The sequence below is a fragment of the Candoia aspera genome, chromosome 1, assembly GCF_035149785.1.
Source record: "Candoia aspera isolate rCanAsp1 chromosome 1, rCanAsp1.hap2, whole genome shotgun sequence".
In the NCBI taxonomy this organism is placed as follows: Eukaryota; Metazoa; Chordata; class Lepidosauria; order Squamata; family Boidae; genus Candoia; species Candoia aspera.
Genome location: NC_086153.1, coordinates 232,097,163 through 232,339,739, shown reverse-complemented (window position 1 = coordinate 232,339,739; position 242,577 = coordinate 232,097,163). Strand labels below are relative to the sequence as shown.

The window sequence follows — 242,577 nt, the reverse complement described above, 5'->3', positions numbered from 1 at the left end:
TTCCATGAATCCTCCATTTCCCCTTTTTCAAAGACAGGGACAACAGTTGCTTTCCCGCAACTGTCTAGCCCTTCACCTCTTTTCTAGGTGAAATTTACCTCGAACAAAAATATTTAGCCAGACCATCAACACATTATAGATGGAACTCTTCTGGAACTCCTCTCGCCCTGAAGACATACTATAAACTCACTCAGAATAAATACTGCAGATACTCCCTGTCTTTCTTCTGTCAATAGAAAGCTTCAGTCTTGCCCCTTCATCCTGTTCTTCATAGTTACTTGATAGAACGCATACAATCTTCTCGGGGAAAACTGAACCAAAATAAGCACCGGGGGGGTTTATTGTTGCATTTTGCTGTCTTTTAGCATTTTGCTATCTTTATTGAAATCTGATGTACCTATTCTTCTCTCTTTCTTTTATTTATACACATTTGCTCTTAGCATCATTTGCCAACATCAGCCTGTTTTGACCTTTAGCGTCTACAATTCCAGCCTACTTGTCAGGAGAGTTAGGGTGACTGGTCCCTCTTTCCACCACTTAAGGGCACCCATTTCTGTTTTCAGATCAGTATATGTCCCAGTGCATTCAGTAGTACTTCTAAGTGGACATGCTAAGAAAGGACTGTCCATCTGGTTGGGAATGGAATTCTGACTGTTGTTGGTAAAGAACAGGAGAAACTAATTTTTATGTTGAATTAATTATGCTAGTCAGGGTAGCATTTATAGGCAAAGGTTTATCTGAAACACATTTAAGTAGTTGGGATAACGACTTAACTGCCAATCAGATCTGCCAGCATTGAGGAAATCAGAAAACATAGATTTAGATCTCAAAGCTCTCATCTAGTAATCTCCACCCTATGATTCATGCTGAAAGTATAGCCAGCCAAAGGGTATAAAACTGGGGTTGTGAATTTTTTAAAAGCCTGTTTAAGTATCCTTAAATGCAGTGACTTGAATCTTGTTTTGAAACTGGGAAGACACAGGAAATATATTTCCATCTGCCAGGTCTGCTCAGAGTTTCACTCATCCCGGGAAGTGATGATGGTTTCATTGAACATACTTGTTTAATTCTTTCGAGTCCAGGTAAATTCTCTGGCCTTCCTCTTTCTTATGAAGTATAAGCATGGAAGGAACCTTTTCCATTGGTTCTTTAGTACAACAAATAATAATTGCTTCAACTGAGTGATCCCTATCGCTCAACCTTTTTGAGACAACAGAAAGAAGGCTGGGTTGAAATCATACTCAGTAACTGAAAATGACTACAACAGATTGTATACCCAGTAACACTGCATCTAAGGTCATATTCTGAGGACTCAATAGCCACAGTAGGTGCTTATGAACTCCCATTCATATGGACAAACATTCTGTAGGGCATAAAAACATTAGTAATACCAAATTTCAAAGAACTATCCTAGGCCTAGAAACATCTGAAAAGTTATCAGTTTTAGAAGAAATACAACCAGAATGTTCCCTAGAGGTGAAGATAACTAGGCTTAGACCCTCATACTTTGGGCACATCATCAGGAAAGACCGATCCCTTGAAAAGGACATCATGTTTGGTGAAGTTGAGGGCTAGTGGAAAAGAGGAAGACCTTCAATGCAATGGATTGATACAATTACCGCAACAATGGATGCAAACATTGAAATAGTCAGGCATATGCGCAAGACCAAACAGCATTTCATTCTGTTGTACATAGGGCCACCATGAGTTGTAGACTCGACAGCAACTAACAACAACAACAAATGTTGACTCTGTCAGTATAGAACTATCACCAAAAAAAAAAACCCCTCTGTAAACAGATACAGAGACATCTTTTATGATGCTGAGTGTCTTCCAATAAATCATCACTTTACTAAAATCTGCACAACCAACAGTACTTGCTATGAGAAATAAACTAATAGTATACCAGTAACATTGAGAACAGAACTGAAATCGAGCTGGACAGAATGAAAACAACAATAATTATTTGTTGTACTAAAGAACCAACAGAAGAGGTTCCTTCCATGCTTAGAGTTCATAAGAAAGAGGAAGGCCAGAGAATTTACTTGGACTTGAAAGAATTCAACAGGTATGTTTAATGAAACCATTATCACTTCCTAGGATGAGTGAAACTCTGGGCAGACTTGGCAGATGGAAAGAAATTTCCCAAGCTAGATGCATAGCCCAGGTTTTGGCATATACCTCTGGATGAAGAAAGCACATGCCTATGTACATTTATATGCCATACAGTCAATGAAGCTTTAAACTTATGCCTTTGGGATTGGGTTCTACTCTTGAAATGTTTTATTGCCCCCCAACAACAACAGGTAGAAAGCATTCCAGGATCCAGGGTATACATGTCTGACATACTGTTTGGGGTACCACAGAAGAAGAATGTGATTTAGTAATTAAAACTGCTCCTAGAAAAAGCCAAGTCCTGAAAATGAACAAAAGAACATGTCTTTATTTCTTCGTTAGATTTATATTCCACCTTTTGTATGAGAGCTCATGTTGTTTTAAAGTTCAAGAAATGCAGGATCTGGGAGAAACACTAACAAAAGGCATTAAAGGTAAAAGAAAAGACAGTAGATATACCAAAACAGTGAGAATGATCAATTATGACTCACTATTTATTCCTAGCTTGGCTGCCCAGGCTACCCACACCACAAATCTTAGGGCATTATTTTGCAAAGATGCCATCTGATACTGAATATTCAGACAGCATAATCCAAAAAGAAAATGCAACCAGTGACAAGCAAAGGAGAGAACTGACACTGAGAGCGTTGATGGCTTGTGGGATTTCAGGCAGTCCAGACATTCATTTCTTCCTGTAGATGTTTTCCCTCGAAGGGTGGAAAATGCTCCTCCATTTGATTGATCTAAATTTCAGGGGAGGCACATGACTCCAGATGTTTTTGGAGCAGATGGCATAGACTGCCCCCCTCTTCCTGCTGCTACGTGTGAGAGACGCATGCCCCCTCCCATAACTTTTAATCCCCTCCTTTCTGATCCCAGGGAGGCCAGTGTTTGCCTAGTACTTCTGAATGGGAACATTTTTACATAATAATGATAATAGGCGTCTGTGAACCAGAGCTGATTGCAGAATGTCAGCCCTCCCAAAAGACCTCCAAGCCTAGTCAACCAAAACTCAAAACCTACCCCTGCCCCTCTCCACCATCTCTTCTTCCTTACTCTTCTGACCTACGAAAATGTTAAGGCTCATACCAAAGATCAAAGCAAAGGAGGTCAAAGCCAGCTACTTTCTTTATTAACATAGATAACCATTAAAGCCAGCCCGTCAAGAGTGTGGAATTCTTGACGTGGTTCTTCCCTGGAATTCCAGTGTCTAAAGAGAGACATCCACACCACCAGTTTAACATCCTTTAGAAAAGGAAGGACAGCTAGCCAAATGTGACATTCTTTTATTACAAATCAATTTCTTTCTTTTTTCTTCTTCAATGAGATATAAGCAACTCTGGTGGTAATATTAATGAATACTGTATACAAGTAGCAAAATATATATATATTTCTAATCAATACTGATTGCTAATGCTACAGTCTCAATATTAACAGCACATTCAGAAGCAAAGAATAGAAACAGGTCAATCTTTATACAACGGGAAAGTTTTGTCTGTGACCTATAACATAATTATCTACATATATTCCCATATTCAGCTATGTGGGAGAAGATAATAAATCAGAACTAACTGAAGGAAAGCTTACATTTAAAAAAGGAAGATCATTATTCCTTGAACATAAGGTGTGATAAGGAAGATTTTGAAGCAGGACAGTATGGTTTTGCAAGGCAAAACTTGTAAAAGTGAAACTGAATTTAAATCCAAAGAGACCATTACTGTAACAATAGGAAATATTTTCAGATGCTTTGTAAAAAAAAAAGTTATACAGAAGCACCATTGTTGTACTCTGTAGAGTCCCACTCAGTTTAGTAAAATACTCCTGATAAGTTGCAAATCATCTGGTCCTCAGAAAAATATCCTCAGAAAGAAGACTTAATCCAGTCCAGGAAACTGTATCTCCAGAAGCTTTTAAGTCTTCTTTTATTTTGTAAATGGTTTGCTATGTCCCTCTCCCCACATGCTATGAGTGTTATTAGACTCAGGAGCCTGAGGTAAAATTGTATTTTGATTTCCACATTTTTGTGTACCTAGAAAATTGTCTATTGCCCCGACCACCACCAAAATCTGGCAAAATTTCAGTGGTTGTGTAGGTACACAACAAGAGGAATTTGTTGACTAGAATTTGGGAACCTAGAAGAATGGTCAGCATAGAAAGTGTCACAACCATGATTTGGAAGGGCATCAAAGATCTTTTGACTTATATTCAGCAGACGTTTCACAGACAGGTTCGGTTAGTTTAGGATCTTTATTGCAAACAAGAATTAAGGCAAGTGAAACACTTGATTGCCCATTGCCATGTAAAGATTCAAGTGCCTCTTACCATAGTTCATACCCATAGTCTTTTATTCCTACCCTTCCCACAAAATAAAGGATACTTGGTGGGGTAGTTGGTGACCTTGAACCTGACTGATCGTTGAGCATGTAAACATGTAATTGCCACCTCCAGCCTGAGAACTGCTGGATCCCAACTTTTAACACCAAGACTTACATCCAGCAAGTCCCCTCTGTTTAGTTATACCTGCATCCAAGATTGATCCAAGCTGTTTTGACTGTGGGTGAAGCTATTCCCTGACTTAATTTCCTTGCAATTGTCCTGGATGTATAGTAGTCTGAGCTAACGGAGGGAAAAAACTGAGCAGAAAAAAAAAAAAGAATAGGCCAGCTAGAACTCTAGGTTTTCTTTCAAACAGCCTAGAAAGAAAAAATCTTCCAAAAAAAACAAGCTGGCATGCAAAGCACCAAGTCCTTGTTTTGTTTATTCCCATGACTTGTCAGTTTGTAAGAGAGTAACTGTCATAAGATGGATGTCCCCTGACTACGGAAACCACAAGAGTAGATCAAGATTTTGCACAACTGCAAGGCCCTGGTCACAATGTCATTTGTTCACAAAATGGGACTGCTTCTTGGAAGGTATCAGGGATTGTGCTCTGGAAAGCAAAAGCAATTAGCTATGGCTCCTGTACAGCCCAGCAGCTTACAGGTTGTGTCTCAAGGACTCCTAGAATTCTTTAGAAGTATTGCAAGTGTGCCTAAGTAAGATCAATAATTGCAGATACCTCCCAGTACAGGAAGGAAATGTCTGATAATGTAGGACATACTCTAAACCAGGATGGGGAACCTATGGATTTCCCAATGTTTGTGAACTATAATTGCCAACAGCCCCAATCACCATGTCTGTTCATGTGGGACCCCAGCAGCTCAACAATCCCTAGGTTCATAATGGGCAATGTTCACAGTCAGGAACCGCTCAAATGACTAACATGTGCCCCGTAGCACACATGCCAGAATCCTCCACAACTTCCTCAGAATATACAACAGTTATTGGATTTTTAAAAAATCTTGTTTCTTAAATGTAGAAAATTAGCACACATTTACATAGCATAATGGAACAGTTCAACTCTAAGGCCCCTGTTGTCTTTTAAAACAGGCTTGTCCCTTTTCAATTCCCTTTTGCTTCACATTTGGTTGAGTGCGTATCTTTCTTACCATCTCTCAGGGAGACAGACTTTTTTCCTAACAGCATTAACCTACCTCTAAATCACTGTCTAATTGGTATGAATGGCTAAAACCCAGAAAGAGGCCTGTATCTACAAGCCAGAGCTCATGATTAATTTGGGAAAGTTTTCCTCTCTCAAAGTTTGAAGAATGGCAGCCATATACATTGACAAAAGCTTATGCTGACAAAGAACAAAAAAATGTCCGGAGGCAATGTATTCACTGAGGAATCTGCACAGGGAAAGGTGTTTGTGGGCAATCCTCTCACTTCTGGTTTTAAAATTTAAACTTGCAAATCTGTATGTGGGAGTGGATGTCTTTCCCAGTTAGTGATTACATTTCTTCCTTTGGGAAATATAAGCAAGGATCTGGTGGCTAATTCAGAACTTCCTACGCAGAAAAAAAATCTAGACAAAGACACAACCATCTATGTCTTTCACAGATTTCAGGAACTGCTGCCAGGACCTGAAAAGGCAGATATTTTTTCATTCAGTTCAATATCTGAAGGGGTTTTGTTTGTTCAGGTTACACCCATGTCATTCCATATAGAACTTTTCTCTTGCCCCACAATGTGGAAGGACAGAAGAACCGGCTTCAACGGGCTGATGAGATGAACATTTGAGCTTTCTGCTGCTTTCTTGTGACAGATTTTAAACCTCATAGGAAATTTCTTTTTATGGATTCAGACCATCAGTCCATGTAGGCAGGTACTGAGAACACTGGCTTGTAGTAGATCTCCACATCTTTTTTCTAGTCCATCCAGAAGATGCTGTGGGGTCTTTTCCGTGCAACACAAGTGTTTATCACTGGCCCTATATCAGTGTCTCAATATATGCCTGAAAAATCCCTTGCTGTTGAACTGCTGAGGCTGATTAAAATCAGAAAACTCAGTCAAACTTATATCTCACATAAACTTCAGTACAGTCCCTATCAGAGATTGAAAAAAGCTATTGCACACAGAGAAGTATGAACTACTGTATCCAGGTTGTTGTATGATATGAACCCCACATAACCACCATAGTAGCAGTAATAAGAATAATGCCATTCTGACCATATCATTGAAAAAATGTTCGGAATGATCACCTACACATTTTAAGGGACTTCTGAATTCAGATAAACTGGCATCTAGAACACAATGCACCAGGTATCATGTGGTTTGAAGAAAAACGAATTTTGTTTATAGATGTGGCAGTACCAAATGAAAGTAGAGTAACTTGAAAGGAACTAGAAAAGAAGGTAAAATATTGAGACTTAACCACTGAAATACAAAGATGATGGAATAGACCAGCATTTTTTCCTTACAGTTACTGGAACATTAGGAATTATAAGAATAGAATTCTCAAAAAAGCTAAGAAAAAATAGAATTATTTGAGCTTACATCATGCAGCTTACAAAACACAGGTTTGCTTGGAATGACATGTACAGTATATTATGGAGATATTTGGACAATTCTTAGGCTTTTCAATAAAGCTTGAGTTGATCCTCAACCACGAGCATTTGCTGACCATTTTTCAGAAAAGAATACCTTTTTTAAATGGCATTGTAATGCTATCCTTTGTCTGACACTGACAGGGCTCAAACATCATTTTACGCTATGATTTGCTGAACTGTGCTTTGTTGAAAAAGTCACTTGGTTGTTCTGCACAACACACTTAGCTATCAAAGAAATCAGCATGTTTTGTGTTGATTCATACAACATGCTAATCCATTACCAGACAAACCACATTTTGACTTAGTGTGATGTCTGAACTCAATCACTTAGTATTTATGTTGCCATTTTTGGCTGAGCTAAAGTGAGTAAAACTCCTCTTTTCACTATCAAGTTCCTGAAGTTAACTACCTTGGAGCTGAGACTTACCATTTTTACTTCTGATGCTGTTCGGTGTTAGAACAACAATCAAAGCAATTAATAATCTTTATTTATGCATACAAGCTAAGAAAAGGATCTGTCCAGAGTCACTATTGTGTGATTCACTATTAGCTGATATTTCCTTTATTTGTTCTACAGCTACGGATTTCAAACTATGTTCCTGGACATCTTCAGATATTATCAGACAAAAGTATTTACTTTGTGTGTGTGTGTGTGTGTGTGTATGTATACAGTATTTGTGTGTTACAGGTGTTTGGGACATACTCGGTTCACATAAGCAGTCATGAGGTCCAGGACACCCAATGCCCTGAGAAGAATGAAATTGAGTCCTAAAACATGCCTCAACATATTTTAAGTACATGTACTCTGGCAGATGCTCAAAGGAACAACAGTAAAACATGTTCTTATGCTCTGAACCACCTTACACAGCAGATCTGGCTAAGAACCCAAAGCTGGATGTTACAGTTCTGTAATGAGACATCACAGTTATTCCATTTTCAGTGCATCTGTGGAGGGTTCCAACTTTGAGCAAAGCAGTGTGGGACCAATTTTCTGATCTAAAACACAAAATTACCTTTAAGAAGGAATGAAATTGATCCATGTATTCCTTAACCTAACCCTGCCCTTTCTTGGACTTATTGCTTGGGGAAAGAAGGATCCTTTGGAGCGGATGATGAGGGGTGGGGGATGGCTGGACCTCCCACCCCAGCATTACTCCACTGGCCAAATTTGGATCTCCCTGCAACTGCTTTAAATATTTACAACAATGAGAACATTGGGAGATGTCATTATGCAGTTGATGTCTTTTGCAAAGTGGCTTCTTTTTTCTGCCATCCTTAAATGTGATCCTTACACAATGCAGTCTTTTACAACATATGCTTTTTTTATGGGGCAACTTTGGTGGCATCTCTTTCACTATTATTTCCAATAATTAATTGGAAACTAATTAGGTTAAATTTGCCTGTAAATAATGATAATACACAGCCTCTGACATGCTCTGAGTGCTCTAAATGCTTCCGCATTTCCCTTTCTCTGAGTCCCTTTCTCTGCCTCCTGCTTGTGTCCTGTTTTAAACGAATTCATTCATTACTAACCCTGTTACTGTTATAAAGTTTTCATAGCCATTTCTGTCCTGTCTCTTCTAAAAACATATTCCTCCCTTGTGAACATTTGGTTTTCTCTTTCTTCTGCAAATTAAAAAAATGATTTTGCGTATTTGTACAGACATCTATGTTCAGTTTTAAAGAAGAGGCTAATTAATATTGAGAGCAGGACTGGGAGGAAAGAGTTGTAAATGCTACAAACAATGGACAAAATGCAGAACTTACGTAGGCTGACACACATAGACAGCATAGTACAAGTAATTAGGAACACATTAGACTAAGAAAGAGCTGCTTCCTGATGGATCCAGCACTAGCTGAAGAAAGAAGACAGGACTTGCATACCATTGGAAGCTAATCCTTAATGATTCCAATGCAAATTGTATGGGGGTAGGGGTAGGGGTACAACTAACCCTGCCCTTTTGTGGTTTTCACATCACATTCAGGCTGAATGGACCATATTTTTTGGCTACCCTTTCCAGCAAGAAGTGCTAAATGGTGTCCATGGATGTTTGAAAAACGAAGTTGACTTAGGCACACACAAAGCAGTATGGTCTGAATGCCAGCATGGGATCTGGCCTGAAAACAAATGGTACAGAACAAGAGCTTTAACCTTTTGAAGTAGTAGCCTGGGTACAAATAAAGCCATTAGATTTGTTTCTGGTAGATTGTGGCTCTTCCCCAGAAACTCAAGGTGACACACAGGGTGAACTCTCTTCATTTTGTCCCCACAACAGCAACCCTGTGAAGTAGGTTGGGCTGAGAGAACATCTGGCCCAAAGTCACCCAAGGAGCTTCTATGGCTGAAGATGAACCTCATCCTGGGATTCCTCACTCCTAGACCAGCGCCTTAACCAGGACATTACACTGGTTTATCCTTACTGGCTACTTTTTCTGGGATTTATGAGATTTTGAAAAAAACATATCCACAATGCTTCAGTGGCCTCAAATCACTCTCATCAAGAACAAACAGGCAAAAGAGAACTGAAAGGGGAGTTTCTTCCCATGATGCATTTAAATATATCCTTTTCTCTCCCTTCTCCTTTCAAATACGCCTGAAATCCACTTCCCAGTCTCTCAACCAGTTAAAAGCTATTCCATCTTTTCCTTCTTAACAAATTTGCTGTGGTAAGAAAAACAATAGAAAACAGTGTGGAAATACAGGAGATGCCCTCATCTGGATCCTCTGGAAAACTCAGTAAAGGGTGTAAAGCCTCCATCAGAAGTATTCTTTTCCCCTGCATTCCTTCCTAGTCATTTGGTTACTTGGAGAAAAATCAGAGTTGCAGAGACTTTTTGAGTTAGGCTGCTGAGACTGTATATTACCTGAAGGCTACAAGTTGTCCATCCTTGGATACTCTTCACTATGAAGCCGTCAGACAGCAGCTGGAAGATCTTACTGTGTTAGTGGAACATGGTGGTTAAAACCATTTCCCTGTCATGACATATTTTTATTTTAATGTTTCCGTTTGATATCTTGTTAAATTAACCAATTATTTAGAGACAGGGATCTAATCTATCCTATGTGGGCTGCAAAAATCTAGATGACCACTAGATGGCAGCAAAGGGACAAAGAAAACTAACACTTTGCTACCCTCTAGTGGTAGTCTGAATTTCTGCAACCAAGGTATGGTTCTCCCTCTTTATTCACCAGAATTCATCATTCTTGACCCAACCAAATCAAATCTGCCCCAGGATGGCCACTCTTGTCCAGACAGGCATGCCCTTTCCATGACACAGAGTAAATTAACCGCCTCAGACAGCAGATGTTAAAAAATCAGAGGCTGGGGAAGCAGATAGCACAACTCTTCCTACTTAGCCATTCCTCCTGAGACCTTACCCTTGCCCGTTCTTCTGAACAGATGCCCCAGCCACAGAGATGCTGGATCAGCTGCCTGGCAAGGTCTCATCTAATTGCTTTCTCAGCTAACCTGTGGCTCTCAGGAGCAGAGAGGCTGGTTTTCCACCACCAGGCTTAAAATAAGATTTGGCTGCCAGGTCAGCTGGCTTCTCTACAGAGAACAGGAAGGAAGTTTTGTCCTGCATCTCAGAAAACAAAACATCCCAAAGTCAGGTTTTAAAGTCAGCTCAACTGCTATATCTCACCATACCCAGACACCCACCCCCGACTTCCTGTGGTACGGTTTAACAGTATTTATCATACCTTAAATAATATTGGACTACCTTGCAGGATTGCCATAAAGTGATTTAGAGAGTACATATGAAGAATATATAAGAAATTTGTTGAGATGGCCACATTGATCTGTTTGATTAGAGAAAAGACAATATCTACATTTTTTGCTGCCTGGAAACCCCTCATGGATTTTTGCATTAAAAAAAATAAAAAATGAACATGATTTATGGTTTTGATGATTAGACAGGATAGATTACAGAAAGAAGAGGGTCATGATGTAACTTCAGAGAAAGAGTTAAATCTATAAATGTACTTATAACTGCTGTAAAGAAGATCGGAAGCTACTTTTTAATATCTTTTTTCCTTCTACATTTTCTTTCTTTTTTTCTTTTTGCACTCTAGCTTTCTCTTTTATTTTTTCCTTTTTATTTTTTCCTTCTTACTCTATTTTAGTTTATATTATTACTCTTGTTTTTAAAACTTTCAATACAATTATATTTAAAAAAAGAATATATAGGATATTTGCATTATTGAAATGTGCTAAGGATATGTGTTTTTGGGCTGAGAAGACTCCAGGACAAAATTCCAGATAACACTAGATAAAAGCTATTTTCATAATTTACTGAAATCCATGAAGTTCACAGTGCATATTATTATTAAATACCAATTTTATGGTGGTGCTCAGAATCTCTGATCTGGACTCAGTGTTTTGATACATGTGGCCTAAACTTCCTGTGCTGGTGGTCTGTTGTGGTTCTCTTTAAAATGCCTTTTTAAATGCTGCAATACTTAATCAAGTGAAGCCTTGGGGTCATTTTGTGACCTTCAGAGTTGGGAATAAAAGCATGTGTCCTCAGTTCCTCCCTTGCGGTGCTGGTGGACAGAGTCTGCCTATTTCTCAGACATTCCCTACTTAACCTTGTTTTTCTCTCTTGCCCTGCCATTTGTTATCATTGGCAGTGACTTATCCAGTAACTTGAGTCTTAAGGGAAAAATATTAGCATATTATGGTTTTTGTTTTATCTAATGAAACAAACAAGTGTTTATGTTTATTTTCAGATATCCAATAAGAGCATGGGTGCATGAAGACCCTTTTCAAAACACTTTCTAAAGTGATACCTGGTAAAATAAATCTATTTACCCAACCCCTACTTAAGAAGCAAGCAACCTCAGTCATCTTGGCCCAGGCCATATGCTGAGAAGTGGGCAATGATGGCCTTCTCCGCAGTAGCTCCCGCCCTGTGGAACACGCTGCCCCCGGAGGCGAGATTGGCCCCATCGCTCCTGGCCTTTCGGCGGAGTCTGAAGACCTGGTTCTGCCGCCTCGCTTGGGGTGGAGAGGGGAATAGAGCTACATGGGGATGGTTGTTATAGACCACTCTTCTCGCACGTGGACTGTTTTAGATGTCTCATCGCTTGGATTTTTATTCTTTATTCTTTATTTCTATTTATAGTATTTTTATTGTATTTTATTATTCTGATGGTTTTAATCATTTGTTGTAAACCACCCAGAGGCCTCTGATGGGAGGAGATGGGCAGGGATAAATTAGATAAATAAATAAATGATTCCAATTTATTTTTATTTCTCTGGCTCTCCAGGGCAGGGCCAGCTTCTTGTCCTAATACAAATGCAGTACAAGGGGCGAGAGGAGAAAAACAATGCAGGGAACAGAAATATTTGTGAACATTTTGCTCCTAACAAAATTATCAAGATTGCAGAACTAGAGCCTTCAGCCTTGATGTTATTACACATATTGTGCCCCAGTCCTACAAAAGCATCGGGGGGGGGGGGGGGCGCTGTCAAATTAGCATGGGCAGCCTGCAGACCGTGGGCTGCCCCTTTATTCTGCTCCCTCCCAAACAGCCCATATCCTGCCACCACCATTCTGCATCAGACCACCAACAAATAGGGGTAACATTATTACTTAATTTATTTCCTTTATATCCTGCCTTTCCTCCAGGAAATCAAGACAGCATATACTGTATTTTATTTGTTTGTTTGTTTGTTTTATAAATTTATTCACCGCCAATCTCTCCCCTACGGGGGGACTCTGGGCAGCTTACAATAAAACAGGATTAAAATTCAAAACCATTACAATACATTGTAACCATTACAATGGATAGTATTCCCTCCTCCAATTTTCCTTACAACAATTCTGTGTGGTAGGTTGAACTGAGTACCTAGCTCAAAGTTCTCCAGTGAACTTCATGAAAGTAGGTGGACATGAATCAGGGTCTCTTCCACCAGAACCAAGTACCTTAGCTGCTGTACTACGCTGGCTCTCTGGATTTCCCACTGCTGTTCCTGAGAAAATTCATGAAATAAGGTCTGTAAGCATCAGATACCCTTAAAATGCATGAAAACAGCAAAGAAAGGAAAGAAAGTTCTAGACTTACCCATTTCCATGATAAGATTATTTCATACGGATAAAGGTTGCCCACCCTTCTTGCAGAATAATAAAAAGCAGACTCTAACTTAGATTAATTGACTCTTAGCAAGAACAAAGTTAGGTGATATCACCATGAATGATCAGTTGACTCCCAGCACTGTTGTCTGTTCATTGAATCTACATTTTTACTGAGACACTGATTCTTGATTTATTATATATAAATACTGCCTTCCTTCAGCGGTGGAACTCATCGTAGCAGATACCTTTTCTCCTGCAATTTCCCATCCAGGTCATGGTGAGCCATAACATCCTGGCCTTGGCCATACGATCAGTGTTAATGCAATTTACACCAGGATTTTGAGAGAACATCTTTCTTTCAGTAACAATAGAAGGATCAAAAGCTGCTTATGCTGAATCACAAAGGATGGCAAAATACTGTTGTTTAATTGCCTCATCATAGGTCAAGGATAATCACTTTCTCAAGGGCAAATGTTTAAAGGTGGGGAACTGGTGGCCTTCCAAAAGTTGTTGAATGACACCTCCCAGCACCCTAGCAAGCATGGTGTAATAGTATGTGAGAAAGACCTTGAAAGATGGGACGAAGAGACGCTGCCTAGGGAATGGTCATATAAGAGAGGACATAGCCTGCAGCTGCATAATGGGTGGAGAAAGAGGCTCAGAAGGGACCCTCTCTAGCTTCCCAGGCTGTAAAGGAGACAGCAGGAGATTTGTACTTTCAGACTTGCAAGAATCTATTAATGTAGCCTTACAATAAAGTAGAATTAGTTCATCTGGTCATGCTTCCTGTCTGGTCTACTTGGGAGGGCTGACACATGGTCACTGTTGAGGGATTCTGGGAGTTGTATTTCCACATTTGGAAAGCCACAAGTCCCTTCCACTTTCTCTGAAGCACGAAGAGGCATTACAATCAGCCTCACTCCCAGATTGCTTAAGAGAACTAGTCTCAAGCTTGCAACCAGAGTGAGTGTTGCCCTAAAATTGATAGCAACCTCTCAGTAGAATTACCAACATATGAGATCTGATTAGATATTCCTTTCCAGCCATAATAATTATTTGGACAGGAAATATCCAAGACCATTATGAATTTTTCGATGGGATAACTAGCACTTTTGCTTAGCCATCATAGTTCAGCTATGGATTCAGCAAGTGGCAGCAACAAGCCAATCTTGGCTGATCCTGGAAGCTAAGCAAGGTAAGATGGAAAATCAGCTAGGAATTCCAGGACAATGGGTTACTGGAGATGGTGAGAAAAATTCCTGAGGAGAAATGGTTTGCTGATGCTTAGCAACTGTGCTACTAGGGTTTAGTAGGGCAGTTAAAAGAGACAAAAACAAAAACAAAAAGTTAGGGACCAGAGGTGGCTTACCTGAGTAATAAACAATGGTTAAAAGTCTTCATAATTCTATATACTTGTAACTTTGGAGAAAAATACAAAACTAAACTTCTGGAGCCCTCATGGCCAATGTGCAACTTTGCAGGGAATGGCTTAAAGCCACAGAAATCCTGCCACGGTAGAGGCCTGGGATAGTTGAGAGGCAGGTTGCTTCCTTGTTACCAGTCGAACTCTTACCTCCTCGATCGTGCAGGTTCAGATGACATTTCCCTATAATCATCAGCTACCAATTGCTCTCGTTCTGAGCTCCTGTGACTCATTAATTACCGTGGAAAATCAATGCTTCTACAGCTATAAAAAGAGCTAAAATAACAATTTTCATGGGAAAGTAAGCCAGGGACAATACTTTCTTCATGCATCATCCATTAGGTTTACAAACCCCTGGCACATTGTTGGTTAGTTCTGCCTTACTGTTATATGCATAAATAAATCCAATCCACATCCATGCTGCATCTGTAACATGTCCAAGAAAATCTAACAGCTGGTTGAGCCAGGCAAGCTTCAGCTACAGGCAGCCAATGGAGGCAATCCAAACTGAATGCACATGATGCCTGTATTGATTTCAGTGGGATAGGCAATCTTGAGTTTATGCACATTTGCCCAGAAGCAAGGCACACTGATTTCAGCTAAAGTTAGTTAAGCAAAAACACATAAGGCTTAACTTTATTTGGATTGTGCATATGAGATCTGTTATGGTAGCTTTCCCCAACCTGATGCTTTCTAGCTGTTGGGACTACATGCCTGCAAATTTCTAGCTCATGTTGGCTGATCATTGAAGGACTTATAATCTCAACACATCTGGGGGGCACTCGATTGGAGAAAACTACATTATAGGATACTCTTTAATAAGTAGGCTCTAATTTAACCTGATGCCCACTGGAATGGAACAAAACTGGCAGGACTTGTCAATTGCTCCTTTAGCCCTAGGCCACTCTGCCTGGAAAGAATTCTCTCATAAACAAGGTGAGCAAAAACACTTGTCTTCCGCCTCTCAGGTCTCCTTCCCCAACTCCCTGAATCTGAGAAGGTGATCTCTTTCATCTAGACAGCCAAAACAAGAAAGAAAGAAAAAGAAAGAAAGAAAGAAAGAAAGAAAGAAAGAAAGAAAGAAAGAAAGAAAGAAAGAAAGACTGCATCCTCTTGCAGCATCAGCCTGCTTTGAAGTCAGGTTCTTTATCTCGTATTTCTGACTCTACCTCCCACTTCTCTTCTAGAGGGAGGAGGAGGAGGAGGAGGAGGAGGAGGAGGAAAGTATCTTGTTAGGTACAACCTTGTTTTTTCAAAAAAAATATGAAGACACTGGGATTTAGGTTTCCTTCCTGGTCCTTACAGCTTGATTTTTATGGCTTCAGGTTCCATGCTATTTTTCCATTTCTGAGGTTTTCAATAAGTTTATCATATCTAAATGGAACCTACAAGATCACCAACTATTCTGTTTCTCTGGCAGCCACCATCTTCACAGCCAAACCTCCCTATTCTTAAAGATATGGTATAGTACATGTAAAGAAGAAAGTGCAAAAGCTGGTTTGCAGCTAAACCTCAAAAAAACCAAGATTATGGCAACCAGCTTGATTGATAACTGGCAAATAGAGGGAGAAAATGTAGAAGCAGTGAAAGTACATGTACAATTCCCTGTGATTGATTGTTAATAAGCACAGCAACCAGAATTGGGATTGAGAAGTTAACAGTAATAAGGAGAAAATTGTGTTGGCACTGAGGCAAGAGGCCAGGGACAAGAGAAATTAATAACAATCACTTATTTATTTATTTATTTTATTTATTTATTTATTTATTTATAAATTTATTCATCGCCCATCTCTCCCCAATGGGGGGACTCTGGGCGTCTTACAATAAAACAGCTCTGGTAATTAGTTTCCCTGGCTAACTTGGATTACACCTCAGATGTCCATTAATGCACAATTGTCCTGTTCAGACTATGAGGCGGCCAGACAGAATTATTATCAAAACTCTTTATTTAAAGCAGCTATTTACAGTAGTAAAGTCCTGGTGAATAATAAGGCAAGACTGTTCCCATCAAGACCACCCAGGCAATAACAGAAGAACAGGCAAGGCTGCAGGGTCAGACTGTGGCAGAACAGCAAGGCAGAATTCTACTAACTTGCTGATCAAAGCTGTTGGGCTTGATGAAGCTAGAGTGCGTGGCAAGGCAGGAACTGGAGGCAAGAGTCTGTGAGCTGGCACACAGACAGGACTGGGCTGGCACATGGAGGCTAGGCAAGACCGAACTGGAACCACTGGGCTAGGCTTGGCTCTGGAGGCTAGGCTGGACTGAACACTCCAGGCAAGGCTGGGAACTGAAGGCAAGTTTGTACTGGAGAATCCAGCTGGGCTAACTGGAGATCCTGGACAAGGCTGAGTGCTTGGAACACAACTGGACTGGACTGGAGTTCCTATGCAAGGCTGAGGACTTGAGGCATTACTAGACTGGACTGGAGGTGCTAGGCAAGGCTGAGAGCTTGAAGCAAGGCTGGACTGGACTGGAGATCCTGGACAAGACTGAGAACTTGAAGCATGACTGGACTGGACTGGAGATTCTGGGCAAGGCTGAGAGCTGGAAGGATGACTGGACTGGACTGGAAATCCTAGGCACAACTGGAAGCTAGGAGCAAGGCTGGATGCAAACTTGGATCACACTGGAAGGTGGCAGTAAGGTCCAGAGCTGGATGCGAGGCTGTGCTCGGCAGGGATGGCAGGGAAAGGATCCTCTGAAGCAGCTTGTGCAGAAGGCAGTTCTTTGGAGGTAGAAGACGCTGGCGCTGATTCCACTCTGACTACAGGCGAGGCTTCCGACGCAGGTAAGGACTCTTCCGCAAGGGCTGTAAGCTTGAAGGATCGGTTGTCTCCGGCAGCTTGCTGTTAGTGGTTTGCCTTTTTATCTGATCCTTTGTGTGCCTGTTTCCTTCTGCAGCCAATTGGGCTGCCTTTTCCTTCGCGGGCTTTTCTGCACACCTTTCCTGTGTGCTGATTGGTGTATTCTCTTGCATTTGGCCCAGAGAGATCAGAAAAATCACACACCAGGCATTTCTATAAAAATAAATTTACAGAAAGCACAAAAACATATTTACAGGCTTGTGCATTCACACACACTCTCAGAGCTGAGGATGGGAAGAGAGGCTGGTAGAAAGGAAACTGAAACTAACAAGCCCAGGCAAGCTGCCCTCTAGGCAATTTCCTTATTTGGTCATTCTTTTCACCCCCAAATTGAGGATACTTAAGTTTGACCTTCTCACCCTGCCAGAGTGATTTGTTACCATAGTAACCTTAATTTCTGTAGCAGAAAACAATATACCAACAGATTCAAAGTCTCCTTCGAAGTCTGGCCAGTCAGCATCTTCAGCTTCTCCTGCTCTGCTGAGTCACTTCTGAGTTTTGTTTTCCTGAGTTCTGCCTGATAAGTCTGTTTCGCCTTCTGACTCAGAATAGGTTTTGTTTTCTGAGTCAGAAGCCAGCTGAAACCTCACAACAATTTGCCACTGTGTTAGGTATTGCAACACGCAGTGGTCCATGCCTGTTACCACTGCAGACAGAGGCATTAAGAGCATCAGCATTTATCACAGCAGCCTTGGATGAAGGGCTTTGAGTGAAACATCACTTTTGATTAAAGCCAATAAAAAGAAAAACTATATGTTCTAGGACTCAGCCAGAGGTGGGCATATATGGCTTTATGGGAAAAAAAAGGCCTATCTATCATCTGTTTATCATCTATCTATCTATCTATCTATCTATCTATCTATCTATCTATCTATCTATCATCTGTCTATCATCTCAGAATACATCATAGGCATTGTAACATATAACCATTAATCATAGTTATTACTCTGGTACTGTGAAATTACAATTAAGATGGTGATACTTAGCACTATTTGATCTGGGCTGAAAAATGCACAGGCTTAATTGCATGGCAGGCAATTAAGCCTGTGCAAAAAGCTCTAATGCTCTGCTGCAGTATAGTCCCCCCCCCCCTGACTTTTGTATACTACATCTGGTAGCTCTAGTAATACAGGTCTGCAGATGCAATAAGGGCAATTGGAAGCATCTCGTTTTGCCAGTGAGCCAAAATGGCAAACCTTCCCTTATGCGAAGTAGGAACACAATCCAACATCAACATATTTGCAAACAGAAACCAATAAGGTTATAAGATTCAACTGGCAGATTGAATTGGTAATTCTGTGGTCTAAAGATAGACATGGAATTTTTTTGAGTTCTCACATTACTGCAATGCAAAATGTAAAACAAAGCATTAAAGGAGAGCTTTTATGAGCCAAGGCTGGTGTTTACTTAACTGTATGCCATTTTAGAAATTTCTTTCAGTGTTTACAAATGTTGTAAATATTTACAAGAAATGTTTATGGATATTCTGAGTTTTTTCTCTATATATTTTTATTTTTAAATCCACCCAATTCTTAATAAACTAATCAGTGGCTCAAGGGAAGAAATAGGGGAGGCATAAAAGAAAAAAAAAAACCAGGCAAAACTATCCAGAGGTCTTTAATTATAAAATCCCTACTCTGCCTTTTAACAGAATGATTCTCAAAGCACTTACAATAGGTTCCAATAAGAGACGTGTGTATGAGCCAGCAGCCCTAACTCCACGGCTTATCTGTGGGCTACAGATGCTATTCAGCTTTGCAATTCCAGGACCCACGAAGATGGAACAGTATGATTTTTGGAGGAGATAAGACACTGAAAGCTTCTGACAGCTGCTCCTTTTGTAATCGATGTGTGGGACTTTCCAGCCTTCCTCTCAATGTGAACTCCTTCCTAGGAGGGTGTTACAATTAGTTGTCATACAGTCAAGAGAAAACAACTTGTTATCAGATCTGACCATTACCAAAAAGAGACAGAGAGAATGTAGGCCTTCTGCCCCAAAGACGGGGCTGTCCAGCCAGTTGCATAACACTGGTGGGACAAAAAGTTACAAAAATTGAACAAGTTCACTATATACAGGACTTTTGATATACAGCAGTTGCTAGAATTCTTTTGTGATGGCTTTGTAGCTTTTCTACAATAACATAGTGGCTTCCAGTGGTGCTGCTCCACAGGTTACTGAATGTGAGACCCTATTCATTAAGTTGGGCTCTAGAGATCATTTGGGATTGTTGCTACTGTACCAGCCTCTGTGCTGCATAGTGACCTCCCTGCCTGAGCTCGACTCGTTTTCTGGGTTGGCAGTGGAGTTTCCTAGGCTTGTGGTCCTGGAGGACTTCAATCTCTCTTCTCTGGGGGTGGGGTCTGAGGCAGCCCAGGGGTCCATGGCCATGGGCCAATCCCAGTTCATCCAGGACATGCGACAGTGGTCGCACACCTGATCTGGTTTTCTTGTCAGAGCAGTGGCAATGTGATCAGGAATTGGGGGAGTTCTCTATGGCTCCCTTCCTGAATTCTTGTGCACCTGTTCTTTGATTTCAGTCTAGCTTCCTGGGTAGAATCCTGACAGAGTACAGCCTCTCAGGCCATAACACACACTCTTTTCCATAAATTAGGCATAGTAAAATAATAATAATAATGATGATGATGATGATGATAATAATAATAATAATAATAATGGTTTCTAATCACTAGACCATCATAATTATTCCTCAGATAGTGGGAAACTGGCTATTTTTGAGCTGTGGCATTTTCAGTGTCATCTGGTGTACCTGTAATATTATGAGGCTCTAGAATCCAGAGTACCAGCTGACAAGAAGAGAGGCAACTGGCCAGTCTAGTACAAATCTTCCATTAGCAAAATGTAGAGGTCCCATTTTCCCCAGGAGCACCTAGCCCCTGACAAGGCAAAAAACCCTGAGCAAACCAGAAGCTGAACAATTCACTGAAAGCTTTTCTTCCTTCCTTCCACCCACCCACTTACTCACCTTGTTATATCCCTGTTGAAACTGGCAAGCAATAACAGAAGAAATCCAAAACTGTGACAAAGATCATCCCCTCTGGGATATTAACTTCCTTGCAGATCTTTCCTCAGTCACATCTGGAGTATATTTCTTCTTTCGTGCTTAGGACCGTCAGCAGTGATTAGGTCTGTTGGTTGTTCTGCCAGCAGTTGTTGAACTGGAAATAACACTGCCGCTCTGACATGTCTTTATTAATGTGTATATATATCCATCATTTATCAAATCAGTCCTCCTGATGACATACTTTAGGGAAAAAAACCTCTTTGGATTGGATCTGGTGGTAGAAGTTTGAAAATTCCTCTTATACTGGGTAAGTTGGTGAAAACTGTTATTTTGACAGATTTTTTGAAGATGGTTACTAAGAGTAGTATAAACTGCAAGAAAAGTACTAACCAGCCAGCCAAATAAAGGCTTGACTTCTCTTTTTGAGGCAAAAATTAGGAAGCAGAAATTCACATAATTTGGGCAAATGATGTGAATGAATTATGGACTAGGATAAAAGTAATTGTGCTGACTTTTACTTGAGAGAAATAAAAGTAGAAGCCAATGAATAGGGTGGATTAATGGGACCAAGGAAATCACCGGTAAATCCCTGGAGGAGCTGCAGATAATTCCTGGAGACAGACCAGGATGGTAAGCCATGACGTCACCAAGAGTTAAGCTGCATGATATAAATGGTAGTTATTGTCTATGTCCATGGATAACAAATGGATATTATTATTATTATTATTATTATTATTATTATTATTATTATATTTTATCCTACCTTTTTATGTATAAATCAAGGCAGCAAACATTGCTAATATTCCTGCCTCCTATTTTCCCCCAGCAACAACCCTGTGAGAGAGTGTGATATGCCCAAAATCACCCCGTGGCTTTCATACCTAAAGCAGGTCTAGAACTCACCGTCTCCTGGTTTCTAGGTCAGCACCTTCACCACTACAAAATAAGCCAATACTTAATATTAATGAGCATAGCACTGCAATAAACTGCCTTGCACCTCTTAAAAGGCCTCTTAATAATGCCTTAAAATGTACCTTCCTCGTTGCACATTGTATGATTCTGTGTCTACTTTTCTTCTTTCAGTACTGCAGGCAGGACCTCCTGCCTGCAGTACTGAAACAATATAATATTAATTATATTGTGAGGTAATATATTATTTATTAATTATGGCCATATTGTTTCCATTTATCCACACAGTTGGAAGAAGCCTGCCTGCCATGTGGAATCATCTAAAGTGCTGGGATATAAATATAAATATATATAGCAGGCTTTGTATCTTCCCCAATTTTGTTTCGGCAAGTTAATGCAAAAAAAGGACAAGTGGGAGAGGTAAAGCTATTTCAAAATCATGATGCTAATGGAAAGTATGAGGCGCCCTTTATTTGAGAAAATTGAAACGCAATCTGGAAATACTTTCTTCCACTTTCCCACCCCTCAATTTACTGACTGCTGGTGTGGTCTGCTGCTAAAGGTGAGGCCTTGCAGCGTGTTAGAAATGCTATGCTCAGCCCACAGCTTGGTTCCAAACAGCTAACAAAACAGGTCTTGTGTTGTTTCAAAGAAAAGTGTGTTATGTTCATGCGTATGTATATACCAAATCTTTTCCTCTATGGCTTTTTCATATAACGAGCATGTAATGCTCTGACCCTGTAGGCTTGTAACAAGTTTGTGTTGCTAGCTGTTCAGAAATGATAAAAGCAGATATAGCAATAGAGATGAGAGCAGGACTGGGAACGATCATTCTTGTCCTAACCTCGGCTTCTGCTAAAGCTGGAGACAATATGGAGCCCCAGGAAGCCCTACCAACCGCACAACTGAATTTTGGTGGTACAACTGCCAAAAAGCAGTGATGCGGTTTCCTATTATTTTGAGACAGAAAGCCCACAAGCATGTATAGTAGGATTAACAAAAAATATCCTAGCATTATCATTTAAAAAAAAGGGGGGGATTGCATCACCCCAATTTAATAAATCCTGGCCCTGCCCATGTACTACCTGTGGCCTTCCCCACTTCATCTGCCCTCCCCATTGTGCCTCCCCACAACATGTAAGCCACCGAAGCCTGACATCCTCCGCATTTAGAATTATTCAATACAGAGACTATCTGGAACAGTGGAGGAGAAAACTGGTGTGTACTCCAGTGAAGCCCAATATTCTAGCCCCACACAACTAAACACTGACAATTTAAAAGGCATTAAGTATTATAAACTGGCTAGAGTCATTCATAAGATGTATTAGTAGGAGCACTCTGTCCAGCAGAACAAATGCTAAATAGTTCCTGATTCAGCAGAATACATCCATTTAAATATGACTAATCCCACTGATCCCACAGGACTCTCGCATTAAGATTAAACTTACATAAGAAGCCGATGCATTTTGTTAAATTGAGTTATATATTGTCTGGATTTAAGAGGCAGATGACTTAGAAATATGACCCTGTGATGAAATGTGTTAACTGTATATTTTCCAGGCCAGAAACATATAAATTACTTTGAATGCAGTGTGGGAAAAATGAGACACAATCCTGATTTTAGTTTGCTCCATTGGTTGCAGCAAAAGAGTATTTACATGCAAACTATTCTCTTATGGCAACCCATGCATGATCTTATAGCTAGGATCATATTCTCTGGGAAAAGCATGTTCAGGGCAGGCATGTGTCTTAGTATCTAGCATTTTTATAACCAAGTTAGTTTTATTGGAAACAGCATCCTCCAGAAGCTACTATGTTGTACAATATGTTGTGTAACTTTTCTGCAGGACAAAGTCACCTATGAAGATCATGTAATTATCCCTGTATCTCCTTTGGTCTAGAGAATACGTGAACTGCTTGGTTCAGTTCCTTAGGCTAGTTTATAGAAATTAGTTAGCTGAAACCTGAGGTCAGCCCTGAGCAGACACATATTCTGACAGACTCAGGTACAGTAGCAAACATTAGATACCCAGTTAGCTAATCTTCTAAATTTATGTCCATCTACAACAGGTGGTAATACCCCAGCTGATCTTGGCTGATCTCAGAAAGCTGAACCAGGTCAGAGCTGGTTAAGTGTTAGGGTGGGGGACCACCAGGAATGGTAGGCTAAACTGGGAAGTCCAAAAGACCACATCCCTAACCAGAACTGATTAGTCCCCTGTTAGTACAGCAAAAAGCTTTGGAGAGCACCCAATTTGGCAATGGCTAAACTAACCGACAAACAGATGTCTGCTGAAACTGGATCTCATATATTTTGAGGTATGCAATCTAAATTTCAAATTAGTGATGAGTACTTGGGCTCTAGCCATTATTAAAAATGTCAACAAATATGAGTGCTCTTAAGAATTGCAGACCCAGCTGGAGTAAATTAGAACTGTCATTGCAGGAAAGAATAAAGCTATACTAAATAGCAGACTGCCCACTTGCAATGAGAAGCTGTAAATTATTTATATACCTTTGGGAGTGCAGATTCATAGCTTCTTCTCCTGCCTTTCTGAATTAACAGGTACTTGGTGCAGTGCTTGGTGATCTTGAAAGCGAACAGTTGCTTGTTTAAGTAACAGCCACCTCAGGCCTGAGAACTGCTGATTCCTGCCTCAGCCCCGACACAGATTGCCTCTCCACCATCCTTTCTTTAGCAGCTACAATGTTTCTCCAGAGAGTCTAGGGACATCTTTGTTTAGAGGTTCAGCTTAGAAGACACAGATCAGGCACAGCTTCAGTAGCATGAAGCTCCTGCCCTCGCTTCACAAGGAGCCAACTTATGCAAAAGTTTTAAAATTTTATCACTTGAACAACATATAGCTTCAAGAAAACAAAAACAGTAGGATCTCTGTTGTTCAACAATTATATGATATGGAAAAAATATTATACTGTAGTATAAGGGGGGGGTAAGAAAAAGTTAAACTGCTAAATATCAAGAAAATAGTCTGATATTAAACATGCTTCATGTTCCATATATAACTTTATATGGATAAATTTGCACAAATGCAAATTTTTGTTAGTAACACTTGGAATAATCATCCTGATTAATATCTAGGAAGGACCTAGTACTAACTGCTTAACAAAAATATACAGTCATCAAAGTGTGTAATATTAATCCCTCAAAGCTAATTCTACTCAAATGATTTACAGTAACATAAAGAAAATTCCAACAAGCAACATATTATCATCTATTATGTTTCTTGAACCATAACTTCTAACAGTTGGTCAACAGGAATGCTGTATATGATATTTAACATTTAACTTTCTCATCCAAATTGTACCGATGCTTGATCGAACAGTTTCTACATCTCAACAATCCTTTATGAAAGGAAGTTTTCTTCCCTCATGTCTTTTATCATAAGTGAGATTACACTAAGATAATATGAAAGGAAGAAATGTATTCTAAGTGAAAAGGTTCAGCTGTGAATACCAGAAACAGATTGTCTATGCATTGGCTCAATACAAATGTAATGGCAGCTGAGCTGCTGCTTAAAGACCCCTCCAAATGTGACATTTGTGACTGGCCTCATGTGACATAAAGGTTTGATTAAACCAGGGCTTGATGTTGCATTATAGTGTTCTGATGACACTGCTATCTTCTACCGCTCTTCCACAGCTGAGCTGACTAATTTCTAGTTCAATTGCAATGCAGGAACAGATATTGCAAGAATTGTTCTGCTACAAGGCAGATTTCCCGTTGATGACAACTCTCATCTTAGCCACCTTGGATCTCGCTGCTCCATTCTGAAGTCAAGGCACCACTGCCTCTTGCCATCATTCACTTTACTTTTTAAACTGAGTAGGTCTCCCCCTCCCTACCGTAGTCAAGGCATCATGATGGCCAGCCACCATTGCATCACTTTTTTGAAGCTATGTAACCATTTCCTCCCCACAATGAGGAAGGAATGGGTGTGGAGGAAGTTGACTTGGTAATCTTACTGGTCACTGGAAAGCACATTGGTCAGTGCATGGGGAATACTGAGTGTTGGGCCGACAACAAGCAGGATGCTTGTGGAGCAGCACAAGCATGCTTTTGAGGGTCCATGGTGAAGCTGGCAGCTATGGGTAGATGTCCTAACAGAGAAAGGTCAGGCTTTACACAGCTGTGAATCTTGGCTCCCTGGAATCTTCTTTGGGAATTGGCCTACTCAGCAGAAGGCTCATGGACGCAACTCTCAATGGTCTTGGAAGGCACCTTGTTTCTGATGACATGAGAGTTCTCTCTAGCTCAGGAACTCCTGGTTCTTGCCTCAGCGCCGTATTACTCGCAAGGAGGAACAAGGCATTAGTGCCCAATATGATAAATAGCCTCCCTTGTACTTCTGACCTCCAGATTTCTCTGCAGCCACAGAATTCACAGCCATCCCAGTAATTCCATGTAGCAAAGGGAGTCTAGGCGAAGTAAAACAAGACTCCTCTAGTGAGAAGAATCCAAGGACAGGAGCACCAATAACCACAATAAAAGCAGCAGAGACTTAGTGAAGGGAGCTGTTCAGTTCTTGAACATGTCCTGATGAAATAAAGGATCCATCTGAGATACCAGACTTATCCTTAACCCAGCAATCACAATTTGGGTACAATTCAGTCCAACCTAATAATGTTTATTTTTTCTATATGGCTCCAGGCATCCCATGCTTCTCCCCAAATCATGGAAGCTCATTTCTAGGCCATTGTTCCTTCCTATCAAGTTCTTTGAATCCTAGCTGGCACTTCCAAAGAAATAGCCCTAGCTTTCCGGGGAACAGTCCTACTCAGTCTTTAGTTAGACAGAGATCTGGGTATTTTTTATTTGAAGTATTCCCTACACTTCACAGCTGCCTGTCAGCTTCACGGTTTATCATTAGCAACTCCACAAACACCTCAGGATCTCATTCTTTTCTTCCCTAGTGCCCATAATTGTGTACTGAGGATATCTCACGCTCATGCAGCACCAACATTATATTGAACAACATGGCTGCATGATGTGTTCTTGCCCAGTGATTCTTCTCCCTACCGTCACATTCAGTCAGTACTGTATATCCACTGAAGGTACTCAGTCCCATAGGGACCTTTGTTTTCCCCTCCACAATTAGTGTGTGTGTTTGTATGTGTGTACATATGTACATATGTACTTTGGCCACCTAATGCAAAGAGAGGACTCACTGGAAAAGACCCTGATGCTGGGAGACTGAAGGCAAGAGGAGAAGGGATGGCAGAGGATGAGATGGTTAGATAGCATCACCGATGCAATTAACATGAATTTGAGTAAATTCTGGGAGACAGTGGAGGACAGGAAGGCCTGGCGTGCTGTGGTCTGTGGGGTCACAAAGGGTCAGACACAACTTAACGACTGAACAAAAACAACAAGCAACGTATGTACAGACGTCAGCAAATATTCAGATTTCCTCTAAGCTTGATGTTACCTCCAGTGTCAAGTAGTGTCATCTGGCTACTAATAATGGCATTTGGAGTACTGACATTTCTGTTAACATCTTCAGGTGAAAACTGCAACAAAATATTTCATGGTGTTTAAATTCAAGCCTGCCATGCTTTCTTTCAAAGAATGTGCATTATACACACCACACAGCCCCGAAGACTAAGAATTCTGTGTTGGATACATCCCCATCCACCAAATTGTTTCTTTCATGGTGTAGAAAAGAGGAAGGACCACCTGGTGCCCTCTTTTCCATCCCTATCCTGCTCCCATTATGTCATAAAAAGATTAAGGCTGGAATAACCAATCAAAGGAGTTGGGACTGTCCATGCTAATTACCCAAAGAATTGTTTCCAATGGCTTTGGTAAGTTCTGCCTCTTTGGATACATATAGACATGTGGATAATGTAAACCCTTGCTGGTTGTTCATGTCTGCCCCACCCTTTGCTTGTCTGCCTCTTGTCCTGTTTTGCCAATTAAGTGTTTTAATATCTGTGGTTGTTTAATAAATAAACATCAAGCTAGATGTTTGCTAGCTGAACTGAGTGGTGTCTGTGCTTGCTCTGATCTGGATATAGAGATTAACAGGGGGTGTGCAGCATGCAAATCAAACTGGAAATTACCTGCACTAATTTTCCAAAATTCTGTAGCCATTAAATGTGTTTAATCCTTATTTAGGAAATAGGGGAATCGCCTCTTAGGTTCCTTTTCATACAGATTCTTTACTACTTCTGCAAACCTTAAAGCTCCTTCTCATGTGCAGATGGTGCAGTTTGGGCTACTTATTAAGAACCACAATTAGCAGAACAAGTTTGCTATCAGTATAAATACAACACATGAATAGTTAATATAGTTTGCAAGCATGCTTAGCTTGGCGAACTTGCACAAATGGCTTTTTGGTTGCAGAACGAATGTCCTTGCCTCATGCTACAACCAGTGCTGAAACAGAGTAAGAAAAAGCATTTAAGTAACAAGATAAATCTATATCCACGAGCTTTTTTAGAAAAGTAAGATTTTTTAGGCAGTTTCTTTGGGGGGAAAATGTGTGGAATGTTTAGTAAAAGGCAGGTGGAATTGATCCAAGAAGCTCTCAGGTGTAAATTATCCTAAATTCCCCTATTTCAAAGAATGCCCTATGAGCAAATATTTCAGCCCTTTGGGGAATAGTCAGATCTACTCTGTGTTGTAGCTGACAGTCCTTTTGTTCTTCTTCTAAGGAAGCAGGCTCTGAGGAAGTACATATTTGCTGCTATGTTTTGAAGAAACAGTTGTGGCACTGGGAGTTGTTAAATTTGAAAGGGTTCCAGTGTGAATGTCTTCTCCTAATATTCCATTCATCAATAACCATGCTCTTGTTGTTAGAATTATATCCAGCCTTTCCTTCAGAGGTTCAAGGTAGTATCTCCTTCCCCCGCTCTCCTTCCTCCTATCTTTTTCTGCAACATCAGCCCTGTGAAGTTGGCTGGCCTGAGAGGCAGTTTGTGGCCCAAAATCATCCAGTGAGCTTGGATGGTTGAGAGGAAACTCTTATCTGGGCCTCCTTGGTCTTAACCCCTATACCACACAGTGACAATGAAACTAATCAGGGGAAAACACTACCTTTTTCCATTTTGGATCAATATATTCTTAGCCAAATCTCTGTTGGCATACAAGAAAATGCAGAGCCATTTGGGCTTATTTGATTCCCCCAACCAACAGGGCAATTATTTCTTATTTAGCATGTCAGCCTGGCACCTTGACCTAGGTAACTTTATCTGAAGAAGCAGAATGTGATCCTCAAAACTCACTCTGCTTCATTCCACAAAGAACCCTTTATGGCGACATATTTGGCACACCATTTCACTCTATTTAGACCAGTCTGTCTCAATTTTTTGACCCTGGAGGAACCCTTGAAATATTTTTTCAGGCCTCGGGGAACCCCTGCACATTCAGGCTCAAATATAGGCCAGAAGTTACAAAATTATTATATCTGTTTCATGTGTAGGCCAGTATATATGCATTAACAGTGTTCTTACACTAAAAATAAAGAATGAAGCTTTAATTTTAATGTAAAGTTGCCCAAATTTGAAATAATTTTTTAAATAAATTCACTAGGGAACCCCTAGAGGTTTCTCACAGAACCCTAGTTGAGAAACTCTGATATAGACAAACAAGTGGAAGAAAATTGAGTTGGGTTCAAAAGGATTTTACCTTTAAGAATGAAGATATAAAACTAATGGATAAATATTATAAATAAACTGTTATCAATACCCACATAAATTGCACTGTATGGGAACATATACCAAAAGAAAAAAAAAAAGACAATTCCCTGTCTAAAGAAATTCCCATTTAAAGATCTGACATTCAAGCAATTTACCAGCGATAACCACAGCAAAAGACAACAAATACAAATACTTCAGGAGAAAATCAGTGCATTGGCATTCTTTACATCCTGATTATGCAATAGTTGTTAGTTCAGAGAGAGAGAGAAAAGTACATGTTGAAATGGATTTGTTTCTGGAGAGGGAAGAGGTTTCTGTCATTCCATTCAATAACCTTGAAAGAGCCCACCCTCTGCAGTCCCAAAGAAGTTCATGCTTGGAATTAGGCAGGGCATTTCTGAGTCTAGCCCAGGCAGGGCATTTCTGCTCCTGACCTCTCCAGAGAGAAGCTGATGACTTCCTCATACCAGAAGACCAGCCTGCAAGGGGCAGGCAAGCCTTACATTTTTCTAGGCGGGGGAAGGGGGGAATGCCAGCAAGAAAAGTGGGCTGCTCTTTGGAGTGTCACCTCCTCTGGCAGCAAAAAATTACAGGCCAGTCAACTGGAAGGAAGCCCCTGGATTTCTAAACTGGGTTCTGGGGAACCCTAGGGTTGCATAAGAACTTGAGAGAGACTAAGAACAAACAAACAAACAAACAAACAAAAAGTTAACTCGAATGCAGCCAATTTTCTTAACTAGCTTTGCCTCTTGATCAGGAGTTGGGGAATTTTTAAAAAACTAACAGGTTCCATGATCCGAAAAGGTTTGAAAAGCCCTGCTTTAAAGCAACAGTGCCACCTATTGAATGCAACTTTGATTATAAACATTACTAGAAGAACTGGAAAGAAATACATAACCTAAATATTATCAGGTGAGCTAGATTATTCTGGTTAGTGACACTTCACAAGAGAGTTCTTTCATGAATAGTGCTCCTGTCCTGGTCAGAAACAGTTAAGTTCTTACAGGAAACCAGAATTGCAGGTCAATCTCTCAACAGTGCAGCTTAAATTCTAGTTGCATTTGTCTGCTGGATTAATCTTCTGCTAAGCTAAAATCAGATAAACTCAATACAGGTTTCTCCCAACGTGTGAACTCAGCCTCTGTGCAAGAGATTAGGACCCCTTATGAGACAACTAATTGTGGAAATCAGCTTAACAGGACCAAACCGGCAGATTAATACAAGATTTCTTTGGAGCAACAGCCCCCAACTTATTCACATTATTCTGAAAATCCTCTATACTGAATTTCATAGTGAGTGGACAAATCACTGTAGTTTTAAAACAAATAGAACTTCCATTCAGTTAGCACTCACTCCTTAATTATAGAGCTGTTCCCCAAGACTGAACAATGTTAAGCCATCCATGGTAAAATCACAAAGAGGGGATCCTCTCCTAAACAGAGGCATCTGCCACAACATTGCATGGTTCCCTTGCTTAATGTTTGTATGCTGTATATATTTGAGAAAGGGAAGTCTTTGCATGTGGATACTGCCACAAAGGGCCACTTTCATCAAAACAACTGAAGCAGGGTCCTGCTGCAAGCTCTGCCCCTTTTGGAAGTGCATGTCATGTCCTGACACATGCACAAAAGGAGTGGGGCTTTCCTTGTGACCTCACAGTGCTCTTTGTCATTCTGCCCTGCCTTGCAGACAGTGCTGGACACCACATATAGTCTCTTTTGGGACTGCAGTGCAACCTTCTGTGGAGGCCCTGCCTTTCAGACCATGCTGGACACCGCATATAGACTCTTCTAGGACTGCAGTGCAAGCTTCTAGGGAGGCCTGTTTGTGGAGACTTCCCATGCCCATATTTCTACTCTCAATGGATAGATGTGACCTCAGGGCAGGACTGGTATTTATTTATTAAACAAATTTAAATTTAGTATCACTTTTCTATTGCCTCCTCTTAGGCATGATTCTCCTCTTCCCACGTTCAACATATGAAAGTAGCTGGTGGCCTTGTTACTGTAAAACAAGACTGTCCACCTCGTGTATTCACTGATACTTTTATTTTTTCCAAAAGCCACATTCAATTTATAAACTATCAGTTTCTGTCTCTTAAGCTACAATATCCACTCAGACCTATACACTTCTACCATGTTATTTTCAGACTTTCTCCTAACACACCAATATTCGTTGCTCTCCACCAAGGAGGGATACACAACATTTGTGGTGTGAACCTCTGTTCAAAAATCCGTATCATCTCTGTAATTGCCTACACTTTGGAATTGTTACACCAGAGAAATATTTGAACCCCTGGTTTTCAACTCCAATTGTATCATTGTCTGCTAAGGTGTTGGGAATAAGTCTAGGAGAAATCACAGTGGGAACAACATGACCACCATACAAAGGAACTCAGATTGCTATCACAACCAAGGTTCTACCAGTTTACAAATATCTTAAAAGATGCCTAATTCTACAAGCTGTGCAATAGCCTCAATGAGAATTATGTCTTCTTGGGGTAGCAATGTGTGACTCATTCTGCTATTTTAGGGGGCTAGGAAGGCAGAGTGAGAATACTGCATGTCTCAAAAAACTAGGAATCAACTAGATTAGACTTCCTATATCCCAAACAATCTGATTTGATCTGATTGAAAATGGAAGAGATATTTAAATACTGTTTCTTGCATACCACTTAGATTTACATACAGCTCTGTAATTGAAATGCAGATTTTATTAAATTGGCATGGAGACCTAAACTGACATTCCTCATGACAAGGAAATGGTGGAGATGTGATAGAAATAGGGATCAATATTCATTCACAATTTTTCCCCTACCCTGTATGGCTGGCACTTATTACCTGAATACCTTAAAAGGTCAGTGCCCAATTTGGCAAACACTTGTTTTACCTAGCCTGTCAATACAGTATTTCTGAATGAAGTTACTGACATTATCAAAAGAACACAAAAAACAAAAACCAGGATGATTTTTGATGTCTGGGATCTCTTTGGGTTTAAAACCTGCTACGTTTTATCTTTAGTACACATAGACCTGCCAAAACAGAAACCTGCATGAGGTTCCCTGTGTCCTTGTTTATCCAGGTTTTATTGAGGATAAGACCAATCAACAACCGACAGTAGAACTCTGCCTTTCCCCAGTAATGTAACGGTTACATTCTGGGGTGGTGGGCTGGAGAGAGAAACTGCTTTTTCATGCTATGCAGAACTGAGCTGAGCTGAGTTTTGAAAGAGTCTTGTGGCAAGGAAAAGGAGCAGCACCTGGCTGATGAGATCATCAATTCTGGAGTCCTTTGACAAATATGGAAAACAGGAGGAGATCTTAGAGACCCAAGTGTGAATTCGAGCCAATAGTCAGCACCGACCCACAACATAAGTCCGCCTGCGGTATTTTCCTGGAACTAGCAACTCCAGAGTCAGCTCAGTCATGATTGCCGTAAGACCCCATACACGGTGAGGACCATGCAGGAAGACAGGCATTGTGTAGCTGTAGACACCGTTGCGGCAGAAGTGGGTATAGCCCTGGTTCTTCTCTTGCAGCAAGTGGGAGAAGGACAATGTGAAGACAGCCTCAACCTGTAAATCAAGCAACCAAGATTGTGTGGATGAGTGGAAGCACAAATTGTCCAATTTAGTTACAGAATAACTATCTTCTCTTCCATCTTCTAATGACTGTTAAGGAAATGTATATTCATATTCCTGCCACCTTAAGAAAATACCTTCATACCCAGGCTTTCCAGCCCAAGGTAGGAGTGGTGGACAACTGGATCTCTACTTTTCAAAATCTCTTAGAAGTAGCTAATTCAGACCCCAAAGGAGTAAACTGTCCCTATGTGGACAGTTGTAATATAGGAAAAAGGGAGGATCAGAAAAAAACAGGAGAGAAGAAAAAAAGGGAAAGAGAGGTTCAGAAAGAGAAATATCTGGTGTCAAAAAAGAAAGAAAATGGTGGATCCCACCCATTTGATCCCTACCACAGATTGCTTAAGCTCCACTTCAGAGATTACTTCCAAGGGAATTAGTGCTTAACATAGGAGGGATTGCCACTAGGGTATCACTAAGTGTCTGAGTCATTTCTTTCACACCCACCTTTCTGGAAACACACTGCTTAAAAGTAACATCTGAGACACTATCACTGTATCCCAGTTAATATTGTGATTCACCTCTTGGGGGTTAGGCTTCAGTATCACGTCCTCCAGAGGCCCCAAGTTTGCTAGTACAGGAGCCACCATCATATTAGTCTGAAAAAAAAAAAAAAGCCAGACTTAAACACACGAGTCCTTGGCTACCCCATGCTTCCTCTTGCAAGGCATGTCCCAAGGGGCATGTTAATCCACTAGCCCAGCCCTTTCTGTTTTCTAGAAGTCTTCCTTTTCTCTTGTCTCAGACAACAGTTACAAAAAAGCTTTTTTCCCCTACTGATCCCAGCACAAACAGGATATCCATCATGATTCCATTACAAAAACATATTTCAAGGTTCCTCTTATCCCTGAAGATACGGGGTTACATTAAGCATTACCCTATCAGGCAGAGGTCTCATGATTCCCCAGACACAGTCCTCCTTTAATTGTACACCCAGCTCTTCATGGGTTTCCCGGAGTGCTGTGGTGACGGCATCCTGGTCAGAGTCATCACGCTTACCACCTGGGAAGCTGCAGAAGCAAATCAGTTATTGTGCAAGGGAAGTTTGGGAGGGGAAAATCTTAAGATTACTTAGGGTTGAGGGGGACTGGGAAAGTCAGAAAGTTTCCTGGACATCTTCTGGCCTGACCACTAACTTGGTGCAGGTTCTTTAGTGAAGATATATCCTGTTGGGTGGCCATCCTGTCTTTCAAATACCTCCCCAGTCTATTTTGCTGTTAAACATTTCCATGCCAGTTTGTAATGTTTAGCTAAACAGTGCTTCCCTGCCACTTCCTTTAGAACAGCACTAGACCAATTCTGCCCTGCCTTTTGAAAGACTTTCATATATCTGGAGACCACTATTATACCTCTCTTTAATCTTCTCTTCTCTATACCCAGACTTCCAACTGTTCTTCAGACAAATTTATGGGATCCACCAAAGACAGCAAGGGGATGTGACTGGGCACTACTGACTCCCATCTGGGTATTCTGCAACTTATCTTTGCATTTACCAAGGAGGAGGATTAGGCTGTCAAGTACCTGACTTCTCCTTTGTAACCAGTCAGAGTGTTGGAACGTAGAGTGTACAGGATAGCTGGGTCCCCAGCCACAGAGCACAGAGACACCAGCACAGCTGCTCTCATGGTTTCTTTCTGGTATTGGACAGTGGATGCCTCTAGCAGTTCTCGGCACCGCTGCTCGTTTTCCCAGGATAAATATCTATGTACCAGACCCACGCTGGCTATGGGTATATGGGGCACACGCTGGCAGAGGTAGCGCAGAGAGGGAAGCATAATGCCCTAAACGGGGGAGAACAGAGGAAGGGACAGATTTCACTGGAATGGCAGACCACATCCTGTGGCTTAGTAATTCGTTGAGCTTCATAGCAGGGCTCTTGCAGGTTCTTCCAGATACGCTTTTGCATTACACGGTGATCTGCAAGAGCAGGCAGAAAGGCCTAAATGGATTCCCCAAGCAGGAACGGTAAAAGTTTAGAGTCCAAACCCAAGCGGCTATTTTTTATACCCCGTCAAATCTGGTCCAGCCACGCTTGATCCGCAACAGTCCTGTCAGGAAACGCTGCTGCGGCCGTCTAACAAGCACAAAGACCCCGGAAAATGCACGTGGATGCGACAAGCTCAGAGCTGGCCGGGGCTTATTCCTCCATTATCAGAGAACAAAACCTATCACAAAAAGTTTAATCAGGGTGCCCTGCTTAGTGTTTTTGTCTGTTTTGCTTTGCCTTATCAGCTTTACCTAATCTGGCGTTCTCCATATGAGTTGGACATCACCTCCCATTACCCTCAGCCAACCAGCCTAAGGTTGATGGGAGTCGTAGCCCACCCCATCGAGAAGGTACCGGGGCTGCTGAAACCGTCCCAAAGTCGTCAGAAGCAAAAAAGGGTCTTCCGAGAGCAGCCACCAGGGCAAGACACAATACAGGTCTCGGTCCGCTACCACAGCTATCCACAAACGACCCGGCGACGCAACCAGCTACTCAGACAAACGAATGCCGAGCAGAAAACACCGCTACTCCGTTACCTCCTCCCCTCCTCTCAACAAACATGGCGGGCTTGAAAAGCTTCCCAGCCTGCCTTTCAACAAATGGGGGAACAGGGCGATGTCGGTTAGCGAGCATACTTCCGCCAGGCTGAAACATGGAAAGCACCATTCTAACCTCGTAGGAACGTTCTTCAGTCAAGAAACGGACTTCTTCGCCCTGAGCAGCTTAGAACCAAAAGGTGAGGACGGGGACGCCGCCTCAGCCAATGAGACCGGCGGGTCGCAAAAGCCACACCCCAAACCGAGCGGCCGGGCAGTAACAGCTCCCCCGCCCCTTACAGAGACCTTGAGGCCATTAAGGTTTTGTGGCTCGAAAGGTTGGAGGACTAAATGAGTCATTAAGGCACTCAGTTTTCTTTCGTAGATGATTTACAGGAAGGCCTTGTGCCAACAGACTCTGACAAGTCTGAACTCCATGGAATTCCACCCAATGTAGTCATAAACTATGGGTTGCAACCCCCCCCCCCCAATTTAACCCAAGGTTGATGCTTGCTTTAATGAGATTTTAAGATACTCATCAAATGGTAATTTGAAAAATCCTTACTTTTCAGGACAGGTATTAACCATATCAAGAAAGCAAATGATAACAGCAATGGGAGACTGAAAATATAGTTTAGCTGGGGTCTTCTGCCCTGGAATTACAGTCCCCAGAAGTGATGGGCCCAGGAATCCTCGCAATCATTTGTTATTTATAGGTACAAATAGTTACATTAAACAGATAAGTAGCCCACTGAACCTCTTCTAATAATATCACCTATTACTTCAGGTAGTCATTTTAAGCATGTATTTTAGCTTTAATACTTGTTAGACAAAAATTATGGCCTGTGTAATATGTAAAACAATTCAAATGCCACCATTGCTGGGAATATAAGATAAGAGGCATAAACAAGCAGGATTCCATTTCCTGTTTTAACATTCCTAAGTGAGGTTGAAGCCCTGGAATAACACTATGGTTTATCCTCAGATGTTCTCCATAGATCCTGTGCTTTTTTTCTCTCAATGTGGATAAAATAGGACTTTGTACTACAGTACTGTATCTATGTATTTAAACAATTTAGAGGCCACCCAACTCCTAACAACTCTAGGTGGGTTACAGTTTAAAAAGCTGTATTGAAGAGTACCATAAAACAGAAAAATTCGTAAGAGGCCCAAAGACAAACTACTCTGTTTAGTATGCAACAATTGAAATGGTATTCTGTTCTTTGTCCCTTTTAATTTCTCCCAGAGCAACAGTTGAGACACAAACACAAGAATTACATACTGTACTAAGCCATAATATGGTTTGCCTGTTTTGGGCTTAGGGCACAGTATGTGAATCCAGAAATTGTGGATTATTCAAAAAGCTAGTTCAAGAAGTAATAGGTGAAGCCCATCTTTTAAGTACACTGCACTACTCCTTTCTTAGGAAGCCTCTGTAGTTTCTAAAGATGACTGATATCGCTCATCCAACTGCACATGCAATACAATACTGATGAATAACATACTTGCACAGCCAGATGTGCTGCATTAGACCATTTCATCCTGATGTTTACCACTTGTAAGAAACATTTAAAATACTTGCAATATGAGTAGTACAATCAGCTTTCCACTTCATCTGCACATTTATAGACCTTGTGAAAGAAGAATTAGGAAGGGAAAATTGATCAATGGCTTAGATGAGTTCATCAGAAGTTACATACAGTATATGTACTACAGAGTCCTGATTAGGCCTTCTTTGCTCCATTTCATAGTCAATCACTCCAAGAACTATATAAGGACATTTCAAGGCCCTCGGGCACAGAATGTTGGTAAGGCTGTTCTGTGAGATGTGGTGGGGCTTCCTGACTGTGTGTTTTGATTTTCAATTACTTTCATGGGGTTTATTGCATTCTATTTTTACTGCTGTACACCAGAGTTGCATTTCTGAGTTGGCCATATAAATCCAATAAAATGTCACATTCAGCTATTCACCTTATTCTCCTTTCCATAAGAAATTACACAGATCAGTCTAAAGTATTTAATAGACAAACTGCCCAATAAGAAAGCAAAAGAAAAACAGGACTTGAGCCAGGTTGTCACAATAATAGAAATCAAACACTGTTCCTGAAGCCCAAGCAAAAGCAGACATGGGCTTACAAAAGATTATAGAACAGTGTTAACTTCTCTGAGGTAGGGTTTATAACTGTTCATCCAGATTTCTGCTGCATTTTAGATTCATTGTATTGTCTCATCCGTTCCTCCAGCTCTGGACGGAAGTGACGAATTAAACCCTGTGAGGAGAAATCAAGCACAAGAATTAGCAATTAAATACATCTGTAGCATTCCCTGTACTCCAACCTGATGCCTCTCAAATTATTTCATTTCTAGCCCACCATCAAGCAAATTGCATGATTCTTCAGCATATTCTGAGGTTAAGTAAAGAAGAAATTACCTGCACAGGCCAAGCAGCCCCATCCCCTAGGGCACAGATAGTATGACCTTCAATCTGTTTGCTAATCTCCCAGAGTGCATCAATTTCTGCCACTTGGGCATTGCCTCTCACAAATCGCCACATGACCTTGTTCATCCAGTCAACACCTGTAGGAAGGGAATCACTGTTAAAAGTGGAATACAACACCGCATGAAAGTCATGGAGAGGCATCATTATACTGAAAAGAGATGTGTAAATGGATTTTGCTGACCAAGTTAGAGGTCTTTTCTGAACTTGTCCTGGGATAATTGGCAATTTTCCTTTTCAGGGATTTTCAGACATCTGTTTCTACCACTACCACTGCATTTTAAACAATACTGGCATAAACAAAAGAATTTAAAATTATGGACATTTTTTTCAATCCCAACCCTAATTCAGAGAAGAATTCTGGGATAATTTTGGTAGCACTCTAAAAGGTTTGGAAAGTAATACTCACCTTCCCGGCAAGGGGTGCACTGCCCACAACTTTCATGCTTGTAAAATTCAATGAGGCGGGCAATGGCTCGAACTATATCTGTCTGGGGAAAGAGAAGGAAGTGAAGACGCACTGTGCATGAAACCCAGAGAAATAGCTCTAGGGAACACAGCTTACCGACTTATCCATGACAATGAGAGCTGCGGTCCCAAGCCCGCTCTGTGCCTGCACCAACGCATCGAAGTCCATCAGTACCATTTCACACACTGACTTGGGGATGAGGGGGGTAGAAGAGCCTCCAGGAATCACAGCAAGCAGGTTATCCCAGCCACCTCTAACACCCCCTGATTAGAAGGCAAAAACACACAGAACACACACTGAGGCCAGGCTTCATAGATGATTGGACCATGTCAACATCCAAGAGGAACACAAGGAACTAAAAAGCTCCTCTCGCTAATACGAGGTACCTAAATTAAAGTGACAGCTCATTCTTTAGGGCAAGCAAGCCCCTCTCACCTGCATGTCGTTCAATTAAGTCACGCAGTGGTATTGACATCTCCTCTTCCACAGTACAAGGGGTATTGACGTGGCCCGAGATATTGAAGAGCTTAGTGCCAGAGTTGCGCTCACGTCCAAAGCTAGCAAACCAGGCACCTCCTCGACGGCAGATGGTAGGTGCTACTGCAACTGTTTCCACATTTGCCACTGTAGTAGGGCACCCAAAAACCCCTAGAGGAAGAAAGAAAATGGCTTAACTTGAACAACATTTCTGAAGGATCTAAGATGGGAAGGAGAATGGGCACAAGTATAATCAAAACTGGAGTTTCAGGATGGAGAGCCATGTGGCAGAGGCAATCACACTATTAAAGGGGAAATCTGGACAGGAACTTCAGAGCTATTTCAGGTAAAAGAGTATTTATGTCAACGAAGGTATGCATAGACAGACAATGAGAGTCTCAGGTTGACTTGAGGAAGTAGGAACACCACCACCACCACCCCAACCACTACTAGAGGGAGCATTTAAAATGCCATACCTACATCTGCAGGGAAAGGAGGTTTGAGGCGTGGCTTGCCCTGTTTGCCCTCAAGGGACTCAATAAGTGCTGTCTCTTCACCACATATGTAAGCACCTGCCCCTCTTGCCACAAAGACATCAAAGTCATAGTCAGAGCCACAAGCATTCTTGCCCACCAGTCCTGCTTCGTAGGCCTCCTTGATTGCCACCTAGTAAGATAAGACAGCATGAATTATTACAGCCAAGTCCCAAACACCGGTGAACTTGATTTCTGACCGCAGAAAAAGGCAATTGAGCATACAAAATTAGGGCAACCACAAAAGACAGTCGCTTACCTGCAAGTTTGAAGCTTCATTGTAGAACTCTCCACGTATGTAGATGTAGGCAGCTCGAGCACCCATAGATCTTCCTGCCACTAGGCAGCCTTCTATTAGCTTATGGGGATCATGACGCATAATCTCCCGATCCTTACAAGTTCCTGGTTCCCCTTCATCTGCATTCACTACCAAGTACTTTGGCCTGAAACCCAGAAAGAATTGTACCCATCAACAAGAAGGAAATCACCTCCATCTGTATGTGTCTGCAGCACTGCAGCTAGTAATGCTAGCTAATCTGTTTACTACATATTATAGTCTACAGACAGACCACATAACTGTTAGCCCAACTAATCTATTCAGTTCAGGATCTTTACTCAGTAAATGATCATAGTATTCAACTTCAGCCTCAAGGAAATCATGGTTTAGGAAATCTGAGCATACAAGTATGCATCCTAAGTATTAATAAGGAAACTATATTTGTATTTGTGCAGCCACAGCAAATGATATTTTAGCCTGATAATAATTCTGTATGGTAGACTTGGCTGAGAAAAGATGAATTGCCCAATAAGAGTACATGCTGAGATATTTTAAGCTGATTTTTTCAAGTGCAAACCCTACACTCCATTCATCTAGCTGAACTAACTCTCTATCCACCTCATAGTTGCTCTTCTGGGTAAGAAATCCAGAGCTTTTGCCGCTGCACAGAGCCAACACAACTTAAAAAGAGAGAGAAGGAGAGATGGGCTTAAAACATTTGAAACAGATATTTTCTCAAACAGAATATTCCTCAAAGCTAGGATGCACAACTTTAAATTAAAAGACTGAAATGAAAACCAAAACCCTAAATTCTAATAAATAAAAAATGGCCTTCCAACCCAAAGTTTTTCTGGGGTAAAGAAGGAAAACTATGGTTCTAGACAGCTTCTGCACAACAAGACAGGGAAAGTCTAAAACTTAAAACTAGACTAAAATTTTCATATTTGGTAACAAACCTGCCATCTGGAGGCTTATTCATAAAGCTCCACTTGAGGCCAGTGGGAAAGCCAGCTCCTCCACGGCCTCTCAGGCCTGAAATCTTTATCTCATTCAAGATCCAGTCAATACCCTTCAGCAGGATTTCCTTGGTTTTATACCAGTCACCTCGGCTCAAAGCACCTTTCAGCCTGGAGACAAAAAAGAAAAAGAATCATGCAAATGAACTCAATTTTGTAAACAAATTTAGAGCTGCTTTCTCCATCTGGTGTTGTTCAGATGTCTTAGAATATGACAGCCAGTTTGATGTAGTTGTTAAGGTACTGGACTAGAAACTGGGGGACCGCAAGTTTGAGTCCTCCTTTAGGCATGAAAACCAGTAATATGACTTTGGCCCAGTTGCTCTCTCTCAACCCAACCCACCTCACTGAGTTGTTGATACAGAGAAGATAGGAAGCAGGAGCATTATGTATTCCACCTTGAGTTGTACAAATAGGTGGGATATACATCTAATAGTTAATAATTATTACACTTCCCAGCCTACTGACCCTCCAGATACTTTACACTCCAAATTTGAGAACTGCAATGCTATTCTGTATGAAATCAGTTTGGGGAAGATGATGCAGAGAAGCATAACACCAATCCTGAAATCACAGGTCACAGATCTTGTTCACCTGACACACTTCACTTGGTCAAATGGGAGGAGGTAGGGCATCATGCAAACACCATAGCCTAGTAAACTAATACTAAAAACTAATGTAAAGGACATTAATTGGCTGTTTGGAGCCTCTTTCTTCTTCTTAATTCCCTCCCCAAAGTCAGAAGAGAGACTGAAAAGGAACAGAAAGATGTGGGGTTTAGTAAGGCCTCCAACTCTATCCATGGTCACGTTGATACCAATCAGGCCACTGTGGATGCTTCTTCTCCATTTTCTATTGTGTGCTGAAGCCAGGACATGACAGTATCCTGGCATTCTTTTCTTTTATAATAGGCAGAAAACCTCAAAAGTAGTAGCTGCACAAATAAATGCATGATCACAAAATTATGCAGTGCCAAAATACCAAAGAAATTCAGTTGCCAAGACAGCAGTTCTGCAAACAGCCAGTGCATGCATACAACTAGAGAATTTTAAAGTAATTGTATTTGAGTAAACCACAATTGTTAGACAAGCAGAAAACTATTTTTGGCAGCCTATAATTAATTCACTAGTTAAACGTTTGCTAATCCTCCATTTCCTTCATTTCTTAACTTTCCTCCACTAGCTAAAAAAGGTTTTGAAACTGTTTATTTTTCCACCAGTAAACAAAATACATTCTAAATTTTTGCTTCTCACCTCCAATCATGACGCCCATAAAGATTAGTGAAAATGCGATCCTCGTCTTTGAGGGGACCAAACTGAGTTTTCTTTGGGGGTGCCTGTTGAAGAAAAAGAAATAGCTTTAACTTTGAAGAAAGCTGTCCTAAAAAAATACAGGACAAAGGCAGAAGAACAAAGAGGGTGAATAAATCTCTTTTTGAAACCTAAGCACAAAAACTGAGCAGTCTTCATAAGAAAGGAAGAAGCACTCATGCTTTCCTGAGGATATTTTAGCATACAATCATGCTAAAAATGGAAATAACTAAAAGGCACCTTGGAGGAACTGAGGAGGTCCAAAGCATAGGACTGTGGAAATCTCCACCACCCATACTCCCTTTCCCTAATTCCTCTAGTTCAGTGGTTCTCAACCTTTTTGAATCTGTGGCACAGTATTGAATATAGCTGTAGTTCTGCAGCACACCATAAAATTATTAACCACACATACATATTTTTAAACGTGTAAGACATGGTTCGAGGGGAAGTTACACAATTTTTTAAAAATATCTGCACTATATTGCGTATACGGATTATACAGAATATACGTAATACAAAAGAAAAAGGAAAAGGAAAAATAACGTAAGACAAAAATCTCGTGGCACACTAGAAATAAGCCCATGGCATACCTGGATGCCGCGGCACGCTGGTTGAGAACCACTGCTCCAGTTGTTTACGTCCCCATCCCTTCTTCCCATTCCCTTGTTGAAAGAAAAAGGAAGAGCAAGCAGAACTCACCGATTCCGGAGCAGCGGCGGCGGAAAAAAAGCGAACCTGGGTGCAGATCCGACGGAGGCGCAAGGGCTGAGCCCCCAACATAGCGCAGAAAAGCAGGGGGGGGTCTCCCCTGCTGCAGCTCACCTCGTCACCTTCACCTGTCGCGCGCAATAATATCACGTCACGATGTTTGTCTTCACTCTTCCCGGAAGACCGGCGACGGAGCAACTTCCTTTGGCGTGTGGGGTAATGGGAATTGTAGTTTAAGGTCCATAAGGAAGGACAGGGACCTCCAACGCGTGTTGGATGCTGAATAAACGACAGTCAGGCGGCAGTGAAGATCCAGTTTTTCTGGAGCAAGTAATTACGGGTGTGGGATAAAGCAGTAGATGTGCGTCTCATAGTGGTTGATACAATATATTTATAAGGGTAAAGTTTCCTCTCGGATTTACTTGCAACATGTGTGACAGTCTTTAGGATGCTATTTTTTTTTTATGAGCGGATGTTTCAGGGACCATTCCGAAATCTATTTTCAATATCAGAGTGAGACTTCACGTGCATTAATTATTAGTATCCTATGAATGTGGGATGATGATCTTTCTGCTCGTCTCTCTATGCTCAGTATATTTACACAAGACGTTCAACAACTCCCATATTTCAGTGGTGTGTTCAGGTCTGTTTATTGCAAACTTTCCAAATGAAAATGTTTGAAAGATTTTATGTAGCTATGATTAATATTATTTGAAAAAACAGCACATTTTTAGGATCCTTCACACTGGGCAGTTGGTGATGAGATCCTCAACAAAGGCTGAAGGAAAGAGTGCAGCTGGGAGGACTTGGTGAGTTCTCATCTGCCTTTGTCCCTCTTCAAGGATCCTTCTCACAGGACAACTGAGTGCAATTTTATTGGAGGGAAGGGAAGAGAATAAATTTTACTTTTGAGTCATCATGTATGGTAATGGACTGCATTGTAAGTTCTGCCTTTACGTATGTGTAGCCTGGTTGTTTATTTCCAAACAAACAAATACATACATACATACATTTAAATAATAAAAAGAGAGCCAGTTTGGTCTAATGGTTAAGGCGCTGGCTAGAAACCAGGGGACTGTGAGTCTTAGGCCTCCTTTAGGCATGAAAGCCGGCTGGGTGACTTTGGGCCAGTCACTCTCTCTCAGCCCAACTCACTTCACAGGGTTGCTGTTGTGGGGAAAATAGGAGGACAACGGAGTATTAGGTATGTTCCCCCTCTTGAGTTATTTATTTAAAAAAAATAAAATAAAGGCAGGATAAAATTTTAAAAAATTAAAAGAATTGCTGAAGTACCAATCAAAGTTAATATTTGTAACTCAGGGATGAACTGTGGAGTCCTTGGTGCTCTCTGAGCTTTGTTGTTTTCTTGCAGACGTTTCATTGCCAGACGAGGCAACATCTTCAGTGTTCCCTTCTTGCAGTGAAGATGTTGCCTTGTCTGGCGATGAAATGTCTGCAAGAAAACAACAAGGCTCCGAGAGCACCAAGGACTCCACAATTGCAGAAATTTATTTCTAAATTGCTCCTTAAAGGCATCTTAAAATCTTCAGGGTTACTTTCAACTAAATACATACACATACTTGCACTATAAATCTCTCGTGCAAAAATAGCTTTAGAATGTTGGTGCAACAAATTCTGTGGATGGGAAGAAATCACAGCAAGACGCTCTCAGATACATCATGGGCTTGTCCATCATCCTAAGCTGTAATTAAGACTGTTTGATATCTTGAAGTGTTATGTGAACCCAGCCAATGTGGGTTTGCAAATCGTAGTCTCTATTGTACGTTGAATCCAGCCAATTATAGATTATTCAATATAGATTATTCAGTAAGCCATAGCCTACCTCAAAATATGAGTGAAGTGAATAATGGATTCTGCGCAAGGCTTGTGTTTTAATACCTCTCTTTAGAAATCAAACCTTCAGTGATAAATATGTTTACTAATGAGAGACTAAACTAGTAGGTTCAGTGGAATATTTCTAGTTAAATATGTATACATTAGTATTGGGCTACTGTGCTGCAATCCTTTAATGTTTCTCTTATGTTTAACAACCACAATTGGGACCCGCAACTTGGTCATTAAGTGAAGCAGTCACTAAGTGAAACAGTGACTGTACTTATGATCTTGCCTCAGCTTTTCTTTGCTTTTCAGACCTGCGAAGGTCGTAAGTCAAGGATTGGTTGCAAAGTTACTTTTTCATTGCCATCACAACTGTGAACGGTTGCTGTACAAGGCAATAGCTAAAGAAGGATTACCTGTATAAGATGTACTGAGCTCATGAAACTTATTATTTGCCTAGGACAGCAGAAGATAATAAGTGAACACAGTGAGCTCTTTTTTTGTATCATAAGCTTAGAATCTTGTTAGGATTTATTTATTAACCAAACTACCCCGTTTTCCCATCAGAAAATCTGCCAGTTGTTCACTGCTTTCTAGTTTTGATTCACGTTAGCATTATGTCATCTTTTCACCCACAGATTCAGGTACCTTTTGAAAGAATATACAAGGCAGAAGTTAACTGTATGATGCAAATACTCCATACATTACCATTTTTGTCCTCTAAATGGAAAGATTGCAATAAATTAATAACACGTTTATAGCAAGATCAACCATTTTTTATCAGATACTGAACATCTTTTTCATCCAGTCTTGGTTATTGCGGTCAACTCTGCACAATCGTCTGCAGCCTTTTGGCTTTTTGAATGCAACTATAGTGAAGCTGTGATCAAGCAGTTAACTCACTTTTCTATCAGGTTAGGTCAAACATTTTACACGTCTCAGAATTCTATCTATGAAGACTGTTGTACACATTAATGTCATACTATAAGACGGACATGATTGAGGTAAGGAGATACAGCAATTTGCTATTTTATCCAATTTAAAAAATAAAACTATTTTTTTCTCTCATCTTAATAGCCTTGGCCAGTTTTGTACTTGAAATATGTATTTTATGCTACTAGTCATTGAGTTATACAATGGCTATAAATCCCATTGATTTATATATAGCATATGAGGAAATACTTATCTATATGTCATTAGAGGCCTACAGCTTTAATCAATACTGTTCATAATTTTACCATTCTACATCTCCCTATGTTCTAACAATGATACAATAAACTGCTTTTTCTCACCAAAAATGTCCCCTATTGGCTTGCTTTACTTATTTAGTTAGTCAGTTGATGGGAATTTATCTCGCTCATCAGCCAAACATATTCCCAGGGTGTGTGTATAATCAATTTTTAAAAAACTATGCTCATAGGCATGGTGTGGCGTGGCTGAAGAGAAGAGGGAAACAACTTTATCTTAAAGTTAAATAATATAAGGTATAGTTCAGGAAGAAGAGCTGTTTTCTGTAATAGTTTCTACTTAAGTACGAAGTGCTCTGATTATGCTTCTGTCCATATCTGGTATACAAAGGACCACAGCTTCTGGACCCTTCCATATCTATTAGTTCCACTGGGGCTTGACTTTGCCAGTTTACCTCATTTTCAGACAGCTGCTAAGCTGTTCTGCCAGGAGGAGGATTACATCACTGATCTCTCTGATCCTGTTGATTCTTGGTCTGAGAAGGATGATCCCATTATATTGGAGTGTACTCCAGGATAGCAGCTGCATGGAACTGCTCCAAAATTCTAAAGAGGGATCCATCAGTCATACACAGATCTTGGACCATAACTTTCCAATCCTCATTTAAAGAAAGGCCAGCCCAGCCAGTCCTTAGGCAGAGTGCGTGCCTGCCTCAGGCAAAAGATGCAGGGAGGCATTGCAGCAGTATCTCCAACTCCATTTGATCCTCCTAGCCCTGGCTTTTCTCTGTTCTGTGAGTTTTCCCATCTTTCAGAGCTAGCACTGCTGCTTGCATGTTGCTAGCCTGGGTAGCAAAAGAGGCTAGAGACTTTAGTTACCAATATCTCAGGCAGTATGGCTGGGCAAAACACCTAACGAAGCAAGCAGAAAGGACAATGTTGATCCATTAATGTAGGTATGACCACATGACACATACTGGTGCATGGAGGGATGAGCAAGGGGGAAGGTACTGAAAGACGAAATGGCAGGTGGGGCTTATGCCCTTATGCTAGTCTGCTTTCCTGAAGGACACAGTTCTATTGTCAGTCTTGAAGTCCAGCTACCAGTGGGGTCAACATACATGTAACAGAGAGAGACACCTTCTTGTCCTCTGCCTCACACAGCAAAATGTCTTGAGCTCCTAGTAACAGTAGCTTGTGGTGGTGATGGGAGGGGGGATCTGTTGCTAACAGAATCATCAGGAGTGCTCATGTACAACTATAATCATTGTAGCTCCTAAAACTAAAAGCAGTTTCTTCATTAACAAGCATGGCCATGATTTTCAATGCAATCACACAGAGGTGTCTCTCCATTTATATGCTCAAAAGACAAGAACGTTGTCATTTATGAGTTGTATGTGGCCCCCCAACCTCATATAGTGGTCCTGAGTCCAACATCACTCTGCTGAAATTCATTTGCAATCCAGCAATTTATGGCAGAATGTTTTTTTTCCAAAATAAGGGAATTCTTCAGGATTAACTCACTCACTTTGCCATAAAATCACCAACATGGAAAGGTAAACAGGAGGCAAGGTAATCAGCTTTGTCCCCTGAGACATCATTACTCTCTCATCCTTGCACCCTTAGAGACTGTTTCTTTTAAAAAATAAGTTTAAGAAGGGGGTGAAGGAAGGTGAAAGGTCCCCTGTGCAAGCACCGAGTCATGTCTGACCCTTTGGGGAGAAGCCGCTTCCGCGACATTTTCCTGGCAGACTATAGAATGGGGTGGTTTGCCATTGCCTTCCCCAGTCATCACCTTCCCTGGCAAGCTGGGTACTCATTTTACTGACCTCAGAAGGATGGATGGATGAGTCAACCTGAGCCAGCTACCCGAGAATCCAGCTTCCGCTGGGATCGAACTCAGGTTGTGGGGAAAGTTTCGGTTACAATACTGCCGCCTACCACTCTGCGCCACATGAGGCTTTAAAAAGGGGGTAGCTCCTTTGTAAAAGAAAATATTTCACAGGGAACAGTCAACAGCATCTTTCATCTGTGACAAACCAAAGAATGTATCACCTCCTTTAAATGAACTCCATGGCTACAAGTCTGCTGTGAGAAAGTGCTTTTTCTATTCCATGGATATTTAAATATTTCAGCCTATAGAGTATGTATGATAAAAATACATATAATGAAAATACAGCTAATATATAGTTGTAATCGAAATTATTCAACCCCCATTGCAAATCAGGTTGATTGTCAAAATGTACAGACTTTCAGCTGTTTGCAATGAACAAATCAAACAAAAGCAATTGAAATAGCTCAACACAATGAATGCTTCAAGTGGTGTCCCCAAAGTCAACTGAAAATGCATCTTATGACTTCTCCAGTCTCAAAATTATTCAACCCCTTCACGGCAAGCATCTTCAGTACTTAGTAGAGCAACCTTTTGCTGTTATGACCTGCTGCAAACGAGATGAATAGCTGGACAAGAGCTTCTAGCAGCGTTCCTGAGGAATCGTAGCCCATTCCTCATGAGCAATGGCCTCCAGTTCAGTAATATTCTTGGGTTTGCGTGCTGCAACTGCCTTCTTCAAATCCCACCAGAGATTTTCTATGGGGTTCAAGTCAGGTGACTGTGATGGCCACTGTAGAATCTTCCAGGACTTCTGCATCCAAGCCTTAGTGGAATTTGAGGTATGCTTGGGATCATTGTCCTGTTGGAAGGTCCAATGACACCCAAGCTTCAGCCTCCTTACAGACAGCATGACATTTTCTCCTAGGATTTCCTGATACTTCAGTGAATCCATCTTGCCATCCACATGCTACAGGTTTCCAATGCCAGAGGATGCAAAGCAGCCCCAGAGCATCACCAAGCCACCACCATGCTTAACAGTAGGCAGTGTTCTTTTCAGCATATGCTTCATTCTTCTTCCTCCAGACATACTGCTGATCCATCAGGCCAAAAAGTTCATTTTGTTTCATCACTCCACAGAACAGAATCCCAAAACTTCTGTGGCTTATTTATGATTTTGAGCATATTGGAGCCGATTTTTCTTGTGCTTTTGGGTCAGTAGTGGTGTACGTCTTGGAGTTCTGACATGGAAACTTTCTGTATTTAGTACATACCTTACTGTGCTCACTGAAACCTCAATGCCTGCTGCCACCAAGTCTTGCTGCAGGTCTTTTGCAGTCACCTGAGGGTTTCTCTCAACCTGCCTTCTCAGAAATCTGGTTGCAGCCACTGACGGCTTCCTTTTTCTGCCCCATCCAGGAAGTGTCTCAGGAACATTCAGTGCCTTCACTATCTTTTTGTATCCTGTTCCTTGTTTGTGAAGGGCAATGATCTCTTCTCTTACTTTTTTGGACCATTCTTTTGACTTAGCCACACTGTTTTTCTAACATGCAGTCAAATGTGACACTCAACAAGCCCCTAGCCACTTCAGATATTTCATGTATTCCATCTCAAGCACACCTGGTGCAACGAATGAAGCCCTTGATCAGTTGCATCAGGCATGCTTGAGACAACACCTGTTTTGCATACTGTATGTGTGCTGTTGTTGACAGATTCTATTCAGGGGGTTGAATAATTTTGAGACTGGAGAAATCATGATAAGTTGCATTTTCAGTTGACTTTGGGGACACCACTTGAAGCATTCATTGTGTTGAGCTATTTCAATTGCTTTTGTTTGATTTGTTCATTACAAACAGCTGAAAGTCTGTACATTTTGACAATCAACCTGATTTGCAATGGGGGTTGAATAATTTTGATTACAACTGTAATGAAGAGGGCAATAAAGGGTAATAAAGGTAGCAAGACCGTAAGACTCATAAGCAGAATAGTAGTACAAGCTCTTTTAAATACATAATATATAGAAGTAACTTGATCCAGTACAGAAAAGACTGTAGGATTGGCACCAGTTGAAATTATGGAAAATATGACAATAATGTTTAACTGGGAGGGTGGGGGAGAACCTTTTACGCACTTATTTAATAGACAACAGTCTGAAAATAAGTTACCCTATAAATGAATGCTGAAAAGACTTTAATCAAACTGACCTGATAGGATACTTTCTCCATTTTGTTGTAGAGCTCAGTATCAGACCCAAATAAAAACAAAAACTCAGCAGTTTCAGCAACCTTTAATCCTGAAATGCAGTACAGGCTGTAATCTTGGAACTGTAGCCATGCAGATTACTGTTAAAGAAGGGGAATATGCACTCCTAGTAAGAGAGACCAGAATATATTTTGCAGAGGGGTGACTGATTTATGAGGAACTCTGACTTAAAAAAAATAAATGCAACTGTTGGATTTTGATTTCAGTGGGAAAAAAGCATGAGCGAATGGCACACTCTCATACCTGTGCCACAGCCCCACCATGAATCAGTCTTTGCGGAGCTGCAATTTATCCTTTTTAAAAAGCGTTATCTACCACCACCATTAATCAGTCATTTTAGATTATTGCTTCTCTAGCATGACCAGACACCAGGTCCTAAGCACCTTTCCTGTAGCTTCCATGCCCACAGCTTTTGTGATTTTCCTTCCCCAGCAAAGAGATGCAGGCCTTTTTTAAAACTAGCTTTATTAGATCTTGAAGGTACAAAACTACAAACTTGCATCCTAGAGAATTAAGTGGCTTCACTGCTTGCCATTCCCATTGATAAAACGTTTCTTACGGGCATCTGATTCCAGGAAATCCTTGAGAAGTGGCCGGGCATTGAGGCGCTGCACGTACCCAGCCAGCAAAGGCAAGGAAGCCAGGCAGTTGGGTGCCAGGACCAAATGGATGTGTAGAACGTCGAGCAGATTATAGTCTGCAAAGGCGATCTGGAGAAGATGGAGAGAAGGGGCACGTGGTCACAGAAGAGAGCAATGCTAATAAAAACACCATCAACTTTGCAAAATACTTTTAGTTCTGTATTTTTTGTATTACTGTACATAACAGTAAACAAAGATGCTCCACCCCACTCCCTAAATAGAAGCCCAAGCCTTTCAAGGAATGCCTCTACCAAATTTGCTGAGCATCTATAATGGCAGAGCTGGAGTTTTTTCTTCCACCTCTACCTGAGGTGGAATACTCTCCCCTTGGAATCATCAGCATTTTGCAAGCATCTGCCCAACTGCCTCCCATAGAGGAGGCATTGGAGGATTTTTTTCCTGGAATATTTTTCTCCATAGACCCGAACTGAATCCAGCCCATTTTTGAACTTGATTTTAATTTGGCTAGTATCTGCACACCAGGTTTAGTTCCATTCTGTTTAGTTTTTGGAGAGTTATTCTGCTGTTGGACAGATAGAGTTCCAAACTGCTTTATGTGATTTCTTTCCAATATTCCACAATTCTGTGGGGTTGCAGGAAAGCACAGAACACAGTACCAAAATCCAACTATCAGAAAAATCTTGATTTTTCCTTTTTAAAAAAAGCTGCTCTCTTGAGTTTCAAGAAATACTATCAAGCTGGAAGTGATGAACTGGAATTCTAAATATATTACTCCACTTATACAAAAGGGCAGGTCAGTATTCCCTTTTTCCCTTTTTATCTAAAATGGGTAGATTAAGATATGGCAAAACAAAACGGAAGCCTGCTTCACAGCACATTAGCTATACTTGATTGCTTCAGCTTTGGCTTAACATGTTACGTGAAGCCAAACAGTTGTAGTTTCTTCAATACAGTAAACCACAAGTAACACATATTAACAATGATGGGTGAATTTCATCCCAAAGTAATTGCCTCCATCTCCGGAAGGCCATTAATGTAGCCAATGCAGTTGTCTGTCTCCAACAGGAAGACTGTTGGTTTGCTTACCTGTTTGCCTACAATGAAGCCTTTCCCTCCATCATTCTGAGCCAAAAGCTTCTCAAAAGGGCCCAGCTCAGCTGGCAGGGCCTCAATGTAAGCAGCTTTGCCAGATTCCTGTGAAAGAACAACAGTCAGTCCTTTCCTCCCCCAAGCCTGCCCCAAAGAACTGGGGTAAAAGGAATGCACTGAGACATTTCTACCAATGCTGCAAAACAAAGCTTTTTTCATTTCTCCTGAGCAGTGGGGGGGGGAGATGCTTGAGCTCTTGTTTTTTTGGGGGGTGGGGGATTATCCAAGCCCCTTGTTTTAAAAAAAGAGTTTGACTATTGGAAACTGCATGATCTTTTTGCACCTATGAGCCCAGGGTAAATGGAGAGACAGATGTTTCCCCAGGCCCAGTGTCTCTCATACAATTTACTGTTCCTTGAATGAATCTTTGCATTTAACCAACAAAGATAATTTTCTCTCTCCCTCCAGGACAACTGTAGCTAGGAGGCTTTTTTAATCCTCATGGAATTTCTCAATAAATCTAGCTTTTACTTCCAATACAAGGAAGTACCCTGTTTATATTCAGAGGAGATCCTCTCACAAGGGATTCTGATGAATCCAAATCTCCCCTGCTAATAATTGGTTCTCATCTGCAGCTTGCCCTTGCCCTGCCCAGGTAACATGCTGCCTCTTGGTATACCTGACAATCAACTCATTGCCTGGGTCCAGAATGTGTTGCAAAGGTGCACCACCACGACCAAGGTCCTCCAGCAGGTTGAACAGCTCTGACAGAGGGAAACCTCGTTGCAGCTCCAGCTGCATTTTTGTTCTCAGCAGCAGCAGCACATCTGTATTACCAGCAACAGCAGTCCAGCCTACGCTTCCAGTACAGCAGTTGCTCTTACTTCTTGAATGGGAAATAAGCTGCTGCTGCTTTGTTCTTTGTAGACCCAATGGGTACCTTCCAGACCCTGCTGCTCTCTTGCTCCATATCCTCTCCCACCAGGACATCCAGTCAACAGAAGTGACCCCTTTAAGCCGTGCAGGCAACCATTCCACTACTTCTAGTCCCATCACTCCTACTCTTTCATAGCAAACCCCTGGTTATCTATTTCGCAGCACATCCCTCTCAGCCAGTGGGAACCCCTGACGGAATTCACTGCAACAACGCGAAGAGCCTGGATCCCAGCCACACCCTCTGACAAGCAGTAACTGAATGAGATCATGGAGCCAAGGTCACTGTCACTTTTACTGGCGCCCTTTTGGTTAAAGCTTTACCATCTGCAGTGGGGGAAAGAGTTCAGCTGAACTAAATTAATCAGGTTTAGTGTTGCATTTTTATCTTGAAACCTAAATTAGCTTTCCCCATTAAAAACTACCTCCTGTAAGAAAATCCCAGGATTTGATCACCCTGTTGGTTGTCAGAGATACCAAGGCATCATTAAATAGGGGGCGGAGTGCTCCATCCAGTAGCTAAAAACAAAATCAAATTCTCCTATAATCCATCTTACATAGTTCTGGTAGATCAAGCGGCCGTATTTAACACGCAGGTCCTCCACACCATCATTCACCATGTCCAGCAGTGCTGCTTCCTTTGCATCTTGACCATAGAGTCCTGAGCCACAAAGAAGAGGGGCAGGAAAGAAAGTGTCCAGGTCCAAAGTCAGAGAGGATCGTAACAATGTTGATAACTAAGAATGCATTTTTCTGCCATACCCACTACAGAATTCACACAAGTTTAGGCCAGGATTTTTCCAACCATGGTTTGCTGAATAAGCCACAGCAGCTTGATCCATAATGGGTGGAGTTACAAATACACCAAGTCAAAAACAAGTAATACATTTTGGCTTAGCATTATATGTGAATGAAGTCTGAGATTACTTGCCGTCCAACAGCTTCTGGGCGGGAGATAACCTACAACTGCTAAGCATGGTTCTGATTGACATATTTGGCCCAAGTCAATTTTTAATTCTTTATCAGTATTTATCCAAATCATACCTCTTGTCATCTGATATATAATGTATTTTTACAGCCTTATCAGGTAGTTGCCCTTGATTGCATTTTTAAAAATCTCTTATGGGCAATAAAATCTTTTTGGCAAGATTTCAGAAGTGGTTTGCCATTGCCTGCTTCCTAGGGCTGAGGGATATGACTGGCCCAGGGTCACCCAGCTGGCTTTGTGCCTCAGGCAGGACTAGAACTCACAGTCCCCCAGTTTCTAGCCCAGTGCCTTAACCACTACACAAACTGGCTCTATTAGCTATTAACTGACTTCCATTATACCGCTTCTCGGACTTTTGCCTAAGATCAAGTGTGTAGAAATCCATTATAATCTACTCAGGAGGCATGGTTACGTACACACATAAGTGCCACATGTAGACACTAGTACCCTAGCCCCAAAAGGCAACATGCCCACAAATTTGCCCGTAAATCCCACCGTGATTCCTAGCCAAGTGGCGCAGAATAGCATTTGACTGATGCAATATAAAATTTCCATCCTGGAATCTCGGCAGTTGGCCAAAGACCTGGAAGAGAAGAGAGGAAAAAAGTTAGTGACGGAGCATTCCATAGTATTTCTAATAAAGATATTGCTGAACAATGCCTCCTATAAGACCCAGCTAGTATTGCAAATAGTGAAGATGATGAAATTTCTAAGCCAACTAGAGAGCCACAGGCTATCCATCCTAAGATAGAAGCCTGATTAATGCAATTATAACATCAGGAGCTGGAATGCTTGACAGAGTTCATTTTGCAGAAGGATTTCCCTTCCAAGCTTATAGGATAAAAAGTATCTTGAAGGCAGCTTTACTCACACATAATTTCTTGAGATCTCCCTTCTGCCAAATCTCCCCATTCACCACATCCTCTGTCCACTCCTGTCCCTGATCAGCCAGCAGCATGCGTATCGCCTCTCCACGCCCTGAGATAAAAAAATTCCAAACCCTGGTTAAGCCTAGTGGCAATGTTTACCCAGCATACAGAACCATAGTTTAAGTAAGGGTCACTGACTATAATTAGTTGAATTCGCAAGATACTAAGTTACACACACACACACCCAAAAATGTGACCACATTTTGGTTTTGCATGTTCTGTGAGGAGAGGCAGTGTTTTCAAAAAAACCTAACTGCCACTACAATGGAGCAGGAGGAAAGATGACATTGGCCAAATAGCTGGTAAGGAAGACGTTTAAGATTAACAAAACTGATGCAGATAACAACCAGACAGTCTGGTCAGAAACTGAGGCGGTTGCATGCTTGAGTCAAATACTGGAATGGGAGGAAGTTGGCTGTGAAGAGTATTAGGGAACCTTTCTATAGCCTCCTGTACTTATTTCAGCCTCAGTAGATTCAGGGGAACGGCATACAGCAAAGGCGTTATGTTTTACAGTTTCCCCACTGAGCACTTCATGCAGCGCAGTATCCATTTGCCAGGCTGTTTCCACATCCATGGAACTCCAGATACTTCTTTAAAATAATAGAGTTCCAACAGAAAAATGACAGGAGCAGGTTGAGAATAGGGATGAATATTTCACTCAATCACACTTTATACATCAAAGAAAAGGTTGCCGCTGTGATTCTGATAGGTACATTTTTATGTGGGGCTATATGACAACAGGAGCTGCAAATGCTCTCAGACTAAGATACTCCATCTTCCAAATCATAGCTAAGATGACCTCAGCAAGCATCAGACCTGGTTAATACTTGGACAGGAGCCCTCCGGGGAATACCAGGGTTGGACTGGCAAAAACCATCCCAGAAAGTGGCAGTGGCAACGCACTTATTTATTTTCTACCCCATCTTTATTATTTTTATAAATAACTCAAGGCGGCAAACATACCTAATACTCCTCCCTCCTCTTTTCCCCACAACAACAACCCTGTGAGGTGGGCTGGGCTGAGAGAGAGTGACTGGCCGGGAGTCACCCAGCTGGCTTTCGTGCCTAAGGCAGGACTAGAACTCCCAGCCGCCTGGTTTCTAGCCCTTTGCCTTCACCACTAGACCAAACTGGCTCTCTTATGCATTGCTTCCAAGAAAAGAGCATGCCCATGAAGTCACAGGCACCAAGCTTGACTCAAAGAAGACTTTACCATTACTCACGGTAGTTAGAGGAAACAACCTATCTACCGTATAGTAAATAAATATGAGTAAAATGAAACAAAAGTAAATTTGATGGTGCTATAGACTCAAAACACTCCAGGGGATGGAGTGGAGGTATCTCTTTAGATAGTGATCAGGAATCCTTGATTCCTGCCCCAATACCTGGCTCAATAACCCTACAGAATAACAGCAGACATTTTCCCTAGGCATACTCTTCCATCTCCTCCCCAATCACTTTGTTAACACTGAACATAAATCATATCCCATGGGCCCTTAGAGTGATTACAAATGCTTACTTGTTTTTGTTGTTTTAATTTACTGGGTTTTTTAAAAACTGTTTTTAATTGTCAAGATATTTTTATTGGCTTGCTCATGTTCATTGCCCAGAGTTGGCTAGATTGAGCTGGTATACAAGAGCTGTTAATAATTAAAGCAAGCAAGGAAGGAAGCAATGGGATGCTCTGTTTTAACAAATCAATGGGTTACAGTTTTATAGAATATCAAACTAGTATCCTGTGATAGTTTTTTCATGTTTATTTGAATACCCCAGAAGATGCGTAGTAAAAGTAGGGTTTTAACCTCCCTATATCAGAAACACAGTATTTTGGACATTAACTTATGTGTTTCAGGCTTGTTTGAATGTTGAGGAAAGAAAAAAAAGGATTTAAAGATGTGTCTTACTGCATTTTGAAATTTGGAACATACTGAAGCATGAACTTTGGATTTACCCATGCATAGTAAAGGTAAAGGTTTCCCTTGACATTAAGTCCAGTCGTGTCCGACTCTAGGGGGCAGTGCTCATCTCCGTTTCAAAGCCGAAGAGCCGGCATTTGTTCATAGACACTTCCATGGTCATGTGGCCAGCATGAGTACACGGAACGCCGTTACCTGCCCGCCGAAGTGGTACCTATTAATCTACTCACATTGGCATGTTTTCGAACTGCTAGGTTGGCAGGAGCTGGGACTAGCAATGGGAGCTCATCCCGTCACGCGGATTCGAACCACCGACCTTCCGATCGGCAAGCTCAGCAGCTCAGCGGTTTAACCCGCAGCGCCACCGCATCCCTTATATACCCATGCATGGCTGTAGCTAAAAACATCATCTTTCCACAGGGCCGCAACTGGGGGGGAGCAAGCAGGGCATGTGCCCCGGGCACTGCACTGGGGTGGCACCAAAATGGGCACAGAATCCATGTTTGCCCCGGGTGACACAGACCCTAGTTGCGGGCCTGTCTTTCCACCAAACAATTCCAACTGGTTTAAAACCCTGCATGGAAGACGTGTTCACTTTCCGAACAGGAACTGGGTTTTTATCAGCGCTGTACAAAATCCAATCAGTATTACTCCAGGTGGTCAAGGGGTAATTTGTTCTTGAGGACCTGAGCTTTTTCCTTTACATATTGTACATTTCAAAAATATTTTGCTAATTTTTGAGTTTTTAAAATTTTTTTCTATATGGTTATTGACTTTTTCCCATTTATATATTAAAAGCATTTTAAAATAAATATTGGAATCTCAAGTGATGGGGAAGACAGACAGATCCTATGGATTCATCATCACTAAAATTAAAAAACTCAAAGGAATGTTTTGCAAAACAAAATTTTCACTATTCTCCAGAATAGTGCAGGAAATCTAAGGCCAATCTAGCTCAAACTGCAAATGAAGACTTCTTGACAGACCTTGAATAAAAATGGATGAAATAAATGGAAAAAGTTTTTTACTGTCTCTTTGATTATCTGAACAAGAAACATTTTTGAGCACTGTTCAGAATGTATCTTTACAGAGTTTCCTTCATTTCTTGCAAAGAAAAGTATCATTTTTGTCCCAAGGACTTAATGAAAAAACCCTTTTCCTAAACTAAAAATGTCCTATATCCTATGTTCTGAAACACATTACTGTTAATATTCTGTGGGTTAAACTGCTGAGCTGCCGAGCTTGCTGATCGGAAGGTCGGCGTTTCAAATCCGCGTGGCAGGGTGAGCTCCCGTTGCTAGGCCCAGCTCCTGCCAACCTAGCAGTTCAAAAACATGCCAATGTGAGTAGATTAATAGGTACTGCTTTGGCGGGCAGGTAATGGCGTTCCGTTTAGTCATGCTGGCCACATGACAACGGAAGTGTCTACGACAAACGCCGGCTCTTCGGCTTTGAAACGGAGGTGAGCACCGCCCCCTAGAGTCGGACATGACTGGACTTCATGTCAAGGGAAACCTTTACCTTATATGAAAGATAAAGTGTTTCACATACCACTATGAATGTTAGCAGTGTCAAGTAACTAAACGTTACCAATATTATAATACTTCAGGTAAATGTGTGTGTTTTTGTCGAAATACAAAAGGGACTCTGATACACTCCCTCCTCACACAAGTTTCTTCATGACTTTTTTGCATTCCAGAGCAAATCATTTTGTCTTTTTTTCTTTGTGTTTGTGGGGCCTTCTCATGCTGCCGTTAAAACTCAAGAACAAACAGGGAACCTCCCCCAGAGGACTCTGTCAGATTAAGAAGTGTGGGCAGCTCAGGAGACTGCAAAATGAGGCTCAGAGCTGGCAAGGGGATGCAACAGAGCAAACGCGCCTTGTCCACCTCCTAGCAAGAACACCGTAAGTTCCAACACATCATCAAAGTGATTGGAAAGAAACAATATAGCTCTTGCAGAAACTGCAGCCTGTTTTGCAGGAAGAAGCAAGCAAGGGGGACTTCTGAGAACTGGAAGATAAGTTTAGATGCAGAAATAGAACAAAGAATTACTGCAAATCAAACACTTTTTCAAGCTTCGAAAGAGAACCACCCCCACCCCTCATTAAATAATATTTCAAATTTCGCAGGACTGGCGAAGGCTTCCCCATTCTCCCTTCCTGTAAAGTTATTTTAAAGACGCATTTCTCAGTACTCACCTCGAAGAGGAAAATAGGTCAGGGTGTACTCGCCAGGCACTAGGAGGAAAAAACATGGAAACAAAGCGGGAGAGTTACTGGCGCGCCCCAGCGCCTTCTCTCCCGCTCGAAATAAACGCGACGGGGTGCATTTAGTTCTGCCAGGGATGCGAGCAATATCCACCCCCGCCGAGACAGCCGCTCCCTCCCGCACATCACTCCAGGAAGGGAAGGAGACCCAGGCCAGCCGAACAAGAAACGTGGGGGCACTCACTGTCGGAAAAGCTGCGGGTTAAGGCGCAACCAAAGCAGAGGGCGAGGGATCGACCAGATTTTCTAAGATCTGCACGAAGCAAAGCTGGGCAGAAAATGCTGAATCACGCTCCACTAACTCGCCTCGGACCCGCCTTTCTTAAAGGGACAGGAAAGGGAAAGCGCCTCGGCTTGGCTTGTTCGTTATCTCTGAGGCTGAGTTGCTCTCAGATCAGCAGCCTCGGTAATCGAGGCCGGTCGTTTGGCCGTTTCAGTCGCTGTCTCGGGCACTAGAACGTGCGGTGGGAAAAAGACGATCCCTAAATACGTGCGGAGTCGATTGTCTTTTGGAGCAGAGAGAGAGAGTGAGCCGCGCAGTTGGGTCGTTTATCCGCTCAGCTTGTGCTTTTAGAGTCAGAGTTGATTCACAAAGTCGAAGGAAAAGTAGGGTGTCCCGCTCCCCTTTCGAGGCCCTGCAATTGAGAATGGATGGAGAGAGGAGCAAGGGTTGGAGAAAAGAAGTAGCGACTAGGGTCCACCCATGGTGCTAAAGACAGTTTTATTCCTCTTGGCTGTTTAGCAAGTAGCACTTGGCCGGGTTCACAGACCGAATCACATCATAAACCATGAGTTAGAAGTCACAATCAGATAACATCCTAAGCCACATCATGGCTGATGTTGTGTGAACCCGAATCCTTCTAGCTACCAACTAAAAAGTATTAGTTTGTGCAGCAATTGTGTCTGACGGAAGAAGCCACCAAGTCACCACACATGTCATTCCAGCTCTGAAACAAACCAGTGATTCAATTTAGAAGTTTATGCCTGAAGTTTCATATGCTATGGCCAAGCACACATTGTTGCAGGTTCTGTCAGGGAAAAATTAGTGTTCTGAACTGGCTAACAGTCATTGTCTCAAGACCTCTGAGATGATGATGCAATGGAAATTCAGAAACAGGATTTGGTATCTGGAACCTAATGTCTTTGATACCATGTGTTCTTCACTGTTGACAAGCAAAGGCTAGCTGAGATCACAAAGAGTAGTGAATGGGATGGATTTTAAAGAGAACTGCATGGGATCATGAAGGGAGATGAGTTACAATGCACATACACGCACACACAGTCCCACAAATGTAAAAAGCAGTGAGATCCATTTTCCCAAGTTTTGAAAGATGACCACATCTGAGTTTTCCTGCTTTACCATCTACTCAAAAGTGCAGGTTTCAAAATTCTGCACCTCCACTGAACAGATCAGTGCCCATGACACTATATTTGGCTCTTTGGGAAGGAAAGAAAAAATAAAATGATGTTAGAGGGGAGTGTAGGTCCAAGAACTGTAGGAAATAGGTTGTACTCCTACCTAGGCCAAGAAATGTCAAGTTGATCCCACCCCCTACTAGTTACCTGACTATGCTGTCAACAGAATGGTTAGCAAAGTACACCCAATTTTACACCTTGAAATTGTTCTTTTGGAAACTCAGGGAATTCTCTAACAGGAAGGACAGAAGTAAAAGCTGTAAGCTGACATGAGTAGGAGGAAAGAGATAACTAAGATTATCCTTTAACCTCTGATTAAAGTTGGAATTTGAAAGAAAAAGGATTTTCCATAGAACAAATTTGCACAAAGATGACGCGGTGGCGCTGCGGGTTAAACCGCTGAGCTGTTGAGCTTGCTGATCGGAAGGTCCGCAGTTTGAATCCATGTGACGGGGTGAGCTCCCGTTGCTAGTCCCAGCTCCTGCCAACCTAGCAGTTCGAAAACATGCAAAGGTGAGTAGATTAATAGGTACCGCTTTGGCGGGCAGGTAACGGCGTTCTGTTTAGTCATGCCGGCCACATGACCACGGAAGTGTCTACGGACGAACGCCGGCTCTTCGGCTTTGAAACGGAGATGAGCACCGCCCCCTAGAGTCGGACATGACTGGGCTTAATGTCAAGGGAAACCTTTACCTTTACCTAACATCTCTTCCAAGGTGCATCTATTCCCTACAGGAATAAGAAAAAGTTAGTTTCAAACTGCACTGCGTTTAGTTTCTTTTTCTCTGTCAGTTTTTAAGTCCCTGATGATTATTATCTCTACACAGCCTCAGTCTTTGTGTGTTTTAGGCAAATTGGAATTGCCTTATATTAGAGTTGCTTCTAAATAGGAGTAGATCAGCATCATCTTGGGATCTGCTTAAACTCAGAGCCTTGTCTTTTCCTATATCTTTTTCTATTCATTCGTCTAAAATGCTGTCTGTGATTTAAGTAGCACTGTATTTTTCTCCCCTCTACTACTGAATGTTTTTTTAAATTAAAAAGATGTTTTAACACTTTCTCTTTTCATTTTTTGAAAATAAGATTTGATTCTATTTATCTCTGGAGATATTAGTCTATCTCCCCACAAAGGAGGAGAGGGAAGAGGAGCTGATTTCTCTAGTCACATACCTCAGTGCTTTAGGGCCAGGAGGTGGCTATAGAATTTATTTCCACTTTATTGTTTTTTCCTTGCCAGTAAGGTGCCCAGATTGTGGGAGCCCTCTCTCTCTCACACATGAGGGCTGCCTTCCCTTTCTTTCTCCCTAACCTTCCTTGCAGAATTGTTGTGAGGATAAAGGGCCTGGTGGAAGAAAAGGGGACTGTAAAATAAATCAGATCTAGGTGGCAAAAATCCAGAGATCCTCTAGATGTCAGTGAGAGTCTTTCTATATCCCTCTGCTGCCATTATCCGGATTTTTGCAGCCCAGATCAGCTATCCATAAATAACTGAATGCATAAGCACAAATATATCTATACACACACTCAGCAACCGTATAAAGATGTGCAAAATGCTTGACAAGTAGATATTCAATAGGTGATGCTCTTCAACAAGAAGATGCAGTGATAGAAAGCTTTCCTCTGGCTCCTGAAGCAGTTAAAAGCACAGAAATTCTGTATCTATAAATATGATAACAGCCCATGTAAGAAAATAGGCCCTGTAGGAATGGGAGAAATCTTCAGTGTCTAAGCAATTGAAACTTGTTCTTTAATTCATTCTTTCTGGTCTTGATTTCTCTTAGCTGAGGCACAGAACATTAAGACCTCATCCAGGAGTCTTGGCATTGTCTGCATGACCTAGATGAGGTCTTGTTACTACTGCAACTGGAACGTTGCCAGGTTTCCACTAAATAAACCATGAATGGTCTGCTCAACAGTCCCTGTGGAGCACTGCCATCAACTCCATTCTACCATTCAAAGAGCCAGGAAGGTAGCTGGTGCCACAGGTGGGGTCCAGCTTTGTTGAAATACAGCCAGCTTCCTGCTGAGAAAGGGGAAGGTGCATGTGTGAGTGAATCATAATGGAATGTAAGACTGGATGAAGTATATGCTGGTATGAGGATGGAAGTGGAGGCAGCAGGACAGAGAGAAAGAACCTGTAAATATCTAAACATTATGCTGGTCTATGACTGTAATGAAGATTTGATTTGATTTGATTTGATTTGATCTGATCTGATCTGATCTGATATTGAAACAGAAACATTGAGCAGCAAGCAGGGGTCCAGAGAAGGCAAGATAATTTTACTTAAGGCTTTCCTTAAAAAATAGACACTGCTAGCTGGTGATGTACAGTATTTCATACCCAGGGCATTGTTTCAGCCTCTTTTCTTTACTATATTACTTTCCAAATAAGTAGATACCATGCACACGCCCAGGGACCCCATGGTGTTGCTCACGTTATATCCTGCAGGCACTGAGACCTCTTGGGTTTCCTACTTCAGGGAGTTGTTTTACCTTGTTTGCATCATTAGCGAAAAGCCAATCCAGGCTGGGTCATATATCTGACCTGATAAGCTCAGATTCCCTCTACATCCCCGGCTTCAATCTCACTCCTTACAATAATAAGATGACTTGATTAGGTTTTGATGGAGAGGGGATGGGCTGTGGCAGAAGCAGAGGTCCCCTCCTGCTCCCAAGTCAGTCCCCGGCCCTGGGAAACCCAAGGGCTGATCCCTTAGAAGCAGGGAAAGGTCCTTGAGACTGCGAGCAAAGAGGAAAGATGCCTGAAAGAATGGTGAGATAAGGGAGAGGAAGAAAGGATAGGAAGCAGGAGAAGGAGAGAAAGGAAAAGGAGAGGGTATGTTTAGGGTGGGTAGGAAAAGTGGTCCCAGAGGGAAGAAAATGTTGCAGAGAAAAATGGAATGGGAGGAGGAGTGGGACAGTGGAAGGCACACGTAGCTGATGGGCATTCTGTGATATTTGCATTGCTTCAGAACTAGAAATACAGCACGATGGCCGTCCAGCTAGGAGCGTGTGCCTTCGGAGAGAAAAGGCGTAAGCAGAGTGGCCCGGAATAGTGTAGCAAGCAAGCAGCACAGGGAGCAGAACCGGAGCAGCCGGAGGAAGGTGGGAAGGAACCAGGAGTAGAATTCAATGTCACACTGGATACGTCTATGAGAATGGGGGCCTGAGAGGAGGGCCGAGGCCACGGGGAAAGGGACTGGGCCTTGCCAAAGACCATCTTCCCCGAAGAGGACTAGATAGCAAGAGCTCCAAAGGAGGACTGTAGCTTTCTGCCAGCTTTCAGCATGTTCTTTTTCCTCCGGGAGACCCGCCGACTGAGCAGTGAGACATCAGACCTGCAGGCATCCCAGGCTGGTTCCCAAAGTGGTTCTCAGAGGCAGTCCAAGGGTGGACACTTCCGAAGGACAAGTAGTCGGTCCCGCGAAGAAGACCGGCGATCCATGCAGCGGCCCAGGATTGGGAGCACCACCGTGGCTGCCTCAGCAACAGTCTCTGGACCCCTCTCTCGCACCCACTCCCAGCTGGGTGATGGAGCAGCCTTGACTGCAACCAAGCCAAAGGACAAGCCATTGCAAGAGGCAGCTGGAAGGGCCAGTTTGGCTCACGCAGAAGATAAATGCCTAAGTATCAGGGATATGGAGCTTGGCCTCACCTCTGTCTTTGGGCAGGTAACTAACAAGCAGTAGGGAGGGGATGGGGGGAAGCCACCATACGGAAGAAGAGCGGGCTAACCAGAAAGAGGCAGGGGCTGTAAAACAGGGGATTTGCACTTGAGGTCCTATGAAGGGAAAGTTCAAATAAGAGAAATCCCCCAGTTGTCAATATTCTACCTTCTATCATTTAGGGTTTTTTTTTTTAATCCAGTCTTCTGTCTTTTCCCCTTCTTCTCTCAAACATAGCTAGAGCTCTTGCTCTCCTGCAATGTCCCATGCTGGGTAATGAACCTAGGGAGACGATGTCTCAGAGATGTTGTCCCATATATATAGCCTGCTCCTGTCATTTCAGATAGAACAGAGGTGGAGAATCTCTTGCTCTGCTGATATTGCTTAACTGCGAGTCTCAACATCTTTCACCATTTGCCATGTTGGCTGGGTAGTTAGCAATATATGGAAAGTCATAGGCTTGTTCCTTATTGCTCTGGGATCAGCTGGAGGAAGTGAAGAGGCCAAGATCTATGTTTTTCTAAGGTGAGCTCTAATCCTGAACATCCTCAGGAAGGCATTCCTAATCTGTAGGATCGGCCCCTTCCATTCTTAAAGGTTGTACAGTATCAGTCTGAGATTGGTGGTGCCCCTGTCCATGTCCCCACAATACTGTGGGGCTTTTGGCCATTAACTACTAATTTAGCTTTTCCTGCTCCAGAGGAAATGAACATGATTTTGCAGCATTTCTGTTGGAGCTGTGAGTGGACTGGTTTGCTACTGGTGGGAAATCCTGTCTTGTCCTTCCTGTAGATAAGCTGCTGTGGCATCTTGCCACCATCCCACTACGTTCCCCAATTACTCTGAGGGACAGCTTTCCTGCTCTCCCTGCCCAGTTGCCTTTACTTTCCTTTTCTTTTTTTCCCCCACATTGTGAAAAGCAAATGCAGTGAGAGAAAAAGGGGGTTGGGGGTTGGGGAGCAGGATAGCATCTGGCTGCCATTGGATTGCAGCCTACAGTAGGCCATCTGGAGGGAGCACAGGCTGGCAACTACAGAGGATAGAGCATGAGGATACTTACACAGTGAAACCAAAATGCTGCATTGGAAGTGTGCTTTGCATTATGCCATGGTTGCTAAAAGGCTTGCAAAGTGTAACTGTTCTCTGAGGAGCTCATTTGCAACAGGCACAGCATGGTAAAATGCACCTTTGTACAGGTGAGCCTAATAAGACCTCATGGGCTGTAACAAGCTTTACATTTTAGCAGCACAAGTGAAAGGATGGTGGATTTGGCTGTCAGATCAACAATTGAAGTCATGACTTTGGCTTTAAAATGACCAGCACAATGGTAAGGCAGAGGGGAAAATGGTATAGGTAGTCCTTTTTTTGCAACTGCCTCATACAGTGACCATTTGCAGTTACGACAGTGATGAAAAAGTAACTTTCCAACCAATCCCCTCATTTATGACCTTTGCAGGCCTGTAAAGCAAAGGAAAGCTGAAGTAAAATTATAAACATGGGTGAGGTTTCACTTAGTGACCACTTTGCTTAACAACTGAGTTGTTGGGGTTGCTGAATGAGGACTACCTGTATTTGGCTACAGTTGCTAAACCAGCAGTAAAGGGGCTGGCTCAAGAGACCTTGTTGGAGACTGGATTGACACACTGCAGGTGGGAACAGCTTGTAGTTTGTCAATAGTGCATGGCCCATAGACAGTTGACAATAGCAGATAGAAAGCTGAGCCAGTCTGTGCTGTTTCTGATGCTGCCTCATGAGGTCTAAAAAATGGGGTGGTATGTGAGGCTTCCTAGTGAATGGTCTCTGTGGCCCTATGCTTCCTGAAAACCATGTGATCTCTGGAAAAGCAAATATGCCCAAACTTGAGCAAACACATCTCAGATCTGAATAAAATGACTGCACAATGAATTCCTGATTCCCTTTGAAACCCTTGCAATAGCCTGGGTTTCATTCTGAAGCAAATTGCAGAATGGTAGCTCAGGTGAACGAAATGGAGCTAGCCCAAGATATTTTTCCATCTGAAGCAAAAGTAATGCTGTAGGCCCCTACAAAATGTTCAGGAGAATCCTGACCAGGATCCACCAGTCAATCACTGTTCCTTTTCTGTTGGGGTGCCCCCAATATACGTTTGATCCCAACTCTGTTGGCTTTTAGAAAGGCATTAAAAACCTGGCTCTTTCGTGGGTGCTGGGGCCATATGATGGGAGTCCCCATTTGGAAGAGTTCTTGATTGTCTATCAAGGATTTGTTTTCATTTCAAGAGAAATGTCTATCTGTTTTTGCTTATTTGTGATTTATTGTAAACTGCCCAGGGTCTCAGTGTTCACATTGGGTGGCCATATACATTTCTTAAACAAGCAGACCTTCCATTGCATCTGAGGACACTAGCATAATTTAGGGTGACTCAGAATAAACTGCAGAATATACTAAGTTATGTCCTTCACTGCCTCTCTGCTGCTGATCTTATTTAGGCATGTATCATATCTGGCCTGAAAAACACAGACAATTTGTAGATGGCAGCAAAAAAATACAGTAAAGAGAACTCTAACCATAATTTTTCAGATTTTTGTAGCAATTTTTAAAAAATGATCTTCATTTATTTAATAAAGCAGAAGAAAGATAAGAAAAACATTAAAACAGCAGAAGAGAACAGAAATTGTATATATAAGTGCTTCTCATACATGTACGTATGAATATGAGATTTTACACAACAGTTTCAATAATGGATCATCTTATTCCTTGTAACCATCCATACAGAATCTATGTTTATGTTTATGTTTATAAGCAGCTTGTTCATAAATCAAAAATAACATCAGGTCTTCAATCCAATGAGCAACTGAAGCCATTAATTTATCATTCCAGCATTGAAGAACTAGTATTTTAGAAATAAGAATGGCAAGGACAGTCAATTTCCATTGTTCGGCTGCCAAATTAAATAAACAAATAAATAAATACATAAAATTCAATGGGACTCTGAAAATATTAAGTTGTGTCTCAAAGTCAAGTTAATGTATGTAATTACTTCTTCCCAGAGCATACTAACTTTAGGACATTGCAAAAACATGTTTTAATGAAATGTTATTCTTATTACATCTCCAAGAAGGGCCTAATTTACTTATTCCTTTCCTATACAAATGCAATGGAGAGCAACACATCTGAAATATTACTTCTTGCTGAATAAGCAGTAATCTTAGACCTATTGAATCAACAGTAAAGGAACCAGCAATCAGAAAATGTTCTTCAGACCGGCATTAGTAAAGTAGCAATGAAAGCTACTTTATGGAAAACATATTCAGATGCCAGGATGTGTCTATACCTGCAACGATTAGAATTGTTCAGGCAATGGCTTTCCCTATGACACTCTTTGGAAATGAAAGTTAGTCTTTGAAGAAGCAAGATAGAAAGAGTATTGATGCTTTTAAACTTTGGTGTTTGAGAAGTCTGCTAAGAATACTATGGGTAGTCAAGAAAGTAAACAAAGGGATCATTGAACAAATCAACACAGAGTTCTCATCTGAAGCACAAATGACCAGGTTCAAATTATCATATTTTGGATACATTATGTTTGCTTTCTTGAGAAGTCTATAATGTTGAGAAAAGTGGAAGGAAAGGGAAGAAAAGAATGACCAGCAGCAAAATGGATGGACTCCATTACAGCAGTGATGAGTGCTTTGTTGTAAGACCTGAAGGACCAGGTTGGGGACAGTTCATCCTGGAGAAAATTTATCTATATGGTCACTAAGAGTCAACACTGACTTGAAGGCACATAATCAGTCAATCAATGAATCAAGATCTACTAAATGTTTGATACTGATTATGACAGCTTCCCATTGTTTAGACAAAATGGGGATCTCCAAAGTTTTATTCCATTCAGTCTTTAAAATGTAGATATCAAACTGATTTATCAATAACAAGTATTTATTAAATCATTGACTTTCACCTTAGATTCAGGAGCAGCACACAGAAGCTGGACCCATTTTATAAATCCTTTGAGAAATCTGCTTTTGGCAAAAAGAATATACATGTGTTGTTTATAAATTTTATTAAAAGCTTTTTCCACATTCAGAGTATTCGACTGTATTGAGGGTTTATTTGTTCTGCTTCTGTTTAAATCAATTAAATCTCTTTTCTGTAAAATATCTGAACTCTGTCTAGTTTTTAATCATTCTTGACCAGTGAAGAAATCACTTCAAGTCAATTAGCTAAATTTTTAATATTTACATTAGCCAATGAAATAGGACAATAGTTAACATGTATGATTTTAGTGGTAGGACATCTGGCCACCTGTTTCCAAATAATTTTCTATATATATTTTTAATTAGCCTTAGCATATTTTAAGTTTGTTTTTATAAAATGCACATGCAATAATACAACCCTACATATAAGCTACATAAGCGTCACATTCTGGACCCCATTCCACAGAAAACTACAAATGTAACTTATTACAGGGAAAGATGCTAACAAGTTAAATTTGGGTGTAGAGGCGTTGAGCTATTGCTGGTCCTTGCTATTGAAAAACAACTGAGAATTTGAAGCTGTTCCTGATCTGCTGTGGATCACTCAGTGGTTGACTAGTGGGTCCTGATCTACTCTCTGTCCTCCCCTTCTTTAAAGAATGGGGAGGAAGCAAGGAAGGAGAGCTTCTCTATCTTTCTCCTGTATCATTTCCATGGGCATCATTTCCATGTAGTTATGATCTAGTAATCCTACGTGAATTTTGGCAAATACTGATTAATAGTGAGAGACCTCTTGCAAAAGGAAAAAAGTTACTTGTAGGAAAACATTTTTCCTTTCCTGAAGGAGACGAGTGAAACAGTTTATATAGGAGAAATGATACTTTTCTAATTAGAGTACATGAAAAGAATATCTTGATAAATTCCATTCCATTACTGTTCACCCAGTTACTTATATTACTATCCAACTATCAGAATTTGTATCACTGCGAATGATGACAAATGATGACGCAAAGAGGACCAATCTGATAACTCTCTTTTCATCTTGGTGAAAATAATCTCCATCAACTGTGGCTCAGGGTGTGTTGTGGGAAGCCAGTCAATTATGGCTTACTCAATGAATCATAGTCGGTGTGTGAACTCTGTGAGGGTGTGTTAAAACATACCTGCCATTTTTAAAATGGTTTTTCCCTTTCAAGTGTCAGCAGTGGTATTCAGATCAACTGTGTGAAACGACTGGAAAGAAGAGTCGTCAGATTCTTTGTTATCTGGCAGTTAGAATGTAGAAGGCAAGATTTAATTGTTAACCAGAGGAGAGAAACCAGGGGATGGAAATTTCCCTGGCTTCTTCTTTCTGAGGTTGAGAATAGATGTTAAGAAAGTTGAATTAGGGCTATCAGATCTGGGCTACAAAACTGGATGACCATTAAATGGCAGCCCAGAGTTTTGTATATCACTTTGCTACCATCCAGTGGTTGACTGGAGTTTTGCAGATCAGATCTGGAAACCTTAGTTGAATGAAGCATGATGGAATTATGGTTGATCGAGAAACATATACTGCTTTATTTCTTATGGTTATTTGATCACTATATAAATCTGCAAATTGTCTCTGAACAGATGAAGAAAATCAATGAATGTGACTGCTCTGGCATAATACTGACAACTCTTAAAACCTTCCATTTTCTCTTACCTAAATCTCTAACCTAAATCCAATGTGTTATACTACAATTTCTAACAAGTTGGGGAAGGCTACTTTGTGTTAGAAAGGCCTTAAATACTTAAACAAGCCTGAATTTTTCTGCACATTTTTGTGGCTCACAAAAGTTGCAGGTGTTCATTTCTGTTGTGATTTTCCAGAAAAAGAATGCTGGACTTAATCAGATTGAGTGACATGAATAAGTGCTTTCAAAATAAGCCCTTGACATCTACCAATTTTCATAAACGCTACAACAGTTGTAGTTTTATTTCTCACTTGTCAAATACTAGGGAATTGTTTAGACGAGAGATTGTTTTTCCATTTGCAAGGCCTTTCTCCCAATTTCTGTCTTCATGTTAAGAATCGCTGTTCAGCTCTAATGAAAATGCCCTTGAGTGTCTAAATACAGTGGATTCTGATAGCTCATTCAGATCTTGTGGCCAGCTGATATGTTTGACTGGTAATCTCTGAGAGAGAGAGAAGTCAGCTGATGGGCCACAGACCCTTCCTTTGCTTGTGTGCCAGCCTCTGAGATGAGTTTTTAGATGGAGGCAGGAGGAACAGACCATGGATAGTGTTCTTCTTCCTGGGATACTGTAGTGCTCAGAGGAAGAGATGCCCGCTTGCCCTCCATTCTCTGCTTCAGCACCATCTATTATTGAGTTTTGCATAATCCTGAGGATTATGGTGCTACTCCACGCCTTTCCCCCTCCATTTACTTTCCCTTAATATTCTAGATATATTCAACAATAAAAACCCTGAAAATCCTCAAAGAGACTAAACCTCCTAGAAGAGAATCACTTGTTACTATAAAAAACCCACTGCCATCAGCGCCAGCTGCCTCCAGCCCAATGCTATGCTCTGTGGGATGGGGGGTGCTTAGCAGCCATGGGCAACTGCACCAAAACCTTAGGCAAGAAGCTCTCCAAGGTAGGGAGAAGAAGATGGAGGGGTGGGGGGCCCTCTTCATCCTAACGTACTCCCATTGTTTCAGCACCTATTTGTCTACTTTCCTTGTTTCTCTGTGTCTGTCCATCAGTGCCTAGAATTTAGGCCTGAATTATCTTAGAAAATATGGCAAAATGTCCCCATTGGGTGAATGCTTGTGAAAAAACTCTGGTTTGCCCCATCTCAGATTAATGGGCTTTGAGACATTACCCCAGGATCCTTTAACTCTAAGTACAAATTCTCCAAATTGTTGGAATGTTTTACAGAATAATAATGCAGGAGGCTGAAAATGGCCTTTTACTTTCCCCCTATTTTAAACCTTAGTTTAGCAGTGAGATCTATTTCTTCCATCCAGTGGATGGAAGGGATGAAAAACAGAGTTGTAACCCAGGATCAGAATATATTGGTTCTTGGAACTTGTTTACGATCATTCCCATATTCTTGTATTTGCTCGAGGTCAATCATCTCCATTCCTGAGGACTAGGTGAGAAGAATTTTTATCTGCCTCTGGAAGTAGTGTACACGCATGAACCGAAAAAGAGTACATCTGTAATCCAGTCTTTGCATGCCATTTTTGTATACTGCTTAGAGTATCAGATGAAGGAAAGGGTGGAACTGAAGACAGAATGGAAGGGAGAGAATGTTGTGAATTGTCCAGTGAAGGAAACTAAACCTGTGTGTTGAAAAAAACATTTAGGTCTAATAGTAGAGAATCTAGGTAGCTCAGGGTTGAATTGTTGGGTTCTTGATGTTCTCTGAGCTTGGTTGTTTTCCTGCAGATGTTTCATTACCACACTAGGTAACATCATTTATAGGCCTGTTTCTGCCTCTTGTCAAGAGTCCTATTTATGCTACTGTCAAAGCACTCTGTGTGTAACTTCTGCAAATCTTTGATGAGGTGCAGAAGACATTCAAGCAAGGCTATGCAGGAAAGAAAATGCCAAACAATTTGTATGTTTCAGAGAGTGAGGGAGACGGTCTCTGTAACTAAATTCTGGTGAACAAGTTAGCCCAGTTTTTACATCTATGTTGCTTCAGTATAGAATTCTGTAATTAAGCACACTATATGATTTTATAATCCCCCTTTTGTCAAATTGAAACTGATGGTTTGGTGACCATTTTTGGAGGGAGTTTGAGAAACAAAGTTGTGTACTCATGTGGCAAATAATATTTATTCAGAGCGAGGGCATTCCTTTACACTATCCTTGTTGTAATGCCTTTTAAGGAATGTTTCACTACATAGTTTAAAACCAGTTTTATTTCTCTTTAACTGTCATGCCCACTGCTGGATAGAAATGATGGGAGTTTTAATGAAACACACATGCAGGATTTCTGGTTAGGAAAGAAACAGTTTGCTGAGAACCCTGTAAGGGATCCATTGCCTTCCTCACAAAACAGTCCTTGAGATGCAGTCTAAATCTGTGAGGACAATATGTAGGACAAAAGGCAGAGAGATTACTAGGAAAAATGAGTGTGCCTACTATGGTGGTGTAAATGTATTGTTGTTAGAGTTTATATTTCTGTGCTTGAGGGACTAGTGTATGTATCCCAGCACTTTGACATTTCTGAAAGAGTGGAATATGTAATCTATATCTCCTTTTGATCATGTGTGTGCATTGAGTAGATGCCATGAGTATCAACTACGATATTAGCAAAGTATGCCTGCTTGTACTCCAGCATGGACCGTGCTGTGCTGATGTTACAATAGTGCTTTTGGCTCACATTAAGGACTCACTGAAGGGTCGTGCAGGTTGAAATGCACTGTGGCATCAGCTGGCTGAGATCAATTGATGGATGATAAGTATTTCTCAGCTGGTAGTATTTCCCTGCCATTCTTTGTTTTCCTTTTGTGTTCTTTCCCGTTCTCCTTTCTGTCTGCTCCATAATTAGATTCTTCACTTTCCTAGAATTTCCCAAGAGCCAGGGACCTTAAGCCCCCAGGTGCTGGCAGGTTAGGCCCTTTAATCAAACATACCTAATTGCAAGCTATACTGCAGGAGAATAAGCAACCCTCAGAAGCTCTTGACTCCCCAACCTCTACTAGCAGCGACCTGGATGAAATGGCTGATGACACACAGTATCCACCTTTTCAGAATTACTCAGTGCTGCATGGCTTGGTGGGGCCAGCCTGCATCTTCTTGCGCCAGAGCATCGCCATCACATTGATCGTACGTACTGTGCTTCCACCGTAGCTGCCATCCTATTTCCAGTCTCCTCAATTTGTCTGTAGTGGCCCTCTGTCCTGCTGCTATGATTCTCCTCACCCATCCTCTGCATAATCATACACTGCTGGATTCTGGATTGGCTCACCTTCAGGCTTTCCTGCTCCTTCTCTTAAGGCATAGGAAATCCCACTCAGCATCTTTTTTGCTGCTGACATACAAATTATGAACCCATGCATACATTGGCCATTCAGTCTGGGTTTTTGTTCAAGTCATACATGCTGTTGCTAGTGGGTTACGGTATGCAAACTTCTCCTTGGTTGGAAATAGGGTACTACAAAGTGTCCTTCAGTGACTTCATTGCCCCTTTGTCAAAAGCTAGGAAACAAGAGAGACTGATTAATAGTTAATAAGAACATATTGATATGCAGCTCTTCCATGCACATTATGTTGTTGCATGCCTTACAATAACCCCAAAAGATAAATCAGTATTATTTACACCATGCTATAAAAGGGGAAAGAGGGGTTAGTGGGGTTAGGTACTAAGGCTGCAATGGAGAGCAAAGCTCTTAAGGCTGGCTGAGATTCATGGCAAAGACAATCTCCTACTCTGAGATTCCACAGTGAGCAGCTCCATTTCTTAATAGCAGCTTTTGAACTATCCTGCTCAAGTCTATCAACAACCAGACGAGCCCTTTTAACATAATGGGTCCTGTTTCCAAATTTACCTGCTCAATATCTGGCTCCACAAAAGACCCATTTTTAAAAGGAATACACTGATCGGGCAGAATTTATTTTTCTTCTTTTAATAACTATTAAATTTTTTAAACAAGAAAAATAGAAGTTAACAAAAACTAATATTTAAGCTAGGGGAAAGAAAAAAAGTAAAGAGAACAAAGCCCAAAAGTGAAGAAAGAAAAGAAAGAAAAAAGAAATTAGAGAAACGACTTCCCATTTTCTTTTATAACAGTTATAGATATAACTTTAAATTGAACTCTTATTCTAAGATGACCACATAATTTTCATTTTTCCTGTCGTCTAGTGTTTTCCCTAATCATCAAACCCCTATATCATAATTTCATTTTTTTCTGTTTCATGCAAAAAGTCCAAAAGGGGTTTCCAATCGACACTGAACTTAATCAGTGTCTTTTCCCTAACCAAGGCTGTCAGTTTAGCCATCTCAGCAAGCTCCATCATCTTCACCACCCACTCTTCCATTGTGGGTGATGTCAAATCTTTCCACCGTTGTGCATACAAAAGTCTCGCTGCTGTTACCCTATATAAAAACAAAGTTCTGTGAGTTTTTTCCAACTCTTTGTCAATCAGTCCCAAAAGAAGCATCTCTGGCTTCAGTTGTATATTAATCTTTAAAATCTTCTGAATTAATGTATGTATTTGGATCCATTTTTTAAGCTTTTCTACATGTCCACCAAGCATGATAAAAAGTTGCCTTTTGTTGTTCACAAGATTTCCAGCTTAGATTTGAAGTACCTGTATACATTTTAGACAATTTTTTTGATGACAAATACCAAATATACATCATTTTATAAAAATTATCTTTAAGATTATAACATAATGTAAATTTCAGTCCTTTTATCCACATATTCTCCCATTGTTCCATTTGTATGTTTTAATGATCTGGACAGAATTTTTGGTTGGGGGATCAAAAATAAAAGGCACTAGAATAAGTGTCAGTTGTCGAACGGTTTCTGTTTCGTCTTTTAATTGGCCTCTACTCTTGTTCTCTTCTTAGGACCGAAAGCTGCGAGTGGAAGAGATTGAAGGTAAAATGAAAAATACTATCCTGTTATTCTTTTCTAGGTCTTTTCAAGCTCAGCTAGTCTGCAGATGAGCTGAAATCTAGGGCCCTACAAGCAGCTGGAAAGATTCTTCAAAGACCTGTCCCAGAAGCAGGTGATGGAGTGGCAGCAGAGGGCAGCAGAGGGCTTAACACTGGTCGCTGTAGAAGCCCTCCTTTTTACTTTAACATGCTCTCCTGCTCTGAAAGAAAACCTTTCTTATCCTAGGGTGAATTCATTCTGTGGTGTCATTTAAGGCACTGTTCTCTGTTCTCTACTGTAGATACATTTAAAATACTAATTTGCTAAAAGAAAAATCAGAATATGAAAGTAATACAAATGATCATTAAAAAAAGCCTTTGTGCATTTTTACTGAGAACACATGTGCAGACATGACAGTCTCATGCTCAGGGTTCAAGCATGTAGGCAGCAAATTTGTTTGGTCAAATTGACCAGGAGATTCTTGTATCAGCAATGCTTTGGTTAACTTCCTTGATTTAATTTAATACTTTGTTGCACAAATTTGCCACCTTCTCTTATTTCTAGTTTTTTTCAGGCTTTGTTTTCTTTCAGATCCAATGCTGTTCTTTGGTTCTTTCTTTTCTCTACCCATATCCCTGCATCTGAACATTTTGATTTGAATGCCTATGGACTATTTTTGGCTTAATTTTCCTTGAGTAACTTCCAAAGCCACTATTAAACTGGAGCAGAGATGTTGGTATTGGTAAAATTATTTTACATCCTTCATTCTGTCACTCCATTTCCACTTTTGTATCAATTTGGTGCATGCAAGACATCAGTGGGTTGTATGATATTCAAGGAAAACAAATTTAGGAAAACCGTAACTGTAGTTCAGCGGTAACAATTTCAGACTGCTGCCCAAGGGATGTTTGAAGAAAGTGCTATTGGGATCCTGTATCAGCAAAGCCGAGCGCATAGGATGAAAGACAAGAGGCAATAACCTCCTGTTTTAGCAACCCCTTTGGGCTGCACCTTCTGCCTGGGTGTGGTGGCTTGGTAGTTATTGCTACTACCAGCTGTTTTCCGGAGAGATTTTACCTGGTGTGTGAGAGAGATAGGGCTGTCATAGACTATGCACTTTACTGGGAAATAAAAGGGGAAAAAATATTTAAAAGAAGGCATAAATTCCATAGCTCCACCTCCTGTACCTTGAGCTGTGCCACTAGGGAAATCAACGCCACCCTTCTGGGAGATTCATCAATCTCACAAGGCTTGAACAGAATCAAACGTTATTCAAACAGGAAAGAGAAAATGTAAAAATAACTTTCAGTTTTGAGTAATCACTTGTAAAATATTCAGTGGCTGTCAGCTCTTCAAGGTAGCCCAGACATGAAACCAAAACCATGAGTACTAATACTACCTTTCTTGTAAGGTTACAGTAACAGAATCTTGCAAGTCTGAAAGCACTTCCACCCTCCCCTGTCTTGACTTTCCAGAGAACTAGGGAGGGTCCCTTCTGAGACACTTTCTCTACCCCATCTCTCCTTTGGACTCAGATCTCTCTTATCAGACTGTTGTCTGGGCTGCGGCTCTTCCTCCTGTCTGCCAACGTTTTTCTCAGAGCACATTACGTTGGAAAGAAGATAAAAATACAGAGTTATTAAAAAATACATTTTGCAATTTAAAAGGCTCCCTCACAGAAACAACTATATAACAATATGAAGGGCTATATAAGGCGGAAGAAAGTTAACACTGTCTGCCTCTAGTTTAAAAGAACTCTATTGAAAAGAGGTTCTAAGTAGTATAAAAGCACAATTAATTGAACATTCATGGAGATCACAAATACAGGTAGTCCTCACTTAACAACCATAATTGGGACCAGCAACTCGGTCACTAAGCGCCACAGTTGCTAAGCAGAAAATCATGTGACAACAATGGGCTCACATCCTTACTTTCCTTCAGTCATTAACTGAACTGCCGCAGTCATTAAGTGAAACATCATGTGACTGCGACTTACAATTTTACTTCTGCTTTCTCTATAAACTCTGCTTGTCGCTATCTGGTTGCAAAACACCTGAATAGTGATTACATGACCATGGGATGCTGCAACAGTCATAAATGTGAGGATTGTTGCAAAGCTTTTTTTTTTTTTACACCATTGTAACTTCCAAAAATCGAAAGCTCTTTTACCTGGAGACGGAAGGGTTGGGAGAATCTCTTTTTGCCATGTATTAAAGCATCCCTTTGTGTAGGAGAAGTTGATTCAAAAGTCTGAGCTGCATCTTGTCATCTGGCATAAAGCCTAGCAGGCAGGCTGCAAGTGGGGATCAGAATGTGGGGATGGGGGGCTTGCCTGCCCATTAACTACAGATTGTTATAGCAACTTTTCTGCTTTCAGAGCTCAAGGAGGCCTTTCGGGAATTTGACAAAGATCGTGATGGCTACATCAGCTATAAGGACTTGGGAGAATGTATGCGAACCATGGGCTACATGCCTACTGAAATGGAACTCATAGAATTATCTCAACAAATAAGTATGTGCCTTCTACTATAAGTCAACCTAATGCCTAAGGAATACTGTGAAATAATGGATGTCACATTGAGAAATGTCTTCCAGTTACATTTAATATGGATTCTGTGCTTTCCAACCCCCCGCCCCACCCCTTTGAGTGTTGGAATTATAATGAGCAATTCCCTTTGACTGCCTCTCATTCCTGATCTGCTCTTACAGCACAGATGTTAAAACTGACATTCATCTCTTGATCCGTCCCAATCTTTCATCCACAATGTTATGAATAACATCCTTGAAACTATCTGCTACCCTGACTAGGAATATTTTAGGCTGACAGCTCTGATCCTCCTACACCCCCAGGTATTTATGGAGAGAAAACAAGAACAACCCAAAACTGAGAGCCAGTGTCATGAGTCAGGATGGCGAGCAGGGGGCTCCCATCCAGACTGTCAAGCACATGCGTAGCACTGAGGAATTGGTCAGCCATTCAAAGAGAGACAGATCGGGACCGCCTTAACCTTTGGGGTTTATATGGCTGGTTTTTTCCCACGCTTCTTCAGTTTGTTAGGATTCCTGTTATGTACAAGCAATAAAACATTAGAGACCAGTTCCTTGTCTCAGCGTGTTTCCTGGCAGTTAGGACAGCCAGCATGGTCTAGTGGTTAAGTGCTGGCCTGGCACTGGGGAGACCCATTTTCAAGACGCTCCTTAGTCACAGAAACTCATGTGGTGATCTTGGGCCAGTCACTCTCTCTCAGCCTGATCTACCTCAAAGGATTTTTGGGGTGAAGAAAAATGGAAGGCAGGAGCAATATGTAGAGCACCCTGAGCAACTAGATGAAAGGCAGGATATAAATTAAACAAATAAATAGAACCCCAAATCTTAAACCTTATTTATACTGGAGTAAGCGTCTAAATGCCAGAATTATATGCCAAACCCTTCAGCTGTTCTTACCTCATCATTGCCTTCCCCTTCTGCCAGGAAAGGAGCCATTTATTTAGCTATGCCTAGCAGTTCCCTTGCTGAGTAATTTTAATCATAATTCTGTAGGATCTCATCTCGTGGAAATGGAAAATATGAATGGGGTAAGGCAACTATTCTGAGCTTTTCTTGCAGCAGTGTGCCGTTGCAGAGAAACATTTTTTCTACTGTCCCCTTCAAAAAATGTTTAACACAGCGCATGAATTCTGATGGAACTCTTCATATGAGTAAAGCATAATACATTTAAAATAATATATTATTTAAGATAGTAATTATAAATAACTTATTTCAGACAAAAACCACCAGCCAACAAAGGATTAGTTATCCAAATCTTCTAACATTGTGAATAACAGATGCTTTCGTTATGGTTAACGCTTACTTGCATTTTTCTCTGGAGTTAATTCCAGAAAATTGATGCCATGATCGAAAAATAGTGCTTTTTGGCCTCATACCTCCCCTTGTTACTTCACAAAATTGGGGTACTCAGCTTCTTTTGGGAGAATCTCCTTGGACAGGTTGACTCAGATTGGAGCAGGGAACCCTACAGGTACCCTGCTGCCAAGCTATTTGGCTTAAAAGTCAAAACTAGCATTGTAAACTGTATCCAGAAACCTATGGTAACCAATGCAGGGCCCACGAAAGAGGAGTCATGCTATCATGGCAATGAGCACCAGTTAGCAAATAGTCCACTGCATGCTGAACTGCAATTTTCAGGTAATCTTTAAAGGTAGCCCCGTGTAAATCACATTGCAGAAGTCCAGCTGAGTGGCGAGAAGGGCATGAGTTGCTGTAGAAAATCCACAAAACTGTTTTGGGGTCTTTTTTCTCACCTCCACAGGTGAGAATTGCTGTTTTGTTTTACTTTTTAGTGTTGAGACCAAGGGCATTTTTAAACCACCACCATTTTCTTTTCCCAATCTCTCAAAAACACTTTGCAGCCAATTCCTAATCACTTCCCCTTCTGCCAGCTTTGAAATGCTGAGAATGGCAGAGAATATCATGAACTAGTCATAGTTTCCTCAGGATAACCAGTAAAAAAAAGCTAAACAAGCAAACAAACAAGCAAATTCTGGAAGAATTTGAAGACCTGGTTCTGCCACCTCACCTGAGGTGGGAAGGGCAATAGTTCTTCCTGGGGGTGGCTGGTGCTGTAGAGCCCTCCCCAATGAATGAGATTTTTCACCACTTGGATTTTATATCTATCTTATTCTCTATTCATATTGGTTGTTTACATTGTAATTTATGTCTTTTTTAATTGTCAATTTTATTGTAAACTGCCCAGAGTCCCCCTTTTTGGGGGAGGTGTGTGGTGATAGAAATTTGAGAAATAAATAAATAAAATTCAAACTGCTGCAGTTCCTGGAATGAAATCCTCTCTCACACACCGTGCACTCAAATGGGAAAACAAATAGCCAGCACTCCCCCATTCATGTTTTAAGTTTGTGTTGTGTGCATTGTCTGATTGTTGTTGTTGTTTAAAAAATCTGAACAATTGCTAGAAAGGGAATCACTCTGTTCCCTACAGCTTCTGTCAGGGGTGTCCCCGAGTGTGTGGCTGTCTGTGTCTCAAAAAAGTCAAGATGGTGGCCACAACTATGTAATTTCTAAGTTAGAAATGTCTAATTTTATTATTGTAAACCACCCAGAGTTGTTGTATACGAGTTGAGCAGTCGAGAAATTTAATAAATCAATCAAAATAAAAGAAATCAAAATCCTGCCCTTTTCCACATGGTTGTGACCACAATCTTGACTTTTTCAGCTCTCCTGTGGAGACCCATGGCTTCTGCTGAAAAAATTGTGAAGTGTGTTGCTGGAAGGGTAGCATGTTAGCCATTTTGCAGCTAAGGCACTTTAGCCAATAGCTCTAACCACGGTTGTTGGTTGCTGTGCTGAAAGGGGTGAACTCAGCCAAGATTGATCCATGCTGTTTTGACTTTTTCAAGACCATTGCAAGTGTTCCCAGGAGTCCCGTAACCCAGGCAAAACAAGTAGATGTGAAATGGAGAATAATGCTTTTTCTCCTCTTTTCTGCAGGGACAAGCAGACTGCAAAGCTCTAGGGGACTATTCAGGTTTTTCTTCCCCTTTTTTCCAGTGGCTGCCTTGAAACAAAAGTTCCTTAGAGGATACATTTTAAACAGAGGTGGGAGGTTGGTTGCCTTGAATTCAGGAGAGGGGGTGAGGCAAGAATTCCCATCAATGAAGAAAAGAACCATGCACAAACAGATTGCTTCAAAGCACTGCAAAAATTAATACTACCCTTGCTGCAGTTTAAAATAGATCACAGCTGAGCTGGAAATACTGGCTCAGCTTATTAAACATAGACAATGGAATGGGATGGCAGGGGTCAAAACCATTTTCAAACAAGGATAGAAATCTCGTATTAGAGATGGCCTGAATGTGAAAATGGTAGTATTAAGGGAAAAAGCCACTGGCTGTATAGACTTTTTAACAAGGTTCAAATTCTGATTATTTAGATTGATAACAGCCATTTTACTCCTGTATATATTTTTTAATAAATATATAGAATCCACACAAAAGGGAATTCTGGTGGGGGCATGGTGGTTACACAGATGAAAAGAAGTTCAGTTTGCCCATTGTGAGATGGCCTTGGCTCACAGTATAAAATATTTAACTTTGTGCTGCCCAGCCCCTTCTGAAAATGCCTTTATATGTCTACAGCTGGAGGGAAAGTGGATTTTGATGACTTTGTGGAATTGATGGGCCCCAAGCTGTTGGCAGAGACAGCAGACATGATTGGGGTTAAAGAGCTGCGGGATGCCTTCCGAGAGGTGAGCTGCATGAACCAGTTATAAGGGTCAGTGGTGGCAGTATTATATGCATGCTGGCTGTGTTTCCACAATACATGGGTAAATGTATTTAATTAATAATGGTTTACTGAATAAACCACATTTGGCTAGTTTCAGTCATAGACTTTGTTTACAAACAGTCCTGGATGAGTTGAGTCAACACACTAAGCCATAAATAAGCAAATCACACTGAATCATAGAGTGGGAAAGGCCAGTAATTCAAATTAAATCATATGTGACAAATTGCATGATCACATAAGGTGAGGAAACAGTGGCTGGATAACTATATATTGTGCATGTTTTAATTTGGATTAAATTGTACCTGATGTTTCAAAAGCCCTTTCCAACTGTTTAATTCTAGGTGGTTTGCTTGTTTACCTCTAATAGCTGGATTCATACAGCATACTAAGCCAAAACCAACCAAGATAGGCCTAGGTTGTGTGTACCTAGCCCACGTGACTATAAGTTGTATTGAAGAAATGTCTAATTCATTTTGCTGCCTTGTTTTTCCATATAATGAATATTCACAATTTTAAGTTAGGTGGTAACTTTGTTATAGCCAATCAAAATGTTTTAAAAAATCGTATGCATACCTTCAAGATGACCATTGTTTTATCAGGCCAAAAAAAAAAAATAAGAATCAAACCACAAGGTGAGAAACCAATGTCAGAAATTAGACCTTGAGTTTTTCATTTTAGGTTCAGTGTCAAAGTGAAGAGTGAATGATTTAGTCATTGCTAGACACACTATGGGTACCAAACGACACAAGGACTCTGAGGAGTATCCTCATTCCTGAAAACAGAGGCCCCTGTTACCCAGATTTTCCTCCAGCTTTACATAAATACAAAGGTTCCAGGCTAGAGAGCAGAAGTAAAGAGAAATACCTCAATTATTCCATTAGGAAATGTGTTATTATTTTTAGGCTGTTCACTATTTAAAAAAAAAACACCCAAGGCCAAATTGTGAAGGAAACAAATCCTCGCTATTTTAATTAAGTTCACTCTTGCTATGTAAAGTACGTTTGAGAATCTCTCCTGCTCTTGATGTGCATGGGTGCTAATCTGTGATATTTAGGCAAGAAGGTAGCTTTACCATTATATTTTAGCTTTTTGAAGTGTTGTTGTTGACTAAGAAATCTTCAGCCCAGTTTTTCCTCAGCAGGATATACAGTAGATTCAGGGGTATCATTTTTCTTCAATTTTTTTTTTTCCCTTTCCCACTGACAAAATAGGAGGATAGCCTCCATACTTTCACTGCTGTCTGTTTTTGGCATTCTTCTAGGCCATGCTAGGGCCCCACCCAGATGCTTCCCCCTCCTTTCTTTGGTGAAGCTGACATAAGAGAATATTCTTTACATACCAGCCTCCTACAACATGCAGGAATCCAAAAAAGTATACCTGACAAATAGCTGTCCAGCTTTTGCCTGAATACATCTAGCAAATGGAAGTTCACCATTTCACTGAATGATTCCATGGTCAACCTGCTCTTGCTAATAACAAGGGTTGTTTGTTTTTTGCCTTCCTGTAACTTAAATGCATTCTTCCACATCCAGGACTCTGGATGATAGAGAACAGGTTTTGACCTTTTTGTGTATATTAACGTATTTTAGGAATTTGAATTGTGTTATCATGTCCCCGCTCAGTCTTTTGTTCTCAAGACTAACATTCCCAGTTCTTTCAATCTCTTTTTATAGATTTAGTTTCTAATCCCTAATCATGCTCATGGCCCTATTCTGAGCCTGTTCCAAATTCTCTGAATCCTTCTTAAGTAATACTTCTTAACTGCAGCAAAGGAAGCTTCCATAGATGAAATGAAAGCTTTTTCAGGCATGTTTTTGGTCTTGAATATGCAAAATTTACATGAGTATTCACTGTAATGTAATTGTGTGCAGCTGCTTGAAATGTCTGCTATATGCAAGTCCATTTGGATGGGCAGGATGTATACATAAGCAAATTGCCATTGTTTATTAGTCAACTCAGAGTAGAAAACAATACTGGGTTCAAGCAAGACTGGAGAGGTATGAGAGATGGCTAAATGAATGGTGAAATAAGGTATTTGTGTGTTTCCTCCTTCCAGTTTGATACAAATGGTGATGGGCAGATCAGCATAGCTGAACTACGGGAAGCAATGCATAAGCTCCTAGGGCAACGGTTGAACTACCAAGAGGTGGATGAGATCCTCCAGGATGTTGATTTGAATGGGGATGGTCTTGTGGACTTTGAAGGTATGACAGAAAAGGGCTGAAAATTTGTAGTTTACAAATGGAGTAGGATGTGTGAACTGAGGCTGAGAGGCTATTTGGAACTTGTTCTTGGTTTTGGGAAGGAACATATTGAACAGGTTGGTAGAAGAAATAAACACTGAGGTTTGGGGTACTGTATTTACTTCTATCAATCCCTGTTTTAAGAAAATTATAGAGAATAAGGTAAAAAAGGGCAAGTTTGAGAGCTAAGAGTTCTGTTTTATTTCAGAGCAACAAATACTAATCAGAATGCCCATATATTGTGAGCCTGGCATGGCATCCTATAGCACTTTATCTTTCCACATTGGCAGACATATTTTTAACTGGAGAAAGTAAACATTTGAACTCAGTGGATGGCTCTAAATCTTTATGCAGTGAACCATAATGGCAAGATCAGATTTTGCTCCCATAAAGCTCTGTTGCCTCTTGCAATGTATTTTATCTTTCTTTCCCATTGACTCCATGGGAATGGTTGCAAATTTAGGGTATGTCTATTGATATAGATACATCTATTTCCTGGTCAAACTAGAGTGTGATGAAATGTTGGAAAAGTGAGGTAGTAGAGTATTAGAAAGTAAGGATCTATAGCTAACTGGCCCCTTCTTACTTCTAAGCAATGTTAAATAAAACCATACTTTCTCTCTTCTTTCCTAATGTGCTGACATCTTTGCTCTTCTCCATATAGAGTTTGTACGGATGATGTCTCGTTGAGAAAGACAAGCAGCAGTGCAAGGATGAAGTGCCTTGAGAGGGACAACTTTACCCTGCCATATATCCCAGCTTCAGTAAATGCAGCCGTTAGGAGAAAAGGCAGCAAAGAAGAATTTCCCACATATCCTGTGTTCCCTGCCTGGGGCCAAACAGCCACTCCTAAAATCCAGAGAGTTCAACCAGTTTTACAACCTTTAAGGATATTGTGGATCATAACCAGAGGAATACCCTATCTCTGTACTAAATATGGCCATGCACATGAACCCCAACTTCTCTTAGATTTCAGATGCCATCATATCTTGTTAACTGTTTGCTGTAACACTGAAATTTCATTATATTCATTCCAAACAGGATTAACCAATGAAGCTCCAAAATTGTTCTCTGTGCATTTGTGAAAATATTCTAAATACCTCTGTTCTACTATAAGAAGGGCTGCTTCTCTTTATTTTTTCTTCCTCTAATGGCTCTTTTCTGTTTCAAAATATATTTTGCTTTCCACTGTCGCACATAATATTTCTGCATTTCTGATATGCCATATAAAGTCATAAACCGTTCTTCCTAAGCAGGACAGAAATGCAAAGGGGTTGACTTATGGCCCCAGACAGAATTATTAGGACCTAGATAGGCAGCTGGTTACTCTTAAACCAGTTTAAATGCCTGAATAAAACTGATGATACAAGAATGTTGATTAGGTTCACAGGAAGTAGCAGCTGTGATCCAGAGGTCTATCTACTTTGGTGCAGCTGGAACTCTAAAGAATATAACCACTGCTTTTTCTGCCCAATTCCAGGGCATACTTCTTCCATGTGCTCTATAAAAGCAAGGATGCTTTGTAGATTGCCCTTCCAGGTCAAGACCTATTCTCTATCATTCCAGAGTACATGACACAAAATAATGGATAAGTTACAGGAAGACCAATTCTGACTGAATGTTAGGAAAAATGTGCTAGCGGTAAGAACAGATTAGCAGTGCAGCCAATAACCCAGAAGGGGGCTGACTCCCTTTCATTGGTTGTGTTCCAGCAAAGACAAGACAATGATTTATATGAAGTGTTTTAATTTGGATTCCTGCATGGAAGAAACTCAATGTCTAAATGCCACTTTCCAGGCCTATGATAAAAATATATTAATCTATTCTATTCTATTTATTTATTATTTATTGTATTTATTGTATTTTTATACCACCCATCTCAGAATGACTCGGGCGGTTTGCAAAAATTTAAAACAACGGCAGTTGAATATCAATTACAAAGATACATTATAAAAACATAAATATACAAATATAATAAACACTCTAAAATATAATATATAATATATAAACCCAAGATGGCGAAATTGCAGTCTTGTTAAAATTTACTGAGGCCGTGTCAGGGTGCCAGCCACCCCCATGACAAACCATTCCCCCTTCTGCACTATAATTTGCTCCTATCTGCCAACTAAACTAACATTAACCAAAAATATAAAAATTATCCAAGCAACATAAACATTTGTCTAAACCTTTAAAAAAACATCCTGATAACCACATTTAAACAATAACCTAGGCATTCACTAAAAATGTAAAAATTTTCAAAACAGCATGACCATCTATCCAAACCTTTAAGAAACCATCCTGATAAACACATTTAGACAATTATCCCCACTTCAAAGTAAACCAAGGCATTTACATATCTCAGTATTATGTACAGAGCTTTCTTCTTGTCAATTTCAAATTCTACAACTTGCTTTAAAAAGCCCAAATATTTGTTCAAAATCTTCCAGCCTCTAGAATTTAATTCTCTTTCTTGATCATGGTGTGGTGGCAACACTATTTTCTTATCTTCAACTTTCGACAACCCAATTTTCCTTTGACTATTTCAATGTAAGTCACCAATTCTCATCTTTTTTTTTTTTTTTTGAGAAACCACTTTACTCTTAAGGTAGTTTTCAGCCTTATCAGTTTCTCTCAATTCTTCTGACAATTTGGACTCCACAAATTCTGAGAAATGCTCCAAGACTTGAATAACAGCATTGTAGAAATCTTTAAATATCAAATTAATTTCCTCCATATTTTTTAACAGTAAGATAGATTATGGCGTCCACTAGTGCCTCAGGAAGGTACAGTCATTAATGCTATAACTGAACACTCTCTCCAGTCTAAAAAGTGTTCTATAACTGAACTCTCTCTCCTGTGGCCAATCAGGAAAATAAAAAGTAATACAGCATTCCCATGGGAAATTGAAAGCAAATAGATCAGAACTCCAATCCACAGATTCAACAAAGAAGAGAAACTTTTATATTCCTCAAAAATCACTTTAATAAAAAAGCAATAAAAAAACAAAATTCTTTAAATCTCAGTTTAACAAATTATATATAAAGAGCCAAATTACCAAGTTAATAATTTTCAAAAATAATGAGAGTCACCAAGAGATTCCACATTTCTTTATTGTAGAAAGCCTCTCTTTGGTAAAATTTAAAAAAAACAGTGCTGTAGAAATGGGGTGGGCAGCTTTAAGATCTGTTTTGGCTTCAGGGCAGCTTGAGAAGAAGATGACAGCCCCATCTCCCAGCTGATCGCTTACCAGTGATTGCAAAACACCATTTTGCAGTCTTCTGGCTGTGACCAGCTGTCTGGAGAACACATGGGGTGATTCCTGGGGTTCTCCTTAATCCAGAGAACACTTCTGAGCTCCAAGAAAGCCTGCCTGTGCCCAAGAAAAAAAGCCACTCTGACAGGTCAGTCCACAGACAGTGGAAAAAACCCAACTCAAGACAGCAATGTCCCCACCGGAAGTCCTCAAAAAGAAAATAATGACAAACTAGCTTTTCTGTTTTGTCTTTGAAAATGTGCAGTCTAGAATGAGCTTCAAGATGCACTCATACAGAGTGATAAGGCACACCAGAACAGACACAACATGGTGTCCTAAATAAGCATGTACCAAAATGTTTCAGAATTGCAGAATGATTTCACAGCAGACCGACAAATGTCTGTGAAGATAGGGATTCCTGAGGAGTCCAAATTAATGCATCCCCAAAAGTTGTCTGTCTAGCCCTTGCCTAAACTCATTGAGCAAAGGAAAGTAACTGATTGCATTGTCAAACTGTTCTTCCTGTTACCATTTCTTTTTCTAACTATCAGAATCTGCTTTCCTGTAAATTCATTTTCCATTACCTATATCCTGGAACAACAGAAAACAGGCCTTGAATTTTTCTGTATGTAACGTTTTTTATTTGATTACAAACTGAATATGAACTAGCAATGGCTTATTAGAAGTCTATCATGTCCCCCCTCAGCTTGTTTCCTGAAGGCTAAGCATTCCTGTGCTTTCAATTCCTGTTCCTCGGATGTCATTTCTAGTCTTCTGATCACCTCTGCTGCTCTTCTCTGAACCTGTTTCAGTTTGTCTGAAACCTTCAAGTGGAATGCAGACAAGGGGAACTATTCCACCCTATTAACGATATTTCCATTATGCAGCCTAAATTGCATTTGCCTTTTTTATAGCCAGATGAACTGCTGGTTCATATTCAGCTTCAAATCAAATACTGTTCCAAGAACTGTTTCACCAGTACTATAAACAAGCCAGTTATTTTATATTCTGTAATTGTATATTTTGTTTTTGAAGTGAAGAATTTGCATGTTTCTGTTAAATTTCATTCATTCTCAGCCCATGTCTGTAACCTAACAAGTTTATTCTGAATTTTATTTCCTTTGGAGTTATCCCTCCCAGTTCTGTGTCATCTCCTAATTTAATAAGCATTTCTTTAGCCTACATATGCAAGTCATTAATAAAAAAATATTTATTTTGCAAGTTTTATTTACAAGTTTTTTTAATGCAAGTTGTTAATAAAACTACTGAGAGGCCCAGGGCCCAGGACCAAACCTGAGGTCCACCCACTCAGTGCCTCACCTAATTTGATGAAGAACGTTTGATGAACACTTTTTGAGTATAATTTTTGAGGCAGTTATGTATCCATTTAATTGTTATGCTATCAGCCCACATTGCTAAAATAATGCTATGTCTAAAATATTTCCACAATAAATTAAGGAAGGTACTTGATCAAAGAAATGAGTTAAAGTTAGTCTGGTAAGATTTGTCTTGGTAAATCCAGGCTGACTTAGAGTAATTACTGTAGTTTTTTTCAAGTGCTTGCAGATAAAGCTGGTTATGATCTGCTCTAGAATCAATATAAGTCTGATGGGTCTACAATTCCTGGATTTCTCCTTTTCCCCCTTTTGGAAGATAATAGCCTTCTCTAATCATATGACACTTCACTCACTCCCAACAATCTCAAAGGTAGTATATAAAAGTTCAGCTAAACCATCAGGATGTTCATTCAGTACCATACAATACAATTAATCTGGCTCTGGAGATTTATACTAAAAATTAATAGATATATCCTGATCATGTTTCTGTCAATGTCAGGCTTAAATCCTGCTCTATATTCAGCTTTAGTTTCTCTTAAAATCAAGAATTCCAGCATTACACACTCATTTTCTCTCAGTGTTCCTACTTTGTCTTCTTTGACTAAGTCTTCCCTATTGGTTAGTATCAAATTAAGGATAGCTGACACTCTTGTGCCTTTCTTCACAGACTGAAGGAGAAAGCTGTCAGACAAAACAGGAATTTCCTGGAAGGACCTTGCTCAACAGAATGTTCCCATATTTATTGAATATTATGGTAACATTCCTACTTCCTTCTGCATCACACAAGTATTGATCTGAGATCCTTATTTCAGATTTTTAATTTCAATCCCCACAGGATTTGGTTTTCTCCAGTAGACTTGCTCCTTCCTTGATTGTCTTTCTTAAGGAGATTGCTTCTTCCTTCAGCTCTTATTCCAACATCTCCTTTGATTGGGTTACTCTTGATCCTTTCTGTTCAGCTGAAGTACGGTCATTTGCTGCTCGAATGCTCTGACCTCTTCTTCAAGCACCAAGTCTGCACTTGTTGCAAAAATGTACTAGGTTGTTTTTGAGTAGGAAGACAAACATGCCACAAGCATTACACATCACAAATGCAGCTTCTTGAACGTTAATCTTTTATTTCTTCATGTTCTGTTCTTAGTTGTCAGATTAGACTATTAACTTGAAGATCTGGTAGATCACATTCCTGCTTGCTGTCCTCTCCACCCACTCATTAAGCTCACTCTCTGGAAACAGGCAACCTTATATTCCTCTCACAGTTTCTGCTTGCTCAGCTGGAAGTGGTCAATCACCCACCACGGGCAATAGCAGCTCTCTAGACACACCCTTTGCAATTAGTAGCTATTAAAAGATGACATGTTCACCTGTCACAGTTCAGCATACAGTACAGTTCTTTAAAGTGCATAACTTTTCTGGCCACTCTCCTCTTTTCCTTATCTCTTTTGCTTGTTGAATTCTACTGCATGCTCTGCTGGCCGCCCCTGTTAACTCTGTAACTCTTCAGGGTATCTTCCAAAAACCAGTACAATACCCCAGATCTGCAGGTGAAGATGAAGATGGCAATAGTAACATAAATGCAAATAAGCAATAGTAACAGGTACACAGATTGACTAAAGCTACAAAATGATGGGGGAATGCCTTGCTTAGCAAACATAGCCATTTTAAAGTCATTAGACATAGTTCCCATTGTTACAGAAACAATTAAAACAGTAAACTATTGGATCAAATCTTGACACACCACTTTTTTTGTTTTTCCAAATGCTACTAGCATCCTACTATTGGTCCAAAACTCAAAATTACTAGTTCTCAGGGCATCACCCTAATCTTATTCTAAATAGAGATTAAAATGTTTATGGAATTTTGGCCTTTTGATTTTTGTTGCATTTCTACCATTCAGGTTTGACATGTTTACCTAAACACAGCATTTTTTCCTCTATTATGCTTAACAAGAAGCAGCTTGAATTTAAGTCCCAAATGGTTGATTATGACTAGCAAAAGAAAATATTATTTTATAGCCTGAATCAGTAGAAAGCTGCACTCCTTTTTTTACACAGGTGAAAAGAGTTTAGCATATTAAGAAATCGAGGCAGTGTATATTCCACTGTATATTCCTGTCTGTATTTCCAAAGAGCATTTTTTAAACTGAGCCTGCCATCTACTCATACAGTATATATTTTAAAATACCTTTCTCTAGCTTGGTGCTCTACAAGTAGGTTGGATTCCAATCTCTCTGATTCCTAGCCAGCATAGGAGTTGAAATTTAAACTCAGAAGGCACCAAGTACAGTTTCATGAAAGCTTCAAAAAGCAAAGATTAAGTAATGATTTTTAAGCTTATTTTTACATTTTTGTGTTTTTATTTCCCTTGTCAAAGAAAGTTGCTTTTTTAATAAACTGGAAAGTTTGGTGGCTGTGCAGTATGTACTGTCATGATGATTCCATTATCTTACATTCCACCTCTCAGCTGCGGCTTCTTACTGATGATGATAGGCAGATCTGGGAAAATTTGGAAACTGCAACCAGAAATATGGCTACTTCAGATAGATAGTTCTTAATTGTCAAGGCCACAGCTTTTTCACTGTGAGCTACAGCGTGACTGAAATTGTTCATGGTTATCCACATTTCAGCAAGTCTAAAGCTTTCTGGCATATGAATATCAGGTCACATCCAATCAATGGTTCTATTCACATGACATGCTTACCTGTCATGGGTGGGGAGTAGCATGTCATATGAGCAGGAAACTGGGTCACTTTTTAACTGTTACATTAAGTCCATGACTGGCAAATAATAATATCCATTATATTTAATTTTAAATATTTTGGTTCTGACTCCACCCATTATTTTTAGAGTATGCTAAGGCCAAATATAGCCCTCAGCTTTGAAAATAGCTGTGCATCTCTCCCTTGGGGTTTTCCAGATGTGCTAGAAAGCTGTGTGATTTAAAAGACTTGCAAATCTTTATTGTTGTGTATTTTAGAGTGGATAAACTGGAATCCTGTTGAAAACTTCCAATTTCCCAACTGATTTGTGCTAGAAACAACTGAGCACAAGAACCCTGACTCATACATTCCTTAGTAGTTTCTTGTACCATTCATGTGAGCAGGAAACTGAACTAGGGAATAGGGATGGAGTCCTACTGAACATCTGTGGTACTTTAAGAAAATCAAAATAAGCTATAATTGATAAAAATGTACACTATTATGAAGGTGGAAAGCCAGCTGGTGAGAGGATGCTTTCCATTATGTTGCAGAAAATGTCAAATGTACAATTACTGTATCTGTCCCTTGGGTATATGTCATGTTTTACACTTGTTTGGGAGAATGGTTATGGATAGGAACGAAGCCAGACACACACACACACACACACACACAGCTAACAAGTGAAATACAGTACTGTTTATTATTATACAAGCTGACTGCAGTATATTTTTACAGTAATTCTAGTGATATACAGGTAGTCCTCACTTACTGACCACAATTGGGACCAGCAACTCCATCACTAAGCAACATGGTCATTAAGTGCAATGTCATGTGACCGCATTGGACTTACATCAGTTCTGCTGTGGTCATTACATGGGTCATTAAGCACATCATGTGACTGCAACTTTTGACTTCCTGCCAGACTCCCCATTGACTTTGCTTATTAGAAGCCAGCTGTGAAGATTGCAAATGGCAATCAAGTGACCACAGGATGCTGTGACCATCATAAATGTGCACCGATTGCAAAGCACCCAAATTGTGATCACATAACCCGGGAACACTGCGACAGCTGAAATGTTCGAGTACCGGTCATAAACCTATTTTTTCAGTGCCATCATAACATCAAATGGTCGCTGAACGAGGCAGGTGGTGAATTAGGACTATCTGTAGTGTTTATGTACATATTGACCAAGCATCTACATAAGCATGTATGCTGACAAAATTCTAACGAAAGGTATACTAATAAAATCTTAACTAAATCATTCAAACTTCTGCTCTTCTACTCTGATTTAAAATACTTAACTGTTACCTTCTTGCCTCTTCCCACACTTACTTATCTACAGCATAAGCTTAGGAAGGTTGACAGCCTTTCTTGCTTTGCCTGACCATTATTATACCACTTTCTCTCCTCCTTATCCCACTCGTCTGTTTTCAGCCCCAGAACCACCTGGTCTTCCCTTTGTCACTGTCTACAGTCCAGGGCTGCCTTCTGACACCTCTTTGTAGATTCCTCATCAGTCTTCAGCTACTACAGGCTCCTTTCCAGTTTCTTCTTCTCTCTGGCTGTGGTTTGCCTGGTTCTTGACTCTCTCAATTGCTGCTTCCTCTAGTTCACATCCTGTCTGGTTGCCTCACTCCAGCAGCATCTCAAACCTAGAAGGAAACCTCCCTTTCTGTCTACCTGCTCTGGCTTTTTTTTATACTTTATTCCTATAAAGCCTACATGCCAGCTTGCAGATAATTAAGGACTTCAGACTGTTCTTTTCTCTATGTGCCTAAGCTGTGCATCTGACAGTCAGACAACCAAGGAGAAAAAACTCTGATCTTGGCATTTACATGTAGCTTTTTTTTTTTTTGGCTTAGGGCAATTCATTCTTCCACAGCTTGGTACAATGTTATGCTCTCAGAGAACCATACCCTTGAAACCAAATTGATGGAGCTGGAGACCCTTAGCTAGCCACATTATTTATAAAAATAATAAAGGCAGGATAGAAAATAAAATAAATAAATAAATAAAATAATATGTACATAGAACCTTCAGGGATATGACAGCTTAATCCCTCTCCCAGGACAGTTCCACTGCTGTCAGGGACAATAAAGGTTTGGGGAAGAAGGACATCTTTTCAGAGATAAGATGGTGTAACAGAAAGGAACCAATCCTTTTTTGATTATCTCCATATTTGTATAAGCTATTCTATAATTCAAGGCTATTGTAGAGAGCAAGGAAGGCAACCTTGATGGAGATATGCAGGAGCTGTTGCTTAGGCCAAAGGAGCTGAACCATCTTTTAAGTCCAAAACAACAGCTTAGGCAGATGCCTCCCTAATTCACTGACCTGAGGAGGAGGAGGAGGAGGTACAGTACAATCAGACTTGCAAAATTCTGTTGTAATAGCCAACCTCAATAAAAGTAGTTTTAGCCCTCTGGGGGAGTTGATTTCCTGGACACCTTCTCAAATTTTGTTTTTTGTCACCTCAGAAGTCAGAATTCTGCCAAACACCTTCCCAGGAACACTGATCCCATTGTGTTTTTTGCATTTACTCTGCCGCCTTTCCCTTGGTATAAGGGGACAATAATGGCATTTTTCTAATCATCAGGCACAGATTGGCTTCACACTCAGTTAAACAAGTCACACAGCCATTCCATAAGCAGACTGCATCCATATTTTAACGTTTTTCCAGCTTTACCATTTTTCAACATTCTCACTTTATGACTTCCTTTTCATCACTTTTTTCTTGGATACAAGATTTATAGCACTTGTTTCCATTGCACTCTTAAACATCACTATCATTCCCAGACAAATCTCTACAAGACTTTTTCTAGCATCCCCTCACTAGTTTCATCCCACACCATTTCATCACTTTTAAACCCACTCACTCTGCTAAAGGCTCCTTGTTTAGCCCTTTTCACCCACTTCCAAAACCACTTTTTATTTCCATCAAAATCAGTCTGCATTCTCGCCTCTTTTACCTGTTTCTTACTCTTTGACTACATTTTTGTAAATATCTTTTTCTTATAGACATTATATTTTCTCTCATCCTCACTGTTTGCAGCAATCATTCTATCCATTGTTCCTTCATCCACATCCTGTCTCCTGTCATTCTGCCAAGCATCCTTTTTCATACTTCACATTAGTGTAGCTCCACAGTGCTGTGGCACTCTGTAACATGATTCTTTTCACTCTGTTCCAAGCAGCTTCTATGTATTCTTCACACCCACTTTCCATTTATTCTGTTTGCATCTTATCCACAACAATAAAATGATCAAATCATGATACAGATGAGAAGGCTGGCAAAATATCTTACTTTACCTCACTTTCATCCACAGGGAAAGTGGCAAATGACACCCCTTATGAACTTCTACCAGGTGTCATGATATAAGTACATAACCATGTAATTTATGTGATGACACACATCATGATTTTGACATTGAAGCTTGCTACAGACATCTGTGAATTACTCGTCCCCCCCCCCATATGCCTATGCCTATTATCTGATATGAGAAACCATTCAACTATTGCCATAAAGTGATGTTTTCACAGATACAAAAATACCATTTTTTGTTCTGGAATCTATCACTAAAAAACTCTGCACCTGAGATGAAGTCCAAGAACTTCATATTTTGTTTATTAATACTATTTTTATACCACTCATTATCATCTGTGTACAAAACCATAAAAGCAGCCCATACAATAAAACATCATATCCCTCAGCACAAAGTAATTTCCCCCTTTTTATCTTTCTCTCTCTCTCAAAGAAAGAAGAGGGGCAGCTCAGTCACCATTGAGCTTTGAAAGCCCACCGAAACGAAAATGTTTTCCTAGACTTGCGAAATGTCAGTTACAAAAAGGCCAGGCGCTCCTGCAGGAAGGTGTTGCAAAATGTCCACAGAGTGTACCATAAAGCGTTCAAAGAGAAACCTTGATCTCTGATCCATGACCCTGTCACCCTGCTTCGAATCAAAATTCCAGTTTCAGGCATAGGAAATGTAAAAACAAAAATAAAAGAACAGAAACGGGTCACGTGGAAACCTAGGATTCCAACGTTCGAGGCAAGTTAGCTCTGCTCGCCCCCCCACGAAAAAAAGAATGTTCAAAACTTCTAGAGGCCTCAAAGCGCTTCAAGAGGGCAATCGAAGACATGTAGAAGCCCGCCCACCCAGCCACGGAGGCGAAGGGTAAGGAGTCAACCGAGACCGCAACGACTTCCTTCTCAGCCCAAAGGCCTGACGAAGGGACGTCAAGTAGGCCAGCGTTCGGGCCCTCTCGTCACTATGGAAACGGACGGGACGGGTGTAATAATACGCAGTGAGGTCACAGGGGGAGGGAGCGAGACACGTAGGCGCGAGATGAAGGCGTAATCCGCGGCGGCCACTCGCGGAACTCCGCTCCGAGCGCGAGGGGAAGAGGAGCGGAAGGGGGTAGAAGGCGCGCGTGCTCGCTCTCCCAGGGTCAAGTCGCCTAGAATCGTGGGCACGAAAGAGGGAGGAAAAGCACGGCCGCTCGCTCGAGGGATTGAATGGTGAAGCGCGCGCGCCTGCCCAGGCGCGAGAAAGAACCCCCACTTGCCGGGGAACCAAGCCGGGACAGGCAGCTGAAGAGGCGTGGAGGCGGGAGGGGGAAGACCCACGCAGCCGATTGGGAGGCGGGACTTAGGGCGCCTCCCACCAATCAGGACCGGCGGAGGAAAAGAGTTTGCCAGCCAGGGGTGTGCTTTTTGTAGCCTCCCCGCCAATCGGAGCAGTGGCAGTCGCGGCTGAAGCCGGAGCATCGCGCCAATCGCGGGCCAGCCAGTACTAGAGAGCGCGGAGTCGGGGATGTCCTACAAGCCTATCGCGCCTGCCCCCACCAGCTCAGGAGCCGCCGGCACCAGCAGCAGTAGCGCCAGTCCCGCCCCCGGAGCCCCGCCGGTCGGTAAGAGCCCCCTTCGGCCCGCCTTCCCTCCGGCTCGATCTCCTCCCGCGCCCGAGCAAAGTGGCCGGCTGAAAGCCGAACAGGGCGGAAGGCTGCACGGCGGAGTCGCCTGGGGTCAGTGGCCGGCCCTGGAGGGTTGCCTCACCTCCTCCCTCCGCCCTTTTCCTGGCAGGTTTTTCCTGGGCCTTCCAGAGCAGCTTGATAAGGCGGAGGCTCGGGGGCGGCCGATCACAAAAGGGAAGAGGGGAGGAAGCCTGATTATATTAGATAGAAACAGCGAAATGAATGTATACTTTAAACAAAAGGAAAAGAAACTAAGGCGAATAATAATAAATGTGGGTGTCCATCACACTAGTTCTTTTACGGTAAGAAAGGACTGCTGTTAAAAAGAAAAACGAACCAGCCCAGAAAAGTGAAAAGTTTAACTTCTGGATGGTAAAAAGGGTGAAATTGAGTGAATAAACAGAAGGAAAGCTCAGCCTTCCTATTTACACTGATACCTGATTATATTCTGTGTAGTTGCATAGAATTACAGTTTATGCTAAGAGTGAGCCCCATTAAACTCAGTAGGATTTCTGTTTGAGCAACGTAGGGTTGCATAATGTCAGGTGTATCATGTTTTGTTAGATTAGCAATAGACAAAAGTTTAGTTGAAAAAAAGCACAAAGGAGGACAAGTTAAAATTTTCCCTATAACTTTTACTAACTAATTTGAACATAGTGTAAATGGCACTAGCTAGGAAGAAGCAATTTCATATACCTGAAGAATGGAACTGGATACTGGGGCTCGCATTTCTGTCAGTTTTTATTTAGGAGATTCTGATTGGGTGTTCCCTAGGATCTGGCTACCATATTTAGGAATGGAAATTACTTTTTTCCTAGTACATAGTCTACTAACTGTGCTCTTTGTATATATCTTGGCTTAGTTACAGAAAGTTCCTGGAGGTATGAACTGTGCTGACACCTTCCTTCATGTGCTTATGCTTCTTTTGGCATACTTGAGTCTATTATATAGGTTTGGAGATAAGTATTGGAATGAATGTATTTATGTCCTTGAAAAAGATTGGGATTGACTTCCAGACTGCATACCTATGTAAATTACTCACAAAGAGGTGTGTGTAAGCTAGTGCACAACAGAGGAAAAATTATAGCTCAGTGATGAGGCATGTGCTTTGCATAAAGGAGATCCAAGGTTCAGGCCATGATATATCCAGTTAGGTTTCAGATAGCAAACTGACAACATTCTTTGCTTCACCATGGACCATCACTGGCAGCCAGAGTAATACTTCTGGGCTTGATCAATTATTTAAACTTCATATATTCTAGCCCATGCAAAGTGTCATTAACTGGCTTTGCTACACACACTAGAGATCTGCAGAACTCTAGTAGTTTTCAAAGAAAAGAACCAGCAGACTCTCACTTTACAAAACCTTCCTTTACTAGTTCTCTGGAAGTATTTCATATTTTCCTCAGTACAGGGAAGTTAATTGCATATCTGATACCACTGTACTGTTGTGGTTGCATAAAGTTGTGTAAAAGAGTCCCCCTTTTTGCGGGGAGATGGGTGGTGATAGAAATTTGAATAAATAAATAAATGAGCATGTTGGACACTCATTCTTGGTATAAAACACATTGTCACTGTCATGCTAATCAGAAGTAGATGGGTGCCATCATTATTAGATAGTATTAAAAGAAAATGGTACATGACTTGTATAATAACTTTGAAAGGACCATTTCCTGTGGAAGGAATCTGTACTGAGCTAACATTTGCAGTATTTTGCTTCACTTTGCAGTAGCCATAGGTGAATCACTTGCACAAATAGAAAGATGACTAAGTGAAGTGGGGCAGAAAAGATAATGCAAGACTCTACATCAGTGCTTCTCAGCCTTCTCAACACTGCTCTACATAATCTCTGTAGGGGCCAACCTCAAGTAGTTACTCTCTTTCTGGACCCTTCAGATCAAAGTAATTGAGTTGCTTTCATATTCTCTTTCTTTCTTCCACAAATTAATTCCAGATGGTTCAAAGTCTAAATACATACTCTTTATTACTGGCATAATAGCTCCCATTTCTTTTCTCAATTAAGGACTCTGTATTTTCAAACTTTATAGTTTTAGAAACATCCTGAGTTGAATAGTTTTAGTAGACCATAATGTGATTTAGGAATGATGAGTGGCAGGAGTACCATATGTGTGTACATATGTACTAATATTTTTAACAGTGTGTGTCATTTTATAATAGAATTCTCAGGGTGACTCATAAAATACTGAAATTATGATCTACTTTTAGAGTGTGAGGCTCACATGGCTAGGATGAGAAAAGCAAGATGAAGGTGACAGCCAAGAATAAAGGCTGAATTCAGCTCAGCGTAGGGTAGCAAGTTCTTGTATCCCTTCCTAACTCTGCAAAACCCCATAAAACTCTGTGTTATATATTGGGCTGCCAGAAGTTAAGTCAAAACCCCCAAGCTACTGCGGTCAAGATGGAAAAGGACAAGGGGAAGTTGTCTGTTCACATTATAAATATATTCTGCTTCTATTTTAAAGAAGGCTTGCTGACATTTCCAAGAGATTTTATTCATTTATTTATTAAACTTCTACCTTGCCTTGCCTCAATGTAACAACTCTCAGTAGCTCGCATAGTGTGTTAACAAAATGTAAAATATCCAGGATATGATTAATTCAACAATAACACCATAAAATTCCCCAGCAAAAAAACACACAAATAACAAGTGAAAAAAAAAAGGGTAAAAGATGGCAGCCCCATGTAAAGTGCATTGTAGCACATGAATTAGCATAGCTGAGTCCTTTGGTGCCAGGTAAGGTTACAGTTGGCTTTGTCAGTCAAAACAATATTACAATGTGTTAATATAATATTAGAATCTAAAATAAGAGAGAAGCTGACAGACTAAAGCCTAAAATTAAATTTCTTTTATTTCAATCCTAACAAGGGAATCAAAGATACTAAACATAAACATGTATAACCAACTATTCCATTCAGAGACTGGTAAAAATGAGCCAGAATAAACTAAAATCTGCATTCATATATAAGCAGCTGTTTAAAACTGTATGTGTATGAATGAATTTACTAATTTTTAAAAAACTTTCCTGGGTTTAACACATAAGATACTTCAACTTTAAAATAATAGTACTTATTTTGGGGAGAATATATAAGATCTTCCATATAACATTAATATATTTTAATTTTAGATGTTGGTTATAAAAATCCTTTCTGGGCTCTATGCTTGGTTGAGTCTTTTCAACTTTTGAAAACATTCTTATTCATGAATTCCTATTCATTCACTCAAATAACTTCGCAAATAAGTGCCCCAAAGTTGTTGGCCCATATATTCAGATATATTGTGTAATTGTTTGTGATAATATTTGTACTAAAGAAGAAGTCATGCATCCAACCTTTTTATTTTAACTCATGGAAAAACTGTGAATTGGTTCATCATATCCTAGAGTTGAAATGGATGTCCTGAGCACCAGAAATCAACCCTTCATCTGAATGATTAAGGTCCTGTGACAGACTTCCAAGATTAACAGTATATTGTCCTTGATCCATACAAAAATAGCCACACCCAATTCCCTTTCCCCTATTTTAGATAACAGACAAGTTGCAACAAAACTCTTCTTTTCCAGTTGTGTGATTTATGTCAACTCTATTACATAATTGTTCAAATAGAAGTTTGGTCATTTGAAAATCAAATCGCTGTGAGCAGTTCAGAAGGCCTATACTGTAAGTCTAATTCTAGATTTAAAAAACCCTTCAATTTACTCCAAAGCAAGTCCTTCCACTATTGTCTTAGCTGCTTCTACAGTGGGAAGCAACAAAATTACAGCACTACCCTCTTACAAGAGGTTCATGAGGACGAGAGTTTAGATTAGCAAGGAGCTCAATTCCATCACTTGTTTTTCAGCTACCAGTGTCCCATCTCCATCTGGTTCTGTCCCTGGAGCGTCTGCCCCCTTTCGACCTCTCTTCAACGATTTTGGGCCCCCATCGATGGGCTACGTGCAGGTGAGCATATAAGGTTGAGGTGGGGTCTTGCCAGTTAATGGAAATAATGGAAGAAGTGTCCTTTGTTTTTGTTTTCTGCTGTTGATCTTACAGGCTATGAAGCCACCAGGTGCCCAAGGCTCCCAGAGCACATACACAGATTTGCTTTCTGTAATTGAAGATATGGGCAAAGAGATACGACCTACATATGCAGGTAGCAAGAGTGCTATGGAACGGCTGAAGCGAGGTAGGAAGCACCTTCATGTATATGGGTGCACGTACAATTACTCAGATTTGTCCTATCGGAGGCTGGGACTAGCTGAATTTCTCAAGTTCCGTGTAAGTTCAACCAACCACGTGGCTGGTTTTCCCAGAAGTTCTGGAGATTAATTCTTCTCAAATCCAACACCGCAGAATAAGTTATAGATGACTGGCATTGCAATTTCCAATTAACTCTTCCAATTCATTTCTTTTAGTTCATAACCGAAAGTTGGTTTAAAGTTGTAGTCTTGCCAGGGAAATAATGGAAAGAAGCTTCTCCCTAACCCTAAGGCCAGAGCTCTTAATATTTCCAGCCAAATCGGTTCTCTCTAGTGCTAATAGCTGCAACACAATGGGAACAGGTAGAACCTGCTAGATGAGAATCTATACCCAGTAGGTATAAACCTAGCTTGTAGAGAAATGTTGATCTGTTTCTGCAAGACAGCTGTATAACAGTTCCTTACGTTGTGTACTGCCTTGCTGCCAGTTAGTACTTTTCCTGCCTTTGTACTTTCTGATTTATTCAAGCCCACACATCTGCATTTTGTCCTATATCAGTTTTTCTGATCTTGAATTTAATTAATAAGGTATGTATAAATGTTTTGTGTGGAAGATGCTGCAGTTGTAAATCATGTCACATGCTATTGGGTTGCTGCTTTGAAATCCATTATTCAGCATATCTTAGTCTTGTGAATTCTTTCTGCAGGCATTATTCATGCCCGGGCGCTGGTAAGAGAGTGTCTGGCAGAGACAGAGCGCAATGCCCGCACGTAACACTCGCTTCCTCCTGGCACCACCCTTGGAGGATCCTAGCACTTTCCAGCTAATCAACATTTTGGAATCTGAAGTTTTCCCCTTCCTTTCAAATCTTGCTACCAATCAGTGTCTCAAGTCTTAGAACTGTGATCGCCTTCAAAGACCTTTATACCAATTGGCACCTAAGAATCTGAAGTATCTCCAGTTGCATCACAGAACTTCCCGTCAATTGGCATTCTGGGAATATATACAGAAAGAATTCATTGCGCACACCCTTTGGTCTACTAGTCAGAATAATTGCTGGTGACAAGTTCTATATCTTTATAAAATACGTGGGGTTTTTGAATAAATAAAACCGTTGGAATTTGGATTATCCCTTCTTCACTGTGCTTTTCTATATTTTTTTTTCATGTGGTGAGGGAAATATTCTCTTCCTCACTAAAATATTACTGAAGGGCATGTATTGCAAGATGTGCTTCCTTAGTAAAGCAGTATGAAGCCCTCTCTTCCTCTTGTAACAAGAGTCTCAACCAGCGATCACTGAGCCTGTATTGGGAAACTTGTAATAAAATGTTTCTACTCCTACATGACTTGTTTGTGCTGTTACTATGTCAGAAGTTGGGAGCACATTTATGTTGACATTTCATTTCTAAAGCTGTTCTCCAGTGAGCTAGATTTCTGCTGCTTCCCCATTCTCACTGTGGTGTGAGAGGCTTTCATTAAGTAGTTTATATGCTTGAAGTTGGTTTTTTATTTTTAAATAAGATGCCACTTCAGTCATTCAAATCTAAGTGGCTTACAAAGAGAAACACAAATTGCCAATGCAATAGTCAGTAGAAAATACAGTCAGGACCAGAAATATTGGAACAAGGATAACTGTTTTGGCATTTGGCCTCTGTACACCACCACACTGAAGTTGAAACGAAACACACCAAGATGGGAGCAAAGTCAGGACTTTCAGCTATAATTCAAGGGGGTTGACAAAAGTGGGGCACTAACTGTTCAAGAAGTACAGCCAGTGGCGCACACACACACCCATCGTTGGTGGCTCATAAGTAGTGGAACAAACCAACATCATTACAAACATAAGGATCGCCTTTAATACCTGGATGAAAATCCTTCGCAGTCAATGACTGCCTGAAGTTTGGAACCCATGGACATGACCAAATGCTGAGTTTCCTCCCTCGAGATGCTTTGCCAGCCTTTACTGCAGCTGCCTTCAGCTGCTGCTTGTTTGTGGGTCTTTCTGCCTTCAGCCTTGTCTTCAGTAAGTGAAAAACATGCTCTACTGGGTTGAGATCAGGTGACTGACTTGGCCATTGAAGAACATCCCACTTCTTTGCCTTGAGAAACTCTTGGGTAGCTTTTGCTGTATGTTTTGGGTCATTACCCATCTGCAATATGAAGCGCTGTCCTATCAGTTTGGCAGCATTTGGTTGAATCTGAGCAGAAAGTATAGCCCTATATACTTCAGAATTCATGCTGCTGCTTTTATCAGCAGTCAGGTCATCAATAAACACCAGTGACCCAGTTCCATTGGCAGCCATACATGCCCATGCCATAACACTGCTTCCACCATGTTTGACAAATGATGTGGTATGCTTTGGATTATTAGCAGTTCCTTTCCTTCTCCATACTTTTCCCGTCATTCTGGTGCAAGTTAATCTTGGTTTCGTCAGTCCAAAGAATCTTATTCCAGAACCCGGCAGGCTTTTTTAGGTGTTTGCTGGCAAAGTCTAACCTGGCCTTTCTGTTCTTGAGTGTTTCCAATGGTTTGCATCTTGTTGTGAAGCCTCTGTATTTACATTCATAAAGCTGTCTCTTGACTGTAGTTGTTGACAATGACATGCCTACCTCCTCAAGAGCATTCTTGACCTGGCTGGATGTTGTGAACAGGTTCCTCTTCACCATGAGCGGAATTCTGCAGTCATCCACTTCAGTTGTCTTCTGTGGTCTTCCAGGCCTTTTGCTGTTGCTGAGCTTGCCAGTTAATGCCTTCTTTTTCAGGCTGTTCCAAACTGTTGTATTGGCCACTCCCAATGTTTTTGCTATCTCTCTGATGGGTTTATTTTGTTTTCTCAGCCTAATGATGGTCACTCGCATGGACACCTCTTTGGACCTCATGTTGAGAGTTCCAGCGAACAGCTACCAAATGCAAATGTAACATTCAGAACCATCTCCAGGCCTTTTATCTGCTTGATTGATCATGGGGTACCCAGGAAGCAGGCCACACCTGGCCATGCAGCTGCTTGTCAGCCATTCGTTCCATTACTTATGAGCCACCAACGATGGGGGTGTGTATATGCCACTGGCTGTACTTCCTGAATGGTTAGTGCCCCACTTTTGTCAAACCCCTTGAATTACAGCTGAAAGTCCTGACTTTGCTCCCATCTGGGTGTGTTTCCTTTCAACTTCAGTGTGGTGGTGTACAGAGGCCAAATGCCAAAACAGTTATCTTTGTTCCAATATTTCTGGTCCTGACTGTACCCTATATGGATTATTACCTTTGTTATAACCATCATGAAACAGCATCATCCATCCCAGGCACATCTTCAACTCATTCCTTGCTTCCTAAATGCTCTCTGAAAATGCTATGTTTTCAAAAGGTTTCTAAATATCAGGAATGAAGGCACAGCTCTTATTTCTGGTTATAAGATATTCTACAGCAGGGGAGCTCCAACAGAAAATGTTTGCCTCTCCTACCCCATCTTATTGGAGGTAAGGAATCTCAGCATGCACTCTCTGCCAGCATGACCTGGACATGCAGATTTTGTTCGAATAAATGGTCTTGCAGATAACCAGGCCCCAAGCCAAGTAGGAGTTTAGATGTAGAGTGAATTACAGTAGTCCAAATGTGAGGTGACAAGAGCATGCATGACTGTTGGCTGTGTCTCCTGTTCTAGGAACAGTTGCAACTGGTACACTAGTCAAAGCTGGGCAAAGGATCTCCAAGCCACAGCTTTTACTTGCTGTTCCAACAGGAACTGGGAGCCCAGGAGAATACCCAGATTGTAAACCAGCTCTTTCTGGGGAAGCACAACTCCCATCCAGAGCAACTATCTTGAACCTGGTTGGCTTATGAACTGGGAACCATCTGGCTTTTACTCAGAATAGTTTCTTGGTGCCCAGGAGGGAGAGGGTATTAGTCATAAGCAGGCCTAGATATTACTACTCAAGCATGGGGCTAGAAAATCCAGATGTGCCTCTTACAGTATGTCTGGAAAAGATTTTTAGGGAAGAGTACAGTAGAATACAAGCACAATTTCCTTTTTTTTTAAAGAGAAATCTAGATAGTTGAAAAATAATAGAAACTGTCAAGAAAAGAAGACCCAGGGTGAAGAATTGTAGAAAAGTGGGATTAAGTGGGATGTATTAAATACTCCCCTCCTACCTGCTGATTCTCCTCTACAGAGGAGCTTCTTTTAATTATTGCTGAGTTGCAAAGTATATATTTTCAGGTGTAAAATGTAGTTCAGCCCTCATTACAACTTAGTGAATATCATATATTCCTGAGGAATAGTTAATTGGTTTTTCCAGAAAATTAGTGGGAGGGGGAGATAAGGATTACTGTATGGCCTAAAAATACTGTCCTTTTGCTAAAAGCTTATTGGCTATTAACTCTTTATTATTGCTTAGGTAATATATGCATGCAAGACTGAGATTTGAGAACTTGGCCTAATAAATTAGTCTGAATGTGCAACAATAAACAAGCTGTTATTTGTCATCCTTTGAGGTTCTTCTTAAAATTTGCCTGTTCACTTATGACAGATCAACACTTGCTAAATTTCCTGAGAAGATGCATATTTTTCTTGATGTTTCTGAAGAAATTTAGAATCATACTAGACAACCTGTGACCTGTTGGGTCATCGTTTCAGAGAGATTTCCTTACCAGGTATCTCAATGCCTTCAACAATGGCAGAGCTTCTAATGTACTGGAAAAGTTCTTAAAAATTCACAGAGATGCATTTGCCTTGAAAGTAGCCAATGTTGAACTGTATAGCACAGTCAAACATCAGGAGTTGACAACGGGAAATGTTTTATGACATTCTGTATTATGTCATAAAATGTTTTATAAAATTGGCCACATTTCAATTCCACAGGAGTCATGGGTCCTGGATTTTGGATGCATTCTATAAGTTAGCCCATTTGAGGTACCTTGGTTCAAAAATTGTTGCCCTGTGATACACTGTTTTGCCCAGTTAAAGGTTACAAAGTATCAAACAGACCTGAGAGTTTTAGTAGTATATGGATTAATGTGCACAATAGGATTCCCCTTTCCATGTGTGCATGCTTATATACTATAAATCTGACTAAATATGCATTCTAAAATCACACTTTGAGCAAATACCTAGAGCTATATCTTGATACTATAGTAAATGTAATATGTATATGTATATATAAACAATTTATAGTACTCCACATAAAAGATATAGAAATAAATTTCATGGAAATAGAGGAAAAAAAATGCTACAATTTTTGCAGAAAATACACCTCAGCACATGGAAAAGGAAATATTCCTGAAAAAGCTTGGAAAGTACTTGTAAAAGGCATACAACAGTAAATGATATGTGCTATTATATAAAACTGATCATCTATAAAAGCTCAAAACATATACAGTTGCAAATCAGCTTTTCTGTCAGCAGACCTTAGAACCTGTGAATACAGCAGGTATTGATTGTATATCACAGGAAATACATTTACCCCACAAATACCCTCTGAATCTGAAATATGTAGAATTAATTTGTAAGATTTTAATTTTGGATGGTCCTCTTTGAAAAGTCTACATAGTAATTGTTAGTTTATCAGCTTAACTATGAGATGCAAAACCAGGAATCAGTTATTTTGTTCTGAAGCACAGTTGTTTTATACAGATGTATGAACTAAACTGAAGGAGGATGAAATATTACAAGCTAGGAGGAAGGGATAGAGACTCTTTCCAGAAATGTGAAATATTATTTTGCTTACTACTTTTGGAAATTAGGCCAAGGGTCACAGTTGTTGGTCCTCAATACAGACAATTATGCTGAGTATCTATAAATACTACTTGTATTGAATTGACTTCCCTGTGTTGTGATTTTTTTTAAAAAAAGGAATGCTTTGTTAAAACAGATATGATCAAATAAACAGTAAGCTGAAGTTAGTAACAAACTGTACAGAAGAAATTGGCCTGGTAAATCATGCCACTATGGAGAAAGCTGTACAAACAAGGGGTATAAGACTGGTGGAAATAGGAAGGATCCAAGCTCCCAGATGTGTCATATATTTAGGCAAAGAAAGTGTACATGATATTCAGTTTTTAGAAATCTCCTTTCTGATGTTACATATAAAACAAGGGCAATATAGAACTCTTGAAATACATTTTAAAATCTTGGCAAAATCACTAGCAAGTGTGGTTTACAGTTCCCTAAGGTAGAAAGATGACCCTGTCCCTTTTGTGCTCTGGAACCATCCATCATTGGCTTCAGTCCCATCAGTTGTTGGAAAGCAACTATGGATTGAGAAAAAAAAAAGATTTCTCACTCATTATAATTGCTCTTGTTCACAATTATTGAGACACCGAGATTTCATTTCTGTGTTGCTTTGTGATCCTTAAAACAAAATCAACTGTATATACACTTGCTAGGGTAGATGGACGGAAGATGTAGTGGACCCACCATAGCTTCTCAGCCTTTTGAACAATAAACTAACCACACAGGTGGGTTCATCAACATGCTACCTAAAATGTGTTAAGCAGATTATGGTTTAGCATGTTGTACGAATACAACCAACTAAACATACATATGAAAAAAATGTACTACAAATCAGACTGGTCTATTTCTGTACAAGCCATACAGCACTGAAGTATGGAACTGAACTAAATAGAGGGAGCAGAGCTGGATACAAAGAAAATTGTTGAGGGTGGTTATTTAAAGCATGATCATTCATTCATTCATTCTATATTTCTATATCACTACACCCTGCAAGGATTCATGGTGGTGCAGTTAAAACCCCAAAGAGTAAAGTCAGTAGAACAATAAATAAATCAGCATGATATGCCAAGAGCAAAACAAATAAAATCACCGCTACAACTATATTGTTCAATTAATATAAATAGGCATTCCATGACCAGATGCTGACTTCCAAATACCACATTAAATAGTTCTATTTTCACAGCTTTTTTAAAACTCAGTAGTGCAGGCAGGCAGACAGGCAGGCAAGAAGTTGTTCTACAGGATGGGTGCTACCACTGAGAAACCTTCAACACACTCCCCCATAATGTGCATCCAGGTGGGATCTTGAAGCAGATGGTCCTGCAAGAACCCAGGCTCTAACCAGATACAGCTTTCTAGGTCAATGCCAGTACTTTGAATTGTACCTGGAACTCTATCTGCAGCCAATGCAGTGCTCACTACACAGGTATTATATATGTGAGCAATGGCTCTCTCTCTCCAGCATGCGGGCTGCTGTGTTTTTAAATTTTTATTTTACAGTTTTTCTAGCCCACCCAAATCAAAAGATTCTTAGCGGGTTATAACACATTAAAATATAAATGCAACATTAGTAATAAATCGACTAGGACTAAATCAAATAATAAACCAATCCTCCCCCAGGAGGGACACAAACAACTCTAACTAGAGTCAAAGTCCCAGTGAAATAAAACTGTCTGTGAAGATCTTCCAACTGCAGCTTGAAAATAGCATTTGAAGGCTGCCCCATATAGATCACACTGCAATCATCTAAAAGAAAGGTGACAAGGATGAAGTCAAAGGAACCAGGGTCTCCTTCTTTTGGAAAGGTCGCAACTCGTGTTCCAGCTGAAACTGGCCCACCTATCCACAGCCTCCCTCTACCTTGGCAGCAGTAGCCATGCATCTCGGAGAACCCCCAAGTTATGGACCAGCTCCTCTGGGGAGTGCCACCTATTCAGAGACACCACTGAATCGGCCAGAATGCCATAAGGTTGCTGGACAAAGAGTAACTCAGCCTTGCAGAGATTGCACTTCACTCGGTTTTTCTCCCACTTCCGAACGCTTCCCAGCACAAGGGCACTGCATCACTGTTCCAGCCCTGGATGGTGGTGTGTATCATCTGCATATCAGTGACACCTTACTCCAAACCAATGGATGACATCACCCAATAGCTTCTTGTACATGGTGTACAGCAGGGAATAAAGAGAGGAATGCTGTGGCACCCATATTGGAGAGAGCAATAGGTAGACCTTTCCTTCCTCCCCCCTTACCTGGGAACCAGCCACTCAGGAAGGAACCAAACCATTGTAAAACAGAGCCTCTGACTTCCAACCCTTTGGGTGTTGGGGAGTGGGAGGGCAGAACAATACCCTGATCCATAGTATCAAACGTTGCTGAGAAATTTAAAAGGATGGGGAGGGCCCCCTCCCCCTCCAAGTCCCAAGGCAGTGTGAACAATGACATTTCAATCCAATGCCCAAGCCTGAAATGTGACCCGGCACTTGAAGTTGAACTGCCCGCCCGCCCCTGCCTCTCCATAAACTTTGCCCAAAAGGAGAGATTCAAACCCAGATGAGAGTACTCTAATATGGTCAGATCCAGGGACTGTCTTTTCAGTATAGGCCATACTATTATCTTATTCAAGGCAGGCTTTGCCTCTTCTCCTAACGAGGTACTGACACCACCGCCCCTTGAATCCAGCCGATCACCCACCCACTTGTTTCCCAAAGAGCTTGGTAGTCCATGACTTCAGTTTCCATGTGATAGGGCTCATACTGCCCAGGACCCTATCCTCAAGATCCATGAGTTCATACCGCTACACTCTGCCTCTGTTATCACCAAAGATTTGGCCCATTCAAAGTTAAGATCTGAGTGAATTTAAATGATTTTACAAGCAACATGTTGCCTGAAAATCTTGCAGCACCCTGTTGGCAGATTTTGCTGGTAATATAAGAAAACGTTTCTTAACCTACAACCACATGGTCCTGCCAGCTAGTGATGGTGGGAAAAAAGGGAGGAAAGGAAGGCCACTACACTTCAGTTTTACACATTCTATGGGTACAAAACCAGAGAAGGTTTTATTTAAATTTCACCTAGTATATTAATACATTTTTGTTCTTAGAATTTGCTTGCAATCTAGTGTTTTGACAAAAATTTGGAGAGTAGTTGTAAATGTTTTTTCAAAGGAATATTCAGGAAAGATAAGGAAGAAAATAAGTTTTATTTTCTATTTATTTATTTTTATTTTAATCGATTGGTATGGCTGCCTATCTCACAATAGTGATTCTGGTGGTTGGCATAATGTTATATACAATAAACAGTAATATATATATATACATAATGGCAACTGAGGACAGCACAAATCGTTAGCAGGTGACACTTCAATCTACAGAGCCAATTAACCTCCCAATCCCTATGCCCAGAAAAATAGCCATGTCTTTAAGCTTCCTGAAATGCCAGCAGGATTGGAACCAACTGAATCTTGGGCAGGGTTGTGGTGTTCTCGAGGGCAGATGACAGAAAAGGCCCACTCCCTAAGTCCTGCTAGATGAAATTCCTTGACAGACAGGACCTAAAGCATGCCCCTTCTGTCGGATCTAATGGGCATGTAGAAACAACTGGAGAGAAGTGGTCCCGCAAATAACCTGGCCCCATGCCACGTAGGGCTTTATAGGTGACAATCAGCACCTTGAAATGTCCTTGGAAGCACACAGGGAACCAATGCAGTTTGCAGAGCAGAGGTATAAAATGGGCACACATAACTACTTACGCTGCTGCATTCTGGATGGTCTTCAAGGGCAGCCCTATGTAAAGCACGATGCAGTAATCTACTTGAGAGGTGACCAACTTTGAATGACTGTGAGCAGTGCCTCCTGATCCAGGAAGGGGCACAACTGACACACCAGATGAAGTTGTGTAAAACCTCTTCAACTGCAGCTGCCACCTGCTCCTCAAACAAGCACTGAGAGTCCAGGAGAACCCCCAAACCACACACTTCATTTTATTTAAAGAATTTATTAGGCTGCCTGTCTCACACAGTGATCCTAGGCGACTCTCAGCAACTAATAAAAACAGCAACATACTGTATTCTGGTTTTTCTTCAGATCGTATACATATTTTGCCTTAAAAACCAGCAACATAAAAACATACCATACCCTTCCCACCAAGGTGCTGGAACCACCCATTTTGTTGACCTCCTAACCCATCCCCATGCTAGCCCAATGCTTGGGGGAAGAGTCAGGTCTTCACGGCCTTTCAGAAGGCTAAAAAGGCAGAGGCCCCTTGAATCTCAGGTTGGAGGCTATTTCAAAGGCCCGGGGCAGCTACAGAGAAACTGCCCTTCTGAGGTTCCACTAGATGACAACATTTAAGCCAAGGGACCTGGAGTGTGCCCACCCTATTAACCTAGTGGTATGAGCAGATACCCTCAGAGAGACTCGGTCCAGCAGATAACCTGGCTGTGTGCCATGTAGAGTTTTAAAAGTGTCAACCAGCCCCTTGAATTGGACCCTGAAAGCAACTGGCAGCCAGTACAGCTTGCATGACAGTGATGTAACACAAGCAAACTGCGGGGTGCCCAGAACGGTGTGCTGCCACATTCTAGACCAGGTGCAGCTTCCAGATTGCTGTCTGGAGCCAGGCTTGCCGGATTCTGTTACAATGGCCTATCTCAATAAAGTAGAGTTCTAGTAATCTCATGGAGCCTGTTTCCTGTGCTGGTCAACCTCAAAGGGCTGACATCAATCTTTCAAGCTTGACTGCATTTTCCCTTATACCCCAGGGAGTCAGGAAGGAGTCAGTCTGTGTCTTTTCTGAACACTTTCCCTGTTTCTTGGGCTCAATACATGTTTCTGAACATGTTGTAACCATCTCTGAATAGTTTTTCCAAAGTCATCTCCGTGGCTCCCTATAAAATCTGAATAGTGCTAAACTGAATTTTATTGATTTATTTTGCTAACATATAACAAAAAGCCTCATCATGGCAGGTAGTCACACCTAGCCAGCTTTGGCTGATGTCAGAAAAGCTCAGGATCAGACCTGTTCATACTTGGATAGGAGACTACCAGGAAATCACAAGGTTGCAGGCTGGACTAGGAACTGAAAAATCACCCAGAAAAAAGCAGTGGCAAACCACTTCCATACTATTGCCATGAAAATAGTATGGATTTGACCAGATGCCAAGTTCAACCTGAGGAAGACTTTATCCTAACAAAAGCCTCCTCTGCACCCAAGGGCTAACATAATTAAAGAAGCTTATGTTTCTTGATTTTATTTCATTCCAGCCTCTTGCAGTTGGCTGGAGTCTGCAGTTGCTGTAATTGCTGGGGTGACAGTGAGCCATTATTTGGGAAATTAAAGAGCCAAAAATGGTTCCCTCTAAGACAGGTGTTGGGAATTCCTTGAATGTGGTCTAACACAAGAATATTTTCTATTCAGTTTCTATTTATTTATGCAGGTTATTTGAACCTTTTGGCACACGTGGGTCAAACGTATTCTCTAGGTTTGTTAGCCGCCAGGCCTCGAAAGAGCTCGCCATTCCTTTTTAGTTATTGATGTCACTGGGAATCTGACGTCACTGGCGTTTCCCAGGTAACGAACAATGAAGTCACAGAAGGACAGGCGGGGAAGAGCGAGCTCGCGCGCTCGGAGGTGCTGAGACTTTGCAAGTTCTGGGTCGCAGTTTCTATGGAAACCTACGCCTCTGCTAAAAAGGAACTAGCTGGCGGGAGGCCTCGCACACTCTGAATGGGGGAGAGCCCCGAGTGTTGGGGACCTAGAGGCTGCACTTGCTTCCCTAGCGAGCTCAGTTGCCCGACGCCGGCACGGTCGTCTTTTCTGAACTACAGCCCCCTTAAGTTCCTGCGGCAGTGTCTCCTCTTTTTTGCATCCGATCCCCCGCTCTTTCAAGGGGGCGAAAAATACGGTGGGGTCCGACCATTCGACCCCTCAGGACCAGGAGAGGACCGCTCACTGAATACCAGGAACCAGCCATTTCAGTACCCTGCAATCCCACGAGTCCACCCGACCTTCACCCAGGCGGCTTGCCTGCCTTTCTGCCTCCACTGCTCGTCCCTCTGAGCTTCCACTTCGACGCTCCTTCACACAAGCAGCCCTGCCTGCTCCCCTCCCAGTCGCACTCCCGCCTCCTCCTTCTCCCCCCCCCCGCACCCCCCGCCAGCAAGGACTGCGGCTAAGCGCGCTTCTCCGCCGCGGTGACGCGAGAGGCAGCGGGCCGGTTCGGTCTGTCGATCCAACCCTGTCAGTGGGGCCCCCCCGCCAGCCACCCGCGCTGCTTCCCAGAACATGCCCCCACCACCACAGCAGCCGAGCCCTGACAGCGCCCGGGCAGCCTCGGGCAGAGAGAGGGCGGGTTCGGGGAGGGCTCAGTGAGGCCGGCGGTCTCTTTCCCTTCTCTACTCTCTCCCCCCTCCCCGCCCCTCGCCGCCTTCTCCCCGTCGTAGCATACCATTGCTTCCACCGCCGGCATCCCTACATCGAGCCACAGGTCTGGGCCCGGGAGCGTGGTGCGTGTGCAGGGGGTATTCGTGTGCACGTAGAGCCGTGGGGCTGGGAGACGGGAAAGGCACGCGCTGTATTGTATAGAAGGGGCGGGTGGGATGGTACAGGAGCCGGGTATCAGCTGGGGCGGGTTAGGCACGGTTGGGCTGCAAGAAAGGGTGCAGAATAACACTGCGTGGAATTTGGGGGTGAGGGAGAGAGGTGAAGGTAGGTCGCTCCAAGAGGACGGGGCTGTCCCTTGCTCTCCAAAAAGTGAAACCAAGCGCCCAGCACGTTTTCCGTCTTCATCGACTTCTCTGTTAGGTCTCTCGTGGGTTGAAGCGGAATCCTGTGCCAGCCCGCCCTCCTGGATCTTAGGTCGCCATTCTCTAAAAGCAACAGAGAGGCTTTCACCTTAGCAAAGGCACGGGTAGCGATGGCAGCACCTCGCGTTACCTCTGCTCCAATTATTCCAATGGAGCAATGCTTTTCTGACTTTCTGAGTTTGCTGCGGGTTGAGTTCAGCTAGCTTGAAAGGTGGTTGGAATAGTAATTTACTATTGTATGGAATGTCTTAGTCAGGATGAAGGTGTATTTGAACCTTACATCGCTTTAGCCACCAGGTTGCCATATTTTATTTCTGCAGGGCTCCTGTGCCATTAATGGCTGCAAAGCAAGCATACATTTAGTCGCTGAGTAGCATTCCCAAACATGGAAGTTAAGTTTAAACTGCACCTGCTGACTTTATTTTGTTCTTGTGAGAAAGACAGGCAGCATGTTTTTCTAATGGGGCAGACCTATGGAAACCTGAGCTTTGTGAATGAATTAGGCAGGGTTAAATTCAGTGTGATTTTGTGAGGTAAGAATGTTTTGTGGGAACTCAGTGCTTCCTTTATTATTTAAAAAAACCAGATCTGCTATGAGGATATATACACTAAGAAACAAACAAAAATACATAGCTTGAGGCTTCAACTAAATTTCCGAAGATCATATAAACATCAATCTTGTGTGTGTGTGCTCACTCAGAAGTATGCCCATTTCTTTCTCTTCTAAGTGTGGTTAGTTGTGTATCCGAGTCCTATAGGTGTTTTTAGGATTGAACCTTACATGTATTTCCGTTTGAGTCACTTTGCTTAATTGGTTATGGTGATTAGCAAGCTCCCCATCAAATGCATGCTTATAGAATTTGGGTAACTGACTTGAAAAAGGTGGCTTGCTAAAGATAACACAGTGCATGTTAAATGTGCAATAGGCTGAATTATGGCTAAAACATGGGAATGTTTGGACATGAAGTTATTTCTGTTGGACATGGCTTTATAAGGAATTAGATTCTGAAGTAGTTTTTCTAATATGTTTGTAGGAGAAATTGAACTTTATGTTCAACAATCTCCTTGTGTTGAAGTTCAGTTTCTTCTACAAATGTCTACAAATAGACAATAAGTATTGCTTAATGTTGTAACTTAAGCATGTTTCCCCCCCCCCCATATATCTGTCTATATAGTTGGAATGGAGAAAATAGCATACTAATCTATGTTGTTGTTTTTCTGTGAAGCCTCAGCAGGTTTTGGAATGGTTTCCAAATGTGCAGCAGGTCTCTTTATTCACATTCAGAATCTTGACCAGCTTAATGTGTTTGTACTTGGGAAGAGGTTTTCTCATAAATACTGATTCTGGACAGTATGGAGCATAGGGTACACTCTCACCTCCCAGGTAGTGAGTGGCACATATAACTTAACTATTTACATTCTCCAGGTGTATTTTCCTTAAAAAAATTCCTTTATGAGCCCCTCTGTGTTGCATTATTTTCAGTTATGGTCATGTCTAGTACAGTATTTTGTCTTCCAGACGGGATACAAGAGTTCACAAGGATTTGCGATGTAATTTTAAGTGTGTGAACTGTAGATTTAGTGGCTGTTCTTGCCCTCTTATCCCTTTATGAGGTTAATAAGGTGGTTTGACTGTGCAGGGCTATTGTGGATTATTGTAATAACGTGTGTGAAGTGATGCGATTGCTTGAGATATGCGACAGGAACAGCAGGTTGCAAGGGCCAAGAGCCAGAGCAATTTGGTAAGTGCACAGGGTAAAGGATATCCATGAAAACAGCTCACTGGGAGGGCTGCAGACTTTTTTTTCCCTTGAATGTACTCCTGCACCTTGAACAGATGCAGGATAGGCAGAGATTTAGTAGCTTCTCCCTGCATAACAATGCTGAGCAAAGCTATGCGTGATTTAAATTCTGCATGGCATGCAGGTATAAGAGGGGGGGTAGTGACTCCCCTTAAATCCCCAGAAACCTTGATTACAGTGTGTTGCGCAAACAGAACAGTAGAAGTTCAGAATTGCCAAGAATATCAGCACTGACAACACAATCCTATGCATATTTATCTAGAAGCCTTTGTTCTAATAAGTTTAAGAATGAAGCCTTAACTTAGCAAGTTATGTTCACAGCTTTAGCAGCTCCATGCTCTAGCTGGGTTGACACAACCCTATAAATCATAAAACAAATTCATGCATCCTATTAAGACAAGGTTTGTTTAACCATTGTTGGTAGCACAATCCATTATTAGCTGGCTTCACACAACACAGTAAGGTATATAACTGGCTTTTGATACTGTGTGTTATGCCAAAACCAAACAAATTACATACTTCAGCATTTCTCAGGCTGTGAACTCTTACAGGAGGTTGTGAGATAAGAGGAGGGTCAGCACAGAGTGCTTTCCTTGTGCTGCTTTTGCAGCAAACTTACCAGTTTGATGCAAAATTATGCTGAATGCAAAGCAACCCTGCAGTTCCAGAGCCCTATATGAAGTCTGAATGTCTGTTTGCTTGTTTGCTTTTACAATTTGCATTTGCCTTTTAGAGGAGGAGTAATCATGCCTGGAGGGCATGAAGTTTCTGTGCAAAAGTGACCATCTGATCAGATACTCACACTGCAGAGGAAATTACCACTGAAGGGAGGATGGCTGTAAGATTGCATAGGAGGAAATGGCAAGAGTAGGGGAGAGATTTACATGCACCAGGATTGGGAAAAAAAGATTGATACAGAGAGCACCAAAAGCAGCTTCTGGTCTTCCCGTGTTGTGCAAGCTATAGCATTTTAAGAACAGTTTAAGAGAAGCTGATTTAAGGCAAGGCAACATTTTTTTTTCTCCCTGACTTTGGTAAATGAGACTGTCTTCAAAATGAAATCCCAATTTCAGGAATTATGCAAAAGGAAGCAAGTTCATTCTTCATGTTAAAAAATGGTTTTAGATTGTACTGGGTGGTTTTTGCTTATTTGCAAAAAAACTTGTTATTTTAAAAAATTGTAAAGTTCTATCACTGTTTCATTTGCTATATGGGTCAAAATTAGTTTATTTCTTGCCCAACCCCAGTCCCAGTGAAAACATTTATTCACAGGTGGGAGATGGCACAATTTCTTTTTCTCAGGCCATAATATGGCAAAGTTTGGGAACTACTGACGTGGTCCAGGAAGACGTAAAACAGCAGAGGGTATTAAAATGTTACTATTTTAACTCCCTACCACATTTCCCTTTTGCTGTGTTGAAACTCCCTAGCCTCTCATTAGCTTAAGAGTTGCTATGGAAACTTACCCAGTGGGTTGGATTTTGAAATAAGGTCAGATGGGGATTTCTTTCCAGCTTCTCATCTGAGGAAGTAAGAATGTGGTTTGAGCTGCTACCTTTGACCAGCGACTCCTTTGCATTGCTATATTTATATAATTCTTCAGTTTGACATATGATTGTTTTCTGATACTGGGGATAAAAAATAAATACATGCCAGTCTCGCTGATACAAGAAATTATTCATGATATGGGTGAGCATTTGGGGGATATCTTTTATTGTGCTAGGCCGTGTCATCCAAAACACAGTTTTCTTCAGCTGTCTTAATCTCCTCTTTGATCCCATTTTCTTTTTGTATTGTTAAGTGTCCCACAGCCACAAATAGGCATCTGTCTTGGCTGTATACTTTTATCTGCTCTCTACTGTGTCTCAACTCACAGGATCTGACAGTCAAAATGCTGATCAAAGAATATCACATACTGCTGCCCATGAGCCTGACAGAATACCAGGTGGCCCAACTTTACATGATCCAGGTAATATCAGTTTGGACAAGCAGGCTGATGGGTATTTATTTAACCAGATAGAGTTTTTGGGTTAACAGGATTGGTAGACTAAAACCGAGCAGGGTTGAGGGATTCAAAGAACAAAAGGTATGGATTGCAGGCTTAAGAAAGCTGTCTCTCTCTCTCTCTCCTTAGAAGAAGAGCCGTGAGGAGTCCAGTGGCGAAGGCAGTGGGGTTGAAATCCTGTCCAACCGACCATACAGTGATGGTCCAGGAGGGAGTGGTCAATATACACATAAGATCTACCATGTGGGCTCTCATATTCCTAGCTGGTTCCGTGCTCTCCTACCTAAGGCTGCTCTGCAGGTGGAGGAGGAATCTTGGAATGCCTACCCCTACACACGGACCAGGTGAAAGGCAGTGGAAGGCTGGAACAGGGCAGGGAGAGGGTGGGGTTGGCATCTGCCAAGGCGGTAAAGGTGGCTCTATGAGTTTCATCTTTCTCCTCATAGATACACATGCCCCTTTGTGGAGAAATTTTCAATTGAGATTGAGACTTACTACCGACCAGATGCTGGAAAGCAAACCAATATCTTCAATCTAAGTGCTGCAGAGCGCAGGCAAAGGATTGTGGGTGAGTTCTCAAACACTGAGCGATGCCTCTCACTTTAGGCCAGCCTTTCTCAACCTTTTGACCCTGGAGGAACCCTTGAAATATTTTTCAGGCCTTGGGGAACCCCTGCACATTCAGGCTCAAATATAGGCCAGAAGTTACAAAATTATTATATTCATTTCATGGGTAGGCCTGTGTATATGCATTAACAGTATTCTTAAACTAAAAATAAAGAATGAAACTTACCTCTTTAATATGAAGTTCCCTGAATTTGAAATAACTTTTCTGAATTGTGATCTCCCAGGGAACCCCTAGTGACCTCTCACAGAACCCTAGGATTGCACCAAACCCTGGTTGAGAAACCCTGCTTTAGGTTATACAGAATGTAATATAATATCTGAATGTTGCTTTGCTGAGCAACCAATTGTGCAGGAGTGGCTGATGATGGGTATCTGATATTTAGGGTCAGTAAGTGACTGAAGTGTAAGTCAGTGGATATGTGTTTCGCTCATAGAATGTAGGGTGCTGTGTAGTGAGGCAGCCTTCACCTTGTGAAGGCTTCACTCCATGTAGATGTCATGAACATCCACACTTTGAATTTCCAACCAGCATTCCTCTTGTTGAAATCCAATGCAGCTGAGGGCAAGAGATTGGGAGATGCTGCTGTTACACACCAGGAGTGGAAGAACAGACAGCAGGCTCCTGGCAAAACAGATGTACAGTATGCAATAGCAGTAGTCAGAGAATGTAGTTGAGCATCTGAACAAATTTTCACATGAGAGGGAACAGTAGCCTGAGAAACCCAAGTAAGATTATCTTAGTTTCCAGCAATCACTTTTTACAAAACATCCTCCACTTACTCACAGATACCATTGATATTGTACGGGACCCCATCTCACCCAGCGAATACAAGATAGAGGAAGATCCAAGACTATACCATTCAATGAAGACAGGACGTGGACCTCTGGGAGATGACTGGCTAGACATTGAAACTTCTGGGCCTTTTATGTGTGCTTACAAGCTTTGTAAGGTGGAGTTTCGCTACTGGGGCATGCAGTCCAAGATTGAACAGTTCATCCATGATGTAGGTGAGCACATCTTCCTTATTGCCATTCTTTTTATTCTTCCCCCAGCAAAGTGGGTACTTTGGTTCTTCCAGATGTTGAGCTACAGCTCCCAGCAGTTCCATCCAACATTTCCAGTGGAAATAGTTTAGCAACATCTGGAGGACCACAGGTCCCCCAACTCTGGCCTCCTGAGGCTAGTTAGTATAGGCCACACTGTATGTCTAGGCAGTGGAATAGGATGATTTATCCTGTACTTGTGCTGGCAGAGGCACAATGCCCATTTCCTCTCCGGTGGCAGTACTTGTGCAGTGCCTTTTCTGCTGAACTGCCCTTCTCATATGAACTTCATTAAAGCTACCTAATGTGAAATCAGATTTAATAATGGCCCAAAGATCTAGTAGCAGTTCAAAACCTCCCTTGAGATCCCTATATTAAAGAGACAGTCTAAGGTCTAGGCCGCACCAAGGCTCAGAATCATTCTTGCTGAGCTGAAAAAAAATAATTGGGTCCCCTGCCATTTTGAAAAGCAGTGTCCTTCATATTTTTCTGCTACTTACAAGGTGTTTGTTCAGGATCCACAATCTATCAGCATATGGCAACTCAAAATGTATTTTCAGTTACCTCTGAAATTGGTGGGGAATTGGACTTTCTTCCTCCGCGATGCTGACTATCTAGTGCTCTAGTCCACCCAAAGAGCTTTTGATGTATTGGTTGGTTGCCTGCGAGATACACTTCCTGCTGCTGTGACCTCAGAAATATTAGTGGTGGTAACCATGTGAGAGAAAGGTTGCAAGTAGTAGAAGAAACTCACAGAGGCTGAAGTAGTAAATTAGAGAAAGAGGCCAACTGTGTTGACACTACAGTTAAAGGAGGGGGCAGATTTCAAAAGACTTCAGAAAAGATAGAAGGACATAGATAATATGAAATAATGATTGCCTGTTAAGCCTAGTACTAGATTGAGGAAATTTGTTTACAATCAGCTGCAGAAAATAGGACATACTAAAGGCTTAACAACATTTATGATTGGGGAATGTATAATGGGAAGTTGTTTACACCAGATTTAGTGGGAGTAAGGTTGTCATTTTATGTCTGTGTGTCTATGTAAAATCTGTGTAAATTGGCTTCTGGCATGAACAGAATTGGCATCCAACTTTGTGCAGCACTTCCCAGACAAAAAAATTGAGCTAGGTTATGCTGTCTGCTCATTTAACCTGTGTCCTTGGATGCAGTAGCTGACATGTGAGGGATGTTGAGGGTGACAAGATTGCAGTATAAATTGAGGGTAATCATTTTTGCTTGGATATGAGCATGATTCCGGAATTTCTGAAAGAGTTGAAAAAAAATGTTTGTGAGATAAAATAAAGTTTTGTTATACAGAAAAACAAGTTTTGTTATACAGAAAAACTGTCCAGTGACATGCTGGATGCGATGAAATGGTAGTAGTGGGATGATACGGTATCTTTTTATTTCAGCATGTCAGTAGAAGCTTAGATTCCTGGCTGTGCTTTTTCCACAAAATCAATATGTGAATAATGCAGGTTGATTTAGAGAGCCTGGTTTCAATTTAACCCAAGGGATTATCTCCATTCCTGAATACTAGTTTGGGATTAAATTTATTTTGAGGGACTGATTTTAGCAGTATGCTTGTGTGTTGGTCGTGGGCAAACAAAATGCCAAAATTGGTCTGTGCATCTTCATATACAAAAGGGAAGGGAATTGCAATCCTATCAACTCCTCTGATTCTCTAAATTGAGTTTTTCTTTTAAATCTGAACTGGATTGTAATCCTCCTTTAAATTACTAAAAAGCAGTGGAAGAAGCATTCACAGAATAAATAACATTTAATGTATTTTAATGTATTGAGGAGCTGAAGCTAGGCCTAACCATAAATAAAATCAATAAGGGGAGTGCACTATGGCTAATGCAGCGTGTATGGGAAGAGCTGTGCCATCATGATTCCCGAATGCCTTCCTGTAGGTCTACGGAAAGTGATGCTGCGAGCTCATCGCCAGGCCTGGTGTTGGCAGGACGAGTGGATAGATCTCACAATGGATGACATCCGGAGGCTGGAGGAGGAAACAGCACGTATGCTGGCTCAGAAGATGGCTACATGTGCGGAACCTGAGTTAGGTCCTGGTGTGCCCAGCCCTGAGCGCCCAGCTGAGTTAGGTGGCCATGAGAAGCAGGACAGAGTTGATAGCCTGAGGGCTCCAGATTCCTCTCCAGATGACCCATTTGCGAAGCAATGGTCATCTTCTTCTCGGTCCTCCTACTCTTCTCAACATGCTGGTGAGTAACCGCTGTAACAAATAGAAAAGAAATTGTAGTAGGATAGAATATCACACCAATGAAAACGGACTCTTGGTGCGGAGGATTTGTGAGAAAGGATGAAGTTTGTTCACATTTCATTCTAGATTATATTCAGGGACTAACTACTCCTGTACTGGAGGTAATGTTGGTTTGGTTCTTTCACAAAGGATTTTTGTCTCTTTCCTTACTTGTTCTTGACTTGTTTGATTTTGACTCATTTGAAATATTGTACTTTATTTTGCATTGTGCAGGCATCTGTATGGTATTGAGTACTGATATGCATTTTAAAGAAAGATTAGTTGGGGTGCATATTACACAGTGTCTACAATAGCAATCCCTGTTTTCCTTTTCCTTTTGTCATTCTCTCCCTGTATTTGGAACTTAAAAAAAGAAAAGAATTCAGGAAAAGGTGGAAACACATATAGGTATACAGGGAAAAAAAGTTCTGTTGCAGAATATTTGTTGTGAAACTGATTGTATTAGTAATTGTCCTGATTACCAGGAAACACACTGAGGCGAGGACTTGGTCTCTAATATTTATTAGTAGTACTTAACAAGAATCCTAACAAACTGAGAAAGCGTGGGAAAACCCAGCCATATAAACCCCAAAGGTTAAGGCGGTCCCGATCTGTGTCTCTTTGAATGGCTGAACAGTTCCTCAGTGCTACGCATGCGCTTGACAGTCTGGGTGAGAGCCCCCTGCTCGCCATCCTTACTCATGACAGTAATCGTCTGTAGTCTGCCTTAGTTGATTTTCCTATTCTGTTCTTGTCTGTAAAAGATTAAGAACTTCCTGCAATTTTCTGCAATCAGAAATTCAGAAAATTGAGCGAGTAAAGAAAACTTCATAGTTAAGACATAGTAAGATTCCAAAGGTCATAGCTACCGTAATGACGAAGTGTTCCTGTTGATACATAAGAATGACCACCTTTACCCAGATCTCTTGGTCATGATGATTTCACTTGATATGTCTCTGCAGTTGCAGTGTCTCCACACAGTTTATCAGAATGGCGGATGCAAAATATTGCACGGGACTCTGAGAACAGTTCTGAAGAGGAATTCTTTGATGCTCATGGTTTGTAATACTGGATAGAGTAGCACATTGTTTTTGTTTCTGAGAAGTCTTAGACTTGAACTCAGAACTCGTCTGTAGATGCAGGTAGCTGCTGTTGGTTCCAACAGTAGGGACTACAGGTATGTAGAAGCAGGTCTGTGAAAACTAATTCTCTCTCTCTGTATTGAGAGTTGGATTTGTATGGATTTATATGGTGAGTGAAGAATCAGAATCTCTTCCTTACCCTTTGAAATATAGATAGATTTTAGCTCAGTTGTAAAACCATATGGTTTTTTTGTGTATATGGTGATCAAGTGCCATAGGAAATATAGGAAGCTATCTTCCACCAAACCAATACTTATCCAGCCCAGTATTACCAACACAGAAGGCCAGAAACTTTCAAAGAATTTTAGATAGGTGTCTTTTCAACTCCTATTTCGTGGATCCCAAAGGTTAATTCCAGAGAATTTAAAATTTCTACTTAAAGATCATGGATTCAAATGGAAGAGAATGTACGTATGTAGCTCATATACTGAACTGTGTTATACTGTATATGTAGCTCATGTGTTGAACTGTGGAGTCCTTGGTGCTCTCTGAGCTAGTTGTTTGCAGATGTTTCATTACCCAGCGAGGTAACATCATCATGCAAGTGAGTGTGGGGTTGCTCCCAGTTTATATTCAGTAGCTTGCCCTGCCAATTTTGCTGGGGGTGTGATTTTCTCTTTGGTAGTTCCTTGATTAGGATATTGTTTTCTGCTTGATTGTTTGCCTGGTATTAACCCCTGCTTATCTGGGGTGTTAGTTCCTGAAGATGTGTTCTGATCTTTTTGTTTCCTTCTTAGCTTTTTTATTGTCTCTTTTGAATGGTGTGTAAATGTTGTTTATCTCTATGTGTTTGTTGATGGCTGATTTGTCTGAATGCCAAGCTTCTAGGAATTCCCTAGCGTTTTTGGCTTGGTCTAAGATGCTCACAGTTTCCCACTTGAAACTATGGTTGCGTCTCTCCATGTGTTGTGAGATTAAGGGGTTTTCACTGTGTCTTCTGACTGCTAGTTTGTGTTCGTGGATGCACTCTGGTAGTCTTCTGCTTGTCTGTCCTACATAGTGGCTGTTACATTCCTTGCACAACAACCCACACTAACCCAAGTGCTCCATTACCAAAGTAACAACCTAACCTCCCATAAGAGGAGCTGTGCAAGAACATTATTCAGACAAGCACAAACGCATTGCAGCTACCCAGAACACCAAAAAGGAAGCAGACCAGCTATACAATATCTTCCAACAAAATGGATGCCCACTGAACTTTCTTAGAAAGTGCCTGACCACTCAACCCACAACGAGTACAAGCTATGATGAATAACACTGTCATACATCAAAAACTTATCAGAAACAACCAACAGACTACCACATGGCATCACTGTAGCACACAAACCAACTACAGGTAGTTCTTATTTATCTATCTATCTGTCTATCAAATTTTTATCACCACCCATCTCCCCCATCTTCAGCAAAGGATCGTTACCTTGTCGTGGTGCTGGAGCTTGAGCACCTCAGTGATGCCATGAGCTAAACCGTGAAGGGCCAGGAAGGTCATGACAGAGAGGTCAGACTAAATGCGATCCCTGGGGAAGGTAATGGCAACCCACCCCAGTATTCTTGCCGTGAAAACTAAATGGATCAGTACAACCAGAGATATGTCGGTATACCATCGGAAGATGAGACCCCCAGGTCGGAAGATGGTCAAAATGCTACTGGGGAGGAACAGAGGATGAGTTCAACTAGCCCCAGACGTGATGACACAGCTAGCTCAAAGCCGAAAGGACCGCTAGCGGCCGACGGTGCTGGTGGTGAATGGCAAATCTGATGTTCTAAGGATCAACACACCATTGGAACCTGGAATGTAAGATCTATGAGCCAGGGCAAATTGGATGTGGTTATTGGTGAGATGTCAAGAGTAAAGATAGACATTTTGGGCATCAGTGAACTGAAATGGACTGGAATGGGCCACTTCACATCAGATGACCACCAGATCTACTACTGTGGACAAGAGGACCACAGAAGAAATGGAGTAGCCTTCATAATTAATAGTAAAGTGGCTAAAGCAGTGCTTGGATACAATCCAAAAAACGATAGAATGATCTCAATTCGAATTCAGGGCAAGCCATCTAACATCACAGTGATCCAAATATACGCCCCAACCACAGATGCTGAAGAAGCTGAAGTAGAGCAGTTCTGTGAGGATCTGCAGCACCTACTGGACAACACGCCTAAAAGAGATGTTATTTTCATCACGGGAGACTGGAATGCTAAGGTGGGCAGTCAACTGACACTTGGAATTACAGGTAAGCATGGCCTGGGAGAACAACACGAAGCAGGACATAGGCTGATAGAATTTTGCCAAGACAACTCACTCTGCATAACAAACACTCTCTTCCAACAACCTAAGAGACAGCTTTATACGTGGACTTCACCAGATGGACAACACCGAAATCAGATTGACTACATCCTTTGCAGCCAAAGGTGGCGGACATGTATACAGTGGGTAAAAACAAGACCTGGAGCTGACTGTAGTTCAGATCACAAACTTCTTATTGCACAATTTAGGATCAGACTAAAGAGATTAGGGAAGACCCACAGATCAGCTAGATATGAGCTCACTAATATTCCTAAGGAATATGCAGTAGAGGTGAAGAAGTTCCCGGACGAACTCTGGGCAGAAGTGCGCAACATTGTTCAGGAGGCGGCAACAAAATACATCCCAAAGAAAGAGAAAACCAAGAAGGCAAAATGGCTGTCTGCTGAGACACTAGAAGTAGCCCAAGAAAGAAGGAAAGCAAAAGGCAACAGTGATAGGGGGAGATATGCCCAATTAAATGCAAAATCCCAGAGGTTAGCCAGAAGAGATAAGGAATTATTTTTAAACAAGCAATGCGTGGAAGTGGAAGAAGACAATAGAATAGGAAGGACAAGAGACCTCTTCCAGAAAATTAGAAACATTGGAGGTAAATTCCAGGCCAAAATGGGTATGATCAAAAACAAAGATGGCAAGGACCTAACAGAAGAAGAAGAGATCAAGAAAAGGTGGCAAGAATATACAGAAGACCTGTATAGGAAGGATAACAATATCGGGGATAGCTCTGACGGTGTGGTCAGTGAGCTCGAGCCAGACATCCTGAAGAGTGAGGTTGAATGGGCCTTAAGAAGCATTGCTAATAACAAGGCAGCTGGAGACGATGGCATCCCAGCTGAATTGTTCAAAATCTTGCAAGATGATGCTGTCAAGGTAATGCATGCTATATGCCAGCAAATTTGGAAAACACAAGAATGGCCATCCGATTGGAAAAAATCAACTTATATCCCCATACCAAAAAAGGGAAACACTAAAGAATGTTCAAACTATCAAACAGTGGCACTCATTTCACATGCCAGTAAAGTAATGCTCAAGATCCTGCAAGGTAGACTTCAGCAATTCATGGAGCGAGAATTGCCAGATGTACAACCTGGGTTTAGAAAAGGCAAAGGAACTCGGGACCAAATTGCCAATATCCGCTGGATAATGGAAAAAGCCAGGGAGTTTCAGAAAAACATCTATTTCTGTTCTATTGACTATTCTAAAGCCTTTGACTGTGTGGACCATAACAAATTGTGGCAAGTTCTTAGCGGTATGGGGATACCAAGTCATCTTGTCTGCCTCCTGAAGAATCTGTATAACGACCAAGTAGCAACAGTAAGAACAGACCACGGAACAACGGACTGGTTTAAGATTGGGAAAGGAGTACGGCAGGGCTGTATACTCTCACCCTACCTATTCAACTTTTATGCAGAACACATCATGCGACAAGCTGGGCTTGAGGAATCCAAGGCTGAAGTTAAAATCTCTGGAAGAAACATTAACAATCTCAGATATGCAGATGATACCACTTTGATGGCTGAAAGTGAAGAGGACCTGAGGAGCCTTATGATGAAGGTGAAAGAAGAAAGTGCAAAAGCTGGCTTGCAGCTAAACCTCAAAACAGCCAAGATTATGGCAACCAGCTTGATTGATAACTGGCAAATAGAGGGAGAAAATGTAGAAGCAGTGAAAGACTTTGTATTCCTAGGTGCAAAGATTACTGCAGATGCTGACTGCAGTCAGGAAATCAGAAGACGCTTAATCCTTGGGAGAAGAGCAATGACAAATCTCGATAAAATAGTTAAGAGCAGAGACATCACACTGACAACAAAGGCCCGCATAGTTAAAGCAATGGTGTTCCCCGTAGTAACATATGGCTGTGAGAGCTGGACCATAAGGAAGGCTGAGAGCAGGAAGATAGATGCGTTTGAACTGTGGTATTGGAGGAAAATTCTGAGAGTGCCTTGGACTGCAAGAAGATCAAACCAGTCCATCCTCCAGGAAATAAAGCCAGACTGCTCACTTGAGGGAATGATATTAAAGGCCAAACTGAAATACTTTGGCCACATAATGAGAAGACAGGACACCCTGGAGAAGATGCTGATGCTAGGGAGAGTGGAGGGCAAAAGGAAGAGGGGCTGACCAAGGGCAAGATGGATGGATGATATTCTAGAGGATATTTTCGTCCCTGGGGGAGCTGGGGGTGTTGACGACCGACAGGAAGCTCTGGCGTGGGCTGGTCCATGAAGTCACAAAGAGTCAGAAGCGACTAAACGAATAAACAACAACATCTCCCCCACATGTAGGTCTTGAATTACAACAGCAACTGGGACCGGAATTTCCATCGCTAAGTGATGTGGTCATACAGCACGACATAACGTGACTACATTGCTTAGTGACGGCAATCCCTGCAATCTCTGTTGCAGTTGTTAAGCAAGGATCATGGGTCATTAGGCGAGGACCTCCTCACAACTTCCTGCTGGCTACAACAACCAGAGTCAGTGGGGAAGCTGGCAGGAAGTTGCAAGTCCCAGGTGGCTCACAAGCAGACCAGCAGGCATGTAAGTGCCTGCTCTTGGGGGGAGAGGGAGCAAGGGAGGGGGGGTGTGGGTAGCCAGGGAGGTGCAAGCGTGCCAGGGCTTGGGGTGGCTGCTGCCGGATGGGAGATGGTGCACGAGGTTGTGTGTGAGTGGCCGGGGAGATGCAGCATGAGTGCAACAAGGCTTGGGGAGGGTGCGTAAGTGGCTGGGGAGGTACAGCGCAAGTGCAGCAGGGCTTGGGGTGGCTGCTGCTGGGTGGGGGAGGGTTCCGAGTGGCCGGGGAGGGTGTGTGAATGGCCAGCACGAGCGCAGAGGGGCTGGGGGAGACTTACCTGAGCAACTTGCAACCTTCCCTGCCAGCTTCCCCATGACTTCGCTTGTGGGAAGCCGGCAGGGAAGGTCGTTAATCACGATCCCATGACTGTGGGACACTGCAACCGTTGTAAGTGCGAGCCAGTTGCTAAGCACCCAGATCATAAGTGCTTGGACAGACGGAACTTCAAGGACTGATTGTAAACACCACTCGTTCAGCGCCATTGTAAATTTGAACAGTCGCTGAACAAGTGGTCATTAACCGAGGACTAGCTCCAAAACATCTTAAGCAAACCAAAAGACCAGTAACCCTAGTAGAAAAAACAGGAGTCATCTACAGCATACAGTGCAAGGACTGTAACTGCTACTATGTAGGTCAGATTAACACCAGACAAACCATCGGGTAGAAGACAATTCCCTAATCAAGGAAACTCCAAGGAGAAAAGCACACCCCCACCAGCACTGGAAGGGCAAGTTACAGGGAGCAAACCCCACACCATAGGTAAACTGGGTAATGAAATGTCTGCAAGCAAACAACCAAGCTCAGAGAGCACCAAGGACTCCACAGATCATGGCTTGCGAGGCTAGGAAAGAATTCTGCCTAAGAATCTGGAGAACCGCTAAAGCCGGTCATTAGCAGGACAGTCATCTAACGTACCTTCCTTCCCTTTAAAATTATCCCTTTTTTCTTAACTGTGATTTTAACCCTGGTGGGCCTTTCAGTGACTAGATTGCACATATCTTTCCATGCCTTTTTCTTTTTAGAGGATTTCTCTGACAGTGATGATGTGTTTGCAAAGGAAATCACTAAGTGGAATTCAAATGACTTCCTGGATACTCTGGAGCGACCCAATGAACGGGATGATGTTCTAGGTAAGCAAAATCAATTTCCATGTTCCTTATAGAATAGCAGGGGAACTTTGGGTATTGTGGTCCAGCTCTCTCAACTGCTAAGAAATCCCAAGTTCTGTGTCCAGAGGCCTCAAATTCTGCAAAACCATAATTCTAAAAATAGTTTGGTTTTTGTTTCATGTTTATGCAGTTTTATTATATATGTGGAGTATTTTAGGGCTGTGGCAAAATTTTAAAAAGGTGTTTCATTAGTAATCATGAGGAGGAGGAGGAGGAGGAGGACAATAGGACATCCTCTGAAAGATGCTTCCCTCTCCATTGATAAGGGGAACCACACTCTAAACCCCTTTCATTTTCTTGTTTTGTCTCTGATTTAAAAAAAAAAAATCAAGTATTTTGTAGCTTTTCTTAGGCATAGCACTTTTCTATTAAAATAGAAGAAGCCCAAATCATCTGCTCTCGGTTTCCACATTAGAAGTTAGATTCATTTTTCTGTAGTATAATCCTCCCATGCTCATGGGAACTTCTCTGCTTTTTGTTTTAAGAATGGGGGCTTTGCATGAGAATCTCTCTCTGTCCTTCGAAGTAAACCTGGGAGAGCCATTCCTCCTCATGCAATCCCTGCCTATGAGTACTGCCCTTTGTGACCTCTGGAGTCTGTCATTGCCCCTCTGCCTTTTCTCCACCTTGCCACTCACCGTGACATTAATTTCCTTTGCAGTTGATGCTACTGGAGTAACCAAGGCAGATAGTGATGTCCCTGCACCTGGCCCACCAGAGGTGAGTGAAACCATGCCTGCCACACAGCATCTCTGCTTCACTGCCTTCAGCTGTTGTGGCCCCAAGCCATTGGAGAGGGCTTGTGATGATTACAAGACTACTGCTGTCCTATCCTTGGCCAATTTTTCATACCCTTGGCTGCAGTACGTGGCCAAATTTAATTCCCCCATCACACTTGGATGATGTGCACCACCTCCAACAGGAGATCTCATCCTCACAGTTCCCTGTGTATCTTTCCTTAGGTTGGCTCAGAAGGGCTCTCTGGGACGTGCCGTATTCATGCCCTTTTCCTGATCCTCCACAGTGGCAACATCCTAGACCAGGGTGTAGGAGAACCAGGCTCCAAACAGGCCGATGTGCACACACTCACTTCTACCTTGGACTCAGTCACCCGACTGCACTTCCCTGAAGCATTGGGGCACATAGCACTCCGCCTAGTGCCCTGTCCACCGATCTGCGCTGCTGCCTATGCCCTGGTCTCCAAGTAGGAAGCATGTTTTTTTCAAGCTGCTGAAGACTTGGCACGAGTGGTGCTGTTGGGCTGTCTGCCTGAGAAAACAAGAATTACAGGCAACCTAGAGTGTGAAGGGGCTTAGTGAGGGCAGTGGTACCTGCTCCTTCACTAGGAGTGGTTTTTTGGTTCTGAGCTCCAGAAGAAAATGTGGGGCCTGTACTTTGCACTAGCTTGCGTACGGTGGAGCCAAGTAAAGTACTTGAAGTATGTGACGTACCAGTCAGAGTGAGTACCCAGGAAGGTGAACTGTGCTTTGGGCAAACACTAATGATTGCTGGGCAGACTTTCCAAGGAAATTCTGTTCCATCTTTTCAGAGTTAGTCTCTCTCTCTTCAGCTGCTCACAGCTCTGGATATTGGGCTAAACTCTTACCACAGGTCCTTAATTTTAAATGATTGCTGGCCCATGGCCAGTTCTTTAGCTGTGTATAGAGAATGCCTTCTTTTCTTACTGGCAGGTAGGTGGTTGGTGTTTTAGCCCCCGGGCATGTATCAAAAAAAGGTGGCTTGGTGATTATACCCGGGGGAGGTGGGAGGGTACTTTCTGAACTCTCTACAAAGATGTAAGTTGCCTGTGTTTTAGGTTGTGTCTTGATCATTCCTTTCAACTTGTCTTTCCTAGACTCAGCCCCTACAGCCACGATGGTGACAGTCTGTCCAGTAGCCAAGATCACATCCCACTGGCTGCTTTGCCTCTGCTTGCAACCTCCTCGGGCAGTTACCAGAGTGCGGTTGCAACTGTCATTTCCCGCACCAACCAGGCCTATGCCAGTTTCATTCACTCCCCGGATGGCATGGGCTTCTGTGGCCAGGTTAGATTCCTGGCGATTTTCAGGGCTGGTATAGGAATTTGGAGGTGGAAATCTAGAACTTTGGAAGAAGGACCTTTAATTCCTGTGGCTGAAATGCCCCCAGTGGAACAGATATTTAGATCTGCATCCTGTTCTGTTTTTTTTTTTTTAAATAGAGCTGTGATGTTTTATTGGAAGAAGTAATTCAGGAAACATTGGGGCAATATAGGGAAGCAGAGATACAGGGATGATGATAGAAATCAAACTTTTGGGATGTGGAAACTTCTGCATTACAAATAACCCGTCTTTACCCATTCTTTTTACAACATTAACATTTGCAAGATTTCTTAGCTCCACCATAACAGTCATAGCAGTTGAGGTCTTCAGATCCCCTATTTTATATATTTCCCTATAATCTTAAGGACTAGAAGCTTGTTATTCCCGTCTGACCATGCAATGGTTGTGCACTATGCAGTATTAGAAAATTACAGCACTTAGTGCCCAAGCCACCAATTCAGATATCTCTGGTATGCAGTTCTATTTTCCTGGTAGCCTTTTTGGACATGGTGTGGAGCAAACCAGTCTTGAATATAAATTCTTGAAGACTTCCTCGGCTACTCCGGTCATAGTACTTCACATTGTAGGGAAGAGGTAGAATATGTCTTTCGGAACCTACCTGTCTGGCTTCCTTGAAAATTTGGCAAGAAAAGTGCTGACGCTTTGAGTGTCTTACATTAGCAATTTATTTCTTCTCTCCTGACAGGTGCTGCTGATTGGAGACTGTGTGGGGGGGATCCTGGCCTTTGACGCCCTGTGCCACAGCTGTGCTGGTGGGTCTGGCAGCCATGGGAGCAGCCGCCGTGGCAGCATGGTCAGTTCCTGAGCCTGGGGATGCCTCTCCTTACCCATGACTGCGTTCTGCCTCTTTTGAATTCTGAAATGGGCAAGTTGACAGAGTAGTTATCTGCTGAAGGGATGAACTGAAAATGGATGAAGGGGAGTAGTATTTTCTTCTGACTTAATTCTAGAGATGAACTGCCCAAGTAGGCCTGCTCTAGAATATAGCCTAGGAGGCCAGATGAGTCAGCTGCCCTGTTTCCTTTCTGTTGAGGCCCAACTGCAGGGGTGGGCAGTGTTTTTGCAGCCAGGAGCCCCAGCCACTTTAAATCCCGAGGACGGATTGAGGGAGTGAAAACTTCACAGAAGGGGCAGTGTTCTGTCATGGCTTCTGTTTGTTTTGACTAAAAGAGGCATTTTGTGGCTGTTGGAGTCTTACGGTACCTTTGTTAGTTCCTACTTTCACCTCCAAACACGGAAGGCTATTCAGCAGCTTGCCATTAAATTTTGGAAGCCTGACCTGGGGAACTTTTCTGTGGGCGTGATCTGCCCTTCTTTGCCTAAAGAAAAGGCATTCTAATTTCCTGAGCAGAAGAGAAATTTGCTCAGCACTCCATGTTTCTTTCCAGAATGCTGAACTCCTGTCTCCAGAGACCTCTGTCGTGCGAGATCCACTGCTCAAGAAGCCAGAAGCATTAGGGGGGGTTGGCCGTGCCAGTCCTGAGCCAGGGCTACTCCTTCCTACTCAGAAATACTGTGACAATGTAGCTCAAGAGGGTGACTCTTTACAACAGCAGCAGCAAATCTTGTCCAGGTGAGAGATTAAGGAATTTGAGGCTGTAAAGCCAAGCTGGCGATTAGGTATCAGTTTAATCTGATCTGCTTGTTTGCCTGTTGGGAACAGAACTTAGCCAAATCAATGAATTTCTTAAACCCTAAAGAACATACTCAAAACAGACTGCTCTGGCCCCAGGATTCTGCTGAACTTTCCACCTTTAGAGCAAATGTAATGAAATCACGGGTGCACAATATAGAGCCCTCACGGAGTTGCTGAATCCCAACTGCCAGTAACCAATATTAGAATTGCTAATGGTGATGATATCATTTTCTGTAGTGCTAAGAAAGGTGGAAAGAGATGACCAGCAGCAAGGTGGATGGGCTCAATTACAGCAGCAATGGCTGCACCACTGGAAGACCTGAAGGATCAGGTTAGGGACAGATACCCTCCCGGAGAATGTTTATGTGATCACTGAGGGTTGATACTGACCTGATGGCACTAATAAAAAAATACGGAGAGTTGTAGTTCAGCAACATACAGTAGTAGTTCATACGTTGTGCTTCAGGGGAATCATCCCAAATGACCTCCGTTCCCAGGAAAGGTAGAATTTTGGGAGAGAGCTGTGGCCATTCCCTGGTTGTGTGAGAAGTTGCTGTGATAATAATAATTAATGTTGTAAAGATAATTATCACTGGAGATGTGCGATATTCAGATCTAAAGTAGGCAGGGATGCTTTGGATCCAGCGCAGATCTCTTGCTGTACTGGGTGGCTGTCCCTTAAAGGAATCATGCTTTTCTTGGGGCTTGTAGGGGACCACACAAGTCAGGCAAGCAACAGACAGCAAAGGTGACCCTCGTGGATTCTAAGTATTCTTGCCCACTTCAGATCCAAATACTTATGCCTATAGTTAGCAGTAAGAGGGATGCTGAGAGTTGTAGGTCAGCAACTGTGAACCAGCTGGGCTGGTGAAGAAGCTTCTTCAAACTGAAGCATCTCTTTCAGTAGTTTTAATCTCCACTTTTTTGTTACACACTTCAGTTAAATTTCTCCTTTTCCTTCTTAAAATTTGTTACTGGTTTTCTGTTTACTGTTATGCATCCTTAGTTTCTTTAGGGACTAAAATAAATAGACAAAAGTAAGTTGTGGGCTATTTGGACTTGGTTAGGGACTATTTGTATTTTCTGGCAGGGACATGATTTTTTTTCCACCTGTCTTTAGCCTGCAGTCTAGTGTGCCTGCCTCAGAAACAGAAGGAGACCCTCGACGTAGCAGTAACTCTTCGTCTTCAGTGGTGGAGACTTTTGAAGGCCCTGGCATGGTTGGGAAGCTGGAGTTCAAAGTGTCTGGTTTTTTCTTATTTGGCTCACCTTTGGGATTGGTACTTGCACTTCGTAAGACAGTGATGCCTGCCTTGGATGGTAAGAACATTTTTTCTTCCATCTTTCTGCATTTCCCCCCATTTTCTGCTTTTCTCATCCATTGTAGATACAGCAATTTACACAGTCTTTTGTATCTTTCAGTGGCTCAAATGCGGCCATCCTGCAAACAGATCTACAACTTGTTTCATGCTGCTGATCCCTGTGCCTCCCGTCTGGAACCTCTGCTAGCTCAACAGTTTCATGCTATGCCTCCCTTTGGGGTCCCCCGCTATCAGAAATATCCACTGGGAGACGGCTCCTCCACTTCATTAGGTGAGAAAAACCATGAAGGCCAGGCTTGCGTTAGGTTGGTAGCACTAAATATTGGACTGGAAGGGGCCTTGGCCTGACCTAGCAAGGTTCTGTTGCTCCTTGTCCCTTGGAAACACGAACGTGGGAGGCTGGGCTATAGCCTAAGTGAGATACAGGAGGTGTTTGAGATGTGGTTCTGCACTTAGGGAACTGCAGAACCCAAGATTTGGGTTTCGTGGTTTACAGTACTACTGAATGAACAGGTGGTGGTGGATTCTTTTTAAATCTAGGACACAAGGCAGGACAAAATGCATGTTTTAGGAGAGGTCGTTTTGTTCAATAATCAGGGCACTACCTTGTTCTCAACAATATGCTACAACGGGGATGGGGGCGGGGAAATAATATATAAGGGGGATTTCTCTGGAGCCGGTTTCTTAAGGCGGTAGAGCAGCCATGTCCCTTTAGCCCTTTGGTGGGAGGATGTCACATTTTTATATTATTTATTCTTGTCGCTGCATCTATTTTTTAGTGGAAAGGCTTCCACAGTGGTTTATTTAATCTGACATAGAAGAAAGGAATGGAGAGGGACAAAGAAGAAAACAAGCAAAAGGTCAGACACATTTGAAAGTGCTTGACTTGCTGGAAGGGAAATAGCTTAGGAAGAGAAGGAGCCTGATAGACTTGATCTCTCATCAGAGTTAGTCATTAGTTTTGCTTTCCATTTATTACCCTGCGGGAGTGGTATGTTAAAATGTTCTTTTCTTTGCATTGAAAATCAGCATAGAATAAATGGCAATGGTATGAGGTAGACATCTCTGAATAATAGATTTCTACTTGTAAGGTATGTTATGTGGAGGGACATCAGAAGTTCTGTTCCCTGCGGTCTGAAGTGATAACCACCACTCGTTCTGCTGCATGTGCCGATTCACATGCAGGGCCTTTCTGCACTTGAGGGTAACCAAGGCAGAAACATGTTCCGGTAGCATCTTTATTGCTTTTAGTGTCACAATGACATTGCCTTCTTTGGGTCCCCAGCCCATGAGTGAGACAATATTAAGTCCTCCTAGCTCGATTGGTGTTAAAGTAGTATTTCTCCTTTTAAGCCAGTTCTGGTCAAAGGCATGTTCTTCTACAAATGGTAACAATTCTTCCACATATTGGTGATCATCCAGTAGCACAAACAGCTTTTGAAACATTTTATCTGTCAGACCCAAGGAGGAAGTTTACTTCCTGTCTCAGAAAGTATATTGAGTCATTTATAATGACAAGAGGGGAATTTCCTTTTTAGTTCTTTTTCTGGCTATCAGCAATGTAAATTTGAAACTTCTGCTGAGTAGAAATGTATAATTTATATCAATTTTATTCCATTGCTTTTTCTTTTTAGAACTGTAGTTTTTAAATTACTTCCCTTATTGATATAGGTAGATAGAATATGTATATGAAAGAAAGTGCATATGTGTGAGAGAGGAGAACTTGTAGAATGCTGTATAAATTAAGAGGAGATTTAGATGTGTTCCTGACTGGTGACTCCATTGTTCTTGAGCTGTATCCTACATTCATCTGCCTGGACACCCTAAGGAGCCTTTCATGCAGGCCTCTCATGCACTCTGATGCCATGTTTCATTGCATTGCAGATGTCTGTAGAGAGGGAATTCAGCAATGAGTATTTCTTGAGAAATTGGAGCCTAGAGAGAGAGTGCTGATTGCAGGAGGAAGTCCATGGAATTGACTACAAACACCAAGTTATGGTGTTTATTTATTATACTTATATCCTGTGTGTTATTCAGCAGCTCAAGGCTGCATACTTGGCACTCCCATCTTCTGTTTTCCCTCCAAACAACCCTGTGAATAGGTTGGGCTGAGAGTGAGTGACTGGTCCAAAGTCACCCAGTGAGCTTGAGGGTGGACTAGAACTGAGTTCCTCTGCTCCTAGTCCAGCTTTTTTACCACTACGTCACATGTTCCATGGCATGGTTGAAACTACTGCTGTAGCATGTGTGTTTATAAAGAACCCCTAGATTAGAACTGTATTGAAGGAATTGTGCTTTTCAACCTTCTGCCATCTGGCTAAGTTAAGCTAATTCCCAAAAAGAAATTACGAGAATTACAGTTCCAACACAGCTGGAGACCATTACGTTGGAGAAGGCTGATATTGCAGTACAGTAGTGGAGGACTGAGCATATGCCATATCGGTGTTCACCTCTGCTTATGTTTCTCCCTGGACTAGCTGACGCCTTGCAGAGTCACTCTTCCCTCTTCGTGGGTGAGCTAGACCTCGTGACACCACCGACTCCAACAGGTGCATTTGGGGGTTTCTGGAAAGGAAATGAAGGAGCTGCAAGTGACAGCACTGTAACCAGCACCAGTGAAGTTGTTAAGAGTGAGTTACTTGCTGCCTTTTTATACTGAAACTAATTTCCTCAAAACCACAGTTCAGATCTGACTGTACATCTGTTGTTCATCCTAGTCAGCTTCAAGCAGTGTTTCTCAACCTTATCAACTTTAAGCTGTGTGGACTTCAACTCCCAGAATTCCCTAGCTAGTAAGCTGGCTGGGGAACTCTGGGAGTTGAAGTCCACACAGCATAAGGTTGACAAGGTTGAGAAACACTGGCTTAGAATGTGGTAGCAGGTCATTTGGTATTATGAATCCATTTGCTGATAGGAGAGGTTATCACAAGTTTTCTACATTTAAAAAGCATTTTCTTTTTAAAATTCATATTAGTTTTTTGCAGGTTGAATTCTGTTTTTATTGCTTTAAGTATTACAAACAATAAAGTATTAGGAAGCTTGTCATCCAGTTATTTAGTTGAAGTACAAGAAACCTATATGTCTTTTCTGTGTCTCTCTTGTATCTAAGATACTGATGTATAAAGCTGTTGTTTCACATCAGCAGTTCAGAAAGAACTGCCTGGTGCTTCTTGAATAGATGCATTGAAGATTCAGTCAGGAATCTGAACAAAGGGTCTTGTATCTGTGAAGCAAATGAGTACATTTTGCAGAGGTTGCATATTTGCTGGGCTGCCAAGAAAATACTTGTTCATTGAGTGGAGCACCCAAATTCCACAGTGTTGCCATAGCTTGACCACACTGGGCCACTTTGTGTCCCTTCTGAAGTGGAGTGCCCGTGGGGATTGTGTTTCTCAGCTAAATACATCCAAGAGCTATAATTGTGGATAAGAATGTAGTTCTGTGCAGAGCCAGGCCACTTCAATTTCCCTGGAACAGAATGTTATAAAACAGCTTTGAAAGTTTTAGCAGAAGTTTTGGTAGCTAACACCAAACTAGATATGATGTTAAATGAATATTTGCATTTAGCATGTGAGGTTTGTATGTTTGTTTTAAACGCCAGTCATTAGCTGGGGGTGGGGACTGACATGTATCAGAATTTAATCATTAAATACAAGGCTGTATCTTCCATTGAGGGACCCCAGTGGGGGAGTAAGATATTGAATTCTTTTGCCATATCTTCAGCAATACTTAGAAACTAATGCTAATTGCACTTTTAAGCATCTGCAGTTTAAAATTAAAGATGCATTTAATAGCAAGTGCCCTTTGATCCTTGAGTCTTTTGTGATTTCTTTGGGAGGAGCAGGATAGATTGAAAAGGTATTCATTAGAGTATTAGTGAAACTGTTCACCAGCTGCTGTTGTGCTGAGGTTTTGCTCAGAGTCACCTCCTTTGGCAATTCCTGCCTTCTGCTTTTATTAAGAATACAGGCAACATTAACTTGCTGGAAAGAAATACATGTTATTTGTGTTACCTTGGAAATGAGCTTGCTCACTATAATTCTGCTCTAGCATATGTTAGAACATGGATACTGTTTGCTGCTGCTAGTCAGTACTGCCTCTAGCCTTCTGGAGAATCCAACACTCTCCCACGTTGTAACTTTATTCATGTATCTTGATAATAGTGACTGAAAAGACGCGTTTTGCTGGCTGTTTTGTAATGCGTTGTTCATTTCTGTTTTGTCACACATTTTTGTTCATTTCTGTTTTGTCAAGTAGTATTTAAGTGTCCAGTTGAGGACTTGGTCAGTGTAATGTAGTGCTTTTTGATTGTACTAATATCTGCAAAGGACTAGTTGTTTTGACAGATATACTATATCTGCATTAATGTTTTTAATATTTTTATATAGCCTTTATAAGATGAAAGATATGATGCACTGGTGCACAGGAGAGAAAAGTTTCTTCCCCATTTCTTTTTCTGGGATTCTTTTCCCCAGTCCTTTGCATCTTTATATGGTTACTCTAAGGTAAAATATAGAGAAATATTACAAAAGGATGCCCAGTAAAAGCAGCCAGACATGCCAAGGATCTAGTTAACCTTTTTAGAGGAGAGAAGAAAAAATATAGGGGCATCTCCAGGGGGATCGTCCTAATATGATTTCTCCTCCCCTTTGGTCTAGTTCTGGATCGCTGGTGGGGTTCTAAGCGCGTCGACTACTCTCTCTACTGCCCCGAGGCCCTCACGGCCTTTCCCACCATCACCCTGCCTCACCTTTTCCATGCCAGCTATTGGGAAAGTGCTGATGTAGCTGCCTTCATCTTACGCCAGGTGGGCTATTGCAAGCAAGGTATAAGCTTAAGTGTGTATGTCCTGTGGAACCGGTGCCTTCCACTGTTTGTTTTGATAAGAGGCATCTAGAGGAGCTGCCCTCAAAAGCGACTTAAAGATGACCTGGGATTGTCTTTCAGCCTGCCAACCTAGCAGTGCTGAGGAACAAAGAATCACTGCCCCTCTGCCAGGCTGCTGTAGGTCTTAACAGTAAAAGAACTCCCATCACCCTCCACTCCAGGCAAAAGGAGAATGAAATAGATTGCTTTAATGCATACGCACACATACCCCCCCATGACATCCTCATTTTTATTTTGTTATATGCAAAAAGAAAAAAAAAAGTATTTCCCATGAAAAAAGGAAGGAAGGAAGGAAGGAAGGAAGGAAGGAAGGAAGGAAGGAAGGAAGGAAGGAAGTCATTTTCTTGCAGTTTTTAAACACCCCATTACTGAGTCAGAAATAAGTTGTCTCATCTCTTGAACACTGTTGACATCACAGGATTCAGAAATAATGCAGGATCCTCCTTTGGAAGCACTCTGAAGTAGAGGGCATGGAAATCAAGTGTGCTTTGGTGGCTAAATTTTACTTTGACAGGTCAGGTCTAGATGAGTTCTGAGACCCAGAGTTTAGCTGCTAAATCATGTGCTTAGATTTCCAAATGTCCTACATTTAATTCTTAGCATTTCCATCCAAAAGAGTTTGGATGGAGTTTCTGGAGAACGGAAGAAGCACGGCATTAGATAAACAACTAGGACCCAACTGCCCTAGGTTTTATTCCAATGCCCCCTTGTAAGATGCATGACACCCACTCCACCCCATTCTGCTGCCAACATTTCTATTTCTCCTTCCTGTGTTCTAATTTAATAAAATTATAATAATTATCAGTGGAAATAGATGTAAATCATAACACTTTTCAGTATTTTCTCTGTCTTCTCTTTTGAATCTCAAACAGGAAAAAAGTTTGGCAAGCAGGAAAAATGCTTGGTGGGGGAGAGGAGATTTATTTTTGCTGCTTTTCAGGGTACACCCACATAGCTGTGTAGGTTTGAACATATGTGCAATTTTATGTTTAAAGTTAGATTCTGCAGTGTGTAATTGCAGTTGTGTTACATACAGTAATTGCACAGGCAGTTAGAGGACCTAAAACAGCTGCACAATTTCCCACTTCTCCCAGGATTATAGCATTGTACTTGGCTTAATTCTGAAGCCAACATTTGTTCACAACTCTACAGGTGTTCATGCAGCTCTACAGTGCAACAACAAAGAAGCAACTTTCGCGGATACCCTTTCTCCTACAATTACTGTGTCACGCTGCACCTTTTGGCATCTTTATGTACAATAAAACACCAATGACCTTTAAAACTCTGGCTGCTTCTCCCAGAATTGCAGTTCTGTACATTGCTGTGTGGTGCTTCGTTTTGTATTACCCATCATAGATTAAATGCCATATTCATTAACAAGTGCCAACTCAGCAAAAATTGCATTTGGAAAAACACCAGGGCAGCAGTGCCTCAAAGATAATAGGAATCTCAGCATCTAAGCCGTGAGCCAGATTCCTATTCTGAGGCGGCTAGTAGAAGCATAGCCAAGGTGCTTGCCTTGTCCGGTTTTGAGGCAATATAGATGCGGAAAATTAAGGAACTGTTCCCTTTAAGTCAGTGTTTCTCAACCTCAGCAACTTTAAGACGGGTGGACTTCAACTACCAGAATTCCCCAGCCAAGCCTTAAAGTTGCTAAGGTTGAGAAACACTGATTTAAAGACTGGATACACATTAGGGTAGGGCAAGTCTGGGAATCGGTCTTTTTGCCTGGTACTTTTCGGGGCCTAGAATTTATAGTCTCTGATTGCAGGTGATTGAGACGGAGCAACATCAAGTGACTGAAAATGAGGAGAGTTCGATCTACAGCCCGGCATTTCCCCGTGAAAAGTGGCAGCGCAAACGCACCCAAGTGAAGATCCGGGTACGAACCTGCTGTCTCTTCTAGCAGCTGTTTGGTCTTTCTCTTGCAGTTTTCAGGGATTGTTGAGGTCTGGCTAAGGCTGGAGCGGTGGCTTTGTAGGAAGGTATATGGTCAGATTATATTTCTTTTGTGCCCATCACCAGCGCTGATCTCACTTTGTCTTTAACTCTCCTACACATTGTAACAATCATTTCGATTCTGCAGGAACGACATACTGTTGCTGTAATTCAGAAACCAGATTAATCTGATTTTACTTAGATAATAACATTATTTGTAAAATGTGCTTAGAGCAACATACTAGGTTTTTGTATTGAATGGAAGAGTCACTTCACTTTCATAATACCTTGGATTTCCTCTTTCTAGGTTCAGGTTTGGCCCCTGAAATGAATTACAGGTAGTCCTTGCTTAACAATAATTCGTTTAGTAATGGTTCAGATTTAAGACGGTGCTGGGAAAACCAACTAGCGACTGGTCCTCACACTTAAAACCATCACAGTGTCCCCATGGTCGCATGATCACGATTTGGGTGCTTGGCAACTGGTTCACATTTATGACTGTTGCAGTGTCCCATTTTCACTATTTTCAACCTTTCCAGCTGGCTTCTGACAGGCAAAATCAATGAGGAACTGTGTGATTCACTTAACAACCACATGGTTCACTTAACACTGTGGTGATTCACTTAACAACTGCCAAAAAAGGTAAAATTGGGTCAGATTTGCTTAATGACTGCTTTGCTTAGCAACCGAAATTCTGGTCCCAATTTTGGTCATTAAATGAGGACTACCTGTAGCAGCAAGCTTTATGGAATGAGATGGCTGTGAGCATTGACACCCAAAACTTGAGCTACTGGCAGGCTAAATGTAGGGTCATAGAGCTAAATGTAGGGATGAAAAGAGTCTGTGATCCATCACTCATAATACATAAAAGGTGATAAAACAAGCTTACCTTCTCTGGTGGAGTACCACAGTGGTTGTTTTATTAGTAGGAAAAACTCAAGACAAGAAATCCCTATAATTCTTGTGGCTGTTGATTTTACTTTTAAAGATACTCTTACATAGTTAACCAAACTGGCACACAACCAAGAAAAAAGACCTGTTCAGTCCCACAAATGTCCTTCTGATGCAGCTAGAGGAACAGATAGCCATTATGGGCTAAGATTCTCCTGCCTGCTCTGAATAACTCTTCATTGTTGTATGAGTTTCATTCACGAATTGGGAGCCAAGGTAGTTAAATTCTCAAACCAGCTCTGTTGCAATCTTACTGCAGTCATCCACTTCTTGGGAAGTTATCCCCTTGTCCAGTTTTGCAAAAACGAGGTTAATAAAAAATTCTGGCTGTTTGTTTTCCAGAACGTTACAGCGAACCATCGTGCCAGTGATGTGATTGTGTGTGAGGGACGACCCCAAGTCCTTAGTGGGCGCTTCATGTATGGTCCACTTGATGTGGTAACTCTCACTGGAGAGAAGGTAACCAGGGGTTTAGTTCTAAGGTTGACTCAGCAGGGCAAGTGAACAGTGAGGTGGGGTGTAATGCTGGCATGAGCCTGAGCAAGCAGCATTACTTGCTGTAAGCCTCTTTTCTGGTGGGCCTCTAAACATTATGCAAAATGTTCCACTTGTGAATGGCTGTCAGCCCTTTAAGTAGACCAGACTTAGAAACCAATGCTGTGTAGGTCAGTACTACTTTTTTATTGTAACAGCCTTAGTTACAGAATCTTGCAAGTCTGAATATCTTCATGTGAGTGAGAGAGGGGCTTATCTGAGATGTTTTCTCAAGTTACTTTCTTGGCCCAGGCTCAGACTCCTTTTATCTGACTGTTGCCTTGGTGGCCGCTCTTCCTCTTGTCTTTCAAGGCCATCTCTCTTCCCTCTACGATGGCAGAAGGATGAAGAACTGATACTGGACTAGGGGCAAGGCTTTCCTTGGGACTAAGGAGGGGAACAGAAATAAGCAGGTTGCAACTTGAAATTAAAGCTTATCCAGGACTATGGGATGGAACTTGACCTCCAGAGGGATTCTTAGATTTGTTCTGAGAACTTCCCTAGTTCTTGTGTTTAGGTGACCAAGGCAGCTCCGTTGTTGTCAGGGGACCTATTGTAGAACCACCTCCTTCACTTCTCAGACCACCTCTCAGTGCCAATTCCCCATTTGCCCAGGGTTAGAGTTGTGCTGAGGTCATCAGCGATACGAGCCTGGGGGACAGCAGTCTAAAATGAGAGGGTGTTTTTCTGGGGGGAGGAGAGACTGAAAGAAGCCATTCAGATTAAAACTGTGGAGGAGAGCAAGTGTTAGGATAGGAGGGCAGGAAAATAATTCACAGGCAAAATGGGGTAGATGTGGCTGGGGCTGTAGTAGGACAGTGCCGCAATTGAGCCTAGAGAAGGCAAAGAACAGAAGTTTTCCAGAGGGACAGAGGAGTTGTAAGAAAAAGGGAGTAGAGATAAACAGAATACGAAAAGGTTGTTAAGTGGAAAATGGGTTTTTAAAAACTGGCCTAAACTGATGGGGGCGAAGGAAGGGCTTGTGCTCTCTCCCTCCATTGCTAATGACAGCTGCAATTTAGCAATCTGAAGGTGTTATTTGTGGCCAGCAGTGCAGCAAAACAGGTACGTGTGGTGAGGTAAACACTGCTGCCCTGATCTCTTTTCAGGTGGATATCTACATCATGGCACAGCCGTTGTCAGGGAAATGGGTACATTATGGCACAGAAGTGACAAGTGGCAGTGGGAGGCTTTCTTACACCCTTCCTGAAGAGAAGATGCTGGGCATTGGCATGTACCCTATCCGTATGGTGGTGAGGTGAATGCATGGTAGATCCTTTCCTGTGCTTGATCTCTTGAGCAGCCTCCTCTGTGCCAGATATTCTCTTCTGCCATCCAGGAAAGCTTGTAACATATTATTCATATATGCATAAAGCGCTACAAAATTATTTATTATTTTGGTTGCAGCCCAATATTGTGGAATGTACCTTCTGGACCAGAAGGGTTCAAGTTTGGCCTTGGCAGCTATTTATCACGCAGGTTGAATTGTTACAATCCAGTTGCCTGCCAGTGGAAGTAAGCAACTGGTGGCCCTTTAGATGTTGCTGAACTGCAATTCCCAGCAGCCCCAATCAGCATGGCCGATGTGGGTGCTTGGAGGTGTACTTCACCAACAGAATCCCTATTCCTGCAGGTTTATGGTAATAGTTGAACTGCTTGGCCTTTTCCTTTGGTTTTCTGAACTGTAGGAAAAAAAACCACCCTCACTTGCTTCTGTCCTCATGGCTTGTTTGAATGCAGAAGTTGAGCATTTCTGATTCTGAGCGTGCAGAAATATTTGCTTGTGGGCTGACACCTTTCCGTCTCTCCACAGAGGTGATCACACCTATGCTGAGAGCTTTCTGACAGTGGTAGCTAAGGCCACCCCTTGTGTCGTCTTTAGTATTGATGGCTCCTTCACAGCTAGTGTCTCCATTATGGGCAGTGACCCCAAGGTGCGCGCTGGTGCTGTTGATGTGGTAAGGTAGGTTAATGGCCCTCCTCAGAGACTCCTTGTATTTTTTTGAGCCAACTGATCTACTGTTTCTCTCTCTTAAGGTCTCCAAAGTCTGTGCCAGGACTGTAGAGAAATTCTTATATACGTTACATTCCTCAACAGATTTATTCCCTGGTATGCTTCCTCATCCTGTAAAACTTTTTCTCCCAATTCTTGGCCTAATTATTTTTTCTCAATCAAGTAGAAATTTTTTAAAAAGAAAAGATCTCTAATAAGTTACACAATAATAAAAAGGCAGTTTAAAGTACCAATTGAAAACAGTTCTGCTGTTTTCCTTCACACTTATATTAAGGTTGCTTGCCAGTTTCCATATTTGTCAGTGCCAACATGTATCAAGATGGATTTCTTGGAAGAAGCTTTTGTTAAAGCAACTGTATTTCTTTTTTTTCTACTTTAATGTAGCATTCTAAGCATCACTGTTCTTTTTATGAAAAGAGAGAGAAGGCATGTGCACTTGCTCTCTCAGCTTTAATAAACAGTCTGGTAGCTGAATATTGATCATTAGAGTTTTCTGTGAATCAGACCGGTTTCATACCACCAATATATGCATTTGTCACAGAATGCAGATTCTTTCTATTGTTTTCAATGTCACTGTAGTTATGGAAAGAAAGGCCGTCTTTATATAACATCCCAAATTATCACATGAAATTTATTTCAGTAAGAGAATTACTGCAGATTTGAGACCACAAATCCTTTGCCAACATAGCAAACACAGAGGTATCAGATTCAGAGAAGATGAAGATACGGGTATTGCCCACTGAAGGGTTTTTAGCAGACTCATGGAGGGTAGGAGATGGGTCTCTCAGTTACCCTTCACAGTAACAAAATGGACCTCTTGTTCAGAGTCAGAGTACCATGAAGGAAGGTACCAGTGATAACTATTCCCTCCCTGCCCTGGTTGTGACTTTTCCAGAGGTAAGACATATTTATAATCTGTCTCGCCATTACGCATCGAACACGCATCCATGGATCCTTGGTCTGGTGACTCAACAGGGCTGTTTTTTAAGGAAACGTGGTGCAGAAATGCTATAAACACAAAATGCCCTTTTGTTACAGCTTTGTCATAACCAGACCCAGCAATATCTCCTAGTTACAGTCATTCTATCTTCATACTCCAGAGTAGGGACAGGCAATTTAGATGTTACGAACTACCACTCTCACAACCCTTTGCTGTGTGGAAGGGTGCTGAGGAGAATTAGTGTGAAATACTTGGAGAAACACCAAGTTTTTAGTTTCTTTCCCCGAGGTAATTGTCTTTCCCTCTGCTTTTGTAGGCATTGGCAAGATTCTGGTTTCATGATAATCTATGTGACAGGGCGTCCAGATATGCAGAAGCACCGAGTGGTGGCTTGGCTGACCCAGCATAACTTCCCTCATGGCATTGTCTCTTTCTGTGATGGCCTCACACATGACCCTCTACGCCAGAAAGCTGCCTTTCTACAGGGCCTTCAGCAAGAGGTATGCAGGTCCTTGTGTTCTTGCACAACCAGGAGAGGCACAGAATAGCGGTGCTACTTTGCTGTAACTAATGGGGCTTGTGGAAAAAGCTGAAGGCATAGCAGGGCCCAACTGTCGGAGGGATGGCCTCCTGGTGTGAGCCTGTCTCGCCAAAACATTCTGCAGAAGAGGCCTCATTGCTGTGCTTCCCTGGGTGGCATATGGCAGGGAGCCTTTCCCCACATTGCTGCAAGGTCAGGCTGTGGAATGCATTCCTTCTGGAGTTGTGATGGTCCTTCCTCTCTTAATATTTACAACATGTGTAATGATGCATCACTTTCACCAGGCTTTGAATGGTTATTTAGTGTTAATATTCATTTTAATTTATGGCTTTGGTATTTCTATCTTCTGTATTTTAATTATGGTTGCACTTGTGTATTAATTTGAATAGGAAGGGCCTGAAATGGATTTAAAAATTTTAAAATGTCTTTGCTTATTTGTTGTAGGCAGAGGTCAGTATTGTGGCTGCGTATGGTTCCACCAAGGACATCTCGGTCTATAGCTCTTTAGGGCTCCCATCGACCCAAATCTACATTGTGGGCCGGGCTGTGAAGAAATTACAAAGCCAGTGCCAGGTATGGAGTTGGCTCAGCTACTGTCCTGCATGGCCAGCTGAGGGACCAGGCTACAAGTGCCACGTCATGATAAGGCCCCTGCAAAGGCTGTGGCTCATTAAGAAGTGGGTGGGCTAGGAAAACGTAGGTGTTAGCTGCCTCAATCTTTCTCCTTGCAGTTCCTTTCAGACGGCTATGTTGCCCACCTGGCCCAGCTGGAAGCATCATCTCTTGCCCACTCGCCAAAGGGGACAACAAGGCCCACCTTGGGCAAAGGCAGTTATGGCTGCCCTGCTCCTGTTGACTTCCTACGCAAGCAGAGCCAGCTGTTGCGCTCCCGGGGACAGAGCCAGGTTGAACGAGAGGGAGCAGGAAGTGCCCAGCCCCGAGCCAAAATCCGCAGTGTCAGTTTGAAGCTGGAGAGTGAGGAGTAAACCCAAGAGGGAAAGTCTCTGCATTTTCTTTCTTGCAGCAGCTGATGCCTGGATTGGGCCTGTAGAGGCCATAGATGGGAGAGAACGAAGCTAAGAACACCATGCAGATAGGGAGAGAGAGGGCTCTGCCTTGCAGAGGCCAGAAGCTGGCAGACAGTGCCACTAGGACAAGGAGGAGAGAACTTCTGTACAATCCCAGAGAGTGTTCCATTTCCATTGGTCCTGGTTCTTGGCTTCTATTGGTGGTCTTCGTTGACCTACAGTGCAGCCAATGTTCCTGAACTCATACCTCCTAGGGATGGGTGGAGGGGGAGGGCACAATGGGAATCCATTCATACTCTCCCCTTATTTAAACTGTGCTATGTGGTTTGTGAATTCCGTTTTTCAGAATGTGAGGCCTTCTATGACTGGGTTATATCCATTCTCCCAGTCTCTTCATAGCTGAGGCAGGGGCCCCAAAGATTTCCCAAGTCTTCCCACAATCCTCTACAGTTTAAGGTAGGGTGGATGGTTCAGAAAAAAAACACATCTATCTATATATCTGTATATCTCCATATAAATATATATGGATTCCAGCATGGCCATTTGACTACCAAGGCTGAGCGCCTTGCTCCAGCCTCTACTTCAGTTCTCAGCCCTAATCCTGCCTATGCCTTGTTGGTTTTTGGATATCTGCATGATACTGCCTTTCTGTGCATGTATTGTGTCCGGAATGAGAGCACAGGAGAGTCAGGTTTAAGGATGAATCTGTACTTCCTTTCTGGACATTTGGGGGTGGGGGGGGGATTTACTTAATTGTGTCCAAACTGCTGGGAAGTAGAGAGGCAGAAAGAAGAACCCTGCTTCAGATGTTTTATGGGAATTTTGCAATTCTTTCGATGTGTTAACAAAACTGAATAAAATTTAAGTATTAAACATTGTAAATGTCTTGAAGAAGCAGTTTGGATTTCTAGTTCAGCATTCTTTTGGTTTCAAAAGGTATGGACACTCTTAAATAGGAAACTAAATTCTACCTGACAGATGTAAATGTGTTTGTGTGTACTCTGTGTGTGTGTATATATACTCTACCATCTATCTCTATCTATCGATCTATCTTATCTTTTAATCTGTTCAGTCATGGCTGATTCTCGGATACTGCCTGGACAAGTCCCTGCAGTTTTCTTAGCAAGATTTTCGAAGTGGTTTGCTATTACCTGCTTCCCAGGGCTGAGAGAAAGCAACTGGCCCAAGGCCATCCAGCTGGCTCCATTCCTAAGGCGGGACTAGAACTCACAGGCTCCCAGTTTCTATCCTGGCACCTTAACCGCTACACCAAATTGCCTCTCACACACAGTATATATAAAACACTAAAAACAATAGCAGAAGGTTGGAGCATTAAGGAAGAGCTCACTTTCACTTCTCTTTCTCCACTGAGATAGGAAAGGCAACAATCATTCACCGCCACCTCCTGCATACAGAGAAAAGGATGGATTTTTCTCTATCAAAGCACTTCTAAACTTCTCCCAACCCCCTAGCTGCTGAACTGGGTAGGGTAGGAAAGTGCTTGTCTATAATCTGTTTATCCAATTTGCAGTTCCCTAACTGAAATGTGGAAAAAAGATAGGTTTAAGTACAGAAATCTACCTTTGTCCCAATTTTCCAATGAATATACAAACGTATTGTGAATGTATTGTGAGTCCCTCTGGCGGGAGGAGATGGGGGGTGACAAATTTGATTGATTGATTGATAAATAAACTTTAAAAATCTATGATTGTTGCGGGACTGCAAAAGGCATATTAGGGAAAATTGTTAGTGAAATATAACATCTTTTTTTTATTATTGTAAGCTGAGATATAAGTTTGTGGAAACTAAATGAGAAACTAAGCAAATCTCAACTGATGAGTTTACTTAACTGCTAAGATGAGATGGATGCTAATTGAAGTAGACGCAGCTACCAATAGTTAGCCACACACATTTTCATGCACACAAAATACTGCTTCATGATGCATATAATAAAATCTGTGTATAAAATATGCATGGATCAATCACACAACATTGTCAACACATATAACAATAAAAATAACATTTCTTGGCAGAGTATGTTCGACAACATATGGCCTTTGTTTTTAAGTGTGTGGGTTGCCTTCTCATGTTCTAACTTTTGCGTGACGGGGTGAGCTCCCGCTGCTAGTCCCAGCTCCTGCCAACCTAGCAGTTCGAAAACATGCCAATGTGAGTAGATTAATAGGTACCGCTTTGGCGGGCAGGTAACGGCGTTCCGTGTAGTCATGCCGGCCACATGACCACGGAAGTGTCTTTGGACAAACGCCGGCTCTTCGGCTTTGAAACGGAGATGGGCACCGCCCCCTAGAGTCGGACACGACTGGACTTAATGTCAAGGGAAACCTTTACCTTTACCTTTAGGGAAGCATGCCATGAGGATTCATAAAAAGAATTCCCAGTTTTAGTACAACTTGAAATAATTTCTGTATTCATTAATGTGAGATTCAGTGTATTCATTTAAATACTTCAATTTGAAGGAAGGTTCATCATTCCCCCCTTTGAAATAGTCAATATTAGCCTCTGGTTTTTTTGCTTTTTGACCTGCTACTTGGAGACACTATACCTGTACGTGGAATACCTTTCCCTGGCATTCTGCACCAGCTGTCCGGAGAAACCTATTGTATAAGTTACGGGAGGAAGATGTGTAACCGGCCTCTGTGATAGAAAACGTAAAATGTTTTGTGGGGGAAAGGAGGAATATGGCAGGATAGTAGACTGTGACTCACCTGTTCTACCTCACTGCCTGTCTGCCAGTTCTCCATTGTGGTCCCTGAGATTCAGCCATTTGGGCTCCGAGCCTCTGTGGCAACACATGATGTGTCCTTCCAGAGCTCAAGATAGCTTTGCTAGCACAGCTGTCAGCAAATTGAAAAAATGACAGAAAAACTCCTCAGCAACTGAAGCCCAGAAGCCTAAGGAAAGAGGGGAGGTGAAAGTTCTTCTAGGGCCAGCCAAACCTGTACCAGCCACACAATTGATGCTTCAAGCAAGAGGTGGTCATGCTCTGATTCCTTGCTAGTTGAACCTCATGTTGGAGGGTGAGATTAGGGGTAAGCTCTCATCACATTTACCATGCTACGAATCTATTTCTAGATCTTGAACAGGCAAAGGCAGATACTCAATGGCCTTCGTTCATTCCATCCTGTCCTTTTTGGAGGCTATGCAGCCATCTTATTTCCCTCACAGTAACTGCCTGTGTCTCCAAAATCAATCCTGTGTTCACTCTGTGGGAAAGAACGGCAGGTTCATCCTTAGGGGTATCAGAAGAGCTGTTTCCAATTTTTCCCAAGTGAGCTAGGTTAGCTCAGGTGGTTACAGGAAATTCCTGGAAGCTCTTATTTCTGCCAAAGAAGGTATTACAAAGGGCTGATGGAAAGGGTGTCCATCTTTTGCACCTGCCATATTCACTATCTTATTTTAAATCTTTAAACTGCTGCATGTTAAAAGTTAAGTATGCATTACATTTGGCATAAAGATGACATGCTTAACTGTACTATTGTAGAGGTTATGTGAGTTTTTGTTCATTTAAGGATTCACTGAAATGTACAGTTTGATCAAGGATGCCTAAACCTTGGCATACAGTGGTGGATAAAAGGCAGCCAGGAAGACTTTGGATTCCAGCCTTAAGTTTACATACATCCCATATATGAATTTTGTTGACATGGAAAGAAAAAAACATACTACTGTGTCCTAACAGATCACTTGCAGAGAACAAGCAGGTGCATGGAAGGAAATAACATCTAATTTATTCTGCAAACTATTCTTTCCCACAACCAACAGCTCAGGTGTGGGGTTATCAGCTCAAGGCAGGTGTCAGCATAAAACAGTACAGAAGACATGTCTTAATGGTTTCAGTGACAGGCTATAGAAGCATCTGGTCTGAATTTCTCTAGATTTAGAAACTACAAGCAACACTCAGCTGTTTGCAAATATATAACTACTAATTTTAATATTCAATTTAATTACTAAACTAACCTTTTGTGATATGTATTAAAATTGCTAGCTGTCTTGAGTAGAAAGTCGGATAGAAATCAAATATTGAGTTTGACCAACTAGCTTCTGCGTTCATACGGCTGGTCAGTATGAATTCCAGGTTTTGTGTGTTCTCAGTGCCTTTCTCCTTGTCTCTGTCATCTATTCTATTTCTTTGCCAACTTTGTTCAGAATGCAGCTTCTCCTCCTGATTATCTTTGCTTATTTACGCAAGGGAGAAGTGAAATAGCAATGACAGTAAGAAGTAACAGCAAGGTCAGACCACTAAGGGCTGTCTGATATTACGTTTCTATTGCACATGGGGCCTAGCATATGGCAGTCACCAATCTTCAGAGGTAGTCCTCTGCCTCTCCTTTTTATTTTTAAGGAAGAAGTGGACTTCATTAGTTGAGCCAACTGAACTGTGCTAGAGGGAAGAACACATTTATGTGGGCCCTTTCAGGGTTTCACAGATCACCCAGGGCTTCAAACAACAATGACAAATGAGGTAAGATTCTCCAAGTGCCTTCAGGAAACCATCCAGTTGTATCAGGTGCCTGGATTGGATCATTTTAACCTGTCCCCCCTCCTACCAGAGGTTTATAGCAGCTATTAGTCTAAAACTAAGAATGGTTGGTGGTGTGAAGATGCTCTTTCAGCCTTTTAGTTTTCCTCTCTTCTTTTATCTTTGGTATTTTTTGTATGTTTATAATGGTTTTTATGACTTTTTTATTTGTAAGCTGACCAGAGTCACTGTTATATTGAGATGGGCAGTGTATAAATTTAATAATTAAAAAAAAAACTGACCAAAGAGTGTTCTGTCTCTGGTAAGAGTGAGAGAGCCTCTTCCCTGTTTGCTGGCTTTGACTGAACAGAGTATCATATTCAGCGTGTACCCTGTTGCCAGATACAAACAGGACAGGCCTGTGACCAACATGACAGATGGGAGGTCCTGAGACACTCAGATTAAGTACAACCTCCCTCTAGTCATTGAGGTGCTTCAAGACAAGAAGCGCAGGGTCATTCATTGCCCCCATAGCGGTTACCCCAGTTAGCTCAGGAAGAGAGACTGTTGCACAGCCAGCAAACACTGAAAATTGCAGACTGTTGAAAGAAGCTTCACTGGTGGAATTCCTACTGAGTGCAACCACCCCACATCCTGACCTCCTGCCCTAGCCTGCTGCATCTCAGAGTAATCCAGCTAGCAGAGCTGAGAGAGCTTAACTCCCCACTTTTCTCTCAATTAAATCTCTGTAATGCATCCAGCTCAGTGCTTTCATCCAAGATTAAATTCTGGATAATAGATGTTTTGCCAATAACTGACGTGACAGTAAAAAATGGGAGCTTTATGTTAGAGTCAAACACTTTTGTGGTTCAAATAGCGCAAAAGGCTCTTTGCTGGATAATTTGAAGGATGTTACGCTGTTTTTTCTGCATCCCGGCTACCTCTGAACCTTCTTGCAGTAAAATAGTTGGAGGTATCCTTGGTAGAGATAATGTGCTCTGAAGAGCCTATTCACCCCTATTATTTCTATCCCATGCTATCAGAAAATGAAACAAGCACTTGATGTTTCTTCATTAGAGCTTATGGATTGCATCTTGGTGGCTTGAATGGTTAGGTTTTCTTTTGAATCTCAAAGCACAAACCTGAGTCAAATCAGGGCAGCTGAGTCATTTAGGCCCGGTGTTTTCCAGCAGTTTGAACATTTTAACAAGCAATTTTTCAAAAGTACCAAATCATATCAACCTAGTGGAAAAATCCAAAAATACAAAGCAAGGTTGGTTGCAAAAGGGTTTTCTCAAAGGAAAGATTTAGACTTTGACAAGACTTTTGCACCAGTTACAAAGGATGAATCAGTTAGATTGCTGTTGAAAATTGCTGCACTCAAAGGGATGTCAGTTTATCATTATGACATTCAAACGGCATTTCTCTATGGTGAGTTAGACCACAAATTATACATTCAGCAACCCCCAGGTTATGAAAAAGGTAAAAATCTGGTCTGTGAACTGCAAAAGTCAGTCTATGGGTTTAAACAGGCTGCTAGATCCTGAAAAAGATGAAAACCTGCAGAGTTTTGGTTTTGAAAAAGGAAGAACAGATCCATGTGTCTATGTTAAGAAAGACAAACAAGGATTTATGTATCTGTGCATTTATGTTGATGATCTGTTGCTGTTCACATCAACAGATAAACAGAGGCTTGCTTTTGAAACTTTCATGAAAAGCCATTTCATGTTAAAAAGCCTTGGAACAGTAACAAATTACCTAGGCTTGGAAATACACAGAGAGAAAGATGGCAGCTTTCTGTTAAGCCAATGCAGTAAAATTCAGAAACTCCTAGAGGAGTTTAACATGCAAGACTGTAAGCCAGTTACCACTCCTATGCTCCCTGAATTTCAGAAGGAGATAGGAAGAACTGAACTAACTGAGGCAGATAGATTTAGATCTGCAGTTGGAAGTTTGTTGTACATTGCAAATCATTCTTGCCCAGATATCTCAAATTCTGTGTCCATCTTAAGTAGACAGTTAGAAAAGCCTACATCTACTGGAAAGGCAGCATTGAAAAGATTGTTTAGGTATTTGCAAGCAACAAAGAATTATTGCCTGAAGCTAACAGCTTCTGGAAAAGAGGAATTGCAGGCACATGCGGATTCTGACTGGGGAGCAGACCTCACTGACAGGAAATCAACTTCTGGGATTTTAATTCAATTTGCTGGGTCAAGCTTAGGCTGGCACTCTAAAAAACAAACACTTGTTGCTCTTTCCACAGCAGAAGCAGAGTTTTATTCCCTGGCACAAACCTATAAAGAGGTTCTGTGGTTTAAACAACTGTTAAAAGATACAGGCATGAAAGTGCACCAGCCTGTAACTGTTTATGAGGATAATCAAGCATGTATTGCTATGGCAAAATCTGAAGGATACAAGAATAGAACAAAGCATATCAATATCAGATATCATCATATTAAAGATCTGATAACCAAAGGTTAAATCATGTTAAAATATTGTGAATCAAAAGACATGATTGCTGATATATTAACCAAGCCTCTTGCTGCACCAAGACACAGAGAATTAACAGAGAAAGTTGGTCTGTGTCTTACTCCCTAGCATAACAAAGGGGAGTGTTGGTATTTGTTTGTTCTGCTTGGGAGCAAGTCACGGAAATCCAGGTACCCATGGTAACAAATCATTTTCTTAAGTGTTTGGCAGAGTCAAAAGGTCAGGCCTCATTTGGTTAACAAGGTTTAAATGTCCAAATGACCTTATATGGGAAACTGAAACCATCCTCCACGTCCTTGCTTAATTTACATTTAAATAAGACAGCTCTGCCAGAGCCAGCCCCTTACTTCTCCTGTTTGCAGCTTCTCTTCAACCTGTCTGCTCAGCACACTTGGGGGTGTGTGTGTACTTGTAAATACACTTTTTGTATTTAAGGACTTTTGCCCATCCAGGCTCTGGATGAGGAAACTGTTTATGTTCTATGCTTTGTTTAAATACAGTTATTTTTGTTGAAATGTCTGGTGTCTTCTTTCTGATCTCTCAGGCCAAATGCTTTCCAGCACTCTGCACAAACTCCAACAGAACATTCCCCCCCCCCAAAAAAAATCTGGAGGCACGAGATTGAACAGCTTCAAGCGTTTGGCAGTTCAGTGGGTGAGCCTGTAAAAACAGACAGCTGCTCTTCATTCCTATACAGCTTGTCATTGCCCTGTTATGAATGGTGACTGATTTTATTTATAATGCATTTATTTGTACACGACTCCATGCTTCTTGAGGAGGAAGAGTACTAGATAACTAACATTATTACCCTAAGTATAATAAATGAAAATAATCAAAAGCCCCTGGGCTCTAGGCCTTTTTCTGAGTATGTAGCATCCTGTGCCAGGCCTTCAAGCTGGAGTGGGGGTGGGGTGTTTCACATTTAAAAATTTTATTGGTAAAGTATAACAGCTAGAAGATATGATGAAGTACACCCAAAAATACAACATTTCTAATATAATCAACAAAGAATATACAAAACAGTAATTAAATGAGTGACATTTGAAGAAAAATGCACCCATAAAGTATTAATACAGAACTAGCTAAATTTATTTTATTTTACTTATTTATTTATCTAATTTATCCCCGCCCATCTCCTCCCGTCGGGGGACTCTGGGCGGTTCACAACAATCAGTTAAAAACCATAACCATAAATACACAGAATAAAATACAGTCATAAATAATATAAATAGAGGTAAAAATAAAGAATTGAAATGGTGATGGTAATCCTTTAATGTATTATTAAATCTAGTCATATAGACCATCTATTGCTCCATCTTCTCAGTTTTAATACAGCCTATTGTTTTAGTACAATATTTGCATCATTTATTTATTTATTTTTATCCATTCAATCATGTCTGGTTCTCAGAGACTGCCTGGACAAGTCCCTGCAGTTTTCTTGGCAAGGTTTTTCAGAAGTGGTTTGCCATTGTCTGAGAGAAAGTGATTGGCCCAGCTGTCCTTGTGCCCAAGGCAGGACTCATGGTCTCCCGGTTTCTAGCCCTGTGTTTTAACCACAACACCAAATTGGCTTTCTTGCCAGCTATCTGGGGGTTGAAAGACAAAGCTTTTAAAGGGGAAATGGGAAATGCTAATTTGGAGGCTATAAGGAGCAGGAGAAGGAAATGCTGTTGACTCACCACTGCAGCTGAATTGAAATGAGTGCTCAGCTCATCCGTATAAGCACAATGGGACAGAATGAGATGACTCCAAAAGCTGATTGGAGAAGCCAACCATCAACAGAAGTGCCTGCACAACAGAAGATAAGCATCCCTTAATTCTCAGAGTAGCTGTATAGAGAAAACATGGAGAAGGATGACAATTTATACTGTATTGGTAGATGGATGGGGAATGGGATGAGGTGGGCTGTAGCTCACTGAAAGTTAAAAGAAATAAAGGAGTAAGTCCAGTAAGGCCATTCACCAAGTCCCCTGCTTTGCATGAGCTGCACCCAGGAAACTCGGACAATGACATACAGTACTGATAAGTTGTGTGAGGAAGAGCTTCGTGTGTCCTTGAATCCCTAAACCTCCCATGCCCAATGCTTACCCGCAAAACTCTGGGATGTCCCTGGAGGAATATCTGCAGAAGGAATCCAGCTTCTGGTATGGCAGCTTCACAGCTTCTTGATAAAGCCCAAAGTTCTTTCAGGTTCCTAAACACCGCTGATGGTCTGAATAGAAAAAAATATCAAATAGATCACAGATAGAACAATGAAGAACAATGCTTCTTCCTGAAAGTTAGAATGAACCATCCTGACTGAAGACTTCTTATTTCCAAATCAGGACGATTCACATATCTTCTTTTGCTCTCTCCTGTGCCAGCTTCCTATCTCCTTCAACACTCTTCCTAATATATATTCATAAATTCCCATCCAGTTCTACTAGCATACATCTTTGCTGGATGCAGCAGTGGCGGTGGAGTCTTACGGTATGGAGGTCTCTTTCCAGATTACTCCGTTTCTCTTCTCACCAGGAAATTTACAGAACTGATCTGATTGCTTTGTAACAGTATCAGGAAATGTCTCCATCTCCCCCACCCACCCACCAAGGGGCTGTTGAAGAAACTTTCAACACCAGCATTGGCCCACTTGAAGCCTTCCTTACTCCACAAGGTGGTTAGCATAGGCATAGTAACATATGTTGTAATGGCAGCCTGAAAAGTTCCCAACACTCTAATCACAATTACCTAAACAATTTGGGAGAGTGGGAAGGAACAAATTAATCCCTTTCTCTGGCCCATCATATTGTGGAAAGAACTTCATGGAAACAGCTGCCCGCATGCGAAGTTTAGCACTGGGTGTTTCAAGGAAGAGTTTACCAAAATATATCCCAAACCAGCTGAAGTTGAAATGGCAGGTTCATCGTGTTTGCTTGCTTAGATCCTGCGTACTTAGCTCTGCAATGTTTTCCTGACATTTAAATTACTCATAGTCATGGATGATCTTTTTGCTGAAGGTTATCACCAAAAAAGGAAGCTTCAGCTTCCCTAGAACTTTGGAAGGATATAGAAAGAGGTGGCTTTCATATTTTTATATAGAACTGACACAAGATGGAGGCACGAATATTTGCACTGGTTTTACGGTGCCAAAACTGAGCACAAAGCACAAAATGTTTAAGCTCAGGGGAATACAAAGAACCACTCTCCTCAAGCAGTTTTCAAGCCATCTTAAGTAACGTCCCTGTGTTTAGCAGGCAATGATGCAGTTCAGTAAGGAGCCCACTCTGCCTCCTGAAGGAAACCAAAGAGGAAGTAGTTTGAAACCATTAAATCCTTTCCTTTTTTACATGAGCTGGAATTTCCACCAGTATCTTGATTATTTTCCTTCCATTTTTATTTTAAAGTTTATCTATTTATCTTAAACGTTTTATAGAAAGAAATCCAAAAAATATAAAGGGAAATATAAAAAAAACAACAAAAACAAAACCAACCACCAGTTTAACAAAAAACAAAATAAAAAAGCAAGAAGGGTTTATTTTCTTTACTGTTGATTTAGAAACTTGTTTTAGGTGGGATAAATATGTGAAATAGTTTTCTCCAAGCAGTATCTTAATTTGCAAGCTGCTGCTAAGAGGGAACTATCAAAAAACAAAATTAAGAGCAAACATTCCTTTGCAATTATAGCTGTATCTATAAATCAACGCATGAGGCTACTTCCTGAAATAAAACTCTTTAAACCAGTGATTTACCGCACCACTGGAATGGCCTGGTGACCCCATTTTTATCCCTATACCTATGATGCTGAGTGTCATGTTCACTGTTTCAATGTGCACTGTACATCGTAACGTTTCACATGCCATGGTGCTGATGCGCGTTTCTGTTGGGAGGGAGCTGCTAGGAAACCTTGTGCCAAGCTCTGTATCTGTGTTCATTTCAATGGAATGTGTTTGGGTTATGTGCTCTGCTCAAGGCCTTTTCTCGTGGACCAGCAGAAGCCGTTAGGAGCACCTGGGATTGTGAGCCTGGGAAGATCCTACGGGGGGAGGGATCTCATTTGCACGGAGGGTTTTTTAGTTTGCATTTGGCGCGCTTTTTCCATTCTCAGCTTTCTTTGTGACCCTGCATACTGTTCTTCAATAAATCAGATATCTTTATGAACTTGTTCATGAGTCTGATGGTGTTTTAGGATAGGCAATCATTACACTGAGCTTATTCCTGGCCACAATTTACAATCTTACCCTGATGTTTTCTGTTGTCCAAAACACAGAGGGCAGTAAAAAACGTTGGCAGCTCACCGTTATGCCAGCAGCCCCACCAAAAATGGGCCAAGACAGGAGGCACTGGATTCAATTACGAAAATGTGTGCTCTTAGATCAGCACAATCCTTGCTTCAGATCATCACTGGACATCCCAATCACAATGTCTTGGAGCTTGGAGAGGTCATAGGAACAGAGGTCGAATCTTTATTTTAGTGTTCTCTCCAAAATGCTGTCTTATTGTCCTAATCCTAACCACTTTCTGAGCTAGCTGAACTAGCCAAGCAACTGGTTTATGTGATGGAAAAGCATCAGAGTTATCCTTGCCCTATAACTCCTAATAATTAGCTCCTTTCACATTCAGGAAGTGGATCATCCTTTGTAAACATCTGTTCCCTTTGCAGAAAGAAACCTCATCCTATCTGTCTGAAGATTAGTGTGGGTTTTCTTATAAAAGGGCTATTATTGCTGCTTATTTCAGTATATTAAAAGGATTTTAAAGAGAAAGTCTGAAAACAGAATACCACTTTCTAAAAAATATACCATGCTTTATTATGTCATATAAGTCTAGCTTACTTGAAAAAAATGCATCCCTTTCTGCTGAAAAACAAAATTACAACCATTTGTGTTTTGCTCATTCTAATTTATAGAAAAATGGAACTCTGTTTTTCAAATCTTCCTCTGGATCTGGGTATTAAATCAGATCAAGAAGCTCTGGTGCAGTAAAAGGCAAAGGAATTATACGATTTGAAGAGAAACCAGAGTGAAGCAGTGAAATTTAAATTTGAAATGAAACCACAACTTTTAAAATTAGGAATAATCTCAGAAAAAATCAACAAGAAACATCATAATTTAATGAGATACATGCTTACAGCTGTGAGAATAGATTTTGTTCAACATTGGAAGAAAGATATAATTCTGACCATACCTGATTGGGAACTCAAACCTGGAGAATATGCAGCAATGGTAAAACTAACAGTATATATACACAACAGAAGTTTTTAAATTTAAATTATTAAATTTAAGCAAGAAGGGTTCCCACACATACAGTACATCATGCAGCACAGCAAATATAATCATCTACAGATTGGTTTTTAAGGGGATTTAAACATTTATAAATATTTCAAATTAGCAGATGTATAAAAGGGGGGAAGTCAGAAACTCACCAGCTTCTTGGGGTTTTTTTCTGTTTTTTGCTCCTTTTTTAATTTTATTTTTTAGTATTGTAAAATTGCTAAATCTGTTTTGCTCACTTATTTTTCTTTTATTAACAGGTATAAAATATATATAAATCCATATTCTTATACACACACACACACATGCACCATGTAACATGATGGAGATTGTAATAACAAGTAATTTATCTTAAGACTGAAACTATTACTGTAAAACAAATTCTTTGATATATGCTCCTCTTCCATTTTTTTTCATTTTATTACATATTCATATTTAATTTTGAAGAAAAGTCAAAATATTATCAAAATATTATATTAAATAATATCAAATAATTATGCTTGTAACATTAACATCTGAAATTGTAATTAATATTTATAGAATATCCATCTTTTTCTTTTTACTCATTTACATTTAATACCCATATAATAGAATATTAAGAAACTAAGTACATTATATAAATATCATTGTATCAAAATACATATTGCACTAAAATTGAGAAGATGGAGCAATAGGTGGTCCACATGGCTAGATTTAATAATATGTTAAAGGATTGAACTAGTTTCATATTAACAATTTAATACATAATATGGATATACTTTTAGTTTCTACAAATTTTACTCAATTTATTTTACTCTGTGGTTTATATAAGCCTGTCAGCAGTGGCAATCCCAAACTGTATCCTTGACAAAGAAGCAACTGCAAATTTCTGCATCATTCCCAGTTTAAGAACCTCTGCCCTAGATCTAGATCAGCTGCCTGAGGGCAAGTTCTGGCTTTGAGCGTTCCTCTTAAAGAAGGAATGGACAGAAAGTAATTTCTATTTATTTAAAAATATATACTACTTATTTTGTAGCTCTAGGTGGCTTCATCTAGATTTCAATTTAAAGTTAAATATAACAATTAAAACATTTTTTTTTAAAACTGAAGTGTCTGGGTAAGAAGCTATGTTTTAACCTCACCCCCCCACCCCCAAACTGCAACACACACAAAAATAAAAAATTCCAATGGCAAGTTATTTCACTGTACGAATCCTGCCACAGAAGAAGCAGAGCTAGGTGGTAACATGAAATGCATACATGATGGGACCACAAAAGGCACTCTGTTGAAGGTTTAAAAGATTCAGATGTAGACAGCTCTCTCTATAATCCTGGCCTAAGCCATTTAGTGAGCATTTTGAATTGGGCATAGAAGGCAACAGGAAGCTCTCTAGTCAACCTTCATGGAACTTACCCCGTGCTCTGGCTATCTAATGATCTGCAGGAGTAATGATGCCCTAATTTTGTTGTGGCCCTAGATGTTTTTCAGCTGACCAAATCGGTTGACTGGGTTTATATTATGAGGGTGCTGATTGGCTGATGAATAGCCAATGGCATATATTTTCCACCATCCTTCCTAAGACAGAGACACCTCCATTGTATTAATATCACCTAAGCAAGAAAATGCACCAATGAAACTCAAGGCTGGCCAGAACAAATTTCTTCAAAAAAGAAGAAAAGCAGTGTTGCAGTGGGACCCTGGGGCTTTAAGGAGGAAGAATCAGTTGTTGTGATGTATGTTAAACAGTTAAATAGGACTGCTTAGGTAACGACCTAGAGACAAAACAATATCCACATTGTGGAGCTAGAGCAAAATTGAGGTTGCTAGGCCATTCAGGTGACCCTGCGAATCCCTCATGAGCATAAAACTACATTTCTGTTATCACGTACTGTCTGTGTGTGCTTTCAAGTCAGTTTTTGACTCCTGGCAACTCCCTGGACAAGTCCCTGCAGTTTACTTGGCAAGATTTTCAAAAGTGGTTTACCATTGCCTGCTTCCTAGGGCTGAGGGGGAGTGATTGGCCCAAGGTCACCCAGCTGGCTTTGTGCCTTAAGGCAGGACTAGAACTTATAGTCTTCTGGTTTCTAGCCTGGTGCCTTAACCACACCACCAAACTGGCTCTACTATCACATACTAAGGAACAGAAACAACAGGGCACTACTGCAATCATGGCCTTCCTGCCTACGGACTTCCCACTTACATCCTCTTGGCTGCAGTGGAAATATCTTTTCCCAAATACTTACAGACCAGGGCTAGGAAATGTGTAGATCTCACAGGGGTTTTTTGTGTATTCTTAATGTTTTTAAGTTTCATTGTAAAATATTAGCAGCTCTTTACTCAGCCACAAGATGTCAGTATGCCAACACAAAGCATAGACAAGTTGGGACTTCTCCCATTTTCCCAGAAAGGCATAATTACAGTCAGCTGGATCCTTCCAGACTGAGCTTTTATTGATCCATCTTAATTCACAAATTTTTACAAGCAGAGTAAAAAGGCTGCTGTACCAGTAAAGGAAAATATTCCTGAGAAAGCAGGCAGGTAGACCTATTGTAGCCGTTTAACTCGATCTATTCCTCAGTTATAGACATTTATGAGATGTCAAGAACTAATTTTATTTAATTTTTTAAAGAGCAGCTCCTCTCTTTTTCTCTTCTCTTCTTTTTATCAGCAAAAAGCTGATAAAACAATGGTTAGGCTGATGTCTATGAAGCCAGCTGCAAATGCCAGTCCACGCAGTCCAGTGCAATAGAACTAGAGCAGAAGCCAGCAAAGGAAAGTTTAAGAGACAGCCTTTGGGTTCAAATCCACGGATATTCTATTCAATTAAAGGAAAAGAATCAAGAATCCTTAGGGACCAGTACATGTAGTATAGTAATAGGTTAAAGTTCAGAACCTCAGATTAGTTAAATTCTTTGAAAGATCGGTCTTTGGTTAATACATTCAGAGGATATGTCTTTTTGATTCTTCTCCCCTTTCTGGGTGTGGATGACGGAACAGCCTGAAAGCACATGGTGTTGCCACCTTGCAGATGGTAAGAAAGTTTCTGGGATCATTTACTCTGCCTGCTGCCTCTACATCCCTCCTATGACATGGTGATGGAGAAGGAGAATTTAAATAATTTCAATCTCATAATGTCAATACAACTCTTTCCACAATTGTATCTTGGCCTTGCAGCCAAATGCCCCCAAAATTACTGTGTAGATCGGGGAGTAGGTAACATTGTCATGGCTGGGAGCCTGGAGGCTGCCAAAAAGAAGTTTGGGGGTGCAAAAGGATGCTGGCTGGGGAATCCTGGGAGTTGAAGTCCATATATCTTAAAATTGGCAATTTTGAGAAACACTGGTCTAGATAATTGTACAGAGACCCAGTCTGAATATCTGGGCTGATTCAGACAACAGGCAGCCCATCCCAACATATCTTGCTGAGGATTGTTTTTCTACTTCAAAACATTTATAGCAAGACAGCAGCTGGCTAGGTAAATATAGGCATTCATTTATTATTTTTAGTATAATCTTTTTTAAGAAAAACTTAAAATGATGCTTATTCCCAATTCAGATGTCTGGCGATGTAAACAGCTCCCCACCTTCTGCTACTGGGATATGACAGTCTACGGTTAATGATCTGTACCACTGCCAGAATAGAACATCTGCACAAGAAAGAAGAATAGATCGATAAATGTATAAACTCTGGAAAGATCCCTCACAACATCTGGAAGAGCTGCACTGAGGCTACTTCCACATCACCATCACTTCCAAATCCTTCAAAAGCAATTTGAAGATTAATTGTGATTGTCTTCAGATCTTCCATACCTGAAACAAATTCAGAACAAGGAACAATAATCACTGCTCCTCCTCTGCTGTCATAGGAACAACATAAATTGGTCTCCCTTCTTTCCGCCATCTGTATTTTGTGATGTGTGCATATATCTGTTCCATGCAAAACGAACAAACCTCTTAGGAAGGGATACAAGCCACCTTTGAGAGCCCCAAATTCCGGCAGCAGGACAAAGCAAGAGTTCCTACAAATGAGGAAACAGACCATCCATAATCTCCACGGAGCTACAGCAGTGCAACAACCCTAGTTTGCTGCATTTCAAATACACTGCAGCTGAGCCACAAATAATTGGCCTCAGCTTTCAAAAAGAAGCAAGTTCATGTAATTAGATTTGGAGTGGCTTTCAAATTGCCAGAGTCCTTGTGTAGAGACAACCCTGAGAGTTCACTTTCAAGTAGTCTAGGAATGAACTGAGAGCTTCCCATGGAAATCAAGTGAGAAATCAAAAACTTGAATGTAGTTGTGTCCAGGGCATAACTATACTCACAATGGAGAGCTCTCTTTCAAAGTAGGCCAATGACAATAGTGCAAAATCAGTGAAATACTGACTCTAGTAGAGGAGATTGATTGCTGAGTTTGCTGCTGGGTATACAAAACACGGCTTTTTTTTCCTGGAAGCTCTGTAAGTGTGCAGAACTTCAAAATGGCCCATTCCCCCGCTGGTGGAATTTGGCTCCACCTGCCTCCTGGTTCCTCTCTCTCACCACAGCAATGTTCTCCACATTTCGAGGTGGAGAGAGAATGAAAGAGATTGCAGGTCAGCTTCCCAATGTTTTTAAGGGAGTGGAAAATGATGGAGGCACTGTGGTGTGAAAGTAACCTCAGCTGGTCAGCTCAGAGTGACCTAAGACTATACAGAGGGTATGACCCGGAAGAACAAGAGGGACTGATCAGTTGAGAGCGAGCTGAATTCACAAATGACCCACCACAAACCATGCACTCACTCCACAACCATGTTGGATCCTGTCAGTAAAGGTACAGAAGGTAGGAAAATATTAAAGTGTATCTCTCACATAGAGAAAGTTGATTACAGCTGCAGTGGTAGCTGATATAATGTAGATGATCAAACAGAATTTTATCCAAGAGAGAGGGGGGGGAATAATCATTCTGTTTAGAGAATCCCTAGCTAAATTATGCTTATAAATAAATGAGAAATTCAAAAAGAGGAGAGAGAAAGGCAGGACTCACCAAATCAATAGAGGGGACTTGATCAGCTATATGGAAATAACCCCAGCCAGGAACAACTACCAAAAGGAAAGAGAAGGAACAGAATAAAGGATACTAATTTAGAGTTTTCATGATTTTAATTGGGGGACTATTGTTATATATTTGTAAACCACCCAAAGTTTTGGGGAGTGGGCAGCAGATACATTTGTTAAATAAATAAACACTGTAAGTAAATGAAAATATGTAGAAGCAAGAAACAGCCTAATAAAAACTAAGTGCAGAGGAAATGTTACTGTTCTTGGAACTGGGTGTGGAATTTCACAACTTTGAGGCCACAACATTAGGTTCAGTTCCAACTTCTATCAACCCTGCCTAGCATGGCTAATGGTGCATGATAGGAGTTGCAGTCCAACAAAATCCTGACAAAGGAAGGGGTCTTATATAATTCATGCCAATACAAAAATACTCAAAAATAATCCCACTAAAAGTAATGGGGTTTACTCCTAAATAAGTGGATACAACATTGAAGCCTTACTTATTTGTCAGTTCAAATCTATGTTAGATTTATTTAAAACTTCACTAAATAGTTCATCCCATGAAGACGAAGCATTTAGCAGACACCATGAAAATGGAACCCTTCAGGCAGTAAGATAAAGAAGAGGATGAGACTGGAGTAGCTTTAATTAAAGAGAGCAAAGCAGAACTTCAGCAGCGATAGCCTGTCATTTCTCCTGCTGACTTTCTGCTTTGTCCAGTTTTATAAAAGATGCAGGATCAATGCTTTCTCCCGTACCTGGCTCTTCTGTTTCAGAATTCTCAGCATGTCCGAATTAATTCACTTACCAGGGAACCTGAGAAGAAGTGAATGTCAAAGTTATCCGTATAAGAACAGTGGACAGTTAGAAAGAGGACTCTAAAAGCTGCCTGAAGCAGGCCAAGGATCACCAGCACAGCCTGAAAAAGAGACTCCACAGAGCTAAATGCAAGGTATTCTGTAATGCCACAGTAGAAATCATGCTCCAGGTCAGTGTTTCTCAACCTTGGCCACTTTATGTGGACTTCAACTCCCAGAATTCCCCAACCAGTGTCAGCGGGAAAAACCTCCCAGAAGAATTCCAATTCACAAGGTTCGATGATACAGGGAAAAGAGTTTATTTGTAACGCGTTTGCAAAGGCGGGTCCCTCCGTGCAAGAAGGAACCCTGAATAGAGTTAACACAAAACTTTTATACCCTATCTGTCCTCCCCCTCTCCGAGGGCTCAGCTCACAATCTTCCTGTTTTTCCCCAAACATTTTGTGACCTAATTGTCATATTCATATGTTAGCAGGATGTTTCTTATCACCTACTTGTTTCAGGGTCTCATTCTAATGCAAACATATCTCTGCCGGCGCCAGCCAGCAGCTTATACACCACTGACTACAAATTCTTGTCCTAATGACTGTCTTTGACATCCATATACTCATATCTTTCATCCCCCCTCCCTTCAGCTCAGGGTCCGGAGGCATACTTCCCCTTTGTTTTAGGCACATTACCTTGCCCCATCACCAATTTTACAATAGATAAGCTGTCACTTCCCTGTTCCTTTGATGCATATGCAAAATGTTTTTAAAGATCAAATTTTTCATCCTTGTTCCTCATGAAATCGAGACACTTTTTATTTTATTTTTAACCCCCAGCTCACACCAGCATGGCTGGCTAGAGAATTCTGGGAGTTGAAGTCCACATATCTTAAAGTAGCCAAGGTTGAGAAACACTGCTCTAGGTAATTATTGTTAAGGATATATATGGGCAGAATCACATACAACACATGGAACTTAGTATGAGCTTAACTAGAAGCTCATATTCATTTTCTTTAAAAGAAGTACCTAGTCCTTATGGATTTAGAATTGGGGGGGGAGGGGAGACCCAAAGGATGTAATAGACTTATATTGGCCCCGAAACAGACATTTTCTAACTCTGCATATTTTATAGTTGGGAAAAGCAGGGAATTCTGGAAGCTCATTTTATAGAAGTGATAAGAATACTGCTTAATTTCACCTCTGTTCTTTTTAGTTTCCACTTTCAAAAATATTAACGGCAAGGTGGAAGCAGCAGACTGTAACATTTTCTTTGTCAGGGGCAATAGAGGGGAAAGCGCTAAGTAACACACCTGAGACAAAGAACAGGGGCCGCATCTGCGCACAGGCAACTGCTAAGGTTTTGGTTGCTCAGCGTTGGACAGAGAGAGTGGCCTTATGTAGCAGCCATTCCTACAAGAGACCCTTAAAACTCTGTTCTTAATATGAGACAAGGATCAGGACCAACGTCTCGTCTTAAAGCCATGGCTCAAGACTAATGCTAGAAAACGGTAGAGAAATTCGGAGTACGTAGCCTGTTTTCCAGCCTTAGCTAGGTCCAAACTAGAATGTTGTTGTGCAACCATCTTGCCTCATCCGTGGACTGTCACAGGCCATCTGCACACACCATCTTCCATTGAGAGCCCACCCACAATTTCCCACCACCCACTTTCTATCTTTCTTCTGGCTGCAGAAAATCCATGAAGGAGGGACAGAAGGAAACATGGAGCAACCTCTTTTGAACAGTAGTGCTGGTTTTTCTGTGCCTGAAAACACTCCAAGGTAGCATCTGTGTGGCTTCCAAATTTAGTTGACCCCACAATCCTTTCTAATCTCTTCCTAAAAGAGATCTACAGAAGATATTTGTTGTCACTCACCCCAAACGCTCTTGGCTGAACCCCAAGAAATGTCTGCAACAAGGGTGCTGTCTGTCTCCAACATGTTTTCCACTAGTGGCTACGGCTTCTGTGGGGTAACACCTATGAGTATTACAGGGTAAGCAGGAGCTAGGAAAACAAAGGTTAACTGTAGTCATGTCACAACTTTTTAAAGTTCATTTTTAAGCTTGCGGCTCGTCACTTTAGCTGGAATTCCAACCTTATCTTCATTCCTAAGGATAGAAAAAGTAAGTTGCAAGAAATGTATTTGTAGTTTCCACCCTTCCGTTAAAACCCATTATGTCAATTTCAGAAAAAAGGTTCGATCAATGCACGTCAGACTGCAGTCTTATGCCAGAGAGAATGTTCTCCATAAGCATATACATAAACTGTTAGTCTTGAATTAAGCATCCTCAAAGATTAATATCAGCCCTTTGAGGTAGGCCCCGTCAAGACACAGACACCACCAGGTCTACAAGACTGTTGTAGGATATATTAACAAAATCTTGAAAGGCTGCCAGCAGCCTTTCCTTCTGCTTCCTCTTATACCAAACAGAATCAAAGTGGGGTTATTTTGAGTGTGTTTCTCATGCTCTCCCCCCTCCTAGACTGAGCGGTCATTTACTTTCTTTCCACCACTCTCCCAGTGGCTCCTGCATACCTTTATCAAGGCTAACTCTGCACTCCTATCCGGTTAATAGTAGCTCTGCTCTCTGGATTCTGTGCGGCATCTTCTGCCTGAACTGAAGAACTTCTTTCATATTTTTACTGGGATGGAACTGACCTAAAATACTGAATAGTTGGTGCTTCAAACTAAACAAAAAAGCAGGCGGACTCTCCCAAATTAAGGGGGATTGCTCCAGTTGAGCTGGGTATCTTTGGACCTCCAGTCTCTGCCTAGTTAGCCCAGCGCTCACCTATGTCATTGCCTGCTGCATGGAACTTAATTCTTTTTGCCCAGAGTTTCTTGCCAACTATTCTCTCCCCACTGAAGGTAGTCAGATGTTTCTGATAGGTTTGGACGAGAGCGCTGTTGTAGAGAAGGAAGTGTCCCAATCTCTCCCACGGCAGACCATTCTTTCTGTCGTGTGCAGCTTTCAACGAAGTCCTTTTCGGGCAATGTGTGACACCAAACATCAAATGTTGGCTTTCTTATGTTAGAAAAGCACAGTAAGTCGAAATGGGTTCACTTGCAACAATCTGGCCAATGGCTCCCAAGCCTTGAGTCACTTTCTTATATTTACATGTGTGTCAAAGAAGCAGCAACAGGGACTGAATCCAAGAGCAAAATTGAACTCAATTAAACTGAAGAGTGGCTGCAGAAGCAAATGGTATCGAGTACATTAGAAGAGAGTGGATTTCCAAAGGAAAAGCAAAGCTCTCTTCTGCAAGATCAGGCTGAAAGAAAAAGCAAGATGGAGCAACACAAACCAGATGCCTGCATTGGCTAAGACAGGAAGAGTGAAAGGTGTGGTGGTGATTCAGCTCTCTATATTTTTAAGCAATTTCCCCTCCATGCCTTTTTAAGTTACATTACAATATTACATTTGTAGCAGTTGTCCTGCTTTTTTAAGTTGTAATTTTGTACTAAGATGGCTTAAAGAAAAAAAAATAGCCTTCTCAAAGTTTTCATAGCTGTCCTTTAAAGGGACATTAAAAGGAATGTCTGCTGCACTTGTTCTGCATGTACATTTAGAGTTCATTTACACTTTTAACAGGATAAATGTATTTTGTCATATCATATATTCTTTCCAAGTTATTTCTAAGGTGCTGAAGATATCTGTTCTTAACATCTGGCAGATGATTGATGATAGCCTGACTGAATAAGAAACATGATGAGGCATAGGGCCCTTCTTCACAAGTGAGTTAGGATTATCCATCCATCCTTGAGCTGGCAGATATGTATGCCAACCTAAAATTTTCTGCCATTGGTGGTACCTACATGTATACAGGAATGGCAAATAGTGCTTTCCTTATTTACAGTGTATAGGGCATGTTAAGACAAGGATTGCAGGATTGTTGAATTACCCTAGCTTTGTTTTCCTACCCACCTCCAGCAAAAGTCATCAGCCAGTGGGGAAACAGGGGTTTAATTATCTGTTAAAACTCACCGTGGTTTTGTGCAAAGGTTTCACACAGATGAATTCAAAGGAAACCTGACAATCAACTATAGTTGGATTCCTTTTGGACACACAGTTGTGCTATTCTAGAATAGCATAAATCAGTGTTCAAAAGCAGTCAGAACAGCAGTTGGCAGGTGCAGGGAGGCATCAGAAACAAAGCTGGCTCACTCCTGAGATACCATGAAGCTTCCACTTCCTGGCCACCTCCCATGATTAGACACTGCTCAAGCTGATTGAGTTCCTCTGAGTTGGGGATTGGCTCAGAGACTTGGCCCATACAGGGGAAGAGCTTGGTTTGAAAGAAATGGGACTCTCCTGCTGCCCAAGGAGCCCTGGAAGACACTGATCTGAGAGGAGGCAGCCTGCCATCCCCAGCCTAAAGTGGCCAACTGGTGGTTGGCTGATTCCAGACACAGGGCAAAGGGTCACTTGACTGTGTCACCAGCAGAGTAGTCAATGAAGCTCATCATATTGTAACCATGGCAAAATCTGGGTCTGGATAAGAGAGAAAACACAATTTTAACACTGCTACAACTAAGAACAATTTAAGACTGCCTCAGGGATGAGCTGGGGATCAAATGAAGGCAGCTGAGGTTGTGGGAGCATGACTGTGCTGCAGTTAGGTGCAAAGGAAGAAAGACTTACCCTTCTTTTCTTCTCCCACCACACAGCCTCCAGAGAAAGGAAAGAGGTAAGCCTGGTTTGGGGTAAACACACAAGCCTGTCATTTTGGGGATGAGACTGAAAGATAAATAGGTAGCTGAGCTGTACACCAATAGAAATCCTATGCTACTGTTCCCCCACTCCCATCCCAAATCTGAATCAAAGGACAAAATAATTTGTTGAAGTATTATTTATGTTTATCCTGCCTTTATTATTTTTATAAATAACTCAAGGAGAACATACCTAATGCTCCTTCCTCCTCCTCTTTTCCCAACAACAGCCCTGTGAGTTGGGCTGAGAGGGAGAGACTGGCCCAAGGTCACCCAGCCAGCTTTCATCCCTACGGCAGGACTAGAACTCAGTCTCTCCTGGTTTCTAGCCCAGAACCTTAACCACTAGACCAAACTGGCTCTGTGGATGTTCATTATGCCCAGTCTATGTATGTAAGCTGTATCAGGAACATCTTGAGCAACGTGGTTCCACACTAGTGTCCCACCCACTTGAAGATTAGGTGTGTGAGATGGATTATAATGAGGTTTGGAGGAAGGGTCCACATGAACTGAGGACATTTAATACTGGGCTGTGTAATTCTTGAGCATTAAAGACTTCTGAATATAGCTCTCCATGTGGACGGCTGAAGGTAAGCTTCTTAAAATGTGACAAGGGGTCAGATGATATCTGCAGTTGTGTTTCAGCTGATCTACAAAGCAATTAATAGCCAGTGATGTTTGTGATAAAAAATGTGTGTCCAATGATAGCAGATAAGATATATTTGCAGAGTGAAAAGACAGCAAATCGGTTTTGCTTTCGGACATCACCCTGGATTTCCTTAGAAATGTCACCAACTGTTTATAATATGAACCCTAAAGTTGGGTTAATACTAGAACCTCTGAAACTTCTCCTGGCCTAGAACTGGGTTGAACACACATATTACAATTATGCTGGTCTATGATCATAAAGATTTGATGTGATACATATTACACTACTGCACGTTATGTCTTGCACTGGCAGTATTTATTTCTTAAATAATTGCTATCCACAAAGAAGTAGGTTGCCTTTCTAACATGTAGTTACTACACCATCAGGTTTCTTTGAAGTAGTGCTAGACTGTCCAGAGGTTCCAGCGCCAGATGTTTCAGCTGAGGCAGGTGCCATGGCCACAGCACTAGTTTCCCTCAAAACTGTCTGGACCGTCTCCATGTGATATCCTCTGTGTGAATGTTTGTTAGAGCAGTAACAGCCCAGGATGGACACCAATACAACAAAGAAACAGGCAACTAATATGACCACGGTGGCAGTAGAAAAGGGGAGATGAAGCCCTGTGAGGAGAAGAGAATGGGACAAAGATAGAATGGAAAGTCAGAATGGCAATTCAGAGAAGAGGGCAAACTGAATAATTACCAACATGGTCAGCTAGAAAACCGAGTGCCTCCTAGACCTGTTCACAAGACCATGTTGTTCTTTGCTATGAAAAAACTTACTTCTCTGGAAAAAGGAAATGTATTATTGCCTAGAGATCAGAAGGAAAATCCATCCTTAGAAAGAAACTGATACAGCTACCTGACTCTTAAGAATCACAAGTGAAATTCTATCCTTGCAGGCAGCTTTATAAAACAAGTTAGTTTATAATTAAAGACTTACTCTCCCTGACAATCATGCTTACAACTGTTTCTTACAGACATGGGTTTACTTGGAACATAAAGAACAGCTGATACATTTATCCCTGCTGAAGCCACAACCACCAGTCTCATAGGGTGAAGGAAGAAATGTGTTGCTTGCCATCTCACCAATTGCTCTGTGAAACACAGCATCATACCCACGGCCTCCATCCTGTCCCCCTGCCCCAAATCTCAACCCATCTAAACATGGAAAAATGTGGTGTTCTCACTAGAGGCATCTTCTTTCACTTCTTCTTTCCTCATAATAATATTCACCAACTGGTTCAGAGGTGGCCCAGCAGCATGAGGTGTGTTGGATGCAGCAGGGGCAGGGACGGTCACAATGGACATCAGCTCAAAGGTGCCAGAGCCATTCAGCAAAGAGGTGTGTGCCTGTTCCACTTTCAGTTCAATGGGACCAAGCTTGAGATCTACTTCTCCAAGTGCTCCTGGAAAAAGGCAGATAAAGGCTTGGAAATGCCCTACTTGCCCTGTAGTCCCATATGTTATTATCACACTGTCTTACACACTATGGTTCAGTTTCTCCATACTGTTCTTTTGATTCTATTACAGACACTAGAAATCCAAAATTGTCCTGAAGTCTGCTAATGTGGAGGAACAAGCTGGCTGCCTCTGTTTGGGCAGGTGCCAAACAAAGCCAGTGAATAAAGCATCATTTTGCTGAATGTTTTAAATAACAAATACTAAGCTCAAGGATTATCCTGAAAAGTGGATATTATTTATTAAATTTATATACTGGACTCTTGGAGATCTTGGAGTCTCCAGTAATAATTAAAGTGTCCATGGTTAAAAAAAAAACTGACCCAAAATATAAAATAAAAAAGCAGCAACCAATAAACCCAGATGGCAATATACTCATTAATCCCCCAGTCTTCTGAAAGAGCTCTGTTTTCACTAACCTCTGGAAAGCTACCACAGAGAGGACTAATCTTGCTTCCAGGAGGCTGTTTCAGAATACAGGTACCATTACCCAGAAATAATGTCTTGCAGCTTCAGCCCCTCTCACCTCATGAAAATGGGGCACCACCAGCATTTCCCCCCAGGACAGATACATTGGATGGGTTGATTCTGGTTGGAGAAGAGAGTCCTGCCGGTACCAAGCTAGAAGGGGCTTTATAAATAAAAACCAGCAATTCCAAGAGCTCTCATCTTTCTCCAACCATGGTCCAGGCATTGCTTCTAACACTTCATTTCTCAGAGCTTCTCAGGAAACCAAAGGTCATGCTGGAGCTGACCAACAGGGATTGGCACCCAAGGAGCAATCTTGTCAAGAGCCCAAGTCTCCTCCTAGTATCAGAGGCCAACAAGGCAATCAATGGGATCACTGGACAAGCTTCCTACAGATCCATCAGATGCCTCAGATGGACTATTCTAATAGGGAATGGGAGGTCATGCTACCTCTCCTCTGCTGATGCCTCCTTTTTCTTCTTTTGCTGCCACAGCCAATATGAGATGCACAGCAGGAGCAATCAACCCCTTCATGAGAGTTCCAGGTTGCAGTAGCATGATCATAGGAGCATGCCTTATTGAGATGGTTTGCTGAGCCAACAGGAACTGCCTTCAAGTGGCAGATGAGGTAGATCTAAAAATCAGAATAGATGTTAGATAGTAACTTAGAAGGGAAGAACTTGAGATGCTAGTTGGACATACACAATGGCAGATCAACTAACGTAGCAGCAAGGTACAGAAGAATCCATGGTTGTCCCCTGTACTGAAGCATCTGCTATTATTGGCATATCTTCAAGCATCTGCTGAGATGGAAAAGAAGGACATACCCCATTTCAATACCTCCCCTCAATACAGACAGCTCCAAAAGTAAATTAGGAGGATGGCTTTATTAGTCACCTTTTGAAGGTGATGAGACATCATATCTATGTATATGCTCTTAAGATTTTCCCCAACTCATACCCACCCATGAATCAAGTATAATATTACTCCTACATTTAGAAATTCAAAACTTCCATTTCTTCCCACCCTCTCTCTTAACCTGATTGTTGGAGGCTCCAATGAAGGTAAATGTATCCAGCTGGAAACGGAGAAACCCATCTTCTCGCATGGCAATAAAATGGGACCCACTGTGCTGCCCATCTACAAAGCACCTGTAGGATAAACAGAGACAATATGAATGGGCTCATTTTCCTTCCCTATGTTATCAATACTTCAAATTATGGCTTTACTTGTGTGTGTTTCAACAACATTATAGTGGTGGGCACAACTGCCAGCTGGGTGACTTTGAGCCAGAAACTCTAAGCTCAACCCACGTTTGTTGTTGTAGGGAAATGTCAGCCCCACTAGGTAGACCAGACCATGAAATCAACACCACAGAATGGCTAAAACTACTTTTATTGAGATCGGCTACAGCAACAGAATCTTGTAAGTCTGATTGTGCTGTCCCTCTCCTCCTTCTTATAGTTCAGTGAATTAGGGGAGGTGTCTGAGCCACTTTTGAATGTTATCTAGACACTGTTGAGTTTTAAAATGTTTTAGCCCCTTTTGCCTAGGAAACAGCACCTGCATCTCCATCAAGGTCATGTTCCTTGCTCTCTACTAGAAAATAGGAGGAGGGAGCATTATGTACACCAGATTAGGTTGTACAAAATAAAGTGGGATATCACCATTTTGATACTCTTGACCCCTGCCTGTAAGCTAGTAGCAGTAGAGGTGGTAGATTTCCAGATAAACATCTTACTTTAGAAAGAAGCTCATAAGCTTTTATTTTAAGAGGCAGGAAATCCTTACCATCTCTACACATTTTGGAAACAAAAGTAATTTCCTCCAAATCCAGGTTCAAGTTAATATGATGATATAGTAGCCATCTTTCACCATGCTAAACCATAATATCCCTGTATGGCTTTGATAAACTGTAGTCATGGATTTCTACAGGTCTCCCTTACCTATTTTGAGGCTTCCCAAAGTGCTGCTCCCCACTCACTACTTTTCTCTCAGACTGAGTCTGAGAACTCATATGGAACCTACTTTTCTATCTTTGGACACAAGTTTAGCTCAGAGGAGATCTGCCCTCCCGCAGCCACTTTGGGGAACCTATGTGCTTTTTATTAGATGGTGTAAATGTGCTGAAAAGATGTGGCCCCTCCAGGGAAAATTATTGGCAGCCAAGTTCTCAGCCATGGAATTTGCCAAACATTCTGAGCCCTCAGCTATTTTAATTTTCAAGTCCCCATTCACTTCCAAGCAAATAACTGAGCAGAGTTTACCCTCAAGGTCCAACCAGAAGGAGCTTTCTTTCACATAAGTAGGAACCCAGCTAGAGATGCTTACTTCTACTAAGAAACATGGGGCTACTTGATGATCACATTTCACCTTGCTGTGCCTGTACTCTCAGCAACTTACCCGTGATTTGTGATGACCTCATATTTCACAGAGGATTCTGCATTTGGGCGGGCCACACATTCATCCACATAGATTCTCAGTGGTACATGGTTATCCTTTCTTACTGATGCCTGGATGTTGATGAGGTCCCCAAGATAGTAAGTAGGGTCACTCATCAGTTGTGACCAGCTACCTGAAAAACAATATATTAATAGAGCACCATCAACATCACATATAAGCAACTTGCAGCTTGCTGGCAAAACACCCCCCCCCCAATTTTTTGGGTAATTTCCCAAGCCCCTTCTTTCCTCAATGCAAATTTCAGTGATATGGTTTAATGCTTTAAATACTCTTTAAAATTCACATTGGGGATTTAAAAATGGTTTTCTCTCTATCCCACCAAAACGCCCTTCAATCTCCCAATGAATTCAGGTAGGCAACTCCCAGATTTACTTAATACTACAACTCTCTATAAGTCGATGGAAACCATATTCTCCTTGATTCACACACTCACTGTCATAGACTTCCAGCGCAAAGGCCAGGCTCTGTTTCTCCATCACGGTAGAACTGAAAGGGACCCAAGTAGGTCGGAGTCCAAGGGAAGAGACATTCCAGGACCTACATTTAGAAACCAAGTTTCATCTAGTCACATCCTCTTTGGCTTTCCACAAGATAATATGAAATGCTTTATGTTGCACAGAGGAACATCAAGAGTGCCATCTAGGAGTTCTGCTGTTTGAAATCCCAGTGAAGAAGAAGTTTCAGAGCTTCTCTCTCTGGCTGGGGAATTCTGGGAGTTGAAGTCCACCCAGCTTAAAGTTGCCAAGGTTGAGAAACACTGCTCTAGACTTCGCTGCAGGGTGATATTTGTAGTCCAGAAAATAAACAATCATGCCTTTAGCACATGGCAGGAGCAGCATTATGGGGACAAGAGATAAAGTTGAGGTGGTCAGGTGATTTCAGAAAAACTGGAAATAACTAACAAAGACTCTCAGATACACCCTCTTAGATTTTCCAAATGCATATGCAAAGGTCTCTGATCATTTCTTATTATTTCCTTTTTGCACTCTACCACCAAGGAAGTTTTCTTTTCATCACCAGCTGGCTTATTTGTTTATGTGTATTAATCACAGGTGTTCAACTACACAGTTATGTTCCCCTTTGGTTTCTTTGGGTATTACAGAAGACTGTTTTGTTTTGTTTTGTTTTGCAGGGTGAGGTCTGTTTAAATTCTATGCCTTCTGGGCTTTAGGAGAGTAAATCCAAAGCTCCTTTGGGGTTAATACTGTTAAACCTACCCTGAAGAGGAATCCTGAGCAGGAGGGCTGCAACTCTCTAAAAAGCTTATACTCCAGGGATCTCTAATTGTTCTGGACTAACAGACATACTAGGAAAGCTGGAAAACATTCCTGCTTACCACATGTACATAAATTGACAGCAAAACCACCCTTCACAAAGGCAAAGTTATACAGCCTTTCCCAAAGCACAATTAGGCATAACATGTACACCAATGAATGGGCAGGCTCTGGTGTCTGCTTTTCTGCAAAGTGCTTCCCAGCCTAGTCTCCCCAAGCTTTTCCCAGCTTGCCTCCCAGCATCCAGGCTTAGCAAGTAATAGCAACATCAGTTTTTCTTTTAAACGCTTTGTCAGACTGCCCTGACAAACAGAGATCTAGGCTAGCCTCCTGCTGCTCTGGCCTTTCCCCTTTCCTTTGGGTGCCTCAGGGCCAAAAACATGCTAGAAAAGACTACAGAATAGAACAACATGATGTTTGATTTTCGTTAGGTAAAGGTTCCCTTTTAGTCATGTCCGACACTAGGGGCCGGCGCTCATCTCCCTTTCATGGCCAAAGAGCCAGCGTTGTCCGAAGACACTTCCACATCTTATGGCCAGCATGACAGTCATGGAACGCTGTTACCTTCCTGCCGAAGTGGTACCTATTTATCTACTTGCATATGCATGCCTTTGAATTGCTAGGTTGGCAAGAGCTGGGACAAGTGTGGGAGCTCACTAGTCAAGGTAAAAATATTTATTTTACTTCTTAAGGGATGCATAGAACTTTACCAAAATTTTTGATGCTCTGGGCACCATATTGTCCTAGCTGCACCATTAAATATATAATCAGCCTAGGGCATTTTTTTTTTAAAGATGAGAAAAGGGGAACGGCTTAGAGGGAAAGTCTTTTCTCCTCCTTTTCTCCAATGTATCACAGCCACATCTTTCTTTTGTTTGCTATTTTCCCTGTCAGCCATCAAGGTATTTAATGAGTGACTTGATGTGGCTGCTTTGTTTGTAACATCTAATGCTCTCTCCTGGCCTTTTAATAATATTAATGTTTTAATTATTATTTTTTTACTATTGTTTATTTTATAGTTTTTATTGTACACTGCCCAGAGTCACATTTTGTGAGATGGGCAGCCGTATAAATATGATAAATATTTTGATGGCCAGATGTGGAGAAAGGCTAAATTTACTAGGACTCCAATCTTTTCATTCAGTGCTTCTCAAATTTGTCACCAGCTTCTTGATATAATTTATCCACTAGAATTTGAATTAAATGACATTATAAGACTTCCTAGAAGGAAAGATGCAGTTAAGTGAAAATCCAATTCAAATTAAGTCTCAGAGCTCTGGATAGTGGTGGCAATTATGCCAGTGCCAAGTGTGTAAGAGAAATTCTATATAAGTAACTTCTCGATCTGCTTTAAATAGATAACAAATGGGAGAAGCTAGATTCCCACATTTCAGTACTTGAGACTCGATCTATAGACACACAGAGTAATTGTAACTGAGGCTATTTCGCTTCTTTCACCAGCATGTTACTCCATGACTTACCTAGGATAGAAACAGTTTATAGCATGGGAGAATGGATTGGTCCGGATCACCCCATCTGGAGCTGAAGGCACATAGTGGAGAATGTTCTTATAATGGATGCTGCCTGGAAGAAGCTAGGGGTCAAATAAAAAATATGCAAAAGCTAATTTTAAGTCTGTTACAGGTTTTTAGACAATGTTACAGTCTAAGATGACTGAAGGCCTTTCCTCACTGTTGACTTAAGGTGCCATTCACCCATCCTTGAATAAACAAACATGACCTCAATATGATATTGCTGCCCCTACCTGCTGATCCTTATCCTTTCTCTAATGCCTCAGTTCTGGCTCATGGACACACAGTATTATTTGAATTTGGCATAATTTTGTTCCAACATTCCATTGAGTTGGGAAGAATGAAAAGAGACCATGGTCATAAAAGAGTGAGAGGTATCTTATTTAGCAGTCTTCGAATACCTGAAGATTGTTGCATAGAAGAGGGAGCAGACTTATGGCAGGACCATAACCATTGCTACTATACAGAAGGGAAATTGCCTTCTCAAGTAGTGTTGCAGTTGCCTTCTCAAGCAATGTGAAGACCTATATAGTTAAAACTATCCATAAAATTCCAAACACAGTGCTTCCTTACTTGTCTGGTGGCCCCACAAGCAAAGAGAGGGTATTCCAGCAGGAGAATATTTGGATGCACAGCCGTCACTGTACAGCCAGATCCCAGAATCAGTTCATTGGCATTGACCACCACGCCAGTCCCAAAGAGATCCACAGGCACAGTGATCACTAGATGTGAGCTTCCACATGATACCGAAACTGCAGAAGATATAAGAATGGGTCAGCAACCTGTGAAATCAGCATACTCCTCCACAACCAGGAACATGCAGGGGTTCTCATGAATGGCACCGTTATGTCCCTAAAAAGATATGGAGGATCCAGAGGATCAAATCAGTGCTCCAGTCAGCTGAGGATACCATTGTCCACATTGCACAAATTGCCCCTAAAAGCCCAGGAGGAACACATAGGGGCTGCTTTTGTCCTTGGTCCCCAACAACTGGCTTCAGAGCTGGCCTTACATTTGGCAGAGCAACTAGCCAGCTCAGATGGTAGATGTCAGGGGATTAGGGAGTGAGGGCAGCCACTGCAAGAAAAGAACCGTGTGGCTGGCCTGAAGCCCCTACGTCAAGTCTACTGCCAGGAGAAGAGCACTGTTCTATGCCATCCTTATGTTTTTAAAATCTCTGCTCAAAAGTCAGAGTTTCTAGGAAGCTTTTAATCATCCTCCATTCCTTTTGTAAGTAAAACCAACAAGTAACTAAACTAATCACACATTCAAAGCTTGTCCTACACTTACAGTAGGTGCATGGAAGCAGCCACTTCAGATGAAGGAACTGCACAGGCAGAAAATTAGGGTCAAGCTCTTGGCTGCATCTAAGCCACCAAGCTCTTTAGAGGATTTCACAGCCCTATTGAGCCATTTTGTGGCTCTGTTCACATGTCATGCTGCTTTCCCATAGTTAACTAAACCACGACTTATTCAACTGACCCAACTGTCAACCCTGAACTAATCACAATATTCAAAACTAAAAGGCAATTAGTCATTTGTGGTCCAGGGAGTTCTGTAAATTTACCTTGCAAGCACTGCTCGAAAGCTGCCCTCAAACTGATACACTGGCTGAGTTCACACAACTCCTTTAATTTGGTTTGGTTATTGAGTTATCCTGTTTTCCAGATATATACAATATATTGATGCAAAAATTAGCTAACAGTGAGGTTGCACAACATAGTTAGCCACTAAGAATCTATGGACTGTATCTGTTCATTTCAAAAAGAAAAGAAAGAACCGCTTTCCTTAACTCTACCCCAGCAAGCCTTCATGCAACTGAAAATCTATTTTGCGCAAGCTAACCTAATTAAGGGGTCTTCCAAACAAGACTTGTTTATTGATCTGAAAGCACACTGAACCTAGCAAAATGCCCAGAACTCAAAAACCATTGGGTTTTCTTTTTAAATCTGCACCAGATTCCCCACTTTCCCCCCCCCCATTTATTTCTTGGTCAGGTGTCCTAATAAATAAACTTTCTCCCCATTCCCAGCATTGGTGAGCTGGGTGGTTGCTATTTGAGCACATTGAAGGAAGAAAGCTAACTCTCCCCTTACATCAAGAAATGCACACCAGCAGCAAGACAGCTTTAATCCCCATTAAAATAGTTTTGGATTAAACTTGTAACTTATCAGATATTTAATAACAGGCAACATCTTGTAATAAACATTTAAACCTGTTCCTCTGTGGGCTTAGTACAGTACACACCAAAAACAAACAACCAAAATGGCTAGTTAAAGATTAATCCTTCCACCTTTTCTTTCCATTTCTCCCAGTTGCATTCCCTCCCTGTATTTACCTGAGGCATTCTGAGTAGAAACACCAGTGATTAAAAGCAATAAAGCCCATATTCTTAGATGGTTCTCCATCATTCACAGCAACTACTCAAGAATTCTCTCAGGTGGGAACCGAGTACTAGGCCCTCCCACTGGCTTCATTTATAGCGCATGCAATACTCAGGTGCCTTGGCTTCTGCCAATGAGACTGTGTAATCCATTTCCTTACCTAAATGAAGTAGCCTTTCTTCCACTCTGAGAGAATTCAGAAGTGATATGCTTCATTCTCAGGCTGGGTTCACACCCCGTTCTAGGATAAAACACAGGCTGCTGACTTCTTAATTCACATAGTATAGCCTGTCATAGCAGTTCCACCATGTTGTGCAAATCCCCAAGCCAGGGCATTTTGGAGCCAGGAACAGAATTTGTAACCACGATTTATTGCTGGTTACGCATTCTGGTTTCCATTAATCCAAAAGGGCAGCTACTCTGAATTCAGCAATTAAGTATGCTAGATAGACTGAAGTACATAGAATGTTGTTATGAGACATTGTAAGTGGACTCATAAACTGAACTAATAGTTTCTTTGGTTTTGGGTTCGTGTGATGTGTAAACCCAGCAGTTGTGGTTTGTTCAGCAGACCATGGATAAAACAAACCCTGCCATTTTCACTATGCATTACAAGAAATAAAATGTTGCGAGACATAAAGGACCAGAATTTGAACCTGAGGAAAAAGTGTGGAAGTGCAGAGGAGGAGAAAAAGCAAGGAAGCCACCTAACAATCCATTAAGATAAGAAAATCTGGAATAGCGGCTATCAAAGATAAGAACCACCATGCAATAGGTCGCAGAGCGGTCAATGAAAGGCTGAGGTGACATGAAAGAAATGCCTGGCAGGTGCTGCTGCCAAAGGATAAAAGAACAAGCTGTGCAGGCCTCTCTTGGAAGACCCTCAGTCTGCACACAACTATCAATTATGGAGCACTCCGGTCTTGCTTTGTAGCAGGCGAGTATGAATGTGTGTATCTGTGCTGCATGTAATGCTCAAACAGTTGTAATTAATAAAGCTTTTGTAAAGTAACAGAGACTCTCAGGATGCTGCGAGTTCACTTGAGTATTTCATTATTGTTTAAGATCCTTGACTTCTGTATCTCCATTGAAAGCATGTGCGTGACTCCACTAATAAATCCATACCACCAGCAGCAGCAGCTTATGTACTACTAAGTCTCAGCTGAACCAACCTAGCCATAAGTGCATTAGGTAGGTCACAAAGGAGGTGACTTGCACATGTCTCTCACCTGGGAGCTTGAAAGAGGGAAAGAATGAGAGAACTATTAATGGGGGAACTTATAACCCATATTCAGTGAAATTTATTCGCAAACAAGCATCCACGCATTTCAACTGGATGCTGTGCGGCTATAAACACTGGGCCATCAAACAAGGATTCCTTTCCTTACAATACTGCCAGCAGAATAATCCAGTGCTATCGGCAGTTCTCATAGACCACAGCAACTCCATTGGGAGACAACAGCCAATGGGCTACAGAAAAAAGCTGACCAGGGACTGGACAGGAGGGGACACACCCACATCAGCCTAGAACGGCCCATAAGCACTGTTCTGATTCCACCCATGAGAGGTCACCTCCCTTGTACTATGTGCAGAGGTGTTAATGGGAACAGCCCTTTTTCTGGGTTAAGTATTTAAAAGGACTTTGGGTTCTGGTATTAGCCCTGTCCTCTCTTGCTCTGCTGATCTTTGAAATTTGCCAGTGAGAGAGCACCTCAGCCTGCAATTCCTTATCCTACCTGAGTGTCATCATTCCGAAGCTTCAGTGGCAAGACAAAAGAACATGAGGCATCAGTTTCTTTTCCAAAGAACTCTTAAAGGTTCATCAAGACATTTACACTAAGGATGACATCCAGCTCGGCTTCTGTTGCCTTCCCTGTGGAATTATAATGCAGGGAAACTTGGATCAAACATGGCAAAAAAACCCTCTGCCTTCCCTTAGTCTGTAGAAACCCGGCGTTGGCACAATCCCAAGATGATTAAATGAAAGTCAGCAGAGCTTCTTGCTTCTCCCCATTGCATGTATTGTTACTTTGGAATAAACAGGCGTAGGGAAGGACAGAGGTGTTCCTCTGTCTTTTGCTTGTTCTTCAGACAGCCCTGAGAGACATCTCTCCCTCCCGCTTCGATGCAGAAGAACAGGTGACAGCTGCCCTCGCATGGTATACTTACCAGTGGCTAACTGGACCTTAGTTTATTCAATTAACCCAGTTTTCTGCAGTTATATATGACCTTGAACCCTGAACTAACCACAGGGGCTGGGTCAGGGTTGTGCAAACACAGCTGGCATCAGGAGACAAGCATTGCCACATAGGACCAGTCTCTCCTTCTTCAAAACCTTGCTCTCTACAGCTGTTAGGGAACGAAAACTGGTCCCCTGGAAAGTGTCATGAGTAAGGATGGCGAGCAGGGGGCTCCCATCCAGACTGTTAAGCGCATGCGTAGCACTGAGGTAGCCATTCAAAGAGACACAGATCAGGACCGCCTTAGCCTTTGGGGTTTATATGGCTGGGTTTTTCCCACGCTTCTTCAGTTTGTTAGGATTCCTGTTATGTACAAGCAATAAAACATTAGAGACCAGTTCCTTGTCTCAGCGTGTTTCCTGGCAGTTAGGACATCAATCCTAACAAACTCCTACTCCCATCAAAAGAGGGAGGAACAAGAAATTAAGGAGAGACATTTGGAAATGTCTTCAGAAAACCAAGAAATGCGGCTCGCCATCCAACAATTGGCAGCAGCCCTGCAACAACACCAACAACAGGTAGATCTCCAGATCAACACATTACAAGCTGCCATGCTACAGCAGTTACAACAACCAGCTCCGATTAACCCACAACCGGCGCCAGTAGCAGCAGCAGCAGCTCCGCCAGTAGTCTTGAGATCCCAGGGCAGTCTACCAGAGAAGTTTGGAGGAGAAGCAGGACAGTTGAGAACCTTTCTCACACAGTGCACAATGTTTTTCGACAGCAGACCAGCAGAGTTTCCCACAGACAGAACCAGAGTCACCTTCATCCTAAGCCTGCTAAAGGGACCAGCAGCCAAATGGGCTATTTCCATGGTGGAGAACAACGACCCGATTCTCAACGACTAGCAGAATTTTCTGGCAGGGTTCCGAGCACACTTTGACGACCCGATCAGAGAGGCCATGGCCAGCTGGGAAATTTGGAAACTCAAGCAAGGTAACAAGAGGGTGGGAATCTACATTGCTGATTTCAAGTTGTTAGCAGGAGATCTGGACTGAAATGAGAGTGCATTAAAAGACCAATTCAAACAGGGGCTGGATGAGGAAATTAAGAATGAATTAGTGCGCCAGGGAACACCAGCTACCCTAGAAGCCTTATATCAGTTATCGGTGGTCATAGATGCCAGGCTAGAAGAGCTCAGGCAGATGCAGCCGGGGAGAAGCAGGACCCTCAGAGCGTTTCCAGGATTTCCAGCTCTCTCCGTAGCATCCACTCACTCAGCACAAGATGAACCAATGCAGATTGGGGCGAGCAGGAGACTGATTTCCGAGGCTGAGAGGCAGAGAAGGAGAGAGAGCGCCCTTTGTTTCTACTGCGGAGCCCAGGGGCACATGGTGAGAGCTTGCCCAGCGAGAGGCCAAGCAACTTCAGTAAGACCCCCAAGGCAAGCAGCTGAAACAGGAACCATCTCCACCTCTGCTTCCAACCAGGGAAACTCCATCGGTCTCCCTCCACAGAGCTCAGCAGGGAGACCATCAATCAATTAAGGAGGACTCATTCCGAGGATTCCAGGCAAGCCTTTTACTACTTACCCGTAATCATGCACATCAGCCCAGAGCACCAGGTCGAGCTAGAGGCCATCGTGGATTCCGGAGCTTCAACAAATTTTATTGATGTGCAGACCGTACAACACTTCAACATCCGGACCAGAGAATTGCCATGCCCCATAGAAGTGGAGACCATTGACGGCCAGCCCCTCAAGGCAGGGCCGATTAGAAGACTCACAGAACCGGTGCAACTGACAACGGGAGACCACACTGAGTGGATCCAGCTTTATGTTACTGCATCGCTTAATGTGCCGGTAATCCTAGGCACGCCTTGGCTGAGGATCCACAACCCGTTGCTTAACTGGTCTACAGGAGCAATCTCCTTCCCAGCTAAGGAATGCCAGCACCACAAGATTCAAGCTGCTCCACGCTCTCCAGCAACCAACGCAGTCACGGAAGCAGGGGGGGTCCAGTTGCCAGCCAAGCATGCAGATTTTGCAGACGTTTTCAGCGAACAAGAGGCCACAGCACTACACCCCCCCCCCCATAGGGACTGTGATTGCACCATTGAGTTGATACCAGGAGCCAGGGTTCCAGCAAGGAAACAATATCCCATGTCTCCCAAGGAACTAGCCACCTTAAAGGATTACTTGGACTCCAATCTCCAAAAGGGATTCATCCGACCATCTACTTCCCCAGCGTCTGCTCCTACCTTCTTCGTACCGTTGGCACCTGCAACCCAGGAGACACCCATGAGAGTGGTCCATGATTTCAGTTTTTTAAATAAACAAACAAAAAGAGAATCCTATCCTCTGCCCTTAATCTCGGATCTGCTAGATCGCTTACAGAAGGCACGCATTTTTACCAGGTTGGATCTCAGGAGTGCGTACAATCTGATCCGGGTGAAAGAGGGGCACGAATATCTGACTGCCTTCGACACCAGGTTTAGCAAATTTGAGTACCTTGTTATGCCCTTTGGCTTGTGTAATGCAGGAACCATATTTTCCAGATTTATGAATCAAGTTTTCTCTGATTTACTAGATAAGTATCTGGTCATTTATCTAGATGACATATTAATTTTCTCTGAGGATGCTACAACTCATGTAACCCATGTACGTAATGTCTTGCAAAGACTGAGAGAGAACAGGCTGTTTGCCAAGCTAGAGAAGTGTGCCTTTGATTTAACTGAATTACATTTCCTGGGCTATAAAGTATCAACAGAAGGCATATCCATGGATCCTTCTAAGGTCCAGGCAATTCTATCTTGGCCACCTCCCCGAAATGTTAAAGATGTACAAAGGATTCTAGGATTTTCCAATTTCTATAGGCGTTTTATAAAGAATTTTAGTGACAGGGCTAGACCCCTCACACAGCTTTTGAAGAAGGGATCAAAATTCATTTGGGGGGAGAGACAGCAAGCAGCCTTCCAAGAATTTAAGCAACTCTTTGCATCCCAGCCACTGTTAAGACACCCTGATCCCACGAAGCAATTTATAATGCATTCAGATGCTTCAGATATTGCCATTGGGGCGGTGTTATTGCAATATACAAACAAAACTGAGAATACATTGCTTCCTTGTGCCTTTTTTTCATGCCTGCTCTCACCAGCAGAGAAACTATGATGTTTTGACAAGGAGTTGCTGGCAATTAAAGCAGCATTCCAAGAGTGGAGGCACTGGCTGGAAGGTGCAGCCCTTCCTGTGAAAGTTTGTACCGATCACAAGAATTTACAGCTTCTACAAAACACCAGATCCCTCACCCCACGCCAAGTCAGATGGAGCCAGTTTTTCTCCCGTTTCAATTTTGTTATTTCTTATGTGTCCAGGGTGCAAAACTGCTTGGCAGACGCCCTGTCTCGATCCTTTCAGGCAACCCCCGCCACTCACCAGGAGGTACAGGCTGCTATATTACAACCTCACAACTTTGATCAGTCTATGAGGGGGAACCAGACAGAGATTTTAGCAGCAGGCAGACAAGCAGAGGACCTATTTACAAGAGTCAGAGCTCAGCAGCAACAAGACCCGTATGCCAGGGCCAGGATGGATGACCTCCAGAGGGGCCCGCAAGACACTACCCCCCCATTCAATGTGGAGGCAGGAATCCTCTGGCATAGTGGGCGATTATATATTCCCCCTTCATTGAGGGAAGAAGTACTGAGACTTTGCCATGACCACCAAACGGCAGGCCACAGAAGACTCTCCATAGAGCTCTGAGAGACTACTGGTGGCCTAAGATGACTGCAGACAAAAAGGGTTACGTTGCTTCTTGTCACACCTGCAGACGAGCCAAGCCTCTCCCAGGGAAGCCCACAGGACTCTTGCAACCCCTACCCACCCCCAGTCAGCCTTGGGATACTATCTCCATGGATTTCATCACTGATTTACCCCCGGTCCAGGGGCTGACATCCATACTAGTGGTGGTGGACCTTTTCACAAAAATGGCGCATTTTATTCCTTGCAAGGGCCTCCCATCTGCACCAGCCACAGCGCAGTTGTTCATGGACCATGTTTTTAGGTATAGAGGCATGGTGAATCACTTGGTGAGTGACAGAGGCCCACAGTTCACTTCCAGGTTCTGGAGGGCCCTTTTCCAGTCATTAGGGGTCCAGATCCACCTGTCATCAGCGCATCATCCTGCCAGTAATGGGCAAGCCAAAAAAATTAACCAGTGGTTACAGCAGTATCTCAGGTGTTACACCACTTATCGGCAAGACAATTGGCCAGCCCTGCTGCCCATGGCAGAATTTACTTATAACAACTCTGTGCAGTCATCTACCCAGATGTCTCCGTTCCAAGCGCTCTACGGGGTTAACCCTCGGGTGTTGTCCACCTCCTCCCAGCAGGGAACTGTTCCAGCCGCGGCTGATTTTCTTAAAGAGCAACAAGCCGCACAGGAGTTGTTAAAGGAGCAGCTGAACAGGGCAAAGAGTGCTTACAAGAGGGCTGCAGATGCTCACAGACAGGAAGGGCCAGCGATTACGGTAGGAGACAAAGTGTGGCTCTCAACCAAGTTTTTGAACTCTACCAGACCCTCCAAGAAATTGGACTCTAAGTTTGTGGGCCCTTTCACTGTGGCACAGCAGATAAATCCAGTGGCTTATCGTTTACAGCTCCCAGCATCCACGAAAGTCCATCCAGTGTTTCACATAGCCTTGCTAGCCAAAGACCCTCCCCCAAGTGCCTTGCGATCACAACTGCCCCCCCCCACCTCCAGTAATTGTGGAGGGGGAGGAGGAATACGAAGTTGAGGAAATTCTGGACTCTAGGAGGAGGGGAAGGGGCATCCAATATTTCATACACTGGAAAGGGTACCCTGAGGAAGAGCGCACGTGGGAGAATGCCAGAGATGTACATGCTCCAGCACTGGTTCATCGTTTCCATCAGCTTTTTCCTCACAAACCCAAGCCTTGCACTCTACCTGAGATTCCTCTTTCGGCTGAGCAGGCCGAAGAATCCCAAGCAGAAGAGTTCGTGAGTGTGCACCTCCCCCCACACCTGAAGCCTTGACTCCAGTTACAGAGGAGGTGGGGGAACCGCAGCCCTCCACCTCGGGTTTACATTTCCCAGGGGGGAGGGGGGATGACTTTTCTAATCATCTAGCTATTTTCCAGCAGCAGCCACCTGGGCCAGAAGCATTATCAGACCTGGAGAGCAGCACTGATTCGTCCTTGGAGGAGTTTTCCCTTGAAGACTTTCCATCTATGGGGGGGTAGTGCTGTGGCCTCTTGTTTGCTGAAAACGTCTGCAAAATCTGCATGCTTGGCTGGCAACTGGACCCCCCCTGCTTCCGTGACTGCGTTGGTTGCTGGAGAGCGTGGAGCAGCTTGAATCTTGTGGTGCTGGCATTCCTTAGCTGGGAAGGAGATTGCTCCTGTAGTCCAGTTCAGCAACGGGTTGTGGATCCTCAGCCAAGGCATGCCTAGGATTACCGGCACATTAAGCAATGCAGTAACATAAAGCTGGATCCACTCAGTGTGGTCTCCCGTTGTCAGTTGCACCAGTTCTGTGAGTCTTCTAATCGGCCCTGCCTTGAGGGGCTGGCCGTCAATGGTCTCCACTTCTATGGGGCATGGCAATTCTCTGGTCGGGATGTTGAAGTGTTGTACGGTCTGCACATCAATAAAATTTGTTGAAGCTCCGGAATCCACGATGGCCTCTAGCTTGACCTGGTGCTCTGGGCTGATGTGCATGATTATGGGTAAGTAGTAAAAGGCTTGCCTGGAATCCTCAGAATGAGTCCTCCTTAATTGATTGATGGTCTCCCTGCTGAGCTCTGTGGAGGGAGACTGATGGAGTTTCCCTGGTTGGAAGCAGAGGCGGAGATGGTTCCTGTTTCAGCTGCTTGCCTTGGGGGTCTTACTGAAGTTGCTTGGCCTCTCGCTGGGCAAGCTCTCACCATGTGCCCCTGGGCTCCGCAGTAGAAACAAAGGGCACTCTCTCCTTCTCTGCCTCTCAGCCTCGGAAATCAGTCTCCTGCTCGCCCCAATCTGCATTGGTTCATCTTGTGCTGAGTGAGTGGATGCTACGGAGAGAGCTGGAAATCCTGGAAACGCTCTGAGGGTCCTGCTTCTCCCCGGCTGCATCTGCCTGAGCTCCTCTAGTCTGGCATCTATGACCACCGATAACTGATATAAGGCTCTAGGGTAGCTGGTGTTCCCTGGCGCACTAATTCATTCTTAATTTCCTCATCCAGCCCCTGTTTGAATTGGTCTTTTAATGCACTCTCATTCCAGTCCAGATCTCCTGCTAACAACTTGAAATCAGCAATGTAGATTCCCACCCTCTTGTTACCTTGCTTGAGCTTCCGAATTTCCCGGCTGGCCGTGGCCTCTCTGATTGGGTCGTCAAAGTGTGCTCGGAACCCTGCCAGAAAATTCTGCTAGTCATTGAGAATCGGGTCATTGTTCTCCACCATGGGAATAGCCCATTTGGCTGCTGGTCCCTTTAGCAGGCTTAGGATGAAGGTGACTCTGGTTCTGTCTGTGGGAAACTCTGCTGGTCTGCTGTCGAAAAACATTGTGCACTGTGTGAGAAAGGTTCTCAACTGTCCTGCTTCTCCTCCAAACTTCTCTGGTAGACTGCCCTGGGATCTCAAGACTACTGGCGGAGCTGCTGCTGCTGCTACTGGCGCCGGTTGTGGGTTAATCGGAGCTGGTTGTTGTAACTGCTGTAGCATGGCAGCTTGTAATGTGTTGATCTGGAGATCTACCTGTTGTTGGTGTTGTTGCAGGGCTGCTGCCAATTGTTGGATGGCGAGCCGCATTTCTTGGTTTTCTGAAGACATTTCCAAATGTCTCTCCTTAATTTCTTGTTCCTCCCTCTTTCGATGGGAGTAGGAGTTTGTTAGGATTGATGTCCTAACTGCCAGGAAACACGCTGAGACAAGGAACTGGTCTCTAATGTTTTATTGCTTGTACGTAACAGGAATCCTAACAAACCAAAGAAGTGTGGGAAAAACCCAGCCATATAAACCCCAAAGGCTAAGGCGGTCCCGATCTGTGTCTCTTTGAATGGCTGCCCAATTCCTCAGTGCTACGCATGCGCTTTACAGCCTGGATGGGAGCCCCCTGCTCGCCATCCTTACTCATGACAGGTACCCTGGCCCCATGCCATGTAGGGCTTTATACGTGATAACCAACACCTTGAATTGGACCCAGAGGCAAACCGGCACCTAGTGCAGCTCGTGCAGCAACGGTGTTATATGTGCCCAGTTAGAAAACTATGGAATGTAATGTCTAATTAAAAAAGATTCCATCCTTTTTCCCATGTTAAATTGATTGTATGGGAGAAATTGGGAGAAAGATGGTGATATGGAAAAATTGGATGGAAACGGTGATATTGACTTTGGATCAATTGATAGATGATGAAGATGAATTTTTAACTTATGCTGTGCTAAGAGATAAATATCATCTACCAGATGTAACTCAGTGGCAATATTTACAGCTACCACATTTGTTAATAGCAGTGTTTGGACCAGCAACATTTTCAGCTTCTGAGACACCTGAGATACTAGAGCAATTTGTTAAATCCTTTAAAACTAAAAAAACCTTAATATTAGTTTTATAGATATTTGTTATCAATAAATCAATCTGATATGCAAATGCTAAGACATGAGTGGAATAAAGAATTAGAGGTTCCTATATTGTCTAGAGCAATGGGAGAGCGTCTTAACTTCTACAGCAAGAGTGTCAATGGACCTTCAACTATGACTTATACAACCAAAAATAATATTTAGAACTTATTGGACTCCAGTGCATTTGTACAGAAAAGGATTGTCTAAGACAACATTCTGTTAGAGATGTAATAAGGACAGTGCTTCTTTAAAACACATGGTTTTGCAATGCCCTATACTTACTAAGTTTGGGGAGAAAGTAGTGGACCGTATAAATCAGACTGCGACAAAAGCTAAAATTTTCAGAGGAATATATATATATATTTCAGAGGAATATATATACACACACACACACACACACATACACACACACATACACACACCTAGTACATGGAACCTGACAACTGGACAATGTAAATGGATTCTGCATGCCCTTACTATGGCTAAAAGACTGATATTGCAGCATTAGAAAGATAAAAGTATGGCCCTGTTTACTCATTGGATTGAGGATCTGATTGCACTTGCCACTTATGAGCGGATTGCCTATAGACGTAGACTTTGTATGGACAAGTATAATGAAATATGGGACTTGTTTATACAAATTACAGTAGGTTAAAAAAAATGATAGTTATACAAATGTATTAGAAATATGCTCAAGTAATGCTCAAGATCCTGCAAGGTAGACTTCAGCAATTCATGGAGCGAGAATTGCCAGATGTACAAGCTGGGTTTAGAAAAGGCAGAGGAACTCGGGACCAAATTGCCAATATCTGCTGGATAATGGAAAAAGCCAGGGAGTTTCAGAAAAACATCTATTTGTTTTATTGACTATTCTAAAGCCTTTGACTGTGTGGACCATAACAAATTGTGGCAAGTTCTTAGTGGTATGGGGATACCAAGTCATCTTGTCTGCCTCCTGAAGAATCTGTATAATGACCAAGTAGCAACGGTAAGAACAGACCACGGAACAACGGACTGGTTTAAGATTGGGAAAGGAGTACGGCAGGGCTGTATACTCTCACCCTACCTATTCAACTTGTACGCAGAACACATCATGCGACAAGCTGGGCTTGAGGAATCCAAGGCTGGAATTAAAATTGCTGGAAGAAACATTAACAATCTCAGATATGCAGATGATACCACTTTGGTGGCTGAATGTGAAGAGGAACTGAGGAGCCTTATGATGAAGGTGAAAGAAGAAAGTGCAAAAGCTGGCTTGCAGCTAAACCTGAAAAAAACCAAGATTATGGCAACCAGCTTGATTGATAACTGGCAAATAGAGGGAGAAAACGTAGAGGCAGTGAAAGACTTTGTATTTCTAGGTGCGAAGATTACTGCAGATGCTGACTGCAGTCAGGAAATCAGAAGACGCTTAATCCTTGGGAGAAGAGCAATGACAAATCTCGATAAAATAGTTAAGAGCAGAGACATCACACTGACAACAAAGGCCCACATAGTTAAAGCAATGGTGTTCCCTGTAGTAACATATGGCTGCGAGAGCTGGACCATAAGGAAGGCTGAGAGAAGGAAGATAGATGCTTTTGAACTGTGGTGTTGGAGGAAAATTCTGAGAGTGCCTTGGACTGCAAGAAGATCAAACCAGTCCATCCTCCAGAAAATAAAGCCAGACTGTTCACTTGAGGGAATGATATTAAAGGCAAAACTGAAATACTCTGGCCACATAATGAGAAGACAGGACACCCTGGAGAAGATGCTGATGCTAGGGAGAGTGGAAGGCAAAAGGAAGAGGGGCCGACCAAGGGCAGGGTGGATGGATGATATTCTAGAGGTGACGGACTCGTCCCTGGGGGAGCTGGGGGTGTTGACGACCGACAGGAAGCTCTGGCGTGGGCTGGTCCATGAAGTCACGAAGAGTTGGAAGCGACTAAACGAATAAGCAACAAACAACATTAGAAATATATATGTTCCTGAATAATATTTCTGTTACAGAATACAGAATTGTAACTGGTTACTGCTATGTCATATTATACTCTGTTCATTCATTCATTCATTCATTCATTCATTTTTGTTGGTGCACTTTTTCCACTTTTTTGTAAAGCACTTTTTATGTTTTTTTCCCCTTTTTATGACAATGTATATATCTCCATCTGTGCTATCATTTTGTTTTTTTTTTGTTTTTTTCCTTGTTACTAATTAAAAAGCAATAAAAAGATAAATTTTAAAAAACAGGACTTTTAATATTCCCTGGGAGTCATCTTTCAGTGGTACTCAGCACCCTTCTTCCAGGCATGGGGTCCCTGTGAACTGCTGCAGAGTTCCAGTAAAAGATCTAGGAAACGATGTTGTGAAAACAGAGATATATGAATGACAAGGTATGCGATGAGTTTCAGGGGACGGATTAGTCCGAGTTCTTTCTGAGGAATCATTTCCAAAACATTTCCTTGAGTGGAGCACTCACTTACTGAAGTCCAGCCTTATCATCACAGTTGTGTCGGCCGGTGCTTTCCTAGAGGCCATGTCCACATTAATAGGCATTGCCCAACATCTCTTGCTTTGTTATGGGAGGACAGGACAAGGGAGGAGTCCTCTGCCTGGGCTTTTCAATCACTGCAGAAGTACTTCCTGTGCTCATCACACTGCATGATAGCCCTGCATGATGATGAGGTCTCTGGTGGGATTCCTGTTCCTGCTTTTCAGCCAAGGACAGCACTGCCTTAGCTGTGGTGAGTAGGAAAAACTGGACACTGCCACCTGGATTCCTATTTCCTTAGGTCAACATTTCATTTGTTTCAAGAGGTGCTCTTAGAAAACACAATACATTTTCCTCAGTACCAGAAGTCTGCTGTGATAACTTAGCCCTCACTAGCTTCTTTATGGATGTAATCAACTTCAAACTTCTTGCATCCTTGCTTTCCTACTGTTAGCTGCATCTACTCCACTTTTAAGTGGTGAGAAATTTCAGGAATATTAGTGCTTAGTCAGCATCAATTTCCTTGGAAGGAAGAACATAATCTCCTTCCGTGGTAAAGGGTTTATTGATACATCTCTACCTGTAAGCATAAGATAAATATTAACAGATTTACTCTAACCAATCTTTATTTCATATCACAGTCTTTTTTTTTTAATCTGTTCAACTGTGTCCGATTCTTGGAGACGGCCTGGACAAGTCCCGGCAGTTTTCTTGGCAGGTTTTTCAGATTTCTTGCCAAGACACAAGTCAGCTTTTTGTTTTCTCTTTCCTGTTCAGCACAGGTCTATGTACTGCTATCCATACAACCAGCTTCTTAGACGGATAAGAAAAATGAATTGTGTCCACTATCAATGTCTCTCCCAGGTTCTGTTTCCAATGTATTATTACAGTGTTCCGCAATGAGTTGACTTCTTGAGTCATTGAAAAGACAACTATGGCTCTCAATAGTCCCTTTGTTGTGTCTTAAGCAGCATTGCCTCAGAGTACTCATACTAATTGCTCCACTTAAGGAAATGTTTTGGAAATGATTCCTCAGAAAGAACTCAGACTAATCCGTCCTCTGAAACTCATTGCGTAGCTTGTCATTCACATCTCTGTTTTGTACAATATCGTTTCCTAGATCTTTTATTGGAACTCTGCAGCAGTTCACAGAGACCCCATGCCCTGAAAGGCTTCACCTACCAGTTCCTACAGATTGGGCTATTAAAGATGGATTTTTAATACAGTAATTGGATTAAAAGACTGAATTGGATTTTCCTCAGACCAATTTTGTCAGTTCCAGTTGTCTCCATCTCCACATCCACCCTGATTCTCATCTTCTTGATATTCAGTCATGCTCTCTTTCTGCTAGAGTACATCCAAATGAGGATCAGGCAAGATTCGGGTTTGCAGGGGCCCTTGGATAGCACCTATTCTGTGGGTAGCAGGCAAGATAATCCCTTCTCTTTCTATTTGTATGCATGTCTTTGAAGGTCCAGAATGAGCAAATCAGTTTACCAGTAGAAGGCAGAAACAAGGGAGTTAGAGAATGCAAAATAGGAATTACAGGACCAGTTCTAATCTACAGGGCTCCACAATGCTCCCTACTTGACTCTCAGTTTAGGGAATATCAACTAATTGCCTACTCAGGGCTGCAACTAGGGTCTGTGTCACCCTGGGCAAACATGGATTCCGCGCCCACTTTGGCGCCCCCCCCAGCACTCATTTTGGTGCCCCCCTCACCACTCATTTTGGCACCCCCCCCCCAGCGCGGCACCTGGGGCACATGCCCCGGTTGCCCCCTATTGCGGCCCTGGGCCTACTTCTTGTATATTGTTACATTTTCCCCCTTTTTCAGAGAGAGACCACTCATTTGTGTTTTTTCCACATGGTTCTACTCCACCCCTCCTTGCAGATACACTAGCATTTTTAAACAGAACTGAACAGCCTTATTTTTCACGTATGATTATTTATAGCAATAGTATATGTTTAATAGGCATGGTTTTGGCATATGCAGTGACATATGGGTGGTGGTGAAGGGCTAGGAGGAGCTCTATTACATCTCTCCTATTTCTCTAGCATAGCATAGCATAGCATAGCATAGCATAGCATAGCATAGCATAGCATAGCATAGCATAGCATAGCATAGCATAGCACAGCACTTTCTTTAGCCTTTTTGAGCATGGACCGTGATGGAAGATTCAGTGCTATTTTTCCTGGACAAGAAAGCTTGGAGGGACAGGTCCCGTTAGGCTTAATTCCCTCTTTTCATCTCAACCCAACTTCTCTTCTGTGGCATCTATCCCTCCCTAGCCATTAACATGTGCCACATGCATGACTCAGCAAATGCTTTCTTAGAAAATGGCTGTTCTCTCAGAGGTGATGTGCAACAGCTTGCCAAGCTATGCAGTACAATAGCCTTCCTTCTGCTAATCTGCACACCTGCCCCACCAATTTCTCTGAAAGGATTTGTTCTTTGGCATCCCCTTGCCAAACTGGTTCAGACCCAATGTTGAGGAAAGTGAGATAAGCAAAGGAAAGTCAACAGTGCTAGAAACGAAGTGGCTATTCGGAGGTGAAAGGTTGGTAGGGAGGAACCAGAGCTGTCCCAGCAGTCTACATAAAGGAAGACCAAGCAGGTTTTCCCCATTGACTTCCAATATTCTGTCACATCAAGGAAGGCTTTGCCTAAAAGAAAGGACAGCCCCACATCCTAGCCCCAAATGTACGTCTTCACTGTTATCCTGTGTGTGTTCTGCACAGTCACTAATGCGGCTTCCATTTCTTCAGGAACTTGCTGTAAGTATTTCAGCTCAATAATTTGATGACTAACCTGGCTGAGGGATGATGGGAGTTGTAGTCCAACACATTTGGGGATCTCCAAATTGGGGGGTCACGGTAGTCATGTGGGGGCGGGGTTAACCCTATATTTAAGTGCTATTAGGCCTCTACAAACGATTCAGAAGAGATGCTTTGTAAAGCACCTCTTTGAAGTGTTAAAGCAGCTACGTCCTTTACAAGGCTCATGCAACTGTTTCAAAGGCTGTCCCGGAGTGTCTCCATGTGCACGCACAGCCACATTCCTTCACTGACAGCCTCACCGGAAGCGTCTGCACAGCCAAGTGAGACTTGCAAAGAACATGGCTGCTTTAACACTTGGAAAGGAAGTGCTTCATTTGCACTAATGTACTGTGTGAAACATCTCTTTGCGCAGCCCTAGAATAGATGTAAAAATGTCTAATGTTTGTGCACTGTATGAAATATCAATACGTAAGATGTTTAGGTTGGACCACCTTTCCTTCATGGAAGTAGTTTTGTACAAAAAGGTAATTAAAATGTGAAATTACACCAGGTCTGTGACTGCCAATTCCTGTTTTTCATACATCATTAATGCTGAAGCCCAAAGGCTTCACACAGGCAGGTTCTGCAACATTTTATTAATAACAGGGTCTATTACATTAATATTAACAACTCAGTTGTATGGCGATAGCACAGATAGATCATATACAATGTATTTGAGGTAATTCTTGTTGTGTACAGAATTCCTGGTGGGCAAATTTTTTTGGGCAGGCAAAAAAGGAGCAAATGCTACAAAATGTAGAGGAAATATATAATAGAGACCATTCCTGAGGCTGAACAGCAATTCTACGGACAAGCTAAATCAGAGTTCTCTAAGAACAGGTGCTATTCTTGATAAACCTGTGGCTGTCTTGGTTCCAGCTGTCCCCAGCGATCAGCAATGGTTGGTTAGAGGCATCCAGACTCAGCTGGAAAATTGGGCCAGCCTGCAAAGCAAACCTGATCCCAGTGTCCTGATGGCTTTGAACCTGGCTGAGGGCGACAGTCGTAGTGCGATAAAGAAACTGGTGTGGTTGATAAAAGAAACAGCCGGAACAGGTATGATGCCTGAAATGAGAGGCTTCTACGTAAACCTGTTTATTGGTTTCTACATAAACCAGTTCAGATCTTTAATTTGTTCCATTTTGTAAAGAGGAAATAATATTTCAGCTGTCATTTCTGACAATTGTGGCTAACCTGCTAAGCCTGCTTGATCATGAGAGATAATTCAAGTTGTTATTTTTTTTTTTTCACTAGTACATCCCACTTTTGACTAAGATATACCTAAATTGGGATGCAGTGGCGCTGCGGGTTAAACCGCTGAGCTGCTGAGCTTGCCGATCGGAAGGTCGGCGGTTCGAATCCGCGTGACGGGGTGAGCTCCCATTGCTAGTCCCAGCTCCTGCCAACCTAGCAGTTCGAAAACATGCCAATGTGAGTAGATTAATAGGTATCACTTCGGCGGGAAGGTAATGGCGTTCCATTTAGTCATGCTGGCCACATGACCACGGAAGTGTCTACGGACAAACGCCGGCTATTCGGCTTGAAATGGAGATGGGCACCGCCCCCTAGAGTCGGACACGACTGGACTTAATGTCAAGGGAAACCTTTACCTTTACCTATACCTAAATTAAATAACACTAAATAAGTCCAATTCTAATTCCAGAGTCGCCACTAAGTTTCCTTTCCTTGGTTACTCCCAGTTTCCTACGAAGTGTGGCATGACTTTCTGGTAAATTGCTACTGATGGGAAAGTAAGGAAAAGAAAACCCTTAATTATTTTTTCTGCCAATTCCAGGGAAAAGATCTGGCTAGTCTTTACAGGAAAACAGAATCTTGTGTTTCTAAACCTTCTAAAACACAAATTAAGGTTTTTAATTTCTGTTTTTAAAAAAGATCTTTGTATACTGGCTTTTAAACAGACTTCACAAAGTGGTTTACCTGTAGCTATTAAAATAATTATACAAAACATACAATTTAACCCCAAAAACCTATCTGTCATGAACAAACTATGTTTCTTTCTTCTTCCTTCCTTCCAGAACCTTTTTTCAAGATTGTTTTTCCAACACATCTTTGATGGCAGTTATAGAGGGAAGAGGAGAAGAATCAATGGGACCCTGTGCCATAGTTTATGATGGGTCTAGGTTTTGGTGGACTAGAGTCTGATGCATTTGACACCAGGAACTATAGTCCAAACAACCTATCATTGGTTTGTCTTTAAAATATCAGCCAGAAGTTCTGTAATGTCTACAAGGAAGAAGAATCAGATGGGGCTCCCAGTTATATCCCCAGTTTTAAGAAAGCTTTCCCAGATGTATTGGGTTGCAGTTTCTAGACTCCCAGTAAGGATGGGAAAGGGTACTTTATTGCTCCCAAAGGACTGCTTACTCAATCTTTGTGGTCTCTGTCCTTTCTCATCCCTTCTTGCAGAGATGACCTCTGGCAAAGTGGCCCTTAATGTCCTAGCTCTTCGGTCCTCCTGTCAGGATCCCACTGATGTCTGCACACCAGAAGATAATGTCAATCTGGTCCAAATCCTTGAGAAGAAAACAAAGGAAGAGATTCAGAATATTGGTAAGAAGACAAATGGGCATTAGATTCCTGCCTATCACTTGGATGACAAGATAAGAATTTAGATGATTAATGCATGGATCCAATTCTCTGTGCTGTTCCCCCACCCCTGCGTTGGAAGGACGGGACTCAGCAGAATTGAAATTGCAATTCCTCTTTTACGAATGTCACCTATGGAATTCACTGGTTTTGCTCCAACAATATCCAGTGGTTCCCAGATTAACAGAAAGCTAGCACCCATCTGGTCATCTAGGATCATCATACTCAGTCTATGCTATAGTCATTCTGTTAGCCAGGCTGGCAATATCTGTTTCCACTGTCCATTCTGATTCCCTTGTACATTTATTCTATGCAATGTATGCTATCTCTCTTTTTTAAAGAAGGAGGAAAGTGTTGGCAGAGTGCTAGGAAAGCATTTGGCCCAGGAGAGATCAGAAAAGTCACACACCAGGCATTTCTATAAAAATAATTTTATTTACAGAAAGCAAAACATATTTAAAGGCTGTTTGCTGAGAGGAGAGATTTCTCTCAGTTGCATATTCTCTGCAAGCCTACACAGAAGGGAAACTGAAACTAAAACAAGTTCAGGCAAGTTCCTCTCTTAGGCAATGCAACTATTAACACGTGAAAAGGGGACAATTAAATTCAATTTCTTCACCCGGCCTAAATGATTAGTTACCATAGTAACCTTAATCTGTAGTAGAAAACAATATATTAACAGAAAGAAAATGCATTTTTATAACTTTCAAAATTGATCCAGAGTAGTGATGATGAGAGAAGATGGTTTTGTAAAGTCCTGTTCCAGCCAATCAGCACTGTACAGACCTACTAAAAACAGCAAAATCTTTGCAAGGTCTTTGAATGGTGACGTTGCACTGATGTACACCTTAGTTCAAGCTGAAAACACAGTTAGTGTTCTGTGCTAGAGAGAGTGGACACTTTCAACAAAAAGCCAGTATTGTGGAGTAAGCAGTGTTATAGAGGTAATCCTCAGGTTACTATGGCAATAGGGAGCAGGAACTCCATTGTTAAGTGAAGCAGTCATACAGTGCAATGTCACATGACCGTGTTGCTTAGCAAAGACAATTCCAGCGGTCCTGGTTGCTGTTGTTAAACAAGGACTGTGTGGGTTGCTAAGCAAAGACCTCATATGATTGTGACTTCTGACTTCCTGCCATTTTCCCCACTGACTTTGCTTGTGGGAAATTTGCAGGGAACGTCAGAAATCGCAATCAAGTACTGTGGCTTGCTGCGACATAGTAATTGTGAGCCAGGTGCCAAGCACCCAAATTGCAATCATGTGACCACGGGGACTCTGCGATGGCTGGAACTCTGTCAAGCTGTCGTAAGTCCCCCTCATTCAGCGTCATTGTAACATTGAATGGTTGCTGAACGAATGGTCATAACCCAAGAACTACCTGTAAACTATGCCTAGATGAAGTCTATAGTTTTTCTTGAGATATTCTCTCAGTGGAATTATAAACTCTCATGAAGCAGAAAAATTGGACTACATTTGCTGCTCCTTCTCATCATTTTCCCATCATTTGTGCCTACTGCTATCCAAATGTTAGAGGGGAAAATCTGGAGCTACAAACCCAACCATTGCCCATACACTAGCCACAGTATGTGGACACCTTCCAGATGTGGAGACTTCGATTCTGATGCAGCTGGGGAACTCTGGAACTGATGTCTATAGATCTGGAAAGTGCTGGTTGAGGAAAGGTTATTTTGCATGACTTAGAATCCTGCATCTCAGGGTTATAAATTGCACTGGGATCCTACAGAGTCACATCAGGTTTCCGATTTCAGATCTCCTCCTCCTCCTCCTCCAAAAAGGCTTTAACAGGACTTTTCTATTTCTCCTATGTTTTGAACTCAACCTCCAAGCAGTAATGGGCTGAGGGTAGATGTCTGCTGTGACCAGACAGGGAATAACTGATAAACATGTTTATCTTTCAGATACTAGTGGGACGCCCAAGACAACCTACTACCAATTGGCTCTAGATACTTTGGCTCTGTGTGTGGAAAGAAGTCCAGAACTTGGAACGGCTGCCATCTACCTTGCCCAGGCAGCCCTGGATGATAAATTCAAATTCCAGGGTCGTTTCTCTGTAGGTAAGATAATGCTTCACACACACACAAACAGACATAGACACAGAGAGAGAGAGGGAGAGAGGGATGATTTTGAGTAAGATTTAAACTACCTTTTTACTCTGAGCTTCCAAGGACCTCAGGATAGCCCTCCTAATGTTACCCTGTAAAGATCCTGGGAAGTAGGCTGGACCGAGAGATGACGACTGGGGCGCTTGTGAGCTTCATGGTGCCCAAGTGACTGATAAGCTAGGGATCCCTGTTATCCATTACTCTATCCACCATGACAACTTGTAACAAACAGCCCTTTTCAATTTGGCCTGCTTCTCTCTGATATCTGCTTGCCCAGCACTTACACCAAAGAGACCCTTCACTCTTCTGAGCCTGGCAAACACTCCTGACTTTCCTTTCACTGGGCAATCCCTTGTCCTATGTGATTCACAGATACTGGTGCCATGGCAAGTCTGGCACTGTTCTCCGTGTATGAGGGATCTCAGCAGAGCAACCTTAAACAAACCATACAAGATGCCTTGGCCCGGATCACAAAGCAAATCCTTAATGAAGAGCAGGACAGCGGCATCCTTGGAAACATCTATAGCACTGGCCTCGCCATGCAGGTACATCTGACCTTTCATTTGGAAGGGAAGAGAATCCAGGAATCTGGTCTTCATCTCTCCGAGTCCTCCTGAGCATCTCTCTCTTGCGGATTCCAGGCTCTTAACGTCACTTCTGAGTTCCAATCTGCTGGTGAATGGAACTGCCCAAAGACCCTCAAAGAAGTGCTGCGGGAGGTCACTGAGGGAGCCTTTAGCAGTCCAGCTGCTGCTGCTCAGATCCTGCCTTCTCTGGTGGGCAAAACCTACTTGGATGTGAGGGGCATCACCTGTACCTCTCAGACTGGTAAGGCAGCTTCTTCAGTGGGAAGAAACTCCTCTGGCATCTCCTCTATTCTCTGCAGGAGAGAAAAACAGGAATTTTGGCTAGTGAGATAGAAGCAAGGCCTAAAAGGGCCTGCATCGTAGATCCACTTTCTTCCATCAGCGTATTTCCACACCAGGAAAAGCTATAGCTTTGCTATTATTGATTGTTCTGGAGACACGGGAGCTATTCTGGAAGAAAGGGAATGCTGGATGTAAAAATGGCATTCCCTGGTAATATTTATTCCAGCTGAGTGCATTTGGAACACTTCCCTGGAGATAGGTGCAATCAGATGAGCTAAAGGAGGATAAACATTTTTTTAGTCATACTTTAAAACCTTTATTTGATGAATTCAAAGGTAGCAGGAAGCAGGATGGGAACACAGTAATGCCATTTAGTGTCTTATGACATTAGGAACAATCACACAACCCTCTGCAAAATTATGCCACCAAAGTTTGGCAATTTTTTATTTAATTTGAAAGTCTCTAGGATCCACCAAAAAAAAAAAGGTCGCTGTGGATTGCCCACCCTGGAATTATCCATTTAACTCAGTGTTATGGATCTGCAGCTTCTCCTTAATGGATCATCTGTAATGATGAAAAACAACTGCAACTCCTAGCAATAGTAACAAACAGTTATAACATCTTTACATGCATGCCAATTTTTGCTACCAAGCCTCAGCTCATGTCATTGGCTCTCCCCCATCTCAGCTGGGCAAGTCCAGGACTGCCATTAGATATTAAGCATGTAATGAGTTATTTCACCTGCCTTCTCCTCTCTTTCCTTGCAGTAACAGTGCATTATACTGTAATCAATGAGCTAAAAGAACCTCATTTCACGTATTCCGTAACTGTGCAAGTGCCAAAGGATTCTGTGCTGCTCGCTGTCTTGGAAGCTGCTAAACAGGCTAATGCAAGTGAATTCAGGTAAGTAGACTCCTGGTAGAATAATTAATAATTAATAAATTAATAATTATAGATGCTGACTCTGACATTTTGGGGAGGTCATTCAACCCAGGATGTGAACTACAAGATCTTTCTAAATTACCAACTTGAGAAAGAATGCAACTTTAAAGTTCTACCAATGTATTTTAAACCCTACTTCCTGGCTTTGGGGTTGAAGGCTGGATATATTTCAACATTTCGTTTTTATGAACTATTTTCACCTATAGCTTTCCTGATCTTTTCTTTTTCTTTCCCCTTTTTCTTGCATGTGTGGGTGTGTGTCTGTGTGATATTCCCCTTAAATTACTATGATATAATTCACCACTTCCTTAATTCGTCCTCCCTTCTTGCTACTTTTGTAATGAGCTTGGCATCTTGCAGCTTTGAAACAGAGGAGACATCTTGGGGCCCCATGGTCACCTCTATCCACGGCCTCCAAGCCAGCACCAATGAAAAGACCTACTGGCAGTTCCTCCGTGGCAAAACACCCCTTGAACAAGGTATATCATCCTGGGAAGAAGGAAACCGCTGAGCCCTGAAAAGATGTAATGTAGTTCTCCACATAACTGCAGCCTTTGTCTCCTATGTTAATTATGATTAATGTGTTAATGAATATGCAGCTATAGGAGAATAATAATCAACAAGACCAAAAAGAATAGGTTGATGCCTGTTCAGATGGTAAAGTCTTCAAGCTGAGCTCAACTCCTCATGACTTCATGAATATATCCATGTAGTTTTCGCAGCTGCAGCACAGAAACGATGTGTCATTGCCTTCTTCTGGAATGTGTTGCCAGCTTCCCAGACTAGCCTAGGGCCCTGGCATGTCCCAGAAGTATCCTATCCAGAGACTAATCAGCCTTGACCCTGCTTAGCTTTTGAGCCCAGACAAGATTTGCCAGGTGCTGCAACCAGCTGAGAGCCTGTTCAAAGGCACAATTCCCAAAGGGCAAGGAGCACAGAGGAAACATAATATGCAGATATTACTTATTTACCCTAGTGACTGATGTGCAAGTCAAGAAAAATCAAGGCTACTGTCTTGTTAATCAATTTAGCTGAAGTTAGAGCTGAAATGTTGTTCCCCAGAAAAAGAAGGAAGTCAAGGAGGAGGTTGAGGGGTGCAATAGCAAGGTGAAGTGAAGATTCAAAGGAAATAGAGGGAACCTTGGAGACTGAGAAGACTAACTGGGATAATGAATGGTTGCCTAACCATTATCCAGTGATGTTCTGTGATACATATGCATAAAGGTGGCACGTGCTACATTATAGAACAGGGTTTCTCAACCAGGGTTCCACAAGAGGTAACTAGGGGTTTCCTTCGAGATCGTGATTTATTTTAAAAAATTATTTCAAGTTCAGGCAACTTTACATTAAAGAGGTAAGTTTCATTCTTTATTTAAGAACATTGTTAATGCATATATATATACAGGCCTACACATGAACACACTTTATCAAATATAATAATATTGTTGTTTCTGGCCTATATTTGAGCCTGAATGTGCAGGGGTTCCCCAAGGCCTGAAAAATATTTCAAGGGTTCCTCCAGGGTCAAAAAGTTGAGAAAGGCTGTTATAGGGGATAGGACTATTCAGTGCTTTAGATTTGATTCTAAAAAGCTGCTTCAGGGGACTTGGAAGTGAGAATGTAGCCCTTGTTTGCTCCTCTTTAAAGCAGCTGTGTCTCTGGCTGGCCTCACATGGCAGCTGCAGCATAGGCATCCTTTGGGGGGCATGGGGCAAAGTGTGCTCATGACATCATGACCCAAACCCTATGACTTAGGCATTTGAGTGGGTTTGCACCTTTACAGTAGGTATATCTGTGAGGGGTTTTTCTTCAGGAAATGGTACAGACCAGCAACAAACTGACTTCCTTTTATGTCTCCCGTATTTCCCCAGGGAGGCATTTATTGAAAAATAAATTATTTTCTCCTTAGCACTTATTACAAAACTTACGCTATCTTACACTATACCTATAATAACATCTGTGTCTATTATCTTCATTGCTTTGAGTTTACACCAAAGTCTTTAGCCACCATTTAGCCACCTTCAGGTTGACTTCTGTTGCTTTCAGCTGCTATTCTAAACTGCTGCTGAAGTGTTGGTTTGGCAGTTTCTCAGTCTGTGCTGGGGTGAGAAAAAGAAAGTCTTTTGCCAGCTGCTGTTTCAATGTTGCTCCTAGCTCCTCAGCATTGCTGCTGGAGAACTGAAGCTGCTGGTCCTTGCTTCTCCTTTCAGCTTGTCTGCGGCTGGATTGGTGAAGTCCAAGCCTGTTCCTCCTTTACCATCAGTTGCCTGTTGAGCTGACAGCTACTCCACTCCCTCAGCTGCAAATTCCTCCTTTCTGCTCTCCAGCATGACAGAAATCTTACCCCAAACACACCCACACTCTGGTGCTCTCAGCAGTTTCCTTCTATACTTTGAAAACAGGTGTGGTGCAATGTTCCTCAGGCTGCCTTAAATTCCCAGGGGAGGAAAAAAAAGGGAAGAAAGTGCTCATGCTGTCCACTGCAAGGCTTTCTTCCACAATATTGTCTTTTTTCCTCATCATGGCTGGCTATGGCCATCTATGGAGGGCAGCTCAGTAGCTGCATATATCTAATGTAAAAGTGCTTTTCAAACATGATGATGGTGATGGTGATGATGATGATGATGCTATCCATTCAGTCATGTCTGATTCTTGGAGATTCTATGGACCAGCTCTCTCCACATTTTCTGATCTTGTACAGCTTCTTTTAGGTGTTTCATGCTCTGGCTGTTAGTTTTGATGGTGTCTAGCCACCGTGTTTTTTGACGGCCTTGTTTCCTTTTACCACTGACCATTCCGAGCATAACTGCCTTTTCCAGCAAGTTTGACCACATGACATGGCCAAAATAAATAAGGTGGAGTTTTGTGATTTTGCCCGCCAGTGATATGTCGGGTTTTATATGCTCCAGTTCTTGCTTGTTTGTCACCTCTGCTGACCAAGGAATGCGCAGGAGCCTTCTCCAACACCACAGCTCTAATGAGTCGATTTTCCTCTTGTCTAGTTTTTCCATGGTCAATCATTTTTTTTTCTTTCAAACATCTGCACATATAAAGGCTTATACAATATCTAATTTGGGGAGCACTATCTATTTTTCAACATTGCTTTCTTATGTTTGCAGGTGTTGGCAGCTACAAGCCAAGAGATGGTGAGCAAATTGTGGCCATCTTCAGTAGATACTGAACCATCACCTATAATATAGGACTAAGATTCAAACCTGTATGTATCAGAGGATCTCCCTTTCAGCCAAAAAGTTATGCCAGCTTATGCTGTGATATATACAGCCAAGCCTTCTGCATGGTATTTGATATGTTGCAGTTCTAGCAAGATGACAATAAAAATACTGATTTGATGTGTGCTATGTAGGATATATTTTAAATGGTTTAATAACTGAATGCCAACATCAGGAAAGCACTGATCTCTTTCACATTCACAAAGTAAATCATTTTTGCTAGACAAAAGTAGATTACAAGACAGTATAACACTGATAAAACCCTCTGTTTTGAAAAAGACTGTCAACTTTTTATCACATGTTGCCAGGGATATATTCAGCATAGGAAAAGAAACGATGGATATACAAAATGCAGTTAAATAAAACCCAAAGGCTAGCTGAAACATAATCAAAATAAAACGGCAGAGACTTGAGTAACACTTGCATATGCTGATTTACGTATATGAATACAAATTTAAACAAGATTAATATAATTGAAATACAAAGACATCTTACCAAATACATAAATACATAATACATAAATGAATAGATCTTACTGAAATGGGGAAGATGACTTTTTTACCTCTGGTTCACTTAGTGCTGACAGACAATTGTTTTCTCTTTTAACTCTGGTCTTCAAATGCACCCTGTCTTCTGTAGCAGCTGTTCAAAGAGAAGACTGTGAGAGACAAGGCACCTTCCACATTTATTTATTCAGCCAGTTTGATGCTGCCATATGTCAAAAGACTCAAGGTGGTTTACAATATACCAAAACTAAAGCCAACCACAAACGAACAGAAAAAATAAATAAATTACAGAAATAGTCCTGACCTAACCTACTACTGTTCACCTGAAGTTGCCTCAGTGTAATCGGTAACAATTTTGTTTATTTATACGCCTTGGGGCTGCCGTTAAATGCCGTTGGCTTGAAAGGGGAAAATGTACTTTTATACAGGGGCCACTAAGGACAACTTAGCCAATCTCATTCATGGGCTGAGAAGAAGATGAAAGCAACAGCCTGGAAACATGGGAGAAAAAAGATGCTGCCAGGGCAGGCATTCTCATACTGGCGGGAGGTACATGTGGGGAAAGGCCCAAAGATCATCCAAATATATGAACTACCAGGCTTCTGGTCCCCTGGTTGGTCAAAGCAAGCTATGTAGAGCAATAAAATGAAGTCATGCCCAAATTTGGTCAACAATTGTTGGTTTGCTTTTTTATATGATATGTACTTGGAAATACAGGTAGTCCTTGTTTACTGACTTCTTTGTTCAGTGGCTATTCAAAGTTATGACAGTGCTGAAAAAATAGCTTTATGATCAATGGCCGCATTTATGACCTTCACACTGTCCCTCAGTCATGTGATCACCGTTACAGTCAGTGCGCATTGTCTTCTGCCTGACCTGTTGTTTTCTCCCCCAGTCCCTTGCAGAGCAGAGAGACTGGAGAGGAAGGGGATACAAGAGCACAAGCCGGCACACACTGGGGAATACATATAGAAAGCAATGTGATGGCACCAGCAGCCACAAGCATGCTATTCAAACAGCCTGGTGTATTCCTCATTGCGTGCCTGCTTACTCTTTTGTAATCCCTTCGTCTCCAATCTCTTTGCTCTGAGAGTTGAGGGAGAGAAAAGAAAAGGAATTTCTGTAGGCAATCTCTCCATGTCTGACCCATTCCCCCTCCCCCCAGGTAATCTCTTCCTCTCCCATGAATGTAAATGCAAACACTAGGATTAACACCAGATGAACCATCAAACAGCACAATACCCCCTAATCAAGGAACTATTAACTCAGGCAATCAGCCAAGCAGCAAACAACAGCCCAATCAAAGAACTCCCAAGGAGAGAACAACACCCCTACCAACACAAGCAGGGCAAGCCACTGAGTATATAAACTGAGAGCAAGGCCCACTCCTTTGCACTGAAGATGTTGCCTAGTCTGGCAATGAAACGTCTGCAAGAAAACAACAAGGCTCAGAGAGCACCAAGGACTCCACAGTTCAACCCTGAGCTACAAATATTTGCTTCGATTGGTACAAACAGTAATTCCCTTCTTAATTATCCCAGCACCGTAGTGAGCATTCCAAAGGGTAAAGGAGTCAGGAAAAGGAAAGCTCAGTCGCGGTCATGCAATTTCCCCCTTAGCAAATGCTTCATTTAGCAATGGAGTTGCTGGTCCCAACTGTGGTCCCTAAACAAGAACTACCTGTATTTCAAAATTTAACCATACAATGTGGCCAGGTGGGAGAAGAAGGAAAGGTTTGTGGGGACAAATACAGATCACTTTGTGGCAATAAAACTAGTGAAATGCACCTATTTCTCTGCTCTTAGCACATCTGCAGATAACTGGACACCAACCCTATTTTGGGTGATTTGGTCTCTCCTGGGCATGGAGGGGCTGAGGGAACCCTTGTAGGGCTGCTTTAAGACTATTCTAGGGATCCGTTGGGTAAAGTTGCTTGGATTCTGGCTGTGCAGATCCAATGGAATTGACTGGGGCATGGTCTTGCTTGATTCTCTGGAGAGAGTTTGAGCCTAGTGGTCCTGAGAAGTGGACAGAGTCCTTAAGGCTTTGAATCCTGTACCTGTATTTTAGATCCATGTCTCTGGTTGGTTAAGATCTCCCAGGAGCATGTAGTTGGATTGAAACAGGAGGAATGCATCCTTTCAAGAGAGGAAGTGGTGGTTCTGTCCTTAAGAAGCCATTGCTGGATCCAGTGGTCCACTCTTCAACCTTCCCTTTTTAGTAGGCTTGCAGCTCCAAATGGCCTTTGAAAAAATGAGTAACTTTGACCCTTTTCAGTCAGATTTCAGGCTGGATTATAGTACTAAGATGGCATTTATTGTGCATGTGGATGATCTCTGGCAGACTTGAGATAAAGGTGGTGTATCTGTCCTACTTCCCCTATTTAATATCTATGTCAATGAACTGGACACTACAGTACTTCAGGTTGATGGCCACTGCCCATTATTAGCCAAAAGGAAGTTTTGTGGCTTGTTATATGCAGATGATGCTGTTCTACTTTCACGTACTAGATTAGGTTTGAAGCACTAGACAAGTGCTGCCAAGAAAATCAACTACAAAACAGCTATGATAAAACCATAATTTTGGTTTTTGCGAAAAAAATCAAAAAGTATAGCTGGAAAATTCAAGGTCACTAGTCAAGAATTTTAAGTATCTGAGCATGTCATTAACCATGCTCTGTCCTAGCAACATCACTGCAAAGCAGTACTTCTGAAAGCAAAAGTTTACTGAGCAGCTCTGGGAGATGAAGCACCAGAAGAAATGTCTGGAGCACCGCTGGAGGAAGACTCGAAGTAAATCTGACTGGACATGGATAAGAGCTTGTTTTAGGAATTGCCTCATGGCGATAAGGGTGGCAAAACGTCAATATTTCTCTGCCCTTTTATGTCTGCTGATAGCCGTCCAATGGCCCTGGTTAGGGTAACCCATTCCCTATTTGGAAGGAGTTACCAGAACACCCGCTGGGCTGTTGTGAAGATTATTCAGGCTATCTGGTGGATAAAGTCACTTGGATTCACTCTGTCTTGGACTCTGACTGGACAGAGCAGGCTGAGGTGCCTGGGGTACAGTCTGTAGAGTGATTTGGGATGGGTTTGAGCCAGTGACTCCTGAGGAAGTGGACAGAGCTCTCTGTGCTGTCAACTTGACCACCTGCTTACTGGATCCAGGTCCCTCCTGGGTTGTGAAAGTGGCCAGGGAGGTGACCTGCAGTTGGGTCCATGCAGTAGTGTCAGCCTCGTTGATGGAGGGGGTGGTGCCTCCAGCCTTGAAAGAGGCAGCGGTGTGCCCCCTCCTCAAAAGGCTGTCCTTGGACCCAAGAGACCTATCGATCAGTCTCCAACCTTCCCTTTCACGTATGCAGCCGATGAGAACTCTGGAGGAAATGAATTATCTAGACCTGTTTCAGCCAGGTTTCAGGCTGGGATTTAGTACTAGCTTTGGTGACCTGGGGCGGAGCCAGGATGGTGGTGGTGCATCCATCCTTGTGCTCCTTGATCTCTCAGCAGCTTTCAAAATAATTGACCATGGTATCCTTCTGAGCCGGCTCCATGGGTTGGGGATTGGGCACCATTTTATGGTGGCTCTCTTCCTTTCTCCGGGGCTGGTTCCAGTTGGTGTTGGTGAGATCATTCCCTAGGCCTCTCATTTGTGGGGTGCCACAGGGTTCTATTGTCTCTCCTTTTCAGTGTTTACATGAAACCTCTGGGTGAGGTCATCCGCCAGTTTGGGGTTTGGTACCATCAGTACACTGATGATGCTCAATTATATCTTTTGATTCCAGGCTGGCCAAGTGAGGCTGCTGAGGTTTTATCCCAGTGCCTGGAGGCTGTGAGGGTTTGGATGGAGAGGAACCATCTCCAACTCAATCCTACCAAGACCGAGTGGCTGTGGGTGTTTGGACCACCCAGATCTGGCGATATTCCAAGTTTGAACTTGAATGGGGTTGCACTTCCCCATTCAAGGATGGTGCACAATTTGAGGGTCTTCCTGGACTCACAGCTCCTGCTCAATGAGCAAGAGGCAGCTGAGGCCAGGAAGGCTTTTGCCCAGCTTCATCTGGTGCGCCAGTTGTACCCTTTCCTAGATTGGGGGGCTCTTCAGGAAGTCACTCGTTCCCTGGTCACCTCATGGCTTGACTACTGCAACGTGCTATACATGGAGCTGCACTTGAACACTACCCAGAAGATTCAGCTGGTCCAGAAAGCAGTGATGCAGGCAGTGATGGGCATGTTTCAGTATGCCTATGTAACACCTCTGCTTCATGAGCTGCACCAGTTGTCTGTTTGCTTCCGGGTGCGATTCAAGGTGCTGGTTGCTACCTATAAAGCCCTACATGGCATAGGACCTGGTTACTTGAGGGATTGCCTGTCTCCCATAGTATCTGCCCAGCCAGTTTGAGCTGGCAAGCTCTGGGTTCCATTGATTAAGCAATGCCATCTGTCTGGACCCTTGAATTGTGCCTTCTCTTTAGCAGTGCCTGTCCTCTGGAATGAGGTTCCCCCCCAAATTCAAACATCTCCCACCCTACTGGTATTTTGAAGGGCCTTATAGACCTGGCTCTTTCCCCAGGCCTTTGGAGAGGACTGATGCCTCATTCTTCCTTTCTGTTCCTCTCCAGTTTGTTTTCTTTGCCGTCATTGTTCTTTTGTGTTGTGCTTGTGTTCTGAAACATTTTAACAATTGTAAACCTCCCAGAGTCGCTGGGAGTCAGGCAGCATATAAATTTAATAAATTAAGGTTGCTTGCACAGTCCACCAGATCTTTAGACTGGATTTGGCATATTTGTCCACCTATTGAGTCCTTCCCAAGGACCTGGGATAGGCAGATGTTGTTATTTAATAATATTAAAGGTATTGTTGCAGGATGTAAGCTGTTCCAAGTAAAGCTGCCTTTGCAATTGACTGTTGGTGATGATGATGATAATAATAATAATAATAAATAGTAATAATAATCTTTGATGGCCTTGCTTCAATATTTTTATTCAAATGGGGGGAGATTTGTCTCTGTAACAATACAGGTTTTTAATGCAAAATTGCATCTCAAATTTTATATGGAGCTCCAGTTTGGATTATAGTTGTCGAGAACAACATAAAACCCTAATGCAGGTAAAATTTTAAGATATCTTTTAAAAGTTCCAAGTTATGTTCTGAACTCTGTTGTTCTGGAAACTGGGCAATTCCCTTTGAAACCAAAAGCTTGGCTAAGTACTATTAAGTTTTGGTCACAAATATCCGTTTTTGAAAACAAGGAAGGATTGCTACGTGAAATCCCAAATTATTCTTTTGTAGACACATGGTTTAACCAGGTGGCCCAAAAGATTAGTCAGATTGGCATTGACCCTGATTATTTGTTTTCCAGGATTATGACATCAGCATTTTATTGTATTAAACAATGATTGTGGGATAACTCTGTACAGAAATTAATGGCAAAAGCCAAGGTTCCGTGTTTACCTGACTTTTGGAATAAATTACAAATATACTTTTAGCAATCTATGTTTACATTTAAGTAGATACAGAATATCCTTTTCAAAAGCCAGATTAAATGTGTTGCCATCAAATATGCTATACAATAGATTTCAAAAGATCCCTGTCTCTCAAAGATTTTGTTCCTGGAGTGGTATTGTTTAAGTTGGCTTTAGAAAAGGCCAAGGAACATGAGACATTATTTCTGATGCACAGTGGATGATTTTTTTTTCATGTCAGAAGCACCCACCAAGGCGCTTCTGTATTGAAAGGATTTGCTGGTGACGTTACCGTTGCCCAGGGGACCTCCAAGAGGGCTCCTTTCATGTCCCTGTTATTTTCCCACTGAAGTGGTACCTATTCATCTACTTGCATTTGCATGCTTTCAAACTGCTAGGTTAGCAGGAGCTGGGCCAAGTTGACAGGAGCTTACTCCGTCACATGGCTCACACTTTTGGGTTTTGAACTGCCAAGCTGCCAACCTTAATGGTCCTCTGACTCAGTGTCTTAACCACTGAGCCACCGCAGCCCCATGGATGATTGAGAAAGCCAAAGAACATGAAAAAGAAGTCAATATGTGCTTCATTAATTATAGAAAGGTCTTTGATTATGTCAATCACATAAAGCTGTGGAATGTGCTTAGAAAAATGGGAAGCCCAGAACATCTCATTGTCCTCACAAAACAGACTGGCTCTAGGTTGGCAAAGGAATGAGACAAGGTTGTATACTCTCCCCTTATTTATTCAACCTATATGCTGAATATATATTAAGAGAAGCTGGATGGAAGAGGATAAGCATGGTTTTAAAATTGGAGGAAGAAACACCAATAACCTGCACTATGCTGATGTTATTACTCTAATAACCAAAAATGCAAAGCATCTGCAAGGTCAAGGAGCATAGTGAAAAAAAATGGGATGAAAATTAAATATAAAGAAGGCCCAAACTAATGACAACAGGTACAACAAGCAGCCTTAGAATTGATAATGAAGGTATCAAAGTGGTAGATAGCTTCTGCCTTTTAGGATCAACTATCAACAGTAAAGGAACAAGTAGTCAAGACATATGCTGCTGATTAGCACTTTGTACAGCAGCCATGAAGGCCTTGGAAAAAATATCCAGATGTTATGATATGTCTATACGACAAAGATCAGAATAGTGTAAGCAATGGTATTCCCTGTGTCACTCTATGGAAATGAAAGTTGGTGTTTGAAGAAGCAGGATAGGAAGAGTATTGACTCCTTTGAACTTTGCTGTTGGAGAAGACTCCTGAGAATGCTGTGGACAGCCAAGAAAACAAACATTTGGAACACTGAACAAACTAACCCAGAGTTCTCACTGGAGGCACAAATGACCAGGTTCAAATTATCCTGCTGAGATGGGTGGCTATAGAAATCAAATCAAATCAATCAATCAATCCTACACTGGACACATCATGCAAAGACCTAACTCTCTGGAGAAGGTTCTAATGCTGAGAAAGTTGGAAGGAAAGAGTAGAAGAGAACAACCAGCAGCAAGGTGGATGGACCCAGTTGCAGTAGTGATCAGTTCACCATTGGAAGATCTAAAGAACCAGGTTAGGGACAGATCATCATGGAGAAAATCTGTCTATGTGGTTGCTAAGAGTTGACACAAGGTGGATCATATTTTACTATCCTATGAATTTTACAAGAATTTCGAGCAGGATGTTATCTGGCCTATTTTAAAATCAAGACCAGGAAGAGATATTTCTGAATATGTTAAAATTTTACTTGATATCCTAAAATTATAGTAGCAACAGTCAAATTTTTAACTGTGGTAGTAAAAGCAAGGTCCCAAGTAACATATCAATAAGCTAGAGTTTAAATGTTCTACGTAATATTTACCAATTATTTTATATGCTAAAACTGTTTTATCTAATGCCAAATTTTAAATTATATTTGCTATTTTGGTCTTTGACCATAAATAAAACTAAATGAAAACTCTTCGGAGAAATGTATACATTGTGCTATGTTTGTAAGTGTTGGAGGTCCTGGCAAATCCGGCATGCCTCATTAGCATGTAAATGAGTTGATCCCAAGATGCAATTCACCGTGTTTCTCGAAGCTGTTTTGTTGCCACTCCCTCTTCCTCTCTCTCTCTTCTACCTTCTTCCACCTACTGAGGAGGCAGCAAGCATGCTGCTCTCCTCTGTCTCCATCTTGGACCTAAAGCCATGTGCCTAGCCCTTTCTTCCATGCAGCTCTTAGCAACTCTGGGGCTAAGAGATCACTAAGTATAGTTAAAGAACAGAAGAAACAAGGAACATCACTTTCCCACCAGAGATGGATGTAACAGAACCAAGAGTAAAAGTCAGTAAGACTCTTTTTACTTTACTTTAAACCTGCTATGTCTAAGTGTGTGATTCTTTATGCTGGGGAGGGCTGAGTGTGTAAGATCAATAACCTGTGTTTCTCTGACATGCTCATTGCAGCTATTTTAGATAATATTCTTTTTCTGTATGCACCTCTGTGTTATGCTCTGCTCCAATTCAGTTGGTCCTAGCTGTCCACTAACTGGCTTCAGTAAGTTTATAAATACTGTTTATTACTGATATCATCCCAATACCGGTATCTGTTCTTGTAGGACAGATCCAGCAATTGGTGCTGAATAATTTTGCAGACAATCCAAAGCTGGGAGAGGTGGCTAACACTTTAAATGAAAAAACAGAACATTTAAACAATGAAAAGCAATAGGTTGAACTGAAGAGAGCATAAGATGAGAGACCTGGCTTAGCAGTTGTTCTTGTGGGAAAGATCTGGGCATTCTTTTCAACCACAAGTTAAACATGAGCCAGTACATGACATAGGGTAAAGGTAAAGGTTTCCCTAGACATTAAGTCCAGTCGTGTCCAACTCTAGGGGGCGGTGCTCATCTCCGTTTCAAAGCCGAAGAGCCGGCGTTTGTCCGAAGACACTTCCGTGGTCATGTGGCCGGCATGACTAAACAGAACGCCGTTACCTGCCCGCCAAAGCGGTACCTATTAATCTACTCACCTTTGCATGTTTTCGAACTGCTAGGTTGGCAGGAGCTGGGACTAGCAATGGGAGCTCACCCCATCACGCGGATTTGAACCGCCGACCTTCCGATCGGCAAGCTCAGCAGCTCAGCGGTGTAACCCACAAAAAAAAAAGTGCTATCTTGGGGTGCATGAACAGTACCACAGAGTCCAGATCATGGGGAGCAGTTGTTCCACTCTACTCTGCCCAGGTCAGACTCCACTTGGAATACTGTGTTCTAGGCACCACAGCTCAGGAATGACAGTGACACCTTGAAGCAACTTCAGAAGTGCTACCAAGAAGGTGAGATGGTCTGGAAACCAATGTTGGCAGATTGCTGGGAAAGCCTTTAGCCCAGGAGAGATCAGAAAAGTCACACACACCAGGCATTTCTATAAAAATAATTTATTTACAAAAAGCAAAACAAAAGCAAAACATATTTAAAGGACTTAGCTCTCATTGAGAGCAAGCCTGGCTTGCTACATATCGGCAGAGAGAAAAAAAGAGGAAGTAAGAAACAAGTCCGGGCAGGATCCTCCCCCCAGGCGATTTGCATCAAGCACGTGAAAGGAGACCATCAAATACAACCTCTTCACCCGGCCAAAATGATGAGGTACAATAGCAGTCTTAATCGTTAGTAGGAAAACCTCAACAACCAAGCCCTTTGAGGCATAGTTAAAGGATCTGTGTATGAATAGCCTACAAAAGAAATGACTGACGGGAGATACGATAGCAGTCTTCAAATATCTGAAGGATTATGGCATAGAAGAGGGAGTGGACTTATGGTGGGACCATAATCAGGAGGTTAAAACTACAAGGAAGAAGGCTCAGGCTAGACCTCCAGAGGCAGAGGAACCAGGGATATGCAGTGTTTTTCATGAGTGGCACCATTATGCTCCTGAAAAGACATGGCAGTTAAAAGCAACCCAGAGGATCAAATCAGTGCTCCAATCAGCTGAGGATACCATTGTCCACATTGCACAAATTGCCCCTAAGAGCCCAGGAGGAAGACATAGGGGCCACTTTTGTCCTTGGTCCCCAACAACTAGCTTCAGAGCTGGCCTTACATCTGGCAGAGCAACTAGCCAGCTCAGATGGTAGATGTCAGGGGATTAGGGAGTGAGGGCAGCCACTGCAAGAAAAGAACCGTGTGGCTGGCCTGAAGCCCCTACGTCAAGTCTACTGCCAGCAGAAGAGCACTGTTCTATGCTATCCTTATGTTTTTAAAGTCTCTGCTCAAAAGTCAGAGTTTCTAGGAAGCTTTTAATCACCCTCCATTCCTTTTGTAAGTAAAACCAACAAGTAACTAAACTAATCACACATTCAAAGCTTGTCCTACACTTACAGTAGGTGCATGGAAGCAGCCACTTCAGATGAAGGAACTGCACAGGCAGAAAATTAGGGTCAAGCTCTTGGCTGCATCTAAGCCACCAAGCTCTTTAGAGGATTTCACAGCCCTATTGAGCCATTTTGTGGCTCTGTTCACATGTCATGCTGCTTTCCCATAGTTAACTAAACCACGACTTATTCAATTGACCCAACTGTCAACCCTGAACTAATCACAATATTCAAAACTAAAAAGGAATTAGTCATTTGTGGTCCAGGGAGTTCTGTAAATTTACCTTGCAAGCACTGCTCGAAAGCTGCCCTCAAACTGATACACCGGCTGAGTTCACACAACTCCTTTAATTTGGTTTGGTTACTGAGTTATCCTGTTTTCCAGATATATACAATATATTGATGCAAAAATTAGCTAACAGTGAGGTCGCACAACATAGTTAGCCACTAAGAATCTATGGGCTGTATCTGTTCATTTCAAAAAGAAAAGAAAGAACCGCTTTCCTTAACTCTATCCCAGCAAGCCTTCATGCAACTGAAAATCTATTTTGCACAAGCTAACCTAATGTCATGAGTGCCGTTGAGCTGAAGACATCAGCACAACGGCACACATGACAATAACGAGGAAGCAGAGGAAGGGACTCAAGATAAGCATAGCACGCACAACAACAGACACAGACCCTGGCCGGATGATTCAGCCATCAGGACACAAAAGAGGAAGAAGGAAAGACAAAGACTAGGCGGATCACGAGGCACACCCAAGCTGTTAGCAAAAGCGCAACGGAGATCGCCCAGCTGACAGCAATCACCAGCTGAAGGAGGAAACCGATTAGGGGCAATCCCGGGGCACCAGCTGGGGCCCCGCAACCCTTCACCTACCGGCACAAACGTATGCAGGACAAAGGGGGGATGACGCAACCCAAGGTGAGGGGGCGCTGACCGGCGCGGGGTATTTAAACCCCGCACCGGCGCGCTCCCTTAACTCTCAGCTTTTTTCGCGACTAGCTCTACGTTTGAATAAACCTGAACCTGCTCTTCTCTGAATCAGCATCTGTGTTTTACTCAGCGGTAGGCAGCGCATGACATAAAGCTGAGAGTCACAAACTCAGCCTCGCCGAGCCCCACCGGACAACAACGAGCTGCGGGCGGAATAGACGGCGAGAAGAACACGAGCAACGGGGCCGACGCGTCGTGGCCAAGGCGGGCGAACCGCACGGCAAGAAGCGGAGGAGGACCGATCGAGGCCAGGGGCACCGCGAACCCCAGGAGCCACGGAGACCCTCCCGGCCCACCCCGAGCCTCAGCTCCAACCCCAAAGGGAGGTGGAGGTGGAGGCGACCCGGCCACGGGAGGGAGCAACATACCTCCCGAGACCCGCGGAGACCCCCCTGCACCACATCGCACCCCAGCCACAGGCGTGGAGCGTCAGCCCAACTGCGGCAAGCACGGTGGAGGACGGAGAGGCAACCCAGCCGATGCACTCCCAAATGGAGGAAGCTGACCAGCGGACGGGAACGCCTGAATCCCACCGGCGGCTCAACCCTGCGGAAGCACCGACAGACCCGACCCCAGCTGCGGCGCGGATCTCGGACGGGGAAGCACAAGCCAGACTCGCAGCCATGGAGGCCCAGCTAAAGGACCTCAGGACCATGCTGCAATTGCTGATGTCCCCCGCGCCGCACAACGATGTTCCCGCGCAAGTACACACCCCGATCCACACCCCGAGCGGGTCGTCGCACCCCCATGGGCCAACTGCTAACCAACAAGCGGCCCAGGCGGACGAAGCCAGGGGTCGGGAAGCGAGAAGAGGGGACTCACCGAATGCCCGGGCCCCAAAGGACTTCCCCATTTTCTTCGATGGGCACCCCGCGAAACTGTCGTTCTTCATCACGAATGCCAGGGAGTTCATGGGGCGGCACGGACACTCCTTTAACTCAGAAGCGGACAAGATTGCAGCCATGGCGATCAAACTACAAGACCGGGCGGCGGACTGGTACGTCCAAATGTACGAGTCCAACTCCCCCGCCCTCTCTGACTTCCATGCCTTCATCACCGAGATGAAGCGCTACTTTGAGGACCCGCTAGCCAAAGAGAGGGCTAAAAGCGCACTCCAAAGCCTCAAACAGGGCGCACGCACTGTCCCGGACTATGCCCTTGAATTTAAAGCCCTCGCAGGGAAGATCAACGACTGGTCCGAGACCACCCTGCTAGAAATGTTCAAAAGGGGCCTCAACCGCGAGGTACTCCAATGGGCTCTCTACCGGGACGACCCGGAGACTCTGCAAGGCTGGATCCACCTCGCGGGGAGAGCGGAACACACGCACCGCACCTTCCTAATGGCGACGACGGAAGACAAAACCAACACCAGCCCAAAGGTACCCGCGCCACACTTGGGGCCGGCCGGTCCCACATATCAAAGGAAGAAATTTACTCGCGGGCCCTGCGGGAGGTGCGGTAAAATGGGGCACAAAACGGCAGATTGCTTCTCCAACCGAACCCTAGCTAGCGCTCCCAAACCCGCACTGAAACCTAGCCTCAAACCAACGAACCCGCCGCCGCGCCCCCACCGCCGAATGACCGGAGCCACAGCGACACCGGACGAAGGCTGGGACGCTTACTTGGGGGGAGAGGATGCCGTAGACCCAGACCAGCCGGCGGGAAACGCTCCCCGCCTGCCCTAAAACGCGCCGCGGGGCAGGTGGTGGGACAGAGGCGCGGATCACTTCGACAGAGCGGCGAAAGCTCCGTAATAATGGCGGCAATCAAGCTCTCCGTGGGCAACGGAGCCACCACGGCCGTGGCACTAGTGGACTCGGGGTGCTCGAAAAACCTGATCCACCCCGACATAGTCGCCAAACGCGACCTACGCTGCCTCCCTCTCCCCACGACGCTGGCATTTCACCAGCTGGACGGCTCAACAGCGGGAGGGAAACCTGCCACGATGCAGACCGAGCCGGTCACCCTACAAATGGGCACCCACACCGAACGAACATCGTTCGTGGTGACCCACATAGGACGGCCCATCGTAGTCTTGGGAATACCATGGCTCGCGACAAACAACCCGCGCATCAACTGGAAGACCCGCACCTTCCAATTCGACGATGGCGAGTACCGGGCGCCAGTTCCGGCGGGCAGGACCAACCCCACTGTGGGACGGGCAGAGGCGGCAACCCAGGACAACACAACTACCCCAGAAGACCTACCCGAGCAATACGCTGACTTCTCTGAGGTCTTCGGAGAGGCGGAAGCTGATCAACTACCCCCCCACCGCAAGACGGACTGTAGGATTGACCTGCTGCCCGATGTCCCCTTACCTAGGCCGAAGATTTACTCGATGACTCCGAAGGAGATGACAACCCTCCGGGAGTTCATCGACAAAAACCTAGAGAGGGGATTCATAGAGCCAGTATGCTCACCGGTCGGAGCGCCCGTCTTATTCCGGGAGAAAAAAGACGGCACCCTACGGCTCTGCACCGACTACCGGGGCCTCAACGCAGCTTCCCTATCCAATAAATACCCCTTACCCCTCGTGAAAGACATGCTCGCCCACCTGTCCACGGGCAGAGTATTCTCCAAGCTGGACCTTCGCGAGGCGTACTACCGAATCCGAATCAGGGAGGGGGACGAATGGAAAACTGCGTTCAACTGCCCCCTAGGCGCCTTTCAGTACAAAGTGCTGCCATTCGGACTAGCAGGGGCCCCGGGGGTGTTCATGCAGCTCATCAATGAGGTTCTGCATGAACACCTGTTCAAAGGGGTCCTGGTCTACATAGACGACGTCCTTATCTACTCCAAAACGCACGAGGAACACGTAACCCTAGTCAGACAAGTCCTCGATAAGCTAAAAAGGGCGAAACTCTGTGCCAAACCCTCAAAGTGCAAATTCCATAAAGCACGCCTAGACTACCTGGGGTACCGAATCTCCGGGGAAGGCATAGAGATGGACCCCGCAAAAGTCGAGGCGGTGGTGAATTGGGAACGCCCCCGTAACAGGCGCCAACTCCAGAGCTTCCTCGGCTTCGCGAATTTTTACAGGTCATTCGCACGGGGGTTCGCGGAGATAGCCCTCCCCCTAACAGACCTCCTCAAAACTAAAGGGGTGGGGGACACACGACGCACCAAGAACCCGGGGACAGTACTAAATTGGACTCCCGCGTGCCAAACTGCTTTCAACAGGCTGAAAGCGCTGTTCACCACGGAGCCAATCCTTGCGCACCCGGACCCAGAACGGCCGTTCGTGGTCCAAGCCGACGCCTCAGACTTCTCCCTGGGGGCCATCCTACTCCAAAAGGACCCGACAGGAGTCCTGAAACCATGCGCCTACCTGTCGAGGAAATTCTCTGAGACAGAAAGGTGCTGGCACGTCTGGGAGAAGGAAGCCTTCGCAGTAAAATCGGCGCTGGAAACATGGAGGCACCTACTGGAAGGAGCCACCCAACCATTCGAGGTCTGGACAGACCACTGGAACCTCGAGGCCCTCCGGACGCCCAGACGCCTCAGCCCAAAACAGGTCAGATGGGCCCAATTCTTCAGCCGCTTCAACTTCCAGCTGAAGTTCATGCCGGGTAAAAAGAACTTCCTGGCTGACGCCCTCTCCCGACTGCCCCAAGACGAGGAGCCCGCCCCAGACATGATCGGGACGGTCCTATCCGCTTCCCAGCTGGGGATGGCTGTGACCACCCGGAGCGGTGCTCGGAGGCAGCCCAACCCCACGGCGCAACCGACGGCGGGGCAACCAGTGACCAGACGGCGCCAACCGCAACTGCCAGGGGGGATACGCGCGGACCTCACCGCCGCCCTCAAAACCGACCCTTGGCTACTAGCAAACCCCGACAAGGTGACGATGGCACAGGACCTGGCATGGGGGGAAGGCAGAATATATGTCCCGGACTCGCAACGCCAGGCGATCTTGCACAGATCCCACGACACCAAACAAGCGGGACACTTCGGGTTCCTAAAGACCCTGCACCTAACACGACGTCAATTCTGGTGGCCCGCGCTGAGACAGGACGTGAAAGCCTACGTAGCGTCCTGCCCGACATGCACCAGGGCCAAACGGGCACCAGGTAAGCCCCCGGGACTTCTACAAACGGTGGCGGAGCCCTCCCGCCCATGGGAGGAAATCTCCATGGATTTCATAGTGGATCTCCCACCCAGCCAGAAGAAAACGGCCATTTGGGTGGTGAAAGACTACTTTTCGAAACAGGCCCACTTCATCCCCTGCTCATCGGTCCCATCCGCCCAGCAACTAGCCAAACTCTTCCTTATACACGTGTACAGGTTACACGGATGTCCCGCACGCGTGGTGACCGACAGGGGCACACAATTCACCTCGAAATTCTGGCGGGCCTTCCTAAAGCTGACGGGGACCCAACAAGCCCTATCCACGGCCTGGCACCCCCAGATGGACGGAGCCACAGAGATCCTCAATGCCACCCTAGAACAATTCATACGCTCATACACCAACTACCACCAAGACGACTGGGTCGAACTGCTCCCGTTTGCAGAAGTCGCATATAATAACGCCGTCCACACGAGCATGGGGAAAACCCCGTTCGAAGTAGTCTCGGGGCGCGACTTCGTACCCATACCAGAGCTACCACAACCCCCGGGACCCCAAGTGGACGCTAGTGACTGGGGATGGAAGATTGCGGAATCGTGGCCAATAATCACGGCAGCGCTGAAGGAAGCACAGGCGGCCTACAAAGAGCAGGCCGACAAGCACCGGCGCCAGCAACCGACGTTCCAGGCAGGGGATATGGTCTACCTATCCACCAAATTCCTGAAGTCACCTCAACCCTCGAAAAAACTGGGGCCTAAGTATATCGGGCCGCTTCGAGTAACACAGATAGTGAACCCGGTGGCAATACGCCTGGACCTGCAGCACAATCTACGGAGACTCCACCCGGTATTTCACACCAGCCTCCTGAAACCTGCAACCACCTCTCGATGGCACCCGAGCACGCCACTGCCCTCCCCAGTGATGATCGACGGCCAACAACATTTTGAAGTAAGAGACATACTCGACTCTCGCCGTCAACGGGGAACACTACACTACTTAGTAAGGTGGAAACACTTCCCCCACCCAGAATGGGTGGCGGCGCAACACGTCAAGGCGCCAGACCTGACCCGGGCATTCCACCGGACGTACCCCGACAAGCCAAAGGGGCGACAAGCCGAACCGGCCCCTGAACACCCTTTTCCCCGCGGGCCCCCCCCCACCCGCCACGCCCCAAAGGGAAAGGGCCCCCCAAGCCCGCGACTTGGGTAGACCTCCCCCCCCCGGGACTCACCCTCCCCGCCCCGGGCCCACGAGGGAGTGACAATTGGTCACCAGTGCATGCCTGGGGGCAACGCCCAGGATGCACACATAACAATGACAACGCACTTGCGAAAAGATAAGGTTCCTACCTGGAGCTGAAAAGCACCCGACCAGCCACACCTCTTTCCTCGACGAACTGAGCCAAACAAGCAGGGTGTGGCCGGGGCATGCGCACGCCCAGGGTGTGGTCGGGGCATGCGCACTTCGAACACACCCTAAAGATGGACACGAGGGAGAAGGCAGAACAAAGGGAGGGGCGAAAACACTCCGGCGGGAAATTTAAAAAAAACAAAAACAATTTTTGACAGCTCTCCTGGTGAAAAACCGGAAGGCCGGGGGGGGGCACTATTCGGACAGGGGGCAGTATGTCATGAGTGCCGTTGAGCTGAAGACATCAGCACAACGGCACACATGACAATAACGAGGAAGCAGAGGAAGGGACTCAAGATAAGCATAGCACGCACAACAACAGACACAGACCCTGGGCGGATGATTCAGCCATCAGGACACAAAAGAGGAAGAAGGAAAGACAAAGACTAGGCGGATCACGAGGCACACCCAAGCTGTTAGCAAAAGCGCAACGGAGATCGCCCAGCTGACAGCAATCACCAGCTGAAGGAGGAAACCGATTAGGGGCAATCCCGGGGCACCAGCTGGGGCCCCGCAACCCTTCACCTACCGGCACAAACGTATGCAGGACAAAGGGGGGATGACGCAACCCAAGGTGAGGGGGCGCTGACCGGCGCGGGGTATTTAAACCCTGCACCGGCGCGCTCCCTTAACTCTCAGTTTTTTCGCGACTAGCTCTACGTTTGAATAAACCTGAACCTGCTCTTCTCTGAATCAGCGTCTGTGTTTTACTCAGCGGTAGGCAGCGCATGACACCTAATTAAGGGGTCATCCAAGCAAGACTTGTTTATTGATCTGAAAGGACACTGAACCTAGCAAAATGCCCAGAACTCAAAAACCATTGGGTTTTCTTTTTAAATCTGCACCAGATTCCCCCCCCCCCATTTATTTCTTGGTCAGGTGTCCTAATAAATAAACTTTCTCCCCATTCCCAGCATTGGTGAGCTGGGTGGTTGCTATTTGAGCACATTGAAGGAAGAAAGCTAACTCTCCCCTTACATCAAGAAATGCACACCAGCAGCAAGACAGCTTTAATCCCCATTAAAATAGTTTTGGATTAAACTTGTAATTTATCAGATATTTAATAACAGGAAACATCTTGTAATAAACATTTAAACCTGTTCCTCTGTGGGCTTAGTGCAGTACACACCAAAAACAAACAACCAAAATGGCTAGTTAAAGATTAATCCTTCCACCTTTTCTTTCCATTTCTCCCAGTTGCATTCCCTCCCTGTATTTACCTGAGGCATTCTGAGTAGAAACACCAGTGATTAAAAGCAATAAAGCCCATATTCTTAGATGGTTCTCCATCATTCACAGCAACTACTCAAGAATTCTCTCAGGTGGGAACCGAGTGCTAGGCCCTCCCACTGGCTTCATTTATAGCGCATGCAATACTCAGGTGCCTTGGCTTCTGCCAATGAGACTGTGTAATCCATTTCCTTACCTAAATGAAGTAGCCGTTTCTTCCACTCTGAGAGAATTCAGAAGTGATATGCTTCATTCTCAGGCTGGGTTCACACCCCGTTCTAGGATAAAACACAGGCTGCTGACTTCTTAATTCACATAGTATAGCCTGTCATAGCAGTTCCACCATGTTGTGCAAATCCCCAAGCCAGGGCATTTTGGAGCCAGGAACAGAATTTGTAACCACGATTTATTGCTGGTTACGCATTCTGGTTTCCATTAATCCAAAAGGGCAGCTACTCTGAATTCAGCAATTAAGTATGCTAGATAGACTGAAGTACATAGAATGTTGTTATGAGACATTGTAAGTGGACTCATAAACTGAACTAATAGTTTCTTTGGTTTTGGGTTCGTGTGATGTGTAAACCCAGCAGTTGTGGTTTGTTCAGCAGACCATGGATAAAACAAACCCTGCCATTTTCACTATGCATTACAAGAAATAAAATGTTGCGAGACATAAAGGACCAGAATTTGAACCTGAGGAAAAAGAGTGGAAGTGCAGAGGAGGAGAAAAAGCAAGGAAGCCACCTAACAATCCATTAAGATAAGAAAATCTGGAATAGCGGCTATCAAAGATAAGAACCACCATGCAATAGGTCGCAGAGCGGTCAATGAAAGGCTGAGGTGACATGAAAGAAATGCCTGGCAGGTGCTGCTGCCAAAGGATAAAAGAACAAGCTGTGCAGGCCTCTCTTGGAAGACCCTCAGTCTGCACACAACTATCAATTATGGAGCACTCCGGTCTTGCTTTGTAGCAGGCGAGTATGAATGTGTGTATCTGTGCTGCATGTAATGCTCAAACAGTTGTAATTAATAAAGCTTTTGTAAAATAACAGAGACTCTCAGGATGCTGCGAGTTCACTTGAGTATTTCATTATTGTTTAAGATCCTTGACTTCTGTATCTCCATTGAAAGCATGTGCGTGACTCCACTAATAAATTCATACCACCAGCAGCAGCAGCTTATGTACTACTAAGTCTCAGCTGAACCAACCTAGCCATAAGTGCATTAGGTAGGTCACAAAGGAGGTGACTTGCACATGTCTCTCACCTGGGAGCTTGAAAGAGGGAAAGAATGAGAGAACTATTAATGGGGGAACTTATAACACATATTCAGTGAAATTTATTTGCAAACAAGCATCCACGCATTTCAACTGGATGCTGTGCGGCTATAAACACTGGGCCATCAAACAAGGATTCCTTTCCTTACAATACTGCCAGCAGAATAATCCAGTGCTATCGGCAGTTCTCATAGACCACAGCAACTCCATTGGGAGACAACAGCCAATGGGCTACAGAAAAAAGCTGACCAGGGACTGGACAGGAGGGGACACACCCACATCAGCCTAGAACGGCCCATAAGCACTGTTCTGATCCCACCCATGAGAGGTCACCTCCCTTGTACTATGTGCAGAGGTGTTAATGGGAACAGCCCTTTTTCTGGGTTAAGTATTTAAAAGGACTTTGGGTTCTGGTGTTAGCCCTGTCCTCTCTTGCTCTGCTGATCTTTGAAATTTGCCAGTGAGAGAGCACCTCAGCCTGCAATTCCTTATCCTACCTGAGTGTCATCATTCCGAAGCTTCAGTGGCAAGACAAAAGAACATGAGGCATCAGTTTCTTTTCCAAAGAACTCTTAAAGGTTCATCAAGACATTTACACTAAGGATGACATCCAGCTCGGCTTCTGTTGCCTTCCCTGTGGAATTATAATGCAGGGAAACTTGGATCAAACATGGCAAAAAAACCCTCTGCCTTCCCTTAGTCTGTAGAAACCCGGCGTTGGCACAATCCCAAGATGATTAAATGAAAGTCAGCAGAGCTTCTTGCTTCTCCCCATTGCATGTATTGTTACTTTGGAATAAACAGGCGTAGGGAAGGACAGAGGTGTTCCTCTGTCTTTTGCTTGTTCTTCAGACAGCCCTGAGAGACATCTCTCCCTCCCGCTTCGATGCAGAAGAACAGGTGACAGCTGCCCTCGCATGGTATACTTACCAGTGGCTAACTGGACCTTAGTTTATTCAATTAACTCAGTTTTCTGCAGTTATATGACACCTTGAACCCTGAACTAACCACAGGGGCTGGGTCAGGGTTGTGCAAACACAGCTGGCGTCAGGAGACAAGCATTGCCACATAGGACCAGTCTTTCCTTCTTCAAAACCTTGCTCTCTACAGCTGTTAGGGAATGAAATCTGGTCCCCTGGAAAGAATCAGTTCCAAGGGACATTTAAGGAAGATTAAGGAACCTCTTCAGTGCCTCGTTAGCTTCTGTCGATCAGTACAGAACTGATCCTTCCTCCTGTTTTATGTACAAAACAGGAGGAAGGGTGGTTAGTCTTGAGAGGCATTGGAGCTCCCCAAAAGGAAATTTAAATAGATTGTCTATAGTTAACAAAGAAATCCTTTCCCTGCACTTTTATCTTGGGAGAAGGAAGTCATGGAGAGCATCCGCAAATTAGGAGGACATTTCCTCTCCTGTCTCTGGAGGACTCTGTAGGTTGACTTTGTGTTGCCCAATGTCCAAGGTGAACATTCCTTTTCAAGAAGAATACGACATTTCTGAACACTTGGGCAGGCCCTGGCAACAACTCCTTCACTGCCCAGAGTCACTTGGTTGAGATGGGCGGCTATAGAAATTAACCAAAGAAACAAAGAAAGACACAAACTGGCCTGGGTGGTCTTTCACCTTGTATCACCTGTTTGGGACTCCAAGGGAGCAATGTGCACGAGCCTTAAGTGAGGAGGTTTGCTCAACGGCATCTGAGTAACAGGTCTCCTGTTCCCCAGAGAGCAAGATTTTTATCTGCCGGAAAAGTTCCAAACCTCTGTAGGGCAACAATGCTTTCTTGAGTCCATTTTCTAATCAAAGAGCTCTTTCCTTCTCTGACTTGGTTCACGCAACATGCTAACCACCCAGAGTCCCCCTTTTCAGAGAGATAGGCAGTAATAGAAATTTGAAAAATCAATGAAATAAATAAATAAATGAAAACCACATTATCCCACCCACACTTCTGGCCTATTGAGGAATGATATGCCCTGGGAAGTATCTTCAGAGCATTTCGACATTCATGCTTGTAACTCTAACATTATAAAGCTTGAATGAACCTTTACTCACCTGCTCTAAACCAGAGTTGTTCTTAGTTGTATTGGAACTGAAGCAGTCTTTTTTGTTATGGATACAATCTGTGGTGCTTTTTGTCACAGTGGTGTAGTCAAATGGCCTCACATGGCTGCAATCAGCCCAGAATCTATAAGCTGTGTGAACGTGGCACCTCCCCTCCAGTTCCTGGTATAGTCTTCCAGACCCATTCTGCTTTTCGCAGTAGGAGGATCTGATTCTTTCAAACTATGTTCTCTCCCCTACGTGCACAGAGAGATGTGGAGGAATTGCACAGTGAACTTGGGGAGGGAGGGGGAGTTGTTGTTTTTTTATAGTATGGCATAGCAGTTTGGTGTTTATGCTGCTTTTTCTTGCTGAGAAATCCTTGTGAGGTCCAGCAGCCAGATGTGTAGACTATTTAGCTGTGACAAGTCATGTTGCCCAGGGTGCACCACAAGGAGGCTAGTCTACATTGCACCGAGTTGGGCTGAGAGAAAGTGACTGGCCCAAGTTCACGCAGCCGGCTTTCATGCCTAAGGCGGGACTAGAACTCACAGACTCCTGGTTTCTAGCCCAGCACCTTAACCACTAGACCAAACTGGCTCTCTAGGGGAGAGACACCCTCCTTTTATTTGTAAGCTAAAAGGCAAGTTCCTTTTCAACACATTTTAGTATTTTTGTGGAATAGTGCTAAAATTGTGTCCAAAGAACCCCAATTATCAGATAGCTGATAGTTAGCTTGCTTTGAATGCACCTGCACAAAACAGTTGTGCACCTGTGGCTGCAATAAAGGTGCTATTGGCACTGTTATGTAGGATTTTTATACCTTGCATTTGTTTGGTGAAATTAGAAAATTTCATTAGAGAACAGCTTTAGAAGCTGCTCAGGTCTAGAGTGTACGATACCAGCAGAGTTAGACTAACTTTAAATATATGCACAGTGCCTTTCCTTCACTTTGTAATCAGAGGAATTGGCACAAAAGCTCCATCTAAGCTTTGACACCTGCAGATACGGAGTTGGGAAAGCCTTTGATCCTCCAGAGAGCTGAGCTCAAGAGGAGTAGGTTGCATTTCTGCAACTGTGGTCTGCTTAGATCACTCAGTTCTGATGAGGCTTCTGGTATCTGCATGACATTGCTATAATAATTGTTGTCACATTGTGTTTTTTCCACATGGTTCTACTCCACCCCTCCTTGCAGATACACTAGCATTTTTAAACAGAACTGAACAGCCTTATTTTTCACGTATGATTATTTATAGCAATAGTATATGTTTAATAGGCATGGTTTTGGCATATGCAGTGACATATGGGTGGTGGTGAAGGGCTAGGAGGAGCTCTATTACATCTCTCCTATTTCTCTAGCATAGCATAGCATAGCATAGCATAGCATAGCATAGCACAGCACTTTCTTTAGCCTTTTTGAGCATGGACCGTGATGGAAGATTCAGTGCTATTTTTCCTGGACAAGAAAGCTTGGAGGGACAGGTCCCGTTAGGCTTAATTCCCTCTTTTCATCTCAACCCAACTTCTCTTCTGTGGCATCTATCCCTCCCTAGCCATTAACATGTGCCACATGCATGACTCAGCAAATGCTTTCTTAGAAAATGGCTGTTCTCTCAGAGGTGGTGTGCAACAGCTTGCCAAGCTATGCAGTACCCTTCCTTCTGCTAATCTGCACACCTGCCCCACCAATTTCTCTGAAAGGATTTGTTCTTTGGCATCCCCTTGCCAAACTGGTTCAGACCCAATGTTGAGGAAAGTGAGATAAGCAAAGGAAAGTCAACAGTGCTAGAAACGAAGTGGCTATTCGGAGGTGAAAGGTTGGTAGGTAGGAACCAGAGCTGTCCCAGCAGTCTACATAAAGGAAGACCAAGCAGGTTTTCCCCATTGACTTCCAATATTCTGTCACATCAAGGAAGGCTTTGCCTAAAAGAAAGGACAGCCCCACATCCTAGCCCCAAATGTACGTCTTCACTGTTATCCTGTGCGTGTTCTGCACAGTCACTAATGCGGCTTCCATTTCTTCAGGAACTTGCTGTAAGTATTTCAGCTCAATAATTTGATGACTAACCTGGCTGAGGGATGATGGGAGTTGTAGTCCAACACATTTGGGGATCTCCAAATTGGGGGGTCACGGTAGTCATGTGGGGGTGGGGTTAACCCTATATTTAAGTGCTATTAGGCCTCTACAAACGATTCAGAAGAGATGCTTTGTAAAGCACCTCTTTGAAGTGTTAAAGCAGCTACGTCCTTTACAAGGCTCATGCAACTGTTTCAAAGGCTGTCCCGGAGTGTCTCCATGTGCACACACAGCCACATTCCTTCACTGACAGCCTCACCGGAAGCGTCTGCACAGCCAAGTGAGACTTGCAAAGAACATGGCTGCTTTAACACTTGGAAAGGAAGTGCTTCATTTGCACTAATGTACTGTGTGAAACATCTCTTTGTGCAGCCCTAGAATAGATGTAAAAATGTCTAATGTTTGTGCACTGTATGAAATATCAATACGTAAGATGTTTAGGTTGGACCACCTTTCCTTCATGGAAGTCGTTTTGTACAAAAAGGTAATTAAAATGTGAAATTACACCAGGTCTGTGACTGCCAATTCCTGTTTTTCATTCATCATTAATGCTGAAGCCCAAAGGCTTCACACAGGCAGGTTCTGCAAAATTTTATTAATAACAGGGTCTATTACATTAATATTAACAACTCAGTTGTATGGCGATAGCACAGATAGATCATTTACAATGTATTTGAGGTAATTGTTGTGTACAGAATTCCTGGTGGGCAAATTTTTTTGGGCAGGCAAAAAAGGAGCAAATGCTACAAAATGTAGAGGAAATATATAATAGAGACCATTCCTGAGGCTGAACAGCAATTCTACGGACAAGCTAAATCAGAGTTCTCTAAGAACAGGTGCTATTCTTGATAAACCTGTGGCTGTCTTGGTTCCAGCTGTCCCCAGCGATCAGCAATGGTTGGTTAGAGGCATCCAGACTCAGCTGGAAAATTGGGCCAGCCTGCAAAGCAAACCTGATCCCAGTGTCCTGATGGCTTTGAACCTGGCTGAGGGCGACAGTCGTAGTGCGATAAAGAAACTGGTGTGGTTGATAAAAGAAACAGCCGGAACAGGTATGATGCCTGAAATGAGAGGCTTCTACGTAAACCTGTTTATTGATTTCTACATAAACCAGTTCAGATCTTTAATTTGTTCCATTTTGTAAAGAGGGGAACATGGAAATAGGATTTCAGCTGTCACTTTTGATAATGGAGTCTAACTTGCTAAGCCTACCTGATTGTGAGAGATATTATGGTTTGTGATTTTTTTGTTTTGTTTTTACTAGTACACCCTAGTTTTGACTAAAATATACCTCCCAAAATTAATTAACACTAAGTAAGGTCAATTTTAATTCTAGAATTGCCACTAAGGTTTTTTTCTTGGTAGTATAATTGGTAGAACTCAAAATGGTGACCTTTTCATCATCACCATGTCTCCACGCACTGAATACTATCCTCAGAATTTGTATCTTACCTTTAAAATAAATTCCCAGACAACACACAGTCTGTTGAATGACATAAACATTTACAATCTGTCCTCTCAGAATAAAATCTCATTAAGTCTAAGAAAACTTGCTCTCAGGTAAGTGCATGTTAAACTGCAGCTTAAAAAACCCCCCAACAGATTAAAAGCAGTAGGTTCCAACTGCTGATCTAAAACAGCAGTTAAGAACTTCATGGCAGAAGCAAAACAGTTTTGGTTAAAAGGCCGAGAAGCATTTTTTTTCCTGGAGCTGACATTCCATTAACCCCTGAGTCTGTATTAATTCAATCATATACACGAATGGTAAAACAGAACAAGAATTATTGTTCTTCCTCATTTTAATGTCTACAGAGTTTCAGCATAAAGATTCAGATCTGTCTGCAGGGTCCAGTTTCTAATTAGGAAATTATGTGAGACTTGAAGAATTTATCTTGTCAGGAGTGGAAGAATTAGTTAAGATTATTAAAGGGAAGTGCTTTGGCATGGGAAATCAACAAAACAGAACTGACCAGACCAACTTATTGAGTTGGCCAAGATAAAAAATCTATGAGCAGAGTGACTCCTTTGCCTCTGTCACCCTCTTTCCTACAGAGTGTGGCATGACTTTCTGGTCAACTGCTACTGGTGGGAAAGGAATGAAAAGAAAACCCTTAATTATTTTTTCTGCCAGCTCCAGAGAAGAGACCTGGCTAGTCTCTGCAGCAAAACAGAATCTTGTGGCTCACCATCTTAAAGACTAATTTCTATTTTTAAAAAGGTCTTTGTATACTGGCTTTCAAGCAGACTCCACAAAGTGGTTTTCATGTAGCTATTAAAATAATTATACAAAAGGTACAATATAACCCCAAACACCTATTTGTCTTGAACTAACTATTGGGACCTGTGCCATAGTTTATGATGGGTCTAGGTTTTGATGGACTAGAGTCTGATGCATTTGACACCAGGAACTCTAGTCCAAACAACCCATCATTGGTTTGTCTTTAAAATATCAGCCAGAAGTTCTGTAATGTCTACAAGGAAGAAGAATCAGATGAGGCTTCCAGTTATATCCCCAGTTTTAAGAAAGCTTTCCCAGATGTATTGGGTTGCAGTTTCTAGACTCCCAGTGAGGATGGGAAAGGGTACTTTATTGCTCCCAAAGGACTGCTTACTCAATCTTTGTGGTCTCTGTCCTTTCTCATCCCTTCTTGCAGAGATGACCTCTGGCAAAGTGGCCCTTAATGTCCTAGCTCTTCGGTCCTCCTGTCAGGATCCCACTGATGTCAGCATACCAGAAAAACATGTCAACCTGGTCCAAGTCCTTGAGAAGAAAACAAAGGAAGAGATTCAGAATATTGGTAAGAAGACAAATGGGCATTAGATTCCTGCCTATCACTCAGATGACAAGATAATAAGAATTTGGATGATTAATGCATGGATCTGATTCTCTGTGCTGTTCCCGACCTCTGCATTGCAAGGATGGTACTAGGCTGAATTGAAATTGCAATTCCCCTTTTACAAATGTCACCTACGGAATTCACTGGTTTTGCTCCAAGTGGTTCCAAGATCAACATAAAGCTAGCACGCATCTGGCCATCTCAGTACAGACATACTCAGTTTGTGCTATAGTTGCTCTCTTAGCCAGGCTGGCAATTAATCTGTTCTTTGTCCCTGTTATAAGTAAGATTTTTTCTTCTACATTTGAAAGGCTAGTGCAACTTTAGTTGGCTACAAACATCCTTAAAACTGGAGTTAGGACAACTTTTCCACAGAAAAGTTGAATCTAGTTTCCTCCCTATTTCACAATGCAAATGACAACTGAATCGATCTGTTCTCAGAATACTGATCCCGATGTTAATTCTGATCCCCATGTATATTTATTCTGCTAAATCTATATTGGTTTTATAACATCACACGTCAGCACTGTGTACAACGCATACTAAAAACAGCAAAACTTTTGCAAGGTCTCTCTGAATGGTGATGTGGCACAGATATACTTTTGGGGAAGATTCACCTTAGTTCAAGCTGAAAACACAATTACAGTAGTCTTCTGTGCTAGAGAGAGTGGAACTCATAAAGCACAAGATCTAGTTCAGCAATTCGCTATCTGTATCTCTGCATCCTGAGTTTCCAACTCACATCAGAGTCTCCAAGCATGATCTACAGTATATCAAACAGACACTTTTCACAAAAAGTCAGTATTGCGTGGTAAGTAGTGTTATAAACTATGCCTAGATGTCATCTAGACTCTTTTTTAGATATTCTCCCTACGGAATTATAAACTCTCATGAAGCAGAAAAATTGGACTACATTTGCTGCTCCTTCTCATCATTTTCCCATCATTTGTGCCTACTGCTATCCAAATGTTAGAGGGGAAAATCTGGAGCTACAAACTCAATCATTGCCCATACACTAGCTACAGTATGTGGACACCTTCCAGATGTGGAGACTTCGATTCTGATGTAGCTGGGGAACTCTGGAACTGATGTCTATAGATCTGGAAAATGCTAGTTGAGGAAAGGTTATTTTGCATGACTTAGAATCCTGCATCTCAGGGTTATAAATTGCACTGGGATCCTACAGAGTCACATCAGGTTACCGATTTCAGATCTCCTCCTCCTCCTCCTCCTCCTCCTCCTCCTCCAAAAAGGCTTTAACAGGACTTTTCTATTTCTCCTATGTTTTGAACTCAACTTCCAAGCAGTAATGGGCTGAGGGTAGATGTCTGCTGTGACCAGACAGGGAATAACTGATAAACATGTTTACCTTTCAGATACTAGTGGGACGCCCAAGACAACCTACTACCAATTGGCTCTAGATACTTTGGCTCTGTGTGTGGAAAGAAGTCCAGAACTTGGAACGGCTGCCATCCACCTTGCCCAGGCAGCCCTGGATGATAAATTCAAATTCCAGGGTCGTTTCTCTGTAGGTAAGATAATGCTTCACACACACACAAACAGACATAGACACAGAGAGAGAGAGGGAGAGAGGGATGATTTTGAGTAAGATTTAAACTACCTTTTTACTCTGAGCTTCCAAGGACCTCAGGATAGCCCTCCTAATGTTACCCTGTAAAGATCCTGGGAAGTAGGCTGGACCGAGAGATGACGACTGGGGCACTTGTGAGCTTCATGGTGCCCAAGTGACTGATAAGCTAGGGATCCCTGTTATCCATTACTCTATCCACCATGACAATTTGTAACAAACAGCCCTTTTCAATTTGGCCTGCTTCTCTCTGATATCTGCTTGCCCAGCACTTACACCAAAGAGACCCTTCACTTTTCCGAGCCTGGCAAACACTCCTGACTTTCCTTTCACTGGGCAATCCCTTGTCCTATGTGATTCACAGATACTGGTGCCATGGCAAGTCTGGCACTGGTCTGCATGTATGAAGGAAGGATCTCATCTCAGCAGAGGAAACTAACAGGAACTATACAAGATGCCTTGGCCCGGATCACAAAGCAAATCCTTAATGAAGAGTGGAACAACGGCATCCTTGGAAACATCTATAGCACTGGCCTCGCCATGCAGGTACATCTGACCTTTCATTTGGAAGGGAAGAGAATCCAGGAATCTGGTCTTCATCTCTCCAAGTCCTCCTGAGCATCTCTCTCTTGTGGATTCCAGGCTCTCAATGTCACTTCTGAGTTCCAATCTGCTGGTGAATGGAACTGCCCAAAGACCCTCAAAGAAGTGCTGCGGGAGGTCACTGAGGGAGCCTTTAGCAGTCCAGTTGCTGCTGCTCAGATCCTGCCTTCTCTGGTGGGCAAAACCTACTTGGACGTGAGGGGCATCACCTGTACCTCTCAGACTGGTAAGGCAGCTTCTTCAGTGGGAAGAAACTCCTCTGGCATCTCCTCTATTCTCTGCAGGAGAGAAAAACAGGAATTTTGGCTAGTGAGATAGAAGCAAGGCCTAAAAGGGCCTGTGTCAGCACCTGATCATTCGAGCATTCACACAATCACAATCAGGAGGCTGGGATTCCTTTAACTGTTTTAATGAAGTGTAATGAACGGTACAGAAGGCAAGCTGCGAATAAAGATGTCCCGCTCAAACCTAACTTAAAAACTACATTCCCTTAGTTAGTCCCCTTTCCCATGAAACCATGTCACCCCCCCCTCCCATCGAGATGGTATTCCTGGCATATCTCAACCCCGTGTCCTTGATGTCCTCCATATCCATAATAAACCACTTCACACTCCAACTTCACACGCGACACGGATTCCATTCCTTGGAGAAGGAAATGATGGTAGATGCTCCGATAAGGGTTTTTGTAAAACCTTTGATCGGGGGATCTGACAGCCTGCATCGTAGATCCACTTTCCTCCATCAGCACATTTCCACACCAGGAAAAGCTACAGCTTTTCAGTTATTGATTATTCTGGAGATCTTAGATACACAACAGCTATTCTGGAAGAAAGGGAACGCTGGAAGTAGAGGTGGAGGTGACAGTGCTGTTCCCAGGTAATATTTATGTCATCTGAATGCATTTGGAATATTTCCCTGGAGACAGCCACAATCAGATGAGCTACACAAGGACAAGCATTTTTTAGCCACACATTAAACATGTATTTATTTGATGATTCCCAATGTTGCAGGAAGCAGGATTGGAACACTGTAATGCCATTGGATGGGTTTGGGCCACAATTTTCAGCACTGCAGTTGGGGGAGTTTATTTTTCTTCAGAATAGATGTGTTATGCTTACCAGAAAGTTAATGCACTAATTTAGTGTCTTATGACATTAGGAACAATCACACAACCTTCCACAAAATTATGCTGCCAAAGCTTGGTGATTTTTCATCTAATATGAAAGTTTCTGGGATCCACAAAACAAAGGGGATGCTGTGGGTTGCCTATGGATTGCTCATCCTGGAATGATCCATTTAACTCAGAGTTATGGATCTGCAGCTTCTACTTAATGGATCATCCATAATGATGAAAGAAAATTGCAACCCCTAGCATCACTCACCCCTGTCAGGCTGGCCAGGGTTGGTGCTGGGAGCTGTAGCATTGTGATTCTGGAGAGCCCTAAGTTATAACATCTTTACATGCATGCCAATTTTTGCTACCAAGCCTCAGCTCATGTCATTGGCTCTCCCCCATCTCAGCTGGGCAAGTCCAGGACTGCCATTAGATATTAAGCATGTAATGAGTTATTTCACCTGCCTTCTCCTCTCTTTCCTTGCAGTAACAGTGCATTATACTGTAATCAATGAGCTAAAAGAACCTCATTTCACGTATTCCATAACTGTGCAAGTGCCAAAGGATTCTGTGCTGCTCGCTGTCTTGGAAGCTGCTAAACAGACTAATGCAAGTGAATTCAGGTAAGTAGACTCCTGGTAGAATAATTAATAATTAATAAATTAATAATTATAGATGCTGACTCTGACATTTTGGGGAGGTCATTCAACCCAGGATGTGAACTACAAGATCTTTCTAAATTACCAACTTGAGAAAGAATGCAACTTTAAAGTTCTACCAATGTATTTTAAACCCTACTTCCTGGCTTTGGGGTTGAAGGCTGGATATATTTCAACATTTCGTTTTTATGAACTATTTTCACCTATAGCTTTCCTGATCTTTTCTTTTTCTTTCCCCTTTTTCTTGCATGTGTGGGTGTGTGTCTGTGTGATATTCCCCTTAAATTACTATGATATAATTCACCACTTCCTTAATTCGTCCTCCCTTCTTGCTACTTTTGTAATGAGCTTGGCATCTTGCAGCTTTGAAACAGAGGAGACATCTTGGGGCCCCATGGTCACCTCTATCCACGGCCTCCAAGCCAGCACCAATGAAAAGACCTACTGGCAGTTCCTCCGTGGCAAAACACCCCTTGAACAAGGTATATCATCCTGGGAAGAAGGAAACCGCTGAGCCCTGAAAAGATGTAACGTAGTTCTCCACATAACTGCAGCCTTTGTCTCCTATGTTAATTATGATTAATGTGTTAATGAATATGCAGCTATAGGAGAATAATAATCAACAAGACCAAAAAGAATAGGTTGATGCCTGTTCAGATGGTAAAGTCTTCAAGCTGAGCTCAACTCCTCATGACTTCATGAATATATCCATGTAGTTTTCGCAGCTGCAGCACAGAAACGATGTGTCATTGCCTTCTTCTGGAATGTGTTGCCAGCTTCCCAGACTAGCCTAGGGCCCTGGCATGTCCCAGAAGTATCCTATCCAGAGACTAATCAGCCTTGACCCTGCTTAGCTTTTGAGCCCAGACAAGATTTGCCAGGTGCTGCAACCAGCTGAGAGCCTGTTCAAAGGCACAATTCCCAAAGGGCAAGGAGCACAGAGGAAACATAATATGCAGATATTACTTATTTACCCTAGTGACTGATGTGCAAGTCAAGAAAAATCAAGGCTACTGTCTTGTTAATCAATTTAGCTGAAGTTAGAGCTGAAATGTTGTTCCCCAGAAAAAGAAGGAAGTCAAGGAGGAGGTTGAGGGGTGCAATAGCAAGGTGAAGTGAAGATTCAAAGGAAATAGAGGGAACCTTGAAGATTGAGAAGACTAACTGGGATAATGAATGGTTGCCTAACCATTATCCAGTGATGTTCAGTGATATGTATGCATAAAGGTGGCACGTGCTACATTATAGAACAGGGTTTCTCAACCAGGGTTCCACAAGAGGTAACTAGGGGTTTCCTTCGAGATCGTGATTTATTTTAAAAATTATTTCAAGTTCAGGCAACTTTACATTAAAGAGGTAAGTTTCATTCTTTATTTAAGAACATTGTTAATGCATATATATATATAGGCCTACACATGAACACACTTTATCAAATATAATAATATTGTTGTTTCTGGCTTATATTTGAGCCTGAATGTGCAGGGGTTCCCCAAGGCCTGAAAAATATTTCAAGGGTTCCTCCAGGGTCAAAAAGTTGAGAAAGGCTGTTATAGAGGATAGGACTATTCAGTGCTTTAGATCTGATTCTAAAAAGCTGCTTCAGGGGACTTGGAAGTGAGAATGTAGCCCTTGTTTGCTCCTCTTTAAAGCAGCTGTGTCTCTGGCTGGCCTCACATGGCAGCTGCAGCATAGGCATCCTTTGGGGGCACGGGGCAAAGTGTGCTCATGACATCATGCCCAAACCCTATGACTTATGAATTTGCGTGTGGATCAGGGTGCAAGTATGAAAGGGTGGGGTTTGCACTGTGATTTTACTGTACGCATATCATCCTTTTTCATCATTATGGCTGGCTATGACCATTCATGGAGAGCAGCTGAGTATCTGCATATATCTAACATAAAACTGGCTTTCAAACATCTGCACATATTAAGGCTTATAAAATATCAAATCTAGGGAGCACTATCCACTTTTCAACATCACCTTTTTATGCTTGCAGGTGTTGGCAGCTACAAACCAAGAGATAATGAGCATATTGTGGCCATCTTCAGTAGATACTGAACTATCACCTACAATATAACATAGGACTAAGTTTCAAGCATGCTTTGTATCAGAGGATCCCCCTTTCAGACAAAAAGCTATGGCAGGATGACAATAAAAATGCTGATTTGATGTGTGCTATGTAGTGTATGTTTCAAATGGTTTAATAATTGAATGCCTAAATCAGTAATCAGTAAAACACTGATCTCTTTCACATTCACAAAAGAAAATCATTACAAGATACTTTGAAAAGGACTGATGATTTTTTTATCACGTTGCCAGCAATATATTCAGCGTAGGGAAAGAAAAGATAGACATGCAAAATGCTGATAGATAGAAAGACAGACAGATCCAAAGGCTAGCTGTGGGCTGAAACATCATCAAAATAAATGGGCAGAGACTTGCTGATAGAAAACGGCTTTCACTTTTTAACTCTGGTCTTCAAATGCACCCTGTCTTTTTTAACAGCTGTTTAAACAGAAGATTGCCCTCCAAAGCGAGAGACAAGGCACCTTATTTAATCAGCCAGTTTGATGCTGCCCCATCTCAAAAGAATTACAATATACTAAAAATAAAACCAACTACAAACCAACAGAAAAAATAAAACCAACTACAAACCAACAGAAAAAAGAAATTACCCCTAACGCTCTGTAGCACCTGTCCGTGGCACTCCCCCAACCCCCAACTGTCCTTGCCTGAGACTCCCACCTCTTCCCACTTAAAGACCTGCACGGTCCTGGTGTTACAACCACAACCAGGATTGCCGTCACTAAGTGATGTGGTCATGTGACATCATGCTTTATGACTGCATCGCTTAGTGTCGGAAGTTCCAGTCCCAACTGCCATCATAATCTGAGGACTACCTGTATCCAGCTGTTGTTGTTTATTTGTTCAGTCGCTTCCAACTCTTCGTGACTTCATGGACCAGCCCACGCCAGAGCTTCCTGTCGGTTGTTGCCACCCCCAGCTCCCCCAGGGACGAGTCCGTCACCTCTAGAATATCATCCATCCACCTTGCCCGTGGTCGGCCCCTCTTCCTTTTGCCTTCCACTCAGCATCTTCTCCAGGGTGTCCTGTCTTCTCATTATGTGGCCAAAGTATTTCAGTTTGGCCTTTAATATCATTCCCTCCAGTGAGCAGTCTGGCTTAATTTCCTGGAGGATGGACTGGTTTGATCTTCTTGCAGTCCAAGGCACTCTCAGAATTTTCCTCCAACACCACAGTTCAAAAGCATCTATCCTCCTTCTCTCAGCCTTTCTTATGGTCCAGCTCTCACAGCCATATGTTACTACTGGGAATACCATTGCTTTAACTATGTGGACCTTTGTTGTCAGTGTGATGTCTCTGCTCTTGACTATTTTATCGAGATTTGTCATTGCTCTTCTTCCAAGGATTAAACATCTTCTGAATTCTTGACTGCAGTCAGCATCTGCAGTAATCTTTGTACCTAGAAATACAAAGTCTTTCACTGCTTCTACATTTTCTCCCTCTATTTGCCAGTTATCATTCAAGCTGGTTGCCATAATCTTGGTTTTTTTGAGGTTTAACTGCAAGCCAGCTTTTGCACTTTCTTCTTTCACCTTCATCATAAGGCTCCTCAGTTCCTCTTCGCTCTCAGCCATCAAAGTGGTATCATCTGCATATCTGAGATTGTGTATCCAGCTATAAGAATTAATAAGACCAGAAACAATAGGTGGAAACTTGTAATTATCTTGTAAATGAGGCTTGGCAGGGTTGGGGAGGCATGATTTCCCTGCTTTATTCATCTCCAGATGATGTGAAAGGTGAAAGGTGAAAAGTCCCCTGTGCAAGCACCGAGTCATGTCTGACCCTTTGGGGGAATACAGCTTTTGTGACATTTTCTTGGCAGACTATATCAGGGTGGTCTGCCATTGCCTTCCCCAGTCGTCACCTTCCCCAGCAAGCTGGGTGCTGATTTTACTGACCTCAGAAGGATGGAAGGCTGAGTCGACCTGAGCCAGCTCCCCAAGAATCCAGCTTCTGCTGGGATCGGACTCGGGTCATGGGGAGAGTTTTTGGTTGCAATACTGCCGCCTACCACTCTGCGCCACATGAGGCTCTTCCGGATGACAACACTATTGTTATGTTCACCGTTCCGGTGTTTCTGCATCGTAACGGTTCACTTGCCATGGTGCTGATACGTGTCCTGGCTGGGAAGCTGCTGCTGCGAGCCTTGTGCTAAAGACGTGCTGATCTGTGCCAGGAGGAATGTGTTTAGACCATCTCTGAAATGTCAAGGTCTCTTTGCCCGTTGAGCAGCAGAGCTCGTTAGGAGCACCTGGGAATGTGGGGTGAACTGTATGTGAGGGAGGGGCTGGGCTGCTCTTTGTAAAGATGGTATTTAGTTTGAGTTTAGGCGCGCTTTTCTCATTCTCAGCTTTTTACCTGTTTGCACCCTTTTCTAAATAAACTCAGAACCTGAATTGTCATTTTGAGTCTGAGAGTTTTATTGGAATTAAGGCAACCATCACATAAAGCTGAGAATCATTTTCCAAACCAACCTCGCTGCTCTTTACCAGAAAATTTTCTTGTGAAAGAGGATCCAGCGATGGCTGAAGGGGGAGAGGATACTACAGAGTTCGAGGAACAGGCAGAACAACCTCCAGAGTTGACGTTCACGAGCAGGGACCCGAGCCCTGTCCCTGCCCAAGCAACCTCTCAGTCGGGGGACTCCTATTCTACAGCAGGATCAAAGAAACCCCCACAGGATGATGGGGCGGGACAGGAGCAATTTCTATGGGATGCGCTGGTGGACCCTCAGCCTGGGCCATCCCGCTCTACATGGAAGCTCCGCTGGCCAGACACTCTGCTGGGGGTGCCCCCAGAGGTGTCAAGGAGCCCTCCGCAGGAGGGACCGGGGCTGGAGGACTCCGCCACGCCAGACCGAATTAGGGTCCTGGAATCCAAGATCGAATCCATGGAACACGTCTTGCGCTCCATGTCGGCTGCATTTGGGGATCTTGTAAGAATCGTCAAAGGTCCCGGGGCGATGCGGCCACCTAGCCTCCCGCCTTCCCCCTCACAGGCTCAGGGAGGGAGCACCCCACCACGGAGCTTGTCAGCAGGTCTGCGGGGATCCACTCCCATAGGGGTGGCTCCAAGGCAGCCATCCAGTGGAGTTCAACAGATTGGGGGAACCCCCCGGGACTTCCTGGTAAAGTTTGATGGTGACCCCACTAACCTGTCCTTCTTTCTCACCAATGCCGTCAGCTTCATGAGACGGCATGGCCACCTCTTCCCTTCGGAGGAAGAGAAGATAGCGGCGGTGGCCACGAAATTGAAAGGCAGAGCTGCTGACTGGTATGTCCAGCTGTTGGAAATTGGGGCTCCAGCCCTGGCCTCATTCGATGCCTTTTTGGCTGCCTTGAAGCGCTACTTTGAAGATCCCTTGGCTAAAGAAAGGGCTAAGGACGCGCTTAAAGCACTTGTGCAGGGGCAAGAGCCTGTTGCTGACTATGCACTGGAATTCAAAGTTTTGGCAGGCAAGGTTCCCGAATGGTCCGAGGTCACCTTGATTGATCGCTTTAAGGATGGCCTCAATCGCGAAGTCTTGCGTTGGGCTCTTGGGCGAGATGATCCCAACTCATTGCATGATTGGATCTGCCTCGCTGGTAAAGCAGAACATGCCCAGCGCACCTTCATGATGGCCACAAGAGAGGACAAGCCTGTCACCTCTGGCTGTGCTCCGGTTCTGCCATCTACCTCAAGATGGGATACGGAGAAGCAGCACCGCTTTGTCCGGGGGCAATGCATCACCTGTGGGAAGCCAGGTCACCGGGCTGTTGACTGCCCCAAGACTAAGGCGGCAGAACGTCCCGCGAAAATGCTTCAGAAGCCAACCAAGAAAGCCGTCAACCCTACTCATCGGGTGACAGGAGTGCTGGCTACTGCGGACGACGAAGATGTCGACACCCCAGGAGAAGAATTAGACGCTTTGGAGCAGTTGGCGGGAAACGCTTTCCACCTGTCTTAACCGGCGCCGTGGGGCAGGTGGTACAATCCAGGCGCAACTCTAACATGGTGAGTGCTGATTACCCTATTCTTGCTGTCAAAATTGACTTGGGCTTTCAGGAGAAATCTGTTGAGGTCTGGGCTTTACTGGACTCCGGCTGTTCTAGGTGCTTGATCCATCCTGATTTAGTCAAGGCATTGGATTTACCCTGCTTCCCCCTCCCAAAGCTGCTGCTTTTTCAGCAGCTTGATGGCTCTACTGCAGGGGGGGGCGGCGGCGACCCAATTCACGGGGGAAGTCGCATTGCGCATGGGATCCCACTTCGAACTTATCCAGTTCATAGTGACCCCTGTGGGGAATCCTTTGGTGGTGTTAGGGATCCCATGGTTCGCTTCCCATAACCCCTACATCAATTGGCGCTCCCGCTCCATTACCTTTGAGGATGGCTTCTATCAAGCTCCTCTTCTGGGACGTGCCATGCCTCCAACGGCAGGGCGAGCAGAGATTGTGGCTTCCCTCCCTTCCCCGTCCCCCTTGGAAGGTCTTCCAGCCATGTACTCGGACTTTGCTGATGTTTTTGGGGAAGAGGAGGCTGACCAGTTATCCCCCCATCGCAAAACTGACTGTTCCATTGAACTTCTTCCTGGCGTTCCCTTGCCGAAGCCAAAGATTTACCCTATGACTTAAAAGGAACTCTCCACGTTGCGGGAGTTCATTGACAAGAACCTCGCTCAAGGCTTCATTGAACCGGCGAATTCGCCGGTCGGAGCACCCATTTTGTTTTGGGAAAAGAAGGATGGCAGCCTAAGACTTTGCATGGACTACCGCGGATTAAATTCCGCCTCCCTTTCCAACAAGTACCCTCTGCCTCTCGTCAAAGACATGCTCTCACATCTGTCTACAGGCAGAGTTTTCTCAAAGTTGGATCTTCGCGAAGCCTACTACCGCGTTCGCATTTGGGAGGGGGATGAATGGAAAACTGCTTTTAATTGCCCATTGGGTTCTTTCCAATATAAGGTTCTCCCGTTTGGTTTGGCAGGGGCTCCGGGTGTGTTTATGCAACTGATCAATGAAGTTCTACATGACCACTTGTTTAAAGGTGTGTTGGTGTATTTGGATGATGTTCTCATTTACACTAAATCCTTAAGGGAGCACGAACGACTTCTGAAACAGGTTCTTACCAAACTTAGAAACGCCAAGCTTTATGCTAAGCTGTCTAAATGTGAGTTTCACAAGTCTCGCTTGGATTACCTTGGTTACAGGATTTCAGCTAAGGGCATTGAAATGGATCCTGTCAAAATTCAAGCGGTGCTTTCTTGGGAACGCCCCAGAACCCAGCGCCAGCTTCAAAGTTTCCTGGGATTTGCCAATTTTTACAGATCCTTTGTTAGGGGGTTCGCTGAAATTGCTCTGCCCCTCACTGATTTGTTATGGACTAAAGGGGTGGGGGAGGCCCACAAGGTTAAGAACCCGGGGGCCATGCTCAATTGGACTCCTGCATGTCAGGCTGCTTTTGATCAACTTAAGGTTTTTTTTACTGAGGAGCCCATCCTCTCCCACCCTGACCCAGATCTTCCTTTCGTCGTTCAGGTAGACGCTTCTGACTTCTCAATTGGGGCTGTTTTGTTGCAGAAAGATTCTGCTGGGGTTTTGAAACCCTGTGCTTATCTGTCCCGTAAATTTTCGGAGATGGAAAGGCGTTGGCATGTTTGGGAAAAGGAGGCTGCTGCTGCGAGCCTTGTGCTAAAGACGTGCTGATCTGTGCCAGGAGGAATGTGTTTAGACCATCTCTGAAATGTCAAGGTCTCTTTGCCCGTTGAGCAGCAGAGCTCGTTAGGAGCACCTGGGAATGTGGGGTGAACTGTATGTGAGGGAGGGGCTGGGCTGCTCTTTGTAAAGATGCTATTTAGTTTGAGTTTAGGCGCGCTTTTCTCATTCTCAGCTTTTTACCTGTTTGCACCCTTTTCTAAATAAACTCAGAACCTGAATTGTCATTTTGAGTCTGAGAGTTTTATTGGAATTAAGGCAACCATCACAACTACTTCCAAATGGATCTTTTAATGTACAGCAGTTTCACAATTCATCTGGATGACATTTTAACGCAGAAATAATGTCTAAGTACAGTATACATCTTCAAAGTCATTAGAATTCACTCTCAGAGGTTTTGTGGATAGTGGCTTTAATATCAGCAGTAATACTTCTTGGAGCCTCCCCTGAACATCCAAGTCACCACAAATTCCCATACAGGTATTTTGCATACCTTGTTGGTATATTGTTTTCTGCTACAGAAGTTAATGTTACCATGGTAATTGAGTACTTCCTTAAGTATCGGCAGGGTGAAGAGGTCGAACTTAATTGTCCTCAGTTTGGGTGTTAAAAGCTGCATTGCCTGGGGGAGGTACTTGCCTAGACGTGTTTTAGTTTCTGTTTCCTTCTTTCTACACAGCCTCTCTTCCCGGTGCTGAGTGCGTGTGAATGCACAGCTTGTAAAATATGTTTTTGTGCTTTCTGTACATACATTTATTTTTATAGAAATGCCTGGTGAGTGTGATTTTTCTGATCTCTCGGGCCAAATGCTTTCCAGCAATCTCTGACATACCTCACATGCATCTCTTTATTATTTCAGTGTTATTTTTAAATATCAAAATACTATGTAGAAATGAGCCTCCATATTGACTCTGATTGTCTTTTGCCTTTTGTTTTCAGAGAGCAGAAACATTTTCCTGTTTATATTCAGGATGGCAACTTATTTGTAAATGAACATGTTTATTACATATTACAAATTACTCCTGACAAAACTACATTTGAGCAGAGGAAACAAAACAAAAACTCACAGCACTGTAGCAGACATTCAAAGATTTTTCTTCACATTGCAATTTTCTAATCCTGTTTTTCCTGTCAGCAACATTTCATTGCATATAGAAGCTTCGTTCATTGTAACAAAACATTGGAGTATCAATATTATGACACTCTATTTCTAAAATTCAAAACATTGTCTGCATGTTTATAATTATTGTTTCACCTGAGCACCTTTCATCTGAGGTGAGGTAAACAGAGAAACTGAGATGGGCATATAAAACATGTAGAAGGCTGACTACACCCCATTTATCAGTGCAAGTGATAAAACGTTGAACAGGATTATGCTGTGTAGACAGTACAGTGCAATTCTCCAAGCAAGATAATAATACAAAGGCATACATTGTAACTCCCCTGTTTGGCCACCACTTTTCCAACTTCTTACCTTAGGGTGCTTCCAGAAGGATGGCTCCCACCACTCACATCTCAAAGGCATTATGGCATAAAAGCTAATGGATGAGAGAAGACAATTGCGCAAAAGGCTCATCTGGAAGCATCTCAAAACATCTTAAGAGTGAAAGAACAGATGCACTAAGAACCCACCATCCCTTGCGCTGTTGCAAATGCACTTTTCTGGCTAGAGAAATTCCTGCCTTAGATGAAGCCTGGAGCAAGGTCAAATGGAGAATCATGATGTATAATACAGCACCCCACACCTCTGCTACAACAAACTCACACCCACCTTTCACCACCTCAAAATATTTTTATCACATACTTGTGGCCTCACCTAAGGGCACTCACACTTTCATACTGAGATGATCCACCCACCATGGTGTTGATGGGAAGATTCAATAATATCCTCTACCAAAAGTGTGTACGTATACCAAAATTGAGGCAGTTGCACATTTTTCTGAAATGCCTTATTCATTACCCTCAGAGGCTGGAGTTAAACTTTCTCCTGATCAGAAACTATCCAGATGTGTACTTCCTACTAAACAACAGGACATTTCTGGAGAGGTGGCCAAATGTTGTACCATACCAATGGTGGTCAGAAATTGCTGGATCTGAACATAATCTCAGGTGCGGCACTTTGAAAAGGTCTTTATCCTGATCATTTTGTATTTTAACTTTATTTTTTTCTCTGTAGTCTATGACTGCCCTCTCTTTAACAAATAAATAAAATAAGAACCCACCATCTGCCAGATGAATTTACCCCTATGTAAACCTGGGCAACTCCAAATTAAACAGCCTCTTTCCCAGACGGGAGCGGTGGGACGAAGAGGATCCTGTAGGTTTTATTTTTTAAAGATAATATCCGTAATATCAACAGACAGCAGTACTGTACTCTCCGCTGTGTGATGTTGATATCTGTGGATATTTAAGATAAAAGATGATTTGCTGCCACAAACTTAGGCTGTTCCCACACAGCATG

General features: G+C 42.6%; 9 protein-coding genes across 9 annotated transcripts; 5 read left to right on the top strand and 4 right to left on the bottom strand.

Moving 5' to 3' along the window:
- Positions 1 to 29,111: 29,111 nt before the first annotated feature.
- On the bottom strand, positions 29,112 to 34,664 carry NUDT8 (nudix hydrolase 8). Its single transcript, XM_063289146.1, has 4 exons — positions 34,164 to 34,664; positions 33,520 to 33,652; positions 33,164 to 33,241; positions 29,112 to 32,576 (listed from the first exon to the last, which is right to left on the bottom strand). Exons 1-4 carry the CDS (start codon positions 34,415 to 34,417, stop codon positions 32,355 to 32,357), a joined length of 687 nt encoding a protein of 228 aa, XP_063145216.1. The 5' UTR covers positions 34,418 to 34,664; the 3' UTR covers positions 29,112 to 32,354.
- A 2,504-nt stretch (positions 34,665 to 37,168) lies between these two features.
- Positions 37,169 to 208,619, bottom strand: NDUFV1 (NADH:ubiquinone oxidoreductase core subunit V1). Its single transcript, XM_063289145.1, has 11 exons — positions 208,608 to 208,619; positions 42,444 to 42,547; positions 41,688 to 41,770; positions 40,375 to 40,545; positions 39,401 to 39,584; positions 39,085 to 39,274; positions 38,567 to 38,779; positions 38,228 to 38,394; positions 38,072 to 38,153; positions 37,597 to 37,742; positions 37,169 to 37,435 (listed from the first exon to the last, which is right to left on the bottom strand). The coding sequence occupies exons 2-11, from the start codon at positions 42,522 to 42,524 to the stop codon at positions 37,352 to 37,354; spliced, it is 1,401 nt and encodes a 466-aa protein (XP_063145215.1). The 5' UTR covers positions 42,525 to 42,547; positions 208,608 to 208,619; the 3' UTR covers positions 37,169 to 37,351.
- On the bottom strand, positions 50,008 to 58,582 carry GSTP1 (glutathione S-transferase pi 1). Its single transcript, XM_063289144.1, has 7 exons — positions 58,485 to 58,582; positions 58,232 to 58,270; positions 54,055 to 54,161; positions 53,679 to 53,766; positions 52,753 to 52,856; positions 51,260 to 51,367; positions 50,008 to 50,281 (listed from the first exon to the last, which is right to left on the bottom strand). Coding segments are annotated over exons 1-7 (636 nt in total). The 5' UTR covers positions 58,486 to 58,582; the 3' UTR covers positions 50,008 to 50,092.
- On the top strand, positions 69,916 to 83,599 carry LOC134489885 (calcium-binding protein 2-like). Its single transcript, XM_063292760.1, has 7 exons — positions 69,916 to 69,957; positions 71,973 to 72,143; positions 73,891 to 73,921; positions 76,296 to 76,430; positions 80,072 to 80,181; positions 82,276 to 82,423; positions 83,127 to 83,599. The coding sequence occupies exons 1-7, from the start codon at positions 69,916 to 69,918 to the stop codon at positions 83,150 to 83,152; spliced, it is 663 nt and encodes a 220-aa protein (XP_063148830.1). The 3' UTR covers positions 83,153 to 83,599.
- CDK2AP2 (cyclin dependent kinase 2 associated protein 2) lies at positions 94,283 to 100,266 on the top strand. The gene is made up of 4 exons (XM_063289141.1): positions 94,283 to 94,662; positions 98,585 to 98,685; positions 98,779 to 98,911; positions 99,632 to 100,266. Exons 1-4 carry the CDS (start codon positions 94,566 to 94,568, stop codon positions 99,697 to 99,699), a joined length of 399 nt encoding a protein of 132 aa, XP_063145211.1. The 5' UTR covers positions 94,283 to 94,565; the 3' UTR covers positions 99,700 to 100,266.
- PITPNM1 (phosphatidylinositol transfer protein membrane associated 1) lies at positions 114,527 to 145,169 on the top strand. The gene is made up of 23 exons (XM_063289140.1): positions 114,527 to 115,225; positions 115,391 to 115,605; positions 115,708 to 115,829; positions 116,675 to 116,896; positions 118,852 to 119,163; positions 120,164 to 120,259; positions 126,248 to 126,355; positions 127,056 to 127,114; positions 127,357 to 127,598; positions 128,250 to 128,439; positions 129,182 to 129,289; positions 129,885 to 130,069; positions 131,253 to 131,452; positions 131,555 to 131,725; positions 133,932 to 134,084; positions 136,113 to 136,261; positions 138,113 to 138,223; positions 139,573 to 139,689; positions 140,874 to 141,022; positions 141,578 to 141,727; positions 143,035 to 143,218; positions 143,704 to 143,832; positions 143,991 to 145,169. Exons 1-23 carry the CDS (start codon positions 115,148 to 115,150, stop codon positions 144,243 to 144,245), a joined length of 3,705 nt encoding a protein of 1,234 aa, XP_063145210.1. The 5' UTR covers positions 114,527 to 115,147; the 3' UTR covers positions 144,246 to 145,169.
- Positions 168,043 to 177,287, bottom strand: LOC134506045 (zona pellucida sperm-binding protein 3-like). The gene is made up of 9 exons (XM_063316077.1): positions 177,218 to 177,287; positions 175,453 to 175,631; positions 174,829 to 174,941; positions 172,507 to 172,610; positions 172,014 to 172,185; positions 170,650 to 170,761; positions 170,061 to 170,244; positions 168,872 to 169,090; positions 168,043 to 168,302 (listed from the first exon to the last, which is right to left on the bottom strand). Exons 1-9 carry the CDS (start codon positions 177,285 to 177,287, stop codon positions 168,043 to 168,045), a joined length of 1,413 nt encoding a protein of 470 aa, XP_063172147.1.
- On the top strand, positions 192,092 to 202,244 carry LOC134487374 (cobalamin binding intrinsic factor-like). Its single transcript, XM_063289139.1, has 9 exons — positions 192,092 to 192,310; positions 193,232 to 193,408; positions 194,780 to 194,923; positions 196,880 to 197,035; positions 197,456 to 197,628; positions 197,725 to 197,911; positions 198,720 to 198,855; positions 199,255 to 199,373; positions 202,014 to 202,244. Exons 1-9 carry the CDS (start codon positions 192,235 to 192,237, stop codon positions 202,073 to 202,075), a joined length of 1,230 nt encoding a protein of 409 aa, XP_063145209.1. The 5' UTR covers positions 192,092 to 192,234; the 3' UTR covers positions 202,076 to 202,244.
- A 16,729-nt stretch (positions 208,620 to 225,348) lies between the features above and the next one.
- Positions 225,349 to 234,508, top strand: CBLIF (cobalamin binding intrinsic factor). The gene is made up of 9 exons (XM_063289138.1): positions 225,349 to 225,494; positions 226,413 to 226,589; positions 228,192 to 228,335; positions 229,751 to 229,906; positions 230,327 to 230,508; positions 230,605 to 230,791; positions 232,167 to 232,302; positions 232,702 to 232,820; positions 234,336 to 234,508. Exons 1-9 carry the CDS (start codon positions 225,419 to 225,421, stop codon positions 234,395 to 234,397), a joined length of 1,239 nt encoding a protein of 412 aa, XP_063145208.1. The 5' UTR covers positions 225,349 to 225,418; the 3' UTR covers positions 234,398 to 234,508.
- Positions 234,509 to 242,577: the final 8,069 nt, after the last annotated feature.

What these genes read in the sequence shown, in the direction of transcription:
- LOC134489885 (XM_063292760.1), top strand. Translation starts at nt 69,916, where the DNA reads ATGGGCAACTGCACCAAAACCTTAGGCAAGAAGCTCTCCAAG. An exon ending in GCGAGTGGAAGAGATTGAAG is followed by an intron (nt 73,922 to 76,295) that starts GTAAAATGAAAA and finishes TTCTGCTTTCAG; the next exon opens with AGCTCAAGGAGGCCTTTCGG. An exon ending in TGGTCTTGTGGACTTTGAAG is followed by an intron (nt 82,424 to 83,126) that starts GTATGACAGAAA and finishes TTCTCCATATAG; the next exon opens with AGTTTGTACGGATGATGTCT.
- NDUFV1 (XM_063289145.1), bottom strand. Translation starts at nt 42,524, where the DNA reads ATGTTGGGGGCTCAGCCCTTGCGCCTCCGTCGGATCTGCACCCAGGTT. An exon ending in AATAAGCCTCCAGATGGCAG is followed by an intron (nt 39,585 to 40,374) that starts GTTTGTTACCAA and finishes TCTGGGTTTCAG; the next exon opens with GCCAAAGTACTTGGTAGTGA. An exon ending in ATGAAGCTTCAAACTTGCAG is followed by an intron (nt 39,275 to 39,400) that starts GTAAGCGACTGT and finishes TTATCTTACTAG; the next exon opens with GTGGCAATCAAGGAGGCCTA.
- CBLIF (XM_063289138.1), top strand. Translation starts at nt 225,419, where the DNA reads ATGTACGTCTTCACTGTTATCCTGTGCGTGTTCTGCACAGTCACTAAT. An exon ending in CCAGGGTCGTTTCTCTGTAG is followed by an intron (nt 229,907 to 230,326) that starts GTAAGATAATGC and finishes TGTGATTCACAG; the next exon opens with ATACTGGTGCCATGGCAAGT. An exon ending in CAAAACACCCCTTGAACAAG is followed by an intron (nt 232,821 to 234,335) that starts GTATATCATCCT and finishes TTATGCTTGCAG; the next exon opens with GTGTTGGCAGCTACAAACCA.
- PITPNM1 (XM_063289140.1), top strand. Translation starts at nt 115,148, where the DNA reads ATGCTGATCAAAGAATATCACATACTGCTGCCCATGAGCCTGACAGAA. An exon ending in GCACCCAAGTGAAGATCCGG is followed by an intron (nt 138,224 to 139,572) that starts GTACGAACCTGC and finishes TTTGTTTTCCAG; the next exon opens with AACGTTACAGCGAACCATCG. An exon ending in CCTATCCGTATGGTGGTGAG is followed by an intron (nt 141,023 to 141,577) that starts GTGAATGCATGG and finishes GTCTCTCCACAG; the next exon opens with AGGTGATCACACCTATGCTG.
- NUDT8 (XM_063289146.1), bottom strand. Translation starts at nt 34,417, where the DNA reads ATGCTTCCCTCTCTGCGCTACCTCTGCCAGCGTGTGCCCCATATACCC. An exon ending in TGAGACCTCTGCCTGATAGG is followed by an intron (nt 33,242 to 33,519) that starts GTAATGCTTAAT and finishes TTTTTTTTTCAG; the next exon opens with ACTAATATGATGGTGGCTCC. An exon ending in TGAAGCCTAACCCCCAAGAG is followed by an intron (nt 32,577 to 33,163) that starts GTGAATCACAAT and finishes CTTGATTTACAG; the next exon opens with GTTGAGGCTGTCTTCACATT.
- CDK2AP2 (XM_063289141.1), top strand. Translation starts at nt 94,566, where the DNA reads ATGTCCTACAAGCCTATCGCGCCTGCCCCCACCAGCTCAGGAGCCGCC. An exon ending in CCCCGGAGCCCCGCCGGTCG is followed by an intron (nt 94,663 to 98,584) that starts GTAAGAGCCCCC and finishes CTTGTTTTTCAG; the next exon opens with CTACCAGTGTCCCATCTCCA. An exon ending in TATGGAACGGCTGAAGCGAG is followed by an intron (nt 98,912 to 99,631) that starts GTAGGAAGCACC and finishes TTCTTTCTGCAG; the next exon opens with GCATTATTCATGCCCGGGCG.
- LOC134487374 (XM_063289139.1), top strand. Translation starts at nt 192,235, where the DNA reads ATGTACGTCTTCACTGTTATCCTGTGTGTGTTCTGCACAGTCACTAAT. An exon ending in AAAAGAAACAGCCGGAACAG is followed by an intron (nt 193,409 to 194,779) that starts GTATGATGCCTG and finishes CCCTTCTTGCAG; the next exon opens with AGATGACCTCTGGCAAAGTG. An exon ending in GCACTGGCCTCGCCATGCAG is followed by an intron (nt 197,629 to 197,724) that starts GTACATCTGACC and finishes TGCGGATTCCAG; the next exon opens with GCTCTTAACGTCACTTCTGA.
- GSTP1 (XM_063289144.1), bottom strand. An exon ending in GACCTATTTTCCTCTTCGAG is followed by an intron (nt 54,162 to 58,231) that starts GTGAGTACTGAG and finishes TTTTTATCTCAG; the next exon opens with GGCGTGGAGAGGCGATACGC. An exon ending in GAGATCTCAAGAAATTATGT is followed by an intron (nt 53,767 to 54,054) that starts GTGAGTAAAGCT and finishes CTTCTCTTCCAG; the next exon opens with GTCTTTGGCCAACTGCCGAG.
- LOC134506045 (XM_063316077.1), bottom strand. Translation starts at nt 177,287, where the DNA reads ATGGAGAACCATCTAAGAATATGGGCTTTATTGCTTTTAATCACTGGT. An exon ending in TTCTACTCAGAATGCCTCAG is followed by an intron (nt 175,632 to 177,217) that starts GTAAATACAGGG and finishes TATCTTCTGCAG; the next exon opens with TTTCGGTATCATGTGGAAGC. An exon ending in GAGGCATCAGCAGAGGAGAG is followed by an intron (nt 169,091 to 170,060) that starts GTAGCATGACCT and finishes GCCTTTTTCCAG; the next exon opens with GAGCACTTGGAGAAGTAGAT.